At 44.1% G+C, this 288,358-nt stretch overlaps 4 protein-coding genes, 1 long non-coding RNA gene and 1 pseudogene across 9 annotated transcripts; 3 read left to right on the top strand and 3 right to left on the bottom strand.

Annotated features, from left to right (window-relative positions):
- Positions 1-34,794: 34,794 nt before the first annotated feature.
- MREG (melanoregulin) lies at positions 34,795-97,562 on the bottom strand. 2 transcript variants are annotated; one of them, XM_072741638.1, is made up of 5 exons: positions 97,115-97,562; positions 75,505-75,664; positions 38,805-38,895; positions 37,425-37,588; positions 34,795-36,454 (listed from the first exon to the last, which is right to left on the bottom strand). In XM_072741638.1, the coding sequence occupies exons 1-5, from the start codon at positions 97,336-97,338 to the stop codon at positions 36,320-36,322; spliced, it is 774 nt and encodes a 257-aa protein (XP_072597739.1). In that variant the 5' UTR covers positions 97,339-97,562; the 3' UTR covers positions 34,795-36,319. The 2 variants fall into 2 exon arrangements, with proteins under 2 accessions (XP_072597739.1, XP_072597738.1); XM_072741637.1 differs by lacking the exon at positions 97,115-97,562 and adding an exon at positions 90,020-90,208.
- Positions 97,563-114,470: 16,908 nt separating this feature from the next.
- Positions 114,471-146,325, bottom strand: PECR (peroxisomal trans-2-enoyl-CoA reductase). The gene is made up of 8 exons (XM_026002032.2): positions 146,085-146,325; positions 141,287-141,420; positions 140,227-140,392; positions 133,815-133,896; positions 128,663-128,759; positions 125,753-125,863; positions 118,353-118,464; positions 114,471-115,314 (listed from the first exon to the last, which is right to left on the bottom strand). The coding sequence occupies exons 1-8, from the start codon at positions 146,206-146,208 to the stop codon at positions 115,229-115,231; spliced, it is 912 nt and encodes a 303-aa protein (XP_025857817.2). The 5' UTR covers positions 146,209-146,325; the 3' UTR covers positions 114,471-115,228.
- A 53-nt stretch (positions 146,326-146,378) lies between these two features.
- Positions 146,379-175,005, top strand: TMEM169 (transmembrane protein 169). 3 transcript variants are annotated; one of them, XM_072741635.1, is made up of 4 exons: positions 146,379-146,550; positions 147,028-147,151; positions 170,047-170,411; positions 172,632-175,005. In XM_072741635.1, the coding sequence occupies exons 3-4, from the start codon at positions 170,141-170,143 to the stop codon at positions 173,252-173,254; spliced, it is 894 nt and encodes a 297-aa protein (XP_072597736.1). In that variant the 5' UTR covers positions 146,379-146,550; positions 147,028-147,151; positions 170,047-170,140; the 3' UTR covers positions 173,255-175,005. The 3 variants fall into 3 exon arrangements, with proteins under 3 accessions (XP_072597736.1, XP_072597735.1, XP_072597737.1); XM_072741636.1 differs by having other exon boundaries at positions 146,465-146,550; positions 147,028-147,252; XM_072741634.1 differs by lacking the exon at positions 147,028-147,151 and having other exon boundaries at positions 146,385-146,550.
- On the top strand, positions 166,543-169,150 carry LOC112922453 (heterogeneous nuclear ribonucleoprotein A3 pseudogene; annotated as a pseudogene).
- LOC112922579 (uncharacterized) lies at positions 174,706-182,587 on the bottom strand. The gene is made up of 3 exons (XR_003235488.2): positions 182,408-182,587; positions 181,964-182,086; positions 174,706-176,309 (listed from the first exon to the last, which is right to left on the bottom strand). It is a non-coding gene; the product is annotated as an uncharacterized lncRNA (long non-coding RNA).
- Positions 182,086-273,401, top strand: XRCC5 (X-ray repair cross complementing 5). 2 transcript variants are annotated; one of them, XM_072741633.1, is made up of 22 exons: positions 182,779-182,838; positions 183,542-183,656; positions 186,377-186,490; positions 189,928-190,111; positions 191,005-191,053; positions 192,069-192,191; positions 195,692-195,883; positions 198,834-198,948; positions 200,189-200,327; positions 202,268-202,380; positions 206,700-206,762; positions 211,963-212,100; positions 212,923-213,013; positions 215,296-215,429; positions 221,529-221,725; positions 229,549-229,642; positions 231,583-231,652; positions 257,628-257,737; positions 259,647-259,743; positions 261,449-261,516; positions 270,322-270,396; positions 271,150-273,401. In XM_072741633.1, exons 2-22 carry the CDS (start codon positions 183,567-183,569, stop codon positions 271,162-271,164), a joined length of 2,271 nt encoding a protein of 756 aa, XP_072597734.1. In that variant the 5' UTR covers positions 182,779-182,838; positions 183,542-183,566; the 3' UTR covers positions 271,165-273,401. The 2 variants fall into 2 exon arrangements, with proteins under 2 accessions (XP_072597733.1, XP_072597734.1); XM_072741632.1 differs by lacking the exon at positions 183,542-183,656 and having other exon boundaries at positions 182,086-182,838.
- The last annotated feature ends 14,957 nt before the right edge of the window (positions 273,402-288,358 follow it).

The following is a 288,358-nucleotide window of genomic DNA, read 5'->3' as shown; positions in this document are numbered from 1 at the left end:
GTTGTATAAATTGGTCAAAGCAAGCATGGATTGCTCTTGTAATTTAAAAAATCAATCACGAGTCTTTTTTTTTTTTTTTTAAGTGTTCTATCCCGGAGGATACAAGTAGGCTTCTCACACAGGCGTGCTGTGACTGTATGGAAATTCTCAGTGAAATGCCATCCCGGCTTGGTCCGGTGGGAAGTGTGGAAAAACACGTATGTCATCCTCCGGTGGACACCAATGCCACGTCATCCCAGGAGCCAGTTTTGCCTCTCAAATGGCACTCCACCCCTGGGATTCTCGGCTGTGCCTCCAGCCTCCATGGACCACATACAAGTGTCCACTCCTCGAAAGGCTCTGCCCTAGAAGGCCATCTGCTGTGTCCTCTGCAAGCCTGCCTGCCCAAGATCGGCGTATCCCAGTCTACCCCAAATGATTCCTTGTTTGCAGGACATCCAGAGCCTCTCTGAACAAACTGGCCCAAACCCCTGAGCCCTGTTCCAACGGGATACAGCAAAGGGATTTATGAGAAGTCATGTCTGAAGGCAAGAGGAAAATCCTGCATAATGAGAATAGCTTTGTCCAGAGGCTGGCTGCGGTGTAACTAGACGTCCGCCCCGGGGCAAGGCAGGAGGAGCTGGCTCACGCAATCTGGGCTCCAGAGAACCACAGTGAGCCCCATTCACAAAACCACACCCCGCAGCCCAGAGCCTGGAGAGGCTCCGGGGCGTGCTGAGGGCACCTTTTCCAGAATGTGGCAACACAGACGTGTAACCAGAGAGAGGCGGCATTGCCCTGTGGTCAGTACCTGACTGGACAGAGGCAAGGCTGGTTTTGCACAACGACTCGCCGAGGTGGAAGGGAACACGGGGTGTGTTCAGAGGGAGATTTCCCACCGGGTTTCGCGGAGCCCCAGGGGTCAGAGCAGGCATCCCGGGGGACAAGGGTGAGGCCAAGGTGGGCTCTGAGCTGCCCATTCTGGATTCATCAAGATCGGCTTGCCATTTACCGATTTTATAGCTGGCTTCTTCCCTGCGGCCACCAGACGGCCCTGTGGTCCGACGTCAGCATGAACTCATGTTCAAAGAAACATCTGCCCATCAGAAATATATATATAACCTGAAGCGATTGAAATCTATTCTCAGCCTCTAAAAAAATAAAAATAAATTAAAAAGCCAAAGGGGTGCAGTGCATTCTTAATGCACACTAAGAGATCTTTAAAATCCATTACTCCCATTCTCCGCCACTCTCAAGATCCTCTACACAGAAGGCAGCTGCTCCCTGAAATCCTACTCTCCTCCCTACTTTCAAAGCCAGACGAAAAACTTTCCATGACATCCAATGTGGCAGTATGGGTAACTGCCCCCCTCCCTTCTCTGGCTCACTTCTCCACCATGTAGCTCAACTTAGCTTCTGTGGCCTCATTTGTTGGGGTTTGGGCTTTTCCCTCATTGCTCCATATAGGAAAGCCCAGGCCCTGGCACAGCAAGCATGAATCCTTCCTTACAAGGTAGAGAATATGGAGAAAGGCTGCAAATCCTACTACTACAAATCCTGTTTTGTTTTATTCCTTGTATTGAGTTCCCACAGAAAAATTCATTTTTAAAAGGATGCCTCTGAGATCCAGTCCATTCCAAGTGGACTCTCTGAGAAAACTCTAACTGGTAATGACTCCACCTCTACACATTCAGTGACAAACGGTCCATTGCTTCACAAAGCAATATGCATAATTTGGGGCCAGTTTTCCTCTGTCAAAGGTCTTCCTTAGCCAGATTTTTGCAAGGGTTTGAGGTCTGCTCCAAGGTCTTTCTGCCTAAAACTATTTCTCTCCGTCAACCACCAGAAATGGCTCAATGTCTGAAGTACCCACATCGACTTCTCAAGGACTGGTTAAATGTAAATACAGTCTCTAGAACACACAAACCTGAGTTGGCGTAAATGCCAACCTCATTCTTTGAGTTCATTTTGCAAATTAGCTAACCAGACAACAGATGATACCTTGAGATTTGGGGTTAGAAGTGAAGAAGAAAAACAATTCCAAAGTACGGGGTGACTAGGAGGCCAGGCCCAGAGAGGACACACAGCAAAGTGGAGGAGACCTGGAGCAGTGGGAAAGGACAGACCCAGATACACATCCAGTGTTAGAGACCCACTGCCGAGCCCCCAGCTCCAGAGTAACCAGTGGGCAGCGCCAGACCCAACCGTCCAAGAAGTCTGGAACTTCCATCATTATTCGATTCTGTGGTTCTAGACATGCTTTTGGTGTGTGGTGCTTCCCAAGGACTCGTCCTCAGCCTCTGCTCCTGACCCAGCTTACTCACTAATTCTTTCTTCTTCTCTAAATGCCCAACTTTCAGGGTCACCACCTGGTTCCAAATACCACCCCCATCCTGTGATCCCTGCTCTGTCTCCTGTTCCCAACGCCACCTGCTCCAAGCCTGTCCACCTGCTGACCCCTCACTTGCTGATCCAGCTCAGTCTGTGCCCATGGGCTCCAGTTGCTCCCAAGATTTCCCGTGACTAGCCCTCTTCTTCTGTCTTCCGTCTCTAACTACAAATTATCAGCTACACCTGGTGTTCTGCACCCCTCATGACTCTAGTTAACAGTTTTAGCTATGTGTCCCCTTCCTATCGGATGTCACAAAACCACACTGCTGAATTCCTTCATCCTCAGGACTCTCTAAGCATTGTTGAATGAAGGAAGGAGGGAACAAATGAATGCTTTAATGGGATCTGACCAAAGATGTTGAGAAAAACCACTAAACAGAGGCTCTCTTGAATGACAGAAGTTGTTCAACAATATCAACACTAAAGAAATCATGAGGTTAATGCCCATGAGGCATCTGTCCTTGGAGCCCTTTCTGACCCCAGTAACCATAGACATGCATTCTTGTTTCCAATCAGCATCTGTTCCCTTTCTTCTGACTTTCCTTGGAGATTTTCAATCAAGGCACAGCAACCAAGACACAGGCTGACAGTCCAGTTAGGCCACCCATGCCTGTCTCCTCCAAGGATTTGCATCTTGAGTTGAGTGACCAGAGAATGGAAATAACTGGAGCACAGTCCTCCAGAAGGTTGTGCCCTACAGAGACTGGACTATTGTCTAAGAGGCAGCATGGCACCATGTGGGTACTAGAACCAGCTTATCCAGAATTAAACGGGGATTCATCATGTATTATATCGGTGTCTTTGGATAGCTCCAAGTTACTTAGCTCCTTGCTGCCTCAGGTTCCTTTTTGTTGTTGTTGTTTTTTAAAGATTTTATTTATTCATGAGAGACATACAGAGAGAGAGAGAGAGGCAGAGACACAGGCAGAGGGAGAAGCAGGCTTCCTGCTGGGAGCCCGATGTGGGACTCGATCCCGGGACTCCAGGATCATGCCCTGGGCTGAAGGCGGCGCTAAACTGCTGAGCCACCTGGGCTGCCTTTAGGTTCCTTTACTGTATAAAAGCAATAAGCAATGCCCATCAGAGTTCTTCTTAGGTTCAAATAAAGAGTCAGACTCACAGGATAGCAAATGGTTCTGCGTTCAGCACCAGGTTCCCCCAAAGCATACCAGACATTCTTCAGCACAGAAGTCCTTACAATATTCCGCACAGTAAGATTTAAGTCCAAGATGCCAAGATATACATCAAGTGGGAACTTCTCTGGTTAAAAATCTCATGAGTTCCCAGTTCTTCCTCCCCAATAAGAGCTAGTAGGTCTTGTAACAATTCCACAGGCACAGCCTGCAGGTTCCCATATGAGGACATGCCCATTGCAAGAGTCAAAGAAGCCCAAAACAGTAGACAGCTCATTAACAGGTGTCTATAGTTGTCCCAGCCGAGGAGCCCTTTACCAAGCAGGGATCACTTTTACCATAAGCCATGTTGCCTACCATTACTGTTGACACATACATACCATCATATCTGGTTTTCCAGAGCAACAGTCAGGCAGTCGATAAAAGGCCGGATTGTCATGCTGCAGGGGACTTGAGTTTTGTTAACCCTTCCACTCAAGGACAGTAATGGTACCCGCCTCAAAGCATTGCTGTGAGGGTCAGATTCATGAGTATGTGTCAAGGGCTTGAACAAGGGCTAGCATGAACACAGGAAGCAGTCAGTAAATGCTGGCTATAGTTACTGTATATTTCTGGAGCTGCCTGTGTTTTCCTTCCTTTCCAAAAGTTAATTATGTCGTTTCTTCTTCTCTCAGCTACCAATAATCCTTCTAGTAAATTGAACTTTTGATTAACTTGAGCAGAGCACCTTTCTACTGCAACCAATCAACTCCAATTAGCCCAGAGTACTCAGAGAAGAAGGAGCCAGTCTGAGCCAGGTAGCCTACCTGACCCAACTCTCAGGACTCTTGTGAGCACCAGATTTCTAAGTGCCAAAGGAGAGCCCAAAACGTTCAATGCGCCCTGCTGGCCCAGAATGATGTGAAACCTGAAGCTGATGTGTCTTCCAATCCAGAGCCTAATGTGACTTTGTCAAGGGTGCAAAAGGAAGAAGCCCTGTTAATCTGCTTACCTCACTCTGTGATTTGAGGTCTCTGTGTTTACCAGTGACTTGAGGGAAGAATGTTGTCGGAGCACACGGATCTAAGCAGAGAGTTGTCTCAGAGAGAGTAAGTTGTTAAAGCAGCTCATTAGGGAGCAGGGAGTGAAACCCCAGGTAAACACAGCCAGGATGCTTCCCCTCTGTGACCTTAGGCCAGAGCACAGACCTCAGTCGAGGGAGGGGCAGGAGGCAGTAAATCTGTCCCTAAAGGGGTTGCACCACAAGTGGCATATTCATTTCTTTCTCCACCCCCCCCCCCCGCCCCGGTTCAGTGAATGAGGGTGATGCTATCAGCGGATCTGCACCCCTCCGTGTCACTGAGGTAACTGTCTGGGGCAGAGGCAGGATGACTCACTTGAAGGCAGTTCTCCTCCTGTCTCCTCTTTCTGGCCATGGCGTCTGGTTTTTTTAATTGATAATTCCTTCCCTTGTCCCAGCTTCCCCAAGTCCCTTTCCGCCAACACCCTGCAGCAGATCTGACTTCCACCTTCTTGCTTCTGACACTCTGAATAAAACAAGCAGAGAGAGACAGACCAAGGCTGCTTTCCTATCCTGGCTCTGGTTGGGTGACCGTGACCCGTATTTCTTGCTAAGGCAGGTTTTCATGCATGCTCTCTGAGTCTAAGGAACATTGCCCAGAAAATGACTTATTTAGGAAAGGTGAGAAGATAGATGGATGTGGAAAAATAGCAAGTGTCTTGATACAGGCTGAGACTCCACTGCCATCTTTCCCTTCAGAAGAAAGTCAACCAGGCACAGCCCCCTGGGCCACCCCCTGGGCTCAGACCTCTCTGAGGGATGGACTAGCGCCTCCAGAGAGCCATCACTTTCTTCCCATATCACTGGCACCTGTACTATTTGTCACCTATTTTATCTCAAAATTATTCCCATCCCTTTTTTAACATAAATCCCCATTTACCCTCTCCAAATTCAAAGTATCCGTGCAATCATAAGCTTAATGTGCTATTGTTAATATGTCCTCAACAAACATAGATCTTGTACGGTGCATCAGGCCCCAGCCAGTCCTCACCACAGCCCTGTGAGGTAGGGGCTGCTTCTTCTCCATTTTATACATTAGGCCATTGAGGCTTGGATTGATGAGGAAGGAAGCAAACAGCTTGTTATAGTAGAATTGGGACTGAATATCTAGGCAGGAATGTTCCGGAACTTGAGTTTAACCTCAGTTAACCACAATGTTATTCTGCAATTTCAATGCAGAATAAAATAACAACCCACCATTAAATTGTTTCCATTTTAATTGGTATACCACATCAAATCTTCTTGTGCACCACCAGGGGTACATACCACACCTTGAGAAACACCACCTGGGTGGCAAGAACTCTGGGCTTTTCCATACCTACCGCCGGCTGTGTGGCCTTGAACAGATTTTTTTTTTTGACCAGCATAAGCCTCAATTTCTATAGGCAACAATCCCTATTTCCCTCATAGGTGGTTGTAGAAACTAAAGAAAATCATACCATTGAAAGTGCTTTGGGAAATATTATTGCCACAAGTCAACATCATCCCCTTTGATGATGAATAAATGTTTAAAATGAAGGAAACAGTGCCCCTACTTTTTGATCACAAGCAGCTCTTACTGGTTGAAAACTCTTTCGCATAAAGACTCTATCCTTATGTTCCTTTGTGTTAGAGGTGATGGCTGCTGCTGCCAATCCAAAATATACTACTTCATGAAGTAAGGTCTGTTTCTATTATTTCACTACCTGACGACTTCCTGTGTGTAACATTCAAATGTGAGTAGCTCAGCCAAAGGCCCATAAAGCCATTTCCCCCACACTTTACACTTAGCCGTGCTAAACATCTGCTTTTCTCGGCCACCTGAGTTGATGAGTTTCACTTTGCTCTGCAGTGAGGTCCAGGTGTCAAGCGAGGACCCAGGCATTTTCTTCCCTCCATGCCTCAAGAGGGGTCTGGGTTTATAGCCCCATTTCCCCTCAAAAGAGCTAGTGGAGAGAAAAGCACTGCAGCTGGGCTTTGTTACCCTCAATCAAGAGCCATGGCATTTTTTCAAGATGGCAGATGGGGCCAAAAGTTGCTTTCTCGCATTTTCAGCCAGGTTGGAGCTGTAGCCATCTGGAACTAGGATAGGAATATAAACCCTGGTGAGGGAACTTTGGTTTGGTTTTTTCCTTCTTTGGAAGTTCTGACTCCTTATAAATTCCTTGAGACCTTACCCTGGGAGTAATGTATTTTCTAGATTGAGTCTTTAAGTGTGGGCAAGGATCGAATCTGTTCTTTTTTTGCTCCTCCTCATGATCGATATGACATAGAATAAATAATACTATGCTCATGGTGTGTTTTGATATCCTTGCAAGAGCAGTAATCTGTGATGGATTAGCGGAACCCTGATATCACAATTGCCTTTTGGGGTCTCCTACCTGATTCCAACAACCCCTTCCATATCAATGGATTTTTTTTCAGTCCTGTGTTCATTTTCCTCTTAGAAAACACATCTCAGTATAAGAGAGAATTTCATCTGATACTGATCAATATGAAAAAAAGAAGCAAGATAAATAAATACAGAGGAAATATCTCCTGAATCCCTCCTGGCTTGTTGCTCTGTCTCTATCAGCAAACCAAAGCCTCCTATCATGGAATAAAAGCAACCCTCTTCCTAAATCAATATGGATTGTATTTTGAAGACCAGCACATATGAAAAGAATGATTCAGAACATGAATGGATTTGCCCACAAGAGACCATCCGTGTGACACGCCTCCATGCTTTATAGTTGGGTCCTGCCCATAGTTTTCCTAAGCCATGTCCATTGCCTATATGACAAGAAGAAATAACTTGTTAAAAATGGTCCTGGTTGACTATAAATAACCATATTCATTTAACTGCTTGGGATTTTTCCTTTAATTGTTCCTTTATTGTGGAGAAATATTAAAAAGTATAATTTTTAAATTGGCTTATAAATGTCACCTGTCCTTCCCCATATATCCCAATACCTCTCACTTGCCCCATCACCCACTTTTCACTACCATGCTGTTCCCGGACCATGGACCCAGACATCTTCCTATGCCTCAAATCTTTAGCCTTCAGATTCAGATCCACCATATTTACTAGCGATGACTGTTCCGGGCACTATGTTAGACACTTTCACATACACTAGCCCATTTGATTCCCAGAATTTAAGAAAAGCAGAATGCCCCCACTTCACAAGCAGGAAACCTAGACAGGCAGAGGGTCACCAACCTTGTAGGGGTTGATCCAGGGTTTACACCTGGGTCTTCTCCAAATCCCTTACTCTCTGTATTAAATGAACCCCTTCAACTTCTCTTGCCCCTGCTTTGAGCTATCTCAGTTGGCATCACTAACCACCCAAGAAATGTCCTCTGTCCTTTCCACCCATGCTTGGGAATCCAGCCTCTCTGGGCTCCCCCCAGACAAGTCTTTCCAGCATTCTGTATTATCTCCTTTCCACTGACTCCTTCCTTCTCCTTTCCAGCCACAGCCAAGTTCCTAAGATTCCAACTACACTCTTCCTATTGCTCAGTTCCTATCTGCTGCTCCTTGAGATTGTCCACCAAAGGGACAGCTTCCATTCACGGCTGCTCAATTCCTCTATTTTTACCATGTTCTGATTCCAACAAGACCTCAAGCAAGCAAGCATATGTTGACCTCTACTCCAAGAAGAGATATGTATCCCAATACATATTTTTCTCCACAAACTTATCAAAGCACCTTACTAAGTATTTTTCCAGGTCTTCTGTTTTCCTTTTAGTTGCTAAACATTTCAAGCTACCTGAAAGTAAGAGCTATGTCCTCTCATTTTCAATAGTGGCCTGAGGACATGCATGCAATCCAATTAGAATCAAATAAGAAATAGAATCCAAACCATTCCACCAAATAGAATCAACTCATTCTCCAAATATTGAAATCTCATGACTTCAGGGAACAGGAGAAGTAAGTAAGAAGAGCCACATTATCTAGGAAACAACAATTTTTTTTTTTGGAAGTTAACTAATATTACACAGAAGCCCCACTTCCCTTAGATGGAGGAGAGATCAAAAAAAGACATTGTTAGCTCTATCAAACACCTGGGCTACGTTAGTAAGAGCAGAAGGGAAAAAACACTCCGATGCACTGCTGGTATGAGTGTAAATGGATCACACTTTTTTGGAGGAAGATTTGTGAGTATATATCAAAATAAAAAATGCAACTGACCCAGCAATTCCACTCTTTTAGAATTAATCCCACAAATTTACTCATATCTATGTGCAAAGAAATGTATGTTGTAATATTCCTTGCAGCGTTTTAAAAATGAGGTGGCTCAAATATCATATGAAATCATCTCCAAGATATGTAAAAAAGCAGAATGCAGAACAATATGTACAATGTGCTAATATTTATGGACATGGGGTAAACACACACACACATACACTTGCATTTGAGAAGACGATAGACCCATAAACATACACATAAACCTTTGGATTTGAAAAGACTGTCTCTGGCAGCTTATACCAGGAAATTCTCTTAGCTGTTGTCTTTGGGGAGAAGAATGAAGGACTGAGGGCCTGGGGTAGGAAGGAAACATTTTCCCTCTACATTTTTAGGTGCTCAGTCAAAACCTTGCCTTGTGCAAATATTTTAATTTTTTTTTAATTTTTAGATAAAAAGAATTTTTTAACAGCTTGGGTTAACTTGAACATCTTTTTTTCTCAGTTATGTGTAAAGAATTGCTGTAATTTAAACTTTTTTTTTTTTTTTTTTCCCAGCCAAGTGTGAAGAGTTGCTACAAGACTTGAGAGGCCTGGGTGGGCCAGCTCTGAATTGAGATATTTCAGCCATTGATCTGCAGTGGAAGGTTTTTCTGTTGTCTCCTGCTGGTTTTCAGAACTTGAAATGAAGTGCCCCTATAAAAAGAAGGCACACTTAGTTCATCCATACCCAAACGTCAGTCCCATTAGTTCACATCATACAATGGTCATCACCTATCCCTGGGAGACTTCCCGAGGGACAGTCTCAATACTCCATGAAGTATTTTCTGTGCTACAGGTTCTAGAATATATGTATGTATGGAGTGTAAGTAGTACCATTCCCCAGCCACAGCCAGTCTGCTCCCGCACCAGGGTAGGAGACATCTGAATGTCGGTATCACCAACTCAGCTACCCCTCAAGCCCTCCATTCTCAACACTCGTTTGTGACTTTATGGCACCATAACAAATCTGGATCTTCCATTTCAGGCTCGGAATACCTTTGTGATCTCAGGAGCCCCCTAACCTGGCATTTTCTCAACGATCAACCTGACATCCCAGGAGAGAGGGGATAATTCTGGAGACCAGGATCCCCCAAGCACCCAGAAGATAGCCATTCGCAGACACTCCAGGCAGCCCTGGTCCTCGTAAGAGCTGTCACCGGAGAAGGTGAAATCACAGCAGCCACTGTTGTCAAGTGGAAATAAACTTTTAATAATAAGAATAACAGCAGCGGATTGGTACTTCGGCTCTTCCGGAACAGCCATCCAGGGACATTCCGGCCTTAAAATTCTATCAATTCAAGCAAAAGTGGATGTTTCTACCCCATCGGGGAGCACTTGAGCTCTTAATCTCTTTCACTGGCAGCAGACGACCTGAGAACCAATGACAGCTGAGGACCTGGCCATTGCCATGTCACCTGCGAAGGAGTGACCGCAGGACAACTGGGGCCCTTCTCTGTGTGTCTGTTTTTCTCACTAGCCTCTCTTTCCAACTTTTCTGGCAGTGTGGTAAGTCCGTATGCATATGGACTCAGAAACCATCACTCCCACTTTCTCTGGGCCCCTCACAACCTCAGAATGCTAAGGTGCTTTCAATAACCCAGTCCCCTTTCTCAGCTTCCACTTCTGGCATGATCAGGAAAAGGAGGCCACATCTCCTCTACACTCCCCCAACCTCATGCATCCATCAAGACTCACCTAGAGGAGAAGTACCTCCAGGCACACGATGTGCATTTGTATCTCTACACATCTAATATACTGACCATTCCTGAAGCCTCATGCGGTTTGAAAGAGAACATAACGCAGGTAAAACTCGAATTGATTTTACACTGATTTTTCCACCCAATAGGGACTTATAAATCACTCTATGTGTCAAAATCCCTCTGCCTTTTTCCCCCTGATTCAGTCGTCACTCTCCTAGTAACTTGGGAGATCTAAACCAGACATTTGTATCCACCAGGGGCCCAGATTGGATTATTTATTTAATTCAGCTGAGAACTGGGGATGTTACATTCTGTTAATTCACAGACGACCTATTTTAAATGAATGGTTCAGAGCCAACTTCTCTTTGAGACGTCGGAAGTGACATAAATACAGTGCAGGAAGAAGTCAGTTCTCCATTCTGGCTTAACTTTGTTGTTGTTCCAACTCTTCACATAAGAAAAAAAAAAAGCCTCAAATTCTCACAAGCTTCCAGACGTATTTTGGTCTGTATGTTTACTCGGAAAGAGCAAGTCTACAGCTTCATTTTCATATTTAAATTAACAATGAGAGGAAGATTCTAAACCAATCCAAGAACCCCTGCTATTCTGAATTAAAGCTAAAATTATGTAAATGAGTTAAAACCACATATGGCATCTGGCTTTTAAACTCTCTCTAATGCACGGATGTAATTTAGCCACACTTGGTGTTAAAAGAGTTTTAATGGTTTTAAAAGAAGTTCTGTGTCTTCTTCTTGCCTCTTCTTCAGACTAACTGGTTCAAGCTCTTTGGCAGTAAAACGTGGAATGAACTGTTATTATTTGTCATGGATTTTCAAAACATCGAGGCAAGGAGAGACTTAGAAGCTCCCCACCAACGTTTGTTTGCCTATTGAGGAAGAAGGGGGAAAATAAGTGGGATGATAGAGCGTCATAATCTAAAGCAACGGTTTGTGCCAAATTCCTCATAAAAAGGTAAATTTGCAAGGATCACCTTGCACCCCCAAGCCTGGAGGTTGATATTGTATATGATTCCTCTTGGGACCCATGACTCCATGATTCAGATAGCAGGCCACCTCAGGCACATTGCTTTTCCCCACCAATATTTATATCTCCTTCTTTTAAAAGCATGTTTTTTTTCCTATTTTTACCACTCAACTTCAGATGGTTTCTTTCTGCCTGAGCTATGAAGTCAACAAAAAACAGTCAGCACTGACTTTTCAGATGTTGCATTTTCCCCCCCATTTTTGGATCTTTCTGATGAAAGAAAAACCATTACCGCCCAAGGTTGTTAGCATCCTCCTCACGTAGAGTTCTTTCCACTTTGAAGGTCCCCCTCTGCCCTCCACATACCCAGTCCTTCCTTCCCGCCCTCCAAATCACATGAAGGACTGTTCTAATGACACTCCTTCCCCTTCAACCCACAGAGAGCCAGCCCCACAAGAGCACTCAAAGAATTGTGGAAGGGCAATGCTGGGATCTTCTGTTCTTGAAGGAGCTCTAAGTTGTAACGCTGAGACTTTGATGTGCCCGGAATGTAGCTCAAGGTAGGGCAGAGGCTAAGTGAGATGAAACTCAGGTTGGTAACACTTGGTCTAAAGCTTGGCTTTCTCTGAGGACATGTGCCGCCTTACACCCTGTGGTTAAACAACTCTCTTCTCAGCCTGCTCCACTCATCCTAAATGCTCCCCACACACGTTTCATCCTGGCTTGTTGAAGCTGTTTGAAGAGGAAGTCATAGATCAGGTGCTTTACCTGAAAGTAGAGTCTGTTTCCCAAAGGAAAATGTGACTATTAGACAATTAAACATATATACGTGTAGGAAAAAAAATTGTAAAAGATTGACATGGACCAAAAAGATTCCAAGTTGTCCTCAGTGGAAAGGTGGGCATTGTCTAAGTACTATCTTCCATGAGTTATTTGACTCTATGAGACCTCTGTGCCTCTTATTGACTTTGAGCTGTTTTACAACTGTAAATTGTACGTAACTGACAGTAATGAAAATGATTCGTGTCGACGGACATGCAAATGAATGTTGTTCCCTGAAAATCCCATTGATTTCCCACCCCTGCTGTGGAATGAGCTGAGTTTTGCATCAATTTGTAGGTTTATTGCGGCATTATTGCTGGTTCTTTGAATTCTCCTTAGAGCCACTTGTAACATCTTACTGGTTCACGCATTAATTAATGACTCCAGTAACATCGCTAACACGTTAACTTTGTATCTGAGATTCATGCTTGTATTTTATTGAAAAAGGAATCCAGTGGACAGTACAAAATTGTTCTTTACTTCTCTCATTGAGGAATCCATGGGGTTCCCTTCAGGTGGGCATCAAGAAGCTCCTCCTCTCCAGTCTCCATCTTTGTCCTCTTCCCCACCCTCCACCCTTAGAGTCTTCTCTCTTTTTCATCATTTATCCCCATGACAGGCTTTCAGGCAGCCAGTCCCATCTCAAGAGAGGAGAGTTAATATTCTGATTCTTCCATTTCCTCGGTAGATAGCAGCCACAGAGAAAACAAACATTTCTATTGCTAGTATAGGTGACCCATTGGACCAAAACTCATGTGTATACTCATTTCAATTGTCAAAGATCCCCTCCAAGAAAGAGGATGGGAAGGAAAGGCTTAAAACCCCATTCTACCACTCTATGCTACCTTTCTTTTCCTAATAAAAGGGTATGTTGATAATTTGTCTTTCCATGAGTGAAGAGGGCTTCTATTGATCCACCCTACTCGTTCATCCAGTTTCTATCATGGCTCTCAACTGGTTCTCGACATTAATTAAGCATTTGCTACATAATAAGTATTGTTCTGTTTGCTAGAAATTTATAAACCTCTAAGAGCTCACCGTTTTGAGGAATCACCACCACATAAGTTCATAGTTATACTATCACGTATCTACACAATGCTTAATAAACCTGTACATTTTCAGAATAACTATCAAGAAGATGTCCAGCCTGTGGCTAATTAACACAACGAAAGGCTTGGAAGAGTACTCAGGCCTACAGTCCTTGACTTCTTTGCCGTTAAATTGGACTAAACCCAATCACCTCCATACCAGAACCTACCCAAATACAAAATAATAGAGATCAGATCTATCAGATGGCTAGTTATCAAGCCACTACTCACAATCCAGAAAATGTCAATGCGGAGATCGGCTTTCAAAATGACAATTCCTAAAATACGGGATTAATAAAAATATCTCAAAGAGCATTTAAATGACTGGGACACTGCTTGGAGACTTGACATTTGCGGGTGGGGGGTGCGGTTCTGCTTGTGGGTGCCTCTCTAAAGTGAGTGAGCAATTTATGTCCCTGACCTCCAAGGGGCTTCCAGAGTTTGCCATGTTTCATGAATGTTCTTTAAAGTACATTCTAGACCTCCCTCCTTTTCCAACTGTTCAGGCTTCACTGGGCTTTTAAACTTTCTATTTCATTACAGTACAAACAACTCTACAAGCCGGCCTCCTGCTTCTTCCCTCAGGCTATGCGGAATTATTCATACTCAAGGTCTAAAGAGGAACATCAGCATGAAGGAAAAACAGACTAAAGAGTGAAAACAAATTAGCAATCCAAACAGCCCTCTCCCTGCCTGTCATGAGAAGGCCTTTGGTGCCTCCTCCCAGAGTCAAGGGGTTTTCTGAGTCAGAGATTAAAGGATACATTTCCAGGGCTCAGAGAACAGACACTCTGTGAAATGTATATCCACCCAAGGCAACCAGGACCAATTACACATGCGCAGAACCATGGTGTGCCCTGAACCCTGCAGGAGCGTCCCAAGCCAGAGGAGCCTGGCCTGCATGTTGGTATTCTACACCCCTGGGCATAGGCCTGGAAGTGTGTTTCATATTTTTCTTCATGCTTGGATGGGGAAAAGAAAGAAAAAAGAAGATAAAGCATTAGGCTATCTTTGGGAGTGTTGTAAAACCTTACCATAAAGCATTTGTTCTTAACCAAGGTGATCTTGCCCCACAAGGAAACGTTTGGCGATGTCTCCAGATATTTTTGACTGTCACAGCTGGGGGTGGGAGGCGTTACTGGCATCTAGTGGATAGACGACAAATGTTGCTAAACACCCTACCCTGCACCAGGCAGCCCCCACTACAAAGAATGATCTGGTCTAGGTGTCTGTAGTGCTAAGGTTGAGAAACACTGTCTTAAGGAGACTAAGCCTTGAAAACAGAAATTCTTAAAAGCTTTCCTCTTCCCTCCTCTGTCTCTCTGTCTCTCTCTCTCTCTCTCTCTCTCTCTGTCTCTCTCTCTGTCTCATGCACACACACACACACACACAGGGCTGGCCTCATGAGTGTAAAACCCACGCAGTTGCATATTGCACCACACTCAGAAGAGTCCCTGGATTTGAGAGTCTCCCCTGTTGTCACCATCTTGAAATCCGAATAATTTTGAACAAGGGATCCAATATTTTCTTTCTGCCCTGGACCCACAAATCGTGCAGCTAGTCCTGCGGGCAAATGCATGCACATGAAAGACTTGGCTTTTGCCTGGAGCAGGACCATATGTTCTCCACTGTACCTTCTTTTTGCCCCAACATTTTCCTTCTATGCAGTGCCTGTTCTGGTTCTGTTTTGAAACCTCTTTCTAGGACTTGGCTGAAGCTGGAAAACATACCTGTATTAGAGATTTCAAAATGCCTGCATATTCATTCCCTCCTTCCCCATCAAACTGTCTAGGATACCCACAGAAGGCAGCCAGCAGCAGGCCGCATCCTGTTATATGTGACATAAACAGGCGTTTTCTAAAAGGACCCTGGAAAGGAGCTGGAGGCACTTAGATGGTGTCCTTCGCTACAAAGACAGTAGGGCTCTGTTCCAATCACCTCACAGAAATGACAACAATAACACAGGGGAAGCATCTTAATACCTGAAATCAAAGAAAATCAACTTTCACGTCTATCCTCTTTTGCAAGTCTTTTTCCGTGTATACGTTCTCCATTGTTAACAAACCTGTAATATGATTTCAATGTCCTGTTAAAACTGCAGCAAGTTTCCCTCCATCACTTTGCTTGGTTAACGTACTACCCTCGGTCCATCAGCGACCATTTAGTGGGCAATTGTGATGGGAGGTAAGACTATCCACAAAGATCTTGCTCACGTTCCCAAACACATTCCCTAAAATGTCCTGTTTGGGGGATGATCTGGGATGCTTACATCAGAAAGCCACACGAGAGCTACAACACATTGGACAAGTAGGAGAAACCCTGCCTAAAAGGACCAGGGCCCCTTGTCGGAGACCAACATCGTGTGCCTCTACTGCCATCTCCTGGCGAACCATCCCACCACACACGTCCACGAGCATCTGCCACCCGGGAGTCCCCAGGAGCACTTTAGAACGGCACTTACAAAGTAAATGGGCTTTGAAAAAAAATATATTAAAGCACAAATCACAGCCGCTGCCACATTAGTAAACAGTTGAGAACATCAATAATAATTTCCAAGTATGCAGGCAATTTGACTTAAAACCGTACACACAGAGCAGAAACCAACACTGGGGTCTGTAAGCAGACAGCCTTGACAGCAGTGGGGCTCCTGGGGGACCTGGACAAGGACTGCAGGAAAGGCCACGGGAGGGAGGGTCAGGGGCTCTCACTGCACCAGCTTGAGTTCTTTAGAGGCTTTTGTTTGCTCCTAAGGAGGAGGAAAGGGGGCCTGCTTTTCCAGGTAAAGTCGAAATGTGGTCAATATCCCTCCTTAGGCATCATCTGAGATATGTTTGCTTCTCCTCACCCCTTAGTGCATGGTGACACAGACCAGATTTGCAGTAATAACGATCATGGTAAGCATGCAGATTCTACAAAAGCAGGGACTCACTCTCTTCACGACTGTATTCCCACCCGAACAGCAGCTCATGGGAGGTGCTCAAAAGATACAAGCTGACCAAAGTCAGGGCTGTCATTTGCTGATCAGATATTTTATGCCACATCCATTACAGTTCTTATCTCATTTAATCTTTATAGTAAGCTATGAGATATGTATTATTATTATTATCCATGTATTATTGATGCGGAAAGTGATATTAAGCAGACTTGGTAAAGGCCAGACTGACCAGAGAGGAAATTCGTATTATGATACATGGAGAGGTGGCTGCATAATAATAATAAAATCACTTACTGAGAAACCACTCTGCACCAGGACAGGCTCAGTATTATTTTATTTACCCTTAACGACAGCCCGGTGAGATCAATATTGCTGACTATCGCCGTTTTTACAGATGAGGGTCAGAAGGTTGAAGCAATTTGCTGGGCTTCCAACCCAGGACCGCCTCACTGATGCAGCTCATCCTCCTCATACACCTCACCTCTGGGAATCTGTGTCAGGGTGCCCTTCCCTCCCCGTGGGAAGCCACCCATGAGAATAATAGTGTGAGCCCACTCCAGCATGGAAGGCCCACCAATTGACTACCTGCACGATACTCCCCCCGCTGAAAGATTTAGCAGCCTTGGTACAGAAGAGAAAGAGTCTTGATGTGGCCATCTGAGAAGTCAGGTGGGTTGGTTGACAGCAGACTACAGTTTCTTATATAGAACGACAAAAGTCACAAGGTCAGCTGGAAGAAGAAATCATGGAATCATGGCAGCAACTTGGCTCCTCCATTTGGCTGTTCTGTAAAGACTGCACACTTCACGTGTTAAAAAATAAAACCCAACGGGCATGTGGGTGGCTCAGTCCATTGAGCATCCTGCTCTTGACTTTCACTCAGGTCATGACCTCAGGGTCCTGGGATTGAGCCCTGCATCCACTCCCTGGTCAGCGGGGAGTCTGCTTGAGGATTCTCTTTCTCCCTCTCCCTCTCCCTCTGCCTCTCCACAACCTCCACCACCACCCTCCACTCACATGCTTGCTCACACTCTCTAAAATAAATAAATAGGGCAGCCCGGGTGGCTCAGCGGTTTAGAGCCGCCTTCAGCCCGGGGTGTGATCCTGGAGACCCCGGATCGAGTCCCACGTCAGGCTCCTTGCACGGAGCCTGCTTCTCTCTCTGCCTCTCCCTGTGTCTCTGCCTTTCTCTCTGTGTGTGTCTCTCATGAATAAATAAATAAATAAATAAAATTTTTAAAATAATAAAATAAATAAATATATCTTTCAAATTTAAAAAAACAAGACCAAATAAGCCAACACAACAACTCTCGGATACCCAGGCAAAAACTTGTATGCAAATGTTCATAGCAGCATTATTTATTGCAGCCAAAAAAATGGAAACAAACCCCGATGCCCATCTGCTGATGAATGGATAAGTAAAATGTGGTGTGTCCTACCATAGAGGATTACTCAGTAATAAAAAAGAGTAAAATACTGATACATGCTACAATGTGGATACACCTTGAAAACATTATGCGAGGTGAAGAAGTCAGATATAAAAGACTACATATTGTATGATTCTACTTATACAAAACGCCCAAAATACATAAATGTATAGAGACAGAAAATACATGAGCGGTTGCCGAGAGTTTGGGGCAGGGGGCAGGGCAGAGGTGAAGAAGGATGAGGGAGTGACTGCTAAAGGGTAGCACTATTCTTTTGGAATAATGAAAATATTCTAACACTGTGGTCATAACTGCATAGCTCTGTGGATAAAAAAAAACAAAAAAAACAAAAAAACATTGAATTCTATACCTTAAATAAGTGAGTTGGATGGGATGTGAATTATACTCATTAGAGCTGTTACTAAAAGAAAAGAAAACAGTATTACATGCGTGTTTAGAAACCAAATGAATTCCTTAATTATTAAGGGAAAAAAAAAAACCTCCTGACACTCCGTGGAAAATGATCCAGCCCCTCTCCTTCGTCTTCCTTCTCTCAGCATATGGCGCCACACTCTTCCACAGCTAGAAAGCCGTGAGCCATCCTTGATCTGTCCTTTCCCTGTACCACCTCCAAGATCCAGATCCACCAGCAGCTACTGGTCGTTACATCTCCAATACTCATCTCCAACTTTGCCCATGTAGCCTCACCCAAACCGCTTTTACCCTCCCTCATTCCCAACTGATCTTGCCATCCTCTGATCCCTTTCCTATAAATTGCAATAGTGATTTTTTTTAATGGTGATTTTTTTTTTTTAATGGACATCAGTCTGTGGCTTTCCCTGGCACCAACCTGTTCAGCAGTTGCCCAGTGGAGGACACAACATCCACCTTCACAATTGCCCCAGCATCCCACCCTAATGAGACTCTAGGTGCACCCCTCTCCTTTCTGCCCCTCGGTTATGCCAAACTCTTGATCACTTCTGGGCCTTTGTACGTGCTAGTCTGTCTGACTGGACCAGCTTTCCTTCAAATCTTTGCGTGACTGATGTCCCTCGCCTTTAGGTCTCAACTCACATGTCCCCTTTCAGAGATGTCCCTGATGCCCACGTAGAAGGGTCCCGGTGTTCAATTTAACTGTCTTTATCAAAATTTGTAGTTAACCCTGTTTGTCTACTCCCGCCTTGGACCTTGCCTTACGACTGAGGTTTAATGTTTTCTTTATAAAATACTTATAATTAGCATAAACATCTTTTTTAATGGAAGAGTGAATGAAAGCCCCTAGAAATCTTTATATTTTGAGATTGGTTCGAGAGGCATCCACCAAAGGTGCTATGTTCCTGCACACTTAAATTCACAATCATGAGAAAAATAGGGCTCTGAGATTCTAGTGAGACTATGAAAGATGTTACGAGGATTTTTATAGTCACTGAACTCAAATAATAACAACAGCGTACAACACAAAGAGAATATCTGCAACATTTTATGGAATGTAAATTCACAATATGGGGTTTAGAACAATTAATTTCCTCACTTATTATCCTAGTTTGGATTCAACATTTTGCTATTTCCCTCATAAACAATTCCAAAGAGATGCTTATACATTTGTTCTGCTCTATGTATGGATAATATGAACTAAGGAGGCATTTTTCTTCTGGGTGTGATTCCTCATCCTAAAGTTGGATGATTTTCTAAAATTGAATGTCTGCGTCTCCGAGTTACTTTTCTCAAGTCATGACTCGAAGGGATAACAATTCATGTATGGTCTTCAAAAATTCTTATTGTGGCAGAAGAATTATATAGCATATTTTAAAATCAGTTGTTTGAGGATGTCCATAAGAAAAGCTGCCTATACTGCAATCAAATGAGGGGGCAAGGAGTGAATGGTGAAGGAAGCAGGGTAGTGGGCAAGTGTCCTGGAGAACTGTGGCTGCCCAAGTCCCTGTTTTTCATCCCTCCACCAAGCTGGACCTGAGTCCTGATTCTGACTCAGGAGGCCTCAGGGAGGGCTGGACATCTGTACATGTCCAACCCCAAAGGTATTCTAACATGAAGTCAGGGTTGGAGAACCCAGGCCAGGCGCTGTGAAAAGATCAGATCACCAGCGGTACTACGATGACCAGGGTTTGGTCCTCAAGAGGATGCCGTGTCTGGGAATGACAGTCATAGGAACATGTATTTCAGCGCAATATGATAAATGCTCTGAGCACCTTATAATGGGAGCACCAAAGAGCTGTCTCTGAGTTGCTCAGATTTGTTCTGGAAGGATGAGGGAATTTTGAGGACTCGAATGGAGCGAGGGCTCTCTATTGTTACTTGCAATTTTGTGTTTCCAAATAACTCATAGTGATCTGCTCTTTGAGAGAGGCATCGAGCTTGTGTGGCTTTAGCACTCAGTTTGCCAAAATGATGATAATAATAACAAAAGGATGGGGCGCCTGGGTGGCTCAGTCGTTGAGCATCTTGCCTTTGGCTCAGGTCATGATCCCGGGGTCCTGGAATCAAGTCCCACATCAGTCTCCCTGCAGGGAGCCTGCTTCTCCCTCTGCCGTTGACTCTGCCTCTCTCTGTGTGCTCGAATGAATGAATGAATGAATGAATAATAAATAAATAAATAAACAAACAAATCTTTGAAAATAATAATAATGATGAAAGGAAGTCAAAAGAACCTGATCAGTTTTGTAAAAGGGCATCCCAGCCCACACCCTATGTGAAGAAAAATCAAGCCACCGTAGTTGGATTGGGCGTTACCTGGGGTTGCTACAGGAGGGGTCAGGGACTTAAAGGTGTGATAGTTTTAAAGATGGAAGATGACTGACTATAGAGAATAAGAGTTAGCACAGCTTTCACTTAAAAATAGCTGGGCTCTGTGAATGGCCAGATGTTCAGGGAACTTCTCCCAGGGGCCTTTCCATGTTGGCAATGCAAGCTGGAGAGGACCTTGTACTGTCTTCAACATGAGCAACACCCATTGACGGGCCAGCATATAGCTTTCAAGGGATCACAAATATATTCTGGTAGTTTTTTATTCCTTTGGAGAATAAAATGCTTAAACATGCACACATTCACAATAAGCATAGCTATTAGAAACCCAGCCAGAACTGCGCGTAACAATAAATTGTTCTCTTCAGAAGATTCCTGCAAATGTATTTTAAAAGCTTTTGAAAATGTCTATGTAGGACTGATCTTCAAGAGAGAATGTAGCTATTCAGATATGCACGCATATCTGGTAGAAATCAAGCTGAAGAATGCTAGAAACACTTTCTGGAAATAGAAAGAATCGGGCTTGAGTCAGACTGCACCATCAATTAGCTGCATCAGGGAGGGTGGTTGCTTCGAGTCTCTGATCCTCAGTTTCACGATTTATTTCAAAATAAAGTCGCTAAAACCTGCCTGAAAGGAAGATTAAATAGATGATTATGTAAAATTTGGTCATTTTTTAAAGTGATGGGATAGGTTCCTGCGGTTGGCTAGCCTTTCTCCTTTTGTGTTAAAACTTTTTAAAGTGGAAAGCTTAAAAAAAAAAAAACTAAACTGAAAAAACAGTAATGGAGAATAAAACTCTGGAGACAATAGAAAGATCAGGGGTTGCCAGGGGATAGGGAGGAGGGAAGGATGAATAGATGGGGCCTAGAGGATTGTGGAGGCAGTGAAAAAACTCTGTACGACCCTGCAGTGGTTGGTGTACGTCACTACACATTGTCCAAACACATGGAATGGACAACACCAAGAGTGAATCCTGAGTTAATCCTGAGTTAAACTGTGGACTTGGGTGATAATGACGTGTCACTGTGGTTCATTGATTGTAGCAAGTGCACAGCGCTGGTGGGGGCCGCTGATAATGGGGGAGGCTGTGTACATATGGGGTGGGGGCTATATAGAAAATCTCTGTAGCTTCTGTTCAATTTTGCTGTGAACCGTAAAACGGCTCTAAAAAATAAAGTCTATAAAAAGGATAAATCTGGAGCACCTGGGTGTCTCAGCTGGTTGAGCATCTGCCTTCGGCTCAGGTCATGAGCCTAAGGTCCTGGGATCGAGTCTGCTTGTCCCTCTCCGTCCCCTTCTGCCCTTCCTCCGTACTTGTAGTCTCTCCCTCTTCTCTTTCAAATAAATAAATAAAATCTTAAAAAAAAAAAGAAAAAAGAAAAAAAAATTCTCTAATGAGGGCAACAACCTGGTCTCTTGAGCAATAAAGGCAACTGTTAGGCATATACCCCATTATAACGTTCAAATAAATACCAAAGCTGGAAACAGTCTGCTATGCCACAAAAACAAGCATATCTGATTTGCTAAAGAAACAGCAGGCTTGAGGGTTAACTGGAGTCTTTTGGGGGTAGAAACTAATAGGTACTAAAGTGATTTTCTTTACAGATCTCTAGTTGGAGTTGACCTTTCTTCTTTAAGAAACATTCATGCCTTGTTATCTTTCCATTATCTGCCAATTGTCAAACGTTCTCTAGAAAATGACAACCTCCGAACTTTACTTTAAAAAAAAAAAAACCCTTCAAATCAGTCATTAAATGAAAGGAAATTTAACAAAACTTAGCATATTTACTGAAGCTTTTTTTTTTTTTTTTTAATTGCATCTCCTTGTTGAGACAAGGAGACACTTTAACAGCTAATTGGCAACAGAGTGAGTCAACAGTGGCATCTAGTGTTCAACTGGATTCTTTCTGCAAAGCTCCTGGATGGAGACAGGATCCAGGATGTGTTACGTGAAGCATCTCTGTTACATGAAACCAAGGCGCTGAAATCATCGAGATGCGCTCACCCGAGCGTTTATGGTGCTGCTCCTATGGGTGATCACGGGGAAACGACTCGGGTTGTCCTCACCCCAGGGACACCGCAACATCTCGCAGCCTTGGAGCACACCTCGAGTTAAGGAGTTCATTCCATCCCCTCTGCCTCAGCCTCCCCTCTATCCCAAGTTCAAAGACAGGGTGATAAGACTTGAGAGCCCCTGGAGGCCAAGAACCCCGGCTGATTGTTTAACAGCCTTCTCCGAGTGTAAACCGAATAGATCTTGTTAACTCTGGGAAATAATCCTGGTTTTGCAATAACTTTTTCCTGAGATCCTGAACTCCTCAACAAAGAAAGCATTCTGGGGCAAACCACTTGACCTATTACATTCTATAAAGAAGGGGCTATCTTTTCTCTAGCTATGCCAGAGATTTTCAACATTATTTTTTTTTTTTTACTAGCAGTGGAACTCTTTAGTAGAAAGAGTGAAGTATTACTTTTTAAATAGCAATGCTATAAAACATAGAAAAATTCAGATAAAATAGGTGAGAGGGAGCCTGGGTGGCTCAGTCAATTAAACATCCAACGCTTGATTTCAGTTCAGGTCATGATCTCAGGGTCTCCAGATCGAGCCCCTCATTGGGCTCCTGCTGAGCCTGGAGCCTGTTTAAGATTCTTTCTCTCCTTTTCTTTCTGCTCCTCCCCCTTGTCCTGTTAGAGAGCTCATGCCCGCTCTCTCTCTCAAAAAAAAAAAAAAAAAATTAAAAAATAGATGGGTGAGATATAGTTCCCCTATTTAAAGTAGAGGTGGATGGAAGAATTGGATCCCCACTCACTCAGGCTTCTAGAACCCCACTCCTTCTCTCTCCTGTCCCCACCCGCTCCCCCTCACATCTCATTAACCTCAGCCCCACCTGGTCCCAGCTCCAAGGCTTTCCTGCAGAGCCCTACTTCCTCCCAACACAAGCCCTTTAAACATAGGTCTATTCTCTTCAGGCGGCTGTGAAGAGGAAAGCACCTGCAGACCTGCACGAAGGATGCGAGGTAATGTAGGTAAAAGACGTGACTTACTCAACACAGAGAGCTACAGTGAGCAATGAGGCTGGACAGCACTTCTCCAGTTGGAAAGACAAGCCGTCCCGTCCCTTCCTTCTCCATCCACGAAGGTACCCCACCCTTCTCCTCACCCCCTTGCTAATGGCACCACGTTTTTGGATGAGGATGCCATCCGATCCATCGAGAAACTGCTTGCCTTGCTTCTGGGAGATTCTTTACCCTCCTGCTCCTCTCCCAGGACTGCCCACCTGTCTTCCCATGAGTGTAATTAACTTGTGACCGTGCAAGCAAACTTCTGAAGGTTACTGGAATAGTCAGCGTCCCAAGGTCAGTGTTCTAGGGACAACAACCCCTAATCCCATGCTTCAAGCCTGCCTGTGACACATTCCTGAAACTTTGTACCTTGGAGCGTTCTCTATAATTATACTTCATGTCTTCATTCCCAAAGAGGGAGTCATCAAGCATCTTCTAAAGTATCCAAACAAAAAGATCAGCGTTTTGGGGGCTAGAAGCGACTTATTTCTCTCGATTATGAAATTAAAATCGTCTTCGAGACAAGAAAATGACAGCCATGCCTTACAACCAAAATGGCATTCGTATGGTTTTATCAGAAAATAAAATCAGAAAAACTCCTCTTGGTCCCCTTTACTTGGTCAAGAGAGGCGTGAGCGCCTGGTAAGCCATGTGGAAAATGGCATTGTCATCCCTACTGAAAGTTTATTCATCAGAGTTGACACTGTGCAATTTCTACAGATGAGCAAGGATGGCTCATCCTTATGCTACTGGTGATGCTGCTGGTGCCCGGGAGGGAGGGCACAGAAAATAGCTTGTTTCATTGTTTTCTTTTGGGGTCTCTTCATTTTAGAATGTAGAGATGTAAGCACGCAGTGGCGATGGAAAAGGGAAACATCCGTGACAACCCGAGCGAGGCTCAGAATGCCTCCCCTCCATCACTGATCCTTTGTGCTTGAGTTTAAAGCCTGCCTCTTGACTTTCTCTTCCCTCGTGGTGTGGGCTTTGCCTCATTCGTCCTCTCAACCCATACTTCTCAGTGTCTTCCATATGCCAGCCACTCCAGCAGGCACTGGGACAGAATCATGGGCAAAGATAGATGCGGTGCTTGCCTGCTTCGTGGAGCTTGCATTTAGGGAGTAGACAATCATCAACCTAATCATAACACGAATGACTCAAGACGACAGCTGTGTTAAGGACCATGAAGGAAAAGTGCACGATGCTGTGTGATTCCGTACATTACAGTGGGACCTAAGCTCGCGTGCGGGGTTGGAAAGGCCTGGTGGGTGAATGTGTATTCAACTGAGAAATAAAGATGCAAAGAACAAATAGGAGGTAAGAGCGGTAACCAGCTAAGAGGGAGATGGTGTGCAGGTAACCAGAGAATGTTCCAGAGAGAACAACATGCATGCAGGCTGTGGCCTGGGAAGAAGGAGCGGAGTGTGTCTACACCACTAAAGAAACACATTGTGAGTGCATCTGAAGAGAAAGCAAGGTCCAACACTGTAGAACCTCATGGGCATGTGTAGGAATTTGGGCTTTTTTCTTAAGAATATTGCTTTAGGCGCCTGGGTAGCTCAGTTGGTTAAGTGTCTTCCTTCAGTTCAGGTCATGATCTCAGGGTTCTGGGATCGAGCCCCGTGTAGAGCTCCCTGCTCAGTGGGGAGTCTGCTTCTCCTTCTCCCTCTACCTCTCCCCAACCCCCATGCTCTCTCTCTCTAATAAATAAATAAAATCTTTTTAAAAAAAGAATGTTGCTTTAAGCAGTAGGGGACATGACACAATATTTGCATTTTTAGAAGATCGCTTCCCTATGAAAGAATGAGACGAAGGGTGCAGAGAAGGTATGGACTGTTTGCGGAATCTAAATACATCGTATGTGGTAGCTCCCCTGCAGCAGATACTGCCGAGTGCACACCTAACAGCCATACACCCCCTCTTGCTTACTCACAGGATTCTGGTTTTGTGCAAAGTGGTAATGTGGTCAGTTAAAATTATTCACCTTCTGAGAATCCCTTTGAGTCACTGCCAGCCCAGGGACTCCGGTCTGGCCAATCCTGTTTTATATAAGTGGAACTCTTTTAAAGAGGCAGGCACAGCTCACATGGTCCTTTGTTCCTTTGACCTTCCACCTTCTCCTTCCCTGAATATAGAAGCGAAGTCTGGAGGGAGAAACCCTCTTCTGGTCACAAGTTGAGAATGAAGAGCAGGAAGCAAGGCACAGACTACACAGTTGATGTATGGACTGTCCATCCCCAGACCTCTTGTTGCATCAGACAAGCTCTCCTGTGTCGGGTTCTCTATTATTCTCTATAATCCTCACTTCACGCACTAATCCCTCCAACACTCTCACACATGCCTGCATTCTAGAGTGAACACAGCATCCGGTCTTCCTCCAAGCGAGCTCCAGAGGCCACCTGCATGGAAATGTCCCGAAGTGGGAGAAGTTAAAACTGCAGCCTCTCAGCCAAGTGAGCAAGGTGAGCACTGTCATGAGAAATCATGTTGATGTGTGTACCCTCATATGATATGATGAAAATGGCACTGTACCTCTGTGGTCTTCCTCCCCGCTTAGTCACGAGAAAAATTATCAGGTAAATCCCAACCGATGTACATTCTGCAAAATACTTGACTATTAGCCTCAAGAACAAGGAAAGTCCGAGAAACTCACGCCTAAGAGGAGCCTAAGCTACAACACTTACACGTCACGCGGATCCTGGAACAGAAGAAGGGCATTAGGTAAAAACTAAGGAAATATGAATAAAGGATAAAACCTTAGTTAATAATCATGTATCAGTAGGAATTCGCTAGATGTAATAAATGTGCTCGTGTGAGATATTATTCATACAGGAAACTCAAAGTGGGGTGGATAGAAATCTCCTATGCTATCTTTAAATTTTTTTCTGTAAATCTAAAACTATTCTAACATTAAAAGTCTATTAAAATAGGGGATCCCTGGGTGGCTCAGTGGTTTAGCGCCTGCCTTTGGCCCAGGGTGCGATCCTGGAGTCCCGGGATCGAGTCCCACGTGGGGCTCCGGCATGGAGCCTGCTTCTCCCTCCTCCTGTGTCTCTGCCTCTCTCTCTCTCTATGTCCATCATAAATAAACAAACAAACAAACAAACAAATAAATAAATCTTAAAAAAAAAAAGTCTATTAAAATATTCCCAATCTCCATGCTAGTGCTACAGAATCATCCTATCTTGAGTGGGACCCGGGCACCTGAATATCTAATAAGACCCTTAAGTGTGAAAACTAGTTTGGGCCTAATTTGGGATCCCTGCTACCTAATTTGGGATCCCTGCTATCAAGATGCCCCCCACCCCCTCAAAAAAGAAAGAAAGGCAGACCCTCAGGTCATCTGCTCAGCAGCCACAGAAAAAAACATAGACCTTTTAACTGAGAGGGACATTCGGGCTATCTATAGTTAACTCTTTAGCTTCAAGAATAAAGCAAGCAGTTGCTTTGTTGTGTTGTACCTTACTGACACCAAATATCTTTGTACAGAAATCACCAGTTCAATTTTTTTTTTTTGCCCCCAAACTGGGTTTGAACCTCTGCAGTAATGATGCAAATTTTTACCTCTGAAAAAGTATCTGGGCTGCATTTCTGGACTTCAGCTATTAATAAACTGAAAATTTGATGATTTACTTTTTCTTCTCGGCTCCCACTGTTGCGACCATATCTTTTGGAAGAAAACAATAACAAAACCAGTATTTATGAAGGTTGTCCATGGCTCTATGAAAATGTTTCATCAGGCTTGACAGGGAGAAATAATTATTTTCTGTAATGGATTTCTGACATAAGTGTACAGAAATGCAGCAATTCATGAGCTGGATTCAGAGATATCAGGATCAAATTATATTGCAAAAAATAGCAATGCATGTAGCACCGGAGCAAAGCAGCATGGCTAAAGGGAAGGTAAATTAATCTAGAGACCAGAGGCCCAGATAATAAACTATGTTGCAGTTACTTGCTAGCTGTGTGACTTTGGACAAGTAACCTGAAGTCAATTTCTGCATTAGCAAAAGGAGCAGTTTGGAATAAAGAACCTGTAAGTCCCCTCTGAGCTCTGGAATTTTGAGTCTGGGATCCTAAGGCCAGGAATTAGTCTTGTGCCTAGTATCACAGTATTAAGACTTGTATTTGTAAAGTCAAAATAATTCATAACCATTCCTTCAGTATTTAGTCATAAAACATAGATGGAAAACCTCAGCAGTCTTGATTCCGGAGAATTGTATCCCGCAAAATGAATTAAGGAGCCACAGCCAGTATCATTTTGCCTCCGTTTTGGATGCTGCCGTGTGAGACTGAGAGATCCAAGGATGAAAGCTGACAACTAATAGAGAAAAGAAAAGCCCCCTAAAACAGACGTTTTAAACACGAAGCAGGTGTTGATGTTTATTTATACCTGGCTGCTGCATGGATTGACATTGTTAAGACTCCAAAGCAGGAGTTCTCCCCATAGGCAATGGACAAAGGAAACAGTTCACAAAAGAAAGAAAAGTGGTAAACAAGCAAATGGAATAATGTTCACTCTAACTAATAAACAGGGATGCAAATTAAATCAACAAGAAGGTACCTTTTTCTCCTTTGCCAGTTTTTTTTTTTTTTTAATCTTGGTGTATATTCCAGCGATTACAAAGATAAGGTGAAATTATATTTTCATACATCCCTGCTAGAAGGAGCATAAATTCATACAAACCTTTTGGGAAATGTTTGATGAGGTACATAAAGAGTGATTTAAGCAATCATGCCCTTTGATTCCGTAATTCCACCAACAACACAGAACAAAGAAGTACGCATGAAGATGTTCATTGCAGAGAAAAAGTGGAAACAACCTCTAAATGTGCAAAAATAGATGAAAGACTGTAAAATGTGTTACATCTACACAATGTCCTATTATGCGGCTTTGTAAAAATGATGCTCTCAGAGGCTACTTAGTAACAGAAAATGTTTATGACCAGGGAAATGTGGTAAACTGTCAGCTCATGTATTTATCTTTGCCTTATGAAAATGCTTTTAAAAATTTAATGTAGTAACCAACATTTTAAATTGATAAAATTTACATAAAAATCACATTTGTTTGGCTCTTCTCAAAAAATCAGAGTAAGTGGCAAAAACTGAGTCCATTTGCATCCCAACAATCACTTGGGGCTGAGTAGTAATTGTTCTCTTTACATAAGGAACACCTAAACCCCTTTGATCCACAGTCCCCACCCAGGGACCCTTGGGAGACATTTCAGTTCATGACTCCTGACCAAAATTTAACAGGATATAGTTTAAAGTATGCACATGAAAAAGAATGAAATCTCCCAAAATGTTATGATTATAGTAGAATTTTAGTATTGTGGTTAGTCTTTTTCTATTTTAAAATTTTCTGCATGACCTTCAAATTTTGTAAATGGGTTAGAAATTGACCTAAGAAGGGCACCTGGGTGGCTCAGTGGTTGAGCATCTGCCTTTGACTTAGGTTGTGATCCCGGGGTCCTGGGATTGAGTCCCGCATCAGGCTTCCCACCGGCCCCTCTGCCTATGTCTCTGCCTCTCTTCGTGTGTCTCTCATGAATAAATAAATAAGATCTTTAAAAAGAAAAAAAAGAGAGACTGACCTAAGTCAATGTGACTTTTCATCAAATGTCCAGTTTCTTACTTAAATATCAGTGTTCTCCAGCAACTAGAAGAGGAAGATAAAGGGCCTATTTCTCCTCCTTGTCATCTTGCAAACCAGATGGTGTGAAAGTGACTCTTCGCCCAAATTCTTCTAAACTTACTGCACTTATTAGCCAGGAGCTACACATTTGCTTCCTGTATGTCAGAGAATCCACCCTTTCTTTTCTCAAGACCCACAATATTGAAAGTTTCAGAGAAACTTGAGCATCGGCAGATGCAACAGTACCCCGATAACCAAATCACGTAGCACAGTGCCAGGTCTGTGAAGTAGGCAAAGGACAGACAGGGCTCTAGTCCTTGAGCCGTACTGGGTTTAACAGATTCTTAGCATCATCTTCCTGCAAAGATGATGGAACCGGCCAGTCTTCCTAGCTAACCACTTACCTCGGCTACTACTCATTTCGTAAAAGGAACATCATTCCTAACAGGCTTTATGCAATTTAATGAACCTTCTGGGGTAAATTTTGCTAAAGATAATTGAAATGATCAAATAGCCATTTGAAGAGTGGATTCCTGATAGGATACTTTAAATGCTAACTTCATGTCTCTAGGATGGATGATGGCATTCACCTACACATTTCACACTGCTGATGCTGAAGAATTTTTAAAGTAAATTGCTACCTAGAAACTATAACTCTTGGTTTTTGACAAAGGAATAGTCTATAGGTCTGTGTTCTATCTATTAGGAATGTCATTTCATACTTACAATACTATTCTTTCCGAATTTAATCTCACTAAATACTTAAAATGTAGATGAGTAGGAAATCAAATTAACCCCATTTCTATACTTAATGATTGAAGGATGACACTCAAGCTAAGACTTGGATCCCTGACTCAGTTTTCCACAACCTACTCTCTTAAGCCCATATAAGGGGATGCCCGGGTGGCTCAGCGGTTAAGCGCCTGCCTTGGGCACAGGGCATGGTCCTGGAGTCCCAGAATCGAGTCCCATGTTGGGCTCCCTGCATGGAATCTGCTTCTCCCTCTGCCTGTGTCTCTGCCTCTCTCTCTCTCTCTGTCTCATAAATAAATAAATAAAATCTTTAAAAAAAAAAGCCCATATAGCAAGGGATTTGGAAATAGAGATGGGATGCCCCCTTTTGTAGTGTGTCAAAGCAGAACATGGAATAATACTTCTGGAAGCAAATAGTTACACTTCTTGAAAGAGTGTAAACAGAAAGTTCCAAGTGGCTGGCCATTTTAACTCTGTACATGGTAGTGATGTGGAAATTGAGAATACTCCTTTCTATGCAACTTAATCAAATTTAAACATACGTCTTGTGATGTTAGTAATAGAAAGTTATCTATTAGTGGAAATGAACTAACGCATTACTCCCAAGGAAAAGAAGCCAGGGCTGTGCCATGACGCCTCTGTGATCACTGAAGAGTGACCAGATAAACTCATTTCTGCATTACTCCCAAGGAAAAGAAGCCAGGGCTGTGCCATGACGCCTCTATGATCACTGAAGAGTGACCAGATAAACTCATTTCTGCAGCTGTCAATGCAGGCCTCTTCCAGAAGTTACTGATTTTAAACTGATAACCCCCGTGAAACGTAGCTGTAATGCCTTAGCTAAAAATAAAAAATAAAAAATAAAAAAAAATAAAAAATAAAAAAGTCATTTTAATGATCTTTAAAAATCATTTAACCACTTATGGGAAATGCATTCACAGATAATGATAGCCACACAACATAAAAAAAATTTTTTTAAATGTCTTAATTTCAAAGATAAATACATTTTGAAATTATTTGCAATTAAATAATGTGTATTTCAGAAAATAAATGCTGTGGTTCGATTTTCTAACAAAAAAATCACTATGTAGGTGTCATATACAAATGCAGGCTCGGGTATTGTGTTATTGGCTCAGACAGTGTCACAATCGAGTTCCCCTGGGGGAAAGGTTTAGAAATGGAGATTGCCGTGCACGAAGTTATCAGCAAACACCTATGAAGTGAGAAGGCAGTCTGGATGGGAGGAAATGTCATTGAAATGGGGTCACAAGAAAGGCCTCAGCCAATCTAACGGGGGGTTCTGGAGCTGGGATAACCCTTTATACACTTGCACTAACTAACTCATCAATAGATACAGGATGCTCCCGGACAGGCTGGGGACCACGGGAGAGGCAGCTCTCATCAGTTGAGGGGAATTCCCAGAGAGAAACTCATCTGAAAGCTCTCACCAAGACCACCAGCAGATGAGGGAATCTTTCAGCCCCAGGAGGGTGGCCTGAGCCACCCCACATCACCTGCTACAGTCCACCCCTGCAATGCTCAGATCCGCTGGCTCTGGATGGCAAGTTCTGGGAGAGGCTCCTCCATGAACCTGCTGCGTTTCTATTCCTTAGAAGTGAAGAAGGCTAACTTACATCCCCACTGCTGCAGCTGGCCTCAGGGCCACACTCAGGCTTACCATCATCTCTCTCCTCTAGATTCCTAAACAGTACTCCTCACAACTGTCAAGGTCATTGGGGCACCTGGGTGGCTCAGTGGTTGAGCGTCTGCCTTTGCCTCAGGTTGTGATCCCAGAGTCCTGGGATCGAGTCCCACATTGGGCTCCCCTCAAAGAGCCTGCTTCTCCCTTTGCCTATGTCTTTGCTTCTCTCTCTATGTCTCTCATGAAAAAAATAAAAAAAAAAAAAAAAAAGAAAAGAACTGTCAAGGTCATCAAAAGGAAGGAAAGTCTGAGAAGCTATTGAAGGCAAAAGGAACCTAGGGACACATGGAGACTAAATGCAACACGATGTCCTGGATGGGATCCTGGAACAGAGGAAGACATTAGGCAAAAACGAATACCTGAATAAGCTATGGACTCTAGTTTGTCATGAGAATGTATTGACCTTGGCTCATTAGATGCAACAAACGTACCCATAGTAAGGTAAGATGTTCATAGTAGGAGGAACTGGGTGTGAGGCATTTAGCACGTCTGTACAATCTTTGCAACTTCTCTGGAAATCTAACACTATTCTAAAACTTAAGTAGATTTTTAAAAAATAATAAAGGAAAAATTGGATTACTTATGAGTGGGTGGGTCTGATAAAAACCCAGCTCCTGATGAGCAGTTTTTTCAGATGATGTGTAATTCTCACCTACAAATGGCATGGCCTTGCCCCAGAACCCTAGAGGTCTGTGTTGTTCTTCTCCTATTGAGTTTTCCCATAAATTCCACGCAGCATATCCCCAGGACGTATAACCAAAGGTGTCTGCAGGGTTGTAACCTGGAGGACCTGCTTTGGAGCCGTTTCCTGCCCTAGGCCTCCCTCAGGGGTCTAAGATTTTCATGTGCAGCAGTATTTCCAGGTGAGAACATAAAGAGGCCGACCAAGCATTCTGCTGCTTTCTTAGGAGCGGGAGGTGAAAGGTGAAATAACGTCATCTGTCCTTTGGGAAGATGTTCCAGCAATGCCCTTGACCACTGGACCCCTCAAAACGTCACTGAAGTGATAGGTCCCTGAGAGTTTGCAGGATTTATCTCCCATCCTCTGAAGTGCATGTCTTTTTCCCAGGCCTCCATGCATTTGCCACTTCGTACTCCTCAGATCTAATGCCATTGATACAGATGACCAATGTGATACTCTGCAAAATGACCGCATGGTACCTGTCCCTTTGGACTCTAGTAGAGAGACTGGGAGAGTCTAGTTCTGGAGAAGTCTATAAATGCCCAACCCAAGTGAATGTAAACATTTCTGGTCTGCTAATCTGATGAGTATGGAAAGAACGTATTTGCCAGACGAATGGCCACATTCCACGTAGCTGAGTCAGTGCTAATTTGTTCTCACAGAGATTCTGCACCCAGCTCAGCATCTGCAAGTAAGGCTACCTCTTGGTTGAGTTTTCAATAAACCACTTGCATTCTCCGGTATCCATTTGGTTTTCATAGGGGACAGCATGGTGAATTAAATGGAACTGTGGTCAAGACCAACGTTGCTGTAAGCTTTAGGTCTTTAAGGGTAGCACTAATCTCTGCCATTTCCCTGGGATGCGATATTGGTTTTGGTTTACTATCAAGGCCAGGGGATGGAGCAGTTTCAGAGCTTTCCATTAAGCTCTCTCACTAGAATAATCTACAGGTCAAGAAGTGAATAGTGGTCCTCCCAAGTCCCCAGTATATTCAGCCCCATAATTTATTCTGGAAGTGGGGACATGACCTTTGGATGGATCCATGGACTCAATGGACCTATTGTGAGTTAGACCTGGGATAGGACTCCAGGAATATGATATGCCTCCATTCTAAAAAGCACACTATCATGACACTCTTGTCCTTGAGCATCAGTGTCAACTTGGATGTTGTGTCCTACATCCTCAGAGTGTTTTTGTACACTCCTTCCCCCAGTATACAGTTATCCAGGTAAATAACTATAGGTCCTTTTGAGGAAGGATTTGGGGAGTCTTTGCCATATGTACTTGCAGTGAGTGGTGTTGCAAAGACCTCCGCTTGGGAATCTAGACTTCCCTTTAGTCAGCAGTTTTTGGGTCTAGAAAATAGCTAAGGTCTGGAAACTTGGCAAGAGAGCACAACTTTCTGTTAGGGGGGCCGTGCCCTACCTATCTCCTGGTCATTCAACCTTGAGATCCTTTGATGGTATAGCTTGAGCAATATTCTTATCGGCTACCCATCTACTCTGCATCTAGGGATGCTGTGTTCTACTAATCATCTCCAACTCACCCTGCAGCTACCCTCAGACCTGGCCACTCATTAGGATATTTGTGCCCACTTTGCTTCTGGCAGTGAAGCACTGCCCCTGGGCCCCTCTTCTTCCACCCCCAGTGTTATTACTGAGCCCACTTCTGGATCAGCATCTGGACCACAGGTCTACCACAGAGCTTCTCAGGGATGTGACTGCTCCCTCAAGGTGCATTCCTTATCACCTTGGTCAGCATTTCCACTGCGCCTTCCCAGGTGTCCCCTTTAAGAAAATATAAATACTTTTATTGTTTACTGCAATAATATCCATGAAACAGGAAATCAGGTATTGGTCTGAAAATTACAAAGCTTTCCCCCTCAGTGCACATTAAACTAAAATAACTCTTAATATGGAAATTTCCATTCGTCTCTACCATCTGAAATCACCCTGCATACACAGAAGAGCCTTTGAGAAGTACTACAGTGGGCAACACGGAGACATTTAGAAAGTAGGAGAACCCTCTAGCCATCTGCACATCTGCGGACCTGGGTTCTGGTAAGTGCTCTGAGTTCTGGAGTGATCCCTGGAGTCATCTTTGTACAGTGGTTTCCCCTGGACTTGAGCACAGATCTGCCCCTTGACTGGCTTTAGGACAAGGGAGAGGTCTTTAAACCCACTTGTCTATCAGCTCCTTTACTCTTTAAAGGGATTGTGGAAAGAATGATCTGCTCCTTATTTCTTGGAAATATAGCACACATCCAACTGAAAAGTAAATACAGAAACCTTCTAATTCCTTGCAAGGAAAAATTCCTGGATAATTCCATGTTGCTTATAATCATAGAGACATTCTTATCCTTATTCATTCATCATCAAAAAGAAAGACAATGTTTACAATTGATTCCCCATAGATGCAAACAATCTAATCAAAAAACGCAGAAAGAGAAAACACAAATTCCAAGGACAGAAATAAAATGAAATGAAAACAGTACGATTTTCAAAGATCTGTTGTTTATTTTTTGTCTGTTTTTGTTTTTGATTACTTGTTTCACTCTTTGTACGGGTATCTCGCAAGAGCCCACAGAAGTGAGGGGAATTACCTGCAGGCTAATTTTTAACAATATGAGAGGGAGGTTAAGCATTAAATATAAAAAATAAAACTTTCAGCTTCCTTACTATACTAGAAAGAATTTTCCTGAAAAAGGTCAGTTAACTTGGTCTGCAATGCATCAATAAATGGAGAACACATATCTCCCCTAACAAATACTTCAAACATTGTGTACACTACCAAAAGAGCTGGCCAGCAATTTTCAAGTCACAGTCCCCTGGACAAACTAAACACAAGTTACTTTTTACCTGAAGAGAGAAGAGCAGAGTCTGTAGAAGTAAAAATATTGCCGGTGTTCTCAGCAATCTACCTACACACCTGACAGGCCCTGGAAGTCTTTTCGATGATATGAACCGTGATTTACTTCCTGGCAAGCTCCTTGCTCAAGTGGCAAGTTAACTTCTGAGGCTGGACTTCCCCGTCTGTGGCTAGAAGCGAACTATGTTGGCAGCATGGCTCCGTCTTGAAAATCCTCTTCCAAATGGAAGAGAGTCCAGTAATGACCTTCTCTGCACAACGCTGCCTGCGCACGCAGAGCTGCAAGTCTGCGCTGCAGGTCGCTTGGCAGGTGCAACTCTTGGCTGATGGGCCAGAAGCAGATTAAAGAGAAGAGAAGGAAGTGGAGGTCCAACATTGCAGTTTGGAGATGCTCTCCCAGATAACATACCAAGGGCCTGTGGTCTAGAAATGGACGATATGCAAAAATGAGGTAACCAGGTATTGATAATGTGGAGAATTTGAGAGCCTGTCCCACCACTGAAGACAGAGCTTTTAACATGTAGCTGCAGGGAGTTCCTTCTGCCGTCGATCTATCTGGAACTCCCTTCTGTGAAGCACTGCTAGATATTTCTATTATCTGCGACATCTGAACCTCTGAATACTCATGACTTATACTCGAGATGATGCCTCTGACACCTGCAAGGTTCTGAAGGATTTTCCAGATCGAAGAAAGGTCGCAGGATGCCTGGTATTATTTTGGGATTAGCCTACGTCCTAGAACAATCATTTAAAATTCGGTAATCCATATTTGGGCTCAGTGATAGCTCTGTCAACCTTATTGTTTGTTTAACTAGAACAACCCATCCTCCTAATAGGCTTATTGTATAATCGAAACCAAAATGGGGACCGTGGGTGCTTGAAATCTAATCGCCCAGTGGAAAGATCCCACTGACCAGCTCCCTGATATAAGATCACCAGGGTGTTTCACTGCACCCCGAGTATTTCTTAAGTAACATCCCCTTGAAGACCAAATATCCAAACCCCTCTTTTTTTTTTTTTATAGGATTTAGACTCCTTTTTCACTTAGCTAGGCCTCCACTTGCTTACTGTCTTCCATATGCATTTGTCCAACTTGGGTTGGCTGCTGAGTGCCAGTGGGGGGATCCCAATTCTGCCCCCTGGACTCTCCTTTAGGGACTTGGAAGTGGAAGGTAGTGCAGTTCTTTCTGGCCATCTACCAGGCATGGGATTCCAGGCTTCTTGGGATAAGTTCGACTGGCAATTTTAAAGAACTCTTCTGCTGCGTCAAGAGCAATGAGACGGTCCTGCCAAAGATTTTAAAATACAGATGCTGTCAAGATGGGAACAAAGCCACATCCATGGGAAAAACCAATCTAATAACAAGACCCATCCTAGAAATAATCATGAGCAAGTAAAACACTTCTTAAATTTTTCTCAACAGGGATCCCTGGGTGGCGCAGTGGTTTGGCGCCTGCCTTTGGCCCAGGGCGCGATCCTGGAGACCCGGGATCGAGTCCCACGTCGGGCTCCCGGTGCATGGAGCCTGCTTCTCCCTCTGCCTGTGTCTCTGCCTCTCTCTCTATCTCTCTGTGACTATCATTAAAAAAAAAAAAAATTTTCTCAACAAATGTAGAGATGCCCCTGAACTCTTTAGTTACATTATCCAAGAAACACCCCACATTCTTAGAGGCCCTTCAAATGCTTCATTTCATCTTCGGTCCTACAAACAATGTTCCTCACATCTCTTTGACCGACAAATCGTTCAAAAAGCTGACTCGCATAGCAGAAGTGGCCGAAAAGTACAGATTCTTGAGCCACAACCCGAGCCTCAAGAGGTCTGAGCGCAATCCAGAAATCTGAATAGTTAAAGCCCTGCAGGTGCTTCAGATCCTTCCAGCCCCTGGAAATCAGCGATAAGATGCCAGCTTCATCTGCCACTTGATCAGACTGTGATGATGCTGGTGGTGCTGGAATGATGAGTATTTGGAATAAAAGATAAGCAAAAATTTGGGGTGCCTGAGTGGCTCAGTCAGTTAAGCGTCTGCCTTTGGCTCAAGTCATGATCCTGGAGTCCCAGGATCGAGCTCCACATTGGGCTTCCTGTGCCTGTGGAGAGTCTGCTTCTCCCGCTGCTCCTGACCCGGCTACTTCTCTCTCTCTCTCTCTCTCTTTCTATCACTCGCTCTCTCTCTCTCTCAAATAAACAAAATCTTAAAAAAGAAAAGAAAAAATTTAAAGCAAACTTAGGGCACATAAAAAAATATACCCACTTACCACGACAAAGAGGTATCTCTCCGAGAGCTCCCAGCTTGTTGGAAAAATATTGGTTTCTTCGGCCAGTTTTAACAGTATCTCCCGAGCTTTCCTTGTGTTTTTAGAATCACTGATGGTGCTGAGTTTTGTCACTGACAGCAAAGAATCTGCTTCCTTTTGAAAACCTACAGGGGACAAAAAAAAAAATGTACCCCTCGTGTGAAGCAGTCCCAGGAAATGGCCATCGTTTGGGAGGTGAAGAAGGCACCCAGACGTGGATCCAGACAAACATTCCATGGGCTGCTTCCCAGGTCGGCGGTGCAACTGGCAGGGTCTTGAATAAACTCTTTGAGGTTTCTCCCTGTTTAATTTTCTTCGATAACTTTTCCCTCCAAGGTAAGCCTCACATCCTTACCCGCTGACAGCTTGCTGCCCCGCTTTTTGGATTGAAATCCTCCTCCGACTCCTCACTCTTCACCTACCTGCCTCTGCAGTTGGGAACCAGCAAAGCGTTGGTCTCCAGGCTTCTCCAAGCCCTGATTCCTTTCCCCCAGGCAATATGCTCATCTGGTTAAAATTACCCCAAAACGCGAAAGACTCAGAGATTTACACCCGCCTGGAGTAACTCACATTGTAAAGGGAGACAATTCCGTCACAATAATAGTGGGTGAGTAAAGAGGGCAGGGGGTCCACTCCCAACCCAGTGGGTCCCAACGAAAGCAATAGCGGCCAGCAGCTTGCTACAGCACAATCGAAATGGTGTGATGCCAAGATGTCCAGTTGTCTTTCGAGGCAGAAGGACGGAAGGGCTTCAAAATCGAGAAGTTCATTTTTTAAAGTACTAAAATGAGGTCATCTTATACCGTGAGGGGCCATGGTTACTGTGTCACGACCCCGGCAGAAATAAGAAAAACCAAAACCCAGTATTTGCTCTGATGCCACGGGTATTTGTACCAACCCTGAAGCTTCTCTACCTTTCAGTCCTTCTGGAAATCTATGCGGAGTTTTGCCATCGTCTCTTACAAAAAGTATTTCTTCCCACCTGCCTCACCTTATACAGCAACCACCAGCTGGCCAGTCATGCTCCTCCAATCCAGTCCACGTACGAACCCCAAACATTCAGGGGTAGTGCCCACATGGCTCCCCTGCCCTGTGACCCTCCACACTGAGGACAGATGGACTCACACAGCAAAATCTGTCCTCAAGACATGGGCTGGTGGTAACAGAAATATCAGATGTTTATGCTTGAGGATGCAAGGAGGACAGGACTGGGACAGTAATTAGTACCAGCAGCTCTTATCAGTGACCGACATGCCCTTTATACAGAACACGTGGAAGAAAGGGAAGAGGAATGGTCGCCACTGGTTACCTGTACCTTTCCACAATCGCTGTTGGACTCACCTAAATCTTCTAAAATGCGTTTCCATCTATTTCTCACTTCCCTTCGAATCTGTCGCAGGGTGTAGATATCATAGTTGAGCTTTTGCCACTCCTGTAGGAAAATACAAATCCAGGTTTATATTTACCCCTTGGCCTACACTGCTATCTAATTCCCAAACGTAAGCTACTGAAGCATGTGGGTCTCCACTTCGCTAGTCTTCAAAACCTTTCTAAAAGGAGAGAAGGGCACGGGTGAGAAGGGAGGCAGTAGGAATCCGTCGGCTACCGTTTCCAGGTCATCTGCTTGTAGGAAGTGATGTGTCACACGGTATAAATGATGCTAAGTAAACTCTTGCCATTGCCTGGTCTTTCAGTTGCAGTGATCGTACCTGTAAAGTGAGGATAACCACAAGGGTGACGTCGTTTAAGATTGTTATGAAGATTAAAGTGTAGGGGCACCTGGTGGCTCCGCGGTTGGGCATCTGCCTTTGGCTCTCGACATGATTTCGGAGTCCTGGGATAGAGGCCCACATCGGGCTCCCTGCAGGAAGCCTGCATCTCCTCCCACGGCCTAGGTCTCTGCCTCTCTCTCTCTCTGTGTCTCTCATGAATAAATAAAAATCTTCAAAAAATAAAGATTAAAGGTATATAAAAGCAAAAAAAAAAAAAAGGTATATAAAAGCACAGTACTTGCACACAGTAAGCACCTAATAAAATCCATGTAAGACCGAAGCCATTTTACACATTAAGAAACCGAGGCCCAAAGAGGTTAACTGGGGAATCCGACACCATTCAGCTAATTGGCACCAGAATTGGTATTTGAATCCAGTTCTGACTCCAAAGTTCATGAGAAAAATGGCACACACAACGAATTTATTTCCTCCTTTATTAGAGTAAAGTAGACCTGGGAATCCCACGTTTCTTGATTCCCAGCCAACGTTTTCTTCACCATATCTCAGCATCGCGCTCTTTTCACTTATGTTCCATGAGAGGGCGAATCTTTCAAGCATTCTGCAGACTATTAAAAAGCTATCATTCTGAAAATTTCAATCTTATGGGCAGTAGGCCATCATGTTGGTCCCCAAACAGACCTTGAATCTTCCGGGAGCATTAGAATCGTCATTAAGCTAAGTGTTTCTTTTAAATGGCAGGGACATTTATTGCTAAGGAGCCTTCTCTATACAGAACAGTCATTTTATAGAGGATACCTTCTCCTTTCAGCAAAAGCGTTAACCACACAACTATTTTAATGCACAGCTTAAAAGAACATCATTCTTAATGCTCAACTTAAGACTCAGGTAGGTCTTGTCTCCTCTAACTGCAAATGTTTCAGTGACGACACTATTTCCCTAGAGTTCCAGTCGATGCTGGCCTTGCTCACTACTAATCAACGCTCACGACTGAGACATCAGATTAGCAACCAATCGCAAATATTCATAGAGACCACTTGGAAAAAGAAAAGCCAACGAAATAAAGGGTGTTTCGTTATGACTGCATTTTAGATCTTGTACCTAAGGATATGCCATCAAAAGGGCATAGGATTTCAGCCATTTCCCTAGAAGCCAATAAGTGGGGAATTTCAGTACTCTTCTGTCTTTTTTTGGGGGGGGGAGACCAAAAGTGTGTGTGTACATGTGTGAGCACGAGTGTGTGGTGACTGTGGTCAGGGATGAAGCCTGTGGCCTGAAAGAAAAGTTAACTGAGTCATCTTGGAACTATCCAACCCTGACCTCATCTTAGGCATCATGTTAAAGTACATGATATACATAATCCCCTACAGAGCGTGCAGGTTGGGGGAGGACTTCAAGTATTGCTGTTCTTGGGACACCTGGGTGGCTCAGCAGTTGAGCGTCTGCCTTCGGCTCAGGGTGTGATCCTGGGGTCCTGGGATCGAGTCCTGCATCGGGCTCCCCACAGGGAGGTTGCTTCTCCCTCTGTCTGTGTCTCTGCCTCTCTCATGAATAAATAAATAAAATTCCAAAAAAAAAAAAAAAAGTGTTGTCGTTCTTGTTGGATGGGCCTTGCTGTACCAAACTGGCCATTCAGTGTATAGCATCTTGGAAAAAAGACAAGGGTGCTGGAGCCATACTGCCCGGGTTTGGGTCCCAGCTCCGTATTATTAACAGCTGGCTCTGGGCAAGTTCATAACTGTCTCACAGCCCCGTGTGCAGTACAGAGATACTAGTACTGCTTACCTCAAAGGCTTGTTCTGAGGATCCAATGTGTTAATGCAAGCCCTAAAAGTGGACTTTGATGCACATTTCCCTCCAAGTCAGTGTAGACACAATTAGGAAATAATCCTCCAAGGCTTGGGATGATTTCTATTATGAGGACTGAGGGCACGTATATGACACTATTTGTGAGGAAGAAAAATTACTCTGCTCTCATCAGGGATGGTTTTACGTTTCCCAAAACTGCTTCACCATTCCGGACATTATGAATTTTATGACTGAGTCCTTTCACGGAACATTCATAGGACTTTGTAAGCATTTCTGAACGACCAAAATTTCAGGCTGCTTTTTGTGTCTTTATTCGTGCCTTTTCTCTCTCTGGTTTGTGCTCTCTCACTGTCTTTTCATGTGAGTTGCTACAGTCCCTTTTTGATAAAAAGAAGATATTATACAGAGCAGCGTTCCACGGGTTCTCAATAAAACGGACCCTCCTTAAATGGAGAGTGATCAGGCTTCTAGAAACCCTTGATTAGAGATGCTCCCACCATCAATCCGCAGATGTGTTGCCTCCTGTCTTCACACAATCTCAAATTACGTGACAAACCACTAGGTGGCTTCATTAACTTGTGATTTAAGGTCTCTGAGAAGCTTTCCCGGGCTTCTTACCCTGATGCCCCAGAATATGTTTCCTCAACTCAATGTAGCCAAATTCTATCTTTTCAGAGACCCAGCATCACTGGATCGTCCAAGCTTCAGACTTTTTTTTTTTAACTTTTCTCTTCTTGCTGTCCATCTACCAGCTATTTCGCTATTCTTAAATTCCAACACCGCATATCATACAAATTCATTCTTGTTTCAGTATCTGATACTCTGATAAAAGTGTTTGATGGAGAAGTGACACTATGACATAGAAAAATCTGCTAAGGATGAATCCACTTATGATGCATTGACTGGCTTGCTCATGGTGCTTGTTAAGATTAATGATGTTAAGATTAATGAAACCAAGCATTTCGTATATCCGTATTATTACTGTCTTCTTTGGACAGAATGGTCATGGATAATCACATATGAAAGTATCTGGAAGTTTTGTGCAAAATTTAAAGTTCCGGGTAAGGTTTTAACTGAGAATTGGCTTTTGATAAAATAAATGATGAGGGGAATTTAAATCTAACATATGAATCTACATGCAACAAATGAGAAATGGTGATGTACAAAATCTTACCCACAACTAAACAAACTAACTCACCTATTCCCTGAACTAGAGAAAATCAAGTCTTGCGCCATTCTTCTACAATTTTTAAATCATCACAATTTGTTTTTAAGCAAAGAGTTTAAAAATAACAAAGACCAGGGGCACCCAGGTGGGGCAGTCGCCTGAGTGCCAGGCTCTTGGTTTCCACTCAGGTCATGATCTTGCGGTTCTGGGATCAGGCCTTCTGTGTCGGGCTCTGTGCTCTGCCCAGAATCTACTTGGGGTTCTCTCTCTCCCTCTCCCCATCTGCTCTCCCTAAAATAAATTAATTGAAAACAAAACAAAGACCAACTAAATATTCTCACAAGTGAGTTCAAATTCAAACCCAATAGACATCAAAAGTTGACATCTTATTTTCTAAAATAATCTTGTTTGTCTTTTTGATAGAACCTGATTAGTACATTGTGTTCATCGTGATCCAATGGCCTGAAACTCTAACAATAAGTCAATTAGCAAAATTATACTAAAAGAAATAGTGCAGGGGGTGCCTGGGTGGCTCAATCAGTTAAGGGTCCATTTCTTTACTTTGGCTCAGGTCATGATCTCAGGGTGGTGAGAGGGAGTCCCACATCGGGCTCCACGTTCATCAGAGAGTCTGCTTGAGGATTCTCTTTCTCCCTCTCCCTCTGGGCCTCCCCTCCCCTCCCACTCACTCTCACTGTCTCTCTTTTAAAAAGAAGGAGGAGGGGGAGAGGAGAAAGAGTGCAGAATTGACTACATAAAATACTTGGGAGCCAAGTCCAAGTAAAACACACGTGACTGAAAATGAGTAACTGAAGGTGCATATAGTGGATTTTGAGGTGCTTCCCCTCTCTGGTCGTTGGCCCAGCAGATTCGAGCCAGAGAATGAAGTGGTGGTGACAAGAAGACAGAACCAAGGCCTGTATTACCGTGAGCTTGTGCATGAATGGGGCAGTTAAAACGTACTTCACATATCTTGCTAAAAAAGGTGATGTCTGTATTTAGAGAAACGCACTCTAACAGGAGCCCACATCTATGCTAAGTCATCCTAAACTCTTAGGAACAACTTCAAAAGCAATCAACTTATTTTTAGTTACGAAAATAATATAATCACATATTAGTAAGAACCCAAAGAGAACAGAAGGGTCTGAAAATGAATGCGAAAATTTGCTTCCCCTTCGTCTTGTTCTTGCCTTATTCCTCAGCAGTACTTTGGGACATTTCTTGCTCCTCCTTCCCTCCCTCTTCCCCTTTCTTGTCCTCCTCCTTCCACCTCCTCCTCTTTTCCATCTCCTCCTCCGGGAGCTACTTCTGCAGCTCCAAGTATCAGGCTCACATTCCCAATTTCTCATGGGTTAGCTTTAAACTCTCTTTTAGAGATAGACAAAGAATAATTGAGTTCTTCTCCTTCTCTCCCTCTCTCCCTCTCTGTCTCTGTTTCTCTCGTTGCCAGGGAGGCAGAAAAGGTGGGGACACAGATTGCCAGTAGTATTTGGACCAATCGCGATCTATCCACTGGGGCTGGCACCGTGCTGCTCCAAACCAAAGCTGGGCTCTGGAAGCAAGGAAGAAAGGTGTGATCCGGTCGCTGGGGCAGCAAATATGTAGGCAAGTAATATGCCTGCCACCAACACATACTTGATGTTTGCTTCCCCAGCATCTATTTCCCCCTTCTATCAATCTGCCTTGTTCGCTCAGACCTTCCTTTGGAGAACAGCTACAGTCCCAGCTCTGGAAGTGGGCGCTGATCGACTTAAGCCAGTACTATATCCACTTTGGTTGTATATTGGAATCTTCTGGGGAGCACTTTAAAATACGATGCACGAGATCCATCCCCCAGACTGCTGAAGTCAGAATCCTCTGAAGGGGTGCCAGGTTTGAAATCCAGTAACTTAAGTCAGTCAGCCTCCGCCTAGTGGGGCAGGGATGGGCACATAACCCAGCTCAGCAAAGGAGACGCAGCTAAATCCGCGAGGCTTTCAAGAGGGACCAGGAGAGATGTTCTCCGTCCCCCGTGAACAACGTGGTGCGAGGGTACAAAACCTAGAACTGCTCCCATCGCTTTGGCCACCCTGAGAAGAGTCACCCTAAGGGAGAAGTCAACTCTCGGAGGAGAACAAAGATGAAAGAATGACAGAGAGATCGAGCCTGAGGACTCGTGGGCCTCGGGATCCTATCTCATCAGAAGTCACTCCTACGTCTGGAACTCTCTGTCATCCAAGACCACTCCGTTTGGGTTTAGACACCTGGAGGGAGTTCTTTCTCTGGTCCTTGCCCATCTGAAGGATTCAGGTCACAGAGTGCGCTCACTGAGTACATAAACAAAAAGGAAATCATAATTGCCACACAAAATATTGGTCTCCTTTCTTCCTACCTCTTGTTCCTGGGGGACAATGTTCAGTATATAGAGCTTTTTAGCCGGGTGAGGTTATGGCTTACAGAGATTGCAGTGTTAATGGCTCAATCTTTCTGTCCCTGAAGTGATTCAGGCAATGACACAGATATACAAGCAGTCCTCTGCTATGTCCAGGGATTACTTTCTGGGTGCCCCCATGAGTTCTGTCCCTCAGAGCAGAGCTTCTAATTTGGGCAAGACTATTCTTACAACAGGGGAGAGGATGTGGCTTATAGCTCATTGGGTAATTTCTTTCAAAGATCTGATGGACAGGAGTCCAACTACCATTGACTCAACCACTCAACTCCCTTACTTACAAACACACGTTGAATCTTTCTGGTTGGGTCTAGTGATCAGTCCAAAGGCAACTTTTGATTCATAATAACTTTGAGTCAAAACCTATTCACCATCTGAAACCCAAGCTTTACAATAGCTTGGTTTTTGTCTTTCTTGGATGGTCAAAATCCATCTTCAGAAGAAGGTGCTCATACCCAGGCTTAAATCTGCTTCATCGTCTTCATTCCATAACCCAAGATCAGATCATCACAAACTGAACTTTAAGGAATGGTCATTATATTTGGTCTGCAAGAAGAGTCTTTCCTAAATCTTGCATGAGTTATGTCACTTCCCTGGTGCTCAACTGCCAGTAGCAGTCAAGCCAGAATTCAAATCTAATTCCAGAGTCCACATATCCTTAATTTAAAAAAGGAAACAGAAAAGAATGGCTAGTTACTGTTGCTACCTCAACACAGCTTCCCTTTTTGCTGCATATTTATTGTTAGCTTATTTAAGTTAGGTAATACATTCATGTGATCCACAATCCAAAATAATAAAAGCCCTGTCCCCCAGCGATCGGTGTCCTTTCTACAAATAATGAATGCTATCAATTTCTCCTGCACCCTTTCATTTTTCCCCCAAAAGCGGTGGCATACTATATCCTGTACTTTACACTTAATATATCTTAGCAATTATTCTGCATCAGAATATAAGGTTCCAGATCCTTCTTTAACTTGACTGTTTTTTTTTTACCACCTGATGTAAACAGATACAAAATTATAAAAAAAATGTATATTGGGGGGTGCCTGGCTGGCTCAGTTGGTAGACCGTGCAACTCTTGATCTTGGGGTTATATGTCTGAGTCCCACATTAGGTGTAGATATTACTTAAAAATAAAGTCTTTAAAGGGATGCCTGGGTGGCTCAGTCAGTTAAGTGTCTGACTTCAGCTCAGGTCATGATCTGGGGGTCCTGGGACTGAGCTCCACGTTGGGCTTCATCCTCAGTGGGGAGCCTGCTTCTCCTTCTCCCTCTTTCTTTCTCTCCCTCTGTCCCTCCCCCTGCTCATGCTCACTCTCTCTCTCTCAAATAAATAAATAAAACCTTTCTTAAAAATCATTTAAAAATGTATAGGCATTTGTTTTATAGAAAACGGCCCCCTAAAAACTTAAAATATTTTCCCAAATGGGCCTTAAATCTTAAATGTCTTGAGACCTTTTGCTTTCCCATCATTCTTTCTAGCATCGTCGTTAAAAATTATTAAGGACTCACATGTGTCAGGCACCACAGATTTCCCTTCGGGAATTTCCACTTCAACTCAAGATTGACACGTTGGCTATAACAACTCTGCATTGTATGAAAGTGAAACATCTACGTTGCGGAATGGCACCCCAACACTTTTACTTGAAAATGACAGCTTCTTGGTAAAGTGAACCCTCTGAACATTGTCAACCGCTCTCTCTTTCTTTCAGTGTTTGCCAGTTTATATCATCTCATGCGATTTTCTACTTATGATGAAGAGAGGTTCTCTAAAGGATGCAGAAATCATACTGACTGCACGGGTCAGTGCAGTCTAGTTTTCTTTCATTTCCTATGTGGTGGGAAATATCAGAGAAGTTAGATAAAGATATGTAATACGTGGGGGGATATCTGCTAACAGATCCTCTCACGTTTGCTTCTCACAGGGAAATGTGAGATGGTTAATGCCGACCACGGTAGTTTGGCAACTACTGAAGGGACTCAGAACTGTTGCTGACAGTTCTGGAGAAAGGTTTTCAGCACCGCGTGAGGAGGCTCAGTCTCAATGACTTCGTGAAATCAAAGGCCACACAGAGGCAGGAGAGGTGGCTAATACATGGCATGAGAGGACCAAGATCAGAAAATATGTACCAAACAAAGCCTATGAAATAGAATCTATACATTGGGGGCACCTGGGTGGCTCAGTGGTTGAGCGTCTGCCTTTGGCTCAGGGTCCTAGGATCCCAGGGTCCTAGGATTAAGTCCCGCATCAGGCTCCCCGCAGGGAGCCTGCTTCTCCCTCTGCCTGTGGCTCTGCCTCTCTCTCTCTCTCTGTGTCTCTCATGAATAAATAAATAAGATCTATACGTTGAAATTTATTAGGAATAAATGGAGATTTTTCCTACTGTTCGGTTGACACAGTGGACACAACCAAAGCACCCCGATAGCAGTTCACATCAAAGACAGGTGTAGCGTCTGAAGCAACTAAAAGTTCCAAATCCACCCCAAATGGAGCATTCAGTCTGCATTTATCAGGTACTTGCTTTGTGCCAAGCACAAGTGTGGGTTTACCAAAATAAATAGCACGTGGGGCCCTAAAGACATGAAATAGAGCCCCCCAAACTAATGTATATCATACTGCATTGATCACGATAATCTCTACACTCTGCACAGAGCAACTGAGGAGCTGCCTAAAGAGGCATCTGGTCAATCAGTGGTACAGCCAGGAGAAGAGCGACCCCGACAACATGAGGCGCCTGGAAGCCACGTCGTGGTGGCCTGGCTGATAGATCTGCAGACCAGAGGGCTCTGGGAGCGCGTGATAGTGTCCTTCAAGCTTAAACAGTTGCTCTATGGAAGAAGGATTCCTTTTCTTGCCTCTTCCCTGTATACACTCAAAATCCAAGAGTAAGACTGATAGGTAGAAGCCCCAAGAAGGAAGGCCGATCAATGTAGGAAGGACCTTTGTCTTGGTAAGATAACCAGCCCTTCAGCACTGCACCTCTCAGGGATAATTTCTATAGGATGCAGACCACCGTCGATCCTTGAACAGCTCAGGTTGGGGGAGGGGGTGCCAACCTCCAGGGCAGTCAAAAATCCATGCATAACTTTTGATTCCCTCAAAACTGAATTACTAATAGCCTCCTGTTGACCGGAAGCCTTACCATTATCATGAACAGTCAATGAACAACGCATTTTTGCATGTTATGTGTATTATATACCGCATTCTCATAATAAAGTAAGCTAGAGGGGGAAGATATTATTAAAATAATAAGGAAAAGAAAATAGGGCCAATGCATTTACAGTGCTGTACTGTATTTATAAAAAAAAAAAATTCTTGTGTAAGTAGACCCGTGCAGCTCAAACCCCTGTGGTTCATAGGTCAACTGTATATAATTTGACATTTCTAGAACTGTAATTTCTATAGGTTCTTTCAACATAATATATTTTTCCTATATCACTGGACAAAAATCCAAAAGGATCTCAAGGCATGTACAAAAAAGTAGAGATAGATAAATAGGTAGGGAAAACATTTATATGGAGCACTTACTTCTTCCCAAGCACCTCTCTAAGCTCTTCACGTGTATTTACGCAGCTGACCGTGTAACACGTGTTACTCTGGGAGATGGAAATTGTTGTACCATCTCAGGAATGAGGGAACCGCACTCGTGAGTGAGCCCGGGGACCTCACATCCCAACAGTGTGGCTGCAGGGCCTTCTAGAACAGGAAGGGAGCAGGTGGGTGGGGAGGTGGGACGGGAGGAAAGCAAGTGCACAAAAGAACAGCTGATGAGACAGGAACCCAACCCGAAGCCACGGCAGCTGTGCCCAAGGAGGGACCAAGAAAACACAACTGAAGTCTTGGGAGAGAACTGTTCTGGAGAATAGTATGGCCGGGCCCCCCCCAGACCGCTGCCAAACCCAACGACACCCTTCTCAAGGGTCGGCTCTGTGGGATGGGGCACTCCGGCCCCTTCCTTTGGGGACCTCAGTTCTGTGTCCCCTCCCAGAGCTGCAGTCGGGGCCTCAACCCCTGTCCCCTCCCTCCTGTCCCCCCCCAGCACAGCACCCCCCCAGGTGGCCGGGTGACCGTCAGCCCCGAGCCACCCGACAGGCGAGCACCTGCCCCAGCAGCAGCCACGGCCTCAGCTCACGGGCCCCATGTGGCCGGAAGGAGGCTTGGGAAGGAGTCAGCTCCTTCTGTCATTGCCTCTGGTCCCCTCCACGCCAAACCATCCCCCGCCCCCCCCCCGCCGCCGGCCCCCTTGGGACCTGCCACCGCGGGAGGCAAGCACTGAGCTGTGCCCATGAGCTGCTGGCCACCCCTCCTCGCCCACGGGAAAGGGAGGCAGGGAGGCTGGTGGAGGCGGGGGCTGCCCTGGAAAGATCCAGCAGCTCTGGTGGGAGCATCCTGCAGCTGACCTCCCTTGGCCTGCCCTCTCCTTGGCAGCCCCCTCCTCTTCCTGCGCCCCTTCCCCTTGCAGCCCTGCACCCAGGCTCTGCCTTGGGCCTTCTCCCCTCCCTCCGCTCCGAGCCTCAGCTCCGGCCTCCTCCCCTCCATCCACCTGGGCCTCAGCTCCGGCCTTCTGCCCTCCATCTGTCCTGGGCATCAGCTCCGGTGCCCACTGGTGCTCTGTGGCTCACTCCCCATCTCCTTCACCCCGACCCCACCCCGACCCCAAGCCTCAGTGCCGCCTCAGCGGCGGGTCTCCACCGGCCCCTCTGGCCCCTCCGGCTGCTGCCTGGGGTCACACTCTACAGAACCAACGAGACTCCCTGCCAGCCTCCCTCGAGCCACAGCCTGCCCTCCTGCGCCCCCAGCTTGGTTCCCTGCTCCCCCTCCTTCCACATCAGGCATCTGCTCCTGCTGATCCATCCTCCCCCACACCACTGCCCCCCTCCCCCAGCCGTACCTGGCCTGAACAGCTGCAAACCTGGTCCCTCTGCTTCTAGAAGCTAACGTCTCCCAACCAGCTGTCCTCCTAAAGGGGAGGTGGGGTCATTCCTCTGCTCGGACACTTGGGTGGTGCCCGCTTACTGAATAAAGCTGCCGTCCCAAGCAGGCTCCCCATGCTGACTCCCCAGTCTCATTCGATCACATCCCCCCCACGTCTGTGTGCACCTGCTACACGGGACCACCTGTCTATTCCCCAGCCCACCTTGAACCTTGTGCCTTTTTTTTTTAAGATTTTATTAATTTTTTCATGAGCGAGGCAGAGAGAGCAGAGACACAGGCAGAGGGAGAAGCAGGCTCCCTGCAGGGAGCCCGATGTGGGACTCGATCCCGGGTGCCCAGGATCACACCCTGGGCCGAAGGCAGGCACCAAACCGCTGAGCCACCCAGGTGTCCTGAGGCTCTGACAGTTTATATAACCCAGCTGAGATCTCACAGCGATTGGGAGGAGAACCGAAAATTTAACTCAAGTCTGTCTGAATCCATAGCCCTGGGATCCCAAGCTGCCACCCAATTAGGCCCAGATGTAGCCCACTATATAGTCCTTCCCTGTCACCAGTGTGGAAACTGGGACACAAAGAGACAAATGGAACGTAACGTGCCAAAGTGGCTTCTGGCACGGCCACTTGGGTCCTGAACACAGACAGGTCCCGTCCTCCGTTCTCCAGCTACCCCTCGGCGACACAGTCCTCACTGCCTGGCTCCCGGAGGAGACACTGGGCGGCCAGATCCCAGCGCAGGGCCAGGCTGGGGACAGCTGGCCGGGAAGGGGGGTCCATTATGCAGAGGAGCTGCTTCCTTTAAACACAGCTGGCTCTGAACTGTGTCGAGGCCACCTACCCAGGGGGGGCATCCTCTTTCAGGACCATAAAAGCCTATTGTCTCCATCTGCCAGATATGGTGTGTAAGTGGGAAAGACAGGATTGGATTTCACTGTTCCTAGACAGTCAGGCCACTCGTTAGCCCTCGGCTTCCACCTTGGCCCAAATGGCACAGGATCAAATGACAGGGACAGAGCAGAGACGCTCGGCGTCATAAAGGATAAACAACAGACGCGGCGGCCCTTGGAGGAGGGGGTAGTGAGGCGTGGTGGCCGAGGAGCGCCCAGGGCCTGGCACTTAGGTCCTTGGGGGCTCCAGGGCCTGGAGGGCCCTCCAGCTGTTCCCCTCAAGGGTTGGCTTTACCACTTTGGCCTGGACACCTCGTCAGTCTGGAGCACTCAGCCCAAGAAAGGTCTATCTGTCGGGGGCTCAGGTCGATGGAAATGAGCCTTTTCGGACCGGTAGGTCAGACCCCCATGCTGTTCTCTTTTTCCAAGTTTGATCAGACCCACCTCTTTACTGATAGAAGAGCTAACCTCCGGGTACAAATCTCCATCAGGGTCTCCTCCCTACGGACCTTCCAGAATTATCCATTTCCAAGGAAATTTGGAAATCTTCCAAATTCCAAGGAAAGCTGGGCCTGGCGGGGTTCATGGTAGCCCCAGGTCTAGGACCAGCCTGCTGGGCTGACCACCAGGCCCCGAGGCCCCACCCCAGGTGCCCTGACACTTAAAAGACAGAAAAGCGAAACTTTTTAAAGTCTGGCAGTTTGAGCGGTCTGAGTCTACGTACCACTCGGGGTCTCACACCCCTGACACCATCGTGGCGTTACTGCTTGGGGCGCCAGGGCCCTGGGGAGGCACCTCCTTACCCTGGCTGCCAACGCAGTCCCACTGCCCTTTGCAGTGCTCGTGTGTTTTGACCTAGAACTACAGCTAGAATGTGGACCTAGAACAAGCCAGACATAAATGCCAAAAGCCACTGCCTTTCCAGCTCTCCTTGTTTATTGTCATTTCAAGGCTCTGCCAGACTTCTGGAAACAGACTGCTTTGCAGCCAGAGGCCCCTGACCTAATTCTTTATCTGGTTTTAACCAGATTAAGCCACAGGATAGCTCACAGCTCCTGCTGCCAAAGTCTGCCAGCCAAAGCCATGGAGCGAACGGGGGCTTCTGAGCAATGAGGTTTCACGTCAGTTTTGTTTAATCTGGGGGGTTCCAGCCCACTTCCAGCTTCAGAGTTAGGAGAAGGGCCAGACTCAGGACGTGAGTCGGCTAACGCGGCCAGCGGGAAGAACTGGGGCTTGGAGTTTGCATGTGACGTTGTTATTTCTAGTCAACTAACTGGAACCGGCTCAAAGTTCTGCTGCTCAGGTCACTGCAGGGAAGGACAATTAGATGCTGTCACCAATAGCAAAGGATAATAAGGCTACATGCCTGTTCACGGAGAGGAAAGGGGGACTTAAATTTCTGGCAAGGTAGAAACAACCCATTCGTCCAATGACCTTAAGCATGAACCTGCAAGGAAGGCTGTTGCTCCCAAGTACTGAGCCAAGTGGATTTAAGGATGGGTTGTCTGGATCCAGAGACTAGAGGAGAACGAAGATCCAGCTACCCTTCAGCAGCCAGCCCTGTGCTGTCCACGTGGGCAGCCAGCAGCCACGCGCGGCCAGTAAGCACGCGGAGACGGGCTAGCCTAGATCGAGAAGCACGCCAGGTGTAAAAATACGCGTGGGATTTTGGAGACTTCATACCAAAGTGGGGGGGGGGGGGGGGGAAGGGAGAAAAGAATGTGAAATAGCTCACTAAGAGCATTTCCAGCAGGGAGCCTGGGTGCTCAGTGGGTTAAGTGTCTTCAGCTCGGGTCATGATCTCAGGGATGGATGGAGCCCTGAGCTGGGGCTCCCTGCTCAGGGAAGGGGCCTGCTTCTCCCTCTCCCTCTGCCTGCCACTCCCCCTGCTTGTGCTTTCTGTCAGACTAATAAATAAAATCCTAAACAAAACAAAACAAAACAAAAAACCATTTATAGTGGCTATATGTTGAAATAATATTTTGAATGTATTAAATAAAATATATTATGAAATTCAACTTCACCTACTTATTTTTTACCTTTCTCACGTGGCTGGTAGAAACTTTAAAATTACTTGGGTGGGGACGCCTGGCTGGCTCAGGGGTTGAGCATCTGCCTTCGGCTCAGGCTCAGGTCACGATCCCGGGGTCCTGGGATCGAGTCCTGCATCAGGGAGCCTGCTTCTCCCTCTGCCTGTGTCTCTGCCTCTCTCTCTCTGTGTCTCTCATGGATAAATAAATAAAAATCTTAAAAAAAAAATAAAGTTTCTGTTCTGACTATAAAAGAAGTACATAACCATGGTGGAGAATTTGGAAAGTATAGGAGAAAAAAATCATCTATACATAATTCTACCCTGAGATAAATATTAGTGTACTATTTTATTGCATTTTTCTTCTGTTATTTTTGAGACATTGTCTACGCGCGCACACACACACACACACACACACACTACGTACACACATGTAATTTATACTATATTCACATATACAGTATATAGCTTTTGTATACAACTGTCTCAAAAATGCATATATTATAATAAATAAATACTCTGACCTCACCCTGATGTGAAGGTGTGAAGGTCTTTTCACCCTTTTGCATTTCCAGTTTGTGTTTCAATGAATATTCTTCGCATTCACGTTTTTTTGTATTTGAGATTATTTCTTTAGGATAAATTCTTGTAGCTAGAGTTCTTGGATTAGGTATTTTACCCATTTTATATTTGAAACACACAGCCCAACCGTTTTCACTATTTGTGAAAAAAATAAAACAACGCCAATTCTAGAACTCTCAATGGTAATGAAGGAGCCCCCCTTTGCTCACACCCTGCCCAGCCTGGGGCATTCTCGTTGGTTGTTATTTCTCATAGATAATTTGGCTAGATAGCAGCAGCAACACGAAATTCTCTGTTTTACTGAGAATTCTTGAAAAGCTAATATTATTCCCTAATCTTCTTGTGAGTTCTCTCTTGATGTCTCTCGTTCGCAAGTGTGATTTTTCTTTCTCTGTTAACCCCTTGCTATTATTTGTATCAAACACTTTCCCCGGCAGGTTGCTTACCTTTGTATTACTATTTTCCTTCCTTGCTGTGGAAAAATTGGGGGTTGGGGGCACTGGGGTGGCTCAGTCAGTTAGGCGTCGGCCTTTGGCTCAGGTCATGATCTCTGGGCCCTGGGGTGGAGCCCCACTTCGGGCTCCCTGCTCAGTGGGGAGTCTGCTTCTCAACTTCTCCCTCTGCCTGTCCCCTACTCGTGCTCTCTCTCATGCTCTCAAATAAATAAATGAAATTCTTTAAAAAAAGAAAAGTTTTGGGGTTTTACTTAGTCAAATGATGTACTTTTCCATTGTGTTGAAGGTTGTTTAGAAGTAATAGGACATTTGCCTGGGTGTAGGTATCAGTAGAGATTATGGGTGTGAAAGCACTTTTATAAACCTGAAAGATGGGGATCCCTGGGTGGCTCAGCGGTTTAGCACCTGCCTTTGGCCCAGGGTGTGATCCTGGGGACCCTGGATCGAGTCCCACATCAGGCTCCCTGCATGGAGCCTGCTTCTCCCTCTGCCTGTGTCTCTGCCTCTCTCTCTCTCTCTCTCTCTCTCTGTGTGTGTGTGTGTGTGTGTGTGTGTGTGTCTCATGAATAAATAAATAAAATCTTAAAAAAAAATATATAAACCTGAAAGATGTGCTGGCAATAAAAGGAGCAGTGACTCATTAACTCCCACAATTGCCACATTTTGAAATTAAACCACTGGGTATTGTATTAACTAGATCAGCACCGTCCAGTACAAATATTCTGCAAGCCACCCAAGTAATTTTATTTTATTTATTTATTTTTAAAGATTTTATTTATTTATTCACGAAAGACAGAGAGAGAGGCAGACAGCAGGAGGGTTCTGCAGGGAGGCGGAGGCAGGACTCAATCCCAGGACCCCGGGATCACGCCCTGAGCCAAAGGCAGACACTCAACCCCTGAGCCACCCAGGCATCCCCAGAACAAAAACCTTAAAATACCCAAGAAGAATTATTTTTGTAGCTTCCTTTGTTAACACAACCTAATGTCTACTGACCTCAAAAATGAAAAAGTCTCGTTATGAGTACTATTATCATTTGAATTTATCTAGAGGCCTATTCACTATGTTCTGGATGGCAACTCACAGATCCTGCTCGGCTCATATGACTTCAATTAATTCTGTTACATTGAAAACCCCGTGGATAAATGTGCGAGTTCCTGTGTGTGTGTATGTGTGTCTCAGTATTTAGCCGAAAACACTGTGGCTTCTGTGGGCCATTTATTCTGCATCCCAGGATCTCTGCCAGCTTTAAAGAGGAGGAGGGCGGCAGAAAGCAAGGAGGCAGAGCAAGGGCCAGACGATGTGGTGAGGAAGGAGCCCCAAGACCTGAGATCCCCTGGGGACGGTGCACATTCAGGGGAGCCAGGTAGACGCAAGAGGCACAGAAAGAAAGGGAAGAGAGAAACCAGGAAGCTATAATTTGCTTTTTTAAGCTCACCACCCCACAAATCCAGAAGTTTCTCTCTCTCTCTCTCTCTCTCTCTCTCTCTCTCTCTCTCTCTCTTTTAAACCCAAACGCTTCTTACTGTAGGGGTAACATTTTTTTTTTTAAGTAGGTTCCATACCCAGTGTGGAGCCCAACGTGACCCTTGAACTCACAGCCTTGACATCAAGCCCAGATGCTTATTGACTGAGCCACCAGGTGCCCGTGTGGTAACCTTTTGCAATTATTCTTCCCGCAAATCTTATCACCAGGGACCCCACTAATAATTGTACTTTCTGTATTTGAGACCTGTCAGGTTGCTTCTTTCTTTCTGGCACTGAACCTTGCCAGTCTCTTTCATCTTTGCCCCCCAGGAGGAAGGAGTTAAATCAGCAGCTGGCCTGGGATCCATTTACTCATTTGTGTATGTGTGCGCTCGAGTGTGTGTGTTTGGGGGAGGGGTAAGCCCTCTGAGAAATAGAAAAGAAGGGGCACCTGGAAGGCTCAGTCCTCTGGGCATCCATCCGACTCTTGGTTTCAGCTCAGGTCATGATCTCACAGTCATGGGATCAAGCGCCACGTTGGGCTCCACGGTCAGCGGTGAGTCTGCTTCTCTCCCTCTCCTTCCCCGCCACCCGCTCTTCTCCTCCTCCAACCCCCACTCACATTCTCTCTCTCTCTTCCTTTCTCTCTCTCTCAAATAAACAAATAGTTTTTTAAAAAGGAAAAAGAAAAGAAGACTGGTGACCCTGGAAGGTGGCCCGATCCAATTTTCCTTATCACCCAAATCTCCTGGTAAGCAGAGGACTGATACCTGCCAGGAGGAAGAAGCCCTGTCTACGGAATGCCCTGAGCACAAGGTTTCGGGCCAAAGCATTCCTGAGACTCAAGACACCCAACCTCTCGGGGGGTGCGGCTCCCTGGAGAATGTCACATTTGCTACAAAATAATGAAGGGGTACAAAATGGAGCCCTTTCACAATTCAAAGGCTCTCCACGGTGTGAGGGAGCCCGGTGAACCTCATTTAGACTCTTCTAGCATTCAGAGTCAGAGGTGCATGTCCTGTGGGGGACAGGTCGTCCCAGGGTGACATTCTCAGTGTCCCAGACCTCTCCTTGCTTCAGCCTGAACCTCTCGATCGCCCGTGGCTTAGAAAGTCTTAGGAAAGCTCGAGGCTGGCTGGCTAAGCACTACGATGCGTGTGACTCCGACCTGACAATCTGTGACTTGCTCACCCCACCTGTCCCCCATCACTTGACTCCTATGTTCTATTTTTCCATGTGTTCATCATCCACCCTAGACCTTCTCTAAGCTATTGGTGTCCTTTTTTAAGACATGCAGCTGGACACCAAACCGCTGTCCCTGTCGTACCAAGCACCTCTCCAGTCTATGACAACCCCATGAACATGACCCAAGTCATACTGACCCTTTCACAAGAGGCAAGAGATACTTGCTCCCTGTGTCATCTGTCAATGGCAACACAATTCCATTAAAAGCTAGGAGTTTTTAAGTCCAAGTCTTATAAAACTTTTTTTCTCCTTACAATGCCACAATCTCATTCGCTGCCCACCGCTTACTCGCCTCCAACCTTCAGCCGAGCCTCCCCTACTCGAGTGTTTGGGGGTTACCCTGACAAAGTCTCAAGCATGATGTGATGCCGCAGCCTGGAGGTAAAATAAGCCACTGCACATACAACAATTTTGGCAATTGTGGTATATTTGTTAAATGTTTGACAAGTCTCACGTAATCGATAATTGCGTAGCCATTTGCAAAAGAAAAAAAAAATCATCAGGAAACGAGAAATGTTTGGCACCCATAAATGAAAAGGCGAGAGGGGTCCCTCGGTTTCTAAAGAGGATCTCTTCTTCCAAAGGATCACAAAGGGAGGCAGGCGTCGGGGAGAGGAGGCCTTCGTCAAAGGAATTGGTTATGTGGCCTTTTCGTATGAAAAATGCACACAATCGTTCGAGCAAAGTCTACTGAGCACCAAATCAAAGGCCAAGCGTGGATGGCCTCAAGAAGACAGTTAATGTTTTAGGATTTACAAGACCTAGGTCGCTGCCACAACTACTCGGCTTTGTGACGAAAGCACTAAGGCAGCCAAAGAGCATATGCAAACAAATGGGCATGTTTGTGTTCCAGTAAAACTGGCTTTGGAAAAACAAAACCAAACCTGGATGTGGGCCTGTGAGCCACCGTTTGTCCAAAATGTGGAGGAAAACGTGGCATGAAGGAATCAAATCTACCTGTTTTAGTCTCAGAACCGTCTAAGCCCCATTCCAAGCATAGCGCATGTGTCTCACTCAGAGGACATGAGTGAAGTCCTGTTCCGTAGAATGCAGGCGCCCAGGGTGGCGACCCTTAATGTTTCTTGGGTTAAAAGCCACATCGCTGCTCCATAGTTCACAGGTCTTTAAATATGAAGACTTCGAGATCCTGACCTCCATACCTCCCTCTGTCAGATGGAAATAAAAAGACAGGCCCAGAGAGGTTGAGTAGCCTGCTAAAGGTCACACAGCAAAGCAGCAGTATAGTCAGGAACCGGCAGCAGAGTTGGGCCTGGGCCCCAGGACCCCTTTCTGTAGCACCGCACTCCTCCCCGTGCCCCATGAAATAAGCGCTTGCTTCCCTTTTTAACAACCACAGCCAGAGAGCAGCCCGGGTGGCTCAGCAGTTTAGTGCCGCCTTCAGCCCAGGGCACGATCCTGGACACCCGGGACCGAGTCCCACATCGGGCTCCCTGCATGGAGCCTGCTTCTCCCTCTGCCTGTGTCTCTGCCTCTCTCTCTGTCTCTCTTATGAATAAATAAATAAAATCTTAAAAAAAAAAAAAACCCACAGCCAGAGCCCGGGTGACAGAGAAATAGATGAGCTCTCAAACTTGTTTTGACAGAAGCCTTCCTTCACCTTTTTTTACAAATGATCTCTCAGGCCGAACCCCAATATAAAACTTATGTGGAAGGAAGGGTGCCTCTCTCCCTCTGCCTGGTTGCACTCAAAGCTTGTGGGGCTCCCTGAAGGGATCATCAAGATCAATGAGCCCAAAAAAAAAAAAAAAAAAATGTAGAGGGACGCCCAGGTGGCTCAGCGGTCAAGTGTCTGCCTTTGGCCCAGGGTGTGACCCCGGGGTCCCAGGATTGAGTCCCACGTCAGGCTCCCTGCATGGAGGCTGCTTCTCCCTCTGCCTGTGTCCCTGCCTCTCTGTCTCTCTCTGTGTCTCTCATGAATAAATAAATAGAATCTTAAAAAAAAAAAAAAAAAGGCAAGTTGAGCAGAAGAGAACTGCCAAGGTGGGCACAGGGGAACAGTGTGGTGGGTGTCACGGAGGGCACGCCTGCTAGCCTCTTGGTGCCTCTAGTTTCTGCCACCATCCCCTCTACTTCGCAGTTCTCCCCTGATGCCCAGGACCAAGCACGGCAGGGCCACTGCCCCCCAGCCCCCCGCCCCGTCCCTATCCTGCCATCTCAGCCCTGGATCCCCCCCCCCCATGAGGACAGAATGTGTGCCAACCTGTGAATGATATTAATGACCTCTAAGTCCATTTTTGCTAAGACGTGTGTAATCAGGATCTGGTAAGGATTAATGCATTATTGCTCCCAGATACCAGATTTGGGTTCTAAAGGGGCTTTTTAGGAGCTCAACACAGTGTTCTTGAGATCATGTTGAGTGACTTGTCCCAGGATACCTGAGCAGGGGCAGGGGGTTGCCCGAGATGGGGGCAATCTTCCACCAGAGTAGTTGTAATTTTTATCAATTTCCTAGTAGATTTCTTGGGGGGAGCAGGAAGAGTCACAAGTTTATTCTATTTATGTACTTATTTGAGATGGAGTGAGAGAGAGAGAGAGAGAGAGACAGCACGAGAGGGGCAAGAGGCAGAGGGAGAAGGAACAGCAGGCTCCCCACTGAGCAGGGAACAGATCCTCAGGGCTCAATCCCAGGACCCTGAGATCATGACCTGTGCCGAAGGCAGACGCTTAACCCGCTGAGCCACCCAGGCGCCCCTCCAACTTCATTTTAAAAAGAAGTTTAAAAACCATAGACGGACGCCCATGGTCAAGGTCTCAGCCATGATGCCAACACAGACGCTGTTCTGAGGGTGCCAGGAATCGTGAAGCATCTGAGGTCTGACTCCCTTACAAGGTAACACGTTCTCCTGCCACACTTTCACGAGTGCACGTAACACGGCAAAAAAACACGAGACTCCTGTTAAGAGACAAAGGACTCAGCAAGAGCCGTTCAGGAGGTTTTTTGTTTTGTTTTGTTTTTATGGTTGTTCTCCAAGGTCCAATTCCAAAGCCTTCATGGGAAAGGGGGTCAGACGAGCTGCGCGGTGCAGCAGCCTGCATGACGGGAAAGGAACCCTGAACCGAGGGAACCTGAATCTTTTATAACAAACCACGGGCCTGCCTGCCCTTTGCTCTAGGGAGAGAATGACCTACACCTCCCAGAGCTGGTCACTGTGGAAACACCCCTGAAAGGCCAGGCCAGGCCAGGCCAAAAGGCAGGCAGTGCCTCTGCTCACAGCATGTGCAGAGATCAGGAGATGCATGGAGTGGCGCCCGGGTGGCTCAGTAGGTTAGGTATCTGCCTTCCACTCGGGTTGTGATCTCGGGGTCCTGGATTCGAGTCCTACATCATCTCCCTGCTCAGCGGGAAGTCTGCTCGCCCCTCTCTCTCCCCTCTGCCCCTCCCCCTGCTTGTGCTTCTGTCTCTCTCTCTCTCATATAAATAAATAAGAATCTTTAAAAAGAAAGGAAGGAGGAAAGAGAAGAAGGAAAGAAGAAAGAAAGAAAGAAAGAAAGAAAGAAAGAAAGAAAGAAAGAAAGAAAGAAAGAAAAAGAGATTCGTGGAGAATTCTCTTGCAGTGTTTAAGGCCAGGCCTGCTCAGGACTCCCAAGGAACGTGAGCTTCCCAGATTGGGAATGACAGGGGCCAGAGAGAAAGAACAAATCCTGCACAGGGACAAATAAACAAGCATGTTTTACTCGTTTGGTTAGGAAGTGCTCCCCTCTTAGAACAAAATTCAAAATCCTCCCCATGGCCCAGCGGGCGTTCCCAGTCTGGTCCCTGCCTCGGCCATGCCCTCTGCCTGAATGTCCCGCACAAAGCTCACTCTCTCACCTGGTTCAGGCCTCCACTCCCCAGCCCGGACTCACCTACTCTCCCCTCAGATTGCCTAATTGGTCTTCAAAGTGCTCATCACAACCTACTTCGTGTGTATCTGCCCTCAGTCTTCCCCCCACTGCTGAGGGCAGGCCCTTTGTTCACGGCTGTGCCCACAGGGTCCCCATCCGACCGAAAGAGACAACTACTTGTAATCCTGTGGATGGTCTACCTACCCTTATGGTTGAATTGCACACGCCCCCCAATTCCCTCTACTGGAGTCCTAATCCCCAGTACCTGAGACTGTGACCCTATTTGGAGACAGTGTCTTCAGAGAGGTAATCAAGTTAAAAATGAAGTCATTAGGGTGGCCCTAATCCAGTAGGACTGCTGTCCTTTACTGTTATTTTATTATTTTATTTTATTTTATTTTATTTTATTTACTCATGAGAGACAGAGAGGCAGAGACATAGGCAGAGGGAGAAGCAGGGAGCCCGATGTGGGACTCGATCCCAGGACCCCGGGATCACGCCTGGGCTGAAGGCAGATGCTCAACCACTGAGCCACCCAGGCGCCCCCACTGGTGTCCTTCTAAGAAGGCACATTCCCCATGATTTTGAAAAACAATGTCAACTGCTACCCATTCTTGGAGGCAGCAGTTCAGCAGAAAATCATCCCTCTGAAACATTTCTACGTAACCAAAGGTGCTTTCTATTCCCTAAATGTCACTTTAAAACAGGTAAAAAGAGAAATACTATATCATGGATTAAAATGCTAAGGCGAGGGCTAACGCGTCCATGAAATGCTGTTTTTGAACCCTCGGCGATCAAAAGCCTGGGTCCATCGGGGCCTGAGCCAGTACCTCTCAAGGATGAGAACCCACTTGTGTCCGCTCAGACGTTTACCCAACGACAAGCGGAGACAGCCCTGAGAACGTTCTGGGCAAGCAGAAGGAACGAAAGGGGGGATGAGCAGAGGTCGGCTCGCTTCCCTTCCCTTCCCTTCCTGGTTATTTTGCACAGCCCGGCTCTAGGCTTTCGGTGGCTGGAAGCAGAGTCAGAGAGGATCAGAAGCAGGGAAAGAAGAGAAGGAAAAAAAACCTTCAAAACTAGGGCGCAGGAACGGGTGTAGCCAGTGGTATGAAGGGCAGGCAGTGTTCCAACAGCAGCCAGGGATCTGCCGGAGATCATTTCTCAGATGCCCCCGCCTGCCTCGCCTCACACCCCTCAAAGACGCCTGGGCACCCCCAGGTAGTTACCCACGTTCTTGTGCAGCTCTGAGACCTGCTCCAGGCTGCCGGCCAGCTCGTGCCAGCGGTCACCCCTCTAAGAAGTCAGCCCCATGGCCCCACAAGATCCTCTGGGACGAGAAGCCACGTGGCTCCTCTGGTGCCTCGGCCTCTACCCAGGGATCCTGCACCCCAAGCCTCCAGCAGCATTTCCAAGGTGGTGCAGCCGCGCCAACCCCAAATCGGGAAGACCACAAGCCACAGTGGTGATGTGCATGGACAGGTCTGGAAGCCCCACAAAGAAGCACGTAGCTGAGCTGACCTCTCTGCTCAGAAAACCTCTCTTCTCCCTCATTTGCACCAGTTGTGATGAATGTGGGCGCCCAAGTTCCTCTTTCAAATCGCTCACATGCTTCACTGAATCCCTCTGGTGTTCTCCCAATACCCGCTTCTCTTTAACTTCTGGCCGAGCAGAGCCTACACAGAGGAAAGGGATGTTTAACCGGGTGGAAAGAAGGGAGGGAAAAAAATGTTAGGAATGGGATACTCCGTGGGGGAGAGCCCGGCCTGGGGAAGAGGGCACAGCCAGAGGGGTAACACGAGGCCCTGCAGGGCCCCTGGAAGTCAGGAGGGGCCCAGGCGGCAGGGGAGGGTTAGGCCTGTGAAGGCTGCCGCCCTGCTGCTCGCAAACACACCTCTGGGCACCTGGGCCCCGCGTGAACGGTCCACTGCACCCCACACATTACCAGCCCCACACATTACCCATCCCTCCAAACTTCGGCCCCGACAGGCAGAGGCATCGCAGCATCAGGGTTTGTACTATAGTGACTTCCCATCAGAAAAAAAAAAAAAAAGAAAGAAAGAGAAAAGAAGGAAAAGGGAAAAGAAGAAGGAAAAGACAAGAAAAAGAAGAAAATCAGCAAATCAGCTCAGACGGGAGTGCACTCAGCTATACAACCGAACAAAAATGTTTTGGTTGTGTTTCGAAAGCCTGACTCCTGCTGCGCTCCTCCCTCCCTCACCGCTCGCTCAGGGCCTGGGCCTGGATAATCAGCAAGAAGAGCACCTGCTCTGCTGGTTCCGGTTGAAAAACCTGATTCCACGGCCAGGCCTGGCAACCTGTGCCTGTGGCCTCCTCCACAGAACATTATTTACGGGAGAAGGAAGGAGGTTAATTGTGACTCACGTCTACTGAAATTTCCCCCAAATCGAGTTATTTAACAATGGCAACAACATGGCATAAGAACCTGGGCATGGCTTTACCCCAACTAATCGGTAATTAAACACAACAAATATCTCAAGAGGGTGGACACAGTCTGTGTCCACGAGCCACGTGGCCAACCTCTTATACTGCAAAACCATCCAATGGCACAGCTCACTCCCGTGCTGTAAAGAGGGTGATCATGGGTAAGCAGGTGGCCAGGGTGGGGCATCCAATGAGAGGGTGTCTTTCTATGAAGTGTCCTTCTAGAATACTTTGGGGATTTTCAGTCTGAGAAGCTGCAGATCCGGCCCCCAGCAGGACTCCACCTTCCCCAAGAGTTCAATGTCAGCATCAGAAAGCAAGCCCCGCGGCTCTCCAGGAGAGCTCTCCAGAAGTCTCCAGGAGACACCCCCCATCAGCCTGTCTCACACACACACACACACACACACACACACACACACACGGCTGAGCACATTCACATGACGTCCCCGCACGGCCAGCAGGCCCGACTCCCACTGGTGCTGGGCAATTAAGAGCCATTTTTGGTTATTCTGAGCTGAGCAAAACCATTCAAAGGAAGGGGCTGGGGTGGGGATGGCTGAGGGGGGAGCAGGAGGTGAAGACGCCCAAAAGAAGGGCCTGCGAATTACCCAGTGCACCAGGCAGTTGGGAGAGGAAGGGAGCTCCAGGGAAGGAGCCTGGCTTAGCGGAAGCACCTGACAATGTTGCAGAGAGAAATACTGAGTGAAGGCTCCCTGCACATCCTGCCCCTGGCCTGCTTCTGGAAGGATTCCTCAGAGCTCCATCCAGCTCCTCCTGCACTAACTCCCTGTCCCTCCTCCTCCCCTTCCCCTTTCCCCAGCACAAAAATTTCCAAGGCCCCAGGGAAACCGGGACCTCCACCCCCTAGTGTGCTGGCAAAGAATGAATGACACAAAGTATACATACGTGGCATAATACATGCGCGTGCTCTAAAACTGGTTTCAAACAGTACAGAGACGGTGAAGTTAAGGGAAAACCAAGGTCTCCTTCCCTGCTCCCATTGCTACTGCCCGGAGGTCACCATGACTGACAAGCTTATGGGCGATCTTCCAGAAAGTTCACTACCATATACTGGCATTAGCTTTTACACGAACGAGATGACACTGTGCACACCCCCTTAGCAGCAGACTGTAACTACCTTTCGAAGTCAGTACCTGCGAACCGCCCCTCCCCCATGATCTTTTAACTACCACTTTCATTGGGTATTTTCTTTCCAGATTTTTCCTTTTTCAAAACAATACATCGGAAAGCGTAGATCTTTGTTTAACGGCGTGAGACTATCCGTGGGATGGACTCCCAACAGCGAAACTGCTGAGGGACCTGATTTAGCTCAGATTCCATATTTAGGCTACGCCACCTTAAAAAAGAGAATTTCAGGCTGGTGAGTGGAGCCAACCTGACAAATGGGGAAGCAGAGGCGCTATTTTGATCACAAGGGATCCCATTCTGGGGCAACCACTTCCCGTGGGCATTCTGTCCTCAGCCAAGAGAAAAAAAAAAATGTAGGTCTTTACTGAATTCTGGCACATTCTGTTTGGGCAGAGATTCCTCAGAGCTCAATAGCCTCATTGATTTCTGTGTCCTACGTGCAGCTTTATATATTAAGTAATAAATCAAGAAAAGGAGTCAAGAGGATATCATTATTTAATTGAGAAAACAGCCAAGAGGTCTCACGGCAGAAAATGGGGTAGTGGGACTCGTCGAGGCTTGGCAGTGCCTTAAGTTCTATTTGCAATCGTCTGCTTCCTTCGGACTACAATGCCTAGAGATGTTGCATTATTCTAGATTTCTCTTGATTCTACATTCTGCCGCTTGCCCTCCCAGATCCATGCCTGAGTCCAGTGTCTGAGGCTACTGTTCTCCTGGGAGTGGTGTTCAGAAATGTCTAGCTACTACCAGCCGGGGGCAAGGTGTCCTAACCAGATGATACGAAAAATTTTATACCGGAGGTGAAAGCACCAGGAGACCATGATCACACGTGGAGGACAATGGTAGTTAGCGTAGGGTGTGTAATGTCCTTAGAGCAGCACCTGGTACACACTAAGGGCTCCATAAATGCCCCTTGCCATTGTCCTCATTGTCTGATTCCTTTTCACCAAGCTACCTCCTTGCCTGGTCACTGGCTTCCCTTACAGATTTTATTATAGGGGAGATAGGCAGGGCCCACTCAGGTTTACGGCCCACCAAATGGTTAAATGCATTTGGGTTTATACAACCATCTCTTGTGATCTGGGTTACTGCTGGTTAAACCCCCGGGGATGGTTAACTTTTACGTCAACCCGACTGGGCCACAGTACTTAGATATTTGGTCAAACGTTATCCTGGAGGTTTCTGTGAAGGTATTTTGGGGATGAGATTAATCTTTTAATTGGTATATTCTCAGTAAAGCAGATTACCCTCCATAATATGGATGGACCCCAACCTGAAGGCTTTTACTAGAATAAAGAGTAATCTCCGTGCAAGAAGGAATGCTGCCGAGCAGACTGCCTTTGGACTTAAACTGCAACTCTTCCCTGAGTCTCCAGCCCGCCAGCCTCCCTCGGCAGATTTCGGGCTTACTAAGCCATCACAACGGTGAGCCAGTTTCTTAAAATAAATATCCGTCAATAATTAGATAGATAGATAGATTAGATAAATAAGATAGATGGATAGATAGATAAGATAGATAGAGGGATCCCTGGGTGGCTCAGCAGTTTAGCGCCTGCCTTCAGCCCAGGACGTGATCCTGGAGACCCAGGATCAAGTCCCATGTTGGGCTCCCTGCATGGAGCCTGCTTCTCCCTCTGCCTGTGTCTCTGCCTCTCTGTGTGTGTGTCTTTCATGAATAAATAAATAAAATCTTTAAAAAAAAAAAAAGATAGATGGGGATAGATAGAGGGGTAGATAGATTAGATAGATAGATGGGGTAGATAGATAGATATAGGTAGATAGATTAGATAGACAGTTTCTGTGGCTTCTTTCTCCAAAGAACTCTGCTAATACTACTCTCTGTGTTCATATAGTTCTAGATGCCCTGAAAAATTCAAGTGCAAAGACTGACCACCAGATCTGGGGCAGGAGTGACACCGCCCATGGTATCGCAAGCCTGTGAGCTTTGCATCAACAACCACCCAGCCTCCCTCACATACACACCCATCACGCTGGCCTAAGAATAGCCATGAAGCTAGAAGTGAGTCCTTTTTATGATGAAAGTAGGAACTAAATAGAAGTTCCAACCAGTTAGTTCTCCTACTGAGTTGAGAGGTGGGGGATCTAGGAAGAACAGAAAAAGAACCCTCCTACACTGTTGACACTGAGTTAATATCAAGACTAAAAAATATTAGTCTGGGGTGTCTCAGCGGTTCAGGCAGTTAAGCGTCTGACTCTTGATTTCAGCTCAGGTCACGATCTCAGGGTCATGAGATCGAGCCCCGAGTCAGGCTCCTCACTCAGCTGGGAGTCTGCTTGAGATTCTCTCCCTCCCTCTGCCCCTCCAAACCCCCTGCTCATGCACACACCCATCATGCTCTCTCTATATATTACGATATATATATATATATATATATCCTCATATCCTCTCAGGTATATGAAGAACTGACAACACTGTAATTCCAAATCAAACCTGCTCGACTCAACATTAGATACATCATTATTTTTAACAAAACTAACCAATAAATGGACACTTCAGGCAGAGTCTGAGCTTTTGCGGAAACAAATCTTGTCTGTGAGAATAGCCTAGACACCTTTGAAAACACAATCACCCACTGGCATTTCCTTAGGAGGGAAATAAGTTGGACAGTGTATGTTCTACAGGGCACTGTGGATTTTTCTACAAAGTTCTATGGCTGTCAACTTATTTGAACACCTCTTTATTCCCGTTTACATTTAAATAAAGGACAGGGATGCCTGGGTGGCTCAGTGGGTTGAGAATCTGACTCTTGGTTTGGGCTCAGGTCATGATCTCTGGGTCTGGGACTGGTCAGCATAGGGCTCCACGGTCAGGGGGGAGTCTGCTCCTGCTTTCTCTCCTTCTCCCTCTTCCTCTGCCTCTTGGCCTGCTCCTGTGTGGCTGTGCGTGCACATGCTAGCCCGAGTTCTCTCTCTGTGTGTGTCAAATAAATAATAAATCTTTAAAAAACGGGATGCCTGGGTGGCTCAGCGGTTGAGCAACTGCCTTTGGCTTAGGGCGTGATCCCGGGGTCCTGGGATCAAGTCCTACATCGAGCTCCCTACAGGGAGCCTGCTTCTCCCTCTGCCTGTGTCTCTGCCTCTCTCTCTGTGTCTCTCATGAATAAATGAATTAAATAAAAAATAGTAATAAATAAGGACACCTGAGTGGCTCAGCAGTTGGGCATCTGCCTTTGGCTCAAGGCATGATCCCAGGATCCAGGATCAAGTCCCACATGAGGCTCCCTGCATGGAGCCTGCTTCTCCCTCTGCCCGTGTCTCTGCTTCTCTCTCTCTCTGTCTCTTGTGAGTAAATAAATAAAATCTGAAAAATAAATAAATTAATAAAATAAAATACAAAGAAAATCATTCAGCTGTCTGCTCTAAATCCTTGAAACCTGATGGCCTTCCTTCTCTACTCTGTAGTCCAGGGTAAAGAACGCTGAATAGGAAACCCATTTCTGCTTGGACACTATCACGAAAAGTCACTGAACTTCTTTGGGTCTCTCTCTCTCATTTTTAACAGAGTTTGTCTACATCAAAAGACTGCAGTGAGAGCCAGGTAAGGCACGTAGGAGGCACTCTGACCATATGTTTCTGATGATCTCATTTATTCTGGTGAAAACCAAAGCCAACGCTGAGGTGGGTTACCAGAGACTTAACTTGGTATTAATCTCTGGTGTTTCAAATTGATAAGTAGTCAATGGTAGTTTTTAAAAATTACAACTTTGATGGCAGCTTCATGGTTTCAGTTTCTGCTCAGACTCAACTGGTGTATGCAAGTTGTAAAAAAAAAAAAATCTGATGGAAAGATACCATTGCTGTCAGTGAAGTATCCTGCACATACCTGCCAATAAATATGTGGCCTCTTCTGGAAAATTTCCACCCTCACGGGCACAGGAATGCAGGAAACACAGGGACACAGCCATCAGTCACTGGGACAGTGAAGTTCCAGATGCGTAGAAAGTGGGCCTGCTTCCTGCCCTTGCCCCTCCTGCATTTTCCTGGAGGTCCCCAAGTCCCTGTCCATCCTCTGTTACACTGACCCGTCGGTGCTCCAAGGTCCATTATCTACTGACTTGCATGTCTCCTTCTGGGCCCTAGAGAAAGGAGGCTATGGGGGGCAGAGTCTAAAGAGCAGCAAAAGAAAGAGGCCTGGACATTACATTCTAGTACAAGGATGCCCAGAAAAACAGCAGAATTCAGGTATGAAACGTCAAGCTCGGCCCTAGTTTTCTGACCTACTTCCCTTCCACAGCCAAGCAGCCGTGCCAGGCATCAACCTCTCCGGGTTCACCTCCCCAGTGCTGACATTCCGTGGCAGGGACTGGCCACGACTGAATCCGCTCTATGTAGATGCTGACCCTGACCAATCTGGAACCATCAGCTGTCTTACTGATTAATCCAGAGGTTAAGAAAGGTGATCAAAATAACAAGTGTTAGCGAGGATATGGAGAACTGGAACCCTTGTGCATTGCTGATGGAATAATGGTGCAGGCACTGGGAAAATATTAAACATAGGGATGCCCGCGTGGCTCAGTGATTGGTTGAGTTGTCTGCCTTTGGCTCAGGTCATGATCCCAGAGTCCTGGGATCGAGTCTCACATCAGGCTCCCCTCAGGGAGCCTGCTTCTCCCTTTGCCTGTGTCTCTGCCTCTATCTCTGTGTCTCTCATGAATAAATAAATAAAATCTTTTAAAAAAGAAAATAAAATATTAAACAGCAAACTGCCATATGACCCTTCTGGGCATATCCCCAAAAGGATTAAAAGCAAGAACTCACATAAATATTTGTACACGCGTGTTCATAGCAGTATTACTCACGATAGCCAAAAGGTGGAAGCAACCCAAGTGCCCATCGGTAAGCAAATGGGTAAACAAAATGTGGTCTATACATACAATGGAATATGATTCTGCTTTTAGAAGGAAGGAAATCCTGACATAAGCTACATATGGACAGACCCTGAGGACATTATGCTAAGTGAAGTGAGCCAGTCACAAAAAGTCAAATCTTAAAAAAAAAAAAAAAAAAAAAAAAAAAAAAAAAAAAAAGTCAAATCTTATAGGATTCCACTGATATGAGGGGCTAATGCAGTCAAGTTCATAGAGACAGGAAGTAGAGTGGTAGTTACCAGACGCTGGGAGGGAGGTGTAAGGGGAAATATTATTTAATGGGCATGGAGTTTAGTTTAGGAAGATAATTTTTTTTAAAGATTTTGTTTATTCATGAGAGACACAGAGAGAGAGGCAGAGACACAGGCAGAGGGAGAAGCAGGCTCTCTGCAGGGAGCCCGATGTGGGACTCGATCCCAGAACCTGGAATCATGCCCTGGGCCAAAGGCAGATGCTCAACCACTGAGCCACGCAGGCGCCCTAGTTTGGGAAGAGAAAAAGCCCTGAAGATGCGTGGTGGTGATGGTTGCTCACCAGTGTGAATGCACTTCTATCACTGAACTGACACTTAAACATGGTTAAAAGGGGGGCACCTGGGTGGCACAGTCAATGGAGTGTCTGACTCTTGGTTTCAGCTCAGGTTGTGATCTCAGGGGGGTGGGACCAAGCCCTGCACGGGGCTCCATGCTCAGTGGAGAGTACACTTAAGATTCTCACTTCCCCTCTCCTCTGCTCCTCTCCCCCTCCTCTAAAATAACTAAATAAATCATTTTAAAAATGCTTAGAATGATACATTTTATGTTATGTACAATTTTACAATTAAAAAAACAAAGGTGATCAGGACTCCTGGGTGGCTCAGTCAGTTGAGTGTCTGCCTTCTCAGGTCATGATCTCAGGGTTCTGGGATCGAGTCCTGCATTGGGCTCCCTGCTCAGTGGGGAGTCTGCTTCTCGCTCTGCTTCTCCCTCTGTGATCTCTCTGGCTCTCACTCTCTCTCAAATAAATAAATAAAATCTTTGAAAAAAAGATAGAGAGAAATCAGAAAAAAAGAAAGGTGATCATATATCCCAGCTTGGGGGCGACCCCAATTTATATCGTTGGCCTGGCATACTTGATATTAGTGCCTCCTTTTCCTTTTAGTGAAGCCCCATGACTGTGTCCCAAACTACATGGTAACTGTTCCGGGAACCCTAAGATTAAATAACTATTCAGTGTCATCCAGCTAAAGCATGGGAAGAATATCTGTCTTATCCCTAAACCTAACTCCAAAGCCCATGCTTTCTACGACCTCACACCCTACCGAGGGTCTAATGATTTCCCCGGTCTACATCAAGTTTTCTAGTATTTTTCATTTCAACTCTGCTGCCTAACACAGAGCTTTGATGTGCTACCTACCTAGTAAGAAACATTACCTTAATGCTTATCTCCAGAAATGCTTATATGTGTACTTAAAAAAAAAAAAGAAAAAAAAGGATAGGTGGGCAAAAATAGGAAGAAACATCACAGACAAACAGAATGTCTTCTGGTGTGGTCCACTGGGTTTTCGAGCTGGGGATGATGCCTGCGGTGTTAAAAAGCCCCAAAGCAACAGCATCTGGAGGATGTTACATGCAGTGGCCAACACAGACACTGATGTTAAACAAACACCAAAGTCGCTCTGTGCTTCAGCTGGTACAGGGCACGTGATGTCAAACACACAGACAGGAGCATCTGCTTGAGGCAGGAAGTCAGCGTCCATCCGGTAAGTTTATCTTTGACCAAAAAGATTCCACTGAGGCTCTATCTAGCCTCACTAGAGAGAAGGGAGCAGTGTTTCTTTCCCTACTGGCTTCTGGGTGATGCAGACTGAGCTGGGATCCCAACTTCCCACTCGTTCCCCCCAGCACCTTGTACCGATGACTCAAAATCTCTCATCTTGAGGGTCCAAATGCCTCCTTCGAGGCCTGCTGTGAGGATTCAGTCTTTGCCTGGACAGAGTGCGGTGTGCTGCTCAGCACACAGTGCAGTACTCGATGTTACTACCTAGAAAACTGAGGGTGAGACCACTTGGATTCTCAGATCCTAAGGAATATTTTTATTCTCTCCCCCATGAACCCAAATACCCACTAGCAAATAGAATGGCCGCTTCAACCACCCAGACCATCTGGGCTCCCAAAGCAAAAGGCCTTTGGGGGAACCCAGAGTTATCCAGAGAATTGCTTGCATTTTCTACTATTTTGCTGTCCGGGCTTGGCATAGAGCTTGCAATCCTATCTCCACCCGTAGCCAACGTTCGCCCACTTGCAGAGAAGTCAGGTGGCCCTGCCAGAGCACGTCTTACCCCACGTGTGGGGACCCGTCCAGACCGTCACGCAGAGCCCAACTGGCCTATCCTGGTCTCTGCGAGCTTCCCGGTGACATAGCTGGTACACAACCCTCCCTCTCACTTCCTCACATACTCCCACCAGGTCCTCCCCTCGACTCTTGTTTTCTCTTTCCTTCCAGTAGCAGGGATATGACAGGCTAAGGGTATAATCCAGACACCGCTGACAACCCCTGGGAAGGGCTGTTGCTATTTTAAACATTTTATAGGAACTGTTTACCTACAATGCCTGGCAACACTCTTCCAGCAGAATCCTGACACACGGGAAGAGCAAGCAAATTATCACCCAGGAACATTTTCTGTTTTTGCCTCTATGGTCTTAAAGAATAACACCATTTAGCTGCTCCGCATGACTCAGCAGAGTGTGGTTTTTATGGAACACTCCAGCCACACAAGCATCTGACGCTCACACGTCCTGCTGGTGTCTGAACACTGCCTTGCTCAGTGACAGGGAGGCAGGCACTGGGCATGAGAACTGCATACATTTCTGAGCATATGATGACTTAATAACTTTAAAAACAGGCATAGAAAGTCTATCACTGATTACACCAAATAAACACTACCAATTTTGAGCCAAAATGGTGCTTAAAAGTGTTTAGAAGAACAATTTGACTTTTAGCATTTATCTTCCTAGACAGACAAGTAAAAGTCCTTTTTTTATTTTAGCAGAATAATAATGTTGACTGTTACTGAACCATCAGAAAGGACATCAAATAACTAAGTCAGAGACCACTAAGTGGAGAAGCGATGGAAGGGCACGAGATAAAATGTCTTGTAAATAAATAAATAAATAAATAAATAAATAAATAAATAATAAAGAATAGCAAAACAGAAACCTAAAGCCTGGGATAGGAGCCTTAACCTGCTGTGGTCACCATGGAAAAGCATCACCTGAGAGAGGTGTGCTATGGTTACAACCAACAACACTTCCCAAAACATCACAATCCTCAACCTCAAACACAGCTCTCATCCCTGGTATCGACAAGTCACAGAAACAGGCTTTGGACAGCCTTGGCTCACCCATCTTGGAACCTATTCCTCTCTCAGGATTTCAGTCATGGTACTCGTTATGTATGATGTCCCTGGATTCACGACATCACATTTTCTCGGCTCACATCTTCAGCTGGGTGGCCACGGACAAGTTGCTTCCAAAAGAAATAATCATGGTACTCACCTCACCGTGCTGTTGTGAAAAGGATGTAGTGAATATGAATAGTGGGTGAAACGTGCCTGGCACTGTTTTCATTATTTTTTGAAAGATTTTATTTATTTACTCATGAGAGACACAGAAAGAGAGGCAGAGACACAGGCAGAGGGAGAAGCAGGCTCCATGCTCCACGGGAGCCCGACGTGGGACTCGATCCCAGGACCCCGGGATCATGACCTGAGCTGAAGGCAGATGCTCAACCTCTGAGCCACCCAGGCGTCCCCACTGTTTTCATTATTATTGATATCTTGGGAGGCAAGATCATTCAGTATGACTAATATTACACATACAAATAAATAAGAGGCGTTGACATCTCATAAACCCCTGTAAACTCCCTAGAACAGAGTGGATTAAGTCAAGTACAATTAGTTTAATGAGAATGAACATAACGATACTCATTCAGTGGCATGATTTTGAGGTTGTTCACTATTTCTCACACATAAAGTATTTTACGGCATCATTCAAAGACAAGAGCAGTAAGTTTTCCACCGCTTGGAGCTCTGCAGATGCATTATTTCTTCTACTGAAAGTCTGTTTTCAATGAGCTTTTGAAGCTTTTGCAAATGAAAGTGCATTCTCTTCCATTTCAATAATGTCACACTTTACATCTTCTGTGACTGCAAGTAACTTTAAGTTCACGTTTGGCTTTGTTATTTGCTCTGCATACATTGCTTATCTGATTTTTTTTTTCATTTTGGGGAAACAGAGCGAATTTAGCTATAACTATTCGCAGCATTTCCTCTACTAGGGGAATGGAGGTAGTACACACGCTGTTTTGAAATTATTTTTTGGGGGCACCTGGGTGGCTTGGCGGTTGAGCGCCTGCCTTCGGCCCAGGGTGTGATCCTGGAGGCCCAGGATCGAGTCCCACATCGGGCTCCCCGCATGGAGCCTGCTTCTCCCTCCGTCTGTGTCTCTGCTTCTCTCTGTGTGTCTCTCATGAATAAATAAATAAAATCTTAAAAAGAAAAGAAATTATTTTTCATTTTTCAGGGAATTCCAAACATGGACATTCCCATCATGCTACTGCTACTCAAGGAAAACCATAATGCTCGGCTTTCCTTAATGCCTTCCTTGAGTTTCTAAATCATATCATACAAGAATACCCAGGGCCCCTTATACCTCAGTAGGAAGTTTGTTTGTCTTTCAAAACTGAAATCCTCCTTAACATTTGTACCAGTTTCATCCTTTGTGAAAAAGAAAATAGGCGACAATAATAAACAAGGAAACTCCTTCAAACTTCACACACAACCTGACCTGCTTCCCAGCTCCACCTTCTTAATCGATGGTGGGTTTGTTTTTCACTCATACCAGACAGCACAGCACTAATGCTACATAGTAGTCAGCCTTGCTGTAAACGTTCCCTAGATATTTGCAGCCCATAAACATGTTTTGTTTAGCTGACGCAATTTTTTAACGTGCATCATAATCTAAAAATCTGGATATTTTATATGTCAATTTGGATTTTCAGCTTCCATTAAAAATCAAAAGTTCCACAGGGTACGTGGGTGGCTCAGTCCATTAAGCGCCCATCTCTTGGTTTGGGCTCAGGTCATGATCTCAGGGTCATGAGATTGAGCCCCACGTCAGGCTCCACACCCAGCCTGGAGTCTGCTTGAAGTTTCTCTCCCTCTGCTCCCCCTCCCTACGTCGCTCTCTGTAAAATAAATAAATAAGCCTCCTGCACAGCCATGCACACAGGCTTGAGAGAAGCACAGAAATGACACAACAGGCCACTTGGGAAGCTGTAATATCCACGGTGCTTTGTAGCTCGCGTTGCCTCCTGCCCTGGCTTTTCAACAGTAAAGAAAAGTAAGGCAGAGAGGCAGGAGCTCCTCCAGAGAGAGCTGCCAGGCTCAGCTCCAAACAACCCTTTCACATTTACTTGGGGTCCTGGAGAGAACGGGCGTGGGTGATGTATTATGGGCCCTCTTGCTGTTAGAAGCTTTGGGCATGGTAGGTTCAGAAGAGGTCTAGTCCCACCTGCAGAAAGAAACCTTGACTGGTCAGCCCAGTTTAGTAGGGTAAGGGTTGGCCCTTCTCATCAAGGGAAAGCAAGGTGACACATTCCTCCTGTCTATATGCTCAAAAAGGGCAGCCAGGGTGGCAGGACTTGGCTGGAGCAGCTTTATGATGTGCTTTTGGTGTTAGCGGAGGAGGGAACTGTGCCCGGGGACAGTGCAGGACACAGCCACTTGTGGGATGCTGTGCCCCTGTGACAGATGTCTAGCAGAGATGTCCTCATCAGCACTCCACACCCAAGAGAGGACGCTCATCCACAGCCACTGCAGACTCTCCAATCCACCCCTCCCCAGGCCTCAGAAAATGATACCCATCCTGTTGTTTTCTTTTAACTTATTATAGTTCTCTCCTTTTCAATAATCCATCATTCCCATACCAGTATCTTGGGGACAAGAGTTCATCAAGAGTGTTTTCAGGGGTGCCCGGGTGGCGGAGTCCATTAAGCATCTGCTTTCCGCTCAGGTCATGATCCCGGGGTCCTGGGATCCAGTCCTGTATCGGGCTCCCCACAGGAAGCCTGCTTCTCCCTCTGCCTCTGTCTCTGCCTCTCTCTGTGTGTCTCTCATGAACAAATAAATGAATCTTTTAAAAAATAAATTAAAAAAGAAAAGAAAAAAAGTGCTTTCAGTACCTGTCATTATCCATTTGTCAAAGCCCTTACAATATATGCCACAAAGAGTGAACCTGATGCAAACTATGGACTTTAGCTAAATGGATCCATACGGTCTGTACCAAATGCACCCCTCTCCAATGCAAGATGTTAATCATGAGGGAAACCGTGGACTGTGGAGGTTGTGGCTGTACTTTCTGCTCTATTTCTCTACAAGCCTAAAAACTGTTCTGAAAAATTAATAGTTTCAAAAATTGCTACTACCAGAAAAAAAAAAGGTCGATTTTATGCCTCATCACAAAGAATTATGATATGCTGCTGTCTAATCAACACGCGCCAGTTAAGAAGCTATCAACAGAAAAAGGAAATACAACGAATTCAGGCCCTACTAACTCACGATTTGTGATCATGCAAAATACCCTTCCACTTCAGTCTGAATCTTTCTGGCTGTGGCTTGCTAAGCGACCGGAAAAATTACAGAAGCACCGACTAAGCCATGGAGGACGATCGACTATTGTCACCACCTTCAGCAGCACTGGCCGCCTGTTTTCTGAAAGCCTTGCATCAGCGAGGTCATAACTGGAAGTTGGTCTTATCTTTATAGCCAGCAGGTCGACCAAGACCAGCTAGAATTAGCCTCCACAGGCTGCTAAAATACCTGTCCTCAATCCGAACATCTCACCTTTCCTTCTTTATTCCAAGCTGGCCTCCTCGGGCACTGCTATTTCTGACTGGCCGTTGTCATCGGCGGCAGCAAGATCTGGACAGGTGCTTGCTTACCTCTGAGTCTTTGGCCTGCTGGTTTCGAACGACTATCAAATTGTACAGGATCCTGTCGTCGTCTGCCTCTGTGTGGGACACATCGTGGGGCATGCTCCACAAATTCTTTTCATCATCTCTCGCCAGAGTTGCTCCAAACGAAGAATATGGATTGCCATCACTATGGTGTTCAAGGAAAGGGGTATAAGTGTTTTTGTAATATTTGCAATATACATAATATATCATATGCACGTAATATATAATATTAATAAAATGTGTTATATACTTATACCATATATATATTTCTAATAACAAGGCCTGAAGTGGGCACACCTGGGGGGCTCAGCGGCTGAGCATCTGCCTTCAGCTCAGGGCATGATCCCCGGATCCAGGATCGAGTCCCACATCGGGCTCCTTGCAGAGAGCCTGCTTCTCTCTCTGCCTGCATCTCTGCCTCTCTATGTGTATGTCTCTCATGAATAAACAAGCAAAATCTTTAAAAAAAAAGGCTTTAATTTTTTCTAATAATTAAGCATAAGAACAATTTTAATTATGCATAATAATTAAGCATAGAACAATTTTAAACATCACTTTAGAAAGGGCACAGAAGAGATGTAACCCGATGCCTGGGCAGGGGTGATTTTACTACGTTCAATGTGAAATTTAGCACTGCATGTCCCAGCAGTGGGGAAAGAAAACAAAAAAAAGGAAATCCAACGGAGGGATAAAATTCCTACTTGATTAAAAGAAATTGCCAATCGACATGAAGAGGTGAACTTTTCTCGGGCTCCGGAGTTCAAGGGAGCACAGTAAATTTAGAGCACACTCGCATGGAATGTCTATCAAGTCCCTTGCAAGAAGATGACGAAATAAATACGCAAAACCAAATACATTCAGGAAACAATGTGGGATGTTGAGTAAGAACTTCAGTACGTCTGTTTTATGAGTTGCCCTTTTCGGGCTGGTATCCGAGCGGGCGCTTACGGAGGAGAGGAGCAGCAGAGCCTCATACTCAGGACGTGCTCGTACATGGCCCTGCTTGGCTTCTGTGGGACGGTGCAGGCAGGGTCATGCCGGGGCTCTTCCCTTCACCTAATTATAAGTATGAAGCGCTGACTCCATGTTAATCACAGGGCTCAGGAAAATTGTGAACAAAACACACATGATCCCTGTCCTCGGATCTCACCATAGCCTGGGAGGGAAACACACTAATGAATGATCAGGTGACCTATATGATAAAAAAAAATGGGGCAAGTGTTCTAAGGGGGGAGTTCAGGGAGCCTTGAGAGCCAGTGGGGGAAGGTGTCAGGCAGGCAGCGTAAAGGAGGGGTGCTGCTTGGGGGTTCCGCTAAGGACAAGAACAGAGTTCCAGGCAAGTGAAACAACACATTTAGGCTCTGGGTTGGGCGAGGAGGATGCAGGGTGTACCAATTAGAAAAAATGGGAATATTGGCCAGAAAGCAGACGAGATGCTGGAGAGGGAGCTAGGGCCACGTTTTCTAACACTGATTGGAAATGCGGTCTTTATTCCTAAATACAAGGTAAGATGTGAAAGGGCTCGAAGCTGCATGATGGTGAAACACAAACAGAATTACATCTTTCAAGCTTTTTCTGGCTAAAGTGTGAGAATGCTTTAGAGGGCCAAGAGTGGATTTGGGGGATTTGTGAACATGCCACTGAGGTGACTCAGGTGAGATGTGACAGGTATGAAGAACTGAACGACGGTATGAAGGAAAGTGCACTATTTTGGGGAATGTGGAGAAAACAGAGGCTTTCTGGCCCATTCACCCGGACGGTGACAGCTGTCATTCCCTGGAGCAGAGCTGGAAGCCTCTAAGGCCATGGGGTGGCCAGCACACCTGCAGATGTGACACGAGGCAATGACAAATGAGGACCACCACCGGAAGACACCCAGATAAACAGGTCCTGGGAAGGAGGGACAGATGTCAACTGGCAGAGGGGCTGAAGGTTAACATCAGGATGTAGACAAGCTGGTGCTAAGGAAATCTTGCACTAGGAAGCAAAGTGCCGGTCACTAAAATGGGCTTCAGCAGCAGGGTGAGGGCATCAGGCTACCAGAGACTCACACTTAGGAGAGCTTGTAAACAAACTGGAGCAAAAGTGGGGAGGGGATCTTGGAACCAAGGCTGGCAGGAGGCCAGCTCTCTGCCTCAGACAGAGGGCGGAGACACCGGACCCCAAAACCCTTCCAGCTGCAGGATGAGGTGCAGGGTGCGGGGCTCGATAAAGAGATCAGAGCTGGGACCCCTGGGTGGCTCAGTGGTTGAGGTCAGCCTTTGGCTCAGGGCATGATCTCAGGGTCCTGGGATCGAGCCTGCTTCTCCCTCTGCCTGTGTCTCTGCCACACTCTATCTCTCTCTCTCTCTCTCTCTCTGTGTGTGTCTCTCATGAAAAAATAAATAAAATCTTTTAAAAAATAAAAATAAAATAAAGAGATCAGAGCTATTGGGAACAGAGCAACCTATGGGGAACTGGACACTGCCCGGCCACACTGTTCTCAGCCACCCTGCTCTCATGTGGGCTGCCCGACATGCCAAAGGCCGCAACACAGAGAGCAGTTCTTCTTCAGAATGATGAGCCAACAAAGAAGCTAATCAAGAAATGGGCAGAAGATGTGAAGAGACATTTCTCCAAAGAAGATATACAGATGCCCAAGACGCACGAAAAATTGCCCAACATCACCCGGCATCAGGGAAATACAAATCAAAACCACAATGAGATCCCACCTCACTCCAGTCAGAACGGCTAAAATCAACAAGTCAAGAAACGACAGGTGTTGGGGACGGTGTGGAGAAAGGGGAAGCCACTGTTGGTGGGAATGTGACCTGGTGCAGCCACTCTGGAAAACTGTGGAGGTTCCTCAAAAAGTTAAAAATAGACCTGCCCTACGACCCAGCAATTGCACTGCTGGGGATTTACCCCAAAGATACAAATGTAGTGATCCAAAGGGGCACCTGAACCCCAATGTTTACAGCAGCAGTGTCCACAGTACCCAAACCATGGAAAGAGCCCAAATAAACGGATAAAGAAGATATGGTCTCTATATGCAATGGAATATTACTCAGCCACCAAAAAGGTTGAAATCTTGCTGTTTGCAATGACGTGGATGGAACTAGAGGGTATCATGCTGAGCGAAATAAGTCAGTCGGAGAAATAAAAATACCATGTGATTTCACTTATATGTGGAATTTAAGAAACAAAACGGAGAATCATAGGGGAAGAGAAGGAAAAATAAAATAAGATGAAATCAGAGAGGGAGACAAACCATAAGAGACTCTTAATCACAGGAAACAAACAGGGTAACTGGAGGGGAGGTGGGGGTGGGGGGATGGGGTAACTGGGGGACGGGCATTAAGGAGGGCAAGTGATGTGATGCGCACTGGGTGTTATATGAGACTGATGAAGCACTAAATTCTACCCCTGAAACTAATACTACGGTACACGATAACTAAATTGGCTTTTTTTTTTTAAGATTTTATTTATTCACGAGAGACACACAGAGAGGCAGAGACTCAAGCAAAGGGAGAAGCAGGCTCCATGCAGGGAGTCCAATGTGGGACTCGATCCTGGGACCCCAGGGTCACACACCAGGCCAAAGGCAGACGCTCAACCGCTGAGCCACCCAGGCATCCCACTAAATTGGCTTTAAATAAAAATAAAAATAATAATGATGATGAGCTGACAAAAGAAGAGGCAAATAAGGCCTCTGTGCCTTGGCCACACAGGCCTTTAACAATGTCAAATTGATTCATTCATTCCTTCAGCTGTTGATTCAACAAACATGGAATGGACACCTGCTGTATACTGAGCACCAGGATGGGTGCTTCAGGGACTTGAAAACAAATAGGGCATTGTCCCTGCCTTTGCCCCTCGTGTGACTATAATGCAATGAGATAAGTGAAAATAAAAAAAATTTTTTAGGGCAGCCTGGGTGGTCCAGCGGTTTAGCGCCGCTTTTAGCCCAGGGCCTGATTTTGGAGACCCGGGATCGAGTCCCACGTCGGGCTCCCTGCATGGAGCCTACTTCTCCTTCTGCCTCTGTCTCTAGCTCTCATTCTCTCTGTTTCTCTCATGAATAAACAAATAAAAATCTTTAAAAAAAAAAAAAGGAGACATACACATCTTAAAAAAAAATTTTTTTTTAGGTATAAACAATGTCTTAGGACCAGAGGAGGGGGGATCCCTGGCTGGCTCAGCAGTTTAGCGCCTACCTTCAGCCCACAGCATGATTCTCGAGTCCCAGGATCGAGTCCCACATCAAGTTCCCTGCATGGAGCCTGCCTGTGTCTCTGCTTCTCTCTCTCTGTCTCTCTGTCTCTGTCTCTGTCTCTCATGAATAAATAAAATCTTTAAAAAAAAAAAAAAAAAGGACCAGGGGAGGACTGACAACCTGCGTGATGAGAAAAGGGAGTTCTAGAAAGGTTTCATGGAGGCTACATGGAACCCAGACCTGCGGGATGCTCAGCCTGTGGCCAGGAGGAGAAGCCGAAGCCGGGGGAAAGGCATGCCCAGCAGAGGGAACAGCAGGAGCGGGGCACGGAGGCCTGAGGTGCCCACAGGGCTGGGGGATTCCGAGCCTCCCTGTATGGGTCACCGCACACTGTGCCCACAGAGGGAGACAGAAGGATGGGAAGAAGAAAAGGTCATTTGGGGTCAGATGGGTGACAGCGCCGGAGTTGGGGCTTTATTCTGTGAACGCTGAAAAGTTAAGGGGATTTTGAGCCTCGTCAGCTCTGGGTTTTAGAAATAACTCCGGGGGAGGAAGGAATAAGGACGTGGCCTGGGAGGTCCCAAGGCGTGACCTGGTCTTTGAGGTCCTTTGTTGGAGGGCCCAGGGGTGGCTGGGGGGGGCGCGGAGCGCAGCTGGAGAGGGGCAGGGCTCCCCTGGCAGGCAGGGACAGAAGCCCACAGCCCTGCCACCACCAGATCGGCCACTCGATTTAAATCTCATCGGCTAAGAGTTTCCAGGAAGGTTTCTTTGGGGCGCAGGTGGAGTTCTGCTAATAGATCCCTGTGTCATCCTGAGCATCTGAAGTACTGGTCGGGGCCAGCAGGAGCAGGGCTGTGGCTGGGGACACTGGAGGGGGGGATGGACACGAGGGGATGCCCTCCAGCATCCTGGGAGGGACAAGGGGACACTGGCAGCGCTGGAGTCCGTGGTCGGAGCCCAGGGGTGTGAGCAGGGTCGCAGGCGACGTGAGACAAGGACGCCTCTCCATGGGACAGCTCGGGGGAGGCCGGCGTGGGCCGTGAGCCTCCGGGGAGGTCAGGACGGGGGCTTGGGAGCAAAAGGCCAGGGCTGGACGCCTCGACCTGGGAGAAAGGCGTTTGCATCGCCTGTAAACTGCAGCATCAGCGGCCGGACCGGGCCTGGGGACCCAGGAAGGCCTCGGGGACGAGCTGGGCCTGGGGCAGGGACGGGGGGTGCAAAGAGCAGGTGAGAAGCCCGGAGCTGGGGCCCGGAGGCCGAGCCCGGGAAGGGGTCTCTAACGTGAAGGGCGCTGCCCACGGCCTGTGCACAAGCACATTTCACAGCCGTTGATAAACCGCATCGCACAGGCCCATCCCCCCGGCTCACAACCGTCTGGGGTCACAAGGGGAAGTAGCGCTGTCCCCTCTGCAGACAGTCCTCCCAGGATGAGGTCCCCGGGGGGGTGGCTCCCAGCAACCGGGCTCCCAGGCTCCAATATCCACCCCCAAGGGGAGCGGCTCAGGTAATGAGGATGCACAAACCGGCCAATTCTCCAGGTGGCATCTCCGGGCATCGAGACCCCGGCGGGACGCAGGAACTGCAACCGCGGCTGATGCTACCGTGCGTGTCCCTCCGGGGCCACGAAACCCTAGGACTTTCCGGGAACCGCTCTTTGCCTCGCCCCTGGTCTGCTTCCTTGCTCTAAGTCTCGACTCCTCGACAAGCCGGTGGAGTCCCCGAGGGCAGCGATGGTGGCCTGTGCTTTCTGACCCCGCACCGCCTGGCCCGGCCGGCACGGAGGAGGCGCTTTCAGAATCCCCACTGAGGGGCGCCTGGTGGCTCAGCCGGGGAAGCGGCTGCCTCCCGCTCAGGGATCCCAGGGTCCCGGGATCGAGTCCCGCGTCAGGCTCCCTGCATGGAGCCTGCTTCCCCCTCTGCCTCTCTCTCTCTCTCTCTCTCTCCGTCATGGATAAATAAGTAAAATCTTAAAAAAATAATAATAATTTTGTTGAATGTGGCAAAGTGAGCTGTTAAAGGAAACCTCAGACATAAGTCACTGTCGCCACTTTTTTAAAACTGCCCTTTCAAAGCAGGACGTTGGGAAATTAGCTAATAACCACCTGCATAATCAACCAGCAACAACTGATCATGAACAATCTGGCCACTTTTTAAAAATATTTTATTTATTTATTCATGAGAGATACAGAGAGAGAGAGAGGCAGAGACACAGGCAGAGAGAAAAGCAGGCTCCATGCAGGGAGCCCAATGCGGGACACGATCCCAGGGCTCCAGGACCACGCCCCGGGCCTAAGGCAGGCGCCCAACTGCTGAGCCACCCAGGGATCCCCGCAAATCTGGCCACTTTTTGCTAGAAATCCACAATTTCTTTGCATGTTTAGAGGAGATTAGGACAGGTGCCTTCCTGGCTAGTGCCCCCTAGACCCATCCTCCCTCCCTCTTTACCTCGTTGTCTCTCTCTCTCTCTCTCTCACCCCAACACACACACACACACACACACACACACACGTGAACATGCTGGACTCCAGCCAATGCAAAACACAGCCCTCTCCCTCTCCTGCTTGGTCTGCAAACCCAAAGGCAGCTCTCCAGGAAGGCCAAAAGGGCCCGTGTGGGAGGGCTCCCGTCTCCAGACGGCGGGGGCCTCCAGAGCCCTCTCCACAAGTAGCACAGCCCTAATGGGGAGCAGTGTTGCCCTGGCGTCCCACGAGCCTCACATTGCCTAGTCACTGACACCCAGGGGACCACAGACAGCAGGAGAGAGAATCGAGAGCTTCTGTCTCTGAGCAAGCAAGGCCTCCGCCCCGTGCTGTTGGCCTGTGGCTCCTGCCGTCCTCCGGGGTCTAGGCCACGGGCCGCGCATCTGCTCAGCCAGCCACGATGAAGGTCAAGGAGGGTGCGGGTTCCCTCAGAAGGCTCTGTCAGAGGCCACCGGGCCCACCGGGTCCCGGATTCTGTGCCCCGGCATGCTAGTCCCTGCTCCTTTTATCCTGAACCACCCTCCAGTCCAGGCATCAGCCCACTTTATTTTGAAATGGTAAACCCTGGGGACACCTCCCTTTGGCTCAGGTCATGATCCCGGGGTCCTGGGATCCAGTCTGCATCAGGCTCCCTGCTTCTCCCTCTGCCTGTGTCTCTGCCTCTCTCTCTGTCTCTCATGAATAAATAAGTAAAATCTTTAAATAAAAAAAAATAAAATAAGATGTAAACCCTGAAGGTGGAGAATCCAGAAGGAAAGAAGTATCTAAAGCAAACAACTGGAGAAGCAGCTTGGGAACCTCTGTGAAGGACTCCGAGGCTTGTGTAAGGAGATTCTGTGCAAAGGCCCTGAGGTCTGAGCCCAGGAAGCCCAGGGAGGACATAAGGCAGCGAGGGAGGGGGTGTTGAGCCAGGAACTTCACTTTCTCTCCCTCCTCCATATAATGATTTCCAAAAGGTCCTAAAGAAAGTGAGAGCAGCTGTTTTGCCCCCGGCCACCATCTGCTGGTGATAAATATTTTATGAACCTCAGGCATTTGAGAGGTGGCTCTGAAGTTACATTAGAAGCAGAAGTGGCTGTGGCTCCCAAAAGGTAGGATGACTCCACCCCTAGTCCCACCTGGGGGCACAGGATGCAATCCCCAGGGAGTCTTTGCTTTTAACCCACCTCCAGCTCACAGGTGACTCAGGAGACCTGGACTCCCTACCTGGGGCCTGCGGGGTGCAAAGTGCCCCGGGGGCACTCAGACTGCTTACCAGGAGTTTCTAGAGTTTTCCACGAGTCCTCCCTACCAACAGGATTTTGGAAGGCCCCACAAAATACCATGCACATAGGTGGCTGGTGACAGCAGTTGCAGTGACTCTACATACAGCTCTGCGCACAGACAGGCAGGCTGCGTGCTGGAGATCTCTGATGTGAGACTGAAACCCCTAAGGCAGCGAGGAGATAAAAATCTCCAGTGGGGCACCTGGGTGGTGCCGGTTGGGTGCAAAACTCTTGGTTTCGGCTCAGGTCGTGATCTCGGAGTCGTGAGATCCAGCCCCGTGCTGGGCTCCCTGCTTAGCGGGGAGTCTGCGTGAGATCCTCACTGCCTCTCCCTCCGCCCCTCCCCACCCCTGATACAACAATAAATCATTTTTTATTTAAATCTTCAATAAATGGGACGCCTGGGTGGCTCAGCGGTTGAGCATCAGCCTTCGGCTCAGGGCATGATCTCGCAGTCCTGGGATCGAATCCCACGTCAGGCTCCCTGCAAGAAGCCTACTTCCCCCTCTGCCTGTGTCTCTGCCTCTTTCTCTGTGTCTCTCATGAATAAATAAATAAAAATCTTTAAAAATCAATCAATCTCGGGACGCCTGGGTGGCTCAGTGGTTGAGCATCTGCCTTTGGCTCAGGACCTCCTGGAGTTCTGGAATCGAGTCCCGCATCGGGCTCTTGCATGGAGCCTGCTTCTCCCTCTGCCTGTGTCTCTGCCTCTCTCTGTGTCTCTCATGAATAAATAAATAAAATATTTTTTAAAAATCAATCAATCTTCAATAAATAGCAACCAAAGGTCTCAAAAAACAGATCTCAGAGGCTATTTGGTGGCACCCCCCTCCCCCCGACTACCTAAGGACACCTCATCTGATTCCTCACCAAGAACGGGTCGGCCTGTGGAGCCCCCTGGCTTCTAGACCTTTCCCTGCCTCTTGCTAAGGAATCGTCCCAGTGACACAGCAGGTGGACCCCAGCTCCTCTCCCTCCCCAGCCCTCCCCCCTCCATCCCTCCTTGATGTCTCTCTCTCCTTCCTTCCCTCCCTCCCTTTATCCTTCCTTCCCTCCCGCTAGATACTGTGGCTCTTTCTCACACCTGGCCCATCCGTGACTTCACCCCCAGTGTAAACACGGTTCCAGAGATGCCAGAGTCCTCCTCAGCCTTTCACCACCGAGGTGCATGAAAAGCACCACCCAGGGGCCTCCTTCCTGCCCCTGTCCCTGCCCCCCTGCCTTCCGCTCCCCTGGCCGAAGGGGAGCCCCATGTCATCGCACCCCGTGCGTTCCTAGTGCTTTCAGGCTTGAAGACGGCCCTGACCAGAACCCCATGACGTGGACAGGGGGTTCAGGACGACTCCACCTATTCCTGGCCTCTCCTCTGCTCCCATGCACCCCCTCCCATGGCTTCAAATACCACCTACAGGAGGAACGTCCCCAAGTCTACACCTGTGTCCCCAGGCTCCCACCCTATGGCTCCTTCCCCCTTCTGTGGGTGACTGATAGACAGCTCGAGCTCGCCACGCTCCAAGCCAAGCACCCGGTCTTCCCACCCGCCTCCCCACCAGCAGTCTCCACTCAGATCACCGAAACGCCACCCCTCCGACTGCGCGGGCCTTGACGTCTCTTGGCTTGGCAGGCCGCCGCACGAGCCTGGGTGCTGCCGGGCCAGGGGGGTGGGTCTCACGTCTTGCACAGGAATCCCCCCCCCAATCATTTTCTCCGTCTCCCTCCTGCTACAGTTGCCCCCCACCAATTCCATCCCTGACACTACAGCCAAAGAGCGATCCCCTTACTATGTAAATCAGGCCGTGTCACTCCTCCCTCGAAACCTGCAGTGGCTCCCATTTGACCTCAAATATAAGCCAGTCACACCCTGTTCTATTAGGCCCCAGGCGACACCCCAGCCTCTCTGGCCTCTTTGCTGTTCCCTGAAACGCACCGCCCCCAGACACACTGACTGATCCTTCTCACTAGAATGTTCCCCCCCATAGCCACATGCCTCCCCTGCTCCCCTCCTTCCACCTTTGTTTAAACATCAGTTCCTCCATGAGGCCTGCCCTAACCAATGGCAAGTGTGCTCCCCTGCCCATGCTCTGTCCCTTCTATTTCCTACACAATTATTTATCATCCGGTTTACTGTTATGTTTGCTGCTTCCCCCCACCCACCCACCCACCCACTGGAATAAAAGCCCCACAGGAAGAGGATCATTGCCTACAGCACAAGGGCTTAGAACAGCTCCTGGCACGTAGCAGATGCTCAATAAATATTTTCTGAAAGATGAAATATTGCTTCCCAAGGTCACAGGGCTCTGAATGGTACAGAGGAGGCTGGAATCCCGGCCTGCAGACTCACAGACAAGCTCTTAACATTTCTTAGCTATTTAAGTTTATGAAGGTGGGGCTCATAGTCTCACGGGAGGGACCAGGCAATAAGCACATACATTTATGTCAAGTGATGCTCAGGGCTCGGAAGGAATAGATGGTGAATAAGAGACAGACTGGGCGCAGGGGGTGAGGCCACTGTTTTAAAAGGGGCTATTGATTTCGAGCAGAGACTTGAAGAAAGGGAGGGTGTTACCCATATAGGTCAAGTGGAGGAAGAACATTCTAAGCAGGTAGGGCAGGAAGTGCAAAGGCGCTGAGACAGGAGGGTGCTTGGTGCATGTGAGGCCCCAAGGGAAGGCCAGTGTGGCTGAAGGATGAACGATGTCACCTGATGGTGCTGACTTTAAAATCTAAACCTGCTGTAACAACCCTCACGTGGATGCCACCCAGAAGTCCACCCAGTAGAACAGGGGCAGCCCGGGTGGCTCAGAGGTTTAGCGCCGCCTTCAGTCCAGGGTGTGATCCTAGAGCCCCGGGATCGAGTCCCACGTCGGGGTCCCTGCATGGAGCCTGCTGCTCCCTCTGCCTGTGTCTCTGCCTCTCTCTCTCTCTGTGTCTCTCATGAATAAATAAATAAAATCTTTAAAAACAAACAAACAAAGAAACAGTAGAACAGGTGAACAACATAGAGACCCCACAGAGCAGTGAGAATCACGAGGTAAGCCACACGCCGCCACCTGGATGGATCTCACCTAGTTTGATGTCATTCAGGTACAGTTTAAAAGCAGGCAACACTAAAATACATTTGCAAGGTGCACACCAAGATGATGAAGCTATAAAGAACAGCCAGGAAACCACTACCACGAGAGGGGAGATACAATCAGGGGTGCAGGATACAGGGCTGCCCATAGCGATCTCTTGCCCCGGGTGGTGGTTACAAGAATACTCACTCTATAGTTGTTTATACACGTTTTTAGCTTCTGCTATCACATATACAAGCCTGAATTTCTTCAAGTTAAGAAAAAAAGTAGGGATCCCTGGGTGGCGCAGCGGTTTGGCGCCTGCCTTTGGCCCAGGGCGCGATCCTGGAGACCCGGGATCGAATCCCACATCGGGCTCCCAGCGCATGGAGCCTGCTTCTCCCTCTGCCTGTGTCTCTGCCTCTCTCTCTCTCTCTGTGTGTGACTATCATAAATAAATAAAAATTAAAAAAAAAAAAGTAATAAGTAAGGGGAATTCAGTAAACTCTTACCACCTTCCAGGCAGTGGGGCGGTACTTCAGATACACACACTGTCCTGCCAAATTTATTCCCTTAAAAAAAGCCCCAAAAGAACAGAGTGCACAGTATATAACTGGCGCAAAACAAATACGCATCAAGCAGGCTCGAAACGACTTCTGATCACTCACAAAATAGTTTACCCAGCACTGAAGCACAATTTACTTCTTAAACAAAGGTGTAGTGATAAGATCACTTCAAGATATCTAGGGAACAGAAAGCTTCCAGAAAGCCTCCATCACGTGACGCGTGAGAGACCGAAACTTCATCTTCTCAGGAATTTCCAAAGTCTCTGAGGCTGACTCATGCAACTCGTAAAAGGGAAAGGGGGTTTGCTGGAGGTTGCCTACGAAGGGAACCTTTAACAAGCCATCCTCGGGACACCTGGGTGGCCCAGCGGTTGAGCATCCGCCTTGGGCTCAGGGTGTGATCCTGGGGTCCCCGGATCGGGTCCCACATCAGGCTCCCTGTGGGGTGCCTGCTTCTCCCTCTGCCTGTGTCTCTGCCTCTCTCTCTCTCTGTGTGTCTCTTGTGAACAAATGGATAAAATCTTTAAAAACAAAAAATGAGCCATCCTTATGGGAACCTCAACTGGGTGACTCCTTGGGAAAGCGTTTACCTCCTACTCATTAGACCTGAGGCCCCTTCTGGGAACTGGGCCCTTGACTCACGCCTCTCTCTCCCCCATCTTTCAAGAAGGTAAGAAGTCCATCCAGGCTTTGCAATGGATTCTTCGAGCAAGCCTGGAGCCCCTCCCTGCAGTGGGGATGGTCTATGCCTCGGCAGGCACTTCCTCTGAATCACCATCTGGCCAGGCCTCCAGGCCTTGCACCTGCAGGTTCTGCAGGGAGTCGTGGCTGAGCTGTGTTAGCTCGGGGAGCCCTGCCCACACTCTGGGAAAAGAATCCGGCCATCTGGGCCCCGGTCTGAGAGATCTCACTGGCACGAATACTTCAGCCAACGTTTCTTTAAGCCCTTCCAAGGGCAGAAGACGATTTATTCAGCTCCGAGGTCATGTGAGTCCATGCTGTGCGATGGAAAGCGCACATGTAAAGGATCACTGTCCCTCCGGAGCTGGTGGTGATTGCCTTTCGAGTGTCTTAAACCCACCACCCTTCTTTCCCACGGGCACCTGCTTTCAGCAGCCCCAATACCGAAAAATGGGCCCAGGGGCTCTCGACCACAACTCGGGGCAAGTCTCAACTGCAAACACAATCTCTCGCACGTACCACCTAAGCAGCTAGTCACACGTCTCGCTGCCTGCTAGGCAGCCCCTGCTCTTCCTACGGCGCTGAAACATAAAAGGGCTTGAGTCCCAGCTCAGCCAGGTATGCCTCTGCACCAGCTCTTGAAGCTCTAGGGCCTCAGTTTCTTCAACCATCGAGTCGGGATGACAGGCACGACAGTTGAGCCCCATCGCCCCCATATTTGCACATTTACCCACTTAGTAAAGTTTATCTGGCACCCCAAACCGATACTGGTGGTACCTTCGCAGCACTCTAGGGGCACGTCCCCGGCTAGGGTCCAACAAGACGATGCTCTGATTTCTCACATCAGCTCTCACGATGTAGACAAGCCTCCTTGTCGTGGTATCTTTAGTGCCACTTTTTTTTTTTTCATTTTCATGCTTTTTATTGGTGATTCTGCTGTTTAGGACGGCCCCCAAGCATAGTGCAAAAGTCCTAAAACGCGTGTGTTAGATAAGCCTCGTTCGGGAGTCAGTGATGGTGCTGTTGGCCGGGAGCTCAAGGTGAATGAATCAACAACATCCAGACAACAAGGTGTTTTGAAGCAGAAACACACAACATAAGATCCATAGTGAGCAGCTGACCAATCGGCCGGCAGGACCCTGACCCTGGATTTTCCCGGATTTGGGAGAAATGGTTCAGCAGCCTATCATGCTGCACCTGCAGGGACTATAGAACGTGGCTGCCATGCGTGGCAGGAACCGCGTGTGCCTCCAGGGTCATGGCCAAGAAGTGGATTCAAAGACGGGTACCAAGCCCGCTTCGGCCCCAAGCAGGACCCCCAGAGGTGGGCCCCAAGCAGGAACCCCAGGAGGTGGGCCCCAAGCAGGAGCTCCAGGAGGTGGGCCCCAAGCAGGACCTCCAGGAGGTAGGCCCCAAGCAGGACCCCCAGAGGTGGGCCCCAAGCAGGACCTCCAGGAGATGGGCCCCAAGCAGGACCTCCAGGAGGTGGGCCCCAAGCAGGAGCTCCAGGAGGTGGGCCCCAAGCAGGACCCCCCGGAGGTGGGCCCCAAGCAGGACCCCCGGAGGTGGGCCCCAAGCAGGACGCCCTGGAGATGGGCCCCAAGCAGGACCCCCTGGAGGTGGGGGAGCTACCCGGGAAAGGCTCCCGGCCCGGCCCCTGCGCCCTGGGCTGGTGCTGCAGCAGGAGGCACGCACGCTGCGCCCTCAGAGGCCCGGGAAATTCCAGACTGCCGCCCACCCCCCCCCCCCCCAGGCCCAGTTCCATTCCTTCTCAGAATCACGACCCCCCAGGGTCACGTGCAATTTTGTTTGTTTTATTTCCCCCTCCGGGAACTCCAGGCACCGTGGCAGGAACTCCAGGCGCCGTGGCAGGAGGCACAGCCGGCTGTTCCCGGGGCACTGGCCACAGATCCACAGGGGCCTAAGTTCTGTGCAGGGACCGGAGGCTCGGGGGGGGGCCTGGGTGGGCTCAGGGGGGATCCCGAGTGCGGGCTCCCTGCGAAGAGCAGGCTTCTCCCTCTTCGTCTCTGCATCTCTGTGTCTCTTATGAATAAATAAAATAAAATCTTAAAAAAAAAAAAAAAAAAGACCAGAGGCTCAGGGAGGGGGTGCATGGAGAAGAGCCGGGAGCTAAGCAGTGTGGACGCTCACGACACGGTTCACAAGGTGGCTTGACAGCCACGGACCAAAACTGAGCCACAGAGTAATTCTCTCCCTTTGTCCTTGGGCTTGTCAGTAACAGGACGGGCGTGGGGCTTACCTGTTCTCCGATAAAACTCGGAGATCCGAGTAGGTAAACACTAAAGCCCAAGACTGTACTTCCCGGAAACGCTTCAGAGGGGCCCTGGGAACTAGGTCTCAGCGTGTGGCATTTGCATGGCACTTCCTTCACATGGCCCTCCGGACCTCGATGGCTGTCCGTCCGGGATGTCACAGGGCAGTGGACTCTGGCACCCGGCCACTTGGACATTGCCCCGCTCAAAGGCTGATGGCAGCTGTGCCTCCAGAATCATATCACTTCCAGGGCCACAACTCATGCTGGGGGGAGGCGGGGGGGGGGGGGTTATAAGTTTTATATGCAAGAGCACGCCTTCACCACAATGGAAGGAAGCCATGCTATAAAATCGAAAAAAATCCCAAAGCTCTGAATTCAGACATTTTCCCAAAGGTACCCTATAGTGGGTTGAATAGTGTCCCCCCCCCCAAAAAAAAGACATGCCCAAATTCCAGCCCTGGGTTCCTGTGAATGTGACTTTCATCAGAAACAGGGGCTTGCTGATGTGATTAAGGATCTTGAGAGGAGATCAAGCTGGATTTACCTTGGACCCGAAATGCAATGATTGGTGTCCTTACAAGAGCAAAGAGAGGGGTATTTGAGACAGAGGAGGAGAAGCACATGGAAGAAAACAGAGGCAGAGACCGGAAGTGGGCGGCCAGAAGCCAAGGACACCACCAGCCACCAGAAGCTGGAACCTGCAAGAAGCAATTGTCCCTAGAGTCCTCCTGGCTTCCAGCACCGTGAGAACACATTTCGGTTGGTTTAACCTACGAGATTCGTGGTAATGCATCGTGCCAGCCCTAGGAAACCACGATACACACCCCATATATTTCTTTTAATTAGTAGCATGAAATCTTGAGCCAAAAAGTCATTCACTACTTTACAAATGACCAAAGCCATTACATCCCAAAACAATCCATGTGTCCTCAGTGCACACTGGTTTGTTGTGGTTTGATCACCATTTACTTTAGGCACAGAGGCAGGTAGAGAAGAACGGCGTGCAGAACCTCAAACCTTCCAAGATGACTGAAAAGAAGAGCCTTCTAGGACTCTGTCCTAAAGTTGGAGTGAAGGCGAGAAAACGGAGACTGAACCAAACCTCTGGCTGTGCTTGGGCTTGAAGCCTGGAGTTAAGGTCAGGCCCCAGGTCCTTTCTCCAGACCTGTGTTTAAGCTGCCTGGCATGAGAGATGACTCTTCACCTACTCAGGGCTGCTGAAACAGCCCTGAGCAGCTAAGGAGCTGGACAAGCAGCTGTGATTCACACGCCCTGGGCCTTCAGGTTCCTTCCCTGGACCCCGACGGTCTCCCTGCCCCTAGAGTCCAAGGCAGACGAGTTCAGCTGACACAAGGCCAAAGGAAGAGGACAACTTGTGTCAAGCCTGAAACAGCCCTGCAAGATCACACTTCTAAGTCTGATTTCCCAGGCTGCCTGCCTGGCTGGCTCAGTCCATTGAGTGTCCAACTCTTGATCTCGGCTCAGGTCATGATCTCAGGGTTGTGAGATCGAGCCCTGAATCAGGCTTTGCCCTCAGCAAGAAGTCTGCTTGAGGATTCTCTCTCCCTCTCCTTCTGTCCTTCCCCTTGTTGGCATGTGCACGCTCTCTCTTTTCAAACAAATAAATGAATCCTTTTTAGGGGCACCTGGATGGCTCAGTGGTTGAGCATCCACCTTTGGCTCAGGTCATGATCCCGGGGTCCTGGGATCGAGTCCCATATCGAGCTCCCTGCAGGGAGCCTGCTTCTCCCTCTGCCTGTGTCTCTGCCTCTCTCTCTGTGTTTCTCATGAATAAGTAAAATCTTAAAAAAAATATTTTTTGTTGATTTCCCCATTTTGTAGAAGAAAAAAAAAACTAAAGTTTGAGGAAAGTAAGAGAGGTCCTCCTCAAAATCCCACAGTTAATTAATAACTGAAACTAGGACTCAGGTCTCCTATGTCCCACTGGGCTTGGGTCATGGGTCCAGGTTGCTTCTACTTCTAGGTAAAAGAACTGCACCCATGAAGGACATGGAAGAAGGGAAGGAATAAGGGGCCAAGACACACGGGAACTAAGGCTACTGATATTCACCCATTTCTCGTGTATAAATACTACGAGTTACTTTTGGAAAATATTTGGTGGTTTTCCGAATTTTCTACAGTGCCAGGCATGAACTTGGAAGCCTGACAGACATGGATTCAAATTCTGGCGCTCCAACTTACCAAATGTGACTTTGAATCCATTTAAACTCTCTAAGCCTTGAGTTCCTCCTTTATAAAATGGAGATAAATAACACCTATTTCATCCAGTCCTAGGGATGACTAATGACAAAAAATATGCAAAGAAACCTCATTGGTGCAATGACATCCGCCCAGGATTCACTATTTCTATAAAGTTAAGAATGAAGGTGGATGCAGTCATGAGAGACACATGGGGAGAGGCTTCAATTCTATGACTGTTTTCTTTTCTTTTTTTTTTTTTTTTTTGAAGTATGACTGTTTTCTTAAGGTGGACGGGTATACGTGTGTTGGCTCTACTAGTCTTTTTAGCATTTTGTTTTATTTTTTTTAATTTTTAAAGGATTTATTTATTTATTTATTTATTTGACAGAGAGAGAGAGAGAGAGAGAGAGAGAGGGAAAGGGAGAGTGCACAAGTAGAGGGGTGGGGGAGAGGGAGAGGGAAAAGCAGGCTCCTCGCTGAGCAGGGAGCCCGATGCAGGGCTCAATCCCAGGACTCTGGGATCAAGACCTAAGCTGAAGGCAGACGTTTAAATGACTGAACCACCAGGAGCCCCTATAGCATTTTGTTTTAAATACATTTTTTTTAAAAAAATTGTACATAGAAATTAACAAATGAACAACTCTTATTGTAATCGTTATCAATCAAAAAGTAGATTTTCAGTTAATTTATGTCGAGCACCATGCTGGGCACGGCGAGGAACAGTTCGGTGAGCTGGGTTGAGCCCCCCCATTCTAGGTTAGAACCTCCAATCTGGCTGGGATTGCAGCACCCAGCTGAGAACTGTAATAACCAGAGGTAAGTGCCCCGAGCGGGAACGAGAGAATAAGGAGACGCCACAACTGCTTGGGGAGACTTTCTAAGGCTTCCACACAAAGGTGGCAATGAAAATGGGCCTGAAGACCAGAGTAGAAGCTTAAGAAGTACAAAACATGACAGGATGCCTAGCTAACAAATATGGGATCAGCAAAGACCCTGGGGTGGCCGGGGGATCTGCATGACTGGACCCATCACAGGCAGAGACCAGAGAAGGCAGAATCAGACAAGCCAGGGAAAGAAGCGTGAAAGCAGGCATGGACGGTCAGCACAGAGGTATGGCTCGCACACTGAGAAAAGAACATCAGATTTCTCTTCCTGGTGACTTTCAAGACAGCAATGTTCATGGAATCAGGCAGGGGCCAGAAACCAGATTTAAGGGGCACCTGGGTGGCTCAGTCGGTTGAGCCTCCAACTCTTGATTTCAGCTCAGGCTATGATCTGAGTCGTGGGATCCAGCCCTGTGCCCAGCTCCCTGCTTAGCTGGGAATCTGACTGGGATTCTCTCTCTCTCTCTGCCCCTCCCCCCTCTAAAATAAATAAATCTTTTTTTAAAAAGAGAAAGAAAGAAAGAAAGAAAGAAAGAAAGAAAGAAAGAAAGAAAGAAAGAAGAAAGAAAGAAAGAAAGAGAGGAACCAGATTTCATGGTGCATGGGTCATAAAGAAGAAAGTGGGGGGTGGGGGGGCACAGTCGACAACCCCTTCAAGACATTTGTGCTCAACACACAAAAAAAGCAGAGGATGATAACTGATGGGCTTGGCGATATCAGGATGAATTTCCAGGCAGGGGGAAGCCTCAGTATATTTCTAGAGAAAAGGAGAAAGAAAGAACTAGTGGAACAGAAAGAAATATAGACAAACCAGACAAGGAACAGGTATTTCCCTTCAGGTATAAAGTTCCAGAAAAGGCAAAAAGAAAGAGGTCGAAACATAAAAGACATGATCAGATCGGCAAAGGAGATGAGACTCTAAGAGCTGCTTTTCTTAAACTAACAAGAATCCCTGGTGCGTTTTGGAAGAGGCCTGCAGGTGACCGTGGACACATGCGACACACGTCATTCCCCCAACCACATCTCTTCCAGGCACTGGTCACTTGGGGCATGAAACAATACTTGAAAACCATTGCTTTACCCTAAAGGATTTAGTTAGGAGGAGAGCTTATACACAAAACCCCCCCCTTTTTTTTAATAAATGAAAAAAAAAAGACCTAAAGAATGAAGTTCTCCATAAAATAAAAATTAAGACCATCTGGCCACATGATTTCACCACATCAAGATTTCAAACCAGCCACTTTGGGAAATAGCCTGGCAGTTTGTCAAAAAGTTTAATGCAGCATTCCCGTATGACCCAGCCATCCCACTTTTAGGTATACACCCAAGGTAACTGAAAACATACGTGCACACAAGAACCTGTACACAGACGTTCACAGCCAAAAAGGGGAAACAACCCAAGCCGTCCATCCGTTGGTGGATGGATAAATAACATGCAGCGAAGCCAAACCGAAGAGCAGTATTCAACCTTAAAAAGGAATGCAGCGCTAATAAATGCTAAAATGCGGATGAAACTCAAAAACACAAGGCTGAGTGGAAGAAGCCAGGTGCCAAGGCCGCATCGTGTATGATTCCATTTATACACAACGTCCAGATTAGGCAAATCCAGGAAGACAAGAGAGCAGGTCAGTGGTTGCAGGGGATGGGGTGGGGGCAAGGCAGGGAGAGTGGCGAGGGATTGCTAATGGGTGTGGGGTTTCTTCTGGGAGTGATGAAAATGTCCTAGATTAGATAGTGCCGACGACTGCACATCGGTGTCAATACACGAAACACCACTTTAACAATAAATAAATAAACAAAAAAAAAAAGTTTCCAACTAGACCTGCTGATGACTTGAGTAGGAAGGAAGATACAGGAACCCATACACACGCCTAACCCTGCTTCTTCCCAAATCTGTGTTGCCTTGAAATGAGGCCAGAGCTGACATGAAACCACAGAAGCCCAGTCCACTCCTGGTCACATGCTCAGAGGAATAACAACGATGAGTGACCATAACTAGAATTTACAGGGCGCTTACTATGTGTCAGACACTCGACTAACCACTGTACGTGCCTTAGCTCATTCATTTCTCGCTGCAACCCTTTGAGGTACACACTGTTATCCCCCCCCATTTTACAGATGAGGAAATTAAGGCACAAATAAGTTTCCTAATTAGTGCCCGGTCACCCAGTTGGGATCTTCAACCCCAGGCAATCTGACTCACGAACACCATGCCACTCCGTCCCCGAACGACTCTTGTCTTCCTAAGATCCCTTGCAAAACTCATCGACTTAACGATGTAAACCGGGGCAGGTCAAGAGTTTAAAATAACCAACACTATTAACTCAAATAGGCATCTGGGGATGGAAAATTGGAAAGACCCAAGGCACCGAGGATGAGTGCTGTTATTTCTCGTTACAGTGAATGTTGACAAGCCGCACGTACAATCGAGCATGAAATTCTAGATTGCTGCCTACTTCTTTTAAGATTTGGAGTGGTTTACTAGACACCCCCCTGCCCATAGTACCCTCATAATCTAGGTTTCTGGCTGCAACCGTCAGCAAGAGTGTGTACAATTGTTTCTTTTCTCTTTTTTTTAAGATTTTATTTATTATTTATTCGAGAGAGAGAGAGAGAGAGAGAGGCAGAGACACAGGCTCCATGCAGGGAGCCCAATGCGGGACTCGATCCCGGGGCTCCAGGATCATGCCCTGGGCCAAAGGCAGGCGCCAAACCACTGAGCCACCCCGGGCTCCCCTGTACAATTTTTTCTATATATAAGACGAACATGACTCGTATATTCACATACGTGTGCGCTCACTGCACAGGCAGATGGTCCATTTGAAATCCTAAATCGTAGGAGTGGGGGATGAATAAGCACAAAGCAATCCAAGAGAACCGCCCGGCGGGGAGAGGCTTGAGAACGAGCATTTAGGAGGGGGCAGGAAGGATAAAGGTCACTCCTTGAGGTGAGCTTGGGGGGAATCAGAAGGTTGGGTCGTTCCCAGAGCTGCCAGGATGCCTGTCTGATTAAATCAAGGAGCAAGGAGTGTTTCATATGCTGGAAAATGCCAGCGGACAGGCAGTGAGGGGTGACGTAAGGCCTCAAAAGTCAAGGGAAGTGTTCGGACTTGACAGAGGAGGAAAAGGTAAATTATGCTTTGGAGAAGTTGTGAAAGGCTCCTCAGGGCAGCCGCATGTTTCACAAGCAACCCCGGCCTCGGGCCTCATGCACTGCTCCCTAGTTTCATTTTAAATCCGGGGCTTGGGATCCCTGGGTGGTGCAGCGGTTTGGCGCCTGCCTTCAGTCCAGGACATGATCCTGGGGACCTGGGATCGAGTCCCACGTCGGGCTCCCTGCATGGAGCCTGCTTCTCCCTCTGCCTGTGTCTCTGCCTCTCTCTCTCTCTCTCTGTATGACTAATATAAATAAAAAAAAATAAAAATAAAAATAAATTTAAATCCAGGGCCTGTGTCCCGGAACCTGCACGGGGTCCTCACGACGGCGACAGCCCCGAGCTGGGGGGGGGGGGGCGGCCGGAGCCCAGCAGGCGCGCACCTTGCAGCCTGCGCTCCCTGCGCTCCCTGAGCGAGCCCGCGGGTGGGCCGGGACACGCTGCGCCCTCGAGGTACGCGCAGTAGTGCGGTGCTTTCTTTCTTTCTTTTTTTTTCTTTTTAATGTGAAAAATATTTCCAGGGCTCGGTCACCTAAGTCGCCTTTTCTTTGGTCACAGCACGCACTGCGGAGTGTCCAACTTTCTGCCGGGGCGCAGCAGAAACGCACGGTCGCCCGCGTCCCCGAAATCCACCTGGTGAATCCACGGCGACCACGCGTGCCCCGGCCGGACCCGCCGCGACCTCCCCCTCCTCCGCCGCGACCTCCCCCCTCCCCCCCTGCGGCCCGCGCCCCTCCCAGCTCCCTCCCCGCGGGCGCAGGTGCGACCCGAGGTCCCCGGGCTGCAGGGCGGGCTCCAGGGCGGGGGTGCGGGGGGCCGGCGCCCCGGGGCGCGCTCACCGGACCAGGGGCTCCTTCTCGGGCGCGCCGGGCTCCTCCAGGCACCTGCACGGGCAGCAGCAGCACACGGTCCTCAGCCAGCCCCGCGGCCCCATGCGCGGCGACGAGCCCCGCGGGCGGAGCGGCCGGAGCGGGGCGGCGTGCAGGTGCGGGGCGGCGTGCAGGTGCGGGGCGGCGTGCAGGTGCGGGGCGGCGTGCAGGTGCGGGGCCGGCTCCGAGCGCATCACGCCGCGGCGGGGACGCGGGCGCGGCCGGGACGCCCCCTCGGCCCGAGCTGCGCGGCCGCGCGCCTCCCGCCCCGGGGCCTCGTTAGGGACGCGTCTCCCCGCGTCTTTAACTCCCGGGACGCAGGTGCGGGGGGGGCGGGGGAGGCGTCCCGCGCCGCGCGGCTGCTGCCCTAAGGAGGAAGCGGGCACTGCAGGCGGCGGGCACCTCGGCCGGGCGCCCCGGGGGCGGGGGGGTCACGCAGCACGAGGCTGGGCCGCATCCATTCATACGTTTATTGGCTTTGGCTCCCCGGGAAGGAAAGGCCCCAAGGCCCTCCCCCACCCCCGCCCCCAGCGCCGTGGAGGGCGTTCGCCTCCTTCTCCACCCGGCCAGCCCCGCGGAGTAAAAGCAGGACGGACCGAGGGCCTGCTTTCCTTTCACAGTTTTTATTATTATTATTATTATTATTATTTTTTAAGTCCTCTCCACGCCAACGGGGGGCCCAAACCCAAACCCGGATGGAGAGGCCCACGCTCCGCCGGCTGAGCCAGCCAGACGCCCCCAGAAGCGGGGTTTTTCCAAGTACTATATTCACCATGGTTTTTTCTTTTCTTTTCTTTTCTTTTTTTAGTCGTTTTCAAACCTCCGAGCCCTTAAATAACTCCCTCGGAGGGACGCCTGGGTGGCTCCGTGGTTGAGCATCTGCCTCCGGCTCAGGGCGTGACCCCGGGGTCCCGGGATCGAGTCCCGCATGGGGCTCCCCGCGTCTCCTGCGTCTCCTGCATCTCGCCCTGCCTGTGTCTCGGCCTCTCTCTGTGTGTCTCTCGGGAATAAATAAACAAATCTTTTTTTTTTATATGTATTTTTTCTTTATTTATTTATGATAGTCACAGAGAGAGAGAGAGAGAGAGAGAGAGAGAGAGAGAGGCAGAGACACAGGCAGAGGGAGAAGCAGGCTCCATGCAGGGAACCTGACGTGGGATTCGATCCTGGGTCTCCAGGATCGCGCCCTGGGCCAAAGGCAGGCGCCACCTGCCACCCAGGGATCCCCTAAATAAACAAATCTTAAGAAAAAAAATAGGTCCCTCAGAACAGGCTACCTTTAGCATTAGTTTCTTGCCATTTTCCAGGGCTGTTTATGTACTCATGTATCTATTTATGTATGCTTGTACGAACTTGGAAGTACTGGGCTTACATCCCCCTCTTTTTTTTTTTTTTTTTTTACCCAAACAGTGGTGCACTGCACATATTTGCACCCTGGCTTGTTCCGCTCAGTAGATCCTGGAGACTGTCCCACAGCAATAAGTGGATATCTTCCTCTGTCATTTCAAGTTTTCTATTATGCAGTCATACGGATGCCCATATGTTATTCCATCAGACCCCCCATCTACCGACATTTCAGTTCATTCTGGCCTTTTGTCATTGAAATAATGCAGCAATGAGCATCCTTGAATCATGTGTTTGGACATGTACATCTATTGAGTAAATGCTTGGCAGCTAAATGCTGGGTCTTGGTAAGATGCCTTTTTAAATTTGAATGCATCTTGCCAGATTGCTCTCTGGGGAGGCGATTGCAATTTGTACTCTGACCAGCAACATATGAAAGTAGCTATTTCCCTATCCCCCCACCAATTGGTACCATCTAATTTTTCATCTTTGCCAAACTGATTTATTCAACAAATACTTAATAAGCATCTGTTATGTGCCAGATTTGTGCTAGGCTCTGGGGGAAACAGCAGTGAACAAGAGAAACAAAAATCCCTATTCACTTGGGGCAAACATTCTAGGAGAGTTAGACAAGCAAACCAAGTGTGTTCTTTAGTGTGTTAGACGGTAATGCAGGCTATGGAGAAAAATAAGGCAGGGAAGGAGGCAAGAAGTGCCAGAGAGGGGTGTGTGTGTGTGTGTGTGTGTGTGCGCGCACGCGCATGTGAGTGTGTCCTGGGGAGAGGGATGGTGCCTACACTTTTAAGTGGAGTGGTCACAGGAAGCCTCCTAATATGGTGACATTTAAGCCAATACTTGAAGGAGATGAGCAAGCTTAGCTATGATATCGCAAGGGAAGAGCATTTCAGGGAGAGTGAGACTGCAAAATCCCATGAAAAGGAGAATTCTAGGGACCCTGGAGAGAAAGGGGGCCAGGAGAAAGTCATAGGAAATGATGGAACGTGAGACCTGGTAGGACTTTGCAAGGATGCTGGACTTTGCTCTGAGTTAAGCTCAGATTTGGAAGTTTTTTTAGTGGAGGGAGTGATATGATCTATCTAGATGGCAAAGGGCTCCATTAGCTGCTATCTTGAGAAGAAACTGAGTGCAGAGGTTGTTCAAGGGATGCGAACAGAGGCTATTCTAAAGATTCAGGGGATAGACCAGGGAGGTCGCAGTAGAGGTGGTATGGACTCTGGATGGAATTCGAAGGTAGAACCAACGAGATTTGCCAAAGGATTGGAAATAGGGTGTGGAAAAAAAAGGAAGGAGCAACTCTAAGGTTTCAGGTTGACAAGCTACGAAGGTTCACTTGCCATTGATGGAGATAGAGAGGAGTGTGGGGGGAGCAGGTTTGCAGGGGTGAGGAGGAAGAGCAAGAGTTTATTTTCTCAAGTGTCCATTCTCATGGGCATTCTTTTTTTTTTTTTTTTAGATTTTATTTATTCATGAGAGACACAAAGAGAGAGAGAGAGGAGAGAGAGAGAGGCAGAGACACAGGCAGAGGGAGAAGCCGGCTCCCTGCAGGGAGCCCGATGCAGGACTCGATCCCGGGTCTCCAGGATCACGCCCTGGGCTGAAGTTGGCACTAAACCGCTGAGCCACCCGGGCTGCCCAAAGTATATTAATTTTTTAAATGTGTTGCGACACCTAAGTGTGTCCTATTCTGGCTACGTTATGAAGCGGAAGGAACTTATCAGTACATGCTCATTGACAGGCTGGCTATGGAAGGATAGAGAGTAAGAGGAGGTTCCTAACACCTTGACTTAGTTGGGGAGATGGGATAAAGACCCATGATGAAAAGCCAACATTACAGGGTACCAGCTGTTGCCAGGCAGCACAGGACTGTGGGCTCAATCCCAGCTCCACATAATTTATCACTTGCAACCATGGCAGGATGGAGGCTAAGTGTTGTTCTTTTTTTTTTTTTTAATATTTTATTTATTTATTCATTAGAGAGAGAGAGAGAGAGAGAGAGAGAGAGAGAGAGGTGGAGACACAGGCAGAAGGACAAACAGGCTCCATGCAGGGAGCCTGATGTGGGACTCGATCCTGGGTCTCCAGTATCACACCCTGGGCCAAAGGCAGGCGCCAAACCACTGAGCCACCTAGGGATCTCTCTCTTTTTTTTTTTAGATTTTATTTATTTATTCATGAGGACACTGAGAGAAGCAGAGACATGTGCAGAGGGAGAAGCAGGCTCCCTGTGGGGAGCCCGGTGAACTCCATGCCAGGACCCCGGGATCACAACCTGAACCAAAGGCAGATGCTCAACCGCTGAGCCACCCAGGCGTCCCTAAATGTTGCTCTTGACAGTAAACTTGCCCCGGCTGGAAAACCCCTCAGGAGAATGCGCTAGTTCCTAAAATTGGATTTTGAATGTGAGTCAATCCACCTAGGTTAAGTTAAAGTGGGTAAAGAGGGCTGCCAAGATGTGAACTCAGCCAGCAAGATGATGCAGGCTAGGGCCTGGCTGCTACTGTTAACAACTGGAGTTGGATTTATTGAGTGGATAAATCAGAGAAGGTTTTCAGCCCTTGGAGACTATAGGCGCTCTGCTCCTTTGCTAGCTTTGCTCTTAGACAAGTCACTAAATCTTTCGGAACTTCGATTTTCTTATCTGTGAAATGGAGATGATGAACCGGGCCCAGCTTAACTTGACACAGTCCTGAGATTCAAATGAGATAGTTTGAAAACCATAAAGTTCCTGAGAAATGTCAAAGTTCAACACTATTGATCAAATCCAATATAGGCCTGTGGGGCGAATGTCGGTTCCAATACTACTTGGCTTACTCATGACAGTATTTCTTTCCACGTTTGTACCTCTGCAGTGTGTGGGCATCTTTTACGTGGTCTGTTTCAGATGAGACATTTCTAGAAAATCATGGAACCGCATCTACTTAACGTCATCAGGAAGTTAATGCCCTGACTTACTAAGAATCACGTATACTGTTTGCCTGCTCTAACAATTATTAATATTTTTCTTTTAAAATTAATTTTAGGGATGCCTGGGTGGCTCAGTGGTTGAACATCTGCCTTTGGCTCAGGGCATGATCCCAGGGTCCTGGGATCGAGACCCACATCGGGCACCTTTGCCTGTCTCTCCACCTGTCTCTGTGCCTCTCATGAATAAATAAATAAAAATCTTTAAAACTATTTTAAAATTTTAAAATTTAATTAATTTTAGGTTTTAAAACTTATAAATGAAATGTTCCCCTAAAAAAGTTGAAACAGTACAGCTGGTTTCTTCTGACCACGACCCACACTCCTGTTCATTTTCTCCCCTCTCCAGAATAAGCTGGTTAGCACTACAATTCCAACCTTTTTCCAGACGCACATCACCTGTGGGCCTGTGAGATGTTCATAGAGCATTGTCATGTGTGTCGTTATTTTTGGCAGTGTTTTGTGTTAGTATAAAAGGTGCAAGAAGCTGCCAACCTTCTCCACCTAATAATCTGTCTTGGATGTCTCTCTTTATTAGCACATGTTAGACTACCTCATTCATTTTAACTGCTATGAATATTCTGTTTATCAGCTTTCCAAGGGTTGTTAGATCTGTGTCTCTGCTTGGCTCGCCTTCCCAGAAGTTAAATTTGGGATTTCCCTGACTTGTTTTTTTTTTTTTTTTTTGGGTTTGTTTGTTTGTTTTTTTGTTGTTGGTTTTTTTTTGGGGGGGTAAATTGCACCTTGGATGGGAATAACAATGTTACCCAGTCCTCCAGCCATAGCTGCCAGGTAGCTGAGACCACGTTTTTGGTGATCCTATTTCCTGTTCCAGACCTCACTTGCAGGAGAGCAGCAACGTTCCTTTTTTTAGAGTGATGCTAGATTGTTCCTACTGCCCGGGTTGATGCCAGCACCATCCACCGCAGAAGGTGACAATGACATTAAGCAACAGCCCCTGGGCACCCAATGTTGGGGGAGTAAGCAGCCCCCCGGGGCAGGTGGTGACTCACAGACCCATCAGCCGCTTGTTTTCAGGGCAGCACTGCTGGCCCATGTTGGCAGATTTCTCCAGGGCAGGAGAGACCCTAGAGCCTGCTTTGAAAACAGCTAGTAAGCTCTAAGAATTTATTGATGACTCGTGAGAGTTGGAGGGAAAGACAGACACGGGGCAGGAAAAATTAGGAAATCAAATCCCTGAGCTCCCAACAGCACATCAGGCGTGCACTCCGCAGGAAGCTCTGCTTGCAGCAACGTAGTTTAAGCCACTGTCGTTCATATATTCATTCAACAAATATTTATCGAGCCAGGCACTGAGGAGCCCATGGTGAACTAGAATGTGGACTCCATCCATGTAAACAAGGACTTCGTTTTGTCCTCGCAGTATCCCCAGCACTTGGAACCGTGTGGGGTAGGGACTCACTAAACAGAAGGGTGTTCGGCATCACAGCATCTAGAACAGTGCAGGCACGTGGTAAACACTTAAGAAACTGTGTTGAGAAAAAAAAAACCTAAAAAAAAAACGAAATTGTGTTGAATAAATGTGTGAAAACAGGGGCACCTGGGTGGCTCAGTCGGTCAAGCATCTGCCTTCAGCTCAGGTCATGATCCTGAGGGTCCCGCTCAGTGGGGAGCCTGCTTCTCCCTCTCCCTCTGCCGCTCCACCTACTTGTTCTCTCCCTCTCTGTCAAATAAATAAATAAAATCTTTAAAAAGAAAACAAAAAGAAATGTGTGTAAACAGAAAAGGAGCTATTTAGTGAACGCAGAGTTTGCATGAAATTATGTTTAATTTCTGAAGAGCTACTTGAACCCAGTAGAGAGCCACAGGACACTCTTCCTTATAGGAAACAGATTATCTTCTGAAACAAGCCAGTATCCCGAGCCGACCTGAGCATCATCACTCACCCTAAGTGGCCCAAGGTGGACAGCTAACATGCCTCCTGACTCTGGAGAGGTCACATCAGGGAGTGAAATGACTGGATGTCAGCAAGGTAAAAGCCAGCCAAGGGTCCCCATTGGGTCTCTGGTCTCTGCCTCTGCAGTATGCCTCACGTCTCCTTCTGGTAACTTTGTTTTCCTTTGAGGAACACCCTCCTCCAGTCCCATGGGTGGGGGATGACGATGAATGTACTCCCCCCATCCCTCAGACGCTGACCTCCAATGAGGGATGGGCATGAGACCAAGACGGGCCGAGGAGACACTCTTCCTGAAATTTGCATCTGAAGGATAAGGAGCCAAAGATGAAAGCATGGCTGGAGTTGAGACATGAATTATTTTCAAAACAGCATTCCCAAGAAGAGGCCCAACAGCAGTTGCTATCTAGATGTCTGGAGCTTTCCCGTTCCTGTATTTTCCAAAACCCAGTTGTTCTGTTTAGCTTGCCCATCATTCTGTGGGTTACTCCACCACTTGTTGAATCAATCATTTTTTCCTATTATTTATTTATTTATTTATTTATTTATTCATTTATTTTGCTTAAAGTTAACAAGGGTCAGATTCTGTTGCTTTCAGAGCTCAACCCATACAGTCCCACTGAAGAGGGTTAAGAAAGAAGAAAAGGGAGGATTGTGCTCAGAGAGAAAATCATTTAAGAACAACTGTTATGCAGGCTGTACACAACAGTTCGAAGTTGGATGAGGTCAGGTGAGATTTTTGTCTGTTTCTTTGCTTGATTCCTCCTTCTTGAAGAGAAATAGATAAGATCCGCCATCAGAGAATCCGTCAGTCTTATCACTCCGTGGTTTTCCATAATGCAAAATACTTTCCATATTTTCACACTCTTTTTATTTGGTACAGTCTGCGGATCGATTTCACTTCCTTCCCTCCCCCAAAATGTGTACTCAGAAAACTTAAATAATCAGTCTTTGCTCCCAGGGGACACCTGGGTGGCTCGGCAGTTAAGCATCTGCCTTCAGCTCAGGGCCTGATCCCAGGGGGTTGGGATCAAATCTCCCATCGGGCTCCCCACAGGGACCCTGCTTTTCCCTTTGCCTGTGTCACTGCCTCTCTCTCTGTGTCTCTCATGAATAAATAAATAAATAATCTTTAAAAAATTATCAGTTTTTCCTCCTTCAGTTTCAAGAATAAATATCTTGGCCCTCCTCAAAATTTAGTAGAGACTTTTTTATTTATTTGAGAGAAAGAGAGAGAGTGAGAAGACATCAAGGGCAGAGGGAGAAGCAGATTCTCTGTTGAGCGGGGAGCCTGATGCAGGACTCGATCCCAGGACCCCGGGATCATGACCCGAGCCGAAGGCAGACGCCCAACTGTCTGAGCCACCCAGGCACCCAGTAGAGAGGCTTGTAAGCTTCAGACTCAGGAATAAGTGTGACCTGCACTCAGTAACGGCAGTTGCTGATGCTCTGGCTCACACATGCTTGTGTGTGTCCAAGGGGCTTGTGCCATCCAGAATGGACAGAAAGGATCCCACCAAAAAAGAGCCAGTCCGTGGTTCTGTCAAGGTCAGTGCCCAGCAACTCGGACTACAGGAGCTTTCTGCAGGAGGGACTTCCGAATCCCACCCCACCCCCTGAAAATTCGGAGGAGTATTTGTTGAGTTCAGCAACATGTACTCCCAAACCAAAGAGGAAGAGAGGAACTATTGTGCTGTATGTGAAGGAACTCTCTAGGCTGCGATGATCCTAAACCCCTGCAATAGAAGAATCCCTGGCGATGCTTATTGAAACTCCAGATTCCTAGGCCCTGCCCGACTCCTTCTGAATGGTAAGCTCTGAGGTGGGGACCCAGACTCTATTTTACCAGGCTCCCCAGCACGGATGGTACTAGGCGGAGGCTAATGAGGTGCTTATGGCACGACCCTGAACTCGTACAAACAACCCAGAGGGTGAGCATGGCCCCTGTGTTGCGCCCCATGCCCCTCACTTCCCGGACCCTAGGCCCGGCCCTACTTCCAAGACTTTGGAATTCTGAGGCACATTGGTGACAACGTTGAACTGTGTCACTTCCAAAATTCCTGTGTCGGAGTCCTGATCTCTCATACCTCAGAACGTGACTGTATTTCAAGACAGAGCCTTTAAAGGGGTAATTAAGGTTCAATGAGGTCATTAATCCAACATGACTGGCCTCCTTATAAGAGGAGATTGGGGGACGCCTGGGTGGCTCAGCGGTTGAGCGTCTGCCTTTGGCTCAGGTCATGATCCTGGGGCCCAGGATCGAGTCCCACATCAGGCTCCCTGCATGGAGCCTGCTTCTCCCTCTGCCTGTGTCTCTGCCTCTCTCTCTCTCTCTGTCTCTTATGAATAAATAAATAAAATCTTTAATAAAAAAAAAAAGAAGAAATTGGGATGCAGACATGGAGGGAAGACCAGGTGAAGACAAAGAAAGAGGACCACATCTACAAGCCCAGGGGAGGCCTCAGACTGAAAGCAGCCCTGCTGATACCTTGATCTCACAGCTTCCAGAACCGTGAGAAAGTAGAAAGTTGCTTAACTCAACCAAGTGTATGGTATTCGTCAGGGCAGCTCCTGCAAACTGACACACAGAGGACATTCGAGAACCACTGGCGAGGCAGTTAAGGGCATCTGGGCTCTGGCATCACAATGCCCCCATGTGGCTGCATTCGGGATGAGGTGAAATAATACCCAGTACAGTGTCCCAGGAAAATAGGAAGCACTCGGCAAACGTTAGCTACAATTACTGTTGTTAATAAAATATATGAGCTTTAACCAGATTCTGCGCCATCTCCTTACATAGCCAAAGTATTCAATCTCACAAATATGTACTGAATGCCAACTTTATAAGCATGGCGCCAGGCCAAGCCTCTTGCGGAGTGCAAAGATGAGAAATAAGCAGTGCTCATCCTCAGAATATTACGCAGAGCAAATCCACCCAGAACAAAATTTGCAAAATTATGACACTGACATCTTCCATATTCACCTGCGCCCCAAGGTGCTCAACCTTTTGATTCCTACAGTGTGTCCCTTCCTTCCCTCATCCTCATCTTTTCCATGTTCAACTATCTTTTTTTTTTTTTTAAGATTTTATTTATTTATTCATGAGGGACACAGAGAGAGAGAGAGAGGCAAAGACACAGGCAGAGGGAGAAGCAGGCTCCATTGCAGGGAGCCAGACGTGGGGCTCGATCTCAGGTCTCCAGGATCAGGCCCTGGGCTGGAGGCAGCACTAAACCACTGAGCCACCTGGGCTGCCCCATGTTCAACTATCTTAACCAGACTCCCCGAGCTAATTATACTGCTCTCAACATATTCCTGTTCTAACCATGTCCCCCTCTCTAACTCTACTGTCATGAGTGACTACGCTGCCGTGACCTACACCGCTCCGATACCTGGTCTCAATCCTCACGTTTTCAGATGTGGTGGGGGCAAGACCGTTCCACACCTCTAGAAGTACTACCACCCCCTGTAATCCCAAGTGTTCTCCTGCCTGCCAAATCTCCCCATATTAGAGCCAAGTAAAATTAAACATAAGCCTGGGTCCATCAATTATACCACACTTGTTCCTAATGTGATTAAATTCTACTCAATAAACATTTATTAAGCACTCCCTACGTGCAAGGTGACACGAAGTTACAAAATGAGAGAAGCCATGTGTCATAACTGTAATGTTGGAGAAGGGAGCCCCGTCCTTGGCTGTGAGAGGCCCCCCAAAAGTTTGCCTCAACTTTAGGCCTGAATCCTACCAATCTGAGTGTTAATAGACAATCAAGTTTATGACAGTGGGTTTTTAAGTTTTCCATTCAGTTTTATCACATTTCTCCATAACACTCAACAGAGATACATGAGCAGGCCAGAACCCTGCCAGTTGTACAAGCAAATGTACCGGGTACAGCTCCCCAAAAAGATTTCGTGCAACCTGCTTCTGTAGTTCTCCATGCTGTCTCCTCGTGGTTGTCCACTGTAAATGCCTCACAGTCTCTTGGGAGATGGGCTAAGGATCTGAAATGGGTTCGAGAGCCTTCTTTTGCTCAACAGATGGGAAGCTGCTACAGCTACACCACCAGTGTAGACCGAGGTCTTGAAGGACCATCTCAGTATTCAGCTGCGAGGCTTCAAATGGCTCCAGCCTAACTCTAAGCCTGCCACGGCACCGCTCAGCTGGGCAGCAAGTCCTCGCTTCCCGACCAGCATGTGCCACCCGTCGTTGATTATTGTTTTTCTTTTTCGTCCGATCTGATTATTGCTACTTGCTTTATCAGCTTGATTTACTATCTTATATAAAGGAAGTAATTTATTTTAAAGATTACTTCCTTTAAAGATTTTTAAAATTTATTTATTAATGAGAGACAGACAGAGAGGCAGAGACATAGGCAGAGGGAGAAGCAGGTTCCCTGCAGGGAGCCTGACGAGGGACTGGATCCCAGGACCCCAGGATCACAACCTGAATCGAAGGCAGAGGCTCCACCCAGGCCCCCCTGTGGGCAATATATTTCTGTTCTCCAATTTGAAGAAGGCAACCACAAGGCCCATGTCTATACACACACCCCCTTTGCTTGCTCAACAAAATGTTCTCTTCTGTATCTTAGTGAAATCCCCTCAGTTTCATTCCTCCAAGTACTACTGAGCATCCAGTAAAGGCACCCATCCTCCCTGATTCCCCTAATCTTCATCCTAACAATAGAGAAGGGTGGCTCCTTCTCCCTCCCCGTCACAGTCAATCCCACCAACCCCAAATCTAGACTCAGTGCCTCACACGTCAATCTTTCCCAAGGGAGAAATAGACCAGTCCCCTCTTTTGGTTCATCTGAAAACAAGGAGCCAAAGAAATTCAACAAAATCGGCTTTGGGACATACAGCCTTTATTTCAATTGGATAAGCAATTCCAAACGACAATTACTGTGCATCACCCATAGAAATGACTCCTTTGAAAAAAAATCTTTACTACCTAAGTTTATGGTAATTATCACCATTTGAAAAAAGGTAATTCTGTAGGGACTGGGGAGGGGGGCGTTGCTCAGCGGTTGAGCATCTGTCTTGGGCTCAGGACGTGATCCTGGAGTCCAGGATCCAGTCCCACATTGGGCTCCTTTCTGGAAGCCTGCTTCTCCCTCTGCCTATGTCTCTGCCTCTCTCTGTCTCTTCTCTGTCTGTGTCTCTCATGAATAAATACATTTAAAACCTTAAAAAAGGGATCCCTGGGTGGCGCAGCAGTTTAGCGCCTGCCTTTGGCCCAGGGCGCGATCCTGGAGACCCAGGATCGAATCCCACGTCGGGCTCCCGGTGCATGGAGCCTGCTTCTCCCTCTGCCTATATCTCTGCCTCTCTCTCTGTGTGTGTGACTATCATAAATAAATAAATAAAAATAAAAAAAAGATTAAGTTCTTAAAAAAATAAAACCTTAAAAACATTTTAAAAAAGAGGTAATTCTGTTGAGTCCATACTCAGACTAACTAAATTTGTGACTCAGTCTCTGCAGATGAAAACAAAAGCTTATGGTCCAAATAGTCAAGAGAATCAAGGACTATCGCTTTTACATTACTTATTTGTTTGAGTTTTTCTAAATTTACCAATTGGATATCAATTTCCCCATTCGAGCATATGAATTCAATATATTGATGTCACCGGAATAATTGGATGACTGTTCACTTCTTGCAACTCTACACGTTTACCCAACTGGCTTGTGCTGGGGGTGACTAACTGGGAATGCTGGCCAACCAGCGTGGGAGGCTGACCAAGAAACTTGGATTATGCCCAGTGCCTGCAGCACAGAGTTCAGGTTAAGAGGCAACAGCTTTGTACCACCGAATACATGTTCCATTTAGAACCTGGTCTTTCACTCCTGCCATACCCGTGTACCCCCATGAACCACTGGATGTCACGTGCAGGCCCTCTCCTGTTTCTCCCAAATAACCTTTATTTATAAAGCCAACTACTTCTTCCCCATGTTACCCTCTACACAAGTAATTAAGGAGACCATTTTTATTTTGTAATTTTTTTTATTTTAGGAATTTCCATACTTACCCAAAGGTAGAGAGAAGAGTAGAATTAACCATCTGTCACTCCTGTCACCTGATCCCTTCCCCTCCCCCACTTTTCTTTAAACTTGAGTTTTTTGGGGTTTTTTTAAGATTTTATTTATTTATCTGGCAGAGCAAGACAGTGTGCACAGGTAGGCGGAGTGGCAGGCAGAGGGAGGAGAAGCAGGCTCCCCACTGAGCAGAGAGCCCAATACAGGGCTGGATCCCAGGACCCTGGAATCATGACCCACCGAGCCACGCAGGTGCCCCTAAACTAGAGTATTTAAAAGCAGATCCCAACTATAATTTCTTCCCTAATAGGGAAGGACATTAAAAAAAAAAAAAGTAACCGCCCTGCTATTATCACATCTAATGACAAGTAATTATTTAATAGTTATCTACTAATGCCCAATCCATATCCGAATGTCTCAGTTGTCTCAAAGCTGTGACAAGAGTAAGTGGTCGAAGCTGGGGCTTGAAACCAGGGGGTTGGACTCCAGCCGACTCTAAAAGCCATAACTCCTGGAAGCAGAGAGTCCACCCAGAGCCCTGCTGGAACAGACGGGAAAGGGCAAAGGAAGCAGACGAATAGGATGTAAGAGTGCAGTGAGCACACAGGTTGTTCATAACCTCAGCAAAGTGGCCTCAATCAGGGAGGTTTTCTTTCTTTTTTAAAAGGTTTTATTCATTTATTCATGAGAAACACAGAGAGAGGCAGAGACACAGGCAGAGGGAGAAGCAGGCTCCGTGCAGGGAGCCTGATGTGGGACTCGATCCCAGGACCCCAGGATCACGCCCTGAGCTGAAGACAGATGCTCAAACGCTGAGCCACCCAGGCGTCCCCAGGAGAGGTTTTCAAGAAGTTTCCTTTTAGGGAACTGACAGGCCCTAGGGGAGCAAGTTTGGAGGCTGCACATGGAAACAGGGAGGAGGGCCTGGCTCGATGAGCCGAGCAAGGAGCCCCCGGGAATGCAGCGTGGATGCTGCCGGCCTAGGCCTTGCAGGTCCCCACCATCTGACTCCCACTAGGGCAGGACGTGCCCCTGGAAGAGCTGAGAAAGCAGGGCCAGGACACAGCTGCATGGATGCGGACACTAGCCAACAGGGGGCGCTGGGGACCAGGCAAATCATAAATCGCATTGTCCACAAGCTTGAGCACGTCCCTTTGGATAACCGGATAACCGGAGATTTAAATATCCCTTTGGATAGCTGTCATAAAACAAGAGCCATGGGGCAACCCCGGTGGCTCCGCGGTTTGAGCACCGCCTTGGGCCCAGGGCCTGACCCTGGAGACCCGGGATCGAGTCCCACATCGGGCTCCCTGCATGGAGCCTGCTTCTCCCTCTGCCTATATGCCTCTGCCACTCTCTCTGTGTCTCTCATGAATAAATAAATAAAATCTTAAAAAAAAAAAAAAGAACCAGATGCTCCCTAGTCTCACGATCTAATACACGTTCCTGGAATATGGTTTCAAATCTTCCCACGAGTTGAGCAGATTTCAACCCGCAGCCACTTCAGTGAAGAGGTTGTGACTTGAAGTCTGGGCTCAATAGTGAATGGCCAAGAAACAACTCGTGAGAGCTTCTTGGTGCAAAAAGGTGATTTTATAGTAACTCAGGGCAGGAGCCTTGGGCAGAAGAGCTGCACCTGGCAGCCTGAGAGGTGGCTCTTAGACATTTGAGGCCTGTGGAGGGAGCGGCGGGGGAGATAACGTAGGTCTCCAAGGAATCCCCCTCTGCTGGAGGCTGGAGGCAGGGTCTTCTAGGACCTTCAAGATTTAACGATTGTCAAGGTGACGTCGCTTTTAGCCTTTGATGAAATATCCACATGAAGCTGGGAAGGCAGCTGTGAACTCCTCAAGGAGCGTCACGCTCTGCACGTCTCAGGGGTCGATGGGTGGGCTGCAGGCCGTAAGGTTTCATTTACACGACTTTTTTCTTTCTTCTCGTTAAAGTGAAACCCGTGCAAGCGAGGAGTGCAGAAGAGATGGAGGAGAGAAACTAAAGCCCAAGTGGAAACTCTGCAGCCAGGTCTCCGCTTCCCAAGAAGGCAGTGTCCAGGTAGGCTGGTGTTCCACAGTTAGCCCACAGTTAGCCCCTTCTTTGAGCCAAGCCTTGGGGTAGCACTGGAAATAAAAGGGGCCAACGGTAACTGTCTTACAGTCGTGGGATATAGGCATGTGGCAGCCCGGAAATGCACCGCTTGGGCCTTGGGGAACGTAATTATTAATTGCCGTCTCAGCTCAGGAGCTGCCCTTTATCTGCTATTCCCATATTCTCTCTCTCTCTCTCTCTCTCTCTTTTTTAAAGTAATCTCTATGCCCAATGTGGGGCTCAAACTCACCACTCTGAGATCAAGACTTGCATGCTCTATCAACTAAGCCGGCCAGGTGCCCCTGTTCCCATATTCTTTATAGTTCTCCTTACTTCCCACTAGCCAGTCTCTCATTACTCCCATCCCCTGTGCTAGCTAGCTCACAGATACCTATTCCAGGTAAGAATTGGCCATTCTTGGGATGCCTGGGGGGCTCAGCGGTTGAGCATCTGCCTTCAGCCCAGGGTGTGATCCTGGAGCCCCGGGATCAAGTCCCACGTCGGGCTCCCTGCATGGAGCCTGCTTCTCCTTCTGCCTGTGTCTCTGCCTCTATCTCTCTGTGTCTCTCATGAATAAATAAATAAAATCTTAAAAAAAAAAAAAGAAACAAAGTCTGATCCATAGGCACAGAATCCCACACAACAGCATCCAATCAGGTGACTCACTTCCCAGTTAAAGGTGGGAGAGTGGGTCCCTGACCGTGAAACCATTGATTGTATCTCACACACTGTGCTTCTAGAAGCAGCCAGCCTCACAAAGGACTAGGACAACCAATGCACACATGACGTGCCAGCAAGCTTCTGAAAGGATGGAGTACCATCTTTCAGGAGGCATTTCCCCAAAGGCTTTGGGACCATTTCTGGGAACCAATGAGTGGCAGAGGGAGTGGTTCTACTTACCACTTCCCATCCGTTTCTGGATTCTGCAGCACTGGAAGTCATGGTCCCAAAGGAGGCAACCCTCGCCAGGGGACACAGTAAGGTCCCACTGTGCTACGAACTGTGGTCGATCCCAGGGCACATTGGCCTGCTGTATTCAGGCACTAGCTGGTGAAAAAAAAGGAGTTGCCCTCACCAGCAGGAGGAGCAGAGCCACTTTTGTACAGTGAGGACAAGGAGTGCACATGTGGAACCCAGAGAACCTTCCAGGTGTCTCCTGGGACCCCTCTGCCCCCCACTGTGAAGGCTCACATGCAACAAATCTGGCCTAAGAAGAGATCTCTTTGCTGCAAGCTGAGATGCTTCCTGCCTACTCCTGTCCTTTTCTCTCTTTTACAACCGTCAGCCTGGCTCCACAGTCTGAAGGCTGCTGCTGACTTCCTGGGCTCCCTGCCCTCCACCTTCTGCAGGCACATTCCCCAAGTCTCATGCACACCGCATGCCATCTTGCCACCTGCTTCCCAGAGGACAACTAGCACAGGCCATGAATGAAAAGAGCAGTGTGTGCGGGGAGAGAGAACATCCACAAAGGTCGTCTTCTCAACAAACTCTTTTAACACGATTGATGATTAGAATTGTTTTTTTCCTCTAGATGTTTTTTTCTTTCTGTTATGCGCCTTTTGCACCATGATCTAAAGGGGTGCACCCCTTTAGGGCACCTAGAAGATTTGGGAGGTTTAAATTTGTGTGTGGCTTGATTCATGTTTCTCTCTCTTGCTCTTGTAAGCTCTGTGGGGGCAAGGTCCGTGGTTTTTTTTTTTTTTTCTTCCCAGTACCGCACACCCAATTCCTACCATAATGCTGAGCACACAGGGCCTCAAAATTATCGAGTGATTAAATTTATTCAGATATATTTAGTCCACAACAAAACTTAGTACATGTAGTAGCAAAAGAACATTCCTGACAGGACACTATCATGAAATGTGCAGAAGTCCTGGGGAGTAGACTTATGACTCTAGAATACAGATGATGATCAGCTGTCCAATAATTGGTCTAACGGGAAGATCTAATAAGATGCAGCTAAGTCTCATGCTATGAGGGGTGGCCTCCATGCCTTCGGTAGAAATAAACAAGTGACAACACTGGAGATTTATAGGGCTGCCTGCAGTCATCAGCATGAGGTAATCTGAAAAGCAAGCCCTGCCCTGTCTCTTCCATCTTCCACACCAACCTGCATTGGGGCTCGTCTGCTCTCTAACGTGGCTTGTGATTCTTAACAACTATGGTAATATCATGTCCAGAGGCCATTGTAACGTGTTGTCTAGAAGGAAAAGATTTCTGATCCTCCTCCACTAATAGCACGGACACCAAATGTACAGCTGAGTGTGTACTGTGACGCTGCACTTGGGCAAATCCAAGAGCGAGCGTCTCTTTAATGCTGCTCCGTAGGCATCTCCTTTGCCTCACCCTGGTCCTGGGCCTAGGTGGGAGCCTGGTAAAATGGCAGATTTGTGGGTCCCTTCCCAGAGAATAGGGAATTAGATACAGCTGTTGTCAACTTAATGATGGTTTGCTTCATGATATTTCAACTTTACCATGGTGTGAAAGTGGTAGGTTTTCAGTAGAAACTGTATTTCAAATTTTGAATTTATCCCAGGCTGGTGATAAGCAGGACACAGTCTCTCTCTCCCGATGTTGGGCAGTGGCAGACAGCCGTAGCTCCCAGTCAGCCACACACTCAAGGGGGAAAATAACCAAGACACTGACAACCCCTCTGCACCCATACGCTGTTCTGGTTTTCACTTTCAGCACAGAACTCAATAAATTACATGCGACAGTCAACACTTGAATACCACATAGTCTGCGTGAGATGATCTCCCCGAGTGTTCTGGGCATGTTTAAGGGAGACTAGGCTAAGCCACTGATGTTCACTAAGTTGGGTGTATTAATGCATTTTTGACTTGACAATATTATCAACTAACAATGGGTTTATCAGGAGATAACCCTTTAGGAGTCAAGGGAGATCTCTACGTTGCACTGAGAATTACTGATAAAGAAAAGAAAATATCTACTCGACGTTAAGAGGGAATAAGTCAATTGAAAGAGGTTTAATAAAAATGTACATAATTTATAAATGGCATTTCAGAAGTCAGAATCATTGCCCAAAAAAATCAGTTGAAAGCAGAATACTGAAGCCTAATACATGAAGCATGACATTTAACAATTGTTTTGCATACAAAAAAGAAACATGAAGAAAAGGGAATACTTTATATTGGAACTTAAGACACAAATCAAGTACTACCAAGAAATACTACATATAACTTCATTTTTCTTTTGAATTAAGAGGCTTCATACGAAGTTGATTTCATGAACAAAACAAATCACACATTGATAATTACCATAAAGTTTTATGGATCCAAAAGCATGATATCTACTATGAAATATGAGTCACTGTATATCTTTAGTTTGAAGAATCATCATGATGCCACAATTTAGATTTACTTCCCACCTCTACAATTAAATACTAAAACCTTTTGGGAGATCATGATACCTGTATTATCAATTTGAAATTGTTTCATTTTTCAAATATCTTTCTTAGAAATAAAAGGCACAATCACAATGTATGCTAAGCACCATTCCTAAAAAAGAAATCTTTAATCACATGGTGTTGGTTGGGGCTTAAAAATGCACTTATTTTGGGAATAGTTTTTGCATAAGCATAATTTGATAACGTTAAAAAGGCAGATAGTGATTGCTGCATACAAATTATTAGCTCCTGTAAAGTACCAAGGTGCATTCTTGATATATTAAGGCATTTGGAGACAAGAGATACCTCTATAGTTCCCTTAGCTTAGAGCTTGCTTTTACTCTTGAAAGTATTCTTCAAATGTTTGACATAGGAAATGTCCCCTGCTCCATCAGGCCAGTTGTCATGATCTGTTAAGGAAGTGGAAAACTTCATGTCAAGCGCAAACCTATAACCCTCCTTAGTCCCCTTAGTTTCCAACAAACCCCCTTATATTCCCTGGCTTACCCCTTTTCTCAGCAAGAAAAAATAAATCATTAGGACAACTGGCAAAGGTCTTGAGAAAATCCCGGTTTTGAATCCCAGCCCTGCCATGCACTGGCTTTTTCAAATTTGGAGACGTTCCTCTTCCTGAGCCTGTTTCCTCATCGATTGCAGACACTCGTCTTCTAAAGTTGTGAAGATTAAACGTGACAGCCTATGTAGAGCACTTGGCTGCAGTCAGCCACTCAATACATACCACGTCCTTAGTAACCAGGATGACTTGAAAACCACATGTGTACTTTGTACCAGGCACACATAGTTGCCTGCCCAGCATCTAGTCCCTCATCCTCTCTTTCCAAGTAAGCTTCCACTTCTACTTGGGAATCCATGAGGTTCTGGAAAGTGGCCCCACTTAGATCACCAACTGAGCTAAGTCAATCAGGGCACGCCATCCCCCTGGCTGTGGTTACTGGGTGAGGGTGGCCACTCACATAAGCTGGTCCAAAACAGAGTAGGTCTCAGAACTCTGCTAGAAATGCTGTAACAAAGTCATTCCCCTCCCCTCTCTCTGTCCAGCTGCCTGTGAACAAAGAAGCATGGGGCTTTCAGGGTGGCAGGCAGCCATCCTGCAACCAGCAGAGTCCATCTTAAGATAAAGCCAACACTACAGAAAAGAAAAATTGTCCTGATGAGCTCAATGAGCAGATGATTCTGTTTGCTGTTCAGTGTTGTGGGCCAATAAATGCCTTTCCTGCTTAGGCCAGTGTGAGCTGCAGCTAAAAGCATCGTATCTGATACAGGGCTTTAAATGTGCATTACATTATCTAATTAAATACTCCCAACTGTTTACTCAGAAAATGCTGTAAGTGACCACACTTTGCAGAAAAGAAATCGGAAGCCTACAGAAATTAATTTTCCCAAGATCACACAGCTAGTAAGGGTCGAGTGGGGCTTCCACCCCAGGCCTTGTCACTCCAGAGCTGGCAATCTTAAAGAAAACACAGGACAGAAAGGCTCCCTATTTCCACTCGTTGTTTCGGGGAAGTATATTCTTGAAAAATTGCTGTAGGGATCCCTGGGTGGCGCAGTGGTTTAGTGCCTGCCTTCAGCCCAGGGCGTGATCCTGGAGTCCCGGGATTGAGTCCCACATCGGGCTCCCTGCATGGAGCCTGCTTCTCCCTCTGCCTATGTCTCTGCCTCTCTCTCTCTCTGTGTCTCTCATGAGCAAATAAATATAAAATCTTTAAAAAAAAAAAAAAGAGAGGTAGAAATAACTTTAAAAAAAAGAAAAATTGCTGCAGCTGATTTTGCCAAAAACTTAAAAAATAATTTTACGCTAATAAATACAGTGTTTTGGACATCTAGGAGGTGCAGTCTGTTAAGCTTCTGGCTCTTGGTTTCAGCTCAGGTCATGATCACAAGGTGGTGAGAGGGAGACCCCACATCCAGCTCTGAGCTCAGCATGGAGTCTGCTTGAGATTCTCTCTCCTGCCCCTCCTCCTGCGCTCACTCTCTCAACTAAATAAAATCTTAAAAAACAAAAGTGTTGGAATTACAAAAGAAAATTATTTCACTGGAGGCCTGGAGAAGCAGCCACCTGGGGTTACTTTCCCTTTCTAAAAGAAAAGTGACAAATACCCTCCCGCCCTGGCCACTTTAAATACTATCTGAAAACTACTGCATAACAGGTCGGCATTTCTGTTTTTCAAAACATGAGCCTTAAAACCACGATATCTTATGCACATTACCACACTGATGTTATTAGTAAAGAAATATAGATGGGAGGGGGAAATAATAAATAATGTTGAAGTCCCATACTAATCATTTATTAATGCAAAGAAGGTCTGAAGCCTTGAGTAGATTGTTAGTACTCTTCTGTGGAAGAGGAACCTAGGTCCCTGCTATGAAATTAAAATACACATGTGGGGTACCTGGGTGGCACAGTCAGTTCAGTGTCCGACTAGGCCCTTGGTTTCAGTTCAGGTCTGATGTCAGGATAGTGAGATCGAGCCCCTTGTCGGACTCCACACTCAGTACAGAGTCTGCTGGAGACTTTCTCTCCCTCTCCCTCTGCCCCTCTCCCCTGCATGTGCATGTACTCTCTCTCTCTCACCGAAATAAATAAATCTTAAAAAAAAATACACATGCATTACATCAGCTACATTTTAATTTGCTAGTAGCCACTTAACACTCTTTAGCAACAGTGAAAATACTTTTGAATTTTATATTTGTATGCAACATCTATATCTGGTCGAACCTTTTTTTTTTTAAGCTTTTATTTATTTATTCATAAGAGACACAGAGAGAGGGAGGCAGAGACACAGGCAGAGGGAGAAGCAGGCTCCCTGTGGGGAGCCCGATGTGGGACTCGACCCCAGGACCCCGGGATCATGCCCTGAGCCCAAGGCAGGTGCTCAACCACTAAGCCACCCAGGTGTCCCTGGTTGAGCCTTCTAAAACTACTGCTTTTGTATATTAAATATGGTTGAATACAGCAAAATCATATGGTCTCACTCAATATATGTATCCCAAAGATCACGTAAAATAGTACCGTGGACCCCACCCACCTAATAGGTCTGATTCTTCTGCTCAGATATACAAGCCACTTATTAAAGGAAAAAGAAGGAATTAAATCTTAAAAATACGGCAACCTTTTGCCTTTTCTATCTCCTCCTTATACATATATCATATCGAGTATATTTTTCAAGGTTAAAATTCCACCAACCTATGCACACACAGGCAATTTTAAAATATATAAAGCGATGTGCTACGATAAAAAATACTTAGATGTTTTCTTCGACTGGGAACATTTCCTTTAAAGATCCTATCAGGAAGATAAACATTTTGTACACTTTTGATGTGCCATGAGAGCCAACCCTAATCCTTTACACGTAACTGCTTAAGAAATTTTGAAAACCTGCACCTGCAAGGGCAGTTAGTGACGGCGCATCTCTTGAGGGCTCACCTGGTACGTCGAACATGTGCGTATACAGAGACTGGCCCCCGTCCACGTTCACCAACTGTCCAGTGATGAAGGAAGCTGCAGGGGACAGCAGGAAGCAGACCATCGAGGAGATCTGGAAACAGAAGCACACATGTGCGTACAGAAAAGCAGAGGCTCCCCACCGGGGGCTGCCTCCCCACCCAAGGAAACACATCTGGAAACACAACTGTAACATGAGTCCTGAAGTCGGTGTGCACCACAACCTGACAGCACATGGACAAATAAATGCCTTTTTCTATCTGAGAACCATTAAAAAACGTGACTAGCATGGCAGAAGGTGAAGGAACATTATAATTATAATATATAATATATTAATATATTAATAATAATATATTATTATAGAGGGTCAAATAAGCCACACAATGTGAATAAGCCAGGTGAACACATGGCTTGCTTCTTCCCAACAGCCCAGCTCCTCCCATCTATTGTTGCCCACCATAACCCACTTGTCCACACCATCCTGTGCCTTCTCTGTTCTTGTCCCTGAAATAGTCTGCGTGGTTACTCTGAATTGAGATGTGCTGTAAACACAAAATACACACTAGGTTTTGAAGACTTGGTATGGAGAGAAGAACACAAAGTCTACAGAAGAACATAAAATGATGTTTTAGATATACTGGATTGAGTAAAACCTTATTAATAATAATATATAATTATTTATATTATTATCTATTGTATATTAAATTACTATCACAATCTTCATTTCATTTCTTTTTACTTTTCTTAATGCGGATACTAGTTACCTTAGAATTACCGATATAACTACTACAGTATTTCTACTGGACAGCAGTAGTGCAGATAATTTTTTTAAAAAGATTTTATGTATTTATTCATGAGAGACACACAGATAGAGGCAGAGACACAGGCAGAGGAAGAAGCAGGCTCCATGCAGAGAGCCCGATGTGGGACTCGATCCCGGGACTCCAGAATCAGGCCCTGAGCCAAAGGTAGATGCTCAACTGCTGGGCCACCCATGCATCCCTAGTGCAGGGAATTAATCATTGAAAACTTCCCCCATCCCTGAGAAGGGGCAGATAGTTCTGAGCTATGATCAAAAGTAACCACCAGGACTGATTTGTATTAGCCTGTATGTATAATCAATCAATGACAACTCACCCCAAAAAGCTCCTTTCTGATGCCAGCCAAACAAGAACCCTCTCATCCCCATAACCATGACTTCCAGACCCCTAAAACCACACTTGCCCCCACCAAAAGAGAAAGAGTTCTAGTTTGCTCTGTTCAAGAGACTGTACCTGACCTGCAATAAATGTGGCTTTGTGCTGAATTTTGTTTGAAAGATTGACTGATGGCCTCCTGTATTTAGGATAAAAATAAGTACTTAATACATGTTCATAAAATGAAGGATCTTCATCCATCTCCTCCCTTAAAATGAAGGGATGTTGCATCACCCAGCTCCTGCTACAGCGTTTTGCCCACAGACCAGGCACCATTAAATGATACTGAACTGAACCGAAACCATGTGCTAGGTAAAAGATAAATATTCATGATGCCTGATTTACTTTGGGAGCTCAACGCGGAGCTAAACTGAACTAATACAATTTTTATAACTACCAAATTAACTAGGCACTATCGTACTATCTTCAGATAGGTTCTCCTTAACTTTCATTTTAACAAAATCCATTTGATGGATGGATTTGAGGCACCAAGCCATTCACAAGAGTTGTATCAATCAGTAAACATGATTAAAGGCTAGCAGTATCCTTTTTAGTATCCTGTGTTACCAAGTGGGAACTACACATTAGCTTTTCTGCTCCATAGCGAAGTCTAACAGTTGAACTAGTCACTCTCTTCATGAAATACCATTTTTAACTTGAAAGAATGACTATCATACTATGGTTATTCACACCGGGATACTTGAACCACCCTTGCAGCCCAGGAATAAATCCCACTTGGTCATGGTGAATAATCCTTTTAAAGTACTATTGGATCCTATTGGCTAGTATCTTGGTGAGAATTTTGACATCCGTGTTCATCAGGGATGTTGGTCCCTAATTCTCTTTTTTGATGGGGTCTTTGGTTTTGGGATCAAGGTATTGCTGGCCACATAGAAAGAATTTGGAAGTTTTCCTTCCATTTCTATTTTTTGAAACAGCTTCAGAAGAATAGGTATTAATTCTCCTTTAAATATTTGGTCAAATTCTCCTTGGAAGCCATCTGGCCCTGGACCCTTGTTGTTGGGAGGTTTTTGATGACTGCTTCAATTTTCTTGCTGGTTATGGGTCTGTTCAGGTTTTCTATTTTTCCTGTTTCAGTTTTGGTAGTTTATTTTATTTTTTTAGTTTTTTAGTTTTGGTAGTTTATACATCTCTAGGAATGCATCCATTTCTTCCAGATTGCCTGATTTGTTAGCATATCGTTGCTCATTATATGTTCTTAAAATTGTATTTTTTCACTGTTGGTCATGATTTGTCCTCTTTTATTCGTGATTTTATTTATTTGAGTTCTTTCTCTTTCCTTTTGGTAAGTCTGGCCAGGGGTTAATCAATCTTATTAATTCTTTCAAAGAACCATCTCCTAGTTTCATTGATCTGTTCTACTGTTCTTTTGGTTTCCATTTCATTGATTTCTACTCTAATCTTTATCAACTTTCTTCTCCTGCTGGGTTTAGGCTTATAGACATGGAGGCTAAAAAGCATCCTACTGGAAAATGAATGGGTCAAGCAGGAAATTAAAGAAGAATTTTAAAAATTCATGGTAACAAATGGAAATAAAAACACAACTGTTCAAAACCTTTGGGATGCAGCAAAGGCAGTCCTAAGAGGGAAGGATATAGCAATACAAACCTTTCTCAAGGACAAGAAAGGTCTTAAATACACTTCCTAACCTTATACCTAAAGGAGCTGGAGAAAAACAGCAAATAAAACCTAAACCCAGATAGGCTGGCAGCAGACCCATCCGCAGAGACCTGGTAGGCCAGAAAGGACTGCCATGATATATTCAGGGTGCTAAAGGAGAAAAACATGCAGCCAAGAATGATTTATCCAGCAAGGCTTGTCATTCAAAATAGGAGAGATAAAGAGTTCCAGGAGAAACAGAAACTAAAAGAATTTGTGGTTACTGAACCAGCCCTGCAAGAAATATTAAAGAGGATCCTTTAAACAAAAAGAGAGCCCAAAAGTAATATAGACCAGAAAGGAACAGAGACAATATACAGAAATAGTGACCTTGCAGGTAATACAATGGCACTAAATTCATATACATAAGGCTGCTGCCAGCCTTATGTTTCTACCCTTGTAGGTTACGGACCTCTTGTTGCAAGGGGCTTTCAGGATTTTCTCTTTGTCTCTGAGATTTGCAAGATTCACTACTATAGGTCAAGGTGCTGACCTATTTTTATTGATTTTGAGGTAGGTTCTCTGTGCCTCCTGGACTTGAATGCCCGTTTCCTTCCCCAGATTAGGGAAATTCTCAACTATAATTTGCTCAAATATACCTTCTGCCCCTCTTTTTCTTTCCTCTTCCTCTGAGATCTCAATTATTCTAATATTATTTTGCTTTATGGTATCACTTATCTCTTGAATTCTCCCTTTGTGATCCAGTAGTTGTTTATCTTTTTCTCAGCTTCTTTATTCTCTATCATTCAATATCACTAGTTCATGATATCTTCTATATCTAATTCTTTCTTCTTATTTATCCTAGCAGTTAGAGCCTCCACTTATTGCATCTCATTAATAGCCTTTTATATTTTGACTTGATTAGATTTTAATTCTTTTATTTCTCCATAAAGGGATTCTCTAGTGCCTTCTATGCTTTTTTCAAGCACAGATAGTATTTTTTTTTAAGATTTTATTTATTTGGGGATCCCTGGGTGGCGCAGCGGTTTAGCGCCTGCCTTTGGCCCAGGGCGCGATCCTGAAGACCCGGGATCGAATCCCACGTCGGGCTCCCGGTGCATGGAGCCTGCTTCTCCCTCTGCCTGTGTCTCTGCCTCTCTCTCTCTCTGTGTGACTATCATAAATAAATAAAAATTTATTTAAAAAAAAAAAAAAAAGATTTTATTTATTTGTTTATGAGAGACACACAGAGAGAGGCAGAGACATGGGCATAGGGAGAAGCAGGCTCCCCATAGGGAGCCTGATGCAGGACTCAATTCCCAGACCCCGGGATCATGCCCTGAGCCAAAGGCAGATGCTCAACCACTGAGCCATCCAGGCGTCCCCACATAGTATCTTTATGACGATTATTCTGAACTCTAACTCTGACATCCTACTTATATCTATATTGATTAGGTCCCTGGCAGTCAGTACTCCCTCTTGTTCTCTTTTTTTAGGTGAGTTTTTCCATTTTGTCATTCTTGTAGAAACCGGTTGCTTTTCTATTTGTAGAATTGCAGCAGTTCTCTTTTAGATCTCCAGCTGAGTTCACAGGTGTTCAGGACGATTTGATAGTTATCTAGCTGAATTCCTGGGACCAGACAAAACGAACTCCTCTGCCATCTTGGACTCCTCCCAAATGTGATCTTTTGATATTGTATAATGGATTGTGTGTCAACATCTAGAAGATTTCCATAACTTGGTGGACCAGTGTTTCCCAAAAAAAGAGCAATAACTGATATCACAAAATCATCTGTGGGTGAGAGATCTAATCAAAGTGCAAAGAAAGCCCAATGGATTTTAATGTAACTGATTACAAAAGGTTCACTGACATGGTTTGATATCCTCCTACATTGCAACCTTATCTTTAAGAAACAGCCACTTGGGATCCCTGGGTGGCTCAGCGGTTTGGCGCCTGCCTTTGGCCCAGGGCGCAATCCTGGAGACCAGGGATCTAATCCCACGTTGGGCTCCCGGTGCATGGAGCCTGCTTCTCCCTCTGCCTCTGTCTCTGCCTCTCTCTCTCTCTCTGACTATCATAAATAAATAAAAATTAAAAAAAAACAACAAAACACAGATTAAAAAAAAAAAAAAGAAACAGCCACTTGTCAAACATCAAAGAATATCCACAATCATCTAAAAAGATTGCTAAAACACTCCTCCCTTTTCCAATTGTACATGTACATGAAGCTGGATTTTCTTCATATGCTTTAAACAGAACAACATATAGCAATATATGAAATGCAGACTCAGATGTGCGAGTCCAGTTTTATTCTGTTAAGCCATACATTAAAGTGACTTAAAAAGTGTAAAGCAAATGCAAAAAGATGGCTTTCTTTTGCTTTTCAAAATACAGCCATTTTTAATTAAAAATATTTATTCTTTAAAAAAAAATTTAGGGATGCCTTGTGTGGCTCAGCAGTTGAGTGTCTGCGTTCAGCCCAGGGTGTGATCCTGGGGTCCTGGGATCAAGTCCTACATTGGGCTCCCTGCATGGAGCCTGCTTCTCTCTCTGCCTGTGTCTCTGGCTCTCTCTCTGTGTCTCTCATGAATAAATAAATAAAATCTTCAAAAAAAAATTTAAATAAATAAATCTTAAAAAATAAAAAAACAGGGGCTGCCTGGGTGGTTCAGTGGTTGAGTGTCTGCCTTTGGCTCACTTGGACAGTCCCACATTAGGCTCCCCATGGGGAGCCTGCTTTTCCCTCTGCCTATGTGTCTGCCTCTATCTCTGTGTCTCTCATGAATAAATGAATAAAGTATTTTTTAAAATTAAAAAAATAAAAAAATATTATTTATTTTAACATGTAATGCCTTTATTACTATGATCTTAAATGAACAGATAAATATTTCTTACTTCTCAGTTTTGATTTCTGAACAGTAAATAGAGATAATATAGTTCACGTACACAAAAGGAGTGTTCTGTCCAAAATAAAAATTTGATCATATCATTCCCTTGATTAAAATCCTTTAAAACCCCTCTCGGTTTTCAGAATAGAAATCTAAGCATCTTGCTTAAAATGGCCCATCAAATGTCTGATTTAACTATATCTTCTAAAAACATATTTTGCAAAACTATTTTACTTTAGGAATTCTAGAAGTTACCCCTCACACAAGAGTGCATATCTGTGTTCAAGGATGTTCACTGCAGATATACTACAATATTGAAAATATGGAATCTAAATGTGCAACAATGGAGTCTAATTAAACGTAACATGGTATATCCGTAGCAAGTTGGAAAAGTACATGCAGTAGAATCCCATTTTGTAACAAAGTCAATAAACACAGGTATTTTGGGGTATGCATAGTAAATTTATGGGAAGAAATACATCAAAATAACAATGAAAGCTCGTTTAGAAATTAGAAAACATTTTCTTTTAAGAGTTTTACGGTTTTGCTTTTACATTTAGCACGTTAATATATTTGAAAATTGTTTTGTATGTGATATGAAATAGGAGGCCTAATTTATTTCTAATTAAACAGCCAATTGCCGTAAGTCGTATGCTATCCTAACTTCACAGATTTGAAATGCTACTTTTGCTGTATAAACTCATATATACATGGTACTGATATAGGTGTGCATTCTGTTCCACTAAAATCTATTCTAGTGCCAGCACCAGATATCCTAAGTAAGTACAGCATTATAATATGTTCTAATATTGCAAAGGTCAAATCCCATTATTCTTTTTCAAAACATTTTTTTGGTTTTTGCATTAATATTTTTCTAGACCAACTTTAGAATCTGTGTGTTTAATTCCAGTACAATACTAAATGTGTGCATTAATTTAGGGAAACTAGATTTTATTTATTTTTATTTTTTATTATTTTTTAATTGAAGCACAGTTAACACACGATGTTACGTTAGTTCCAGGTGTACAACATAGTATTTCACAACTCTGTGATGCTACCCTCAGCACAAGGGTAGCTACCCTCTGTCACCAAAGGGAAACTTGATTTTAATAAAATTGATTCTCTCCATTGAGGAATATGACATGTCTCTCTATGTATTCTTGTTTTCCTGTTCTTCAGGAATAAATTTCATGTCAGTGAGAGCTAAGCTTATGTCAAGTATTTCCATTTTTATTATTGTTGTAGAAAAGATAGCCTTTTTTTCATTGTATTTTAAGACTAATATTGCTGGCCTTTAAGAAAACTTCTGATTTCTACATACTTAAATCTGGCCACCTTACAGAAATCGAGTATGGAACTCCACCCTAGCCATAATCACCTGATTTGGTTTAGGGTCCTGTGTACCAACAAAGGCCATGTGATTAAATAACATGACTGAAAAGTGCAATGAAACAATAAAACCATGCTGTTCTTGATTCACACTGCAGTCAATCCCGGATAAAGACTGCCGTGAGTGTGCAAGTCACAGAGCCAGAAAGTGCAGGGAAAATGGGCTGGTGGCAATGGGAGCACTCATCTCCATCAGCCAACCAGACTGTGTGAAAAGGACACCAAGTGTTACAATTTTCCAAAGTATAAAAGAAAGCAATTGGAATCGATGTTAGAAATATACATTACCTCCTCAGGCACTCCAATTCGCTTAGCTGGGATTTTCTCAAAGTACCCTGCAAACACGTTTTCTGCCAAAGGACCATAGTTGTCAACAGCACTCGGGGAATAAATGGTTCCCTATGTTTGAGAATAAAACAAGAATAAAGTACATAAAACAGAATAAAAATAAAACAGAATAAAGTACATAAAACTAAATTTTATTTTATTTTATTTTTTTAAAGATTTTATTTATTCATGAGAGACACAGAGATAGAGGGAGAGACACAGGCAGAGGGATAAGCAGTCTCCCCACAGGGAGCACAATGTGGAACTTGATCCCAGGACCCCAGGATCACGAACTGAGCCTAAGGTGGATGCTCAACCACTGAGCCACCCAGGTGGTACCCCCATAAAACTAAATTTTAAAGTCACAAAGACATCAAGGAGGTCATTGACCAATGCCAGAAAGTAAGTGGCTTAAGTTTAATAGAAAAATCAACATTTCTAATATTAATTTTTCTCAGTATCATCGAAGTACCATTAACCATAATTATAAATGGATTATCTGATGAACTCATTTTGTGACTTCCTCTCCCTTAATGACCAGCCAAGCCCTAGATTTTTCATGAAAAGACAGGTTTTCTAAAAACATAATTAAATGAATAGATCAGAGAGGCACTCCGGTGGGGTTAGGGAGATAGGGAAGTATTCTATCTTCCACCAGGCTTCTCTGTTTTATAACAGAAGCCTGGGCTGTTGTTATGGGAGACTTAGAAAAGTCAATGTTTTCATGGGTTTTTCACTATGGTGAAATCACAGAGAAAACATCTGAATCCAATATAAAGGAACTAAAATTTAAATTTGGGGGGAATTCTTTTATTTAGCTTTTACTAGTTTTCTAGGGTTTATAAAGTCAAGAAAATTACAACTGTGTAACACATGAAAAAGCTATTTGTTACTGACTCATAAGTACAGCAGAGGTTATGGGGTGGAAGAGAGGGAACAGAAGGAATGAAAGGAAGATGGGAGAATTTGGTGGCATGAATTATTCCAAATAATAATGGGTAATATACTGGTTTCCAATCAAACAATTTGGAACTTTCTATTTAAAGAGTATGAGGGGCGCCCAGGTGGTTCAGTCAGTTAAGCATCTGACTTTTGATTTCAGCTCAGGTCATGATCTCAGGGGGTGAGACTGAGCCCCACATAAGGGTCTACACTCAGCAGGGAGTCTGCTTGTCCCTCTCCCTCGGTCTCTCCCCCTCCCTTCTTCTCCCTCTGCCCCTCCCACCCCTCAAAATAAAAATAAAATAAAATAAAGAGGATGAAATCTAGAAATATTGAGGTTTAGACAAAATGCCTCTAGAGAACAAACGTGACTTTAGTAACACTAACATACCATTAAACGTTTTCAAGAAATGCACTTTTGGGGGCCAGTATTCCAAGATATAACACAAAGAATGGAACTGTAATAATTTTTTTTTTCCTAGAAATACATGAGTGTAGTGTGGGTAAGGTCAGGTCAGCTGTGAGGTACTGAAGGGAAATGAAGTTTCTGGTGGCAAGTCTGCAATCTGTTAGAGATGAGATTTCTCCAGTGACTTGCTTAGTTCTCACCGAGTAGCATGGGTAACAATAATAACAATATCCGCAGATACTATATAGAGAGACCTGTAGATAATACCCACAGATGTTATTATAGTTTCAGATACAGGGATGACTACTATCTTAGCAATAACCAAAAAACATCACAGAGAAGTGGATATGAGCTGAGTTTTGCAGGATGAATGAGATGTTTCACGTGACCTCTCTCCTGGAGTACATGGCCAATATGCAATACCCAAGGAGGCTTAAGCTATATCTTGTTTCACAAAAAATGAAATTGAACATATCATGATTTGAACGTATTATGATTTTTTCCTCTACAATTTACAGTATGTCGCCGAGACATTTTCTCTTGACTTCTAATCAATCTTTAACTTGAACTAGACTTTGGTTTTTTTCTCTCTCCCCTAATGAAGCACTAATGATATACTGAGAAATAACAAAATAATCTGTCAAAATTCGTTCTTTAAATCAGTGGTTCTCAATCTTCACTGTACATTTAAATTTCCTAGGTGGCTTTTAAAAATACCAATGCGTAGGGACACCTGGGTGCCTCAGCGGTAGCGTGTCTGCCTTTGGCTCTGGGCATGATCCTGGGGTTCCGGGATCAAGTCCCACATCAGGCTCCTTGCAAGGAACCTGCTTCTTTCTCTGCCTGTGTCTCTACCTCTCTCTGTCTCTCATGAATGAATGAATGAATGAATAAATAAATAATCTTTTAAAAAAATAAAAAATACTAAAAAATAAAAATACCAATGCCTAGATTCCATAGTTTGGAGTCAGGCTTACATATCAATATTTTTTAAGCATTTCATAGATAATTCTAATATATTGACAAGATCTAGAATCATTGGCTTAGTGCTCACTTCAGCAGCACATATACTAAAAAAAAAAAAAAAAAAAAGAATCATTGGCTAAATGTAAACTTGACAGTCTGGTTGTAAATCACAGAAATCACAGAATACCTCTTTCCAATTTTATCTATTTTTATTTTATTTTATTTTTTAAATTTTTTTAAAAGATTTTATTTATTTATTCATGAGCAACAGAGAGAGAGAGACAGAGAGAGAGGCAGAGACACAGGCAGAGGGAGAAGCAGGCTCCCTGCAGGGAGCCCGACATGGGACTCGATCCCGGGTCTCCAGGTTCACGCCCTGGGCTGCAGGCGGCGCCAAACCGCTGCGCCACAGGGGCTGCCCTAATTTTATCTATTTTTAAAAGCCAATCTTTTCTATTATACACGTGTATTAACAAATACCCCCATTGACAACACAAAGGGAATCCTCAGAAGAGCACAATTTGTCAACGGCTTTTGTATGGAAGTTTACCTACAGGGGCAACACAGTTGATCCTTATTCCACTGCTGGCCCATTCCACAGCTAAGGATTTGGTGAGGTTGTAAACCCCTGCTCTGGCAGCTCCACTATGCCTTAAAAGACAAAACATAAAATTACAATCGGCTTCCATCAAATGTTTTTCTCGTTAACTAAATGAACAGGTTTGTCAGTGACCTACCAGAGCCCCACCAATATATTCTTGTTGAGTCTGTCTTTTGGATTCTTGAACAATGGGAAAGAAGTGGATGCTTCGATGCTAAAGCCAAAACACAGCTATCCGACAGTTGAACAAATCTTACATTACAGGCACACATTAGATCCTCCAAAATACTATGACCATAAGAAATATTCCGAAAACCTTTTTATGATGTAGAGAAACTATCAAATTGGTAATCTTGAGGGTTACAAGTGTGGTTATTTTTAAAATGAATTATTTAGACGATAGGGATAAATTTGTATATGAGGCTAAAAACAGTATTGATAGAATTTCTAGACACCCTAACATTTAATTAAATTTTAACATACTTCCAGATAGGAAGTTCAACATATTTAAGTTTTCATCTCTATGGGGTCTTATGCATAAGGTACAGATACACCGTGGCTTAGAACTTATTACGAGGTCCTTAGAAGCAAGTATGCGAGATCTGGGGGTGTATCCACTTCTCACTAGAGAAGACTTAGAGAGCCCAACCTTCCTGAAGAAACCCATCACTGTCCCAGTGTTGGCTGCAACAACCCTCGTGGGGCTCCAGGCAGAAGCCAATTACTTTGTCAGAATTCTCCAAGCAATCCCACCACCATCAGATGTGGCCACAACTTCTGTTGCTATTGCCATTAAGCAGTCCTGGGTCAATCTACAGGATATGCTCCCTTGCCCTGCCTACCGCCACCAATACTAAGAGGGGCCCTAACGCAACACTCAGCTGGGTAGAATAATTGAAATTGCCAGGCTTCTCCATAATACCAGGAGCAAGAGGCAGGGGCAGGACCAGACATGCTTATGTAGAAGTACAATCAAGTCCTGACCCTTTTCTGGGAGGAAGACCTAGAGTCATTTGTCCCCTTGCACTCAGGCCCCTGATCACCAGGGCCACCACATGAAGTCCTGCCTCTCATCATAGGAAAAGGCTAAACAGTCACATGAGGCTGAAGAAGCAAGTGGCAGATGTTCCGAAACTGGTAGCTGCCCAAGAGAGAAAGCCACTAGAACTGAGAGACAGAGCTGGAAAACCAGAGACTGGAATTATTGAATTTCAGCATCTGAATTAGTTTGTAGCACATGAGCAAGAGGCAGTTGAAGGGCAACAGAATAAGCCTCTCCAAAATATGACAGGAGCTCAGGACATGCCACTCAAAATATGCTGCTTTGATACATCATGTTGACTGTAGGCATTTGAAAAACAGCAAATGCAGGGAGACACTTTCTCTGAACTCCCCTTATCTCCCTAAAGATAGCCTGGGTTCCTTCAAAAGCAACCTCATTGCCATAAATCCCCTCCCCAAGAGTTTCATCAACCAGGGAAGATGGTCTCTGGTCACAGGTATAAAGACTAGCAGTCGACTCCACACCCACACACAGTCTGTCACAAATTACCAGACTTCCCATCTATTCTTCCAAGGGCCCAGGCATCTTTCCTAAAAATTACTTTTTTTTTTCTCTACAAGGCTCCCATTTCCCATTCCCTTTCCTTCTAAGATAATGGTTCAGTCTGTAGTCTAAGCTACTCAGGGAGGCTACTTGTTTTCCCCTGGGTATCTCCCATCACATATACATGATGTATGTGTGTGTGTGTGTGTGTGTGTGTGTGTGTGTGTGTGTGATCAAAGTTGTTTTTGTCTTGTTAATTTGTTTTTTATTACAGGGGTCTCAATAAGAACTCAGAATGGTAGAGGGATAATTCCTTTTCTTCCCCTACACAGTGTTCTCAAGCTTCACAGATGAAGAGAAGGCACTCAGTAGAAACTGAGCACAAACATAACAGCATTTTCAGACTCTGTTTCCATACTCAAAGATCTACTAGAGAAGGTAGCAGAGAAGGGGGTGATGTCGGAAGTGAAGTGACTGATGATGTCAAAAGCATGTGCAACAGGTGTGAAAACCTGAGGCCCCCTACTCTATACCCGTTCCAGTTAAGGAAAGAAGGATGCAGTCTTCCTCCATGGTATTCAGTTCTGCAGAGAGTTATACTGAGAACTCGAAGAAGTTACTCTGGATCCCAAAACAGCACATCCTAATCTACTTATCTCTGGGGATAAAACAAACAAACAAACAAACAAGCAAAACCCAAAAACCCAAAGAACAAAACAACAACAACAAAAACCTATGACATTTGTGAAGAAAAAAGTGAAGAGTTCATTCAAATCCAGAGAGACTTACAGCTCATCCAGTACTGTGTTCTGAAGGACTTGATACTGGTGGCATCCCTGGGAGGTCCAGGTGGATAAGAAGCCTGAATGGACCATGGGGGTTTTGTAAAGACTCCCTTTCCAGGAAGGGAGAGTGGTCCCTATCAGGACAAATTCAGCTGGGCAGTGACATGTCACATGAAGTGCTGCTGGCCCAGTCACTCTTCTTCTAAAGGAAAAGCCCAGAGGGACTGACATTTATTTGAACTATGAGTTGAGTGAGATTATATGTTACCATTTCCATGACAGGTCTCACATCCATTCTTTCAATGACCAATTTTCTGAAGTACGAAGGTCTTATTTCTGTATCAGATATGATTTAAAACCTCTCACAATCTGTGTGGGAACATATTATAAGTGATAAACTGTCTTGAAGTCTGTCACACTGCTTCATTTTCTTCCTCTAATTTATAAATAGGAGGCAGAGGGATGTACAACTCTCAGTGAATATAGCACTAACGAATGTTTTCAACGCTTCTACTACTTAAACACATAAAACCATACAGTATACGCTCTTTTTCATCTGGCTTCTTTCACTCAGAATAATTATTTTGAGATCCATCCAGGTTGTTGCATGAGTTAATAGCTCATTCCCTCTTACTGCCAAGTGTAGTCTGTTATGTAGACATACTACAGAGCTTAGTCATGCGCCGAGTGATGGGCGTTTGGTTTACATACTCTCTGTCCATGGGAGATGTGAGTTGCTTTTTTTTGGCTTATCTTTTGCCCTTGTAATTATTGACAATGACCCAAAAGATCAACAGCAGACTAAACTCCCCTGTGTCAGGATCCCTGGGTGGCACAGCGGTTTAGCGCGTGCCTTTGGCCCAGGGCACAATCCTGGAGACCCGGGATCGAATCCCAAGTCAGGCTCCCGGTGCATGGAGCCTGCTTCTCCCTCTGCCTGTGTCTCTGCCTCTCTCTCTCTCTGTGTGTGACTATCATAAATAAAAATAAATAAATAAATAAAGGGGGATACTCCCTAACATTAAAAAAAAAAAAAAAACTCCCCTGTGTCAATGTAATGGAAAATAAGACCAGTCTCAGACAACATTAAGAAAAATATGCCAGGACAGCAATACGATTCAAACACATACAGAAGACATCCAGATAGCTTTTCAATAAATCAAAAGATGCTCCATGAGAATCCCATTTCTTGCCCATCAGAGTTGTTTAGAAGTTGATGACACACACTTTGGGTCAGGCTGTGGGGAACACACACACTCATACTGTGCTGGTGGGGGAGCAAGATGGAAAGAAATTTGGAAATACCTAAAAGTATGCATTTATCTTTCACCTGCACCCAGCAATCCAACTTCCAGGATGTACCCTGAAGATATAACTCCACCAATATGAAACAAATATGTACAGTGTTATTCACTGCAGAATTACTCGTAATGCAAAATGTAGAAACAATACAAGATTTCTATTAAGTTTGAGATCTTACATGCCATTTGAAAAGAAAAATTTGAAAAGAAATCTGTAGACCTGTAATAGTGGTATACCAAAAAATTTAATAATAATAATAATGATAATAATAAATACAGAGAGAAAGGGAGAAGGGCTATTTCAGAAAAGTCTTTTTTATGAAAGAATATCAGCTAATAAATATAGAAATAATCATGACATCAGAAAAATCAACATTTTCTCACCCCTGATATAAGTGATTCAGGTAAGAATCAACAATGGTTGCAAAAATCATGATGGCAAACAGAATATTCATCACCCTGCAGATCATGGATTATATACTACTAATAAAGAAATTCAGGTCACTGTCTTACTTGGTTAAACAAGTTATTTCTGGGATAAGAAGGTAAAGTATTCAACTTTGTATCTTACAGAGTTATATATATATATATATAAACTAGCATGCTTTGATTTTATAATACTAAAATAGGCCTATTTCATAAAAAGAAATATTCTATGTTGGAAAATAAAAAAAAAATCCTTAATTAAAAAAAATGGAAGGAATCAGAATTTACTAAAGATATGAAAGAAATCAGCAAAACGATTTATTTGTAAACCAGACTTTTTAACTACTAAACGTGTGGTGTTCAAGTAGCTTCCTGGCACACTGTTTTTCTCTGTGGTCTAGGTGGATGCCCTTTTAGGTTATTATGAAAGAATCGACTGAGCCAGTAGGCTAAATTATTTCACTGATTGACTTTTTTTTTCTTTTTTAATCCATTTCCAAATTCCACATCAGAATAAGAGTCAAATATGTCAAACTCCATTATGGAGTAACAATTTAGCAGTTCTGTCTAAAACTGAATAGGTATATTCACAGTATTCAAATCTAAATCAATCGAAATTAGTTTCATTTCCACACATTAACAAAAAAGATATCTCCAGGCAATGATGACCAGTTTAGTGACATCTGGATTAGGATTACTGGATAAAATATAGGACATTCCATTAAATTTGAATTTCAAATAAAAACAAAAAAAAATTTTAACATAAGTATGCTCCATGTAATATTTGGGGTAGACTTAAAATAAAAAATTTAATGGGGTGTCCTGATTTTCTTTTCATGGTAGACCTGGGAAGTCTAATAAGGATGGGAATACCTTGGAAGTATATTTTTAAAGTTCAAATAAAGGGCAATGCTAAGTATTAAGATCAAAACTCATTAAAGAATTAAGGATTATGACTTAAGAAATTTTCTCCACCCTCCTCCTCCTCATTCACAGGACAAAACCCAAAGACATAGGAAAAAATAAATATACATTAAGTATGCTTACGTAAATCCTGGATATCCATTTCTAATAAGGATAATAATATTGACAATAGATCCTCCATGCTCTTTCATCCAGGAGTTGTAAACTGCAGGAAACAGAACAATGACAATCACATGAAATAGTGTCCTCTTTTCTCATCCACTATCCCAGCACATTGCTTGGTATTTTAATATTTTTAATTTAAATTTCCTTTAAAAGAAAAAAAAAGGATTTTATTTATTTATTCATGAGGGACAGAGAGAGAGAGAGGCGGAGACACAGGCAGAAGGAAAAAAAGGCTCCAGGCTGGGAGCCCAAAGCAGGACTTACCCAGGACCTCAGGATCACGCCCTGGGCCAAAGACAGACACTCAACCACTGAGCCACCCAGGTGCCCCTACATTTCCCTTTTTTTATAAAAAGCCCGATTGAAAATAATTTATATATCACAAAATTCATTCATTTTATGTGTATAATTTAATCACTTTTAATAGAGTCATGCAACCACCATTACAATCCAGTTTTAGAACATTTCCATCACCCCCAAAAAGTTCCTTTGTGTCTATCTGCAGCCCAAGCCATCCCTAAGCAAACCTTCGTATACCTTCTGTTTACATAAATTTGGCTTTTCTGAACATTTCATATAAATGAAATCACACAATATGTGGTCTTCTGTGTCTGGTTTCTTTCACTTAATGTTTGTGAAAAAATTTTAAAGAAGAATAATGTTTGTGAAGTTCATCAATGTGGTAACATGTATCCATAGTTAACTTTTTATTGTAAATAGTATTCCAGTGAATAGATATGCCATATTTCATTTATCCATTCCTCAGCTGATGAACATTTGGTTTCCACTGTTGGGTGATTATAAATACAAATCTTTGTGAGGACATGTTTTTATTGCTCTTTCGTAGACACTTAAGGGTGGAACCGCTAGGGCATATGGTAACTGTATGTTTAACTTTTAAGAAACTGCTGAACTATTTTTCGGTGTTTCTACTATTTTCTATTCCTACCAGAAATGCAAGAAGGTTCCGGGTTCTCCATACTATTATTGTCTGACTTCTTGATTATAGTCACTCTAATGGCTTGAAGTGATATTTCACTGAGACTTTTTCTTAAAAGATTTTATTTGAGAGAGAGAGAGAGAGAGAGAGAGAGAGAGAGAGCCATGTGTGCAAGAGCAAAAGGGATACAGGGAGAGGGAGAAGCACGGTCCCCGCTGAGCAGGGAGCCCTACACCGGGCTCAATCCCAAGACCCATGGATCATGACCTGAGCTAGAGGTAGACACTTAACTGACTGAGCCATCCAGGCACCCCCCACTGAGGTTTTGATTTGCATTTCCCTCATGACTAACAGTGTGGAGAATCTTCTGATGTACTTATTAGCCATTCATATATATACTTTGGTAAAATATCTATTCAGGGACCCCTGGGTGGCTCAGCGGTTGAGCGTCTACCTTTGGCTCAGGGCATGATCTTGTGGTCCTGGGATTGAGTCCCACATCAGGCTCCCTGCATGAAGCCTGCTTCTCCTTCCACTGCCTATGTCTCTGCCTCTCTCTCTCTCTCTCTCTCTCTCTCTCTGTCTCTCATGAATAAATAAATAAAATCTTTTAAAAAATCCAAATCTTTTGCCCATTTCTTAATTGATTTGTTTTCTTAATATTGAATTATAAGAGTTCTTTTTATACTCTGGATTTGAGTCCTTTATCAGATATGTGATTTGGGAATCTTTTCTCCCAGTCTATGGCTTATCTTTTCATTTTCTTAATGTTGTCTTTTGAAGCACAAACATATTTAATTTTGATTAAGTCCAATTTATCAATTTTTTTCTTTACTTTGGTATTTTGTGGTGTATCTCAGGACTCTTTGCCTGAGCCAAGGTCGTAAAGATTTTGTCCTTTGTTTGCTTCTAAAAGTTATACAATTTTACTTTTTGCATTTAGGTCCATGGTCCATTTTGTACTTTTGGTTAACTTTTATTTATGGTGTGAGGTAAGGGTCTTTTTGCACGTGGATAGCCAATGTCCCAGAACCATCTGCTGAAAACACTATCATTTCCCCATAGAAGTGGCCTGGTCCCTTTGGCAAAAATCATAAATAAAAGAGTTTGACTTTTATTTCTGGACTGACAAATTTGTGCCAATGATCTATACATCTACCCTTATGACAGTACCATACTGTCTTGAAATCAAGAAGTATTAAGTCCTCCAACTTTCCTCTTTTGCAAAACTGTTTTGGCTATGAGTCCACTGCATTTGCACATATATTTGGGATCTGCTTGTCAATTTCTGCAAAAGTAATAGGAACTGCACTGAACCTACAGATCAATTTGGAAAGAACTACCATCTTAACCATATCAAGCCTTCCAATTCATAAATATCAAATGTGTTTCTATTCATTTCGATCTTTCATTTCTGTCAGCAATGTCTTGTAGTTTAGATATGGGTCTTATCCTTCTTTTGTTAATTTAATTCTTTAGGTATTTTCTTTTCTTTTCTTTTTCTTTGGGGAGAGAGAGAGTGGGAGTGGGAGGGAGAGGGGGAGAGAGAGAATCTTAAGCAGGCTCCATGCCCAGCACAGAGCCCCACACCCACACAAGACTCGATGTCACGACCCTGAGCTCATGACCTGAGCTGAAATCGAGAGTCGGATGCTGAACTGACTGAGTTACCCAGGCATCCCTCATTCTTTAAGTATTTTATCCTTTTTCAAATAGGATACTTGATATTTAGTCATCAACTCTATTCATACGAATCAAGGCAATGCCAGATATGTACCCTCAAGACTCCCTTCAATAGAAATCTAATTTTTAGAATATAAAGGCCAGAGAACAATGTAAGACCCATTCCTATTAAAGGCTTGGGCAAAAATAAGAATGCTTTCCTATTATTAGTTATTCCTTTCCAGTGAATTCTTACCAATACATAATATATGACCAAAAAAAAAGGAGGTAAAGCCACTAGAAAAGAAGACATAAAGTATAGTATTTCTGAACTCTATGAGAATTCTTTCTTATTATTTTCACATTGTTGAAATGGGGATATATCTCATAGTTGGTGGCTTCTTAAGATTCAAATGTACGTTCTTAGGGATATACTTAGGGATATACTGTACTTTCTTAGGGTTATATAAAATGATCGTGCACTTTACAATTGACTGTATCTTTGACAATGAAACACAGCATTTATTTTTGGACAACATGGTTGTGTTTCTAAAACACTCAAAAGACTAATTTTAAAAACTATTAGATACAACCACAAATTACTAGATATAGCTACAAGATCAACTTGAGAAAATAATTCTTCCAGAAACCAACAGTAATCCAGTCGAAAAATAATTGGGGAAAAAAGCCCATTCAAGGGGCACCTAGGTGGCTCAGTGGTTGAATGTCTGCCTTCAGCTCAGGTTGTGACCCTTGGGTCCTGGGATCGAGTCCCTCATCGAGCTCCCCACAGGGAGCCTGCTTCTCCATCTGCCTCTGTCTCCGCCTCTCTCTGTGTTTCTCATGAATAAATAATTAAAAAAAAAAAAGCCCACTCAAAAGTGCAGAAGTTATCAAAAATATCTGATGTAACCTTAATAAAAAAAATACAAAAGAGGCACCTGGGTGATTCAGTGGGTTAAGCATCTGACCCTTGATTTTTGGCTTGGGTCAATGAACTCAGGATCATGAGTCCAAGCCCTGTGTTGGGCTCTATGCCCAGCATGAAGCCTACTTAAAAAATAAAAAAAAAAGGGATTTAAATGTGATGCAAACATAAACCTTTGCCAAAAATTATAAAATAAGAATCCATTAATAGAAAGATGTGCCATGGGATCCCTGGGTGGCGCAGCAGTTTGGCGCCTGCCTTTGGCCCGGGGCCCGATCCTGGAGACCCGGGATCGACTCCCACGTCAGGCTCCCTGCATGGAGCCTGCTTCTCTCTCTGCCTGTGTCTCTGCCTCTCTCTCTGTCTCTCTGTGTGACTATCATGAATAAATAAAATCTTAAAAAAAAAAAAAAAAAAGAAAGATGTGCCATGATGGAGAGATGGTATTTCAACACATTAACTATTAAATTAAATTTTAATTAAATTAAATTAAATTAACTATTAAATTAAACATTAACAATCTTTCAAATTGTTGATAGGTTGAACACAATCCAATTAAATTCCCCACCAGGATTTTTGAGGAAAAAACCTTAATATAAAATTCATCTGGAAGAAGAAAAGGTCATGAATAGCCAAGAATAGTTTGGAAATTAAAATAAATAAAGTACTATGTGCCATATCAAATATCTAAAAACTTACTTAAAAAAAAAGAAAGGGGAATAAGTTTATTTAAATTACTCTACACACAAAAATAAATAAATAAATAAATAAATAAATAAATAAATAAATAAATAAATAAATTACTCTACACAGACTTTCTGGCTTCTGGTTAAAAAGTACTATATGTCAGAACTCTGAAATCAACTTTGTACTTTTGCCCTGATTCCTCCGGGGCTTTCATGGGAATATTTCTTCAAGATATGTGAGATAGTCATCAGATGCTGATCACAAGTCCATGTTATTACCTGTGCTTCTGGACAACTGGCTATAAATCAGTGGTTTCCATGAACCCTTTCTTGGATTTCATTAATTTACCATTGTGGCTCATAGAACTCATGAAACTAGTTTACACACTATATTGCAACTTATTAGAATGGATATAGAGTGATATGAATCAACAGGCAGATGATGAAATACACAGGGCAATGTCTTGAACATTGAAGCCGCTGTCTCTGTGGAGTCTGACTCTGGCAGAGTATCACGTGAAAGTGTTCTCCTTTACCATAAAGCCCTTTTGTGGCTTTATGGAGGCTTCATTCACTGTATTGATTGATTAAATCATTGGCACTGGTGACTGATTCAACCTTCAGCCCCCTCTCCTCCTGCCAGAAATCAGGAGGCGAGACTGGAAGTTCCAACTCTAATCGAGGTTGGTTCCCACCAACCAGCCTGCTGCCATCTTTAAGGGATTTCCAAAATTAACATTTAGGGGATTTCACCTCATTAACATAAACTCAGTTGTGGTGAACAGGATTTAGGAATAACAGACACCCATTTCGCCTAAGTGGCTCTGAAGTCATTTCAGGAATTATGACAAGAGATCAAATGATAACAAAAGACTGGGCAGCCCAGGTGGCTCAGCGGTTTGGCACCACCTTCAGCCCAGGGCGTGATCCTGGAGACCTAGGATCGAATCCCACATCGGGCTCCCTGCATGGAGCCTGCTTCTCCCTCTGCTTGTGTCTCTGCCTCTCTCTCTGTCTCTCATGAATAAATAAAAATCTTAAAAAAAAAAAAAAAAAAGATTCTCCCATCGCCCTTATTGCTCAGGAAATTCCAAGGGCCATGGGAACATGAATGAGGAACCGCAGACAAACTAAAACATATACTCATTACTAATCACAACACATCAGTCCCTAATGATTATGGACTTCTTATGTGAGGGAGAAACAAACTGTCTTATTTAATTTTCTGTTTTTGTGATGGTCTTGACACTGGAACAGCCAGCCACAACCAATAGGAAACTTTATACTGCTAGTGAGATAAAGCTGAAAGCTGGCAATGTCTGCAAGATTTTGACTTAGAGATATTAAAAATATAAAGCCTAATCTATAGTGGGGTGAAGACCCTTTGGGTTGGAATTATACTTCCTCTGTGGTTTTCATCATAAAAATGTCTTCAATAGCTTGTAACAAAACCCTTGAGTTACTCCACTTCAGGAACTGGATATCACCACCTATGAAACATAACTTTCAACTCAAAAGCTGCATGCCTGCTAATTAGTTTTAGTCGGAAAGAATGTGGACTCTGGCATAATCTCTGAAGATCTGAACAAGCCCTTACAATGGATTTAAAAGATTTGTTTCTTGGGGAACCTGGGTGGCTCGGCGGTTGAGTGTCTGCCTTCAGCTCAGGACATGATCCCGGGGTCCTAGGATCGAGTCCCACATCCCCTGGGATCGAGCTCCCTGCGAGGAGCCTGCTTCTCCCTCTGCCTATGTCTCTGCTTCTCTCTCCGTGTCTCTCATGAATAAATAAATAAAATCTTAAAAAAGAAAGACAAGAAAAAAGATTCGTTTCTTCAAAACAGAGTGTGAGAATTTTTTTTAACTTCAGGAACAACTTTGTAGCTATATCTTTGTACGGATTCTTAATGATTTTCTCATGATAAAGTCCTAGAAATAAAATTATAAGATTAAAGCATATCCATATTTTACAAATACTGTCAAATTACTACCCAAAAAATGCAACAAGTTACATTCCTGTGTTGTATGTGAGTACATGAGGGCAGTAAATGCTAATGACATGGAGTTTCTGAGCCCCTGACAATTCTCTTTCAAGATTATCTATGATCTTTAAATAAAGACACCTTGACTTTTTGGGTTATTGATCATACTTGCCTGCTTTGCACATGTAGAAGGTGCCTGTCAGGTTGGTTTCAATCACAGCATGCCATCCCTTTGCATTAATGTGTTCCGTAGAAGCCAAGAACTGGCCTCCTCCATTGTTTACCAAAAAATTGATTTTACCATAAATCTCTAAGGTGGATCTGACCAAATTATTCACCTAAAGAAAAATGTTAAAAGGAAACTGGTTAATAATCTAACTTGCTACTTGGACTGATAGCTTGCTCCAGGAGAGGAAAAGAACTTGCAGTCTGTTGCAGTCAATGGTAACTCGAAATGCCACAATATCTACAGATCATAAAGCTAAGTTGGTCATTTAGATGACAAGATTTATCCAAGAGCTGGGATCACTCCTAAATCCAAGCCTACCTGTATGAGTTTGTAAGCTGTAAACCTAGAATAATGAATAGTACTGAAATCAGGTTAAAATTAACATTAAGAAATGAATGAAAAGGGGCGCCTGTCTGGCTCAGTTGGTAGAACCTGTGACTCTTGATCTTGGAGTTGTGAGTTTGAGCCCCACGATGGGTGTAGAGATGCCTGATTACTTAAATAAAAAACCTTGGGATCTCTGGGTGGCCCAGTGGCTTAGCACCTGCCTCTGGCCCAGGGTGTGATCCTGGAGTCCCTCCCTCCTGTGTCTGGAGCCTGCTTCTCCCTCTGCCTGTGTCTCTGCCTCTCTTTCTCTCTCTCTGTGTTTCAAATAAATAAATAAATAAATAAATAAATAAATAAATAAAATCTTTTTAAAAAAATTAAATAAATAAAATCTTTAAAAAAATAAAATAAAGAAATGACTTAAAGGGCAAAAGGCACAAAAAGTAATCTCGCTGAGACCACATCCTTGCTTAGGTTCCTTATCTTGTTTCTTTCCATCTCTTCCTCTGGAGGTAATTTGCTCAATATATCATTAGCAAAAGAATCTCTTTCACAGGCTCTGCTTCCAGTCCACCTCATCTAAGACAGCTACCATAGGAACACCTGAACCACAGGGATAGGAACCACTATTGTAAATAAAATGAATGAACAAACAATATGGACATATTCACATTACCTCTTCTTCTTTGCGAATGTTGCATTTTATGGGAGTGACCTGAGACTGGTTGGTCGGGGGTAGGCTGGCCCTCAGTTCTTCTGCAGTAGATTTTAATCGATCAAAATTACGAGATGCAATGACCACATTACATCCTGAAAAGAAAACAATCAAAGAGTAAGTAAATATACTTTCTTTTTTTTTTTTTTTAAGTCAATTGAATTAGGAATTCTGGGGGTAGGGCCCAGCAGTTTCAGTTAGTCCTCCAGGTGATTCTGCTATCCATTAAAATATAAGCACTTTTGGCCTAGGAGATTTACAAGCCAGCAACAGAAGTTATTTTAATTATCCAGAGTGCATTATTCCCAGAAAGTCTTCTCCATCTTGTGTTAACTTGCATTCCTCCTTGCCAGCACATCTACTCTTCCCACACCAGCCAACTCCCAGGAATAAGTTCATATACTTCATCAGTTTCATTCTTCTGAAAAATATGTTTATAAAGTAAATATGCTTTCACTGGTTGTCCAAACTAAAAAAAAAGTCCCTCCCCCTGCTCTTTCTCTCTCAAATAAATAAAATCTTTTTAAAAAGAGCTGGGGGGGGGGGGGCGATCTGGGTGGCTCAATCGGTTTGATAAGTAACTGCCTCCTGCCTTCAGCTCAGGTCATGATCCTAGAGTCCTGGAATTGAGCCCTGCATGGGACTCCCTGCTCAGTGGGGAGTCTGCTTCTCCTTCTCCCTCTTCTCTTTCTATCTCTCTCCCTCCCCTGCTCCCTTTCTATCTCTCCCTCTCTCTCACTCACTCTTTCTCTCTCAAATAAATAAATAAAATCTTTTAAAAAATGTTTAGAAAGTGTTTCATGTGTGCCCATAAAAAAGATGAATCGAGGGATCCCTGGGTGGCTCAGTGGTTTAGCGTCTGTCTTCAGCCCAGGCCCTGATCCTGGAGACCTAGGATCGAGTCCCACGTCGGGCTCCCTGCATGGAGCCTGCTTCTCCCTCTGCCTGTGTCTCTGCCTCTCTGTTTCTCTCTGTGTCTCCCATAAATAAATAAATAAATAAATAAATAAATAAATAAATAAATAAATAAATAAATCTTTAAAAAAAAAAAAAAGATGAATCGAGACTTCTGGTTCTGGTTAAAATGGAACATCAATAAGTGAACTTACTCTCCAAACCTAAACAACTAAAAAACTGGACAAAGTATAATGCAGAATGGTTTTCAGGCACTGGGCATTGGGTAGCAAGACACAGTGATCTCTAGAGTAGAAGCAAATAATGCGAGCCCTAGGATCCTTCCATCTTGCTGCCTGGAGAGTTTCCCAGGTGCAGCACATGAAGGAGGAGGAACCCATTCAGACCCCAGGAAGGGACAAAGTTGAGTGTCCAGGGAGGCCAACACAGCACTGGGAATAGTCAGTGTTTCCACCCAGGCAAAATCTTTCAAGGGACATTGAGTCAAATAAAAGAGTATGGCCTCAGAAGTGAAGCAAAATTAACCCTAGATTAAAGGCCATTCAGGTCAACACTTAACATATAACAAGCCTCTCTTAAAGTATGAAACTGTTTCCAAGCAGCTGCATAAAATATAAACTTCACCTATAGCTCTTGAGTCCACAGATTACTACTGAACAACAGATGATCAGTGACTGATCATGTCACTTCTTTCTATGTCTGTGCATGGTTGGGCACTGGGTCTTCAATTCTCGCACAGACAGCAAAGAATACAATTGCATTGCCTCCATGTCTCCAAGTAATAAATCTATGATTGAAGGAGGCCTGGTCAGAAAAGATGAAAATACAACAAAAAAATAAAAATTGGTAACACTGGAAGTGAAATCAGAATTGAATGTAAGTGGAATTATAAAAGGCATAGTGGCCCTTGTGAGTGTTGACACCACCACCACTGTTTTCCTTAAGTAAAAATACTAAGCTATGACATCCTAAAATATCCATTCACCCTGTGGTGGGATCCTGAACCTGTTCATTGCTGCCAGAAGGTCCTCTCCTCGTTGTACACAACATCTTAGCTCATCCTAAAGGGAACCTTTCCTTCTTTTCATATACAAATAAATCAGAAATACTGGTCAAGGCAGCCTCAGATAGAAGGAGGAGCCTTGCAACTTCTGGACTTCCCAGAGGTATACAGTAGATTTAAATTGGATTATATTGATAATTTTCCTCCCTCTCTTCCACCAAGCTGAAGCTGGTAGTCCCTTTCTGTCACAGAAAAAGAATGATAAACTTGAGAGCAAAGACAAGGATCTGGTTTGAATTCAATTTGAATGGTCTTCCTTGATGGAATCAGGACTCCCTTTGTCTAACAGAATCTGTCCAATAGATTCCAGAGGGTTCCAGTTGTGTTCACTCTTTCTTACCTAGGTAAGGGCTTTTGGCATCCTCTCAGAAAAAAAAGAAGGATCAAAACCATTTGTGAAAGATGAAACAACAATCATCATTTTAAAAAGCATGCCTCAATATTCAGTTCATAAAACTAATAAAAACAATCTGCCACAGGATAAAGCTTGACGGGATCCCTGGGTGGCTCAGTGATTTAGCACCTGCCTTCAGCCCAGGGCGTCATCCTGGAGACCTGGGATCGAGTCCCATGTCAGGCTCCCTGCATGGAGCCTGCTTCTCCTTCTGCCTGTGTCTCTGCCCCTCTCTCTCTGTGTTTCTCATGAATCATCTTAAAAAAAAAAAAAAAAAAAAGGATAAAGCTTGACAATGCAAAAAAAAAAAATTTAAGATCTTATTTATTTATTCATGAGAGACACAGAGAGAGGCAGAGACATAGGCAGAGGGAGAAACAGACTCTATCCCAGGACCCTGGGATCATGCCCTGAGCAGAAGGCAGACACTCAACTGGTGAGCCACCTAGGTGTCCTGACAATGCAAACTTATCAATAAGAACAAAGTTCAATTATATGAAAATGCACAAAAGGTTCTGTAAAGTGGAGCCAGGATCTGACAACTGTGTTGGGAAGGTCATTCTGACCTTCACATAAAATGATCATTGATTCTGCTATTTTTACAGTTTTTCTGGAATGGGATAGAATTTGGTGTTGGGAGTGGAATGTTGGGTGATGAAGCCATGCTAGAGCCAGAATAAAAAATGTTCATTTCCATTTTTTTTTTCAGGTCGCCTGGCTGCCTCAGCTGGTAGAGTACATGACTCTTGATCTCAGGGTTGTTAGTTGGAACACCACCATGGGTAGAGATTACTTAAAAATAAAATCTTTTTTTAAGAAGATATATTTTTAACATACTTTTTTTAGTTCATACTACATGCGAATCATTAGAAACACAACGGTGAGTAAAGGCGATTTATGTGTTCCTGAAAAATATTTTTAAATGAAGACAGTTTAACCAAATCACTTACAGACAAAGTTGTTCCTGTTAACAATGTTACAAACTGCCTTCCCCTCTTTTTCTATGTATTTTTCATTAACAACCAATTTTGCATTGGAATATTTTGTTTAGAATCCTGCTTTGATTATACATTATACCTTTTCCCACCATAGTCTTCAATAGTAAGATGTTTCAATAGTAGTATTTTTCATTCTTACTGATTTAATGATTGCCTTTTAATGGATACTTAGTCATTTCCAATGTTTCACTATTCAACACTATAGCCTTTTATGCAAATCTGTGTTTGTCTCTGTTTCCTTCGAGTAAAACCCCCAAGAGAAGAATTACTAGTCACAGAGCCAGAACATTAATACTTTTTTAAATCTTTTTTTTTCCCAAATTGTCCTTTAGAAAACTTGCAATAGTTTAGAGTCTTGCCTGCCTTCTCACTCTCTCAACATTTACATTTCCCCCAATGTCTTAAAAGATTGTTTGCAAAACCGTGGCATCGTATTACTGTTTTATTTTGTATTTTATTCCAGGAGAGTTGATTATTTTCTCATACACTTATGACTTATTTTTAGCGCTCCATTTGGAACACTTGGTCCATATCATTAGCCTGCATTTCTCTGTATTAGCTCTTTTCCCTATTTATTTGTGTTAGATCTTTTCCCTATTTGTGGGAGCTCTCTATACATTTGTTGTACATTGTACATGTTTTTCTCCTTATGCCTTTAAACTTTATTTACATGACTTTTAAATTCAATAAGGATTTACATCTTCATAGAGGTAAACTTAGTCTATTTTCCCTTTTGCAATTTCTTGTTCAAGTGCTTACAAAGTCCTCCCTTCTCCCAAGTGAAGGTAGTATTACAGGAGAAGGGGCACCTGCATGGCACAGCGGTTTAGTGCTGCCCTTTGGCCCAGGGCATGACCCCGGAGTCCCTGCAGGGAGTCTCTGCCTTGTGTCTGTCTCTCTCTCTCTCTCTGTGTGTCTCTCAGGAATAAATAAATAAAATCTTTAAAAAAAAAAAAAAAAGAGGCCACGAAGATCATATACGATAGGAGTCTCTCGGTGTTACAACCTTTGACACTTAAGGGAGTGACATGAAGTCGTCTTGTGTTTCCTCATTAGGTGACACATGGGATGGATTCCTTGCAGACACATCTACGAATAACTCCAGGGCATGTTTCCGCAGGTCTACGGAGAACGACCTTCCCTACCTCCAGCAGGATCATCTCTGATGCTAACTGTTCCCGTGACTTTACAAATAGGGGCCTCACCATTCAACGCTTCCGCACACTTTCTAGGCAACTGCGGTCCGGGTCCCCCCGCGGTTTCCGCTTCGCGCACCTGCGCAGCCTCGGGGCTTTGCAAGTCGCGGTCGCCCAGGCCTGCCCCGCAGCCCCCTGGCTCCCGACCCCAGGGAACGCGGGTCCTCGATCTGGGCGGGGCCTGCGCACGTACCCAGATGCAGGAGCTCGGTGGCGATGGCCTTCCCGATGCCCGTGGCCCCGCCGGTGACGATGGCCACCTGGTGCAGCAGCAAGCCGGGAGCCAGGAAGCTCCTGCGGTCGACCCACGGCCTCATGTCGGCGGAGGACCTGGCTCGCTGCAGCGCGGAGCTCCCAGGTCCGCGGCCCGCGGGTGGGCGGGGCTAGAGGCCGCCGCGCGCACGTGACCGCAGGCCCCGCCCCCCGCCGCGCAGGCCCCGCCCCGCCTTGGCTCCGCCTCCGCCGCGCAGGCCCCGGCCCCGCCCTCGGCCCCGCCCCCCGCCGCGCAGGCCCCGCCCCGCCTTGGCTCCGCCTCCGCCGCGCAGGCCCCGCCCCGCCTTGGCTCCGCAGCCTCCCCGCGCTCGCGGCTGCTCCCGGGCGGCGGTGCCTGCTTGCCCGGGTCTGGGTCCTGCGCCGGACTTTGGCCCCGGCACGTGCAGGTGAGACGTCGCTGTTCCTTGCCGTTCGTTTCTGCTTTTGTGTTTACATTTCGGTGCCATTGCGGTGGCTGGAGGATGGGAAGCGGACAAAAAGCGGGCGCGTGCTCGATTTCCAAAAATCCCCGGTGCTCCCTCTAGCCCTCACGGTTAATTAAGATGAAGTCTCCGGGGGCACCTGGGGCAGGAGGCTGCAGCTCGGGAGCCGTGCTGCGCCCGCCCGGGAGAGATGCGCCGGCTGCCCTGGCTCCGGACCTGGGGCGGGAGGGGGAGCGGCAGCTTGGCCGAGGGAGGGGAGGAGATCTGGCCTCCGGATCCTTTCACCCTCCGGAAGGGATGCTGGGGTTCGGGGGTGGGGGTGGGGATGCAGTGGCAGTTATCCACAGCACCCAGATAATACATGGTTTTAAAAATAAACTGGAGCCCACTTCCACCTCCCCCCCTCCCCTTCCCCTTCCCCTTCCCCACCCCCCTCCCCAGCTCAGGAATGAAGGGAAGAGGCAACCTTTACCAGATTGGAGACCTAATCCATTTCAGCCCGGCTGCTGCATAAACTGATGAGTCCAGGGGTGTGTGCTTCCTGCAAGGACGCATGCGGCTCCAGGTGTGTGTGAGATCCTGTCTTCTAATTCATTCCCTGTGCAGGGAGGCCAGCAGCCTGAGCCTGGGGGCAGTTTCTCATCCACGGTTTAATGCCCAGTAATGGTGAGTTATTATTCAGATCCTCCTCCGTATTGTTCACCTTGCTTCATGCTGTCAGCCCCCCCAGAGTTAGCTTATACCTGGACTGGCCTAGTGAGACTTGGCCTAAGAATTTGGCAGATCTAGGGAATGCGTGTGGTGCTGTGGTCTTAACAATCCAGGGAAGATGCTATTTCTGTCTGCTGTGAGAGTACAGTATTTTCCCCCGACAAGGTATTAAAGTGATGTAAAAGCAACAAATGCCATCATTCTTTTGTTGGGCCCACCGACCAGCTAATTGTTCACAAAGTGAATTAAAAATGGTCTTGTTAAAGGTGAAAGCAGACATCACTTCCTCTCTGATCCTGTATCCCCGTGCCCTTCTCTGACCTTCTTTAAGAAATACTTGCCCAGGGGCACCTGGGTGGCTCAGTCAGTGAAGCATCTGACTCTTGATTTTGGCTCAGGTCATGATCTCTGCGTTGTGAGATCGAGCCCCACATTGGGCTCCGCACCAGGCACCCACCTGAGATTCTTTCTCTTCCTCTCCCTCTGCCCCTAACCACCCCACCCCCTAATCCCTGGGTTTTTTTTTCTCTCTCTAAGAAAAAAGAAAATTAAGAGAAGTACTTGCCCTTCTCTCTTTGTTGATGACAGATTCCAATCTACACTCATTAATGAAAGGGAGAAATCGATCTCTTTTGCCTTCTGCTTCCCAGTTGCTAGAGTGTGCTTTGATTCCAATGACAAAGTTTTTTTTTTTTTTTTTAACAGCAAGAGAGGGTTGTAGTCCAACCGCCGGGGGAGACGGCAGGGAGGGGGTGGGCAGGGGAGAAGGAGAGCCTTACCTCAGTCACATACTGCAGCATCGCCATCCGGGCCAGCTTCTCTTGAATCAACCCAAAGTTGTGAATTTTCTCCCCAAACTGGGTACGATTAGCAGCATGATTCACCTGGAAGAGGGAAAAAAAAAAAAAAAAAAAACCAGCAAGAGAAATAGTGACTCAGTTTTAAGGGATTTCTTATTCCAGAAAATTCCATAACCTTCTTTCTTAAGAGCAAAGAACACTTTAAATTTCTTTTAAAGATACTTTTAGCACAGATGTCACATAACATGGTTTGCTATCTGGTCTGGACCTGTGGATTCACGGAGCTCGGCCAGCGTGGGTCAGTGTGGGCCTGGCTCTACTGCAGCCTCGTATGGACAGCTGAGGGAACTGAGGGGTTCTGCAGTCCTCCAACGAAAAGGTGACTGGCCTGGCTTTAAGCCACTTATGCCCGCTAAGGATGACAAGGAGCCATTCCTTGGCTCAAGGAAGTTGCAATCTGATTAGAAAGCTCTCTTTCACAGTCCAGAGAGAGTCTGTGATTGACAGAGATGTTGGAGTCCCTCTGAGAGATCTGTTCAAATGAAAAGGCATCTTTGGCTCCATCATTTTAATTCTGGCTCCAGGTTGAGCCATCTCTTCCCACAGCATCCACAGCATCCCAAAGGATGCTCCTTTGGCGGAATCAAGTGCTACCCTGGGCTCTGCATCACTGCCCCCTTTGTCCCAGGAAAAAAGACGTCTCCTGGGCCACGATCGCTCCACACTCCCACTCTGTCACACCCTATTAGCACCAACTCCCTTCATCTTCTGAGATGCTCTGGCCCTCACCCATCTTCCCACCCCTCCCCCACCCCATCTGCCTGCTAGCTTCATTTTCTTCCTGCCTCAAAGCAGCTGCTGGCTCACACCTACAGGGGCCAGTGAGATCCTCCACATTGAGACTCACAGAATCTCAGTGCTAACAGAATGTCGGTGAGGCATCCAATCACCCCTCCACCCCCGCCTTGAAGCAAGAGCTGTCCTGAACTGAACCAGCTCCCACAAATAAGAGGCTAAGCTAGTTCCCGGTATTCTGCTAATATCTACTGAGTACTTACCATGTGGCAGGGACTGCTCTAGGCACGGTGGATACAGAAGAGTGGCCAGGACAGTTAGCTGCCCTTGCTTTTGTAGTGTTTTGATTCCAGCATGGAGGTATGATGGGAGAGAGAATAGGGGGTGGAAGGTGTACATGTGCCTGAGGTCAGCTAGTGAAGATCCCATTTTACAGCTCTTAACAATATGAAGATGCTCAAGCTCTTTGTAAGCCACTACCCTCACTACCAGGAACCATTTCCTGAGTAGACGGCCAGGTGCCTCCAGATGATGAACCAGTCCAGGTGGGAGAGCATTGACCAGGAAGATACTGCTCACCCTACCAGGACCATGAAGGAACGGGATGCAGTCTAACTCATAGCCAATTCACAGCAACTGGCAGGAGGTTAGGGTTTAAAGTTGCTGTTCCATCATTGTTCCAATCATTTAACATCAGTTTGAGCTAAATATCTTCCACCTTTACATCGGTGAGACTGTCTTCCTGAGGGAAGCTATTGGTAATTTTTAGTGGTAAAATGGTAAGCGTCTCATTTCCGAGCTGGCATAGTGCATCTCGTGGTGGTAAACCAACAATGCTATATTAGAAGAGTATGGCTACCCCCAGACAGGTGCTATGTGCCCTTTGGGTGCCATATAGAAACGAGAGAACAGAAAGAGCAATAAGGTTGGAGTAAGGCAAGTGCACTGTAGTAAGAGTAGTAAATTGGCTTGAGAACGATCACACTTCACCCTTCCAGCCCCGGGTCGGGTTCCTTGGAAGAGGGGGATGTGACCATCTGGGTAAAGGTAGAAAAAGCAACCCTGGAGGAGTGGAGAATAAAAAAAAAACAAAAACACAGCTCCCGATTGTTCTGAAATCAATGGCGCAGGCCACACTGATCTGGAAGCTTTATAAACCAGAGGGGGCAAAATAACGGACCACTTGGTGGTTTGTCTACATGGTAACTTATTTAAATTTGGACTAATCACAACAATTAAAGCCAGGAACTTTAACATGAAATTCCTAACAACCCATACCAAATGGGTCTGCATTTCTCTATGAAAGCAGTTGGCTGGATAGTGGGCTTGGTGGGTGGGAGAGAGGGAAACAACAACTTCCTATTGATAATTTCCTCTTTTTGGAAGAGGCCTATGCTCTTGTGTTTACCATAGCCACCCCCAATCCCCCAACTCGTTATTGTAGCCAGAAGGTAAGCCTTGGTGTCATTGCCATTTATTAGCTTTTTCCAGCCATAATTCATCCATGTAGGTTACATTCTTTCCTGTAGTGTACCTTAGGGCAGAGGCTTCAAAGCTTTCTGGTTCCTCCACCCACCAAATCCCCAAGTTCTGCTGGGTATCTGGATGGGTTTGGAGAAGACACTGGAACACATTTGCTCCTATGACCACCTGGGACCAGAGAACTGTGAGCAGCCTCCGGGGAAATCATGCCTGATAGTGAGAGGTCTTTGAACGGTGGCAGTGGACTACCGCTGCTGAGGTGTGTGTTTTGGGCAGGGCTGGGGTGTGGGCGGGGCGGGGGGTGTCAGTTAGTGACTGAGTGATTGGGAAGCAAGGAGAGTCCTTTGTTATGACAGCCTAACAAAGGACCAATATGCTCATTTTGTGGTGTTGTGAGTCTTTGGGTTTTTACTTAATGCCTAAGAGCTATTGATCTTTTTTCTTTCTTTCTTTCTTTCTTTCTTTCTTTCTTTCTTTCTTTCTTTCTTTTTTTTTTTTTTTAAGATTTTACTTACTTATTTGGTGGAGAGAAAGAAAGCAGAAACAGGGGGAGCTGCAGGAGGAGAGGAAAAAGTAGGTTCCCCACTGAACAGGGAGCCTGACATGGGGCTTGATCCCAGAATCTGGGATCATGACCTGAGCTGAAGGCAGACGCTTAACCGAGTGAGCCACTCAGATTCCCGTATTAATCATCTTCTTCTTTTTTTTTTATCGATCTTCTTTTAATAAAAATTCTCACTGGACACTGTCTAGCCCACTATGAGCAGAGAATACTCGCTGTCTTAGTCTTCCCAGGCTGCTATAATAAAAATACCACATACTGGGTGGCTTAAATAATATACATTTTTTTTCCTCATAGTTCTGGATGCTAGAAAGTCCAAGATCAAGGTACCGGCAGATTCAGTGTCTGATGAGAGCATGATTCCTAGGTGGCCATTTGGTTGCTGTGTCCTCACATGGCCGAAATTGCAAGAAAGTCCTCTGGGATCTCTTTTATAAGGACACTAATCTCATGTGTGAGGGCTTCACCCTCATAACCTAATCACCTCCCAAAGACTCTGCCTCCTCCTACTGTCACTTGGGGTTATGATTTCAACATAAGAATTTGAGAGGGCCACCAACATTCAGGCCATAGTAGTACATAGTGTATTGAGCTCTCCAGTGGGTTTCTGGTAGGGCTGAGCCAGCATCAATATGATATCTTTTGTACTGGATACCTGAGTTTTAGAATTCCTAGCCCACTCTAGAAGATTAAAACTGCTTAAACCACCCATTACCAGGGTACCATTTTATGCTCCAACTTTGAAATGTGTATCGAGATCTGCCTATGCATCAAGGCTGACAAATTAGAACACAGTAAAGAGGGTGAGCCATAAAATAGCTTTTTGGACAATCCTATCTAGTATATTAGATGAGATTTCTGTGTGGTTGCCTTAGAAGACCAAAATAATCCTGGGTTAAAAGAAGATAAATAATGGGGTGCCTGGGTGGTGCAGTCAGTTAAGTGGCCAACTCTTAATTTCAGCTCAGGTCGTGATCTCAGGGTTGTGAAATCATGCCCCAGGTCAGGCTCCACACTCAGGGGTGAGTCTGCTTGAGATTCTCTCCCTCTGGCTCTACTACTTGTACTCTCTCACTCTCTCTCTAAAATAAATAAATCTTAAAAAAAAAAAAAAGTTAAACATTTTTCTTTCAAAATACAGAGGAAGAGGGTTTATGGCTTTCCCAGTGGCTTTTATTCTTTTTGTCTCTGTCCACTGTCATCTCTGCGGGGTTGCCTTTGTCTGCATGGCCAAGGATGCCTCATCAAGTTTACTTTCCAGCTCTCAAGAAAGTGAAAAGAGGAAGGAGAGGGCCAAGCCAGGAAGTTGCACACATCACATCTACTCATGTCCCTTTGGTCAGAGACTAGTCATACGATCACACCTGCCACAAAGGATGCTGAGAAATTTTATCTGTAGGAGGGAAGTCATGTGACCTGCAGAACCCTCCATTATTGGAGGAGAAAATAGATACAGGAGGAGTACCTATCAGTTGCACCATAACATGGCTTATTCGCATAGAGGAACTTTTTTATGTCTTTTTTTTTTTTAATTAAAAAACAAAACTATTTTTAAGTAATCTCTACCCCCAATGTGGGCCTTGAACTTACAGCCTCAAAAGATCAAGAGTCACACACCATCCACTGAGCCAGCCAGGCGCCCTTTAATGTCTCTTTATTAAAATTTCCTTTAGTCTTAGTCTTTGACACGATCAGGGTAATCTTTAATTGCTACCAATTCAAATTGCCCGCCCCAACCCAAAATCAATCCAGTCACTTAAAATTTGCTTATTGAACACCTATGTGTTGGCCTACCTCTACCACTATGGTACCATTTCCTAGAGCTTGTAGTCTAGGAGAAGAGATAGAAAATAAGCAAAATAACAAAATAGAACTTAATTACAGATGACAATAAGTGTTGTACAGGAAACAGACTGTTGTGATAAAGAATCATAAAAGGCAAGGCAGGGAACCTATTTTAGATTTGGTGTCAGGACAGCTTTGGAGGAGCTGACAAGTAAACAGAGACTTGGGAAATACAAAGATGATGGCCATGTGACAGGGCAAGATTGAAGCAGATACCAGGAAGGCAGACAGTATGTAAGGCCTCAAGTGGGAAAACATTTAGTGTTCCTGAGGAAAGCATAGGCAGCCAATGTGATTGGAACATAGGAGGTATAGATGAAGGAGGTGGTATATTGGCAGGATGGGGAGGTGCCACATCACTCAGGTCCTTTAGGCCACATGAAAAGGTTTGGATTATGTTTTACACCAATGAGAAGTCAGTGGAGGTTTTAAGCAGAAAATGGCAGGGTTTTATTTATGTTGTCAAAAGATCTTTCTTAATTTTTTTTTTTAATTTTTATTTATTTATGATAGTCACAGAGAGAGAGAGAGAGGCAGAGACATAGGCAGAGGGAGAAGCAGGCTCCATGCACCGGGAGCCTGATGTGGGAGTCGATCCCGGGTCTCCAGGATCGCGCCCTGGGCCAAAGACAAGCGCCAAACCGCTGTGCCACCCAGGGATCCCCTCAAAAGATCTTTCTTACTGCCGAGTGGAGAATTGATTGGAAGACAGTGGGAGTAGAAGTCAGAAGATAAGGAGCATTTTTTAGAACCACACATAAGAAAAGATGGCCTTGGGGCTCCTGGTTGGCTTAGTTGGCTAAGCATCTGACTCTTTGATTTTGGCTCAGGTCATGTGTCAAGGCCCTGGGATCAAGCTCCGTGTGCAACTCCATGCTGGGCTCTGCATGTGCTGGCTGAGTTCACGCGCTCAAATAAATGCATAAAATAAAAAAAGAAAAAAGAAAAAAAGAAAGAAAGAAAAGAAAAGAAAGAAAGAACGAACAAAGATGGCCTCTTAGACAAGAATGGCAGCAATAGAGATTGGAAAAAGCGGTGGATGAATTTACAAATTGTCTGGAGAATTTTCAAGAGTGGCTTAAAACCAGTTATTTTATGCATGAGAGCCTAAGCATGTTCTTTAAACCCTATTTTTCCCCTTAGGATTACCAAGAATTTAGAGTTAATGGTTGATTGAGATTAGTGTCCTGCTAAATCATAATCATTAATAATCCTTGTACCACAGTAGAAGTGGAGGATGGGTGAGGGTTAACTTCCAAAGAGCAAAGTCTTATCTCTTAATTCTATTGATTAAAGCCTTGGAAACTGAGAAAATTTGTTTTGCTCCGTCTTTTATGGAGTTTAAAAGGAAAAAGAAATGTTTAGCTTCTCAGATCATATTAACAGATAAAAAATATATTAACAGTATAATAAAGTGTACAAAAACGGGGAAGATAATCAGACATTCCTTTCTTAACAGTTATAACCTATTTTTTAAAATATTTTATTTTTTTTATTTGAGAGAGAGAAAGAGAAAGAGAGAATAGGAGGGGGTGGGGGAGGGAGGAGCAGAGGGAGAGGGACAAACCAATTTCACACCAGGTGGGGAACTCAACCCACCACTCAGTTTCACAACCAAGATCATGACCTGGGCCGAAATCAAGAGTCAGATGCTTAACTGACTGAGCCACCCAGGTGCCCCCAGTTATATCCTATTTCTGAATAGGCATTTTTTCTTCCCCTCTGTCCTATCAGGTCAATAAGGATATATTGAATGTCTGCTACACGTCTAGCCATAGGGTCTCCCCGTTGGAGGTGAACAAGTATAAGACAGGTCTTGATTTCTAAAATTTTATAATCTCCCTGGGAAGGTAAATGAAAAATAATGAAGCCATTCATACTCAATACAAGATGATATGAAAGGCTGCATAATTAAGCACTGAGAGGGTGTAGTACAGATGGCAAATGCTACTGAAATACAGAGTAGAAGGCGGCAATAGAAGGGACCGGAAGCTAACATTTATGGAAGTATCAATCCATCTAAGGTATTTTATACTTGAGCACTCATTCCATTCTCCCCACTCTTCTACAATAATAGGATAGGGGTGGGGACAGACAGGTGGGCTAGAGTAGTCACAGAAGGGGACGTGAGTGAGTCTGTCTTGAGTAAAGCTTGAAACAGGTAGAGAAGAGTGAAGCTGGTGATGTAACCAACATAAATGCATGTGTTGACTAGTCATGTTGTGAGGAAGGGGAAAAATTGATACTAAGCCCTAGCATGGGGCATAAATGTGCAGAGCCTCACACACCAGGCAGACCCTTTAGATATAGTTGAGTCAGTGATGGCAAGATAGTGATGATGACTGGACCACATAAAAATGATGGTTTTTTGTTGTTGTTACTCACCATTTAAAATGGTTAAGGAAGAATCTGAGATGGAAGGCTAGAAACCAACTTGAGGAAGTAGTAGTAGAGCTGTATTCCAGGGGTCCCTGGGTGGCTCAGCGGTTGAGCGCCTGCCTACAGCCCGGGGCGTGATCCTGGAGACCTGGGATCGAGTACCGCATCGGGCTCCCTGCATGGAGCCTGCTTCTCCCTCTGCCTGTGTCTCTGCCTCTCTCTCTGTGTGTCTCTCATGAATAAATAAATAAAATCTTAAAAACAAAAAACTATTCCAGCATTTGGGGGGAGTAGAAATTCAAATGAAGACATTAACAAAGAGATTTCATAGGAATGAGTGGCAGGACTTAGAGACTGATTACTATTAAAGACATAAGAATCTATCCCTAACATGGGAAATGAATTCATCAAATTCATCAAAGACAACTCTAGACAATTCTTAGACAATGCTAAGTATAGAATCTTGGGTAAATGCTGACAGATAGCATGGTACCATGAATAAAACACGGGCCTTAAAAATAGCAAACCTGGGTGTAAGTCTCTGCCCCCACTACTATGTAACCTGGGGCAAATTACTTCTTTAAATGGGAATAATAGTTCCTACTTAGAAAAAATAGTGTCTACTTCATTAGTTTGCTGAGACAAATAATATGATCACTGTAAAACACCTAGAACAGCACCTGACACACAGTAAACATCCAAGAAGTTTTAGTTGATACTAATTTTAAGTCCAAATGTCCTCATTCGTAAAATGCTATTTGTTTCTTAAGATGCCTAGGACATTGTATAATATCTGGCACATAGTATTGTCCAAAAAAAAAAAAAAAATGTTAGAATGGAATTAAATGGGAGAACCATGTCTGAGCAATTAACACAGAGACTAACGAATCATAGAGTCAGCAAATGTTGTGTTTTGTGAGAAAAGGCACAACATAAATCTTGTAGGGTTTCCTTCTTCATCCCTTTTCCTTTCCTTCCCCCTTTATCTATCCTCTTAGTAACGCTGAGATTAAGTCTTCTAGAAATAAAGATGATGAATTTGGTTTGAACTTGCATAGCCAGAAATGATGAGATATTTAAGTGGAGAATATCCACTAGGCTGCTGGAAATACATGTGAATGATTCATTAACTCTTGACATCTATATTTGGGCGTGCTTGGCATAGAGGTGTCTTGTAGAGGTAGGCAGGAAGACTGCATATTCCACCAGGAGGAAGACAATGTACTATTGAGAATAGAGGGCAGTCAGTTGAGAATTGAGTCTCAAAAGCATTGGCAATTATGGGTGGAGAAGACAGACAAGGGTACAAAGGAGGGAAAAGGAAGATTGGAGAGGTAGCAAGAGAATGAGGGTAGAAAGTCAAAGGAAGTAAGAGAAGGTTCAAGAAAGACCTGGAAGTAAGCAGAATTAGGGCTCTGGTATGGACAAGGAGAATAAGAAAGGTAAAATCATCACTGTAGTCACATTGCTGACTTTTAAGGCTGTATTCCACACAGAAAAGAGTGGCTCTATCACCAAAGGAAAGAGGAATGAGGTTCGGGCAGCAAAAGCCAAAACAACCAAACAAACAAAAAACCCAAAGCGTACACAAAAACCACCAAATAAAACAAAAACCCTTCAGTTGTCTACTGCAGCCACCACTAAAACTTCCTTTGTCTAAATTTTGGTGGGAAAATTCTGGGCTTTTGAAGTTATGCAACTTAGACTTAAATCCAGGTTCTCTTACTTCTTTAGGTAACAGTGAGCTCGTTGAGATGTGCGTTGAGATGTAAGCTAAAAACATATAACTTAGAGCCTGTCCTATAAGGCTTGATACATGCTCATTTCCTGGCCAATTTTTTATATTTCCAAATGATTTACCTGTGTGCATACAGGGTGTGTGTGTGTTAGAAAGAGGCTTGGGAGAAGGGAGGATAAGATGGTAAAGGGAACGGGATATTGAGAGGACGAATAGATAATGACTGTAGACTATTTGATGGAGAAGCTTAGTTGCGAAAGAGAGAAACAAGACATAGGTAGAGTTAGTAGCAAAGTAAAGCTGATTTTTCCGCATAGGGAATTCTGGGTTTGTTTGCAGGCAAAAAGGAACCAGCAAAGGGGAGAAGTTGGAGCTATTAGAGAGGGAGGAAATCAAGAATAAGAAAGAGATAGGATCAAGTATACAGTTGAGGGGGCACCTGACTGGCTCAATCAGAAGAGCACATGACTCTTAATCTTGGGATCATGAGTTTGAGCTCCACCTTGGTGGTAGAGATTACTCAATAAATAAACTTTAAAAAAAAAAAAAAGAAGTACAGTTGAAGTGGTCAAGAAGAATATACACCAGATCACTTACCCGAGGGAAACCAGACACTGTTGGGAGGATACTCAAACAACCCATGGAGAGGCCCGCATAGAGGAACTGAGTCAGCACCACGCAAGTGTGCCGTCTTGGAAGCAGATCCTCTGAGCCCTTCCAAGCCTTCAAATGAGTGCTGCCCTGCCATCTTCAGAGACCTAGAGACAGGCCTATCCAGCTAAGGCACTCTCACATTTCTGACCCAGAAAATCTATTCACGGGAGAACCACAAAGATTTTAAGAGAATTCTATTGGTAGAATACTTAAAAGAGTTCAGAGACTGTCCAAAACAAAAAAGGCCTTTGGAGCCCAAAATTCTGTAGGTGGGAAGCAGACTAAGAAGTCTCCTCCCCACCCAGCTGAGACACTCTCGAATTACCAACACAGAGAACTGTGTAGGATAACACATGCTTATTATTTTAGATCTCTAAACTTGGGGTAATTTGTTACCAGACAGTAGATAACTGATACACCTTGTTCTGAGACACATCTGGTATTTCAGCCTCACAGCGAATGGAGTTACAAAGTTCCCACAAATTTAGGAAAAGACTGTTCTATGGGCCTAACAAGTAGTCACCAGAAGAAGTTTTAAACCTGTTTGCTCAACAGCTCTCTGTGTGAATATGATTTAGAATGTCCACTCGTTAGTGGAAGTCCCTGGCTTCCAATAGGCAGCCAGTCAGCAGCAAATTCACTGACCTGACTGACTTTTAGAAATGAAGGGTGGACTCTAATGGGCTGGTTTCTTTTTCTTTTTCTTTTCCTTTTCTTTTCTTTCTTTTCTTTTCTTTTCTTTTCTTTTCTTTTCTTTCCTTCTTTTCTTTCTTTTCTTTTTTCTCTTCTCTTTTCTTTTCTTTTTTTCTTTTCTTTTCTCTTTTCTTTCTTTTCTTTTCTTTTCTTTTCTTTTCTTTTCTTTTCTTTTCTTTTTTTTTCTTTTCTTTCCTCTTTTTCACAAGAGACCCAGAGAGAGGCAGAGACAGGAGAAGCAGACTCCAAGCAAGGAGCCCAATATGGGACTCAATCCCAGGACTCTGGGATCATGCCCTGAGCCGAAGGCAGACCCTCAACCGCTGAGAGGGAGGGAGGCGTCCCAGTGGGCTGGTTTCTAAAACCATGTCCACTGAGGGAAGTTGTTGTTAATCAACTGAACAGGTTCAGAACTTGTTCTGATGGCTATCTTTTACCACAGCTACCAAACAAAGCATTTTTAAGTTTGTCGGGCCATTTTGTACTCTCAAATCATGGGTTTTTTTTGTTTTGGTATTTTTTATTTGTTTTTTGGTTTTTGTTTTGAAGTGAATCGGGGACAGTTACCTGTTTTGCAAGTAGACCCTGGCTGGGTACCTGTGTAAAAATAGCTGTGCCCGAAGCAGGGCCTAGATCCCTAAGGTGAATTACCAGGAGCTCACCATTTCTTTGTATTTCATGCTTTCTCTAAAGGATTTCAATGGGGTCTCTAAGGGTCATTTCCTCTTTTGCTTATAGATAGAATTGTTCCTCCCACCACTCCATCACCTGACAAGATAGTCAAGTTTGTCTTTACATCCTCAAGAGACACTAGTGCTTCTCTTGACTCCTGTTTTCTGTATTATTCTGTCCTACAGCTCCAGAAACTTCCTGTTACCTAACACTGGTCTCTCTCATTGTGGCCACCCAAAACAGTTAGTTTGCAAAAGCCCATTAATAGTGATTATTAATCACTAATCACATGCATGCCTGATGCATAGAGAAGTCCAAAGAGACAAAGAGAAGATGTTTTTATTAGGTTTTGGGAGGAAATTGGAGAAGGTGGTTTTAAACAAAAATACATTGAAAAACAAGAGTTTGAGGGATGCGTTGGTGGCTCAGTGGTTGAGCATCTGCCTTAGGCTCAGGTCATGATTCTGAGTGTCTGGGATCGAGTCCCAATCAGGCTCCCGATCGGGAGCCTGCTTCTCCCTCTGCCTGTATCTCTGCTTCTCTCCCTATGTGTCTCATGAATAAATAAATAAATCTTAAAAAAAAAAAAGAAAAGGGTTTGAGGTTGTGGCTGTTTCTCATTGGCTGCAAGCAGTGTTTAGTGCATTGTTGTTGAGAGAGGGAGGAATCATTCTTCCTTTTCAGCAAAGCAGGAGATGAAATTCCTATGTGAAAATGGCCTACATGTCAAGAGGGCTGGCTCAGTTGGAGGAGCATGCGACTCTTGATCTCAGGGGTGCGAGTTCAAGCCCCACGATGGGTGGAGAGATTACTTAAATAAATAAAACTTAAAAAAAAAGATAATTATCAATCTAATTCTTAACTTCCTCTTTCTGCTGGTTGTGCAGCTGCAAGGAGTGGTACGTGTATGAGAGCTCCCCTGTCAGGGCTTCCCAACTCTATTTTAAATGAAATTTCTTTTATTTATTTTCATACTCTCAAGCTCTGATATTTATACCCTCAGAGTAGATATAAAGTGGTGTGTTCATAGGTCACCTGCATCACAGAATTACCTTGGTATGCTTACACAGTATTGGTTTTACGAGAGGATTTGTACTAGGGAAAACATTTTTTTTTTTTTTTTTTTTTTTTTTGCGGGCGGGGAACATTTTTATATTAAATACAGACTCTTAGAAAGTAGAATTCAAAATTCACATCCATTTTTTTTTTTAATTTTTTTATTTATTTATTTATGATAGGCACACAGTGAGAGAGAGAGAGAGAGGCAGAGACACAGGCAGAGGGAGAAGCAGGCTCCATGCACCGGGAGCCTGATGTGGGATTCGATCCCGGGTCTCCAGGATCGCGCCCTGGGCCAAAGGCAGGCGCTAAACCGCTGCGCCACCCAGGGATCCCCGACACATCCATTTTTATATTAAATACAGACTCCTAGAAAGTAGAATTCAAAATTCACATCCATTTTTATATTAAATACAGACTCTTAGAAAGTAGAATTCAAAATTCACATCCATTTTTAACAACAAACCCCTAACCTTAGGGAGATCCACACACAGCCTATCCTTTCTGTCCTTTCTGGCTGGATGTCCACTATTCTGTACTGGGGCTACTTCGGTAGGAGAGCATTGTTTGAGCTTATTGATACCATTAAGGCAAACCTCAACACTCAAGTAAGTATTTACTAGGCACTCAATATTAAGGCAAACTCAAGATTCTAATAGTTGGGTTCCATAACCCAGCTTCTCTTCAGACCACTTAAATCTTTGGTTGGGTTCCTTGTTTTCTGATCAGTTTATCTTGGGAAGCGTTTGTGTTCTGGATCTTTCTGTTCTTGGACCCGTCACCTAAGTTTGAAGTCCAGCAAGTTGTATGCATAGGATTATGAAGGTAATGACACTTCTGTTCAAACAGCCCTCCTGCTCCAGGCAAAGTTAGGCTGTGAGGATGTCTTATTACCTTCGAGTTCTACCTGTGGGCATTTTTACTTCTGTCACTCAGTACCTTCTTTGTTCCAGTCCCTGGACCATGTTCCCAGGACACAAAGATGATTGAGAGTAAGTATTTATAATCTAGTGGCAAGACAGATATGAAAATTAACAATTAAAGGGGAAAGGAGAACATGGGCAAAGTGCAGTAGGGCAGAAGTTACTCACTGAGAAGGTAGCTCAGCCTTTGGAGTGAAAAGTCATTCCATTGGTCTGAAGATGCATCCAAATTTTAGAAACACTGAGATAAAAAAGATTTGTGTTTGGCATTTGAAGTTGGCACTCTTATATGATAATATCAAAGATGCATAATTTTAAGACATGAGATTTGCTTCAAACTGAGTGGCATTTGGTGCCTAGCTAGATTTTTTAATTTGTTTATTTTTGTCCTCCCCTCCTGGTTGGGCCAGCCCACTAGCTATAAGGGCCATTTAATACAAATGAGAGGAGAAGCCTCGTTATTGGGGATAGAGAGAAATCAAGGAATATGCATGTGGGGTTGAAAGAAAGGAAATACGCAAAGACCACTGAAAGAAAATGAGGATTTGGAAATTGAGAATAAAAGTAACAGAAAGCCAGCAGCCTGGAATCACTAGAGAGTGGCCAGTCTCCAGAATCCTGGGGTGTCAGGATTGTGAGTAGAATCTGGCAATTCTCAATTGTAAATATAGCTATTTGTGAATGGAGAAGCTTATTTGGTAAATAGGTCAGAATTTTTCATATTAATAAAAGCTGTCACTGTAGTCATTAAAGAAAGATGTTTTCTCAGTATAATTACCAATAATAATGGATAACAACACGGCCCCTTGCCTCCTTTACCAAGTTTAAAACTGGGTTTGTTAAAAGTTCACGAGAGTATTTTGGCTAATAATGAAGAAATGAGAGAATGGGAATATCACCATTTTCTAACTTCTAATGAATTAATAGGTCTAGCCAATATTATCAATGGCTACTAATTTCACCAAAAATAAATAAATAAATAAATAAATAAATAAATAAATAAATAAATAAATAAAGGCCTCTGTAATGCTGTCTGGTCATAATAACCAACCAAAAACATTCCAACATAAATCTGATCAAGCCCATTTAGCTACCAATTTATAGGAAAAAAACCACCGCCCGGTCGCCCCCAGCCTGACTCTGGCTGTCACTGCCGCCACCAGGGGGAAGAGGGCCATGATCCAAAGGAACCAGAGCAGTTGAGAAAACTGTTTATTGGTGGTTTGAGCTTTGAAACTACAGATGATAGTTGAAGAGAACATTTTGAAAAATGGGGCACACTTACAGATTGTGTGGTAATGAGAGACCCCCAAACAAAACGTTCCAGAGGTTTCGGTTTTGTGACTTACTTGTGTTGAAGAGGTGGATGCAGCAATGTGTGCCCGACCACACAAGGTTGATGGGCGTGCAAAGGAACCAAAGAGAGCTGTTTCTAGAGAGGATTCTGTAGAGCCTGGTGCCCATCTAACAGTGAAGAAAATTCTTGTTGGTGGTATTAAAGAAGATAGAAAAGAATATAATTTGAGAGACCACTTTGAAAAGTATGGCAAAATTGAAACCTCAGTTAGTACCTGAGTGATTGGGAAGCAAGGAGGAGAGTCCTTAGTTATGACAGCCTAACAAAGGCCCAATATGCTCATTTTGTGGTGTTGCGAGCCTTTGGGTTTTTTTAATGCCTAAGAGCTATTGATCTTTTCTTTCTTTCTTTCTTTGAGAGGATGAATAGATAATGACTGTAGACTATTTGATGGAGAAGCTTAGTTGCGAAAGAGAGAAACAAGACATAGGTAGAGTTAGTAGCAAAGTAAAGCTGATTTTTCCGCATAGGGAATTCTGGGTTTGTTTGCAGGCAAAAAGGAACCAGCAAAGGGGAGAAGTTGGAGCTATTAGAGAGGGAGGAAATCAAGAATAAGAAAGAGATAGGATCAAGTATACAGTTGAGGGGGCACCTGACTGGCTCAATCAGAAGAGCACATGACTCTTAATCTTGGGATCATGAGTTTGAGCTCCACCTTGGTGGTAGAGATTACTCAATAAATAAACTTTAAAAAAAAAAAAAAGTACAGTTTAAGTGGTCAAGAAGAATATACACCAGATCACTTACCCGAGGGAAACCAGACACTGTTGGGAGGATACTCAAACAACCCATGGAGAGGCCCACATAGAGGAACTGAGTCAGCACCACGCAAGTGTGCCATCTTGGAAGCAGATCCTCTGAGCCCTTCCAAGCCTTCAAATGAGTGCTGCCCTGCCATCTTCAGAGACCTAGAGACAGGCCTATCCAACTAAGGCACTCTCACATTTCTGACCCAGAAAATCTATTCACGGGAGAACCACAAAGATTTTAAGAGAATTCTATTGGCAGAATACTTAAAAGAGTTCAGAGACTGTCCAAAACAAAAAAGGCCTTTGGCGCCCAAAATTCTGTAGGTGGGAAGCAGACTAAGAAGTCTCCTCCCCACCCAGCTGAGACACTCTCGAATTACCGACACAGAGAACTGTGTAGGATAACACATGCTTATTATTTTAGATCTCTAAACTTGGGGTAATTTGTTACCAGACAGTAGATAACTGATACACCTTGTTCTGAGACACATCTGGTATTTCAGCCTCACAGCGAATGGAGTTACAAAGTTCCCACAAATTTAGGAAAAGACTGTTCTATGGGCCTAACAAGTAGTCACCAGAAGAAGTTTTAAACCTGTTTGCTCAACAGCTCTCTGTGTGAATATGATTTAGAATGTCCACTCGTTAGTGGAAGTCCCTGGCTTCCAATAGGCAGCCAGTCAGCAGCAAATTCACTGACCTGACTGACTTTTAGAAATGAAGGGTGGGGGATCCCTGGGTGGCGCAGCGGTTTGGCGCCTGCCTTTGGCCCAGGGCGCGATCCTGGAGACCCGGGATCGAATCCCACGTCAGGCTCCCGGTGCATGGAGCCTGCTTCTCCCCCTGCCTGTGTCTCTGCTTCTCTCTCTCTCTCTCTCTCTGTGTGACTATCATAAATAAATTTAAAAAAAATTTTAAAGCTGTCCCTCTAAGATCAGCAATGAGAAAAGAAAGCCCACCATCACTTCTATCCACATTGTATTAAAAGGTCATAGTCAGTGCAATAAGGCAAGAAAAAAGAATAAAGTTATAAGGCCAAAAAGAAGAAAATAAAATATCATTAAAAAAAAAAAAAGAAAGGAAGGGTGGACTCTAATGGGCTGGTTTCTTTTTCTTTTTCTTTTTCTTTTCTTTTCTTTTCTTTTCTTTTCTTCTTTTTTTTTCTTTTCTTTTCCTTTCTTTCTTTTCTTTTTTCTTTTCTTTTCTTTTCTTTTCTCTTTTCTTCTTTTCATTCTTTTCTTTTCTTTTCTTTTCTTTTCTTTTCTTTTCTTTTCTTTCTTTCTTTCTTTCTTTCTTTTCTTTTCTTTCTTTTCTTTCCTCTTTTTCACAAGAGCCCCAGAGAGAGGCAGAGACAGGAGAAGCAGACTCCAAGCAAGGAGCCCAATATGGGACTCAATCCCGGGACTCTGGGATCATGCCCTGAGCCGAAGGCAGACGCTCAACCGCTGAGAGGGAGGGAGGCGTCCCAGTGGGCTGGTTTCTAAAACCATGTCCACTGAGGGAAGTTGTTGTTAATCAACTGAACAGGTTCAGAACTTGTTCTGATGGCTATCTTTTACCACAGCTACCAAACAAAGCATTTTTAAGTTTGTCGGGCCATTTTGTACTCTCAAATCATGGGGGTTTTTTGTTTGGGTATTTTTTGTCTGTTTTTTGGTTTTTGTTTTGAAGTGAATCGGGGACAGTTACCTGTTTTGCAAGTAGACCTGGCTGGGTACCTGTCTAAAAATAGCTGTGCCCGAAGCAGGGCCTAGATCCCTAAGGTGAATTACCAGGAGCTCACCATTTCTTTGTATTTCATGCTTTCTCTAAAGGATTTCAATGGGGTCTCTAAGGGTCATTTCCTCTTTTGCTTATAGATAGAACTGTTCCTCCCACCACTCCATCACCTGACAAGATAGTCAAGTTTGTCTTTACATCCTCAAGAGACACTAGTGCTTCTCTTGACTCCTGTTTTCTGTATTATTCTGTCCTACGGCTCCAGAAACTTCCTGTTACCTAACACTGGTCTCTCTCATTGTGGCCACCACAGAAGAGTTAGAACACTACACATGTTACCTGTTTGCAAAAGCCCATTAATAGTGATTATTAATCACTAATCACATGCATGCCTGATGCATAGAGAAGTCCAAAGAGACAAAGAGAAGATGTTTTTATTAGGTTTTGGGAGGAAATTGGAGAAGGTGGTTTTAAACAAAAATACATTGAAAAACAAGAGTTTGAGGGATGCGTGGGTGGCTCAGTGGTTGAGCATCTGCCTTAAGCTCAGGTCATGATTCTGGGTGTCTGGGATCGAGTCCCAATCAGGCTCCCGATAGGGAGCCTGCTTCTCCCTCTGCCTGTATCTCTGCTTCTCTCCCTATGTGTCTCATGAATAAATAAATAAATCTTAAAAACAGAAAAGAAAAGGGTTTAAGGTTGTGGCTGTTTCTCATTGGCTGCAAGCAGTGTTTAGTGCATTGTTGTTGAGGGAGGGAGGAATCATTCTTCCTTTTCAGCAAAGCAGGAGATGAAATTCCTATGTGAAAATGGCCTACATGTCAAGAGGGCTGGCTCAGTTGGAGGAGCATGCGACTCTTGATCTCAGGGGTGCGAGTTCAAGCCCCACGATGGGTGGAGAGATTACTTAAATAAATAAAACTTAAAAAAAAAGATAATTATCAATCTAATTCTTAACTTCCTCTTTCTGCTGGTTGTGCAGCTGCAAGGAGTGGTACGTGTATGAGAGCTCCCCTGTCAGGGCTTCCCAACTCTATTTTAAATGAAATTTCTTTTATTTATTTTCATACTCTCAAGCTCTGATATTTATACCCTCAGAGTAGATATAAAGTGGTGTGTTCATAGGTCACCTGCATCACAGAATTACCTTAGTATGCTTAGACGGTATTGGTTTTACGAGAGGATTTGTACTAGGGAAAACATTTTTTTTTTTTTTTTTTTGCGGGCGGGGAACATTTTTATATTAAGTACAGACTCTTAGAAAGTAGAATTCAAAATTCACATCCTTGTTTAACAACAAACCCCTAACCTTAGGGAGATCCACACACAGCCTATCCTTTCTGTCCTTTCTGGCTGGATGTCCACTATTCTGTACTGGGGCTACTTCGGTAGGAGAGCATTGTTTGAGCTTTTTGATACCATTAAGGCAAACCTCAACACCCAATTAAGTGTTTACTAGGCACTCAATATTAAGGCAAACTCAAGATTCTAATAGTTGGGTTCCATAAGCCAGCTTCTCTTCAGACCACTTAAATCTTTGGTTGGGTTCCTTGTTTTCCGATCAGTTTATCTTGGGAAGCGTTTGTGTTCTGGATCTTTCTGTTCTTGGACCCGTCACCTAAGTTTGAAGTCCAGCAAGTTGTATGCATAAGATTATGAAGGTAATGACACTTCTGTTCAAACAGCCCTCCTGCTCCAGGCAAAGTTAGGCTGTGAGGATGTCTTATTACCTTCCAGTTCTACCTGTGGACATTTTTACTTCTGTCACTCAGTACCTTCTTTGTTCCAGTCCCTGGACTATGTTCCCAGGACACAAAGATGATTGAGAGTAAGTATTTATAATCTAGTGGCAAGACAGATATGAAAATTAACAAAGGGGAAAGGAGAACATGGGCAAAGTGCAGTAGGGCAGAAGTTACTCACTGAGAAGGTAGCTCAGCCTTTGGAGTGAAAAGTCATTCCATTGGTCTGAAGATGCATCCAAATTTTAGAAACACTGAGATAAAAAAGATTTGTGTTTGGCATTTGAAGTTGGCACTCTTATATGATAATATCAAAGATGCATAATTTTAAGACATGAGATTTGCTTCAAACTGAGTGGCATTTCGTGCCTAGCTAGATATTATAATTTGTTTATTTTTGTCCTCCCCTCCTGGTTGGGCCAGCCCACTAGCTATAAGGGCCATTTAATACAAATGAGAGGAGAAGCCTCGTTATTGGGGATAGAGAGAAATCAAGGAATATGCATGTGGGGTTGAAAGAAAGGAAATACGCAAAGACCACTGAAAGAAAATGAGGATTTGGAAATTGAGAATAAAAGTAACAGAAAGCCAGCAGCCTGGAATCACTAGAGAGTGGCCAGTCTCCAGAATCCTGGGGTGTCAGGATTGTGAGTAGAATCTGGCAATTCTCAATTGTAAATATAGCTATTTGTGAATGGAGAAGCTTATTTGGTAAATAGGTCAGAATTTTTCATATTAATAAAAGCTGTCACTGTAGTCATTAAAGAAAGATGTTTTCTCAGTATAATTACCAATAATAATGGATAACAACACGGCCCCTTGCCTCCTTTACCAAGTTTAAAACTGGGTTTGTTAAAAGTTCACGAGAGTATTTTGGCTAATAATGAAGAAATGAGAGAATGGGAATATCACCATTTTCTAACTTCTAATGAATTAATAGGTCTAGCCAATATTATCAATGGCTACTAATTTCACCAATAAATAAATAAATAAATAAATAAATAAATAAATAAATAAATAAATAAAGGCCTCTGTAATGCTGTCTGGTCATAATAACCAACCAAAAACATTCCAACATAAATCTGATCAAGCCCATTTAGCTACCAATTTATAGGGAAAAAACCACCGCCCGGTCGCCCCCAGCCTGACTCTGGCTGTCACTGCCGCCACCAGGGGGAAGAGGGCCATGATCCAAAGGAACCAGAGCAGTTGAGAAAACTGTTTATTGGTGGTTTGAGCTTTGAAACTACAGATGATAGTTGAAGAGAACATTTTGAAAAATGGGGCACACTTACAGATTGTGTGGTAATGAGAGACCCCCAAACAAAACGTTCCAGAGGTTTCGGTTTTGTGACTTACTTGTGTTGAAGAGGTGGATGCAGCAATGTGTGCCCGACCACACAAGGTTGATGGGCGTGCAAAGGAACCAAAGAGAGCTGTTTCTAGAGAGGATTCTGTAGAGCCTGGTGCCCATCTAACAGTGAAGAAAATTCTTGTTGGTGGTATTAAAGAAGATAGAAAAGAATATAATTTGAGAGACCACTTTGAAAAGTATGGCAAAATTGAAACCATAGAAGTTATGGAAGACAGGCAGAGTGCAAAAAAGAGAGGATTTGCTTTTGTAACTTTTGATGATCATGATACAGTTAATAAAATTGTTGTTCAGAAATACCACACTATTAATGGGCATAATTGTGAAGTGAAAAAGGCCCTTTCTAAACAAGAGATGCAGTCTGCTGGATCACAAAGTGGTCATGGAGGTGGATCTGGCAACTTCATGGGTCGTGGAGGAAACTTTGGAGGTGGTGGTAATGTTGGCTGTGGTGGAAACTTTGGTGGAAGAGGAGGCTATGATGGTGGAGGTGGTGGCAGCAGAGGTAGTTATGGAAGAAGTGATGGTGGATATAATGGATTTGGAGGTGATGGTGGCGACTATGGTGGTGGTCCTGGTTGTGGTAGTAGGTGGTGGTGGACCAGGATATGGAAGCCGAGGAGGTGGATATGGTGGTGGTGGTGGAAGATATGATGGTTACAATGGAGGAGGAGATTTTGGAGGTGGTAACTATGGTGGGGGTGGGAGGTATAATGCTTTTGGAAATTATAGTGAACAACAGCAATCAGATTATAGACCCACCAAGGGGGGCAGTTTTGGTGGAAGAAGCTCAGGCAGTCCCTATGGTGGTGGTTATGGATCTGGGGGTGAAAGTGGTGGATATGGTAGCAGAAGGTTCTAAAAAAATTCAAGAAAAGGGCTACAGTTCTGAGCAGGAGAGAGAGAGAAGAGTTGTCAGGAAAGCTGCAGGTTACTTTAAGACAGTCGTCCCAAATACATTAGAGGAACTGTAAAAATCTGCCACGGGAGGAATGATGATCCATGGTCAGAAAAGTTACTGCAGCTTAAACAGGAAACCTTGTCATAGCTACAGTTTGCAAAAAGTGCAGCTATTAATTAATGCAATGTAGTGCCAATTAGATGAACATTCCTGAGGTCTTTCATCTGTTGTAGCTTTTTCTTTTTCTTTTCATTACATCAGGTACATTGCCCTGTAAATTGTGGTGGTGGTACCAGGAATAAAAAATTAAGGAATTTTTAACTTTTCAATGTTTGTGTAGTTCAGTTTTTCTACATTTTAGCAGAAGCTTTAACAAAATGCAGTTTTGAAGGTGTTTCCTTGTGAGTTAACAAGAAGGTCATTGTTAATTTTGCTAAAGTTAACTGTAAAGAAATACCTGTTGACTTGCAATTTAAGGGAAATCTATTCTCTGCATTTCCATTAATTTTTTTAAAGATTTTTTTATTTATTCACAGAGATGCAGAGAGAGAGAGAGAGGCAGAGCACAGGCAGAGGGAGAAGCAGGCTCCATGCAGAGAGCCTGACGTGGGACTCGATCCAGGGTCTCCAGGATCACACCCCGGGCTGCAGGTGGCGCTAAACCGCTGCACCACCAGGGCTGCCCTATTCTCTGCATTTCGAAACCATGAAATAAATGGTCTGACATGTGGAGAGAATAGATATTTGTATGTTTGCAATGTGTGTTTTAGATAAATAGAATTGGGTATTTAAATTAGCATATTTGTGAATTTAATAGCATTAAGATTTGCCTTCAAATGAAAAAAAATCTCAAAATTCAAAAAAAAAGAGAAAAAGATCTTATGGATGTATTCGACAGCCAGAAGCCTGCAGTACTGGCCCCAGCCATCCAAATCATCATGTTTGGTGGGAGTGAGAATAGTTCTTAAATCCCATTTATCTATAAAGCTTCCTCACCCGAATTCCTTATACTCAACATCTCCCAGCTAAACTGATGGGTTTTGCATAATATTATAAGTTTACATAAATGACAAAAATATTATTGCCACACAAATAAAATTTTATTCACCACAATCTAATCTTTAGAGAGTAACTCCATAGAACTCCCAAAACACAGCGTTAAGATAAGTGAAGGGAGGAGAAGCCTTCATGCCAAGTTGAGAATCATTTCCCAGCCCCCTTCCCCTCTCATCCTATTTCCTTCCCATTGATAGCTTTGCTTTTCTTATCTCTCCTGTGGAACTCATTGATGCAACATCTTTGCACAGCCCCGTCCAGGAAGAAGCTCTGTGATGTGTGAATCGTGAGTTTGCTCAAGCAAGTCAGACCCTTCCCACGGAATAACTAGACCTGAGGACTAGGATGGAAGAGCTGGCACCAGTAGAAGGCCATGGCCAGCTCCCAAGCCCCCACCAGGGCTCTCTCAGGAAGGCCGTGGCTGCTGCCCTGGCCTTGGATGGGGAATCCACGATGGGTCGCAGGAAAAAGAAGAGGAAAGAGTCCCGCCCAGAATCTATCATCATCTACCGGTCAGAAAATGACAAACTGGAGGAGGAGCCCGGGGAACTAGAAGGTGGAGACCAGCCTAAGGAAGAGGAGGGAGATGATTTCCTAGACTATCCTGCGGATGATGGTAAGTCTCTGGGGCCACTTACTTTAAACCACGGGAAGGAATGAGGATTCTCCAGAAGGCAGGGATTTGCTCACTCACCTCTTTTGTCTTGTTGATACATTTCTTCTTGCGATGTTACAGTCTTCGTTCAACAAATCGGCAGTATTTATTAGGCATTTATAATGTTCTCTTCTCAGTGATGTGGAGATCTCTGTCCTTCCTGAACTCTTAGTGTAATAGAACAGACCAATTCATACATAAAAATTAGTAATTCAAGCAGACTATGCTAATTATTTATTGATTTTTAAGACTATCTAATTATTTAATACATATAAGATAAAGAAGCTAATAGTGGGCTTTTATAATAATCAGGAAAATGTGAATTATAACAGCCGTGGGTTATAATATTCCTCCACATGTAGGCTGACCAAAAATTGGGTAAACTTAGGATAACATCAATGTGAGAAAATATAACTCAAGTGAAATGGGATGTTTACCCACTTTGTAGGGAAATTTATTGATATTTATTAAATTCAAACTATGTGTATCTTGTGTTCTAGAAATTCTCAGAATCTACCCCATGAAACTTATGCTCATGGGCATAAGGATGCATGTATAAAAACATCTGTTGCTAATGAAGCCATGGAGTGTCCGGATTAAGCATCACCGTGCAGCAATAGATGGATGGGGTAGATCTATTTGTGTAGATTAATTGATGTCTAAGACATAGGCCCACAGTGGACAAGACCAGCAACGTCCCTGCTCTTGTGCAGTTTACCTTCTAGTCAAGGGAAGACAGTGAACAAGGCAGTAAATACAAGGTAATTTCAGGTAGTGGTATGAGTTGCAAAGACAATAAACCATGGTGATGGGAAGAGAACTGGTGAAGGGTGTGGGGGAAGAGATTGCATGGCCATATGAAGACCTCTGGGAAGTGACGCTTGAGCTCATCCAGATGAAATGAAGGACCAGCCATGAAATGCTCTTGGGCAGAGCTTTTAGAGGAGAGGGAGCAGCAGGGGCAAAGATCCTAAGATGGAAGGTGTTGGGAAAATTGTACAACCCTTCTACCTGTGTAGTCAAAATCTCTGCCACTCTCCGGAGTCCTGCTCTTTAGGTGGGTCCATTCTATTCCTCTTCCAGTCATGGAGCAAGGAACCAAGCCTATCTATAATCTCTCCCACCTCCACTTCTAGACTACATTTCACATACCAAGGGCCACAGACTTCTGTGTTTTAATATCTCCAATCTCACTCCAGGATGGCCAAAGGATGGCCATTTGATGGTGATGGTGGTGGTGGTGTGTGGGTATGTGTATATGGAGGGTGTACACGTGTGGTATGTGTGATACGTGTGTCCAGAGCTTGGACATGAGGTCTGAGATGTCCACAGGCACGAGGAAGCCTCCTCTCATGGAAGCATAAGTACAGGGATAAGCAGGGAAGAGGAGTGCACTGTCCAGCACTATGATTTGCACACAGCACAATCTTCACACACACTAGTGGATATTCATGTACCTATAAACTAGAAATAAGATTATTATGAAGTGGTGTCTGTGGCAAAATTCCTCATACCCTTCCATATCACAGAGATCATGCCAAGATTGAGGCCCAGAAAATGGAGAGAGAAATTAAAAAGCAACAACTTTCTTTACAGTTTTTTCAGAGTCCATGTGTGTGGAGTGAGAGTTCCCTGGGGGAAGTAATAATACCAATAATCACTTTCCTGAGGGAGTTCCACTCCATCCGTGCCTGAGTAATTGACTCTAGGACTGTGCCAGGTGCTATAAAAACAGGAACTGTTGGGGGGGGGGGGGGGAGCTGGGTGGTTCAGTTGGTTAAGCATCTGCCTTTGGCTCAGGTCCTAGGATCGAGTCCTAAGTCCTGAGTCAGGCTCCTTGCTCAACAGGGAGTCTGCCTTTCCCTCTCCCTCTGCTTGCCACTCCGCCTGCTTGTGGTCTCTCTGTGTGTCAAATAAATAAATACAATCTTTAAAAACAAAAAGCCTTAAAAAAATAAAAATTAAAAAAAATAAATAAAAACAAAAAGCCCTAGGAATTGTTGTTTTCAGCCCCCAGCTCAAGTGATGACACTGTGGTGAAATGTCCACATTCTTTTTATTTATTTATTTATTTATTTATTTATTTATTTATTTATTTAATTTAATTTAATTTAATTTAATTTATTTTTAAATGTCCACATTCTGACCTTGACTTGACTTCACCTCCTTGATCTTCTGCAGGTATGTGGAACATGCCCATGGACAGCCGCTATGTCACATTAACTGGGACCATCACACGAGGAAAGAAAAAGGGCCAGATGGTGGACATCCATGTCACACTGACGGAGAAGGAGCTGCAAGAATTGACCAAGCCTCAAGGGTCATCGAGGGAGATAACACCTGAAGACAGAAAGGCCTGCCAAATGGGAGCAGACCGTGGGCCCCACGTGGTCCTCTGGACGCTGGTCTGTCTGCCTGTGGTCTTTATCCTCTCTTTTGTTGTCTCTTTCTACTATGGCACTATCACCTGGTACAACATCTTCCTTGTGTACAACGAGGAGAGGACCTTCTGGCACAAGATCTCGTGTTGCCCTTGCCTCATTCTCTTCTATCCAGTGCTCATCATGGCCATGGCCTCTTCCCTGGGCCTCTATGCCGCTGTGGTCCAGCTCTCATGGTCCTGGGGAGCATGGTGGCAAGCTGCCCGGGACATGGAGAAAGGCTTCTGCGGTTGGCTCTGCAGCAAGCTAGGTCTGGAGGACTGTTCTCCCTACAGCATTGTAGAGTTGCTTGAATCTGACAATATTTCAGGCAATCTCTCCAACAAGGACCCCATCCAGGAAGTAGAAACTTCCACTGTCTAAACTTCCAACATCGTATGTTTTTCTCTCGTCCAGTAGCCTACATGCTGTCTTCCAATTGCAGAAGATTCTTTAAATTAGCCCCCTACCTCTCACAGTTCTGGAAAATTGTAGCCCACACTGTTCTGTTCTACCATCTTGGTGGTTCCAGGAGTGCAGGGAACAGAAAAGCAGTTTATGCCAAAGCTGTCTATCCATGGATGAATTCTCATTTCCTGCCCTAAAATGACCATTGATCTGGGACAAGGAGCTCAGTTCTAAGTTCAGGAGTTTGAAGATGTTACTGGTGCCTGGAAACCAGGGGAGTATGTGACTAAATGTGACAGGGGAAAAGGGACACTCCAGGAAGACCAAGTTCACCAAAAAGATAAGTAGGATGGAGAGAAACACTTAGGACAGGGCTACCGCAGTGCAGCAGGATGTGAAGATTTTTGTGCATTACTTAGATTTTAATATAGTGGCATATGTAATGCAAATCCTAAAATATCAGTGGTTTAAACAGGATAGAAGTTTCATTCTTTCTTGTGCAGAAGTCTGGAGGCCGACCATCAGGGTACCTGACCAAGTCATCCAAATCCCAGGCTTTATTCCCCTACCATTAGGATGTAGCCCTTTGTCCTTGTAAGGAGACTTCGGGGAAGTCTCACTCAACACTTCCTATCTTTCATTGGCCAGGCCTTGGTCACATGACCTCACAGGTGAAAGAGGCTGGGAAATGTAGTCTTTTAGTTGGGCAGCTATAGTCTACGCAAAATATTTGGGTTCTGCTAATTTAAGCAAAAAAAGAAAACATGGCTATTTTGGTAGGCATAAAAGAGTCTCTGCCTCCTGGTAATTATTTAAATATATTCAGATCCCAAACTGCTAATATAGTTGTATTTATTTATTTATTTATTTAGGACTGAATGTTACATAGAGAATTTATACATAGACACTAGCTACATATACTGTGTATATGCTACCAATAGATGTTAGCAGCTCTTGTACTTTGCAATTAGTCTGTAACGTCATGTGGTTTCAGGGTTTTTAGAAAGGAAGAGTGAAGTGTTGAATATAATTAGTAGCATAACTTTTTCCCTGGTAGTGAAGGCAGGACTGGGGAATGATAGTTAATATAATCTACATATTAAAGACTGTGGAGGGAGGGCTTGCAAACTTTGCCCGACAGGTTTCAGTAGCCCTAAGTGCTCACAGACAGGATTAGCCTTCTGTTGTTTGGCAAGACCTCACAGCCTCACTCACTCAGACCCTGCTGGAATATCTTGGCTGTGCTGTGAAGCTTGTGTCCTCCTGGCCACTAACGGGTGTACACCAGATGAATCTAGATTCATAGAATCTGAACTTTTTTTTTTTCTATTTAAATTTATTCCAGAGGCTAATTTCAAAAAAATCAAATCCCAAGAGATGAAGGTTTTTTTTTTTTTTTTTTGAGGTTTGGGTCTTTACAAGAACAGCTGATGCCCATTTCTTGTTCATGTCTCAGGAAGAAGCTGTGTTAAGAACTGTGAATCAAACCAGATGGGTCAGCAGTAGTGCTCTCCCACAGAAGGACAGGGACATTTGCCTAAAGTACGTTGAACACCATTTTCAGAAGAACGCCCTTTAAAAACAACGGCAACAACAACTATTATTAGTTTCACACAAAACAAAACTGCCCAGCATTTTTGAAAGTAACCTTGGTGCTCTCTGGTGCTTTTGCAAAAATGTAAACAATTGAAATGAAGACAAAGAAAATAAAAATAAAATTGAATTAACGTTGTTCGCATGGTCTTTGAATTTCTCCAAAGTTGCTTTGAGTGCTACAATTTGCAGAAAAAGGTGAGTGTGGTGGCTGACCTATGTACGTATAACAATCTTAATATGGATCCTTAGGTCTTGACTCTTTCCACGTACAACTTATTTATGGAGATTCCTTTTAGGTGGACTGTTCCCACAGACCACATATTTACCTAAAACCTAATGTGATGTTGCAACTGCATGTCACATTTTTTCCTGGAATTAGGGAAACCAATGGTCAAGGCCAAAAATAATCATAATTAAGATAGAAAAACGGGGCCCGTGGTAGAATGGAGGAAGATGGGGTGAGGGTGGGGCCCAAGGGATATTGAAATGAAGTGGACATGGCCCTCATCCTAGTTAGGCTCACAACCTAGAGGAAGAAACTGAAATCGTTTCAGAAGGGCTCTAAGAAGGTATGTAAAAGCCCAGAAGCAGGAAAACTTAACCACTTACCTACTGACATTGAGCAACACCTTCATAGTGATTCAAGTCCAAGGGGGAATAAACCCTTTATTCTCCAGGAATTTCAGTAAAACAAGATGCTAAATCTTAAAAAGTTCAGATAACCTGAAAGTTTCACTGTGGCCTCGATGGCCACCCCAAACTTCAGTTTTGCAGTGTTCCAAACGCTTAGTGGCTAACATTATTTCCCCTGCCCCCACCCTCTGCCCTTGAGACGCAAACAAGCAGAGGTACTAGAATCTCTTCTATTTCTCCCAGGAAATAAACCTGTCCTGTAGGAGGTGAGTGTGAGAGAGTGGGGAAGAGGGAGAGACAAGAGGGATAAAGGAGAGAGAGGGGGAAAAAAAGAGAAATGCGTACAAGATAAAAGCACTGAAATGGTTGACACAAAATGAACAAACCTTTCAGAATCTCTAAAAGTAAGAAAGAGTTTTTTTTTATTCAAGCCAAAGTTAGGACAGCTGCCAGGGAAATGCACTCTTCACAGGGCAGAAAATGATCTGGAAAATGAACAGTTATAGGGCTGGTACCTTTTTCACTGAGATTATAGATTAGCATATAGGCAGGAATCCTGAGTTTTAGCATAAAGGGATGTGAGGAATAGGATTATTGATCAGTAACTCCAGGAAGGACAAGATAGTTTTCTTCCGTCATTCACAAAGATGTGCAATGCCCGTGTGGCAGCCCATAACCAAGCTTTGGGTCTGAATGAGGGTTACATACAGTTGATGAGGGAGCAGGAGGCCAGCTGAGGACAAAGCACAAGCTGACACCCCACTCCGAGGTGGGATATGGCACTCCTCAGGCTGCCCCAAAACTAAGGGAAAGGAAAAACAAATGGTTAATAGAGTTCACAGTCTAGTGGGATGAGAGTCTCCCTCAGTTTACAAATCTCTTGATTTACTAGAAAAAAGCAAGAGCCTAGCTTCCAGGGACCCATAGACTTAATTTCCTGGAGCCCTAACATCACCCATACATCCACATTGATGTGGGAAACAAAGATAGAAAGGAATGTAAATGAAATTTCCTTATAACCTGCAGCCCATTAACCAGGACTTGTGATAGGCAGACAAACATTCCTCCAGGAAACTCAACTGTCCTACTGTTTTGCTTTACTAAAGGGAAAAACAATCAACTTGACAATGGCAAGGCCTCCAATATTTTATAGGTCCTCTTTAGCATAAGAATGTTCTTTAGAAAACCTCCCTTTTCCAATGTCCCCCAACTCTCAAGTATATATATATATATTTTTTTTAAGATTTTATTTATTCATTCATGAGAGACAGAGAGGCAGAGACATAAGCAGAGGGAGAAGGAGGCTCCATGCAGGGAGCCTGATGCAGGACTCGATCCCGGGACTCTGGGATCATGCCCTGAGCTGCAGGCAGAGGCTCAACCGCTGGGCCACCCAGGTGTCCCTCCCAAGTATATAACTGATGAAATTTTGGAATATAAGTGAAGTTTGGTGGCGTGTGGTCCGGAGCCAAGACCAAGAAAGAATTCTTGAGAGGTCTTTGGTGCAAAATGGTGGTTTTATTGAAGCATGAGGACAGGACCCATGGGCAGAAACAGCTGCTGCCCTGGGCCTGTGAGGAGTGGTTATATATATATATATATATACACCTGGGAGTTGGGAAGGGTTTGGGGATAGCCCACTCTCTAAGGAATTCTGGAAGCAAGGTTTCCAGGACCTTGAGGTGGCTAGTTATTGTTGGGAAAAGGTCACTTATTACCATCTAATAAAACCTTAATCATGAGACCTTTCAGATGTATACCCATGGGCCAACTCGTATCTTGGGGGTTTAGAGATAAATAATTTCTAATGGAATTTTTTTTTAAGATTTTATATATTTATTCATGAGAGACACAGAGGCAGAAACACAGGCAGAGGGAGAAGCAGGCTCCCTACCCCCAGGGAACCCAATGTGGGACTAGATCCCAGGACTCCAGGATCACAACCTGGGCCAAAGGAAGATGCTCCACCACTGAGCCACCCAGGTGCCCTAAAGGAATTTTTATATGTTCAAATAGACTCACAGGATCCTGGGGGTTGGGCTAAGATTGCCTTTTGCCCTTAGCAAAGTATGAACCTTGAGGCAGAGGCAGTCGAGTCAGCCAGCGGAGGAATGTCCCTCTGCCTATTTCAAACACTTGTCAATGTACTGCCCCAGCCTTGTGCTTTGTCCTGTTAGCCCTGTTCCCCCATCATTTGCCCCCTGAACAATTTTGACCCTTAAATCTTTAAGGTTGTTGAAGGTGGAAGGCCTCATCTTCTGTAACGTTTTCCTACTGAGTAGGGGTGTAGAGAGGTCCCTACCCATGGGTTAATATTGGTCAGTTGGGGAAGGTATGGGGGAGTTATGAAAGGTGGAGACAGCTGAATCCAACAAGGACAACACATGAACCTCCTTGGGTAGAAAGGATCATCTGTCAGCTGGAAGTTATGGCAGTGGAGTATTCGCAGTAGGCAGGGAGACACCAGAAACAACAAAATAAGGTTAATATTATAATGAGAAAGTAAAGACCTTTGACATCAACCTTTGATAATTTTCCTCTAGTCCAGGAGTTTAAAGCAATCACTAAAGAGAGATTGTTTAAAGCACCAATTTGAGTATTCATGTCAGATAGAAACCCAGAAATATTTCTGTGGTCATTTGGAATGTATACACAGAATCGTTTAAGATAGTGTAAGGTCTACCTTGTTCAACAGTTAAAATGACTAATGCCATTCTATTTTGTAAAAATGCTTCACACAGTTTTATTACTTTAGTATTTAATAGAGAAATTCTACACTGAGTGTCATTTAGGGCTTTGACCGTGTACTTATTAAGAGGTTCCACATTCCAAACATTTTCTAGTCTGGAAGAGGGAACAAAGATGGATGCTAGGTGGTTGTAACAATGAAACATGTAACATGTCCACTGTTTTTTTTTTTTTTTATTTTATTTATTTATTCATGAGAGAGAGAGAGGCAGAGACACAGGCAGAGGGAGAAGCAGGCTCCATGCAGGGAGCCCGACGTGGGACTCGATCCCGGGTCTCCAGGATCAGGCCCTGGGCTGAAGGCAGGCGCTCAATCACCCAGGCTGCCCCATGTCCACTGTTTTAAATTTGGAAGTTTGGCTGGGTTGGTAATGGTAATAATGCATCTGTGTATCCAGGGAAAGCCCACAGGCCTGTTGAAGCCTATTGTAGGCCTATTGAAGCCTTGGCCACAAATTAGAGTGGCATAGCCATCGGGTCACATTAGAAGACCATCATACAATTTGGGGCATCCAATGTGTCATCTAATCCAATCATAAAGAAAGGTCATCCATTATCTCTGTTAAGTCCATAGTTTACCCTAGAGTAGGGTATGTTCTGGCTTTTAGGGAACTGATTGTCATCCCAGCCACAGAGAATTGGTTAGAGTGCTAGCTGGATTATACACTTGTTAGGGGATCAATCCCATTTTTTTTAAAAGCTGTTTAAATAATCATATGCTCACGGGGCCCTATTATCCCCACAGAATAAGAAAGAGATTGTCTATATGTGAGCTATTGAGGCAATTTCTCTTGGTTTACCTCAAGTTGACTAGGTTAGGTAAACAACACTTAAAGACAATCAGAACTAGAATTTTACAATCACAAAGGTGTGTTCTTGAAAATATAGTTTTTTCTCTTTAAAATAACCCTCATTTCCAGAGATAGTCAAATCTCTGGCCCTGGGCTGACGGTGGCACTAAACCGCTGAGCTACCCGGGGCTGCCCACAAACTTTAAATACTGAATATACTTCACCTGGGCCCATTCTTAAAAGTCACTTTGTTCCCCGTTGCCAATTTTTTACCTGAAACATTGGTGGGGAAATCTGGAGTGGACGGTGTTAAGTCCACAGAGTGTTCTTCTTTGCTCCTTGAGAGTGAGGGTAGGAGCCAATGGTGCCAGAGGCACCAAGGATAGTATAGAAGCCAGTTTTGTAGGCTGCAGCCAAGGTGGTGCGGAAACAGGGTGAGGCAGAAGAGGTGAAGCGCTACCAGGAGGCAGAGAAAGCGTTCCCAGTTCTAGAGCTCATCAGTTCAACAGAGGAGCAGCCGCCGTTTTCCCACCAACAAGGGGAATAGGCAGTCCAAGTCGGTAGAAGAAGATAGGGAATTCCCCTGAAACAAAGAGAATTTTGGCAGCTGCTTGGGAATATTCCTTGAAGTCCCCGTTTTGAGGTAGACAAACAACAGTTGGCTCCAATTATAGCCATTAGCCAGGGAAATGATTGAGGGAGGAACCCCCATATCTATTAGGAGGAACAGTGAGAGTAAGAGTCAAGAGTTTCCTTCATCTGGGATGGCTTGTGTTTCCTCCAACATCCTGGGTTTACTCGGAGGAGGCCAATTTAGATCATTATTATCCAACATCAGGAGGGAGTTTTCTAGCAGACACATTTGGGCGATTTGCCCTATCGCCTGCAGAGATCTAGTGGACAGACTCCACTGAGGCCATGAAATGTTAGAGGAATTCAGTCCTTCCCTAAGTTTTGCAATACAAACTGTCTCCAGGGGTGTAAAGGCACCTCAAGGGAGAGTCCTTGGGGACTGAAGAGAGGAGGTCCATTACCAAAGAAAATCCCACTCTACTCCCCGGGTGGTGCTCCACATGGTGCAGGATGTCAAGAGGTTCCTGGTGTCAAAGCAACCCGAGGCACCCCCACAACAAAATCACAAGGACAACCGCAGTCCTTAAAGGCCCTGTAGGAGGGAGACCTGCCCTTCCCCATCGCATTCTAGACTATGAGGGATGGATCAAAATACCTTGCCTGGAAGGCAAACCTGCCATTTTTAAACCATGAAGAATAGAAAAGTTTTACAAGAAGTTTACCCAATTTTGTAGCTTAAGTAGTTAGTAGAGGACATTGACGGAAAACAATAAAGATAGAAACCCATCATGGTCTAAGTGACATTCCAACACATGTAGTCCTTACAGCCAACTTCCCTAGGAAATGGTCCCCGGTTGGGTTTAATTCTATCAGGTACTGGTTTTAGCCGCCTCGCAGTGGAGGTCTCATGGCCAGAAGTGGCTAGACCAGGGATGTGGAGGGGATCTCATTAGACCGATGAGGAGGAAAGCTCACACGGGAGTCCTAAGATTGGCAGGCATCCTGGTGACTTAGGTGGCTGTCCCATGCCAAAGGCAGATAACTTTGTATAAAGATAAGAATTAAGAGAGGGCATGAAGTTTCTGGGTCTTATTGACGGGGAACAGAGGGCTAGCTGAGGACAAAGCACAGGTGATATCCCACAAAGGACCCCTGCTCAGGGTGGGATGTGCGACATTCCTCAGGAAGCTTCCAGTTGTTCTAATGTTAATGCCTTGCTAGAGGGAAAAGCAATCTTTATTTTATTTTATTTTTAGATTTTTTTTTAAAGATTTTATTTATTTATTCATGATAGACATAGAGAGAGAGAGGCAGAGACACAGGCAGAGAGAGAAGCAGGCTCCGTGCCAGGAGCCCGATGTGGTACTCGATCCCAGGACTCCAGGATCACGCCCTGGGCCAAAGGCAGGCGCTAAACCACTGAGTCACCCAGGGATCCCCCAAAAGCAATCTTTAACTTGGCAATGGCAAAGCCTCCAGTATCCTGTAGGTCCTCCTTAGCGGATCAAAGTCCTTTTAAGGGAAGCCCGGGTGGCTCCGTGGTTTAGCGCTGCCTTCAGCCCAGGGTATGATCCTGGAGACCTGGGATTGAGTCCCATGTCGGGCTCTTTGCATGGGGCCTGCTTCTCCCTCTGCCTGTGTCTCTGTCTCCCTCTCTCTGTGTGGGTCTCTCATGAATACATAAATTAAAAAAAAAAAAATCCTTTTGAAATCTCCATTTTCCTTATCCCCCCCAACTCCAGGGTACATAATCAGCCACTAGGAGGATAGGAGGGTCCTATTCGTGCTCTGATGAAACCATCATTTTGCACTAAAGACGTCCCCCAAATTTTTTCTTGGTCGTCAGCTCTGGACTTCCCCTATATTCCAAAACTTCATCATTACCGTCTAATAAAACCTTATTCAAGAGACCCTTTGGATGTACATCCCTGGGCCATACGTTTGGGGGATGATCGCCAACACATATCTTGGGGGTGGGGTTTTAGAGATAAAGGAAATTTCTAAAGGAATTTTTATATGTTAAAGTAGGCTCACAGGACCTCGGGGGTCGGGCTAAGACTGCCTTTTGCCCTTTGGGAAGTATGAACATCGAGGCAGCTGAGTCGGTAGAGGAATGTCCCTCTGCCTGTCCAGGACTTGTCAGTGTGCTGCCCCGGCTGGGGCTTGGTCACCATCAGTCACCCTCACAATCCCTGAGCAGCAGCTCTTTCTGCTCATGGGTCCTGTCCCCTTGCTTTAATAACGTCACCTTTTTTTTTGCACCAACGACGTCTCTAGAAATCTTTGCTGCTCTTGGCTCTCGACCTTGCCTCTGTAAGGCCATTGACTGCATTGCAGGGGTCACCTGGTGGCTCAGCGGATGGGCGTCCGCCTCCGGCTCGGGCAGGGCGTGGTCCTCGGGTCGGGGATCAAGCACCGCACGGTGCTCCCCCAGGGAGCCTGCTTCTCCCTCCGCCTAGGTTTCCACCTGTCTTAGGAATAAATAAAATCTTTTTTTAAAAAAAAAAAAAAAAAAAAAGCTTTTTTTTGCACCAAAGACATCTCAAGAATTCTTTCTTGGCTTCAGCTCTTGGACCTCATTCCAACACCCCGAGCCGTTTCCTACATGGGTGAGCTCTTCGGGCTTGCATGCCCCCCCCCCGCCCCCCAAGCATCTCCCTAGGTTCAGCCTCCAAATGAAGTGTCCCCTCCTGCCGTCCAGGCTGGCGGCACCTCTCCGCACGGGGGGGCTCCGCAGGTGCTTTGCGCCCCGCTCCCCCCACCCCCGGCCCGCCCCAGGCCCGCGCACCTCCCAGCTCCTCTGCAAATGCAGGAATCCCTCCCGCTATTGAGCGCTCGGAAAACCGTTCTTCGAGCAGGTGATTCCAACGCCATCGCGCTCTGTCCAGCTTCCCTATGCAACACGAACTCTCGGAAAAAGAAGCTGAGGCTTCTCGGGTTCATGCTACGCAAGGAAGCGGAGCTGCACAACGCGGTAAGGTCGCGGAGACCCGAGCAGCGAGCACCTCCTCGCCGGGGCCGGACGCCGCGACTGCGCACGCGCGGAGCCTCAGCGCCCAGGCTCCCCGCCCCTTCCGGGCTCCGCGGAAAGCGGGCTCCTTTTTACGACGCTCCGGCCCTGACCGCGACTCCGCCGGACCTTGGCGGCCGCCGCGCTCTACGTTCCCGCCCGGAAGGGGCGGTGGAGGCCCCGGCAACATGGCGGCGTCCAGGAGCAAGGTAGGGAGAGCGTGGCTTTTGTTTTGTTTTGTTTTAAAGATTTTATTTATTCATTCATGAGAAACACACACACACACACAGAGAGAGAGAGGCAGAGACACAGGCGGAGGGAGAAGCAGGCTCCATGCCGGGAGCCCGACGCGGGGCTCGATCTCGGGGCCCTGAGCCGCGCGCCTCCTTTCTTAGTTACCCGGGTCCCCCCTTCTTCGTTACCTCCTCCACCTCCTCCACTTCTTTGAGCCTGGGTTTTTAGCACCTGTAGGGAAATGCAACGTGTGTAGTAGCCTTGGTAGGACCTTACCCGCAGACGCGTAAAGCCTGAGAGAGGCCCGCGAGTGAATCAGGCGTCTTGGCATGGAGGACGCGTCATGTCATCCTTGTCGCTCCTCCAGCGGTCTGGGCTGTCACGTCTGTGGGAAGCCTGGTGTGGGGGGCGCTGACCTAAGCGCTTTCTCCCCGGCTCGTGGAACCTTCGCAGCCAGCCCGGCAGCCGAGAGCTGTCGCTCTGCTCGGTTCGCAGCCGAGAAACCAAGAGGCGGAGGAAGGGGAGTGGTTAGCCCCCGGGTATGGGGCGCAGCACTGGTGGGGCTCACGCCCGAACCCCCGCAGCCTGCTCCGGAGCCCTGTCTGTGTGAGCCTCCGTGTCCCAGACGAATGATCCACGTTAGGGGGAATGCGCGTAAATGGATTTTTTTTTCCATAGAGGCAAGAGAGTGGTGGTGATCTGAATGATCACTAGAGGCAGGTGCGTCCCAGGGTGTTACTTGTTCATCCGCACACCCGAAGCCCAGGCCCTTGAGCGGGCGTTGTGTGCACAGGTAGGCAAGCTGGGGGTTTCAGCAACTGACCCCTAGTCCCCCCCACCTCCTCGTTGGGAAATGTTGATTAAAGCAGCTGTGAACATTTGGTGCCCCTTAGCTTTTTCGTCCTCCCCTCCCAGCTGCTGACAACCTTGCGGCGCTGGTGCAGGAGCTGTTTAGAGGAGGTGCACTTGCCTCAAAACTCTAGCAGCCTGTATTGTTTCCATGTGTAAGTGAAGAGTTGCCACGCTGCTCAGTTTGCCTTTCCTGGTTTTGTTTTATCTTATTAAGATTTTATTTATTTATTCATGAGAGGCAGAGACACAGGCAGAGGGAGAAGCAGGCTCCAGGCAGGGAGCCCAACGCAAGACTCGATCCCAGGACTCCAGGATCAGGCCCTGGGCCCAAGGCAGGCGCTAAACCGCTGGGCCCCCCAGGGATCCCTTTCCTGGTTTTCTTACTGCTGCCAGAAAAGAACTTGAAGTGTCACACCGACTACTCTTCTGATTCCGGAAAGAAGTTCCATATTGTGAAATCCTTCGATGCTGTTTTTTGGATACTTGATTCCTAATAAAAGGCTTTTATTCCCCTAACTTAGAGTTTTCTGGTTAAAACCATTTTCTGGTGTATTAGATAAGTGCAGCAACATATTTTGGGATCCTTACATTTTTTTTTAAGATTCTTATGCTCAGGGCATTGACACCAGGGGGTATAAATCTTACTGTTCTCAAAGGAATTTTGTAGTTTATTATCACCCTTTCTTCAAATGTACTGTCTTTACTCCTGACATTTCTTAATATTAGTGCATTATGTTTATTGCTTTGTAAACTAGGAAAAACTTACTCTTTTCTATGTATTGTCTGAGACATAACCGAATTTAGAAATCATTATAGCTTCTCTCATAGAAACTCATCCAGATTTTTCAAACACCTTTTTTTTTTTCCCCCTCCTGAGTAGGCTCCATGCCCAGCATGGAGCCCAATGTGGGGTTTGAACACATGACCTTGAGACCAAGACCTGACCTGGGCTCAAGAGTTGGATGCTTCACTGACTGAGCCACCTAGTTGCCCCAGATTTTTCAAACACTTCTAGGATCGGGAGATCACTGCCTCAGAAAACAGTGGTTCTTTTATTGATCACTTCTTACTGTTATTTTTCTCCTTTATGTGGAGTCAAACCAATCTTCTTGTAACTTCTGTTAATCCATTCTCTCTCATTCTCTGACCAGTCCTTTTATAACACAGCTGCCAAATATTTGGGAGGGAATATCATGTTCCCCTAAATCTTTTCATTTGGTTCAAATATCTAGTTTTTCCAAACTATTCCTCACATCCCATGTTCTATAGATCTTTCTCTAACCTGCTTATATCATATTCTTTTGTAATTAGTCTTTCTCTTAAGATGTGCTTAGAACTGCCCACAGTTTGTCGATAAGGTCTTATAAGTACAAAGTACAGGTGAGACTTAGTGTCAAAAAGCATGAACTCTGGAAAAGACCTTAGATCTCATCTAGTCCAACAACTGCTTCCTACCTTTGTGAACTAACAGCGAGGTTAAGTGACATTCCCAAGGACTCGGAGCTAATTGGTAATAAAGGTGGGACTGGATCGCAGGTCTTCAGATTGCTAATCTAGCCTTTTTTCACCATTGTTTTCCTTCCTTGAATTCCATGCACTGTTGATACAGCCTAAAAACGTATGAAGTAGGTGTGGGGAATGTAGTGCTGTAGCCGTGTCATATTGGTGACTCATATTATAATCCACTGAAATCCTGAGTTGCTGTTTGTTCAGGTCTCCTCCAACTCATTCAGTTGAATTCTGGATGCCAGATATAGAACTTTGTAACTGTTTTAGTTTCCCCTATTTCCTTAGTCCCTACAAATGTGATTGCTATCTAATCACTAAGTGCCTATGTGGTTTCCTCTACCTGTGACTCCCCTTATTCATGTGATTGACTCTTCACTCTTTAATACTCACACAGAGATCACATTCAGAAGGCTTTTCTGCTTCCTTACCCTTCCTTTATCCCCTCCACCAGCCTTGGCTGGATGCCCCTCCTGTGTACTCTCTTGGTGTCCACTGCACACGTCTGTCATGGAATATTGTGCTGTTATTATTTATGTGTCTTTGTCCCCTACTAGGATAGATGTCTTAGTCTTTATTTTATTTTATTTTTTAGTTTTTTTTTTTTTTTCTTTTTAGTCTTCATTTTAGATCCCAGTTCACAAACTGATATAAATTGTTGGGGATATAGTTTTAGTACACATAGATTGTAGCAGTCACCTGTTGCCACAAAAATGCTACAAGCTACCCCCAAATCAGAGGCTTGCCAAAAATATATCTATTCTCATGCCTGTGGTTCTGCAAATCAGTTGCAGTTTGATGTATTTTGGGCTCAGCTGTGCTGGCCTTGGCTCTGGCCTATAGGTTGTTTTCAGGTTTGGTCCCCATAGGTTTATTCTTGGGCTCAGGCCAGAGGAACAATAGCTTTCTGGAGCGTGCTCCTATCCTGGCTTCTGTCTTTCAGAAAGTATTAGGACTATTTAAAGTTTCTTTGTAGTAAATATTTATATATTCTATGTATGTTCTCTAAGTAGAACACTCCCCCTCCCTCTGTCCTGCATCCCCTAAATCTACTAGAGTACAGGTTCTGTGGGTGAAATAAGCAAAGGCCATACCTGTTTTCTTTTTTTATGACCATTATTAACATTTTCTCACTCTTTGGGACTTTGTTTCTAGGCAGCTGTTGTTCTGTGTATGGATGTGGGCTCTGCCATGGGTAATTCCTTTCCTGGTGAAGAATCCCCATTTGAACTAGCAAAGAAGGTGATAACCATGTTTGTGCAGCGACAGGTAAGTTTCAGACTGGCCTTGAGCTTATAATTTGTGTTTTAGTTGCTTGTTGTCTCCATTTAGTAATGTAATATACTAGCCTGCTTATGATGTCCAGCTTTAGTACTTTTGGTACTTTATTTATTTAAAAAAAAAATTTAGAGAGAAAACACAAGTGGGGAGAGAGGCAGCGGCAGTAGCAGAATCCCAAGCTGACTCCATGCTGAGCGTGGAGCCCAATATGGGGTTTGATCCCACAACCCTGAGATCAGGACCTGAGTGGAAATCAGGAGTCAGATGCTTAAGTAGCTGAACCACCCAGGTGCCCCCAGCCTCAATATTTTTGGGCTTTACATATACTTCTGTGCAAGTCCAACTATACTACTAGAGCTTGACATTTTTTTCCCTTTGTTTTGGCCCCTCCAGTAGATACTATAATTTTTATCAGATATATGGCAATGTATAAATGTTTACAAGTCTCTAGAGCCAGGTGGCCTGGGTTTGATCTTTGCTCTGTCATGTCATTTACTAACCTGGTAATGTTGAACAAACCTTCAACTACTTTGTGCCTATTCCACTTACCTTTTGTTGATAACGTATTATCCCAAAACTTGATGTCTTAAATTACATTTAAAAAAAAATCATCCTCTCTCATGGTTTTAGGGGATGATGGGGTAGCTCAGTTGGGCATCTCGTGGCCTCTTCTGCAGGTACACTCAGGTGTTGGCTGGGCTGAATCATTGGAAGGCTGATCTGAGCCAGACATCTAAGATGGCTCTTTCCCATGGCTAGTAGTTAATGTTCTTTGGTGGCTATGGGCTTATTTGGGGCTGTCCTCCAGAACCCTTACGTGTGGTCTCTCCATTAACTTGGGATTCCCACAGTGTGGCATCCGGTTCTAGGAAGGGGGGTCCTAAGAGTGGGTATTCTAAGAGACCTGCCTATGTGACTTTTTATGACCTAACTTTAGAAATCCCCAAAAATGGGCAGCCCCAGTGGCATAGCGGTTTAGCGCCGCCTGCGGCCCGGGGTGTGATCCTGGAGACCCGGGATCAAGTTCCACATCGGGCTCCCTGCATGCCCGCTTCTCCCTCTGCCTGTGTCTCTGCCTCTCTGTGTCTCTATGAAAAAAAAAAAAAAGAAAAGAAAAGAAAGAGAAAGAGAGAAAGGAAAGAAAAGAAAGAAAGGAAGAAAGGAAAGAAAAGAAAGAAAAGAAGAAAAGAAAGAAAGAAAGAAATCCCCCCAAATCATTTCTGCTTTTAGGAGTCAAGCAAGTCACTAAAACCAGCTCATATCTGGGGGGGGTGGGGATGGGAGGTGGGGGGTGAATTAGACCCCCCTGTTGATTTCTGTCCCTTGTACCTGGTATGACTGCTACTTTTGCTAAGCCCACAAAGTTCTGCCTCATTTCATTGGCAACTGCTGCTCCTCCCGGATACCTCTGTTGTTTCTTCTGGATATTGCCCTTTTCATTAGGCACTATGACATCTCACCTGTCATCTTAGATTTTAACAAATTCTGTTGAGCTGGAGTCCTTGATGTGTCAAGAAGAGAAGGCCTCTAACCCCATTCCTAGTTACGGTAATTTGTGTTAATTGTGTTTAAGTAATGCTGCTATGCCCCATGTGTAGTTTTTGTTTTTTGTTTTGTTTTGTTTTTTTTAAGTAGTCTCCTTGCTCGATAGGGGGTTTGAACTCAACCTCCGGATTGAGAGTTGCGTGCTCTACTCACTGAGCCAGGCAGATGCCCCTCGAGTTTTTGTTTTTGTTCTTTTTTTAAAGAGAAACTGTGCTTTCGGTTTTTATTTTTGGCTCTAGCTCCTCCACGGGAGTCTGAATCTGGATGACTAGGAAATAGGAGCTTGTGCCAGTCTCATGCTGCACTCAAACTTTCCTTCCCTCTCCTGGTTGACGTTTTGTTGTTGAGCAAGATTACCTTGCTTGAAGATGAAGTCTTGTCCAGGACACAGATAAAATTCTAACTGGCCTGCCTCATGGTGTGCTGGACAGGTTTGAACCTCAACAGCTGGAGTTTTTTCTCCATGTGCAATTGGGAATTGTATCTGAATTGTTAGCACACTGGACAATGTAATAGACCAAACAGAAATGAGGAATGGCGGAATTCCATCCTCTTCCCCATGCAACATTCTTCCACTGATGGAAAGGCTTAGGTTAAGTAGGTGGCAACAGGACCACTTTTTGTGTCAGATACTGTTTTTTGTTCTTACATTTTACTATGAAGTGTTTCATAAAAGAGGCAAGTACAGAGTATAATATAGTGAAAAGCTGTTTTCCCATTGCCTACCACTATACAGTCCTCGAGTTCTGCCGTAGTTGATTTCTTTTTCTTTTTTCTTAAAAAATAGTTCAGATAAACTTGAAACCCCCAGTGTATCTGTTCCTAATTCTCTTTCCTCTTTTCCTCAGGATTTTCAGTCAGTATCATGCATATTTTATACTTTTGGACATAAATATATTCCTAAGTAATATTTAGTATCACGTGAAGCTTTCTAAAAGTGTGTAACGTTGTTATTTGGTACATATAATTCTGCAACTTATTTTTTCTCAACCTTGTGTTTTTACGATTTATTCATACTGATAAACATGCACAAATTCGTTTTATTATTTTTAATTATTTTATTCACAAATTTATTTTATATAACATTTCATTATTGAGGTGTAATATTTTGCTGTGTAAATAATCTGCAGTGTGTTTTTGCATTCTGTGGATGGATAATTTGTTTCCAGTTCTCCCCTGTTATGAACAGTGTCCCAATGAACTCTCTTGAAGTGAATGTTCTTGTCCTTGTCTTCTTAAGTACGTGTGTAAGAATTTCTCTATGGTATCCATACCTGTAAGTGAAATTGCTGGGAAGTAGGACATGAACCAGCAATTATTTTTTTAATCCTATGGAAAATTGAAACTTTGAAAAGTCATTCCGGAAAGATAGACTATAAAATTGATTAAAAACTAATTATCCATACTTAGTTTTCATTGAGAATTAGAGTCTGATTTGATTGGAAGTCAGCAAGAGCAATTACCACTCTCCTACTCCTACGTTCTATTGAAATGAACTCATTTTGGGACGCCTGGGTGGCTCAGCAGTTGGGCGTCTGCCTTCAGACGGAGTGCCTGGAGGAGTTCCTGGATCCAGTCCCACATTGGGCTGTCCAGGGGAGCCTGCCTCTCTCTCTGCCTGGGTCTCTGCCTCTGTGTCTCTCATAAGTAAATAAATAAAATATTAAAAAAAAAAAAAAGAAATGAACTCAGTGAAAGTCTTCTTAGAGCCTAGGAATTGTCATTGACCAGTGGGCTATCTAGCCTCGTGTTCTGTTGTTGACAGTGGCTGGAGGGACATGCCATCAGGAGGTATGTTCGTTTTACTCTCTGAAGATTAGGTATCTAATGGCTTCCAGGTGGTACTCAATGATTCTTAACCCTCTGATTTTCCTCTCTAGGTGTTTGCTGAGAGCAGGGATGAAATTGCATTAGTCCTTTTTGGTACAGATGGTACTGAGAATGCCCTTGCTGGTAAGGATCAGTATCAGAACATCACAGTGCACAGACACCTGATGCTACCAGATTTTGACTTGCTGGAGGACATTGAAAGAAAAATCCAACCAGGTTCTCAACAAGCTGACTGTATCCTTTTTCAACCAGAGAAGATTCTTAAGAAATTTCCTTTAATCTTGGGAATCATAATCTAGTTTGATGAGGCTCCCCAGAGTCCCAGCTCTGAGTTATATGATGCTTTTGGCTCTGGGGACATGGAGGTGGTGTGTGTTAGGATTTAATGTGAAATTAACTGGGTTGGGTCAGGCCCTCCAGTCACTTGCTCTTTCTCTGTACCAGTGATACTGAGGGGTTGGGAGCACCAAAAGGGGAAGATACCAGTGGGTATATTTGTGTATTGATATGTGCAGAGGGATTCATGGCAGAGATGGTTAGAGATGTTTGAATGTAGATTCAAAATGTAGAGATGTAGAGAAGATATTTGTAGAATATAGCACTAGCTTTCCCTGTGCTTTCCTGGACAGAGGGAAAGCCAAAAGTCAGACTGACCTAAACTGAAATTTCCAATTTCTTCCAAAGATGCTATGATTTTAAGGGGTTACTCTTACTTTTCTAAACAGTGGTGCTATCCCTGATTACTGGGAGGTGCAGTTGTGCTGAGTGACTTGGAAATGCTAAATTATAGCTCACTTTAAGAATGGACTAATCACCAAAAATGGATTCTAGGTATTGTAAAATGGCATCATAGTTTTTGTTTTATTGAGTGGGAATATGTTAGATTACCTTTGGGTTTATTTTTTCTGATTATGTGTTTCAGGATACATACTGTAATACATAGCAAAATTGAGTATATGTTGGTGAAATAAACTTTAGAAGAAAGGCAATTTGGCAAGTACTTTTAAATCCTCAGAGTCATCCCTGAGTCCATAGTTTCAAGCCCTGTCGACCTCACTGGAAAAAAGTTAAACGTTCTTGGGATAAAGGGACAGTTTAGTGGTATCATCTGCCCTTAACTAGCCGAGTCCTGGATGCACTCATTGTATGCATGGATGTGATTCAACAAGAAACTGTGTAAGTGTCTCAATTGAAGAGAGATGGAATGAGTCTCTTGACAAAAATTGCATGTTGATGTATTCCATGCACTGTGATTCATTGTTAATTGAGCTGCATGTTTGTGTGGCTAAAGAAATATTTGATAGAATTCAGTGGCCCAGTTCACCCTTTCTTTTTTTAAATTTAAAAAGAGGAAGGGCTATATTGATGGGAATTTCTCTGGGAGAAATAAATGTTTGGCTTATTTCAAGTTCCTTCCTATTTGACTTAAATTAATTACCAGAAACTTTAAAAAAATGTTATTGTTCCTAATCTCACTGAAATTAAATGCATGAAACTAATATCACACCATATATTAACTAACTGAAATTAAAATAAAAACAAAAACATGAAAAAAATAGAATTGTAGTGTTACAAAAAATTGCATAACTCTGGCCACAGCTTCCTAATTCATTACTTATTTAATTGCTGTGTCTTTGAAATGTGGGTCTTTGGATGTATACATACCTACTCACCCCTTGACTATTAGGAAGAACATTTGCACAAAATCTGAGGCCTAGATTTGATTATCATTTCTCAATCTCTACATTTTGTGTAAAATCCTGCTACTAGCCCTGTGAGTAGAATCAGACAAGGGTGTTTGGAAAGTGAACCCTTGCAAGTCTGAAGTTGTAGTCACTGGGAGAGTTCCTTGTTTACATTCTGCCTAAGTGGAGGCTGGAAAGGAATCTTTTAATGACAGTGACCACATCTTTAACTGAAATTAGAATTGGAAAATCAGGGATTTAATATTTCTATAATACTCAAAAATTTTGATTATATGTTTAGTAGATTATAGATATTTAATTATATGTTATTAGGAACTTAACTGAGCATCAGTGATACATGGGGATTCTAGAATATAATCACATTTGTTAACTATATCTAGATTCATTTCTTAGCCTCTTTCTGAGGTTCAGTGACCAAGTACATTTGAGTTTTTAGGCAGTAATTCAGGAAAATGATTTCTTACTGTAATAACTCTCTCTTTTAGAGGAAAGAAGTTTGAGAAGAGACATATTGAAGTGTTCACTGACCTCAGCAGCCCATTCAGCAAAGACCAGTTGGATGTTATAATCCATAACTTGAAGAAATTTGGCATCTCTCTGCAGTTCTTGTAAGACCATGTGAATAATGTCTGAACACCAATCCTGCATTCTTATAATGCAAGGAGTGGGGCCCCTTTCTAGAGTGCTTGGTTCCCACAAGTCTTCTCTTTGTGCTCAGAGTCGAAATATGTCAGGTGACTGACTTCAGCAGACATTTGCTGAAGCACCCACTGTTCTAGGAACTCTGAGTTTTAGTGATAAAGGGATGAAAGTCACAGTGAAACAGAGGAATTTAGCTCAATTGCAGATGTTTATTGGCTCTTCTTGGATTCAAAGAATTGAGGAATCTTTTGAGGATATTCAGTTTATCTCCTGCCCACAAAGAGGACTTTATCCAAACAATTACCAGATTGATGGTTCCTTTTGTTAAACAGCTCTAGAGTAGTGTTTTGCAGGCAGTAGATGCTTTGAGGGTAGAGAGAAATGTCAACCTGAGAATTATTTTAAACACATAGAATGCTTATTTTTTTTAAGTCTTTTTCAAATCTAAAGGACACACACGTATGTAAAATGTAATTTCCTAGTGTGTATTTAGAAATGTGGTATACAGATTCTAGGTGAAAATGTTGGCAAAAGGGTTGCCTGGGTGGCTCAGTTGGTTAAGCGTCTATCTGTTGATTTCAGCTCAGGTCATGATCTCAGGGTTGTGAGATCTAGCTCTGCATCTGTGTCAGTGCTGAGCATGGAGCCTGCTTAAGATTCTCTGTCTCCTCCCCCCTCTGCCCCTTCCCCCCACTCCATTCACACATACACACACACACACACACACACTCTCTCTCTCTCTTTTAAAAAAAATAATGTTCACAAAATACTTCACAATTTGTTGCAAGATAAAGTCCCTCCTTCCCCAGTAACTTGAATGCTCCCCTTCCCACCCCAGGCATTTACTTTATCTTCTGTCCCTAACAAGAAAATTCTTTTTTACCACACTAATGCTTCTTGCTGCATATGAAACCAGTTTTATCTTGTCCTGTTTTTGGCAAAAGCAGAGTGATGGTATAGGACGTTGACTTACTAGTCTTTGGGGGACACTCCTTTTTCACATTGAGAGCTATACCAGGAAGCTTCCAGTTCAGAGTAGTAAGCCTTTGGCTACTTTGAAATGCCAGCCATGGGGAATTAAGAACCTCTCTTGCATGTATGTACCTCTTAAGATGGCTGAGGGGCATCTCCTTTCTGTAGAACTGTAGAAAAATAGTTGAGGATAACTCATCAAACTGATACTTGTTAAGATAGCACTTCAGAGAAATTAAGTGCTTTTTGAATGACACTTCTTTTCTTATTGAGTTGAGGTTTTCTCAGTGCTTCAGAAGCCCTGCCTGGCTCCTCTTCCTGTTCATAATTCCAGGATGCCTTTACATGGTTGAAGCATACTGCACTTTAGTCAGTGTCATTGGAAAGGGCTTTCTTGTCTGAGTGATACTGTAAAGTCTGTCGAAGAGACAACATAGCCTTGTTATCAAACTCCTGATTTGATCCGTTGTATTTTTTCTTAGGCAGTATGCTTTATTCCTGTGCTATCACTCTCCAGCATACCAAGTAGAGTTTCTGGTTTTATTGTTTGATGTATCCCAGGTATGACTGATTGTTCCAGTTGGAACAGGCCCAATAGGCACTGTGCTCTGAGCAGGCTCATTCCTTGGACCTGGTTTTTAGTGTCTTCTGTTGACTGTTGAGAAAGTTTATATCTGGTCAAAAGCAGGATAGAAAGAACTGTTACTGTAACTTCTTTTTCCAGGATAACTTCCTGACTCTTCACTTTTGTGTCATTCTCCCCTTCTTCCAGTTGTCTGTAGTGGAAACAGCAATGGCCTGATGCAAACCCTCTGTTCCTTACCCTGCTCCCTGGAACCTCTTTATCCTATGGGTCATGCAAGGCATGTTTTCTGTCATGTGGAGTACATGTAGAAAACATTTAAACAGGAAATGCTATCTTAAGTATAGCAAATAAAATGGTATAGAAATCACCTTAAAAATAACCATCCACATAATGGTGACCAATAGGTGATGTTGCGTGAAGTGAAAAGTTTATCGGTTGCGTTTCAGTGGTCGTGAGGTGATATGCTGCCTTGGAAAGAACTTTGTCCTTTGGTCAGGTGACAGAGTCTTTGCTGTGTCACTCACTGGCTGTGTGACTTGGCCAGATTAGTTCATCTCTGTAGCTTCAGTTGCTTTTTAGGAAATGGAGATAGAAATCTATCCATCTAATAGATAGTATTAAATGTGGTTGTTTATTTTTTATTTTTTTTTACTTTTTTAAGATTTTATTTATTCATGAGAGACACAGAAAGGCAAAGACACAGGCAGAGAGAGAAGCAGGCTCCATGGAGGGAGCTCAATATGGGACTCGATCCCAGGACTCTAGGGATCACACCCTAAGCCAAAGGTAAATGCCCAACCACTGAGCCACCCAGGCGTCCCTAAATGTGATTGTTTAAATGAAAGCATTTATAAGGTGCCGTATAGCATATTGCCATAAAATGTGTTTGGCTGATTTTTCAGTTTGTATATTGATGATTGAATATCTCAATGACTGGTAATCTCAATCTCATTTCAAGCTAGAATGAAACATAAGTACAGAATTGGTTTTCTCTATTTCTAGCAATTAAGTGATATCTACAGGAATTCTATATCTACAGTAATAAAGGTCACATTATTTGAGTTTTAAGTCTTTTGTACACATTCTGTCATTTAATCTTTATAATAACATCAATGAATCATTAAAGGATATTTTATTTATTTTTTTATTACTTTTGGCTCCCTAGAATATTACCCACATTTATTATTATTATTTTTTTAAGATTATATTTATTTATTCATGAGAGACACAGAGAGAGAGAGAGAGGGAGAGACACAGGCAGAGGGAGAAGCAGGCTCCATGCAGGGAGCCCGACCTGAGGCTTGATTCCGGGTCTCCAGATCATGCTCTGGGCTGAAGGTGGCGCTAAACCGCTGAGCCACCCAGGGATCCCCAACCCACATTTTTCTAGGAAGCAATCCTTCCTACACTTTAACCTCATGACAGTTTCTAGTCCCCAGCCTACCACTGATACCTGGTTTTTTGAACTTGAGACCAGAGCATTAAACATTCAGTCCATTCCTCATTGGTTGTGCACCTGGGCAGTGTGTGCTCAAGTGTGCTCAGAGGCGATGCGGCAGAAGCCAGTCAGAGTGAAGCCAGCACGAGGGCACAGGGAAACAACATGGAGACAGTGCAAGGGGCAGGTAGTCCTTGAGGTGTTTGAGACCGGGCCCAGTCATCCTCAGGCCGTATACAACCCTGCACTCTCAATTATTTGGTTCTATAAACCAATAAATTCCTCCCTTTACTAAACCAAAAAAGGCTTCGGTCACTAGAAGCTGATAGAATAAGTAGATTAGCACCACTGACAGGAATTTGAAGCTCATTTTCTCATAGTCTGTGAGCCACAGTTACAGGATTAGAGCCCAGTTTATTATTTGGCTTCAGAGCTTGTCTTCTTAACCACTGCTCATCTTTTCTGGGTAGTTTGCCTTTCCCCATTGGCAAGGAGGATGGCACTGGGGACCCGGGAGATGGTAACTCACGCTCAGACCACCAGGGATCCTCGTTTCCTCTAAAAGGAATTACTGAGCAGCAAAAAGAAGGTATTCGGATGGTGAAAAAGGTGATGAGGTCTTTAGAAGGTGAAGATGGGCTGGATGAAATTTATTCCTTCAGGTAAGAAGTGAAAACATTGCTGGCAACTTTCAGACATGACTCTAATTTTCTCCCTTGATCAGAGGATTCCCTAACTAGCCAACTCCTGAGTTAGCCATCATTCTTAAATAAATGTTCCAGTTTTCACTGAAGAAATGACATGCCAACTCCTGATCCCCTTTTTAAAGTTTTTGTGGTTGGCACAAGACTCCTGGTTTGTTTCCAGACCTGTGTGTGTAAGGTTTGGAAATGTATAGATAGCGAAAGGTTTAACAAGTCAAAACATAAAAAAATGAGAGGGTAGATTTTACTCTATGCCAAGTTTGGGGCACAGTTCATGGGCTTTTTTTTGTCATTCACCTATAAAATATATTCCTAATTATGAAAAGTGGTGTCAGATCTGAAATACTCGATACCCTCTTATCATCTGATTTAGGTTTTAGGAGGCAGTATACTTAAACTGTAATAGAAAGACTTTTTCTTAACTTTTGGTCACAACATAGTTGGTTCAGATAAAACAAAACACCCAAAATACAAAGAATTCATAATCTACTTTTATGTGGCTTTTGTAAAGGCAAGGTGATTTTAGAAATGTGAAATCCTTGAAGTACCCTATAACATTAAAGCAAACTACCTTTTCAACCATTCAGTTAGAGACCACGGGAGAGATTGTCTCCTTTCACTGTGTTAGTGTTCTTGGTTGAAATTGGACATGCACTTTTAATCTGTGCAAAGAACCTGAGAGGAGTCAGAAGCAACTACAACAGTATGTATTTGAGGGGCCTTATTTCTTAAAAGTGGTAATAGAATACTGTGCAGTGTGGTATGTGAAATTTCATATTCTGAGGGATAATACCATGAATTAATTCCTATTTATCAATAAACACACAAAATACAGGCATTTGAGCAAAGTTCTTCATAAGTAAAAGGTCAACAATTCAGATATTTTTGAGTGGTTAAGTGTATATGTGCTCTAATTTTTTTCTCAACCACAATTAGGAAATATTTCTTGTAACGCATTACAGATACATTACAAGAAATATTGACAAATAGTACATCCTGATTTTCTTAACACAGACACCCTTGAAAAATTGTAGGTAATGGGAATTTTGGAAGTTGAATGGTAGTTTCCCTAGGGATTGGCAAAGGAATCTATGAGGAATCCTGTAACGTGATATTTCTTGTCATAATATGTGTTCTTACTGTGATATGTACAAATATGCATTTCTAACATATTTCTTTCAAATTTGAACATGGCTTGCTCTAATGTGAGAATATAGGTCTTAAACTCACAAATTCACCATGATATCATAAATAAAAATTGTAGGCCAAAACAGATTAATGTTTAAAAAGTTTATTTTCCTGTATCATAGCCAGGAGGGAAATTACTATGTATTGTCCTCACAATTTGAAGATACTTTGATTTTAGGTGGGTCATGAAGGTATGGACCGGAACTTTGCTATCTGCTGCAATTGCCATTATCCACATGTGGCTATTTAAATTTAATTTCATTAAAATTAAATAAAATAAAAAATTTAGTCCCTTGGTCACACTAGCCACATTTCATTTGCTCAATAGCCTATTGGACAGGCATAGTTAGAAATAGAATATTTCTATCATTGCAGAAAGTTGTACTGGACAGCACTGGGCTAGATTTGTCCTCATCTAGACTTCTGCAAGTCTCTGCAGAAATGATCCATTTGTTCTTAGATGTTACATATTACATGCTAGTGTTTAGAACTTCCCCTAGAACAGAGTTCAAACCTCATGGTGGTTTTAGATGTGACTCAAAGTAGTGATGTCCTGTAGATAGGTTAGATCTGCCTCAGACCCCTTCATTCCCCAACAAATCCAAAGCCAAGGAATACTGTAAACTTTTTTTTTTTTTAATTTATTTATTTAGTCAATTATTCATTCATTTACTTATTAATTACCATAGACTTTGGAAGTAGAGCGTCAGGTAGAGTATCTACTGTTTATTATAGATTATTTCTGAAACTTGGAGTCTTTTGAGACTTTTGTCCATAACTCTGGATAATGTCAGGTAATTTTCTTTACCTCTTTAAGATCTGTTATTCATCTCTACCAAGGGGATTGATCATAATATATGCTTTGAATGTGTTTGGTCATTGATTTCCTTTCTTAGTGAACACCACAAATTCCAACTACCTCCTATAATCTTCTCTGTTGTATTTGATTAGGGACCAGATAAAAATAGAATTGATCTTCATATATGTTCAAATGAAATAGCACTATACATTGTGTTTGCTACTTCCCATCAGTAAAAAAAACCTAGACTTACCTGCTTTATCTTAAGACAAACTATGGGCTAAATTTCTTTATCCCCTGGAGAGTCTTTGACTCTCTCCATTGTATACATATACATGCTTTGTATTTAAGGTGATTGGAATTAAATAATAAATTGTAGAGTTATAAGCAGTGGTATTATAGGATGGAACTCACCCTTAGATATCCTGGAGCCAGGGGTTCTTATCCCCAGGTCCATGGTTCTCAGGGAGTTGGTGAACCCTTTCAATTGTGGGCAAACTCTTATGAGTGTGCTTTTATCATATCCTCAAAATGTCCTTGGCACTGAAAAAATGTTAAGAACCACAGGCCAACTTGAAAGAAAAGATCGAGCAGGGGAAGATAGAGATGTTTTTTTTTCACCTGTTGGTAATGTAGTTCAGCTTCTTCCTCCTAAAGCCAAGTCAGTTGTATTCTGGCTCTCTCCCAATTCGTGGTCGTCATTTTCCTACCATCCCTTGCTGGTTTTCTGTTTATGATCAACAACTCACTTCTCAATCTAGAAAATTAACTGCATCACCCAACAGAAGTAATGTTTTATTATATCTACAATATATCTTTTATTATATCTATAATAATATAACATAATATATAATAATATGTATCTATATATGTGTATATATGCACACTTTTCTTTTTCTTTTTTTTTTTTTTACTATTAAGTGAGAGTCTGAGACAACTGTGTGTCTTTAAGAAAATTGAGAAGCGTTCCATCCCTTGGCACTGCACACTGACCATTGGCTCCAGTTTGTCTATAAAGATTGTGGCTTATAAATCGGTAAGTATACATAAACCTTTTTAATTTTTAATTTTTTGATTTTTAAAATTTTTGTTTCTGAGTAATCTCTACATCTAACATGGGCTCAAACTCAAAGCTCTGAGATCAAGAGTTGCATGCTCCCATCAACTGAGCCAGACAGGCGCCCCCATACACATTTTTTAAAGCAATGCACCAGGCAAGCAAATATGCTTATATAAGGAACTGACAAATTCATGTGTGGGTTATTCAGCATCATAATTACTGCTTCTGTAACTCCTCTCCCTGTTCATCTCATCTATTTAGCTTTTATGTAAAAAGCATACTAGGAGAGGAAGTTTTAAGAATCGTCTATAATCCAGGTTGATTCCCTCCTCTTTTTTTTTTTTTTTTTTGAAAGAAAGAAAATGGGATGCATTAAGTCATGTCACTGTAAGTATCATAGCAGAAATATAGATATACACTAAAGAATACAGAGTTTTGAAAACTCAGTCTCCATTTTAATGATCTAGAAGTAACAGCATCTGTGAACCATCAAAAACTATTGAAATTACCTTTTGTAATCTCCATCTGTTTGTACATAATAGCACACTTTCAAAAATAAGTTGATTTTGGTAATTACTTGATGAAATTCTAGTTTGAGTAGGAGTCTGTGATCCATGCCTCCCTATGACCCTCCTTGCCTATTTTCTTTAAATGAACGAAGTAAATACATACAAACATTTAAATATAAAAATATATACAAAAACTTGTATTTGTGTATTCAAGTGTTTTTTTATATATTTAGGGACTTAATTCCAAGACACATGCCACATCCATGAAAACCTTGGAGGTACTTCTTTATTTTGGCTGCCATCAAGGCCTGGAATAGAACACAGTCTTCTGTTCTTTTTTCTAGTTTCCTTTTCAGATTTCCTTATTGAGTTCTGGCTCCTAATAGACATCTCTTCCTATTCTTTTGGAACAATGTAGTAACAAATCGTATGGTCCCATTTTAGAGTCTGATGATTTTGTATAGAAAGTGTTTGTGTATATATGAATATTAATATTTGTGAATTACCTTGGGGGGAAAATGACATTACCAAGAGTTAGAAAATAAATGAAAACTTCCACAATGGGCAAGAATAAACAGAACAGTTAAGCTAGAGTAGTTGATCTGGATTTTTTCCTGTAAAGCAGAGAGTATACAGGGTTTTCATTATTTGTTGATTGGAATCCTGGCTTTCCTTGTTTTCCATTTATTTTTCTTTTTGGAAATAAGATTATACAGGAGAAAGTTAACAAAAGTTGGACAGTTGTGGACGCTAGAACCCTCAAGAAAGAAGATCTACAGAAAGAAACCGTTTATTGCTTAAATGACGACAATGAAACAGAGGTCCCGAAGGAGGAGACTATTCAAGGTGCGCTGGTGAGAGCTTCCACTCTCTTCCAGGAGAGAGTTGCTTCAGGGCGGTGGGAGACAGCCTTGACTTTGTGCTGGTGGTCTTGACAGATGTTTTTCTGAGTTCTAGAGACACGACCATGGGAGGGAGCATGAGACGCTAGGTCCTAAATTGGGCTCATTTGTCAGGTCCGAGTTAAAATGGCTCCCAGGATGCACTTGGGTACTCCATCTGGGTTGGAAAGGTCCTTAGGGGACATGACTTAATTATTTTAAAGTTTGAAACATACTAGCCAGGAAAGTATTTCTGTTCATGTAGCTGAAGCAAGTTTCTTTGTTTACTCTGTTTCACATTACTTCCATGGTAATTGTTCCTTTGAGTGTCAATTTCAGGTCTTCTGAATCTAGCCAGCTCTGCTCCCTTCAGGTAATTTAGGGGATCAGAAACGTTTTTGTTCATTATATGGTTTTATGTTCACTAGGGTGTTTACAGTTGTACTTCCTGTATGATACCCATTTGATCTATATCATGTGTCCACAGGGCACTTCTCTCCAGAGGGCTTACAAACTAGCTGAGAGTGTCTGGATTTTCAAGAGCTAAAATTACAAGATACCAAGTGATGGCTAAGATAGAAACTAGAGTCTTTAGATAAATTCATTGCCAGGCTCTGTGCTACCCAGTATAGTTTTAATTTGCAAGTCTTCAAAAACAAAAAGCCTTTTGTCTGTGGCACTAAATCTCAGTGTTTGTACATATTTATATGTGGCATGGTGGATTGGTTAAGGTGATGGTGGTTGCACTTCCTTTCTTCTGATCAATTATGAGTAGAAAATGTAGTTAGTATCCTGCAATTCCTGTTTATTTAGTTCATATTGTAGTGTAGTTAAGAGCGTGAGTTTTGGAGTGAGACCTGAGAATCATGGCTCCATCACTTTCTAATCATATGATCCTTATATAATTATTGAAAGAAAGAACAACATGATTAAAGGCATAAGACCAGGAAAGTAGAGGGCTTCTCAGTGACAGCAGGTAGTTGGGCTTGTGGGTCAGGCATACACAGTTGAGTACTTGTGGGTGTTATCCCATGGACTACCTGAATTTTCCCTTTTAATCATCATAGTAGCCTCAGAAAACAGACACCCGACTCTTGTTACCATTTTACGGATGAGAGAATTGAGGCTGAAAGACATTCATTCACGTATTCAAAGTCATGGAGCTTTCAGCAACAGAATTTGCACCCAGGACTGCCCTACTTCAGAGCCTGTGTTCTGACTCAGGAAGGGCTTTGAATGACAGGCTGAAGACTTAATGCAGGATTGGAGTTATTTTTAAGAAACTGAGAGTCTGTATTTGTATGAATAACCAAAGTAATTAAAAAGAAAAAAAAGTAGATAATCTCAGAAATGAAGTAGATTTAAATGCAGAAAAATAGCCAACTTATGAATTGAATGTTCCTAAATAGAAGAGTTTTGGCTTCTCCATTAGGCATTTGTTTGTCTCCAGCATGCATTTTGGAGAACATTTTATTCTGAAAATTTCCTTTGGGCGTTTTTCTCTGCAGGTCTCCAGGTTTCTGAATGAATGTGTTCTTTTATGTTTACAAATCATACTTATACTCTAGTCAACCATAGTTTATCTTTGGAGTATAACTAGTACATTACATCCGCTACATTCTTTCTTCCAGGTTGGATAATCATTAAGGTAACTAGATTGCAGAAGATACTACTTAAAAAATGTAATTAGATTTTAATTGTCTGTATACTGTATATGTTGTTTTGTGTATCTGCTGCTGCTTTTTCCCCACTGATCACAAGGGGCAGTAATTTGATTCCCAGGAACGGTATAAGGAGGCTTGATCTGGAGTGTGCATGTATTGTTAATATATGCGTAGGGCTAATTTCAGCTTGTCGAAAATGAGGTCCCATATGCTTAACAGATGCTCTTCTCTTGTTCTCTAGGGTTCCGCTATGGAAGTGATATTGTTCCTTTCTCTAAAGTTGATGAAGAACACATGAAATATAAATTGGAGGAGAAGTGCTTCTCCGTTTTGGGATTTTGTAGATCTTCTCAGGTATGGCACTTACTCGTACACAAAAGAAATGAACTTTTTTCTTAATATTTGAGAGGGTATTTTGATTCTTTTATTTACAATGTATATTTCACTTCTGGTTTTTTTGAATGTTGTCTGGGGATAAGTATTATAACTATCTTCAGTTTTTGAACACAGAAACCAAGATGTAGAAAAGTTGAGAAGTCTTAGCATGAATGAGAATATATGCCATTGAGAGTCACTCTAAGCTTGACTGTGGGTCATTGCTCACAGTAGCCTGAAAGAAACATCATTGGGTTCTTTGCTATTGTGTTGCTTTCTCTAGACTGTTATGTATAATAAAGTGTTTTGAAGGAATGAAGGTCTACTTGGGTTTTAAGATTTTTAATTTTTTCATTTGAGAGAGAGACATGGAGAGAAAAAACACAAGCAGAGGAAGAGGGAGAAGCAGACTCTCCGCTGAACAGGGAGCTCAATCCCAGGATCCCAAGATTATGACCTGAGCTGAAGGCAGACACTCAACCAACTGAACCACCCAGGCACCCCTGTACTAGTGTTTAAATGACTCTAGGCCCCTTAAAATATAAGTGGTTTATGCCAGTCACCCTTTTTCAGAAAGAGGTCTAGGATCTGAAACCTGTTCTTAAGTCTACGTTCTTTAGACACTGATACAGAGATACACAGAACATGTGGCAGGAAAGCAGTGATTCACTGAGGGCTGTGGGACAGCATATACTATCCTAGAAAGGGTTATTAAAGATTCCTGGAGGTCTTAGATTAAATTTTCTTAAGGTAGGCAACCAGAGAAAATGAATAAGCAGATCTTAGAGCCTACCCTTTCAGACTCTATAGGGAAAAAGCAATGTTTGTTGGTTCTAGAGAATTCAAGTAAGAATTGTAATGAAAATAAATATTACCCAGTATACTGGATTTGAACTAATCCATGTTACTCTGGGATATAGTCCCTGTGTGCTTCAGTGTTAGAATAATTCAGCGAGGGTGGGGAGATGTTTGCCATGATATGCCCACACTGTTATTTTATTTATTTATTTATTTTTATATCCCCAAACTGTTAGATAGGTTTTTAAACTTCTTAAGCTGAAAATTGGGAGTACTTACTGAAAGTTGCCAAGATTTTAATGGTGAAAATAAATACTTTTTGACACTTGAGAGTTTCTAACAATTCTCTGACAAATTCTACTAAGTAATGCATTTCTTTTATTTTTTTAATTTTATTTATTTATTTATAGAAGCACAGAGAGAGAGAAAGAGAGAGGCAGAGACACAGGCAGAGGGAGAAGCGGGCTCCATGCAGGGAGCCTGACGTGGGACTCGATCCCAGGTCTCCAGGATCACGCCCCGGGCTGAAGGCAGCGCTAAACCACTGCATTTCTTAAAAATAAAAGTATTCACTTTGGGACTTCTACAGACTTAAAACTTAGGTTGTTAACGGCAGTCCCTCTAAGTCTTCCAGTGAAGTAGAACCTTCATTCAGACCTGTGTGTAAAAATTGACCTGTTGGGAAGTGGGTCTGCCTAATTCCAGTTAGCTAGAAAAGATCTATCCAAAACAGCTGATTCAAACTTCATGACCCAAGTAACTGAAGTCACCTGTGTCAGGGTGGTAGTGGGAGGGGCCTATTTAGTTAAATGACAAAGCAAAAAAGAGTGAGCTGAACAAAAAGTACATTTTTCCATTTTAAAAGGACTTCTTAAATTAAAACTAACTTGTAAGTCATGATATGTTCTGTAAATCAGCTTGTGTTGTTTTTAAGCTCTATATTTATCTCAAGTACAATCTCTGACAGGTACAGTAATTGTAATAGCCACCACTTTTTGAGTGATTATAATATTCCATTCAGTATACTAGGCATTTTATGTGGATTCCCATTTAATTTTAATTTTTTTTAAAGATTTTATTTATTTACTTATTTATTTATTTATTTATTTATTTATGAATGACAGGCACAGAGAGAGAGAGAGAGGCAGAGACACAGGCAGAGGGAGAAGCAGGCTCCATGCAGGGAGCCTGACATGGGACTCGGTCCAGGTCTCCAGGATCACACCCCCGGTGTAAGGCAGTGCTAAACCGCTGGGCCACCGGGGCTGCCCCCCATTTAATTTTTAATACAACCCTCCTAGATAGGTGCCATGATCATGTATCTTACACAATCAAAAATTGAATATGTAATTGGTCCAGGGTCACAGCGAGAAGGTAGTAGAGACTGCTTTTTGGGGTTTTTTTTTTTTTTTTGAGATTTTATTTATTCATGAGAGACACACAGAGAGGCAGAGACACAGGCAGAGGGAGAAGCAGACTCCCTGCAGGGAGCCCAACTCAGGGACTCGATCCCAGGGCCCCAGGATCATGACCTGAGCCGAAGGCAGCCACTCAACCACTGAGCCACCGAGGCGTCCTTAGAGACTGGTTTTGAACCAGGTCTCTCTGACTTTAAGGCTTATGCTATTAATCATTTATAATCTGCCCACCAGATAGACAAGCTGATTTTCGAAATGGTTTAGTTTTCATCCCTACTTTCATGTATTAAGAAATGCATACCCATCCTTTTAAGAGCAAGGCATTTTCCATAGCGACTAAGTATAGACCCACACCTTTTAATAGACTAGTAATTATCTTTAATGATATCACATATTTTCCCATTTTCCCTCAAAGTGAGGGAAACTAACATTTCTAGATTGAATTAATATGAGCATTTTTATTATATAAAATAGGTTTTTTGGTCTTGGTGTTTTTGTTTTGTTTTTTAATTAGGAAATTGCAAAATTACTCTTGTTTTAAATTTTCAATTTGTCTTTCTCCAAGTTATCAGTGTTCTGGGTACGTAACTGTAGAATGAATAAGAATTTAGTTTGTATGGGGGCGGATACCTGGGTGGCTTAGCTGTTGAGTGCCTGCCTTCGGCCCAGGGCATGATCCTGGAGTCCTGGGATTAAGTCCCACATCAGGGTCCCTGCATGGAGCCTGCTTCTCCCTCTGCCTGTCTCTGCCTATCTCTGTGTCTTCTCATGAATAAATAAATAAAATCTTTAAAAAAAATTAAATCAGTCAAGAACCATTACAGATTATAATAGGAGGGCAATCTATATGAATGTAGCAACATTTTTAGTTTTAATATAGGATTATTCCTGTATTTCTTTAAGTAATAGCTTCAAATGGGACTGGCAGTGGTGATGGAGGGTATCTGAAGTATGTGAGCCAAACCCTCACACCTTTGAGGTGTGAGGCTCTGTCTTTGAGGCTCTGTCTTCTGGAGCCACTGTTAACTCTGAAAGTGCTCAGTTTCTTGGCTTCAGAGGTGGGAGGACAGGAGAACACTTGACAATCATTGCCCTGTACAGCACGTGGCATTTTCTTACAGATAAGCTCCACACTCAAAATTACATGGAGCAGAGAGATGTTGGTCTTGGTCAGTCGCTGCAGGTGGTTAGTTATGATACTAGGAACTCTTCAGTCTTCATTTCTAATAAGCTGTTGGTGGAGCTTCTTTGACCCCTCTGAAACTCTGCCAGAGAAGAAATCGAAGTCAAAGGGGGCCAGAAGGACATGCAGTACTTATTTTTGGTTTCACTCTTCTCCCCTCCAGTATAGCCCTGCCCCTCTAATTAGTTCTTCACTTTGGTGTCTTTGCAGTTTATCAGTGCCTCGTCATTGCTCTTGGGTTGAAGTCTAAACCATTTATCCTTTGCTTATAAGGGACTGAACGATTTGATCTTTGCTAATCTTGCTAATCTAATTTTTCACCTCTCCCCCTTCATACTAGAGCATTGCACCTGCTCCCAGAGCAGTTCCCCAAGGGTACTATGTTTTTATGTCATTCCAGACTTAATTCACACTAGTATCTGCCCTGGACACTTGTGCTGGACTTTTCTCTTAGTTCCTGCTCATCCTTTAAGTCTTGATCCAGATGTCACCATTTGCAGAAGCCTGCCCTGACCCTTCCTGACCCAGCTAGGTGCCCTGTTTGTGTGCTCTTGTAGTCCTGAGCTACACTACTGCATTCTTGTGCTTTTGTAGTGCTGGACTGTAATACTGCAGCCAAGTTAATTTTATACTTGTCTGGGCTCCTTAGGACAAGACTATATCCTGTTTATTATTGTGTTTACAGTGCTCAGCATATTTGACATATACCTGGAATTCAGATACATACTGTATTTAATTGAATTGAACCTCAAGTAATAAGTTTTTTCTAGTCCCTGTGAATGTTTTCATACTAAGAGCATTTTGAATTGAATTTCTTAGTAACTGTGGCATTATGGCTGTATGTGTTGCTTGCTTATTTTGGATCAGAACTGATTATTTTCTTCACTTAACTCTTGTAGGTCCACAGGAGAGATTTTATGGGAAATCAAGTCCTAAAGGTCTTTGCAGCTAAAGATGATGAGGTGAGTTGACAGTGGGCCTTTGAGGTAGTGCCACAGAATTGAATTGTGATTTTAAGTGAGTTGTTTGGGGCTTTTATGGTTTAAAATGACGTTAATTCTTGCAACATCAGTGGGAAAGTTCACTGAGCTTTAACTCTGAAAATGGAGAAATGATAAATGAATTTGTCATAGCATGATCACAAGGCCTGAGGACATAGTCTTGCCACTGGAGGTATGTATTAAAAACAAAACCATTTGAACATATGCACTTAGGTGTGGGAATCTCATGGTCGAATATTGAGGAGGCTTGAGGTCGACATTTTCATTTGTCATAAGCACTGAACATTTAGCGTTCTCTTTAGCATCCTGGAAATGAGCTTTAGAGATTCACTGGACCTCATTGAGAAATTCGTCTTTGCCCCCTTCCTTCTCTCTGTACTCTTTCCCCGCCTCCCCAGGAGATTGTTTTGGGGCTGGTTTCTGCCTGGCTAGCAACCTATAACCATTGCCTCTATAGTCACACTTGCTGTCTGTAAATGTTTCCTATTCAGCCTCCAAGTTGGAACTTGGCATGTGGAGGTGTTGATCTTAACTCGAATATTTCAATCTCATTTTACTTAAGACTGCCTAAGCAGGTATCCAAGTTCCAGAAGTATTTGCGTTTGAAATTAGTAAACTGGATGTAGAAAGATTGTTTGGGGTGCGGGAGGGCGATGGTGTAAGTGATCTAGTCCCATAAGTCCTCTTTTCTCCTCACTTCTGTGGGGTATCTGGCTGCCAATCTAGTGAATGGGGGTACTGTTTTATTGGAACAGTTAAATTAGAATTACTTGGTTTCCAATCGGTACTGAATGGATTCGTCAGAGCACAGTAGGCTTATGTGAATCCTAGTTTACATGAGAATCCTACTTCATGGATTTTTCGAGTCAGATCCTCTTGGGAATTAGACATCTGTAGTATATATTGTCAGCACAGCTTAACGGCGGTTTAACTGAATTTTAACTCCAGTTTACTGTTCCTTCACACAGGAAATTCTGATCACTTCATGTGATTGCCAGCATGTTGTGAAGACTATTGTCAACAGCTTTGTGTTATGGCCTATATAATTATCTAGACTTGCTAGCTAAGGGCAGTTTTATGGCATACATGATTCCAATCCAACCTCGAACAGACCCTAGAGATCATTGGGTTACTTTGAAGTCACTCAAGGAAAAAAAGAAATTCATCTACTAATGGCAAAGGGCTACTCTTTGGTATCACTCCCGATGTCCTCGTCAAACGATCATATTAGTAACTGGAGCTTCTGAGATAAGCAGAGGAGTAAGGAAACTATGTCACGTGATGATTTCCAATAAAAGGTTGTGTGGAGAAAATTTCAGAGGTAGTAGGGAAATAGGAGGGATGTCAGACATGAAAGCCCCCTCCATACATTAGAGGATTTTCATGTGAAATAGAAATGAAACGAGGTTCCCTACCAATAAGTGGTAGTTTTGTTCAAAATGAGGAATTATTTTTGTCAACAAGGATTACTGCCTCCAGGTGGATTGATTTCTTGTGAGATGGTCAGATCTCCATTCCTGAATGTTTCCCAGCAGAGTCTTTATTTGCATTTGCACCAGCCAGATTTTGGGGAGAGAATTTTGTCATCGTGTAGGTGGTTAGACGAATACTGTTGTTTTTCAACTCAAATATTCTATGATTCTGTGAATAATTCCTTTTAAGAATATGTTTTCTCTTGTTATTAGTATATAATTATTTTTATGTAGAGAGGATCTATACTTGTATGTGATTTATACTGTGTGGAGGAGAAGAGGAAGGGAAGGAAGTGGAGCTTTAGTTGAGTTTTCCACACATGTAGCATTGTGTTTACAATGTCACAGTCATCCTTGACCCCATCCTTCCTTCCTTTCATATCCCAATTAGCTCTATCAAAGACATCCAGATAGATACTTCCAAACAAATTGGAAGTAATCTCATCCTCAGACTCCCACTGTTTCTCTGGTCTCTCTAATGGGACTTGTTAGACTGTACGTGTTCTGTATTTGGTACATATCTCACTTCTGCTAGTAAAGACTGTGTTAGTGCAGTGAGATCAGGGACTCATCTTTGTTTTCTGACGGGGCCTAAGATGGTAGCAAAGAGTAGAAACTAAGTAAATATTCCTTGAATTGAACTAAAAAGGTAATGAATCTGTCAGGAAACCTATAGATGATTTCAAAGACAAGCTATTGAGGTCATAGGTTTTTAGTGGAGGAAATGAAAATATACGTAGCTAAACTTTGATAAAGGCTATCTTTCTATATTACCAAGAAAAGGTACAGACAATGGGGATTTATGAAGAGGGAAAGACTAAAGCAGATCTAAAATGGAGAGGGTCTCAATTTACTGGGCCTTGAAAATAGGTTAGAAGCTCAAGAGACAGAGATGTGGAGAGGGCATTTTAGCTAGGAGGAAATTGTAAGAGCAGAAAGCTACAGAGGAGGGAAAGTATAAGACTTGTCCAGGAATAACAGCTCACTGAGGCTGGAATAGGGGAACCATTGGAGAGTCTTTTAAATATCATTTATTTGAAAGACAGCGAATGCACGTATATGCCCTTGAGCAGGGGGAAGGAGAGGAAGAAAAAGAGAGACAAACAGACTCCGTGCTGAACAAGATCCCAACTGAGCAAGATCCCAACATGGGGCTCAGTGTCACCATCCTGAGATCTTGACCTGAGCTGAAGTCAAGAGTTGGATGCTTAACTGACTGAGACACCCAGGCACCCCTGAACAATTAGAGATTCTTATGGAGGGAATGACATGATCAGCTCTGTGAACTGGAGAGGCATTTGTGGCAGAGACAGATTAGAGAGATAGCATAGAGGTAGAATTAGCAAGAGTTGGTGAACACTTGAAGGTGAGGGATGAGTCCGATGGCATTACTGAAGACTTTGGGGCTTCTCGTTTGTTTGGGAGGTGGAATTCATGAAGTAGGGAGTACTGTAGGAGAGTGGGGGGACAGATAGTACTTTAGTTTTCATCATGAACAGTTTGAGATACCTGCAGTATAACCATGTGAGGTATCTACCAGCTTGTAGGCAATATTAGTCTGGATGTTAGGAGAGTTTAAAGCTGAATATACAGATTTTTGATTCATCAGCTGATGGGACTAGATAAAATAATTCACAAGCAGAGTGTCAGAGTAAAAGGAGGAGGGGAAGGCCAAGAACAGAATTTCAAGATTAGTGGAGAAAGAGGAGAGTTAGGGGAGGAGTGACCCACAAAATGAATAATCAGAGAAGAGAGTATTGTTTCTGAAGCCAAAGAGGGAGAAAGTAAAGAGAAAGGAGGATGGTCAGATGCTGCTGAAAGGTCAAATGAATAGAATGGGAACCAAGGATTGGCAATTAGGAGGTCATAGATGACTTTGGAGAGTAATTTCAGTAAAGAAGGTGAGGGCAAGAGCTGGCTTAGATTGAAGAATAATTGTGTTCTAAGCCATGAAAACACCAAGAAAAATTAAATTTTCATGAAATTTAGAGGTGAAGGGAAAGATAGTAATTTATGGAGAGAGGGGACAAAGAAAAATTTTGTTTAGAAAGGCTGAGACTGGAGTTTATTTGGAGGATGAAGGTATGAACTGAGAAGGAAGACTGAACAGTTAAGAGAGAGGATCCAGAAGAGGTTATAGTAAGTGTGATCAAATGCTGAAATGTACAGTATGGCCTTGAAGTGGATAGAGGGACACTTTAAAAAAAATCTGAAATGGGAATAAAGTAGATACTAATCTTTTTTTAGGCCAAATATGGCTGTTATTCTTTTTTTTTTTTTTTTAAGATTTTATTTATTCATGAGAGAGACTCAGAGAGAGGGGGGGGGGAGGGGCACAGAGAGAGGCACAGACACAGGCAGAGAAGAAGCAGGCTCCAAGCAGGGAGCCTGATGTGGGACTCGATCCTGGGTCTCCAGGATCACACCCTGGGCTGAAGGCGGCGCTAAACCGCTGAGCCACCCGGGCTGCCCATTTATTTTTCTTTATAATCATGTAGATACCATAGTGTAGTTCAATCAAGAAAAGGTATTCCATTATGTACATCTGAATTTACCTGACCAGAATATGAAAAAAGATAGATTAATCAATGTGTGGTCAATATGTTAAAAATCAATGTGAAGCAGCTCCAAATGGCATTTTCGGACCACTGTTCTGAATATTTTCATTCTGATGACAACCAAGAAAAGAGAGTAGAACCTCTTTAATGTCTAGCATAAAGAAAGAGGTTAATGTTTTCTATTACATCAATTCCAAATTACAATGCTTGTAACTCCAACTGAGGCTTTGAAGACAGTGAAAGTACTCAATATTTTTCCCTTTGGGTCTATATATTTGATCTTGTTGTCAACAAGAAGGTCCAAGAGTAATTTTGATAAGCACAAAACTTACTCAAAACTCAAACTCTAAATAAAAATGTTACAGCACTAGAGCTCAGAAGTTTGCTGTACTGATAGCCTGTAACTGCCAATAAACATTTCATTTTAAATAGCATTGCTAATAAAGCTATGCTGTTTTACCAGCTAATAATGCAGGTTGTAAGCATGGTAGAAACAATGTAAAGGCAAAAAGACCCATTTTCTTTCTTTTTTTTTTTTTTAAGATTTTATTTATTCATGAGAGACACAGAGAGAGAGGCAGAGACACAGGCAGAGGGAGAAGCAGGCTCCATGCAGGGAGCCCGATGTGGGACTCAATCCCGGGTCTCCAGGACCATGCCCCAGGCCAAAGGCAAGCACTAAACCGCTGAGCCACCCAGAGATCCCCAGACTTTCTTTTTCTAAGTGGAAAGCAATCTTATAAGTACAGTTGACCTTTCAACAATGGAAGAGGGTAGAGAGTTAGGGGGCCTGACACCCCATGCAGTCAAAAATAGTGTAACTTTTGACTCCTCCAAAAGTTAAATTAGTAATAGCCTACTCTTGACCAGTAGTCTTACCAATAACAACAGTCACTTAATACATATTTTATATGTTACATGTATTATATATTTTACAATAAAGTAAGGTAGAAAAAAGAAAAGGTTAGGAAAATTATAAGGAAGAGAAAATACATTTACAGTACTGTGAAAATCTGTGTGCATGTGGACCCGTCTTTTCATACCCATATGTTCAAGGGTCAGCTGTACTGAATTGTGTTGGGGAAGTTGACACACATTGACTATGTGTTAATGCAGTGGCTTTCTTACTAGGCAGCAGCAGTGGCACTTTCCTCCCTGATTCATGCTTTGGATGAATTAGACATGGTGGCCGTGGTTCGATATGCTTATGACAGAAGATCTCATCCTCAAGTTGGCGTGGCTTTTCCTTTTATCAAGGATGTCTATGAGGTAAATCCCACAGGTGTTTTGTGTTAATTTTTTCTTTTTATGTCAGTTCCTCTACTTCCAACAGTGCTTCTCCACTGGTCATGGGCATGGGAATTACTTGGGGATCAGATTCTGGAGATCTGGAGCACTGCCTGAGGTTGTGCGTTTCTCACAAGTTCTCAGGTAATGCTAATGCTTTTGGTCTATGAACTGTACTTTCAGTTGCAGCGAAGGAGCATAAATTATAAATGTGTGTAAGGAGCTTATTAAATCAAATCACTGAAGGTTAACCGTAGCCTTTTGTTTGCCCAGTCCAGTGACTTCTCGGTTCTCACCCTTCTTGACTTCGCGGAACTTAATGGGGATAGGGCGTGCCTGTTTTCACAAATGAAGACTATGGAGAAAGGTTGAGGGTATGATTTTGTTGTGGTCCTTGAAAAATTCAGTTTACTTAGGGTTCTCCTATTAAATCCAGGCCTAGATTCTTGACCATCTCCTGTTTCTCAGAGAACTTTCTGTGGTAGAAGTAGAAAGGAGAAAGCAAATATCTTGACTTCCCAATCAACTTTCCAGTCACTGTGACTCTTCCCATCTGTTGTATTGGTCACACGTTTTGCAAGTATTCTTTGATAGTTTTTCTTTTATGTGTAATATTCTTTGTACTGTTCAACAGTTGTGTACAGCAAATAACAGAACTCAAAATGCTTTACTTACCAAGTCCCAGACTTGACTTGTCTGATTTTTGAAATACTTTTGTTGTGCCACTTGCATGGCATTTGGGACCAGCTTTATATTTTTTCCATTAATTTGGTTTTTGCTTTTACCTCTTTTCTTTCTCATTAGTGTTTAATATATGTGCAGCTGCCTTTTATGGAAGACTTGCGACAATACATGTTTTCATCTTTCAAAAATAATAAGAAATGCACTCCCACGGGTGAGTTTATTTCCCTTTTGCCCATTAATTGGCTCTAAACACAGACTGTCCTTGGGAAGTTACCTGCCTGCAGTCATTGATTGGGGCCAGGGGACTTCACAGGGTGGAATTACTTGGATTCCAAACATGCTCATCCACAGTGATGATGGAGGTGGTGCATCATCTTTTTTCATAGTAGGGATAGGTTTGCCCTTAACTCTCCAAACACTGGTTTCTCCCCATCTGACTTAGAGCTTGTATCTAGGGAGCAGCTTGTTGGAAATGGATGTACATTGTCTAGTTGTGAACCAGTTTGCCCTCTGCTGAAGTGAATTGACGTGCAGGGTCAAAGCTATGACTTTAGTGTCCTACATAAGATATGATGTAACTAACTTGGAACTGAAAAGTAAGTGGTGACGATTAACTTTTCTCTTTGCCCTTTCTTTGTACTTTACAGTAATCATCCAAGCCTCCTTGTCCCTTATTTCTAAGAGTTACTCTGAGCATTATGAGAAAAGGCCTTTATCATGTATCTGGCTACAAATGCCAGGGTGCTGCATGGGATGATTCACACCAACAACAGATCCCATCTCAGGGCTCTTGGTTTAAGACACCTGCAATGAAATATAGTGGGCCAATTGTAGAGAATGCATACCAAAAAGCTTGAAAGTTTAAATTTGTGTCATTGTAGGATTAGGAAGTCGTGAGGTGAGTCTCAGAAGGGGGTTCACTCTGGGGTTTTTTTTTTTTGTTAAATCCTTTAGGAAGAGTGTGCTGTAGAAAAGCCAAGAATCACATAGGCCCTGGGCTTATATCTTCACTTTCAAGAAACAAGTCAGTCTGCATCATGGTGGAGTCAGGCATGGACTTGAATGTATAGAAGCCTCTACTGTGTTACAGTATTATTTCTCTACGTCTTGATAATTTTAGACTTTAAATGCGTAGACATTTAAAAAAACTTTTTTGAGGAATTATCATATGGACATACATCATTCACTCAGGATCTAAAATGTTAAGTATCTTTTTAGCCTCTTGATTTATTTTCTGGGAGTTAGCCTATTTTTATTTGCATTTATTCCTTTGGAAAGTGGATCATTAAAACCGTTTGGCATATGTCAGTAGATACTTATGTAGAGATGTGCAATTGCAGAGTAGTCTGGCCTGATACTAGCCTGACGTAGCAGATGAAAACCACTGAATGTTCACACACAAGTGCAACCTCTACCTGTTCCTGGGTAGACCCTGCAGTAGTCAGTTTAAGATGGTGATAGCTCTCCCAGTGTCTGAAACCTCCCCTGGAAAGTCCAAAAATGGGATAGCAATATATCATGACAAAAGTCTGTAAGCTCTTTCATTTTGTAGTAAAAGAGACATTTGAAAAGGTAAAGAATAGAAGCACAATGGGTTTTTAAAGAATTGCTTACTCTTTTCCACCTTTTGCCTAACGGCTGTGAATGATCCAAAAACAGCACTTGAGCTTTTAACAGCTGAGCTGCTGTATGAATCAGCAGAATGGAAGTTACACATGATAGTTGAGGTAGAAGTGTTTTTGGGAAAAGTGTTGCTTTTCATCCATGTTGTTTTGGACTGTGCCATTTTTGTTGAATTGGTAGATTTTTACTGAGGAACTCTTGATTTCTGTTAGGTATTAGGAGGGAGGTAAGGTAATGAAGATGTCATGTTTCTGCTTACAAGGTTCTTACCGTTTGAACACATGCGCAGGTGTGCACCCAGGCTGTGAGGTTTGTGAGAGCTCATCCTATGACTTGGGGAGACTTGGGAATGAGTCCACTCCCTCTTTTCTGCTGGTATCTGCCTGTTAGGTTCCTCTGTCTGCCTGTTAAGTTACCTTGATAAGTTATAGGAAATCCTTGTAAAACTTATACCTCATCACCAAAGATATTTTCTTTTTCTTTTTCATGGTTTTCAGCTTTAGCTAATACTAATTTTTTGAATATACCAACTCATTGCTTACTGAATATTTCGAGTCTCCATATGGAAGTTGGGTTTTGTATGGCTGTGGTGCTTCCTCTGGAGTAAAACTCTTGCTTGTGCTGTAACACTGCAAAAGTTCACTGAATGGACCTAGAAGAGCAGACATTCTAAATAGCTCTTTTTTACAAAAGAGAACATGAAGACTCAGATTAAATGACTTGCATAACTATAGACTGTTTTTTGGCCAAGCCCAAACTGCACAACCTGCTGGTAATGCTATGAGTATCTGAATGGAAAGCACTTATTTTAGTGGAGACCGATGGAGATAATCATTTTTCCTTTGTGCACTCTGTTTATCCTTGTTTTAGAGGCTCAGCTGAGTGCTGTTGATGCTCTGATTGACTCCATGAGCTTGATAAAGAAAGATGAAAAGGAGGACACCATTGAAGACTTATTTCCAACCAGCAAAATCCCAAATCCTCAATTTCAGAGATTATTTCAGGTAAAAGAGGAAAGATGAACCAGTCTTTTTTTTTTTTTTTTTTTTAATGAAAGAGACCTGAGTGAAAAGTTAGCATAATTGGCCAGTTCCAAACAAGCGTCTTTGTCCTCTGAAGGTTTCAGTTGCTTTATTTAATGGAAGAATAATACCTTCCTCTTACTACTAAAAAAAAATACTCTGAGCTGTTAGAAAGAAAGAAGTAAAGTTAAGATACATAAAAAATTATTTTTCTGGGGGAAGGCTAGTTTTTTTTTTTTTTAAAGGACTAGTTTTTTAATCAAACATGATTCTTTTATGCCTTTTCTAGGCTGTTCTCCTCTATATGAATGAGATTTTGTTTTTTATATTCAAATAGTAGGAGAATTTTTGTGAACTGTATAATAACAATAGAGAAGAACTAGGATTGGAGCAGCCTGGAGGGCTCAGCCGTTTAGCGCTGCTTTCAGCCTAGGGCCTGATCCTGGAGACCCAGGATTGAGTCCCGCATCGGGCTCCCTGCATGGAGCCTGCTTCTTCTTCTGCCTGTATCTGTGTCTCTGCCTCTTTCTCTGTGTGTGTGTGTGTGTGTGTGTGTGTCTCATGAATGAATAAATCTTAAAAAAAAAAAAAAAAAAGAAAGAAAGAAAAGAACTGGGACGCCTGGGTGGCTCAGCAGTTGAATGCCTGCCTTTGGCTCAGGGCACAATCCCAGGGTCCTGGGATCGAATCCTGTATCAGGTCCCTGCATGGAGCCTGCCTCTCTCTCTGCCTGTCTCTGCCTCTCTCTGTGTGTCTCTCATGAATAAATAAATTAAAAATCTTAAGAAAAAAATTAGAGAATATTCCAGTACCACATCTGTCAAAAATTTCATAACTAAAGGTAGCATGAAAGTCAGATGAAAAGGTTATAGTATGAAATTATTAAAGAGTAACTAAAATACAGAAAACTATTAAATAGGTATTTCTGAATCTTGGGCCAGAGGAATTGGAAAAGTGGAGATTAGATTAAGGGAAACTGGGAAGGCTGATAGGGGAGCTGACTTGTGCTAAAACAGGAGAGGGATGGGCTGAAGGAATATTCTAGGCCCAGATGAAGTTGGTGGCAGCAAGACAGAGCCTTTCTGAATCCCACAGAGCTGGCGAACATCACAAGCAGCTTTATCAGGCATGGTCTTCACCACAGAGGAGTGGAAGTCCTCCTCTTGCAGGGGTGAAGGGGGGTGCAGGGGGAGATGAAGGAGATACCAATGATCATCCCTTTCTCAAAGCATCCTTAACTGACTCAAGTCCATATCAGGGCCTGTTATAGTTCAAGGGATCTCCTACTGAAACTGCCTGGTGTTTTGATGCTTACAGTTCCCTTAAGTAGTGAAAACAAATCTTTTCTTCTAAAATTAGAATATAAAGCTTAACATGTAAAGGGCTGACTCAGTGAATGCTTCAATATTCTAAGTGTAGTCAAGTGTACGCCACTTGTATAAACTTCTTTGGTGTTTTTGACAAGTGGACTTTAAGACCTAAAGCTCTTTGTCATTTGTAGGAAAGGGAGGAACAGACCAGTTGGTGTGGAAAGCTTGCAAAAATACTTGGTCACTGTGGTGAAAAACGGAAACTTCTCATACTTGACAGATGTATCTAGGTTGGGTTCTGTCTGACTTCAATAAATGTTTAGATGAACAGATAACAAGCCACAGACATAGGTATTTGTTACCTTTCAAAGCTGCAGGCACTGGCAACTTTGATTTTTATATCTTACCCACTTTGCTTTCTTTTATGGGGGAGAGTTTTTAATATGGTTTATCTGTACATAGAAGTATTACTGCTATGGCATTTATAAATTGAATTCTCTCTCTCTCTTTTTTTTTCCCTAAACAAATATTGAGTACTAACATTGTGCTATGAGCTAAAGATACAATAAGCTCACTCACTGCTTGAAAGGACTCTCCCAGAGGAGCGAGAGGAGTGGAGATGTGAAACCAATAGGTACAACAGTGAAGGGTACAAAACACTGTAGAAGAAAGATTCTCACAAGTGGGTGACTGAAGGTAGGCTTCGCTAAACAAGAAAGGGGATGTGACGGGAACATGCCAGGCAGAAGAAGTAGCATGTGCAAAAATGGGAACCTGGAGGAGGGTGCTGGATTTGAGGGCCCCTAGATATAGGTCCACTTGGCCACGCAATAGGCTGTGTGGGGAAATGATGGGAAAGGTGGCAGGCAAGGTAAGTCTCAGGTGAATTGTGAGGAGCTAATCACTTGGATGTTACCCTGTCAGCAGCAGGAAGTTACTATAAGGTTTTGTCAGTGGGCGGGTGACAGATTTGTAGAAACCAGCTCTGATGGTGATGTGGGGACGGCAAGGAGACCACTTAGGAAAGCTGCAGTGGCCCCCGTGAAGTCCTGAATTACAGCAGTGACAGGGAGAACAGAGAGGGAACATGTAAAGGCAGAAGAGACAGGACCTAAAGGACTGGATGTATTTGAAGAGAAAGAGAAATTGGAGGTAATGGGATCCTAGCTTGGGTGCATGGAAGGATGGCGTCCCTGTAAGCGATAATGAGGAATACAGAATGAACGGAGAGAAAAGGCAATTCATGTGTTTTTGCAGGTGTTAGATGGCAGCTGTCTGTCGGTCATCCCAGTACAGACACACCCAGTGGGAAGTTGGAAATAGGGATGCAGACCCCAGGAGAGAATTCAGGACTTGAGAGTCCTCTTCATTTGGGTAGAAGTAGAAGTGTACGAGATGACCTGGGGAGAGTATGTTCATGAGAAGAAGGGAGAACAGAGTCCTGAACACTATCGTATGAGTGAATAATTACAGATAGAGGGAAAAAGAAGGGTTGTTGAAAGACAAAATGAAATTTTCCTTTTACCACCACCACCCCGTCCAGCCCCACCCACCCCCTCAGTCTCCCCAGATCAGAGTGGTAGAAAGAACTAGGAAAAGCTGGTGCCTTGGGAAACACAGGGAGTGAAGTGTGTCTGGAAGGACAAAACCACAAGTCAGACACTACACTCTGGTGAGTGAGGGCGAGCACAGCTGAGGACCTTTGGGGTCTGTTATGAAGTCTTTGCTGACTTTGAGGGCCCAGGGGCGGTGGAGTAGTGGGGGTGGGGGCCAGTAGTGGAGTAGTAGTACCGTGCTGGAGAAGAAAGCTCTCCTGATGGAGGAGGAGGCAGGAAGCTGAGGAGGATGTTGGGGTCCAGGAAGACTTCTTTATACATGAAGCATTCGTAGCTGAGAGTAAATGGCCTGGGAGTGGGGGGCAGAAGGAGGGAGAGGTTAACCATCAATTTGTTAACAACAGGTTAATTTAATTCTAATTTTGGAAAGAAATGCTGAAAACTACATTTTTGGGGAAGCATGGTATAGCAACTGCCTCTTAAATCACTGATACGGTGTTGCTCAAGTCAACATATTGGTAACTTATGAGCTAACCATGTGGCCTGTGAATTTTTTTTTCTAGTCTTTTTCAAACTGTAAAAATCACATCAAGGAGTAACAGTTGCTTGAAAGAAATAAGTTAGGGTTGTAATCTCAGCTCTTCTACTGTTAAAAAGTGTTACTTTCTCATAAATTCAAATTTTAAATGAATTAAGGTTTTTTGGATTGAATGCATTTGATAAATATCCTGCTTAATTTTATGTAAAATGTGACTTTTGAAAAAATATTAGTGGTTGATGCTTCAGAACATCTCCTGTAGGCTGATGACACCGTTTGAAGGAATTGCCTGGAATTCATACTGAAGATCTGAAATATTTTTTCAGTAGGGAGGTTGAGTAGAATATTTGTCCATTGTTCGTTCTAGTTCTTTTCCCCGAAGTGTTCATTGAATATCACAGAATCTTCCAGACTATGTGAGAAGTCTGCTGTGTGTGTGCTGGATTACTCCTTACACCTTGAGGGGCTTTCTACACTATGTAGATAATTTAATGACCAGAGGAAGAGCACTGTGAAGTAAGAATTATGCAGAAGAAGGTTGGGGGTAGATGCACAGGGTTTGGGATCACTTTGGTTTCTCCTTTTGCCTCACATTAAATGAGCTGGTATTACCGATGCTCAAGGGAATGTCGAGTAATTAAGAAAGAGGAAAGCTGGAATCAGATTCTGAGACAAGTGAATATACTATGGAGAAGGAAGAGTGTGGTTTGGTGTATTGAGATGAGGGGGCAGCACGTGAAAGTTCTAGAGGATGTCAACTCAGATGACGTTTACTATTTAAGCTGAAGTTTTTTGTTTTTTTTAGAATGGAGACTGTAGCTTACATTTTCTACAGGGTAGGAAAACCGCCCACGGGGTGGTATACATCAGGTACCTTTGTGATACGAAACAGTGTTTTGAATTAGAACTTTTCAGCTCCCTGGGTTTTTCTCTTTAAAATGACCAAGGTGGGGGATCCCTGGGTTGCGCAGCGGTTCGGCGCCTGCCTTTGGCCCAGGGCACGATGCTGGAGACCCGGGATCGAATCCCGCATCGGGCTCCCGGTGCATGGAGCCTGCTTCTCCCTCTGCCTGTGTCTCTGCCTCTCTCGCTCTCTCTGTGACTATCATAAATAAATAATTTAAAAATAAAATAAAATAAAATAAAATGACCAAGGTATAAGTCGTTTAAAGGAGGGAATAGTAGGAGTCTTCCTTATTCTCCAACTGAATTTTGGAATGATTCTCTAGCAAAGGAAAGAAAAGGTCAGTGAATTGATAGTTTCATTCTTGCTTACCTTCCTATACTCCTTTTAGAGTGTTTACTTTTCTGGACAGATAACAGCATTGCCAAAACCTAGCTTCGTAGATGGAAAGCAGTACAGGTAGTTGAATGGAAGTGGCTTGTGGTCCAGATTTTCACTCCTGTGAGCAACACAGAACCTGCCCTGGTCTTGACCTTGGCCCTGCTCTTGGGGCCACTTCCTGACACCTGTGTCAACAAATAGAGTCCTAGGAAAGACTACGTTGTGCTTCAACTGATCCCTGTAGGTGCTTATTACGTGCCATACACTGTTTTTGGTACTTGACATCCAGCAGTAAACAAGACAAGAGCTCTCCTTTTTAGAGGGAAGGTTAATAAACAAACTGGAAGATTGATAAGATAATTTTAGGTAGTAACAAATGGTTTACAAACTATAAAACAGGAGTGATAGCAAGAGTAGCTAGGTGGCAGGATGAGAGTGGAGGGGCTCCTTCACAGGGTGTCAGGGTAAACCTCTTCTGAGGAGGTGATGTTTGGGCAAAGAACAGAAGGATGAAAACGGGCCAACTCTGTGGAGATTTCAGAGAAGGCCAATGAGGCAGAGAGAGAGCGATAAACATAAGGTCCCAAAGACTGGACCTCACTTGGTATGGGAGTAAAACAGGGAGAGCCCAGCCTAGCTGGGGTGTGAGAGTGAGGGAGGACAGTGGCAGATGGAGGAGGCATATTGGAGCTGTGGTATGTGGGACTTGGGGTATGGGAAGGGCTGGTTTTAAGATAGCTTTGGCTATACAGAACAATGAAAGTAGATTCAGGGAGACCAGTTGGAAGATGATGGTGGTAGCCCCCATGAGAGGGGATGTTCCCTAGAGAAGGGTGCTGGGAGAGCACATGGACAGAAGTGGGTCAGGTAGTGGAGAAGAGCCCAAACTTAGCACCCTGGGAGGTTTGGGACAGACCAGTACTCTGAGCTCTCCTACAGACTTCTTCCTGTCTTCCCGGGACTCACTGAGCCCCTTTTCACCCACCACACACTGTCATCTAAGATTACACAAGGGAGAAAGCAGTCTGCTGAGGGGAGCTAATAGGATTGGAGGCTCTTGGAATGAGGTCTTAGAGAGCCTCGAGTATTGTCTGGGCGAGTATTATCTGGGCGGTGGAAGCAGCAGCCTCGGTCTGTAAGAGGAGCCTCTTCTCTAGGAGGCCTCCAGCTGAAGGCACTGCTAGGCTTGGACCTGGTTTACAGTTGCTTGTAGATGTTGCTGATGTCTGGCTGACCAAAGTACTTCCAAGGCCACCTCTGTTCCCTGTTACATGTGGTAGGAATCCTATAGCCCTCCCAAGCTAACGTGGAGGATCTCTGATCAGGAAAGTATAGTGAAGTCGTGTATGATGTCTACATCTACATTTTAAAACCCTTCTTCCTCTCCCACAGTGTCTGCTGCACCGTGCTCTGCATCCCCAGGAGCCTCTGCCCCCAATTCAGCCGCACATTTTGAGTATGCTGGACCCCCCCACTGAGGTGACAACTAAATGTCAGGTTCCTCTCTCTAAAATAAAGACCATTTTCCCTCTGACTGAAGTCATCAAGAAAAAGGATCAGGTGACTGCTCAGGACATTTTCCAAGACAAGTAAGTACTCGATGTAGTTGCTGCACTTGACGTTGGAGTACATAAGACTGGGCAGTCTTAAGAGGAGCTCTGGAATTAAGGGTTGCAAACGGGTCTGTGGTTGAAGGAAGAAACCTTTTGATGTTTGACCCTTGCGTTGAAAATGCTGGTTTCTCCTCCCTGTCCATTGTAGATATATTATCCTTACAAATTCATCTGCAGTTTATTTTATAACTTTTTTTTTTCCTACCTGGAATTTGGAGCTATCTTCCGGGTTGTTGATGTTTTGATCAGCATCACATTCTTAGTGATTTATGTTTAATAGGAAAGCTAAACAGTTTCTGAATATCTAAGACTAACTTTTACTGTTTTTAAAGTAGGGTGCTTGGAATGAAAAGATAAGGATCAAGGTCATAAGGTTTTTTCAGGTGGGAGGCTGTTATCAGAGAATAGTAGTGAGATTTTGGGAGAAAAGTGTAAGGATGAAAACCTGGTTCTTCTTTAGCTGTGCTCTTACTGTATCAGTGATGTACTTTGGTATACCGGGAGTGAGGGATTTGTAGTTTGAGGACTACAAAATGCTTTTCCTGTGATCAAGCTTAAACCAAATCAAGCTTTCAGGTAGCCAAATAAGTTTTTTCCCCCCTCATCAGATTCTGTTCACAATCTGTATCAGTTTCCATTCAAAGTGAAACAAAAACCGTTAAGAAGTTGTTTTGATTATCCAGAATCATTTGGGTGTACAACATGGATTTTACCAGGTGTGCGTTCAGTTATTGGTGGCTTTTCTCCCCAAATCAGAATTAATCTATTCATTTCTTTAGGATGTGTTCTAAGATTCAGTTTTAGACCATAATTTTTTTTTCTTTGATTTCCTTCCCACACCTGTATCTTCATTGACAAAGTGTATTATTTGTAAATACCTCATTGGAGGAGTATCGAATAAGTTTCAGAAGCCATCACAGGGTTCTGTAAGTTACTAGTTTAGTGACTTATTTTCCAAACTGAAAGCTTTGTGTGTTCTGTGACTTTTTAGAAGTTAATACCCCAAACTTTTTCAGAATTGAAAAAAAAAAAATCACAGGATTAGTATAGTCAGTCTATCATGTGCATTCAGAACACATCCTGGAGAGTTGTAGGTTTTCTTTTTCTTTTTCTTTTTCTTTTTCTTTTTCTTTTTCTTTTTCTTTTTCTTTTCTTCTTTTTCTTTTTCTTTTTTTTTTTTCTGTCATGCCTTCTTCTAGCTAGAAAAACTGTCACTAAAAATCCACTTCCCCTCTGCTATCCTCATCTACTGTATCCCTCTGGAATAGGATTTCAGAACAGCTCCATACAATATTGAGACAGGTTTGCTCTGGTCTCACTGCAGTCATGTGGCTGTTCTCTCTCTAGGTATTAAAGCTCCAGTTCATGATCTTGATTACCTTCTGGTGTTGTGGGAAAGAAATGGGCTGTTTTCACCCTCCTCCCGTTGATTAAAATGTAAATTAGCTGGTTAAAAAACACACCACGAAGGCGCAGAAGACTGTTGTTCTGTGATTTGATCCCTGCAGCGGTTACACCTTCAGCTCTGTTCCTCCTCTCCTGCTCATTCTTTCTTTTTTTTTTTTTTCTGCTCGCTCTTTCTTGGGAAGCCTGAGCTTGTGGCCTTTGCTTTGCTCCCCTAGTGGTTTGTGACATTGCCAAGTTATCCGCCTGGGGCCTGGGAATTATCTCGCTCACACACACCTACTCACATTCTTATTCTCGACCCTTTCTTCTCAGAAATCGTACAGGTTTTTAAGAACTGCAGAAATGACTCACTTAAATATTTATTGAGTAGCTCCTGTATTTTTAAGAAGAATGACTCAGTTGCTTCTTTAAAGTTCTTAAACCCCTCAATTTTAATGATGAGGCTTCAGCTTTAGAGGTGGTCTCCCTACTGGGGAAAAATTACGAACAACTGGCTATGTTTTTGTGTTTATTCAGCATCTCCATATTCACGGTGCATATTTCCATTGTAGAGGTGAGGCGCTGAGATTGAGGAGTGGGCAGGTGTCTGTTCAGATTGTCAGACCAAGATAAGAATCCTGAGCTGGGAATCCCCAGTTTTTATTCCAGCTTTGCCACTCTCAGTCTGATTTTGGTTAATTTACTTTTATAAGAGTTTCTCCATCTAAAAACAGCCTCATCTCAAGAGATATTTTAACAGTGAACTCACATACTGAAGCAGTTTGAACTATTTAGAAGGAAGGCAAGAGTCAGAACCCGAAGCAATAGTAGTATCATCCATTAAAATACTAATATTTGAGAAGACCTAGTATTCATGCTGGACTGGTTGAATCCTGAGGGTTAGGAATGATTTCTTCATTTCAAGAAGGTAAGAGCACCATCTGACAGAGTAGTCCAGAAATGTACAGTTACCCTTCCCGTGTAAAAGCCTTGCTTCCCTCAGAGTTGCTGCACAGCCTTGAACCAAGAATGTCATCTCTTGGTCAGGGAACTTCAACACAAGAATTGGGACATTGAAGGTCTAATTCCGTTTGTGCAACTAAGTCGTATGTGATCTTGATTTCTTTTTGTCTCTGGGCAGGTCTAGTCTAACTAAACTTTTCTCTTTCATGTCCCTTAAAATCCTCCCCACTTACCTTCAGTGGCCATTCTCACCTGGTTACTTACTGGTATGGACCTCAGACTCCAGAGTCAGACTATGTGAGTCAGTCTCCTTGCTCTGCAGTGTGACCTGAGGTGCAAGTTGTTTATCCACCCTAAGCTTCAGTTCCCTCATGGAAAAATAGGGGTAATGAGAATAACTCATACGGAGTTGTAATGAGGGTTGATTGAGTAATATATGCTGTTGACTGTTGCATGTCTAGACCCCAGTATAGCAGCTAACACATAGCAAGCATACTGTAGTGGTGAGGAAACAGTTTACAAAGTCTTCAGGATGTCCCTGGCACATTGAGGACTCTGATGGTGATAACGGTATCACAGGGAAGAGAGAAGAGAGAGAGGCCCGTAGGTGGGAACTCGTTGCTTCTGTGGCCCATCTCTAAAAATATACCTCTGCTGCATCTGCCTTCATTTCCTTCTTTCTAGTCCCAGTGGAGGGGGTACTTCATCCTGTTCACAGTCAGTCCTTTCACCTCTGTCCTGGGATGCCATTTTCTGTCCCATCTAGTACCTTAGTCCAGTAGTAATTTCTTCCCTCTTGCTGTATTTTCATCCTTTCCCTCCTGACCAGCTCCTTTGCCTTCACACATCAGCATTGTGTTGTATTTCTTTCCTCTAAATGAAAATACAGTCATGCCCTCCACTTTCTCTCTCAGATTGCTGCCTGTTACCATCTTCGTTCCTTCCATGAGATAGGCTTATTGGAAGAACAGTCCATACTGCCACTTTTCCCCCAGCCTCTGCTAATTCCCTGCAACCGTCTTCCATAAGACATTAACTGCGATATTTTCTTGAGCCAGGTAGTCCTTCCCTTTCTTGACCTCCTGGTAGCGCTTGGCATTGTCAATTATCTTCCCCTTGGGACTGCTATATCTTCCTTAACTCCGGCTTCTCCAGATTGTTGTTTCTAAACCTTTGCAGTTTCCTCTCAGATTCCTTTGGGGCCAGCTTTTTTCTCCCCACCAGCTTTAAGTGTTGACGTTCTGTCCTGTAGGCTTCCTCCTCAGAAAGAGCTGACCCGTTTTAAACACAGGTGCATGCTGAGTGCTCTACCTGTGTTACCTGTGTGGACTATCTTGGCCATCCTGGGGAGTAGATTCTTTTGTTAATTCCCTCTTAAGTCTGGGAGCAGGGGGGTGGGCACTGAGGCTTCAAGAAACTAGACGACTTGCCCAAGATCACAGTGGGTTAAGTGTTGGAGAAAGAGTTTACATGCACATAATCTGACTCCAGAGCCTGCCTTCCCAACAATTATGCTGTATCACCTTAGTAAAGAATGTCCTGAGACCTTTTACTATTTCACATACAGGTCTTCAAAAACTACTAAATATCTGTCCATTCTAATATACTTCTATCCTGTGCTCTGGACATCTGAAGTGTCTATAGATCCCTCAAAGTCATTGTGTTCAGAAATGACATCATAGTCTCTATCTTCTTTCATGCTCCCTTCAAAGCCTCTTCCTGCTGTTATTCTCTGTTTCAGTGAATGACAGTTTCCAGGGAGTCATTACCTTTCCTTTACTTTTCCATGTCTAGTTGCTTTACCAGGTTGTGTTAGCTTTACCCCAAATCTCCTCCTTTCGCTTCAGGTTAGCATAGTGGCTAATAGCATTGATTCTGCAGTCAGGTAGAGTTGGATCAAAATCGAGGCATTTCCTCCACCACGGGTTAAAATTGGCAAGTTGCTCTGCACTATTTGCAGTAACCTATACGTACCTTTCAGGAGGCCATATGGGAGAGTGGCTGAGAGTACAGAATTCACTGTGAGCCCCCTTACTGTGTGCTTTAGACAAGATCAGGCCCTCTTGAACCTTGCTCATTTGTGAAAGGTCAATAATGGTAGCTAATGCCTAAGGTGCTTGTGAAGTTTAACCTGAGGTATTTTAAATATGCTTGGTATAGTGACTAGTACGTGGTTAATGTTAAAAAAAAGTGTTAGGTCTTATTAGGGTCTCCTACTGCCATTGCTCTTCTGTAGGCCTCAATTTAGCCTGCTTTACTGAGGTAAGGCCTTATCTGATTTCCCTTTCAGGTCTTATCTGTTTGCAATCCATCGTGCGTTTGCTGCTACCTGAGTGATTTTTAAAAAAACAAATCCGATCACATCAATGCAGCGATTCTTAATCTTTGTGTTTATGTGTGTGCAGGTGATGGACTCTTTCAATAATGTGATACAAACTGTGAACCCTCTCCCCAGGAAGATGCCCTAACATACTAAATTTTGTATATAATTTTAAGTAGTTCACAAATTCCTTGTCAGTATCCTTGGACCCCCGATTAAAAACCTTTGCTTTAGTGGCTATTAGTATCAGTTTAAGATTAAACTTTGTAACATAATTGAGAAAACCTAGATAAGCAGAAAATACTTCTTCATAATCCAGCTCCTTAGAGAACTACTTTCTTTCCTCACAGCTTCTATGTCCGTGATTTAGATACAGTAGTACCTCCTTGTCCACAGGGGTTATGTTTCAGGACCCCCAGCAGATGCGTGAAACCTTGGGAGTACCGAATCCTATCCATGAGATGGTTTTTTTCGTATATACACATTACATAGCTATGATAAAGTTTAAGGTATAAGGGATTAACAACATTAGATAACTAATAATCACAGAGAACAGTTTTATCAGTATATTGCAGTAAAACTTCTATGCATGTGTGGGTCCCTCTCTCAAAATGTCTTGCTGCACTCTACTCACCTTTCTTGTGATGATGAGAGGTAATAAGATGCCTGTGTGGTGGATGAAGTGAGGTGAATGATATGGGGGCATTGTGATGTAGCATAAGGCTACTGTTGACCTTCTGACCGTAAGTCATAGGCTCATCTGCTTTCAAACCGCAGTTGACTACGGGTAACTGAAACTGTAAAGCAGAACCATAGATGAGGGGGACTACTATATTTCCATCCTATTTTCTCACTACTTCCCAGCCTGCCTTCCATGGCTCAGCCTGGTTTAGCTAGTGGCTACCCTCTCAGAGGGACATGTTGCTTACCACAGTAGTTTGTTAATCACTTGTTTATGTATTTACCTCTTTGATTTGGCTGAATTTCCTGAAAGTGTTGGTTGTGTACTTTAAGAATCTAGAGCCTAGCATAGTGGTCAGCACATAGTATTAGGTAAATGTTTGACCAAATAGATAAATCACAAAATGTATATGTATTTATAAAAGACAGAAAGAAAATGAGAAAGAACAGTAAATGATCTATGGTTCTGACATCCAAATGTAGCAGCTGTTGTCATTTGTATGTCTGCTAGGGTCTTGCATGGGTAATTTCTATCTTCCAGAGCTAGCTTCCTCAGATAATTTTGGGAGGAGAGTCATTGCCTTTTCCCACTACAGAGAGACATTTTGAGCTTAATATATGTAAAATTCCTAATAATGCTTTAAAAATGGTTCAATCTAGAGCATATTAACCATATTCAAATTGTTGCTACTTTCTGCTTACTACCTTTACCCTGCCTGGTCCTGGAGGATTGATATGTATTTATGTCTCTTTGTCCTTCCTTCCTTAGAACCTTATTTTGGAGAGTGTAAGAGATTCTTCATGCAATCTACCTTGTGTTCTTATAGCACTTAGCGTAGTACTTTGTATGTTTAATGCTTCGTAACAGCTCCATATGAGGTGATTTGCAATTTTGGAAGACAGTAGATGAGTAGTGATGTGCTCATGGTGCTTTTCATCATAGTGTTTTTCTGAGGAGCAAACTGAAATCCAGAGAGAGGAGTCATTTAACTAGACTTTAAACTCTAGATATGCAAAAATTAAAACACAATCAGTACATTTAAGAAGGCATAAGGGTCCAGAGTTAGTGGAAAAAGTGAGACTTGAATCCAGGGCACTACATTGTCTGTCTCTTGGGAAGAACTGGCAAAGATTCACTGAGATGGCTGTGACTTTTCTCATAGCACTCAAATTCTGATAGAATTTCATGCCTCCTTGGATTTGCGCATTTTTCCTCTGTTTTTGTCATCAAGGCTTTGTATGTTTGTTTCTTATTCTACTTGAAGAGCTCTGGATGACTCACCCCTTTTAATGTTTCCTGGTCTCCATCCTCCTGTCTTCTACTTCTCTTTACTTCTCAAAGAGAAAAAGGCAAGTGGTGAATGGAAATATGTCAAGCAATAAAAGTTTTAATTCGTGTTTGTGAGGCTGTAATAATTACTTTAGTCCTTTTATCTAATGGTAAGAGATTCATTATTGAAATACCATTGAATAAACTTCATTTTTCTTTGTTTTTAGGGTAACCTCTTCTTTAGGACTCATTCTCTGAAGGTTGGGCTTTTGAACAAAAACACATCACATTTAGAAATACTAGATCTTAGCTATTAACTTCCCTTCTCATTCAGCCATTTCTTGACAGCTGCTTTTGCCCCAGATTGATTATTTGGGAGAAAAATTCTCATATCTCTGTGTTCAGCAACTTAAAGGAGATTATGGGCAGAGTTTTTGGATTTGATTTTCTTCTCCTTTGCAATTAATTTGTCCTCCTCTTGACTTTAAGGCAGGCTGTTGAAGCCAGCACGTTACTTGAGACAAGATGTTTGATACAGTTCCTTGGAATCATCTTTCCCTCCTAACACAGATGCTGTTGGACGGTTAGCATATTGCCCCAAACAGAATTAGGTTTATAAAAGAACAAATTAAAAGCCTTTTTTGAAAGTGGTTTTTTATAGTTTAAGGACTTCTCTGAGAACAAGGCCTTGCATATTTAATTAAGGATTGTCTAGTAAGTTTTGACAGCTGTAAGTAGAAGCTTATAAAGCTCTCACATACATGATGGAGAAGATGGGGTGTTAGACTCAAAAGTCATCTGTGTCCATGGAAAGCTAATAACTATTGAGTGTGAGACAGAAACTAGCAAATGGTATCTGAAGGGTAAATGGGTGTCTTCCTGAAATGCCAGGTTTCCTGTACCTTTGCTTGCAATTTCATATTTAGAGGGGGCTCTGTGATGCAGCTGCTGATTGTGACTTCTTTGGTGCTGTGCAGTGGAGCCAGGGCTGCTTCCTCTGGACCATCAGGAATTCTGGGGCCGTGAGAGGGAGGCAGGCTCTTCGTTAACAAGGACTAAGTGTGGCTGTTTATTTTTGCCATTTGAAAAATAAATGTATATTTTACAGGTTAACCAAGTCTGGCTTTTGTATTGTTTATTCTGTTTTAAGGGGGAAAAAATCCATTATTTCTTTTCCAGCCACGAAGAGGGACCCGACTCTAAAAAATTGAAGACTGAGGAAGGGGAGCCCTGCTTTAGCATCTCCAGCTTGGCTGAAGGCAGTGTCACCAGTGTAAGCAGAACTTTCCCAGGGTGCTCCCCGCCTTTCTGGAAGATTGGGATTTGAGGAGCGAGGGAATTGCATCAGTTTTTGTTAGTCATATATATACGATGTGTGTGTGTAGTGCATATATGTTTGTTTGTTTATTTAAGATTTTATTTATTCATGAGAGACACAGAAAGAGAGAGGCAAAGACACAGGCAGAGGGAGAAGCAGGCTCCCTGTGAGGAGCCTGATGCAGGACTTGATCCCAGGACTCCAGGATCAGGTCCTGAGCTCAAGGCAAATGCTCAACCACTGAGCCACCCAGGTGTCCCTGTTAGTCCTTTAATCATTTTCTCTGGTCCTTTTAATAAATGAACCATGTACATCCTTCCCACACTTCTTCCTTTATTGTCAGGGAATTACCCACAGAAATATCTCTGTGACTATGTGCATGGATCACTGTATAATATGTAGTGCATGAAACAGCTCAGTGGTAGCACTTTGGGTAGAGATTTTTTGATTGGCTTTATTTTGCAGCTTTCTATTCAGTTAAAACTGTAGGATAAGTGGAGGTTGATGACACAAGTCTTAGTCTCCGAATATATAAAATTTAAGAGCATGACTTCCCTATTTCTTTTCTAATATATAAGTTCAGAACAGGCTTTACAAGCTTAAGATTCTCCCAAACCAAGTATCCTTTGACACTTGAGATCTTTTTTATTTAATGAGAAGGTTCTGGAACTTGAACGTATTGCCTTCTGTTAAGTGGCATTATTTTGAATCCTTGAATCTTAAAAATTGTCCCTTAATAGCCAGATGCACTAGGAAGGGTAGTTAGCATTAGGGCATGCCTTTTTTCCAACCTTTAAAAGAAGTGCTCTCAGGAAAACTGAACATCTGAGAATGATTTGGATTTTTATTTCAGTGTTTTATAGGAAAGGAAAAAAAAATCATGACCTTTTTTTGTTCTGAGAGCTTTTCTGACTGCTATCCCAGAGCAAAATGGAAACTTTAGTACATTTTGTACCAAAGTTTACCAGCCACATTAGAAGCCTGCTGTTGTCTTTTCCCCTATGAACTGAGTGATACTTCAGGCCTATTAAGGTTGGGACTGAAAGGGTTTTTGGGTTTTTTTTTTTTTTCTCTTTAAGAGAAGGAAGGGCGGGGAGGGTGAGAGAAGAGCTGGGGAGAGAATCTTAACCACACCCAATGTGGAGCCCGACGTAGGGCTCGATCTCACAACCCAGAGAATGTGATCTGAGCTGAAATCATGAGTTGGACGCTTACCTGACTGAGCCACCCAGGTGCCTCTAGGTTGTGACTGGAAGACTAAGGCCCACATATGCTCAGGAAAAGCTGTATAATGTGGCGGAGTTTTGTCTTAGAAACTTTCCCACCTAGCACTATAGTAAATCTTTACACAGTATCTGCTTTTATTTTGAGGGGACATGTGCAGCCTGGGCGTGTTGGTATGTTCTTCCAAAACTTCAATGCCAAAGAGATCTCAGCAGTCCCCCACAAGGGCAGTTCAGCAAACCAAGCATCAGGCAGTTATTTCTCATGTCATCTTCAGTGGGGCGAGTATATTCTGAACTGACCCTGCACTGCAGAATCCTCCCCTTCCTAATTGGTTGGGTGTCGGGATGAACCGGCATCTTGTCACATAAAGCCTTCTGGCTGAGCAACTTGGTGGCTTGGGTTGTAATACTTCTGACCTCCCTGGAAAGAAGTCAGCTTCCGTAAAGAGAGGTAAGTGAAACTACAGATGGCAGTTCTTTGGCCACAGGAATCTGCTTGCTTTTAAACACAACCCCAGAAGTGGAAATGAACAGAAAGGACCTTCCCTTTGTCTTTGGTTTTGTTTTATAAAAAGAGCACACTTGCTGCATTAAGGCATCTCATATTGCCTGGGGTGCTGCCAAAGAGAGAAGCGATCTGCAGGTTTATTGTCTGTGCATGTATTCTAGGTTGGAAGTGTGAATCCTGTTGAAAACTTCCGTGTTCTAGTGAGGCAGAAGAAAACCACCTTTGAGGAAGGTGAGTGGTATGCTGTTGGCTCTGCATGTAAGGGAAGATAAGATAATTAGGGTAATGGATTTATAATATAGATTAAGAAGTGTAGCCCTTTGTTGGTATCCTTATATAGCAGGTTTCTTTCCTGGTTGGTGGACCTTTGTGATTGTCTATTATTGGTGAGCTCACCGAAGCAGCGCTGTGAGCACATGAGGGTAAACTCAACACAGGTCTGCCCAAGCAGGAAAAGAACTGATTTGTAGGTCTTTTTGTTAAGAAACCATAGGCCAGACCCTTAGAGCTTTTGATTCCACTTCATTAAGGTTCTTTGGGGTCTTGTGAGTGAGCTTGGAATAAAACCTTTTCTTAAACATATTAATTTGAGAGAGAGCGCGCATGCGCACGCACGTCAGCTTGGGGAGGAGCAGAGGGAGAGGGACAGACGGGCTCTGGGCTGAGCACAGAGCCCAATGCAGGGCTTGAACCCATGACCTGAGACCATGACCTGGGCTGAAATCAAGAGTTGGGCACTTGACCGACTGAGCCCCCCCAGGTGCCCCTGGAATAAAACATTTTTGTGTCATGACTTCCTATTTTCAGTGACCCATAATTTTTGTTCTAGGCCTAAGGATTTGTGCCTCTTTGCAGAAGTCCAAGAACACCATGTTGCTGCCCCTAGATTTGATCTTTCTGAAATTGATTTACATCTTCTCATTTTGTTTCTATGAATTATAACCTAGAATTACATTTAGAATTGGGCTAATACTAGTTTCCTAGGGTGGACAGTCTGGGACCAACATTCATTCACTTGATTGTGTTCAAGTTTCTGTTTGTTTACCCTTTAAGGAGTGGCAGCTGGCAGATCTAATCCTGCAGGTTTGTGCATAAGAGAGCATGTGTTCATTATTGCCACCCAGGGTCAGACTTATCTGTGAGCTGCCTTCTGTTTATCTATGTGAATGTGTACACAGAACTTCTCTCCCAACTTCTTGGCAGGTTGGTGGCGGGGGGGTGGGGATGATTCCTAAGTGTCTGTAAAAACCCCTACAGGGCAGCCCAGGTGGCTCGGCGGTTTGGCACCGCTTTCAGCCCAGGTTGTGATCCTGGAGACCTGGGATCGAGTCCCACATCGGGCTTCCTGCATGGAGCCTGCTTCTCCATCTGCCTGTGTCTCTGCCTCCCTCTGTCTCTGTGTCTCTCATGAATAAATAAATAAAACCTTTAAAAAAAAAAACCCCTACAGTTCTAGTTTGATCATCTACAGTGCCTAACATAAGTGTAGGTTACTTCTTGAGAGTCTGAGAATCCTAGCAAGATGCCTGGGCTTGCTGTGCTGTCGTCCAAAGGCAGTCATGACCACTTGAGCCCCACACAGTCTCCTGGACCATTCCTGTTGGCAGGAATACTAAAGGCCAGCTCATGAGAATCTCCTGAGGAAACGAACTTTGTTACCCTGATACTCTGTATGTGTTTTGTATTTGAAGGTGGAGAAAGAGCTTTTTGCCCTGTGAAGAACTGCCATATGGGAAAAAAGCTTGAGTTTAACACAAAACAAAACTACATTTAAGTAGATGAAGGAGATCTAAAATTAAAGTGACAGCTTTCCAGAAGGATTGATGGAAACAGTACTTCAGAATTTCTGTCCCTCATGTGTGGGGTTGATCAAAGGAAGCTTTCACAGCATCATACCTGTGCTGTTTTCTGCTTGGCTGCATATTGTGACTGTGTTTGGAAGAATGCAGAGACGTTACCGTGGCAAGTCAGCCTGCTATTGTCTATCATGATTATCATGTGTTTGGAGAAAGATAGAGCCCTTAGCTTTTGGTTATACATTATTGATTACCTTGGCCAAAGGCAGGTCATCAGAGTCTTTCTGGTTGGTGTAGGTATGTCTCTTAGGGGCTAACTGTGGCATGATCACGATTGTAAAGGCAGCCACTAGTGCCTACTATGTTCAACTCATTGTGCTAGCATATTCTATATATAATAGCATATGCTGAGCTATTATATTCTTTGTTTCAGTTACCCCACATAGCAATCTTGCAGTAATGTGAGCAAATGGAGAAGACAGTAGAGCTTTACAGTTGGTGCCAGAATTTTCTGAGAGTTTTTTTTTTTTTTTTTTTTTTTTTGAAAATCTGTTGATAATTGAGCCTCTGTCTCCAGTCTTGGTGGTTGGCCAGTTAGAGTTCAGAGAAGAGGCAATCTACTGACATCACAGAAATAGAAAAACTGGAGCTAGTTCAGGACAGGAAGGGGTGAGTAGAAAAGGTAAGACAGGAAATAAATGCATTTATGTAAGGACACAGTGTTCTACAGTGTGTTCCTAACTCATAACCACAGATATTCCGTGTCAATAAAATTCTGGACTCCTTGGTTTGAGAGCTCTATTTGGGGAAACTGGTGAAGGAGCAAGAGTTTTTGGTCTCGAATTACTTCAGGCAGAGCAGAGAAAGGACCTGAAAGCACAGGAGACCAGAGTCTGCAGAGATCATGAAGGAATTTGCTCATATCTCCAGAAATCATTGTTTCCCCAAGCTATGGGATTGGGGATTTGAAGCAGTCTTGTGAAAGTAACAAGGGTAGGTGACCCCTACATGGCATCTAAGTTACAGTAGGTCCCATCCTTCCCATTTTACAGATTGAAAAACTGTAAAACTGGGAGAGATGAACCTCCCCCAGAATCACACAGGGATTCCAATCCATGTCTTTTTCAAATACTGGATTTTTCTTTTTAAGATTTTATTACTCATGAGAGACACAGAGACAGAGACACAGGCAGAGGGAGAAGCAGGCTCTATGCTGGGAGCCCGATGCAGGACTTGATCCCAGGTGCCCAGGATCACGCCCTGGGCCGGAGGTGGCGCTAAACCGCTGAGCCACCCAGGCTGCCCCAAAATACTGGATTTTTCTACTTAACTTCTCTTGATTCCTAATGCCCTCCTTTCCTACACATTTTTGTTGTTCAGACATAATAAGGTCATGTATTTTCAACCTTGTGCCTGTAGGTAGGACTTCTGAGGAGTGGACCATCCTTTGATGTTGAATGTGACTGAGCCCTGATGCACTGCTCCTGGTGTGACAGTGGGGTCCCTCTGTTCCTCTGTCTGGGATGGGGTCAGTGAGAGCTCTACAGTGACCTCACAAAGGTGGACTTTCTGCAGAGCTGTGGGAAAATGGGACTGCCCGTGTGTGAGCAGCCAATTCTGTTTTGTTGTCCTAACCTGGCTTCCCTTTTATCCTTTCTTTCCTTGCTTCAGGCTTCAGAAATTTTGTTCACTACTTTTCCTACCTTTGTTCTGCACAGGCATCTCTCCTAAGGCCCTTTGTGAGAGAAGACTCCCTTTCCCTGAAGCCCAAAGTTATCCTCCAAACTTGAAGCTACTTTCTCATATTGGTCTTTTCCATCCCTCCCAGGGATCTGTGCCAGGGAGGAGGGAGAAGCTCTTCTCTTTTCTCCACTAGATCTGCTTTTTAAATTCAGTTGCCAAAAGCTTGATCAGCAATAGATGGTAAGATTGCTTTACCCTTAGAAGTTGACCCGTTCGCCTATTACCATAAACTAAATATGCGTATAATTTCTTCCCATCTGGCCTAGTAATGTAGTCCTACCAAGAGTATTATGGTCCTATCACCTTGACGCTAGCAGCCTACAGTAGGCCTCTACACAGTGTCTTGTCTTCTGGTTTTCACTGTGAGGGATAGTTCTTGTCCTAAGCTTATTGGCATAGAGGAGATGACACTGCACCCCGAGAGCGTGTTCTTTCTGGCTGCTGATGCTTCTGTAAACTCTTGAGTCTCTGATGCCCTTCTTTTTCTGGTCCCTTTCCTTTGCCCTCCCTACCCAGCCCAGCCCAGCCCAGCATTCGGTTACTGTAATTTTACAAGAGAAAAATTCTTGACCTCAGCTGTATGCTTGATAATCATTTCTCAGTGGTGAAAGTAGACTTATTTCCTTCACATGGTACTCATAAGTGCATCAGCACCCTCATCCGTGGTGTCTATTATCTGCACTTGTGGGTTATTGGAAGAACCCAAGTCCACAGTGTTCACAGAGATTCCTTGAATCCAGATTATCCCTTGATGTGAACACCCTTCCTCCACCAGCTGTTGGAGGAACACCATTGATTTCAAATTCCTTGTCCCTTCCCTGCTTTTACTTAGGGAGAAAGAATGCTAAAATGGTCAAAAGAAAGAAAATTAGAGGAGGAGGGAAAACCACATTGTTTCAACTCTCTAAGTAATTCCTCTGTGATGGAGATAGGTCTGAATTGAGAGGTTCCCACTAAGCATGAGATAATATGTCAAGGAGCTTGAATGTATCTGGTGTGCCAAAAACAAGTTTTCTGAGGACCCTGTGAGTCAGAAAAGATGGACTGTGAAGACAGATAAAAGAGTGAAATGTAACTTTGTTCCATGGACCTTGTTTTTGCCACTTAGATTGTAGGCTCCATATTAGGCTTCTGTGTAGTGACAGGGTGGTGGAGCTCCATTCCACCCAATTGAGATCACAGGAGCATGGTTGGTTTAAAAAACAAACCTGTCAAGAAGAGCCATCCTAAGCAGGAATGGTAGGGATGTTTACCGTTAGATTTAAGTACGGGGAGCAGTATGTGCACATACCCATTTGATTAGATGATGATCATTTTATTTCTGGCTGTGAAGGCCTTTTCGTTTTTCTTGTGTCTGTTTCATCTCTCTGAACACTTTTCATCTTCAAGCCTTTTTGCCTTTATTCTCTCATCTACCTTGTTCTCATTGATTATCAAGCCATATCCTTTCAGTTTTAAAGGGTGTGTCTTAATTTTACCAATACTGGGTAGAATGTGGTAACAGTTTATGATAAAATACATCTTTCATCAAAGCCAAATAGACATTTTTTCAGTTCCATTTTGGTATGGGATAGCACTGTCCCCAGTATATGGCAGCTTACTTACATGCATTATAGGACTCTGCCATGAAGCAAGCCCTATATTCATAAGTGCATCAGCACCCTCATCCGTGGTGTCTGTTATCTGCACTTGTGGGTTATTGGAAGAACCCGAGTCTGAACCCAAATAACACCCCTATTTATGTAATCTAGGTGATGATTTATGTAACTTACCGTAGCTCTTTCCAGATAAACAGGAAGATAAGAATATGGCCATTTTCTGTTGTTTCACACACAGCTGGTAGATTTAAGAAAAATAAGTTCTGTTGGATACCTTGAATACCTTGAAGGAAGGATACTAAATACAAACAGTAACTAAAATTGTAAACATCTTCAGTCTTATAAAAGTTCTGTCTTATTATTTTATTTATTTTCTGTCTGTGTGTATTTTTTCAGTGTGACGTACTTGCTTAGTCCTTTCCCAAAACAGCAGTGGCACATCTAGTCAGAAGAGAGGAAACACATGATTATGGGTTCTAGAGGCTTAGTCCATACTTTCTATTTTTTTTTTAATTATGCCACTCGTTCTTCACTGAATTCCCTTTGACTTTTTAGTTTTAAATTGTTAAACCCCAGAACTTGACTGTCAGGGTTATATAAAGGGTTACATAAAGTTTCATTTATTGATAACAGGAAGTCTTGTTTGGAAACAAATCTGTTTATTTGGAAATTGTAAAGGAGACCCACTACAAGGGTGTGTTATAGTATTTGACATGGTAATTACGTATCTGTGACCCCGAGTGTCTCACTGATAGATCTTGCTGTGGGTGGAATGGGGTTGGGAGCAGTTGACTTTCCAATGATGATTGCAAATGTGTGGAAGACACTGGATCTTGTGGCTTGAACTTCTTCATGGGTTGCGTATCTTTCATTAAATGGCATAGCACTGCCCTGCAGTTTACATTTTAATATAATAAAACTCGTCAACCATATAATTAAAATGAAATTCTTCAAATGAAGACAAAAGAAGAAAAAAGACATGACAGGAAGCAAAGATACCCATAACCACTTTGAAAGTGTTTTTGGTTTTCATCAACTCTCGTAAACGGCTTCTATCCATTCTTACTCAGCTTTTTAACTTTCGAGTTCCTGTCAATCTGTGGATCAGAAGATGTCTAATTACAGGGTATGGTTCTTGTAAAATGTAGCCTGGCTATCCATTAAGAAAGAGAGCCAACTCTCTAGCATAAAAATAAAAGGCTGTTTGCTGTGTGTATGTTTTCAGTGAGCACTAAGATTTCTTCCTGAGAGCATTTTAAAGGAAGCCTAGATGCACCGTACCACAGTGTTCCCACTTTCGGTGTTTTGTTCTCTCTTGGCAGGCAGAAGTTGCTTGCCTTAAACCTGCTGAGTATTTTTTTTTTTTTTATTTTAAACATGGAAAGGGTATTTTTCCCTCTGGCTGAAAATATGGAACTCATGTGAGCACTTTCCCCACGTCAGAACAACTAGAAGAACAGTCTAGTCTGAAGCCCGCATTTAACATAGTAACCCATGGGCTTGCCTTGATGACCCACGCCAGCAGTGCTGCAAGTGGGCTCTACTGGAATTGCAGAATTAGTGACGTTGCTTTGGAGAAAGAGGATGTTCTCCAACTTGCTCTTGGAGTTCACCCTTGTGGTAAGTGCTAATGAGACCAATTCAGGAGACAGAGATCAGTTGAAGGACTTAAAGCACTTTTTCCGTTGTTTCCCTCAACCTCCTATAAATTCTGCGCTTCTTTCTTTGCATGGTGCGCGATCATCACGCAGGGCATTGCACTTGGTTCTCCTTGAATTGGGCTGTCCTCAAGATTGCTTCCTAAGCCCAGCTGGTTGAAGAAGGAAACTGATTTCAGATTGTGCTGATGTGCAAACTGCTTTAATCAATGACTTAAAGTGACTGCTCATGGCAAACAACAGAAGCTCTTAACCAATTAAGATGTTTAGGAAAGGATGTTAGGCTTTTGTTAAAATAGTCACTAATCAGCTGAAATGTGTTAAGAGGAGCCTAGAAACAGCTTGGAGTCCCACTTAAATGCAATAAAAGTGTTTTGGGCCCTCCCCTTTCAAATTGCAAGCCCGAGGCAAAAAATATGCTGACACAGAAAGAAGTGGCAAGTATAATTTGATACAGTTAGTCCTGTCTGTTATACATATCTACATAAAACTTTAAAAAATGGCATGCTTGTTTTTTAGGCTAGAAAAGGGAAGGGAGTTTGTTCAGATATGGAGCACAGGTTCAGCAGGGCTTGAGAATATTGTTGGCCTGGATGTCTTTAGACAAAGAATATAGTTTTTTTTTTTTTGTTTCTTTTGTGTTTTTTTGTTTTTTGCAGTTTCTTATGGACAATTGGAGAAAAGTCTTTAGTAAGTAGTGATTAAAGGCCCTGCTACAGACTGAACTGTGTCTTCCCCAAATTCTTATGTTAAAACCCTGCCCCTTAACGCCACGATTTTGGATATGGGGCCTTTATTAGAGGTCATTAGGTTCCGATGAGGTCATGAGGGTAGAGCCCTCATCAAGGGATTGGTGCCCTCATAAGAAGAGACCTCAGGTTTGTGCTTTTTCTTCTCTCTTTGCCATCTGAAAATAAAGTGAGAAGGTGACTGACGGCAAGCCAGAAAGAGAGCCCTCAACAAAACCTGTTAGCCCTGGCCCCCAGAACTGTGAGAAGATAAATTCCCGTTGTTGAAGTCACCCTAGGCCATGGTGTTTTGTTATGGCAGCCTGAGCTGACTGAGACAGGACCCCTCTTTTCGTTTCCTTTGTGAGTGCTGAAATCCTGTAGTTTATTTCTTTGTGTCTTTCAGTGGTAATGAGATGCAACTGAAACACTCAGGAGAGCCAGGGTAGGCCATTGGAGTCAAGAGCCTTTTCTCAGGAGAGCGATCTTTTGGATAGTTCCCTTGTCCTTGGTATCTACTGGTGTTTCCTTAAGGCACTCAGGATAAAATTCACTATCTGAGCTTTAGCTGTTACCCTGTGGTGGAAATTTATAGAGTTGTATGATCATCACTGTCCCATTGAAAACTTTTCCCCTCACTTCAGAAAGGTCCCCCTGACTGTTTGTAGATAATTCTTTTATCCTGCCACCACCCCAAATAATCACTTTCTGTTTCTATAGATTCACCTTTTCTAGAAATTTCACATAAGTGGAGTGAGTCAATATGCAGTCTTTTGCATGTGGCTTCTTTTACTTAGTGTAATGTTTTTGAAGTTTATGTTGTAGTATGTATCAGTAATTGATTTCTTCTTAATATTTTATTTGAGAGACCACAAGCAGGGAAGTGGCAGAGGGAGAAGGATAATCAGGCTCCCCAGGACCCTACCTGGTATTTTGACCTGGGCCAAAAGCAGAAGCTTAACTAACTGAGCCACCCACACACCCCAAGTAATTGATTTCTTCTCATTGCTGAATAATACTCTGTTTTATGGATATGCCATGTTATGTTTATCCATTCACCAATTAATAAGTTTACTTGGATTGTTTCCAGTTTTTAGCTGTTGTACATAATGCCATGAACATTTGTGTACAAGTCTATTTGTTTCATTTTTCTTGGGTGAGAGTGGAATTGCTAAGAAATTTATATTTGACTTTTTAAGAAATAGCCAAAGCAGCTTTACCATTTACCATCTCACCAGCAGTGAATGAGGGTTGCACTTTCTACATATCTTTGGTGACACTTCTGTTGTCTTTTCAATTATAGCTATTCTAGTAGTGATGTGTTGCCTTCCCTCTGTGCTTTTAATTTACAGTTCCTTAAATACTAATGATTGCTGACCTTTTTTTCACATGGCAGTTGGCCATTCATATATTTTATTTTCTTTGATAAAATGTCTATCTGAATCTCTTCGCTATTTCTTAATTGTCTTATCACATGTCTTTGTCAGATATGTGATTTGCAGCTATTTTCTATAGTCTGTGGTTTATCTTTTCAAAGGTGGCTTTTGAAGTATAAAGTTCTTCATTTTGATTTTCTAGACTATTATTTTTTATGGATTATCATTTTGTAGTTTTACATAAGAAATCTTTGTGTAGCTAAGTCACAGATATTTTCTTCTGAAAGTTTTTGCTCTGTAATCCATTTTGAGTTAATTTTTGTAAATGGTTATGAGGTGAGTATCCTAGATTCATTGTTTTTCATAAGGTAACCAGTTGTCCAGCATCATTTATTGGAAAGACCATCCTTTTCCTATCTAGTTGCTTTGAAACCATGTTGAAAATCAACTGATCATACATGTAAGGGTTTATTTCTATATTCTTCAGTTCTCTTGCATTGATCTATGTGCTTCATTGATACATGATTATAATTACTTTGGCTTTATAGTAATTTTTGAAATAATGTAATACGTCTTTCAAACTTGTTTTTTCCTAAAATTGTTTTGGCTAATCTAGATCCTTTGCATCTCCATATAAATTTTAGAAAGGGCTTTTCAATTAACATAAAAAAGCCTACTGGGACGTTGATAAGGATTGCATTGAGCATATAGAAAAATGAAGGGGAGAATTTACCTCTAAACTATTGAATTTTTAAATCAATCAACATAGTGTATTTTTCCATTTATTTAGGCTTTTACTTTCTCTCCCTAGTGTTTTGTAGTATGTAGTGTACAAAAATTTCTTTTGTGAAATTTTTGTCTTCTTTCTGATGCTACTGGGAATGGAATTTTTTATTTTTTGGACTATTGCCAGTTATAGAAATAATTGATTTTGTGTATTGATCTTATATCTTCCAACCTTATTAGACTTGATTAGTTCTTTTTTTTTTTTAATGATTTTATTTATTCAGAGAGAGAGAGAGAGAGAGAGAGAAAGAGAGAGGCAGAGGCACAGGCAGAGGGAGAAGCAAGCTCCATGCAGGGAGCCCGATGTGGGACCCGATCCAGGGTCCCCAGGATCTAACCCCGGGCTGCAGGTGGCGCTAAGCCACTGTGCCACCGGGGCTGCCCGACTTGTTGATTAGTTCTAATTGTTTTTATATATTCTGAATTTTCTACCTATGCAGGATGATGTTGTCTGCAAATAAAGGCAGTTTTATTTTTTCCTTTCTAATTTGTGTGCCTTAAATCTTTTTCCTTGATTGTACTGGCTGAACATCCAACAGTCATAGAATGATAAAAGTGAATATCCTTGTTCCTGATCTTAAGGGGATAGGTTTCAGTCTTTTACCATTAGTGTGATGTTCTGGTTTTTTTCAGATTCCCTTTATCAACTTGAAGATTTTCTTTTCTCATTTCTACTTAGTTAAGAGTTTTTATTATGAATGTATGTTGAATTTTATCAGGTGCATCTTCTTTCTTTTTTTTCTTTTTTTTCTTTTTTTTTTATTATTTATGATAGAGAGAGAGAGAGAGAGGCAGAGACACAGGCAGAGGGAGAAGCAGGCTCCATGCACTGGAAGCCCGACATGGGATTCGATCCTGGGTCTCCAGGATCGCGCCCTGGGCCAAAGGCAGGCGCTAAACCGCTGCGCCACCCAGGGATCCCTCTTCTTTCTTTTTGATGCATTTGCTATATGGAGATGATTATGTGGGTTTGGTTCTTCTGTTAATAACACTGTTATATTTATTGATTTTCAGTTGTTAAACCAGCCTTGCACGAAGAGATAAATTCAAGTTAATCATGGTGTGTAAGTCTTTTTGTGTGTTCCTGAATTCATTTTTCTGATACTTTGTTAGGATTTTTGTGTATGTGCCCACAAAGGATACTTTTCTGTAGTTTTCCTGTCTTGTGACATGTATGGCTTTGATATCGGAAATACAGGCCTAATTGAATGAGTTAAAGAAAGTATTCTTTCTTCCCTCTCAATATTAATACTATTTCTTTTTAAAATATTTGGTAGAACTTGCCAATGAAACCTAGGCTACCTTTCTTTGTGGGAAGCTTTCTAATACTTGGCTATTTTATATATCATAGGTTTGGTCAGATTTTCCATTTCTGCTTGAGTTAGTTGTAGTAATTTCTGTCCTTTTAAGAATTTGTCCATTTCATCTAAGTTCCTTAATTTATTGGCCTAACATTATTTATATTATTTTTCTCTTAGGTTCTGTGGGTTGATAGTGATGTGTCCCCTCTTTTATTCCTGATTTTGGTATCTTGTTTCTTCTTCTTCTTCTTCTTTCTTCTTTCTTCTTTCTTCTTCTTTCTTCTTCCTTCTTCTTTCTTCTTCTTCCTTCTTCTTCCTTCTTCTTCCTTCATCTTCCTTCTTCTTCCTTCTTTTCTTCTTCTTCTTCTTTCTTCTTCTTTTTGTGGTCAGTGTAACTAAAGGTTTATGGTTTTGCTTATCTTTTATAGAAGATCCTTCCTTATGCTTTTATTGATTTTTTCCCATTATTTTGTTTTTATTTCATTGATTTCTTTATTATTCCCTTCCTTTTGCTCACTTTGGATTTAATTTGGTCCTCTTTTCTAGTGTCTTAAAGTAGAAGCTTAGATTATTGATTTGAAATCTCATTTCTTTTCTAATACAGGCATTGAAAGCTATACATTTCCCTCTAGCCAGTTCTTTAGCTGTGCACCATAAATTGTGATATATTGTATTTTTATCGTCATTTGGTTGAAATGCTTTCTAATTTCTTTTGTGATTACCACTTTGACCCTTGGATTATTTAGAAGATAAATCTTCTAAAAAAGATTCTAAAAGTTTAATTTGCAGATATTGGAGATACTCAGATTTCTTCCTGTTGTTAATTTTTGTCTTAATTCTGTTGTAGAACATAGTTTAAATGGTTTCAACCCTTTTTGAACTTAGAGATTTGTTTCATGACTTAGCCTGTACTCTGTTCTGACAGATGTTCCATATATCCTTTATAATGATGTCTACTCTGCTGTTGCCAGGTCGAGGGTTCTGCAAATGTCAGGTCAATTTGGATAGTAGTTTGTTTAGCTCTGTATCCTTGTTGATTTTTTTTGTCTAGTCATTCTCCAGAATGTTTGGAGTATTGAAAGTTATTCCCTGTGAGACCTTGTGGACTGGTGACACCTGTATAATTTTTGCCTTACCTAGCTAAACAAAAATCTGGAGACCCAAGTGAATCTTTGCAGAATACCAGTAAAGAAAACATCAATTCAAGTAATAGAGTGTATTTTAAATAAAAGTCTTCAGGTACTGGAGTTTTTAGAAAAAATTAACTTAGATATGTGTATCATAGTATTATGTTTGTTTTTGTTTATTTAAAGATTTTATTTATTCATGAGAGACCCAGAGAGAGAGAGAGAGAGAGGCAGAGACATAGGCAGAGGGAGAAGCAGGCTCCATGCAGGGAGCCTGACATGGGACTCGATCCCTGGACTCCAGGATCATGCTCTGAGCCAAAGGCAGAGACTCAGCCGCTGAGCCACCCAGGTGTCCCACAGTATCATGTTTGTGTTTCATAATTCTCTGCTTCATGAAAGGAATTCATTTACTTAAGCAAGTGACCAATTTAGTATAGGAAAAATTATGTTGGAGGAACTTGTTGGAGGACAGAGATGATTAATTGTAAGTAATGAAAGTCAATTTACATTTTAGTGACAATAGATTTTTAATTTTTTTATTTATTTAAGATAGTCACACAGAGAGAAAGAGGCAGAGACATAGGCAGAGGGAGAAGCAGACTCCATGCACCGGGAGCCCGACGTGGGATTCGATCCGGGGTCTCTAGGATCGCACCCTGGGCCAAAGGCAGGCGCTAAACCGCTGCGCCACCCAGGGATCCCTAGATTTTTTTTTTTTTTAAGATTTATTTATTTGGTGGGGAGCAAGCACTAGTGGAGGGGAGAGGGAGAGAGAGAATCTCCAGCAAACTCCCCACTGAGCACAGAGCTTGATTCAGGGTTAAAACTCTTGCAACCCTGAGATCACAACCTCAGACAAAACCAAGAGTCAGGCACCTAACCAACTGTGCCACCCAGGTGCCCTGACAATAGGGATTTTAGTATATGAGTTTAGGTCAGTAATTATAGATTTGGAAAGTATATAGGTTCATTATTCCTTGCTTTCATTTGTTTCTTCTTTTGTGCCATTTTTCTCAAACATGATTTTATTTTGTTTGATTCATTATTTGTCTCATACAGTGAGAAGAAAATATATGGAATAACTAAGGTTGGATTATCCTGTAATCATCTCCATTTCTAATTACTCTTAGATGGACTGTAATGAAGCCAACGAGACTTATACATTTAAATTTTAAATGTATAGGTTGAGAGAGAGGATTGAATGTAAAAACCAGAGATAAGATTTGCCTATAGCAAATCTGGTTCCCATTGGTAGTCTTTCCTGAGTACAGTGGGTGAAACTAAGTAATTTGAGGCAGCCCTTTAAGTATATGAGTAATAAACAAAGAAAAAAAGATAGATGGTGTAAAAAATAAGAAATAAAGGGGTCATGAAATAGAAGTATTCTGAGTTTCACCATCAGTAAATGCCAACCTGTGAAAAATCTCTATCCATTTAAGACTCATTAGAAATAGAAACAATTGTTTATTGCTCCCTAGATGACTTCTTGTTAAAAAATAAGGACATATTGATTGGAAAAATCAAATAGTAATAGAGTAGTACCTAAAAGTTAAGAAGTCTCCTTCATTGTCCCTGCCTCTGCTCTAATACCTCCCCAAACTCACATTCTGTCTTGCTTTCTCATTTTCTCCTCATGGGAGTAACCCTGTTAATCCCTGTCAATGTTTTGTGTTATAGTCAGGATAGTTAAGGATCTGACTCAAGATCTCAGCTGAGCTCATGATCTCAGGGTTGTAAGCTTGAGCCCCACATCAGGCTCCATGCTGGGTGTGGAGCCTGCTTTAAGAGTCTCCCTCTCCCTTTGCCCCTCCCCCCCAGAAAAGAAGTGGTATTGTCTCCACACACACCTACACACATCTCTTTCACAGACTGTTACTCTTTGTATATGTATTTCCCCCTTCCATAGATCTTTATTTTTACCATTTCTGTCTCTGTAAAATTAAAGTGAAGGGAGGTAAGAAAAAAGTTCTAGACTGTCCTTTCCCCCTAGTGATAACCAGTTCTAAAAATGCAGTGTGTGGGTTTAAGTTGAAGGAATTCAAAAAGACATCTTCATTCTTTAGAGGCATTAGAGGAGTAAACCAGTGAGGCTTAGGCCATGCGTTCATCCATTTAGCAAATGACCAACATCCTACTGTGTGCTAGTCATTGTGGCAAAACACAGACAGTAAACAAATAAGAAAATAAATGTCAAATGGTGATAAGGACTTGTGTTCGTTTCCAAGGGCTCTATAGCAAGTGCCACAAACTGGCTGGCTTAAAACTACGGAAATTTATTTTCTCACAGTTGGGGAGGCTAGGATTCCAAAGTGGAGGTGTCAGGAAGATTGGTTCCATCTGAGGACTCTGAGAAGAATCTGTTCCATGCCCCCCTCCTAACTCGTGGTGACAGCTGGCTGTCCTTGGTGGTCCTTGCCTTGTAGACACGCCACTCCAGTTTCTGCTTTCTCCTCTTCACATGGAGCTCTCTCACTGTGTGTGTGTCCAGATTGCCCTCTTAAAAGGATACCAGTCATATTGGATTAGGGCCCATTGATTATATCTGCAAGGACCCTATTTCCAAACAAGGTCATATTCTAAGGTTTTGGAAAGGGCATAAATTTTCAGAGAACGGTATTCAACTCATGACAGCTCTACAGAAAAAGTTAAAACTGGATAGTGGGATAGCGAGTGCTGCGGTGAGATGGGCTTGTGACTTGATTTAGAGGATCAAGGAAGGCTCACTTTGGCGGTATCATTTGAACAGAGAATTGAAGGTGGAGGAGAGAACCTGGTGGATATCTCTGGGAAGAACTTTGCAGACAAGAGGGAGCAGTATGCTCCAGAAACGATGTTTTTGGCTTCATCTAGGAGCATCAGGGAGGCTAGTGCGGTTGAAGGAAAGAGTAGAGATGAGAACAAGGGGTAGCTGGGGTACATATCACACAGGGCCTCCTGCTTTTAACTCTGAGTAAAATGGGAAACAACTGAGGAGTTCTAGGTAGAGGTTGGTCTGACTGACTTATGTTTTAAAAGTGCCCTGACCGGCCCCGGTGGCGCAGCGGTTTAGCGCCGCCTGCAGCCCAGGGTGTGATCCTGGAGACCCAGGATCGAGTCCCACATCAGGCTCCTTGCATGGAGCCTGCTTCTCCATCTGCCTGTGTCTCTGCCTCTCTCTCTCTCTCTCTCTCTGTGTCTCTCATGAATAAATAAATAAAATTTAAAAAAATAAAATAAAATAAAAGTGCCCTGACTGCCATGTTGAAAATGGGCAGGGTTGCAGTAGACAGAGGAGTTAGAAGGCTACTGTAGTAATGCAAGTGAGAGAAAGTGAGAAGAAGTCAGACTTTTGATACACTTTAAAAGTAGAATCCGTAGGTTTTACTGACTGTTTGAATGTAAGGTGTTGAGGGAAAGAAACAAGTTAAGGATGACTCCCCCAAGTTTTTTGGCCTGAGCAACCAGAGGGAATTGCTATTTACTGAGAAGGGAGAGACCTGCTAAGTTGATTATGCAGGTCTGGACTTCAGGAGAGGTCTGGGTTCTAAATACAAATCTGGGAGAAGTCACCTACAGATGTTCTCTGAAGGCATGAGACTGGATGGAGGAGGTCTTTGAGAGGGGGAGAGGTGTGTGGTCTAGGGCACAGGTAGAAAGGGTCTCTTAGATGCACAAATAGTTCATCCAAGGCAGAAGGAGGACACAAGACAATGTGGGTGCAGATGCAGGTGGGTAATCAATTTGAGGAGGAATTCATGGACTAGTTGGCATAACCTGAGCTCTACAGAGTTGGACAGAGAGAGCCCAAAGAAATGTATCTCAAATAATGCAACAGCCTAAGGGTGTCCTGGTGCTTTCAGTTGGAAATAGAACTTTCCCCAGAAGTAAGGTTTTTTGATGCTGCTGCTGTTTTGTCTTCTGAGTTGACTATTGATGAGCATTTCTGGCCACTCTGTGCCCTTTTGTAATTCTCTTCTAATTTCTTTTTTTTTTTTCTTTTTTTAATTTTTTATTTATTTATGATAGTCAGAGAGAGAGAGGCAGAGACACAGGCGGAGGGAGAAGCAGGCTCCATGCACCAGGAGCCTGATGTGGGATTCGATCCGGGTCTCCAGGATCGCGTCCTGGGCCAAAGGCAGGCGCCAAACTGCTGCGCCACCCAGGGATCCCCTCTTCTAATTTCGAAACATTTTCTGGATCTCTTTCTTTCCATCCTAACTACCAGTATCCTAATTCAGGCTTTCATTACTTCACCATTAGACAGTTAGAGCATCCTGTATCAATTATCCTCAAAGTTCTTGTTCAGCTCATCCCATATGTTGGTACAGATTTAGGTTCCTTTTTTTTAAAAAAAAAAAAAAAATATTTGTAAGTAATCTATACCCAACAAACTTCCAACCCTGAGATCAGGAGTTGCACACTTCACTGACTGAGCCAACCAGGTGCCCCCAGAATTAGTTCCTTAAAGCACAGATTTGATTAAGGGTCAGCCCTTCTTAATCACTCCCTATGTCTTTAAAGTTAGTCCCCCCCTTTGAAGGCTTTCCACAACCTGGTTCCTCTCTGCCATTGCAGACCCATCTTCTACAGGCCTCCTCTATGAACTTTACTCAGACCAAGCAGTATTCTTGCTGACACACTTGTGGCATTGGCTTTCCTGCCTCTGTATATCTGCTCATGATATTCCTTCCACAAAGAAGGCTCATTCTTTTTTCTCACCCCCAAATCCCACTCTAAAGAGACGCTTGTAATTTAAGAGCCTGTATATCCTGGGACACCTGTGCCTAGTAGTTCTCTGGTACTGTGATACATTGTCAAAGATGTTGCTGTTGTCTGCCCTACAGGAACAGATAACCTTCATCTGTTTTTATGTTCTCTGATGATTGCTGACTAGTAAGTTTTCTGTTTCCATTGTTAACTTTAATGAAGCAGTGCTTGGGAATAATAACACTTTGAATTTTTGACAGCAGAATTCATTTTCAAGTTGCTTGGATCAATTCATAAATCCTAGCCCCACTGAAGAAGTGGAAAAAAATAATATCTCAATATTTTGAGCTCTATAATATTATGCAGCTTTCTTCACAAAATCAAAAAAGAGGGGGGAAAATGAAAAAGGAAGGATCTGAAGCAAAGATACCATATAAACACAGGGCATCATTATTTATCAATGTTCAGAAAGATTCACTACATGAAATATTATTTTAAATTTCCTGGTACTTGATATGTCCTTTTAAGAGTGACTCGGATTCTCCAGGCATCGTAAGACACTGTGTGCCACCCCCCACCTCCATCGTCCACAAAAGCACATTCAAGCAGTGCTGCCTGCCTCCCTCCTTCTATGGAGCCTGACTCACCGCTCACTGTATCTCTTCAACTGATAACATGAATTTCAATTCCATTCAATTACCAACTTTTAATTGGATCCCATTGCCAGATTGGTCTCCTGTTCCAGAGTGTTTCCTCTTGGCTGCACTGTTACTATGGCTACTTGGTTCCTTCTACTTACTTCCTGCATTAGGTTGATGACATCTACTGTGGTATGAAGCTAGACAGATAACTGTAAAATTGCTACAGTACCAAACACTGTCATCTTGCATCCTGCCTTCCTCCTACTGCCCATCTGGAATGGGATCAAGTCTAGATGGTAAGGTTAGTAATTCTTCTATATTACTTTTATTTTAGGAAGCTTCACCAAGTTTTAGAGTCAGAAAATTGTGGAGACGCTCTTTCTCTGCCTTCTCTACTCCCTAGCCCCACCCTAATAATACATACTTCCAAACATATGGGTTATACATTATAGAAAGGAGCCATAGAAGTCCCTTCATTTGATGAAAAAGTCTTCCTTTAGCTTCCTTTTTTTTTTTTTTTTTTTTTTAAGATTTTACTTATTCATGAGAGACACAGAGAGAGAGGCAGAGACACAGGCAGAGGGAGAAGCAGGCTCCATGCAGGGAGCCTGGTGTGGGACTCGATCCTGAGTCTCCAGGATCAGGCCCTGGGCTGAAGGTAGCGCTAAACCACTGAGCCACCCGATTTGGGGTTTTAAATTAACTCCGTTCTGGAATTGGGGAAATTAGTTACACTTAAAAAAAAAAAAAAAGAAAAAAAAAAAAAGGACATTCTTTGGTTGTTAGCAAACTGCTGTATGCCCTGTATATCCATAAATATTCATTGATAACCTTCAGGTTTTATGGGACATGTTAACTGGGCCTGGGCCTTTAATGGTTAAATTGAGCGTTGTTAATAAAAAAACAAAGAGCATAGAATGTCATGGAACCCACCCTTTGACCAGGAAACTTGAAATTTTACAGCTAACTCAGGAACAGACCTGGTTTTACACCAAAATTATTTAAGATGATAAATAGTATTCATCCAGAAAGAAAAATATTTGTTATAATGTTCTCTTGTGGAGAGAACATTACATAAAGTGAGCTTACCACCAGTGGGCTTGCTGGATGCCATTTTTCTAGTTTCTCATTAGCTCATACTATCACCTTTTCTCTAGAGAGCTAAGACCAAGAGACTTTCAGTGTCATTCTTCCTGTGGCTAAAAAGCAGGACTCACAGTTAGCTCAAATAAACACAAAAATAAAATGAGAGGGATCTCAGAGTCTGCAGGAATGGATTCTGACAATAAAGACTTTGCATTTACTCTGCTCCTTGTGCCTGGGGTTTTAATTTAACACATCAATGAAAAGCCAGCATTTAAAAGGGGGGGAAACACCCAGCAGGACCTACTTTTATTAGTGCAATTTGTAAGAAATTACTGCATTTAATGAGAAAATCGTTAAGCATGAAAAAAATGGGCTGTGACTGAACTTGTGGAGCTTAAATGGTGAGGTTTTAATTGAGTTTTTTTAGTTATTGGTAAGAAAAAATAATAATACAAACCCCACCAAAGCTGTATCCCCACTATTGAGGTGGTCAACGTTTTATATACATTCGTTCAGTCTCCTGTGCCACTGGTTATGTGTGATCCCGTGGCTGTGGTGCTGTGCTGTGGGGTTACGGCCTGTTTCAGATCCCAAAAGGGAGGCAGGCAGCTTCTTTCTATGCTCAGTGAGGAATTCTGGGGCCAGTAGGCTTGCAGAGCAGTTTCTAAAAGGGGGAAGATGAGGGAAGAGGCAGAGAGCAGGACAGCGCTGCATCTACTTCACGGTCTGCCTGCTGAAAGATAAGACATTCGAACACCATTTACAGGTTCATAAAGCTTATGCTTTTTTCCTAATTCTCAAGATTATTTTGTTCCACCCATTGATTTCTTTTTTCCCCAACAAAAATATTTCATTAAAGACCACAAAACTAAAACGAGGAATACCAGACCAAGGAGCACAAACATTGAGGGCAGGTTCTGCCTGGGGTCTTGGATCCAGATCAGCCTCTTCTGGAAAGAGCAGCAGAAAAGGACCTTTAAGAAATAAGTCAGCATATCTTTTGTCATGGAGAGGAAAATATTTAGGATCTCTTTTTTTGTACTTAAATTTTCAGAAGATCATTGACTTCTGTGAAAAGAGAAACACCATGGGAAGGGTTCAGTCACTTCAGTGCTTCTGGTTTGTCATAATCCACACAGTTGTGTGGCCGCTGTTCCCTGGGTTTCACGCTGTTAAACCTGAGGGAAAGGGAGATGTATGTAGCTGGAAAGATGTTTCAAGTAACAGGAAAATCTCTTTTTTTTTTTTTTTTAACATAGTTCTGGTTTTATAGAAGTATGCTTTGTATATACATATATATATTTTTTTTTAATTTTTATTTGAGAAAGAGATGAGAGTACAAGTGAGGGCATTGGGGGTGGGGGGGGGTTGGTGGGCAGAGGGAGAGGGAGAAGCAGACCCCCTGCTGAGTAGGGAGCCCAGTGTGGGGCTCCATTCCAGGACCCTGGGATCATGACCTGAGCTGAAGGCAGATGCTTAAACAACTGAGCCACCCAGGAGTCCTGCATGGGTATATATAATTTTACATATATATATGTACTGGGCTGGGAAGCGCCTTAAATAAATGACTGTGAACCTTTTCAGTAACTTTCTGTTGAATGTCATTGTATCCTGTTTCACTAGAAAGGACAAAAAAACCTATATATTTTATCTTCCCTTATTGTTTAAAGAATACTTTGTTAACTTTGCATTTGCAAGATACATCCAGTGCACAAAATGGGGCATCCCTGTGTATGGGCTCGTAGTACCAACTGTCTTGAGTGGCCCCTAGATCACTCCTCACCCTTCCCCTTTGTGCACCAGATCTGAGGGGTGGAGGCCAGGGGGACAGAACTAGCCCCTGCAGGTTCCATTTTCCAGCCTCCCATGATTACTAGCCTCCTCCAGGGTTCAACCAACAGGAAACCCTGGTGGGAAACTGGTGGGAGGTGAGGCAGGGGGGAGAAGCCAGAGTATTTCTTTCTTCCTCTGTGTCAGGCAACATCTCCAACATCTCCTCCATGGCTTCAGCTCCCCTCGGACAGGCCCCTGAGCTCTAGTCATTATACCTCCCTCTTCTGTTTTCTACCCCTACCCTGCACTGCCACGGGATGCTAAGGGCTTCTTGCTGTTTCTAATCTCTGGGTTACAGCACCATTCTCAGTTGGTTTTACAGCTCTTCATCACCTGGGTAACAAATTGTCTGCATTAAATTTCCTTTGTTAAGTATTCAGAGTGATTTCTGTTTTTCTGGTTGGACCCTGACTGATAGATGCGCAGTGCCTACCCACGATGACTAATTTATATCATGTAGTAAAGAGACATAAGCCTGTTGGCTATCCATTTCTGTTCTAGTTGCCTGTATTAGTATTAAAATACAGGCTCATTTTCTTATCAGGCAAATGTTTCTTATATAAGTTTCTGGCTTAAAATGGTGATTGTACTTACGTGAGCATTTAATCGGTGGCAGACTGGACTACTTGTTTTTGGGTTTTATTTGCCGATAGATATTATTCTTTTATTCTCTTAATTACTGACCTGACCATATATTTATTTAAGTGCTTAAATTATACCATCACTTTGTTTTATGAAGATACCTCTGTCGTTGTGTAAATCTGTTCTTAACATTCAAAAATAATTTAACTGCCAACTTCTGCAAAATGTGAACCCCTTCAATAATTACAGTTCACATGAGGCATTGAGATAGTGAGAAGGATTAAATTGGGAAACATCCTGAATGATGCCTGGGTTGAGTAAAATCATTTGAGATGGTTTTACAGCCCTTTATATATATTGTGTGACAGATGAGCAAACCCACTGCTGCTTTGGCTCTGTCCAGTGAAGGGGAAAAAACCCACAATAACTGACTTTCTTTCATTCTGTTGGAAACATCTTTGCAGAGAACAGGTAGTAAGCAAATGTCAAGTCAGAGGCTGACAAGCACATGGCCCCAAGTCTTTAGGCCTTTGAGACTGTACATTAAGAGAGGTGATTCATTTTCAGGGATTTTCAGTGGTTTTGAATATTTTCTCTAGAGAGGGAGAATATACATTTCAGATTAAACAAAAAATACTCTGCCATTTTCCCCATACATGACAGTTTTCTATCTGGGTTGCTTTTTTAATATAACACTGAAGTATTATTGAGACTAATTTTGTGTATCAACAATCTGTACATGTGTAAGATGCTGGGTTAATATATAATGCTCATATTTAAAACCTCAAAGTCTAGACCTTTTTTTTTTTTTTAAAGATTTATTTGAGAGAGAGCATGAGCAGGGGGTGGAGAGAGGGAGAAGCAGGCTCCCCGCTGAGCAGAGAGCCCTATATGGAGTTGTATCTCAGGGCCCCAGGATCGTGACTTGAGCTGAAGGCAGGTGCTTAACCGACTGAGTCACCCAAGTGACCCAAAAGAATTATTTTATTTTTCAGGGTAATTTGCTTTTATTTTATTTTTAAAATTCTTTTTAGAGAAGGAGGGGCAGAGGGAAAAGGAGAAAGAGAATCTTAAGCAGGCTTCACGCTGGGGCTCGATCTCATGACCCGAGCCAAAATCAAGAATCAGACGCTTTACTGACTGTTTGATCTTGAATGCTCCTTGAAATAAATGATGTCCCTTGCCTAAGATGGATGGTCCTTTCAGTGGCCATCTTTTCTATTAGCTACAATGAGTATTATTGAGCCTCTGACTAATTCTGAAAAGCATTTTGGTGATTGTAGTTGGGGCTGTGATTTACTGAGTATGAAGACGGACAGGCCATTCCATACCCTATAATTGATGTAGAAGCAGTGATGAGCACTGTGATGATCGGCATTTCCCTTCTGTGGCGTGGGGCGGATGGGAGCTTCAAAAGTATCATCTAGCTAAAGTAGAATGTTACTTTTGTCAACCATTTCTGCATTTTACTTTTATTTAAAATGGCAGGAAAATGTGAAGTGCCACCAAACTTTGGAAGGGAAGTCTTGTCTACAACCCACTGTGATACTCAGTATGTTACAACATCATCCATCACAGCTATTTGCTGGTGTTAAATGGTTCATGATAGTCAGTGAACCACAAAATAGTCTGGATAGACCAACAGAATTTGGAATCATGGGCCAGTTGCACAGGCCATGTAACTGATGATTCCTGAAAGGGCAAAATCTGGTTCTTTGTATTCATTGGATTTATTGCAAGTTTGGAGATGTTTATCTCCCTGTGTTTTGAACTTCCTAGAGAAAAAGACGGTCTAACATGTAAATAAGAAAACTCAATTCAGTTAGGCCCACAAATACATAAGAACTTGATTCTTTTTTTTTTTTTTTTTTTTTTAAGATTTATTTTTTAGAGAGAGATAGCGAGAGAGAGTACGAGCAGGGGAGAGAAGCAGATTCTCAACTGAGAAGGGAGCCCAACTTATGGCTCGATTCCAGAACCTTGAGATCATGACCTCACCCAAAGGCAGATGCTCAACCACTGAGCCACCCAGGTGTCCCCCTGCAGTTCATTCTTAAAAAGAAAGTAGATGTTGAAACTCCTACTTCCTTTTTCTTATATCCCCTCTTTCCTATATCATCACTGCAAATGGATTATTGGCTTTTGCTTTTGCTTTATTTCAGTCTCCTAAATACTTTCCTCTGTAAGATGGTAACCGTGTGTGTGTGTGTGTGTGTGTGCATGCACGTGTGTGCACACACCATCATATGTCGAGACAAAATGGGTCAGGAAACTTTTTTCCAAAGCAGTTCAGTCCCTATTTAGTTGATCTATGGTTTCCCGGATTTAAGGACTCCCTAAGCTTCAGTACCTAATCCTTTGTACTTTTTATACTTTCTCTTGCAGTCTTTATGTCACAGTTTGGACACACACAGACAGCTCTCCTCTTTAATCTCTTAGCATCTGTGATACTGTACCCTCCTGGTTTTTGCCTACCACTCATTCTTAGCTCCCTTGTCAGTTCCTTTCCCTCTCTATGAGCTTGGTCTTTAGCCCTCCTCCCATGCAGTTGCTCTGGATCCAAGCTCCATCCTGCCTCAGGACCCTCACACAGACTGTTGTCCTCTGGGACCACACCCCTCCAGCCTTCCCCTAGCTGATTGTTCCTCCTCCTCCTTCCCCTCCTATTTGGACTCCATGTGCTAGACTATTTGCTTCTCTTCAGACGTACCTGTGCTTTCCCACCTCTCCTCTTCTCCTTTGTTCATTCTGTTTTCTGCTATATGATGGTCAACTGCTGGTTTTCATTGCCCAGCAAAAAAAAAAAAAAAAAAAAAAAAAAGCCACGTTCATTTATGAAAGTTTCTTATAATCAGTCACCAAAGATTTTAAAAAATTTACATCAGCGGATATGTTTCCATACAGGTCATAGTCCTCTTCACATTTACCTCCTGTTATTACTTTTGTATACATGTTATATCCCCTCTTAGACTGTAAAATCCTTAAAGGCAAGGGCTTCATCTTCACCTTAATCATGTCTTCCACAGAATACACTCCAGGGTCTACCCTGTGACAGTTACACAGGAAATAAATACTAGGTTAAGTTACTGAAAATTAATCACTACATCAAGAGAAACATTTACATTGTAGCTCACTTAGGTCCCTCACTCTCATTTCAAAAGAAATGAGGAACATTAGTGTCTGGGATTACTACCCATGGCCTGTGAAGGCTCTTGTGCCTAGATCCATAACTCCGAGTGTTTTCACATCCGCCTCTCAGAGCCAGCAGGCTGCTCTAAGTGGTGTAGGGCCCTGGTCAGACCCTTCTGTCACTTCCCTTCTCCAAGCTGAAGAAGGAGGTAGCTTCTATTGCCTTGAGATTCTTGTTGGCTTTCCTCTCTGCCTACCCATCAGGGCTGTGTTATTTACCTTGCTTAAAAAGACCCATCCGAACATCCTTTCTCTCCTTTGAATGTTGAGTATTAATTCACCACTGCGGGATAAAATTGGTAAAGATTTCAGAATTGAAAGGAAGAAATTGTTTCTTTAATCCCTCAAGTTTGCTAAGTACTTTATTATAATGGAGATCGTAGTCTTCTAGTTGGTGAAAGAGATGGGGATATTTTTCTCTTGCTGCAAAGTTATTATATTAGGAAATACTTTGTCCAGGTGTGTTTTGTTTTGTTTTTAAGATTTTATCTATTTAGTATTTGACACAGAGAGCACAAGCAAGCAGAGCAGCAGGCAGAGGCAGTGGGAGAAGCGGGCTCCCTTCTGAGCAGAGACCCTGATGCTGGGCTTGATCCCAAGACCGAGGATCATGACCTGAGCTGAAGGCAGACACTTAACCAACTGAGCCACCCAGGCACCCCTGACCAGGTTTTTGGTTTTGTTTTGGTTTTGTTTTGGTTCTTATTTTAAGATTTTATTTATTTAGAAAGCTCATGTGAGTTGGAGGAGGGATAGAGGGAGAGAGAATCCCAAGCCCAAGGTGGGGCTTTATCTCATGATCCTGAGACCATGCCTAAGCCAAAATCAAGAGCCTGATGCTCAGCCAACTGAGCCATCCACGTACCCCACTTTGTCCAATATTTTTAATCCTTTCCATTTGGCTGTAGGGTCCTTTGGAAGTAAGTTGATGGTACTGAGTTTCATGTCTTTCCTAAAACATTGAACAGTATTCAGGTCACTGTGATTCAGTTAGTAGCCTCAAGCCTTTATAGGCAAGCCTTGAAAGTAGTTTCATTAGTATTGTGCATGTACCCATTCCTAACTCTTAGGATGCTCAGACAAGGCTGTGGTTGTGGTCACACCTTGACCGTTCAGCATAAATTGCCCGGCCACCCAGCAAATGAGTGGTTTCAGGGCACGAGTGAGAGTGAGCCTTTATGCCATGAATGTGTACATCTCCTTGGTTTGTTCTCTACCAGTCGTAAGGGGCAGTTTCAGTCTGCTTAGCAACTTACATTCCCTGAAGACTTTATGTTGCTATTTTCCTCTGCTTTTTTTCATTTTGAAAAATATTTGTTTGTGAGGCAGCCTCAAGTTGCAACCCATCTTAAAAACAATAACATTATTAATGCATTTCCTCCTTCTGTAGAATTTATGACATTGCTTGCTAACAGTTATTGTTTATTAAGTATTCATGGCTTGTAGAGTGCGGAACAACAGAGAGAATATCAGGTTCAGCCAAGGGCAGAAGATAATGTAGCAATGATTCCTCATTCTAAAGGAATAGTATTAAATTAAGACAAGGGCTGGTCTTTTCTAATTTGACCTATGATTGGTAGAAGATGGGGTGTCCCTGGCTCATTACCCTTCTCCGTCTGGCACTGTTTGACATTTATCATGAGTGAGATTAGGTGAAGGACTAGGGGATCTGTTTTCTATGACTATACCAGGAAAGACAGTTCCAAATTATCCAGATGGCCCCTAAATTCCGAGGGGAGAATAAAAAGCAACCACAATTTTTTAAAACACCATTTAGTATTAGTCCCATAAGGAACATTTAGCTGTAAGTCTAAACACTTTAGAAATTACATCTTATTTCTTGGCAGATATCAGTAAGTATTACCCAAACTTTTCAAATACAGACTTTCAGAATCAGCATTTTGCATCTCATCTGCCCTTCCCCCCCCCCCAAAAGAAGAATAGCTTTTGTGCATACTGACCATGAGGCTTCTGAACCATAATACATACTTAACAGGCACACAAAGCATATTCTCTCTCTATAACCAGTGTCGCTCAAAATGAGGACAATAAGTTTGTTGTCTTATGTTCTAGCAAGTTGCCAGCTGATAAATCGCATAGAACAGTTTCTGGATACTAATGAGACACCATATTTTATGAAGAGCATGGACTGCATCACAGTCTTCCGGCAAGAAGCCATTCAGGTAACACAATCCTATATGCTGTTGTCCTCTTCCTAAACAGCCACCATCACAGGGGAGACATACAGCACCCCACAAGCACGGGCTTTGGAAATAATTGTTCTTATGGTGAATAGCAGTGTTTGCCAAGAAATGCCGAAATGACTATCTTTTTACTATCACTGTCGTTTCTGAGGGGGCATAAAGCTGGGTGGGGTAAATGGGGATGCTTCATCCCTGGGAGTTAGCTGCTTATTACATCATAGCCATGACTGCATGATTTCTATTTATGGAACCAGGGAAATTTCCATTGTAACCTCTGGTGACCCATTCATTAAAGGACTGGCTATTTTAAAGAAATTGATAAAAATATATATTGGTGTGATTTTTTAGAAGGATTTTATGAAGAGGGGTGTGGGGATCTGGAATGCCAGGAAATACTAAGAACGCTGAAAATTAATTACTCAGAGCCACACCTCACTTTTTGTGTGGGTTTTCTGTTTGTTTTATTAGGAATTTTGAAAAAACTGTGAAAATCTTCCAAATTATTTCTAGGCTTTTATATGTAAACTCTAGGCAAGAGTGAGCAAATTTAAATTAGAAAGTATATTTTTAAAGCAGGCGCAGTTGTAGTATATGTTCTCATGTGGGTGCTTATTAAGTATTGGCTGTGTGAGTTAATTCTTGCATTGTTTAGGTTCTTACAAAGAATGATAAGAAAATGAGAAAATTGTTAAAATTAGAAGATTCAGGAGTAAATGATCCAAATGCCCTATAGATATGGGCAAAGAGAGTCAGTGTAAGACAAGGATGTCCCGAGTGGAGAATGATCTGGTGTAAGTGGGAAAAGGTAGTGAAAATGTCTTGCTTTTTTAGCACTACCCCGAGCTAGATAGAGCACCCAGTAACACCTCTCTGCACTGTTGTCACCGCGTGTCCTTGAAATTACCCGGTCACTCGATTTCTTAAAAAAATAAAAAATTTTTAAAAGCCAGGGAGAGATGGAAGAGCATCAGGAGACTCTAGAGACATTTCAGACACTCTTAACATGGAGACCTTTTCTAACTGCAAAATCTATAATACACACAAGAAAGGAAAAGGGCTTTATAATTGGGAAAATGTGAATACTGACTGGTTATTTACTACTGTTAAGGAGTTATTACTAACTTTTTGGTATTTTTTAAAAAAAGAGTCCCTCTCTATATTTTAGATACTGCATACCAAAATATTTATAAATGACATAATGTGCTTGGCGTTTGCTTCCAAACAATCCGAGGGCTGTGGGAGATGGTAGGGGAATAGGTAGGGCAAGACTAGCTGAGGTGACAGTTACTGAAGCTGGGTGATGGGTATATGAGCATTCATGAAACTCTTCTATTTTTGTTTGACTTTGTCTATATGGAAGAAGGTTAAAAAGCACAGCACCAGGCCACTGAAAAACTGGTGTGGCTCTGAGCAGTCATGTACCTTTCACAGATGGGAGGTTCCCAGCAAACAAAGCTGAAATTGGAATGCCAGACCAAATCTCTTCGTTTACCAGAGAAGGATATTACATATAATATATATATGTATGTATGTAATAAAAATATATATTACATATATTATGTAATGAAAATATGTATATGTATTAAATATTAAAATATGTATATATTTAAGACTTTATTTATTCATGGGAGATATATAGAGAGAGGCACAGACATAGAGAGAGAAGCTGGCTCCCTGAGGGCAGTGTGATGTGAGACTCGATCCCAGGACCCCAGGATCATGACCTGAGCCAAAAGCAGACGCTCAACTACTGAGCCACCCAGGTGCCCCTATATACTTTTCTTATAAATAACAGTGGATTCAGTGTATATAGCCCTTTTTCCTAGGAATGACTTGTTTCAGTATTTGCTCTGACCTGACGCCTCTCTGTCCCTGCATGCCACCAAAGTTTTCAGAAGAGCAACGCTTTAATGATTTCCTGAGAGCTCTTCGAGAGAAAGTGGAAATGAAACAGTTAAATCATTTCTGGGAAATTGTCATTCAGGGTAAGGTGTCTTTTATCATTTTCTCCAAATATCTTATGCCATTTTTTCTAAATCCAGTGAGTGAAAATCTTGCTTATTAGTAAGTGCAAAAAAATAAGTAATAAATAAGTAAACATAAAAGTCCCATCTTGAAATTCTGGGTAGCATGACCCATTTCCAAGATGGTACCTCTCAATCTGTTGGAAGAACCTATATGGGCAAACATTGCCCCCTTTCTCAGATTCTTGGACTCTTCCATTCTCCTGGACCCACAGCACTGTCCCTGACCTCACCCACATTTTGCCCTCCTGCTACTTCTCATTAGCATGTTCTTAGGCTTTCCATAGCAGCAGACCAGCATTTTCATCACCAAAGCTACTACCTCATGTATTCACAGTGACCAGTGCAAACTCAGCCTAGAAAGAAAGCAACACACAATCTTTCAGTGTTAGGCTTGATGTTGGATCGCCTCCATTTTTTTTTTCACCTGACTTGATTTTCCTTCAGAACCAGGTATAAGATATTACCTATTAAAAATACCTCTTATGAAAACAGTGATGTTGAAAATTATGAAACTTTTCACTTGAAGTGGGGCCCTCAGATTAGTTTCGACCTATCTTTCTGTGCAAATTCTGTGAAAAAGGAGTTGCATATCTAGCTATCCAGCTTCTAAGGGCAGCTTTTCATCACACAGGCAACTATTTTCCTGACAGTTAATTTTTCAGCCCTTTAACTTCTACACTGGGGAGCAAAAGCAATTAGAATAGGTGGTGAATGGGGCTTACTCAAATCACTTTGGTGTCTCTGCTGTCGACCTAGTAGATGAAGGAGATTGGTTTTGGTATTTATTGATTGCCTCCAGCATATTGTTTGCTGAAAAGAAACTTACAGGACATACACAGGTACATATTTTCTGAAAGCTTATATCCTATTGAGAGAATACACATGACCTATGCCATTTCTAGGTGCAAATGGATGTTAAATATATGTGCTTTTCTGAAAGTGTATCGTGCATCCGCCATTTGAGGCAAAAGAAAATCTTAGGAAGAAGTGAAAACTGACGGGTGGATTTCCTATCCTTCATTTGCTCTCACTAAGCTAAAATTGATGTATGTGCTAAATGATAGATACAACCATTGTGAGAGCATGTTTCCTCCCAGCCTTGGGCTTCTGACCATTCCATCAGTAGCGAGTAACATTACTAGAAGTCAGAATGCCTGCACATTCCTATATTGGGTATCTAATGGGTCTGGGCCAAACTATATAGTCATTCAGTTATTTATTTACTGAGCTCGTGCCATGCACTCCATTGAGGGGAATAGAAAGATGAATAAAACCCATTCCCTGCCCTGGAGAAAAGTATGGTCCATTAGAAGAGAGAAAATTCGTACACATAGTTATACAAGGCAAGATATGATGATAGCCTTTTCAAAGGCATCAACAAAGGCATCTGAAAACCGAAGGAGAGATTTAATCAGGGAAGACTTCATGCAGCAAATATCATTTGAGATGTGGCCTTTATTTTACTCAAGCTAAGTGGGAAACAGGATAAGAGGGAAGAACAGTGTGAGTTAAGTGCCTTTACAGTCTTCCATTTCTTATAGAGAAAGCCCCTGTAGAGTTTTAAAAAATCTCCAGTGCAAAGGTAAGAGGGGGTGTGGTAGAGAGGAAGGTACGATTGGGATTGTTTCTTTGAACTTGGGTTTCACTCTGAATTACTTTTTAGATGGAATTACTCTGATCACCAAAGATGAAGCTCCTGGAAGTTCCGTCACAGCTGAGGAAGCCAAACAGGTACTAAGGAATAATGCCATCTTTAGATAAATTATTGTAATGGATATTATTTTCTTGATGCCCATTCTTCCTTGAAAAATTTAACTTTTAAAGGTAACTAAATTAGTGTACCCATTCTTTTTTTGACCAATTGGCTAATTCCTTCCACTGCAGCATTTTTATAGGAGAAATTGTAAACTCCTTCAGTCTTCCATAGACTCTAGTCCCGTTTCTAGAACTCACCTGGAACTGTCATTAGCTCTAGAGCTCTTGAAGTCCATAGCGCCTTCCAAGTTTATCCAAGACCCTGGTAAAGGCTGTAAAATCCAGGCAGCCCAGTGATTCCCACCATGGTCACACTTCAGTCATCTGGGGAGCTATTATTTAAGAAATATGATGATCAAGCTCCACCTTCAAAGATTCTGGTAATCTGAAATGGGGTCCCAGACAGGGTTTGAGTTCTTAAAGCCCTTCAGGTGATTGTGGTAGGTAGCAAAGTAGAGAAACCTAGTGTTCCAGAGTGAGGCACCATCCAGAGGTGTTTTTAGTAAAAGACCTCATGTATTGACACAAGCAGACCGAGGTCCCTGTTTTAATCTGATTCAGCTATGAGTCAAGTATGTGTGGCTATTGAGTGCGGTGATCTTTCATTAGACCTCAGGTTTGTGATGAAAGCTTAATAAAATTAAATAGAGTACCTCAGAAGTATATGGTTCAGGGGCACCTGGGTGCCTCAGTTGGTTAAAGTGTCTGCCTTCAGCTTCAGTCATAATCCCGGAGTCCCAGGATCAAGCCCCAAGTCAGGCTCTCTGCTCAGTGGGGAGCCTGCTTCTCCCTCTGTTCCTCACCCTGTTCATGCTCTCTCTCTCTCAAATAAATAAACAAAACCTTAAAAAAAAAAAAATAATGTGATTCATATAACAAAGACAGCATCCCTGCCCTCTAGAAACTTAATCAGCTACAGGCTTACAGAAGAAGGTAGTGGAGATTCAGAAACATAACTACACACCCTCATGGAGAGCTTGGTCTGGGCTGGCAGACAGGAATCTGTTAAGGAAGTGGCAGGAACAAGGCTGGAAGTATTCATCTTATGGCTAAATTCAGGCCAGATTTTAAAATGCCTTACAGTTTCAACTCAGTAAAGGCATTTGGCAAAAACCATAGTGTTTTTTGGGAAAGAAGTTAGAATATACAAGAATTTGTATTAAATATGCTTTGCCTGGCAAAAACATTTTGCTTAAGAACGTGTATGGTCCCGGCTTGCAGGAAGTAAAATCCTGACATTTTAGAAGTACTCTGACATGCTGATTATTGTCTCAGAAGGGGCTCCACTGTGTCTGTACCCTCTTCCACCACAGTCAATACTGTGAATATGTCAGTCCTCTAGAGGATGTCATTTAACTGCTTGATTTTGTTTGTTACTTTATATAGTGGCATGATAATATTTCCCCCTTGAACTAAATATATCATTCAGTGCTCTCCAGAGAGAACCAATAGAATATATATATGGATGTGTGTGTATGAGAGTTGGGGAAAAATTTATTTCTTTTAAAGAATTGGCTCATGAAATTGTGGGGACCGGCATACCTGGAATTTGCAAGGCAGGCCAGCAGGCTGGAAACTCAGGCAAGATTTCTGTATCACAGTGTTGAGGCAAGATTCCTTCATCTGATTGGACGAGGTCTACAAATATGACCAAGGGTGATCCTTACTTCAAATCAGCTGACTGTAAATGTTAGTCACATCTGCAGAATACCTTCACAGCAATATCCAGACCAGTGTTTAGCACCACAGCTGGGCACTTGGCCTGGCCGGGTTGACACATAAAATTAACCATCACTTTGCCTGAAGGTTTATCAGCTTTTGCTAAACAAGTATAATAAGGCAAATAATTTAACTTTAGTCCATTATTGCTTTTTTTTTTTTTTTAAGATTTTATTTATTTGAGGAAGAGAGAGAGAGTTTGAGCAGGGAAGAGGGGCAGAGGGACAAGCCGACTCCCCTCTGAATGCAGAGCCCCATGTGGGGCTCCATCAGGATCAGGACCTGAGCTGAAGGCAGACACTCAACTGACTGAGCCTCCCGGGTGCCCCAGTCATTATTGCATTTTAAAGAAATCTGTCACGCAAGTGAGAGTTGAGTATGTGTTACTGAGGAAAGAGGAGGGCACTGATCTATAAAGGTAGTATTTTTCTTCTCAGCCGTGCATCTTAACCAAAGGTGTCCCATAGCTGAGTCCAGAATAGTAGAGAGGAAAGAAATCTGAGAAGGGATGACGTGCTTCTTGCAAACTAACTGAGGCTTGTTCTGTGCTATAAATGCAGTGTCTGGAACTTAGGAGCACAGAGCCCAGCTGTGGGGAATCTTAACATCTGTTTGTTAAGCTGCAGGGAGGGCTTTGAGCTAACGACTAGGTATGGGCAGTGTCCTCGTGTGGTTCCAGGGTCAGCAGAACTGATTCTAGTTGGTTGTAATTGAAGCCCGCTCTGAGAACTTGGCCTTTTTTTTTTTTTTTTTGGTTCCTGAAACATTCATTTTGTTTTTCAGGGGGAAAATGTAATCCTTTGTGTTAAAAGTGTTTTTAAATGGCAACTGTAGCTTTTTGGAGAGAAAAGTATAGAGGAAGGAGAGCACACACACATAGGATAATGGGGAGAATCACAAGAGTGTGAGTCTGGCTTGGGGAAGCTGGCCCCTTGTGGTTTCCAGGAGAGAGACACGCTGCAGCCAGGCCAGGGAGGATAGTCTCTTCTGACTACACCACAGTATTTATATTACCTTCAAAAAAAAGTGTTGACTTTGGTCACTCCCCAAATAATCAATTAAAGAAACCTGACTATAATCAGAAGTTGAAGAGCAGTACTCACAGTCCATTTCAAGTCTTCTAAGATACTTATATAAGTCATTTAAAGTTAGCAAACTGTCAAATTATTGCTATTAAGTGTTGACAATTTGAAAGGAAATAATTATCCAGGGATGTCCATTTTAAATGAATATTAAATCTTAACTTTACACTTGGACATTTTAAGGAGAGCCATTTCTCTTTGGTGTATTCTCAAAAAGTGTAGATTTTATGACTCTTTGAGAAATCTAAGTTCTGCTACAGAAATAGAAAGTTCTTCCATGACGTATGTTTAAATAGCTACTTTCCTTTAAATTCACTGACAGCTCTCATTTCATTTTGAAGCCGAAACATAAGTATCCCTCTTTCACATGTATTTGTATTGTCCCTATAACCTGTCAGTTCTTTCACTTAACTTTTTCTGTTTGTTACTGATAGACCATTTGCCCTTGGTGTTTGCTTGAGTTTTGGGGTAATTGCGTTCTCTTCTCAGGGCATGGTTCTGTGGTGGTTGGGTGGCATGCTGCTTATTATGACATATTCCAGAAGCAGCTGGGAAGTTGTTTGCTCCAGGCCACCATCAGTAAAACACCTGGACTTGTAGAAGGTTAGAATAGGCTGATTCTTCATATAAAGTTTATCTTCTTTATCAAAGACTTTCTCTCTTTTTTAAGTAAGTTTCTTCTTTCTCACCCATATTGGGGTTAGAACAGGGATTCTCAACAAGGAGTGATTCTGCTCCCCAGTAGATTATTGGCATTGTCTGGAGTCATTTTGGTGGTTATAATGGAGGAGGGGGCTGCTGCTACTACTGACTCCTAGTGTCTAGAGACCAAGGATGTTGGGAAACATCCTCTGGTGCACAGGACAGCTCCCACATTAAGAATTTTCTGACCCAAAATGTTGATAATGACATTGGGAAGCCCTGGGTTAGAAGAGTTAAAACAAGCCAGATCCTTAACTATGGCAGAGACAGTTGGCTTAAGTTGTATATAATTTTATCCAGCTGAAAAGAATTCTAATGATCTAACAGTTTTTATTTTTAAAACTAAAGCTTCCAGGGGAAGCCTCATCTATAACCCAGAGAGAGGTAGTGTTCCTCAGTTGGTGGGCAGTGGGTGCGGCAGGTTGGGATTACCTGCACAGGGGACTTGGAAGAGCCCTCAGGATGACCTCCAGGAACAGACGCTGAAAAATACTGATCTGGTCTAAACTTCTTATTTTATAGATGAAGAAATTTAGGGCCCAGAGAAGTAAAATAAAATGGCTGAGATCTCTTAGTAAGTCCCTGACCAGGAGTCCAGTCTAGGACTGATCCCTGTTCCTCCTTTCATTTTACTCCATAGTAGGAACACAGAGGGGAAAAAAGATTATTTAAATACTCATTTGATACCAACTCAGGGTTGGAGTGGATATCATCATCTTTTTAGCACTTGTTTTCCTGGTAGCTGCATAATCTAGCCTCCTTTATTGTTGATAACATTGATTTTCAAAAAAAATAAAAAAAAAAAAAACATTGATTTTCCACCTTAGCCTCATAGATACAAGTTAACAATCTGGTCATTTTATAGACTCAGTCTACAGAGGTGATATGGTTTTGCTCATTGTCTCCTGGCAAGTTCATGGTTAGCAGAACTGACTAGAATCAAGACCCCTGAGGTCCTAGTATGGTCCTCTTCCTGCCACACCATGGCGCCACCTCTCCACCAGCCACATCATATACAAGAAAGATGCTCAATTTCCCTGTTGGCAAGAGTGCACCCAGTCAGTCTTCTGTGTGTGAGTTTGTAAGAGATCTCCAAAGCCTTGTGAAGGGTTATAAGATAAAGTTTAAAAATCATTTCTTGAGAACCGTTTTCTTTAACGACTGTCCACTCTTGACCCCATGATATTTTCCTTTGCTCTTTTCCACTTTCCTCCTCTGCCTTAAATCTCTGGTGGAGGTGTTCTCTGTGCTAATTCAAAGAAAAGCACTACAGTTTTACCTCATATTTCTTTAGAGGTTGATACTTTTAATATACAGTTTTAAAATTTATATTGAGGTGGAACATACATACAATAAATGCACAGATCTTAAATGTGCGACCCGATAAATTCTTACATGTTCACATATCTGGGCACCCACCATGCAGATCAAAATACAGAACATGTACATCACTCCAGAAGTTTCCATGTACCTTTCCCAGTAGAAATCCCTAGCCCCCGAGCTTATTGCTAATTCTGACACCTGGCACTTGAGAGTAGTTTTGCCTGTCCTTAACCTTTTGATTCATCTGTGATGTTAGAGCTGTTCTTTATTATAGCTATATAGTACTCCCTTTTATTATACCACAATGTATTTATTCATTCTCCTGATGATGGGCGTTTGATTGTTTCCAAACTTTGGCAATTATGAATAAAAATGCTATGGATGCTCTCTTTCTCTTTTTAAAAATACACTTATTTTAGAGAGGGGGAGAAATAGAGCAGGGATAGGGGCAGAGGAAAAGGGAGAGAGAATCTCAAGCACTCCCCACTGAGCATGGAGCCTGATGCGGGGCTTGATCCATGACACTGAGATCATGACCTGAGCCATAATCAAGAGACAGACACTTAACTGACTGAGCCACCCAGGCCCCCCTAAAAATGCTATGGATATTCTTGTACATATCATTTGGTGAACATATATTGGAACATAAAACCTACAATATGACAAAGCAAGTTTGCATACTTTATCTGAGACCCACCACAGCCTCATGAGATAGAGTGAGTAGTAGCAGTATTCTCATTTTGTTAAATATAGAAAGATCAAGCGGCTTGCCCAGGGTTACTGAGGAACTAACAGAGCTAAGGGTGGGGTTCTGCTCTCCCACATTAGGTTGCAGGATTTCTCTGCTCTGCAGTATTGCCTCTGTAGCACAATAGAAGATACAGGGGCATATAAAGCTCAGATCTACGCCCTTTTAGACAAGATACATGCAAACAGACCTGTTCTTCCTGATGCTTTTATACATCTGGATTATGGGTGAGTCTTTGGAATCACCTGATAATGTTGGAGTCAGCCCAGTGGAAGCCATGTGATTTTATTTTGGGGATTGGTAAGGGTCTGAGCACAAGCCGATTATTAGTTTTTAGTCTTATGGAGGAATTAGAGTGGAAGTTTCTATGCAGGCGTTATTGACTCCATTTCTCTGCTTATGGCCAGGGTTGCACCTCAGTGTGCTTGCAAAGTAATAGTTTATCCATTTCATAAGGCTCTCCAAGCAAGGACACTTTCTTGGTAACCCCAAGTAAATCTTGGTGGTTTGAGGAAGGAGGAATGTGTCACACAACTGTGCTTTCTGTTTGTTCTCGACTTCTGAGCATTGCAGATGGAAAGAACACAAGAAAAGATGAGAGTTGGCTCCTGCCCCTTCCTACTGCGTTCAGAGTCCGTTGCTTTTATTGAGAAAGCAGGCCAATCATTGAATTCTCTGCTGTATCTCTAGCTTCCCGTCACACCGCACAGCCTGCAAATTACTTGCTGTTAAAACTCTGATGAAGAAGAGTGATATGTGTAAGGGATCAGCCTTGCCTGGGGCTTTGGGGAGATAATGGATGGCAGCCCAGCTCATAGCTATCATTTGCTTACGCAGAAGTATGAAGCAGATCTGTCAGGAAAATCACTTGCAGATGTTTAGCACTTGATAGAAGTGAGAGTTTGCTTGCTGCTGCTCCTCTCTTCCTAGGAACTTGGCCTAGTCTCCAAGATGTGCCATTTGTGTTTAATTGTATGTAGCATGGTCACACTGTGCAGACAGTCCTGCCCCCATTTATCTGGTAATCGCACTGTGAAAGGGGCTGTGCAGGTGAGGAGAGGATGGAGTTTGGAGCTTATAGAGGCCGTGTGCCAGAAAACCTTCGGGGTTTTCTAGATTCATAAGTGCTTACCACGCACCTGCTTACTAGGGGTGATCAAGGATGTGGTCGGACTCTATAGTCCGACCTGCTGAGCCCAGGAGGTTTGTACTTGGAAGGTGCTCATCATTTGTGGCCTCACTGAGGTATGTGGCAAGACACAGCTCTACTTTTAATTCTCTCCACTCAAACTGGATAAATCTTTTCTTTTTGCCATGCATTTCTAAGTGTAGGAAAAATCATGTGGGTTAATGGTAATGAGTAGGAGAGCAGAACAAAGTGGAAACCACTTTTAATAATGATAATTAGAATCATAATCTAGGATATCCTAGATATCTTGGAATCCAGGATAGAGCAGAGTTTAATCTTTTAGACATACACCATATGCAAATAGGTGTGTGAATAATTTATCTGTACTAGGCCCTCAGATATCTTTTTTAATAATCAACCAGAGTAAGTAAATAGACTTAATGATATGGAAGCTCTGTTACAGTTCTGTTGCGGACTATTACCCCACCCCCACCCCTTGCTAGCGTTTCCTGTCTCTCATACCATTGATTCCAGCGTTGAATGTGGTCCAGCTTAAGGTCAACAAGGGGCTATGGAAAGATTCATAAATGTCCTGAGAAGAAGATAAATTCCTTACTCTCTCAGTCAAAACTGAAGTTAATGAATGGTGAGGTGGTTTTGACTGAGGGAAAACAAAGTCCAGGAGGGAGGTTGAGTCAAGAGCAAACCGTCATGGGCACGTCGAGGGTACCAGTTCTGCAGATACAGCCTCCAGTGTTGCCATCCTGTTACCTGTGTGCGTGAGTTTCTGGACACGAGCGGTGAAAGAACCTGGCTTCCTGAAACTTGCTGCATGCAGCCTAATGTTTAAAGGTGACTTTAGTTTGTGGTTTGCTAAAGTGATATATTTTAGCCTATTTGTAAATCTTAGGTTTCAGAGGCCTCAATGGTGTCCATTATCCCAAAACGGTAATGTATAAGGAAAGCAATTCTTGCCATGTTTTCATGTTGAGATGGTGAGGAAGGTGGAACTATACCTTCCCATCCTGGATGGAGGCTGCCACGGGAGAGCAGACGGGGGCCGGAAGGCTCACTCAGTGCGTGCATGCTCCACGCACATTGACCCTGAGGAATACCCAACCTTCCGCTTCCCACTTTAAAAACATTCACTTCTCTAGGTTTGCTGCCATTTCGAGTACTTATGATACCAGAAGATGGATCACCTCTGATGGTTAGATAAGTGGTTGATAAAACCTAGCTCCTAGGTGCAGTTACCACTTGGCCTTGAGGAAAGAAGTCCCCCTGCTATTTCCTGGAGTGACAGGATGGAGAGCAAGAGTTTTCAGATGATTTTCAAGGGCACCCAGTACCCTTTTAAAATCTGAATTTCATCCCTAGATCCTTACAGACTTCAATTCAAGGGCTTTTCTGCACATCTGCCTTTTTTAAGCTCCAGGTCTAGAATACTAATGCTGATCAGAAGCATGCACTAGAAGCTTTTCTCATCCACGTCCTTTTTCAATGCTTTCTAACACTGTTGGAGGATTTCCAGAAAAGGAATTGCCCAGTTTCCCAAGCTCACCAATTTTTGTGTTTCACATCATTTACAGGAAGTCTTTCCTTGTGTCCTCCATATTGTTGAGGAATGCGATTCTAATTGTTGAGTTCAAACACTTGATTCTTGTGCTCTTTTCAGAAGAGACCAAGACATTCTGGCTTGGGGAGTTTGGTTCTTAACCCTAATGAGCACATATATCCTGCAGAAGCACACACAAATGGTAGCATCAGGTGTCCTCTGCACCTGACATGGGACCCTCCATGGAGTCACTGCCTTGGCGAGCCGTGTCATTTCCTCCATCTTCACAAGAACGTTCTCTTGGTGACTAGTTAATATGGGCTATTTAACTTCAAAATCAGTCCTCTCATCTGGGGCCATACGGAGGAGTATGCGTCAAGGTGGTGTTTCTTTGAGGCCATTGCAATGAGACTTTGCTAAGTAAGCCTTCTTAGGTCTGCCTGTGGCACTGCTACAGACTGTGCTCTCCATCCAGAGAGGCTAACGTGTATGTCATTTTGGTGTCCCCGACTTTTGTTCACAGTTTCTGGCCCCTAAAGAACATCCAAATGAAGACACAGCAGCCGTATTTGCAGAAGGTGGTGATGTGGATGATTTAGTAAGTGCTTTTAATATATATCAGGTGTTCTCCAGATGGAACTCACCCGAGCTGTAAATACAGCCACAACGCTGCTTATCGTAGACTTGTTTCTTACGTGAGTTTTAACTGCTGACACACCAGAAGCTCCCTCCACTATTATTTATTGCCATTATAAATTTAATCAGATAGGTAATTTCATAATGGAAATTCCTGTGCTCTCTGGTTTCACTTACATTGTTCTTTCAGTTTAATCCTCTCCCGTAAAGGACTGAGAAGAACTGGCAAGGCCATTTCTCCCTAGCAGCACAACGTCCTCATTTACTGAAATTGCTCTCAACCAAAATAAGCAATACAAGGTGCAATTTGTGTGGGTTCACAAATAAAAACAGCCTTTCAGAGGTCTAATTCTTGAACGTTCCCAATTAATATCAACAAAATCGATGGGGGCATATGGGGGGTTCAGGACCTCCTCACACCACGTTGGGGTGCCTGGCAGGCTGTGGAAGTGTTGGCTTTGTATCCACCTGTCGTGTGTAGAGACTTCCTGCCTTAAGCCTCACATGACAGCTGATTCCAGGAAAAACTTTTCTTGTGGAGTTCGTAGTGTTGTAGTGAGATCCTTGGTATTTAACTCCTAAGATAGCAGTACGTGTGAAGTCCAGGCATGCCACCAGTGAAGAGAGCCACTGTCATTAAACTGCCTCCTTCCTCCCGGAGAAGTGGTCTGGGGTCGGTCTGGTTCTTTTCTAAAAATGTTCTTCTTGTTCACAGCTGGACTTGATATAGGTCGTGGCTGTGTGGGGAATCTACGAGAGTTGCCATCGCTGTTGTGCTGGGAGTTCTATCCAGAGGAAGCCATTTGGGGGGAACTGGAAGCTCTGGAGATGGTCCCTGTCGGTTATGTGGAAGTGAAGCTCCTAATTCTCTGGAATGAATATATACATGTGTAAGGGATAATTTAGGTCCCATACACGTTTATAAAGAATCCTTGTTATTTTCTGATCCGATGTGTTATTTTTTCTGTGGTCTTTATCAATCTCAGTATATTATGCATGTACTTTGAAGTTTCTGGAAAATGGGTTTTGTGACCTGATATGTTGGTGAGATCATGGGCCTTGTGAAGTAGGCTCGTCCAGAACTACGACATGTTGTGGGCGAGTTTCTCAGTCCTCCCTGCGAGATAGAGTCCACGGTCAGATCCTTGAGCAGCAATCACAGCTTCTGTCGATCAAACAGCAGCATTAGTTTCTTACCAGCAAAAAGATGGGTTTGGGAAATCATGGCTAAGGGCTGACTCTTCCTCTTTATGGAAGCCTTTTAGTCCCCACATTAGGTCAGCTGTGTGTAGAGGGGGTTTTCCTTAAGCAGGGTGGGAGGGTGTGTACTGAGCTATGTGGTGCTGTCATGAAGAAAAGACGCCCAGCCTCTGACTGATCTGCAAACCTAAAAAAAAAGAAAACCAAATGGAGAGATTCACCCCTCAGTTCAGATTTTATAATTTCATTACTGCCAACTTAGAGGTCTCACCAAGAGAAGGTGTGGGTTGTGTTCAAACACTTCTCCCTTAATTTCCCATTCTTTTCCATTTCTACCAGTCTCCTTTTCTCTCTGGGTGATGTTCCCTTTCTTAAAATAAGAAAATAGCAAAACCCTTATTTTGTTCTAGACCTCATTCTTTCCCCGAGTTCTAACTCCTCCTTCCTTGGTGTCCCAGACTCCGTGGTGCCCAGTCTCCTGTATGTCCTCAGCACCCCCGTAAACGGTCACCGCTTCACTTCATTTTGCAAAGGTAATATTAAAGGCGTGACTGCCTTGCCCTTCCTGTGTATTGCCACTCATGAATTCTCTGCAAAAGAAATCTTCGTTGCTGTGCTGAGAATGAGAGACACTCTGTGCATTGCTTGAAAACTGCCTTCCGTGACTACATCGTTCAGTCAGCTGAGTGGAGAAGGAGTGGCTCCCTGGGGCCCCTAGGACATCCGCTCAGTGCTGTGCGCGCCGTAGCCAGTCCTGACATCCAGGTGCCTGTTTGAAGCAACCGCCATGAGGGCTGCCGCCTGTATCTCACTTGTCTTGTCGAAGCCAAGGAATGACAGACATTTCCTACCAAGTGGGAAAGCTTTGGACTCTTCTTCCTTATGCTCATCAGCTCCTCCTGGCAGATGAATGAGTTCGGTGGCCTGAGAAGCATTCCACATCTTCAGCAGTTTGCAGAGTTTCCTCTCGGCAACCGTCCTTCTGTCACACCGGGAAAAGGGGGAATCGGCTTAGTCCTTTAGATCTCCTGATACTTTCTGATGTGTGTTGTGCATTGTGGGATTATTTGTGCTTCTCTAACCCCATTTGTACCTAAATTTATCTGAACACCTGAAGAAAGAAATAGGTTTAACAGGCTAAGGAGAGAAAGGACTAAATTAGCCATGCAGTTTCTAAATCCATTTCCTGTAGGCACAGTGTACATGCTGTATAGACATGCGCACAGCATACTCTTTTGAGTAAAGACCTGCGTGATGTTTTGGGTGAACACACCAAAGTCCCATTTCCCTGAAATGAGTTTTGTGGATCTGTAAATAACGCCCAGGTGTTCCACCAGCTGTGACTTGGGAGAGGAGCAAGCAATACGTGATCATCCGCCGGCCACAGCCAGGCCTCAGAAGCCTGTTAGTCCCACAAATGATAGGTTTGTGAGCGAATCGGAAGTCACGGACTGACATCCGTCACCTTCGGTCTTCTGTGCCACTAAGGTGGGTATTGCCTTAGGAGGTGGAGATCAAGGAGGGGACTCCCCTCTGCCCCTCCGTCACAGCCCAAATGCTGCCCCCTTGGGTACATGCTGGCCCCGTTAAGAACCACTTTTAAATGAGTTTGAGGCTTTGCCAATTAATTTACATGTAACATTAGAATCTTGGAAAATTGTTTAGAAAACCATGTTGAGAATAGCCAGTTTTGGGTTTGTTTTTTTTTTACCTAGTCCCTGATGGCTTTAAAAATAAATGCACACATACATGTTTCTGTTTTGAAAATGTGCAGTGGTAATGCCTGTCTTTGCAGGTGATTTGATTCAAGCAACAGGTGATCTCTTGGGTCCACTGTCTCCCGTTGACCCCCTTCCTTGCAGTATCCTAGGTCCAGAGCATAAGCCAGTTGCTCATTTGGAGTCACTGCCCAGAGTGGGAGGGACACTGCTAGCCCAGATCCTGAAATTGTGTGGCCTTGTCAATGTGCCCAACCTATAACCTGCCTTCCAGGCTTGTTAAGGAGGAGCATGCCTGTGAGCGTACTTCGTAAGCTGCAAAATGCCTTCTGCAAATAAAGTGTTATGGTATTACGGAAACCCAAAATAGAGGGCACGGGCAGAACTTTGAATAGGCCCACCTTCCTGTCTTTATTTCTGTCTGCTTTCAGAACCTTGAATATACCAGTGCTAACTTTCATAATTATCTATTGCTATTGGACTTAGGCTTTCTTTCTAGTTATTACATGAAAATGAAGGTTTCTATGTGATCAAGCGAGGGGGTTAGGACCCAGGTTAAGTGCTGATGGTTTTGATAAGGTGACCATGCATCCCAGTTTACTTGGGTGTTAACTGTCCTCGTATGATTAATCCTCTTTCACTCTCAAAAGTGGCTTCCTAGTAGGAATTATAGATTTTATATTGTCCCCCGAGATTTTGACCATAGTAAGTATCCAACCAGGGCCCAAGGAATGGTCATATGCCTCCTGCCTTGCAAACAGCAAAGTGGAAACCAGCACAGGAGAAACAGGGCTTCGGTTTAAAGTCTGCTTCCTACATCCAGATCTTGCCACCAGCTGGCTACCCAGCTTGGGACAGAGCAAGAACATCGTGTGGGGCCCACTCACAAAGGGTAGGCCTCGGCTCTCTTACCTGGCTGGCAGCGTGGAGCAGAAGTAGAAATGCCTGTGGAGGTTAGTGTACATATAACCTCTTTGGGGTTCAGTGACCCTAATAAACACGGCCCAGTCGCCAGTCACGTTTGTAAGTCCTCCTCCCTCTAACAGGAGGGCACGGGGAAGGTGCTGGGGACAGGGGCTTCCTCCAGCCTACACTGACCCTCCATATAGGTCAGTCCACCTAATCAGTTATAATCCTGCTTAGGTAGTGTTGGCTTCCTGTGGTCACCCTGGAAGGGAAGGGAACACTCCTTTTCTCCATCTGAACCTAACTCTCGGCTCGGAGTTGCCTTCTGTTCTTTAGAGACACACAATGCTGTCGTGCTTCAATAGTGCTGGATGTTCAATACTCCTAATGTCAGTAACGCTTGACAGCTCTGTGGCCTGACAAGTCCCTTCACCTCTGTAAGCAACGGAATAGCGAAGTCACTTGGGTTTCATCTGTGGGCAGGATGGCCTGGGAGAAGACAGGACCTTCCCAGTCAGAGGGGGTTCATGTCTGTGGCTTTGCAGGGGCTGCTTGAACAATGGGAACAGACGCTGCCCAGGGTAGAGAGGAGGCAACGAGACGCATGCCTTGTTCCCAGCCGTACAGTTTACATTTCCAGGTCCACCCATCTGATCTGCAGCATCACAGGTGGGTAAAGGTATCCGGTCTCAGTTTGGGCGAGCCTCTGGTTTTCTCTGAATGGTGGTAGCCCATGCAGGGCTAGTGTGAAGATCGGTGAGTACACTGCGGGATGCTGGGGTGGGGAGAGGCCTGTAGGAGGACGACGACCCTGCTGGGGAAGCTTGCGGAACCACAGACCTGGTAGGGTAGCATAGCGTTCTGGCTAATTGCCACCCTTTTTTTTGATGAACATTATGTCTTGGGGGGAGTCCGAGAGGCAGAAGTAGGGGAAGGGAAGGAAGAGAGGTTGGAAGGGAAGCAGGGAAGGGGGACTTCAGGGATTAGAAAGCACAGACGCCTGTAGGCCATGATATTCTCAGTTCTGTCCTGGGTGGGGTGTGAGTCTTGTGTCTCCCCACTCCGGTCAGCGAAATACCCACTCATCACTAATGTGTTTGGAGTTGGTTATTTTAGGGGTTGCACATGTGCCATGAACTCTGGCCTGCTTCAGGGGAGGCAGGGTGAAACGGGCTGACCAAGGGGTGTCCAGTCATCTCTGGATGACATGAATTCCTTAAGGTTCAGACCTGACATCAATCGCATGTAGGTGACTGTGGACCCGGCTCTTCCGTAGGTAACAATACGGCCCCGTGCCTCCATGCCTTGATTTTTAGGGCCAAAATCAAACATCTGTACCTCCCCGTTCAGAAGTAAGAACAAAAATGAACTCTGTGCAGAACAGCTTGGCAAGGAAAGCACAAAAGGGTAGCATGTGTGACACATTTGTTGTTGTTCATAATCTTAAAGTTGTGTGCCAAGCTGTTGGGTTTGAATTTACTAAACTGGGGGAAGTGGGGGCAAGATCCTACACCTCATCAAAGATGCATACACATTCCATGTGGTCACGTGGCTTTTGTGTACTTCGCAGGATGCTGTGTCTGTTCTCATGTAAGACTGCGCCCTGTGTGTGTGGGGGGGGGAGGGAGGTCTCCAGGGATTCTGAGGGCAGGAAAGACATCGCTTTCCCTTCCCTGCTGGTCAGCCTGCTGGGATTAGAAACAGTCTTGCGCAGAAGCAGAGGGAAAGGCGTGGTAAATTCCTGGCAAATCTAGACAATTTTATGGAACATAAACATTCACCTTTTTGACTGTTCTCTATCTCAATCCTAGTAAAAATAAAAGGTTGGAAAGTATGTTCCATTTCTTACCAGTTTGCATTGACAGCGGTTGGCAGACGTAGGGAGTCGTAGGGCATTTCTGCTTCCAGGTGGATAAAGCCCCAGCCCCACCTGAGAATGTCTGCTAAGGGTTGGAAAAAGCCAGCAGAAGTTGCCCTGAACGTGACCCATCATTTCTGCAGCTTTAGCAACACCCAAGAACCATCTTTGTCAACCCTGTCCCTGTGTCACGGAGTTTGCTGGATGGGATGAATGGAACGGAAGGTGAGATGAAATGAGATCTGTGAGAAGTAAAGGAAATCCCAGTCTACTTCTGGCTTTTTTTTTTTTTTTTTTTTTTTGACTAAAAGTCGAAGAATAATACCAAACATTAACAAGTCAGGAAAGGACAGATGTTGGCGAGGATGCGGAGAAAGGGGAACCCTCTTACACTGTTGGTGGGAATGCAGGCTGGTGCAGCCACTCTGGAGAACCATATGGAGATTCCTCAGAAGGTTACAAACAGAGCTACCCTATGGCCCAACAATTGCACTACTGGGTATTTACCCAAAGGATAGAAACAGCGATTCAAAGGGCCACCTGCTCCCCAATGTTCACAGCAGCAGCGTCCACAGTAGCCAAACCATGGAAAGAGCCCAGATGTTCATCAACAGATGAATGGATAAAGAAGATGTGGTAAATACCCACAATGGAATATTTCTCAGCCATTGGAAAGGGAAAATCTTGCCATTTGCAATGAGGTGGAGGGAACTAGAGGGAATTATGCTAAGTGGAATAAGTCAGACAACTACTGTATGATCTCACTCGTGGAATTCAAGAAACAAAAGATGAGCATAGGGGAAGGGAAGGAAAACGAAGATAAAAACAAGGAAGCAAACCATAAACAGACTCAAGCTGAGGGTTGCTAGAGAGGAGGTAGGTAGGAGGATGGGGTACCTGGGTGACGGGCATGAAGGAGGCACGTGATGTAATGAGCACTGGGTGTTATGTGATTGAGCCACTAAATTCTACCCCTGAAACTAACAATACGCTGTATGTTAGCTAAGTTCAATTTAAATCATTAAAAAATAATTCCAAACCAAGCTATCTGTGGCTCCCAGATGTCACCAGTGGACAGAGCTGAGACACTTGGGAGAAATTGTCTGCCTGTGCCCGGGGGCTGTGGGTCATGGGCAGCAGGAGACAGGAGATCTTGGGCCACTCGGAACACTCCGCTTGCAGGTTGCCCACAGCCAATGGTGGTGGGTGTGGAGCTTAAAAAAGAAGGAAAGGGCTAGAGTCCTGGTGTTCTTCAAAGTAATCTGGGGAGTCAACAGGCTTGGCATAGTCCTTGCAAACCATCTGCGTTGTTTTGATCATTAGTCCCAGGGTTTGGCTGAGGTGACCTTCCACTGTCTTCAAACATCAATTATTCTCTCAAGAGTTGGAGACCCCTGCAGGTATCCAGAAGGATGTATCATAGGTTCAAGGACAATTTGAGAAAAAGTTTTATCACCAGCAGCATAAATATTTGGCATAAATGGCTTAAATGGCTTAAGTTTTCATTTCAAAGGAACCTTGTTCTCAGAGTAGCCGGAGAGTTACTATGGCCTGTGATTGTTTAGAGGGATGCGTGGACTCTTGCCCTGGAACTAAAGACACCCCCCCATCCTCCTCTCCATTCAGTTTGGACAAATAAGAAGCAATGGGAGCGACAAGATCTTCGGAGGACCCAGAAATCTGATGGGTCCAGCAGTCCATTTCATAGAATCTTTTCAACTACAGCATTTCTTCAAATCCAAAATACCATTAATTATGTTAAGAAAAGGAGGGGGGAAAAAACCCAGTGGACTTTTCAGTCTATATCTCCCAATTTTTACAATTAAAATGTTACAGGATCTTTTCCTGGGCGGGGTGAATAAAGTACCTGTCCCTCGCTCTCCTCGCTGATGTCGAAGCACCGATGTGAGCTTCACAGAACAGTCCGGAGAACTTCGGGCTGTAAATAACGGGCAGAGCAGCAAACAGTGGCTTAAGATCAGGCTTTATTTTCTCTGCCAAAGAGAAGTCGGGCACCGGCAGCGGCCGGTGGTTCTGTGGCTCAGGAACATCTCGGGAGGACCACGGGTCTTGATGCCCTTCCCTCCTCTTCTGCTCATTCAAAGCAGGGAAGAAGGTTGCAGGTGCAGCCGCGGCCCTGGCTTCCTCTTTCTCAAGGAAAACGGGTGGTTCTAGAAATTTGTTGCATGTGCAACTCCAGCAGTGACCTCGCTCGCCGCTGGGGTTGCACATCTTCCATTGTTTCAAGCCGTCCTATTGGAGACCCGGAAGGGCAGGGTTAGCCAACCAGAAGTTTCTGTCCCTCGGCTCCTTCACTTACTAGCCCTTCAAACTCAGGGAAGTTGCCGCACCTTCTAGACTTCCATTTTGCTGGGTGCATGGCAATTGGTGGCTTTGAGATTTAAAGTGCATGCATTGAAGTAACACTTCCTAAGGGGTAAGCGGGTGACAGTCACTTCCGGTCCCCCAGGTCTTCCTCCAGGTCACTCACCACTGCCCCCATCCTGTGTCATGATCAGAGACAGATTGTGCACACGTCTCTGCCCAGAGCTGCAGCCACTCCTACCATCCACCGTACGCCCGGGCCTCTCCTGGATCCCCATCCCCAGGGCCTACTGGGGAGGTGCGCCCCATGCCCCTCGCCACCCCACGCTGTCCCTGCACCAGGACGTGGGTGAGTCCCGGCAAAGGGTGCTGCTGTCCTGCCTGTGTCAACCACTGGCCCCAGGTGGGCGCTCGTGGGAGCTGGAGAGGCAGGGAGGAAAACGTACAGGCCTGGGACTTCAGTTGTGTAATCAAGGGCTTCACGCGTCTGCAGAGTCCGGGCATTTGGTGATTTCACAACTCCTTTTCCATCCCTCTTCCCCCTAGAATTTTTTTTTTACATTTTTAAAAATTTAAATTCTTTTTTTTTTACTTAAAGATTTTATTTATTCATGAGCGACACAGAGAGAGGCAGAGACACAGGCAGAGGGAGAAGTAGGCTCACTGCAGGAAGCCCGACATGGGACTTGATCCCGGGTCTCCAGGATCACACCCTGGGCTGAAGGTGGCGCTAAACTACTGAGCCACCAGGGCCGCCCCTAAATTTAAATTCAATGTGTCAACATATAGTATCACACCCAGTGCTCATCCCATCAAGTGCCTCCTCTGCCTGTCACCCAGTTACCCCGTCCCGCACCCACCTTCCTTTCCACAATCCTTTGTACCCCCTAGAATTTAATTTCCACTGAACATCACGAATAAGAGCTGAGCCCAGAATCAGCCTATGTTTCAGGTCTTGCCACTTCCATTTCCTGATCTTACAACCACGTCCAAGTTCCTCACCCCTTCTTAGCCCTGGTTTCTGCAAGTGCCAGCGGGGGTTCGTGTTAATAGCACGCAGCTTCCAGCACTGCCAGGATGAAGGAGGGTGACCCACACAAATGCTTGGCACATAAGTGCACAGTAAATAGTCCCTATTACCAGCCTCCCCAATTTTCTCTTCTTCCTTTACACCAGCATCTTTCTGGTTTTAAAATACCCTGTCCTACAAATGGACACCCCAGCCCTACATGGATCAGTGATGACATTCGGAGGAACACCTCCATCTCTGTCCTTACCTTGCTCTGTGACCCGGGGGGGTCACCCAGCACGCCATCTGCTTCCTCCCCCAGAAGGCACAGCCGCCTCTTGAGGAGTGTTGGGGAAGATGAGGAATAGGAAGCTCCCTAAGTGAAAGGCAGCTGAGTTCTAGATGGGCAGAGAGACGTGTGCGCGTTACGTGTCTCAAGTCTTGGAACCGCAGCAGGTTGGCCACATCACAATGTGTCACTTGGCTCCTTGGTTTAAAGACGTTCCTCCCATTTCCAGCTCTGTGGGCCCTGGATCCTTCAACACCTTCAGGGTTAGGTGCCTTTTATTTTGGTTAGTGTCCTCACAGGGATTTAATCACCACCCTTAAATGGCTACGGGCCCACAGGCAAGGGGAGGCAAGAGAGGACAGGACTTGTATTTATCGTTTAGGCCAAGAAGACGCTTGGAAGTTTCAGAACTGAAAAGTATAGAGTGTGTGTGTGTGTGTGAAGGAAGAAGGGCAAAACGGTTCCTTGACGTTACAGGCGCAGCACATGCGTGCACACACCCACACACACGCACACTCACTACGCACGCAAGTCTGTCCCTGTGCCCAGCAGGCACACGTCTTGCACACCTTCCCATGCCGGGCCGCTGTATGCATTTCTGAGAGCATCTCTATAAGGAGCCAGCCACTGGATTAGGAGCCTCCCGTCCTTCAGGAGGACCTAACTGCTCCAGCAACAACCCGATTCCCAAATGAGGTCACATCGTGAAGTACCAGGAGTTAGACTCTAACCCAGCTTTAGGGGGGACACAATTCAGCCTGAAACAGCCACCAAGATCAGGTATGAGGTCTGTAGGGAACCAGCGTGGAGTTACAAGCCAGGGTGGTGCGGCGAGAGGAGGTGGGTTGGGTCAGACACACACAGGCATGTGTGAGCGGGCCTTTGGGGAGTGTGTTTTTGTGTCCATCAGGTATCTAGACAGCACCTGAAATACAGAAGGGACTCAATAATTTGTCTCTGTACATTAAAAAAAAAAATGTGCACACACGTGCGTGTTAGATGTTCTCACTCAACGGGGAGGAACTGTGTGCCTCTTGTGTGAGCAGAAGGGGTCAGACTGCTGAATTGTGAAGTGTCTGCGGTTGTGACGTGTCTGTTGAGAATGTGAACGTGAAGCAAAGTGTAAAGTAGTCTACAAACGGTGGCGGTTGCTGCTGTGTGTCTTTGTGTCCTTTTATCCAGGGAGTCTCACATGAGGGAGACCCCGTGGCCCGCATCTAGTCCCAGCCCCGTGGCCCTGTCCTTGCACGTTTGCTCTTCCGAGTGTTGTGTGGGACACAGGGATCTTATCCAGGACCATGTCTGGCAGGAGGGGGTGCTTGGCTTGGTATTCCAGCGACCCTACAAGCGGGTCCACATGCACACCCACTCCCAGACCTGTGTCCTGGGCTCCTAATGCCTGAAATTCAGTTTAGTGAACATGCACTGAGCACCCACTGTATCCAGAACACCACGGGGCACTGCAGAAGGTTCGACTGGGACAGCATGTTGCTGGTCCTGAAGAAGTTCACAAATAGCCGGAAGCTGCAGGGTGAGAACGGCCACAAAGGGGACCCAAGAAGAGCTCTAAGGGCATCGACGTCGACATGAATTTCAGTCTCGGTGAGCGGGGACACCTTCTGGAGTTGGTGGCGTTTCAGGGAGACGATGTAGAACAGAATAGTAAAGAGGCGGGGAGCGGGGCAGGGTTCAGACCAGGTTCCGGAAGGTTTGGTTTGGCTGGAGGGTGAGGTGCATGATGGATGATGATGGGCAGTTGTGGGACAATCCTGTGTTTGGAGAGAGAAGCGCCGTCAGATGGGCGCTTCAGCAAGGATGTGCTGGCAAGGATGGAGATGCTGCACGGAGAGCTGTTGGGAAGCCACTGAAACCTGGGGAGAGAGCCGGAGGGTCCTAACCTGCCCCTGAGGGGCGGGGGTGGCCGGCCGAGAGACCATCCCACCAGCCGCCACCAACAGCCACCTGGTGGAGGAGCCGGTGTCTCCCGCCTTGGGTCCTGACATTCTGGGGAAACCAAGGCCCGTGTCAAGTTGGTCACATGGCAACTATCTGCCCTGCTCTGTGCACTCGCCAGGCCGTTGGCTTGTCCACCAGCCTCTTCCCTCTCCTCCTCTCCTCCTCTCAGGGAGCCACCTGGCTGCTCACTATTCCACCTTGACGCACCTGTCCTCTCCCTCCTGCCTTAGCCACAACCTTCTCCCACCTTTGCTCCCCTTTCAGGGAAGTGCCCCCCATCTGCCGCCTCCTGTTCTCCGCAGCCTCCTGCAAAGCTCTCGTTTGCGTGTCCCCTTTGCCCACCTTTACCGGAGGCCTACGGAGCACAGTAAGCACAGGGCTGCCAGCTGCGGGGGTAGGAGGCGTAGAGGCTGCTCAGGAGGAAGCCTCGGGCAGGACGCCGCATCCCCGCTCCCCCTGCAGTGGTCCCCAAACTATGCTCTACATTAGGACCACCCTGGGGGCTTTTTTTTTTTTAAAGACTATTTATTTATTCACAAGACACAGAGAGAGATAGGGGCAGAGACATGGGCAGAGGGAGAAGCAGGCTCCCTTCGGGGAGCCTGATGTGGGACTCGATCCCGGATCCCAGGATCACCACCTGGGCAGATGCCCAACCACTGAGCCTCCCAGGCATCCCCACCCGAGGGGCTTTTAGACCTCCCATGGCCAGATCATGGCCCGCTGACCGGCTCAGAACCCAGGAGCCAGGCCTCATAGTGTGTAAAGATCGCCAACTGGCTGCACATGTGGCCGCGTCTGGGCCCCACCCCGGGCATCTCCCTCCCCCTCTTGGCAGTATTTGTTCTAGATGTTTGGAAAGGACACTGGCAGCAAGGCTGTCTGGGCAGCTTGGAGGCCTTTGGTCTTGTGTATCTCAGAGCTGGAGGGCACAAGGTAGGGGTCCTTCCTTTGTCTCCCTCCCTCCTCACGTATCCTTTTCTCTTCCCCTTCTCCTACCAAATTAAACCCTGGTGTGGGACGTAAGTGTGTCCTCCTCCCCGCACAGAATATAACAACAACCCCTAAAGAAAGTGGGGCGTGGGGAGGGAGGGAGGAAGCATGTCTAGTCCCTGCCTCATGTGTGTCTGTTCTGACTTCTTTAGGGCAAATCATAAAGGGAAATTGATACTCTCTTCCCCCTCCCCAGGAACGGTTTTCTTTTTGAAGCATTACAACCCTTCCCCCCAAATGAGAGCCTATGCAGAAATTTAACATATATGACAGATGGCGGTGGAACTGTTCCAGCTGAGCAGAGTCAAGGGGGTGGTGGCCAGGCAGGGTCACACAGTCTGTTGGCCCCAGGTTCCTTATCTGCAAACCCAGAATGGGAGGCGAGACAGGGAACTCGTCCACCCACACGCACTTGGACCAGAGCAGCTCCTTCTCTGTTTCCTTTACTGGGAGGACGTGTAAAGCACTTATTGATCATAGGGCACCATGATTTTTAAGAAGTTCAAAACCCGGGGCCCCTGGGTGGCTCAGCGAGTTAAGCATCTGCCTTTGGCTCAGGTCATGATCTCAGGGTCCTGGGATCAAGCCCCACATCAGGCTCCCTGCTCAGCAGTGCTTCTCCCTCTGCCTCCCTCCCCCTGCTCATGCTTTCTCTCTCTCTCTTTCATACAAATAAATGAAATCTCTAAAAGAAGAAGAAGAAGAAAAAGAAGAAGAAGAAGAAGAAGAAGAAGAAGAAGAAGAAGAAGAAGAAGAAGAAGAAGAAAGAAGAAAGAAAAGAAGAAGAAGAAGAAGAAAGAAGAAAGAAAGAAAGAAGAAGAAGAAGAAGAAGAAGAAGAAGAAGAAGAAGAAGAAGAAGAAGAAGAAGAAAAGAGGTTGTTCAAAACCCTTGGATGAATAAATAAATAAAAATATTTAAAATTAAAAAAAAAACCTTGGACCACCTGAAGGCTTGAAAGGCACTCCCTAGTTGATTTTTACTAATTTCTTCCCCAAATATTGATGGCGTCCTTACTGTGTGCCAGGCACTGCTGTAGACATATCAATCAATAAAACTGGCAAATACCCAAGACTGAGCACATCCGCCATTCTCAGGGGGCAAAGGAACAAAGGAACAAGCCCCCCCGTTAAAACAGCATTTGGACCGCATGCCACTTTCCTGATGGTCACCCCATTTCTGTACAACAAAGAGGCAAACGAACACATAAAGATGCAGATGCAGAGAGATGGAGACTTTTCCTTACAATCCCACAGTGAGCCTGCAGGGAAAGCAGAAACTGGGGCTCTGAAGCCATTCCCCGGGCGAGTCCTAGGACCACCCCGCCTTCCTGCCCACCCTCTCCTAACTATACCCACAGTGGAGTCCTCAGCCCGCACCCACCCCCGTCTCTCAGCCGTGTCCTCTTCACTCTGTAGGAGCAAAAAAGCACAGACACCTACTGGAAGCCCCTGAGTATATAATTCAAGGTCATTTCTAGGATATCTCCATCTTCCCTGAGAGCAGATGAGTCACACGGAGGCCGTCCAGAGGAGCGACCCAGCAACCCTGCTCCCTCCTAGTAATACCTGGTGAAAGGATGCTCACTCCCAGGAGGCCAGTGTTGAGGGTATAGAAAAGCAAGGGGGCGGGTTTTCGCCCTTCTCATTGTTTTCGAGAATGCAAGTTCATTCCTAGGAAGTTCAAAAGACTCCAAGGTGCCTCCCTCCTCGGTCCTCTGGTTCCTCTTCTGAAAGCGCACCCCTTCCATCCCCACGGCTCGAAGCTTTGGTCCTTGTGAAGATGGAGATGCTGCTAATAAAAATGATAGTTTGAACTATTATCAGCTATTTCTACCTGGGTGTGAATGGTAGATCCCAGGTCAATTCTGTCTCGGGGGTAGTGGGAGAGGCTCAGATGTGGGGGCAAGAAGTGATATGGGGCTTGGCAGACCAAAGGCAACACGTCGCTCTAGATTGCGAGGGCGCAAATTGGCACCTACTGTGGCTTCATTCAAGTGAGACGCCCAAGTTGGATCCCAGTCTGAGACTTGCCTTCTCCTCTGGGCTCTGACACAAAGGTCGGCAGACCGTTATCACAGGTCATTGGAGACCAAAGTAGCAGCGTCGTTTGTGACCAGGAAAGCACCAACACCCCCCGAATGCAGGGCTTCTGGGGCCCCGGGCTGAAGAGCTCTGCTGGGGCCTGAGGTCTTCGCTCGCAGCCTTGCTTCACACCTAGCTGGCCCGACAGAGAGAGTGAGGAGAACGTCTCTGCATGAAGATGGAGAAGGGGGGGCTCCCTGTCCCTGAGCACAGGGGTCAAGAGGAGAGAGGGCGAAACCCTCTTTCAAACCCTAACACTTTCCCTCCAGGAGGAGTGGAAAAATCCACTTCTCAGCAAATGGACTTCCTGCCCCACTTGGGGGATTGGAGGCCCTGCCTCCTCTTAATTAGAGGAGGCTTCTGGAGAAGGAGACCCCGCAGGGCACATAAAGGACAGGAAGGCGATGGGACTGACCCACGAAGACCCCTCTCTCTTGCAGGCATCGGTCAGAAACGACGGGCCGGAGGATGCTCCCATTAATTGCCTTCTGCCCTGAGATGGCACCTCCTTCGCCGGTCCAAGTTTTAATTAATCTCGCCAGCAGATGGGCTGTCGTGGGCCCCAGCAGCCGGGGTAATGAGCTCATCTATTAGCGGCTCCGTCAGCGGGAGGCCGTCCCGGCTCCTGGGAGCGGAAGAGAGGCCCCCAACGCCGGAGCCCAACACGTGCAGTTGAGAGGAAACCTCTGGAAATGCTTTGGTGACAGGCCATCCACTGGCCCTTAAAAAGGGAGCATGGACGGGGATGGCGGCTCAGGCGGGAGGAAGAGCCCTAGAGACCACGGTGCTTTAGGTGGCGCTAGGCCACCCGGCCCTCGGGCCCCCACCCGACCCATGAGGTCAGCGTGGCCCGGGTAGCCACGGCAGGTGTTCTTGGGCGGCAGTGGGACAGGCTGCTTGACACACCCGGTCCCAGAGATCCGGGCCCGGGGCCTACAGGCGAGCTGCCAGGTCAATGTTCGAGGTTGTTCCACTCGCTCTCCCTAGAGCCGGGACCACATTTGTCACGCGTGACAAGGGTTTAATGTTGGTGAGTCAATGGGGGGGGGTGGATTCGTGAATTCCTGAGTGTGCAGGCCCAGGTGGGAGCCGCCGCGACGGACAAAAGCTTCTCCGGAGCCCATTTTAGGCCTGAGATTTGAAGAAGCATCTGATAGAGAATCTGAATCTTTTTTTTTTTTTTTTAAGAATTTTATTTATTTGAGCGAGAGCAGGAGCAGGGGCAGCGGCAGAGGGAGAGAAGCAGGCTCCCCGCTGAGCAGGGAGCCCGACGTGGGGCCCACCCTGGGACTCCCAGGATCGTGACCTGAGCCGCCCAGGCAACCCTGGAGCCTGACCCTTATAGACGTAATTCGTGCTTTGGGGGATGACAGGACTGAGGTGGTCAGAACACACGACAAGCTTGGCCCCTCAAGTATGAGAGGCCAGGGAAGGGACACAGAGTGCCACAGCTGGAAGGGACAGGAGAGGACACCTGGTCCGTCCCCAACGTGGCTGAGGGGCTGAGCGGAGTGGAGGGTTTGCCCACGGCAGGCCCCCTCTGCTAGTCGGTGGCACTGGTGTGCCTAGGCCCCGGGCCTCCGCTTCCTGACCCCCCTCTGCGCCCGGCTTGCCCGCCTCCCCTTGACCTTGGTCCCTTCCTGGGCTCATCCTGCCCTTGGTCTTGGCATCTGTGTGTAGTCTGCAGGCGGCATCCCTCTGTCCTTCCAGAGTTCGTGGGTGGGAGACTCACGGCTGCCCAGCGCCCCCTTCCCCGCTGCCACCTGGACTCCGAGGGGAGCCCCGCGCCCAGCCAGGCCGCCTCCTCATGTGCGTCCACACGTGGGCACAGGCCTCTTTGCTGGCGGAAAGGGTCTGAGCGTCCGCACCCTGGGGTGCACCCCGCCCTCTGCCGAGCCCCGCACTTCCTTGCTCATCGTCATGAACATTTACTGGTGTGGAAACACGAGGCAGCGCCCTCAGCCGCCCATGCAACGTCCCTCCCGGGCTGGCACCCTGCGGCGAGGGTGCTGAGGAGCCCGTAGCTGTTCTCCTAGGCTTCCGAGGTGCCCGGCAGAGTAAGTGGCGGCGGGGTGACCCCGGAAACCGGCCTGCCCTGCCCCCCCCCACAGGTGGAACCCACGGGCGAGGCTCAGGGAGGCCGAGTCACTGGTCGAGCTCACTCGAGTCGGGGGCTGGCCTGGCTTCACAGGCCCTTCAGTTTTAAAAAAAAAAAAGATTTTTAAAATTTATTTATTCGTGAGACACACACACACACACACACACACACACACACACACACACACAGAGGAAGAAGCAGGCCCCATGCAGGGAGCCCGACGTGGGATTCGATCCCGGGACCTTGGGGTCACGACCTGGGCTGAAGGTGGCGCTAAACCGCTGGGGCCCCCGGGCTGCCCTTCACAGGCCCTTCAGAACCAGAAGGAAGCTTCGATTTGGCAGCTGGCACCTGAGTCGACCCCGGCGCGGGCCTCTGGGGAGGAGGGTGGCCGTGGGCGCGCTGGAGGGCCAGGCTTTCGGGACCGCAGCTTGGCCCGCGTGGGCCGGCTTGCCCGACGTGGACACGGACGGCTGGGTCTCCACAAAGGGACGGCACAGGTGTGATGATCGAGGGAAACTCTAATCCTCTTCGGTGCTGGGAATCAACAGGGAGTGGAGAGCTCGGTGGCCCGTGCGGCGCATGCCCCCCTGAAAGGGGCAGCAGCTGCTCAGTGGTGGTCATGGGGGAGCAGGGGCTGAGTGTCATCATATTTTTTTTTTGACAGAGAGAGAAGCCATAAATCTAGATTTTTATGTCAAAAGATTTGTAATGTCTTTTTTTTTTTTTTTAATGTGGGCTCAAAAGCTGGAAATTTTAAGTTCAGAGGCTGCCCCTGAGCTGGGGCTTGAACGCCCCACCGTGGAGGCTGGTGTCCCGTGGTGTTGGCTCAGGTCAACTTCAGCGTGAGCCAACTGCTGGGGGGGGCCCGGAGCTCCCCGCGGCCCTGCATGGCACACAGGACGGCAGCAGGTGGCCGTGGGGCCGGGAAGATGTCCTTTTAGAACTCCGTAAGTCCCAGGGCCCAAGAGGACCCCAAAAGGCTGATGCCGGATTTCTGCCTATTAGCTTATGGGAGGCTTTAATCTAAATTGGGGGAATGAAAGGGCTCTGACTGTTCTCGTGTCCTGGGTGAGGGAGAGCAAGTGATCCCTGCCACCTTCAACAGTTCTCTTTTATCCCTCCAACAGCCCCGAGAGCTAGAAGCCACCGCGTGCTGTTCACGGATTCACGTGGGCTAAGTGGCCCAGAGGGACGGGGTAAATGGGGTGGTAAGTGCAGCCCAAGTACCTGGAGTCAGACACACCGGGTTCCTCGGCTCAGCACTCAGGAGCCACGTGGTCTGTAGCAACTTCTAGTTGCTGGGCCTCCATTTGGTCATTCTGGGGGAAGCCATACCTACTAGGTGCTTCGGAGGACGCGTTATTTAATGTTTGGAAAGTGCTTAGCCCGATGTCTCTCCCAGTGGGAACTCCATGAATGTTAGCCCTCCCTGTGTCCAAGGGCAGGTCCTCAGCTGTCAAAGTCTGTGTAGCCATCCCCTGAGACGT

Source organism: Vulpes vulpes, chromosome 16 (assembly GCF_048418805.1).
Source record: "Vulpes vulpes isolate BD-2025 chromosome 16, VulVul3, whole genome shotgun sequence".
Classification (NCBI taxonomy): domain Eukaryota; kingdom Metazoa; phylum Chordata; class Mammalia; order Carnivora; family Canidae; genus Vulpes; species Vulpes vulpes.
This window is presented reverse-complemented; position numbering and strand designations above follow the sequence as displayed.

Excerpts from the sequence above, each read along its gene's own strand:
- MREG (XM_072741638.1), bottom strand. The coding sequence starts at position 97,338 with ATGCGCTCGGAGCCGGCCCCGCACCTGCACGCCGCCCCGCACCTGCAC. Across the intron at positions 38,896-75,504 it reads AGCAGGCCAAAGACTCAGAG|GAGTGGCAAAAGCTCAACTA; the intron begins GTAAGCAAGCAC and ends ATTTTCCTACAG. Across the intron at positions 36,455-37,424 it reads AGAGATACCTCTTTGTCGTG|GACCGTCTCATTGCTCTTGA; the intron begins GTAAGTGGGTAT and ends AATCTTTGGCAG.
- PECR (XM_026002032.2), bottom strand. The coding sequence starts at position 146,208 with ATGAGGCCGTGGGTCGACCGCAGGAGCTTCCTGGCTCCCGGCTTGCTG. Across the intron at positions 125,864-128,662 it reads GGATCAACTGTGTTGCCCCT|GGAACCATTTATTCCCCGAG; the intron begins GTAGGTAAACTT and ends TCTCAAACATAG. Across the intron at positions 118,465-125,752 it reads GAATTGGAGTGCCTGAGGAG|ATCTCCTCGATGGTCTGCTT; the intron begins GTAATGTATATT and ends TTCTGTTTCCAG.
- XRCC5 (XM_072741632.1), top strand. The coding sequence starts at position 182,515 with ATGCAACACGAACTCTCGGAAAAAGAAGCTGAGGCTTCTCGGGTTCAT. Across the intron at positions 212,101-212,922 it reads TTATCAAGGATGTCTATGAG|TGTTTAATATATGTGCAGCT; the intron begins GTAAATCCCACA and ends CTTTCTCATTAG. Across the intron at positions 213,014-215,295 it reads TAAGAAATGCACTCCCACGG|AGGCTCAGCTGAGTGCTGTT; the intron begins GTGAGTTTATTT and ends TCCTTGTTTTAG.
- TMEM169 (XM_072741635.1), top strand. The coding sequence starts at position 170,141 with ATGGAAGAGCTGGCACCAGTAGAAGGCCATGGCCAGCTCCCAAGCCCC. Across the intron at positions 170,412-172,631 it reads AGACTATCCTGCGGATGATG|GTATGTGGAACATGCCCATG; the intron begins GTAAGTCTCTGG and ends GATCTTCTGCAG.